The following is a 281,136-nucleotide window of genomic DNA, read 5'->3' as shown; positions in this document are numbered from 1 at the left end:
TCTTCCACTCTACCCATAGATGATTTGCCTTCCCACAGTTTGCTGTAACTAAAAGCTCAAAGTCCTTTTCCTTTATCTCGTCTCTTCTCTACAAATGTATTGTTCTTTGATAAGGATACAAGCCCACGTTTTCACCACCCCTTTGAATTACTCATCTCTGAGTGCTCTCGTGTGTGCACGGTGCAAGTGCTAATAAACTTGTTTGTTTTTCTCTTGTTAATCTGTCTTCTGTCAGTCCAATTTACAGGGCCTCCGCCAATGAACCCAGGATAAGTGGAGAGAAGAGAAAATTTTCCTCTCTTACATGGGCTAAACTCAGAATGCTGGGAAAAGAAGGAAAATACATTTCCTATAGCCCCTACCTAAAAGTCTAGCAAAAGTACATGAATTAAGATTTCCAGGGCCTGGGAGCTGGGTGTGGTAGTGAATGGGGTGTTAATGTTTGATGGGGACAGAGATTCCATTTTGCAAGATTGTAAGAGGTCTTGGAGCCAGGCACAGTGGTTCGTGCCTATAATTCCAGGAGTTCAAGACTAGCCTGGGCAACATGGTGAAACCCCATCTCTATAAAATACAAAAATCAGGTGGGGGTACGGTGTTTTGGGATGGATGGTGGTGATGGTAGCACAACCATATGTTTCTTTTTTCTTTTTGTTATTTTTTATTTTTAGAGACGAGGTCTTGTTCTGTCACCTAGGCTAGAGTGCAGTGGTGTAATCACAGCTCACTGTAACCTCGAACTCCTGGGCTCAAGAGATCCTCCTGCTTCAGCCTCTCCAAGCTGGGGACTACATGTGTGTGTCACCATGCCAGGCTAATTTTTTTTTTTTGTACTTTTTTGTAGAGACAGGGTCTTGCCATCTTGCCCAGGCTAGTCTCAAACTCCTGGGCTCAAATAATCCTCCCGTCTTGGCCTCCCAAAGTGCTCGGATTACAGGTGTGAGCCACTGTAATATGCACAACAATATGAATGTACTTAATGCCACTGAACTGTATGCTTGAAAATGGTTACGATGGTAAATCCATATAATATATAGTTTATCACAATTTAAGTTTAATTTTTTTTTTTTTTGAGACAGAGTGTTGCTCTGTCTCCCAGGCTGGAGTGCAGTGGCACGATCTTGGCTCACGGCAACCTCCGCCTCCCAGGTTCAAGTGATTCTCCTGCCTCAGCCTCCTGAGTAGCTGGGATTACAGGCGCCCACCACCATGCCTGGCTAATTTTTGTATTTTTAGTAGAGATGGGGTTTCACCACGTTGGCCAGGCTCATCTCCAACTTCTGACCTCAGGTGATCCACCTGCCTCTGCTTCCCAAAGTGCTGAGATTACAGGTGTGAGCTACCGCGCTCTACACAATTTAAGTTTTTAATTAAGAAATGAAATAGTACATGAATTAATAGCATGGCTGCAAATCCATTATGGCTATACTGTATCAATACTATTTGGAAGCCAAATCAAATAGCATCACTAAGTCTAGATTATGTCCACTCTGGTGAAGAAGTAGAAAATGGTCTCAGAAACTTTCTTTTAGTTAATCTCTCTCCGAGGACTACAGCATAGGGATGATAAGAAAATATTCCTATAAACATTCCTACTTGCTTCAGCAGTAAATGAGAGGATGGTTTGGATTTCTCAGTCATGAACAAGGGAAGAAGCTCATTCATGGATCTTAGCAAAGAAGAAGTCAGTGGAGACAGAAGATTCCAGGGAAACGATCCATGACATTGTTTTGTTCTGAGTCAAAGGCAACGTCGCTAGACTCAGATGAGTGAATGGGTATTGGCTGAGATGGCGGTGGTTAGGGTGAGAAGGCACTATGTCTCCTCCTCACAGGTGGCCATGTTTTCTACCTCAGATCTCATCTTTATTCCTCGGATATGAAGTGTCTCTGAGATGGCTCCAGATGGAACCTGAACCCCTGACCTCCCCACGTAAAGACATGCGTGACACCCATTACACCATCTGGGGCTCATAAAACCACATGCTGTGTCTTTTCCTGGCTCTCAAGCTGTTCAAAAGCTGAAGGGCAATATTTGGGACCGCTCTGGTTTATTCGTGGACTTTAATTCAAAACACATTTCCACAAAGAGAGGCAGAACAAAGCACAATAGCACTGAAGTTCAATTTACATTCTCAGTCAGTGAAACAAAATGGAAATAGAAAACAGTTGTGGGAGAGTCGTTTATAACCAAACTACGGCTCCAAAAGCGCCTTTCCTATAATGTCGTGGAGTAAAAGACATTTTAGAAACCGCCAGCAAACACTTAAGTGACCAAAAAAGGAGAGATGAAGGCTTTCTATTTAAAAAAAATTATTAAAGAGCTGATGATGTCGTCTGATCTCTCCCTCCTAATCTGGCAGATACAAGGTTATTTCCATATTTCCTGATTTAAAATACTTTCCTTCTCTTGACGGTTGTTTGGATCCTGCCAGTCACTGGGAAGCCAGTGCTGTCATGGAAATCCCTGCACACGACACACGGGTTTCCTTCGGTTTGGCGAGACATTCCCAGATGACCGCAGAGCTTGTCTGCCATCACATCTCCGTGATTTCCAGGTACAAATTTGCCGTAGTAAGTTATGTCTGGCTTGTTCTGCAAAAAAATACACCAAGTGCTAGCAGATGGATTCAGTTGCAGCCACTATGTCAGTGACATGGTTAAGAAACAGTGTGCAGAGCACGTGCCGTCCTTACGTGATTAGAAACGCTGCAGAGTCGCAATGATAAATAAAGAGGCTCCCTGACTTAAATTTCAAACTTGATCTCACAGAGTTAATTAGCAGCAGAACTAGAAGAAGATGTGTCATTCCAAGTCTTAGGCATTTTCTACAAGGCTGAAAAACGGAAATTCTTCTGGTAACAAGTACAAACCCCTCATCCCGGCGGCCACGGGAAACGCTGGCAGCTCTGCGGAAGAGGCGGGTGGGGGGCAGGCTGGCCTCATCCCCCGGTCTGTGCTTGCGCTGTTTTCTTCTCTTCCAACTTATGAAATCAGAGCTTCTCTAAAACAGCTCTGAGTTCCCAGGCCAGCTTCTCTTTGCCCATTTAGTCTTTCTTTCTTTCTTTCTTTCTTTCTTTCTTTCTTTCTTTCTTTCTTTCTTTATTTCTTTCTTTCTTTATTTCTTTCTTTCTCTTTCTTTCTTTCTTTCTTTCTTTCTCTTTCTTTCTTTCTTTCTTTCTCTTTCTTTCTTTTTCTTTCTTTTCTTTCTTTCTTTCTTCTTTTTCTTTTTTTATTTTTCTTTTTTTGCGGCGGAGTTTCGCTCTCGTTGCCCAGGCTGGAGTGCAATGGCAGATCTCGGCTCACTGCAGCCTCCGCCTCCTGGGTTCAAGTGATTCTCCTGCCTCAGCCTCCCGAGTAGCGGGATTACAGGCGTCCGCCACCATGCCCAGCTAGTTTTGGTATTTTTAATGCAGGCGGAGTTTCACCAGATTGGCCAGGCTGGTCTTGAACTCCTGACCTCAGGTGATCCACCCACCTTGGCCTCCCAAAGTGCTGGGATGACAGACGTAAGCCACCGCGCCTGGCCACTTAGCATTTCTTTTGCTGGCTCTTTCTCATAATATAACTACTTATCGGCAGGCATGCTTCTACTGCCCGTTTGTCAGCTTTCTAAGGCTGTGGGCTAGTCCTTATTCATCTTTGCCTCCTGGATTTTTGCTCAATGCTTGGTGTGTAGTCAGTGGCTTGTTAGATGTTTTTTGGAATGAACTGACGCTCTATCCATACTAAATTCAAATGACTTTTCAAATCAAAATTTTTTTCAACTTTTTATTTTACTTTAGTTTTTCCAGAGATAACTGCCAAGGAAGTCTACTTCGAATACATTTAGGTTTTCTAGGAAATGGTTGGAAGCAAAACTTGTTAGCTCCCCCAGAACCCAATTCATAACCCTCAAATCCCTTTCTTGCACTTAGAAGAGTTAGGATAGTGAAATCCTGGCTTCCCAGGCTCCTTTGCAGCTCAGTTTGCTATGTGATTCAGGCATGGCCAAAGATAAATCAGTGAGAGTCCCTTGGGAGGCTTCTTGATAAAGAAAGGGGCCTGTGGCCCTTCTCTTCCACTGAAGGTTGCTGCAGCCACCAGCAGCCACAAGGCAGCAAATATGAATCTGAAATCCATTCCCACCAAGGACAGAGGAGCAAGAAGATAGAAAGGATCAGGATTCCTGAAGGCATTATGGAGCAGCTGAACCTCTGGTAACAACTGCTGCCTCCAGACTTCTTGTTATTTAAGAAAAATATGCCCTTCATTATGTAAACCACTTTTAGGCAGGAGGAGGCCTAACATCTTTGAATCCTTCCAGTTCAAAAAAATTTTGGAGCAATTGCTCTGAGCAAGCACTGTGCTAGTTAGAAGGGAAATACACAGCTTGACTAAGACTAAGCAAGAATGAAGATGCCTTTTAGAATTTAGAGGAAAACCTGCTTGAGAGTATTATCACGTTCCCAAGTCTTATATATGTATATATATATATTTTTTCTGGTATGATCTCCCAACATAAAACTATATAAAGTGGACCCTTGAACAACATGGGTTTGAACTGCATGGGTTCACTTGTACAAGGATTTTCTTCCATCTCTGCCACCCCTGAGACAGCAAGACCAACCCTTCCTCTTCTTCCTCCTCCTCAGCCTATTCAGTGTGAAGACAATGAGGAGGAAGAACTTTACGATGGTCCACTTTCACTTGATGAGCAGTAAATATATTTTCTCTTCCTCATGATTTTCTTCATAACATTTCTTTTCTCTGGCTTACTCTATTATGAGAACACAGTGTATCATACATATAATATACAGAATAGGGGTTAATTGCTGCTTATGTTGTCAGTAAGCCTTCCAGTCAAAATGTCTGCTATTCATGGTTAAGTCTGGGGGAAGTCAAATGTTATTTTGAATTTTCGACTGTACAAAGGAGTGGGTGTCAGCACCCCTAACTCCCACATTGTTCAAGGGTCAACTGTATGTATTTTTCTGAACAATGATTTTTAAAAGATTACAGCTTTCATGACACTTTATCCCTGAGTACTTCCTCCTACACTTCCAAAAAATGAGGAACTTCTACAATCAATATCATACTTGACAAAGTTGATAATTCCCAAAGATCATCTAGTGCTCAATCCATATTCAAATTTTCCCAATAATCCAACTCCAAATTTCTATTTGCTTTTTCAAAAACCAGGATCCAATCACTGCATTATGCTTTAATCTACATTAGGCCCCCCACCCCCTTATTTCTTCATGATTTTGGCTTGTCAAAGAGACCAGGCTAGTTAGCATGAAAAGTGTGTGACTTTAAGGATTTTGTCAAATTGTTTCCTTCTTATGTCCTTTTACCTGTTCCTCTGTTTCTACATTGTCTGTCAACTGGAAGTTAGGTCTAAAGGTTTGGAGAGATTTAACTTAAAAATATTTTTGGTGACCAGGCGCGGTGACTCACACCTGTACTCCCAGCACTTTGGGAGGCCGAGGCGGGTGGATCACGAGGTCAAGAGATGGAGACCATCCTGGCCAACGTAATGAAACCCTGTCTCCACCAAAAAAATACAAAAAATAGCTGGGTCTCTTGGCGTGCACCTGTAATCCCGGCTACTCGGAGCTGAAGAATCTCTTGAACCCAGGAGGCGGAGGTTGCAGTGAGCAGAGATCGCGCCACTTCACTCCAGCCTGGCGACAGAGCGAGACTCCATCTAAAAAAAAAAAATTTGGCAAGAACGTGGTGGAGATCCATGTGTGTATTTCTTTCTTTCTTTCTTTCTTTTTTTTTTTTTTTGAGACGGAGTCTCGCTCTGTTGCCCGGGCTGGAGTGCAGTGGCGTGATCTCGGCTCACTGCAAGCTCCGCCTTCCAGGTTCACGCCATTCTCCTGCCTCAGCCTCCCAAGTAGCTGGGACTACAGTTGCCCGCCACCATGCCCAGCTAATTTTTTGTATTTTTTAGTAGAGATGGGTTTCACCATGTTAGCCAGGATGCTCTCCATCTCCTGACCTCGTGACCCACCCTCCTCGGCCTCCCAAAGTGTTGGGATTACAGGCATGAGCCACCGTGCCCGGCCCCATGTGTGTATTTCTTATGATGTCTGCTCATCACGTGGAGTTGTGTGGAGCTTCACACATATAAGCCGAGTTGAGCTTATTGGTCACTGATCTTGTGCCTCTGCTTTCTATCCACAAATGCTCATGACTCCCTAGCACACTGTCCCTGTGCCTGGTATGATATGACCAGTCATGGTCCCACGCCTCCATTTTTTGTGCTGTGCCCTGTACAGAAGTAATTTTCCTCCTGTAAGCGTGGTCTACAGTCATAGAAACAGTAGACAAGGGGTTGTGATAATAAAAGATAATAAAAAGAGATGCCCTAAGGGATCTACTGTATGCTGGACATTCACTTCCTTACCACCATTGTGGAATAGTTGTCCAATTTCCCCTTGGTAATGAAGATCAGTCACCCCAGCCAACACTAGCTCTTTTTGCAGCATATTGATTCAGAGGCATGAGGAACCCAAGGTGGCCAGGTTGCAGTCAACTTCCAGTTCAATTGAACCATTGTTTTTGTCCTCCCACTGAAACTAAGACTTCTAGGCCAGTGTAGCATAAAGTCACAGGACCAGGAAGCAAAACTTTTGCTAGTGGGTCACTAGGGGTGATGGTGAGTGGTGCCTCTCCCATTTCCACCCCTTTATGTCTGGACCTATGAATCCTGGCTATGGGAGAAACAGCACCATAGATTAGATGCTGATTTGGAGCGTATCCAACCTCCTGGGAAACCTTGCCCCAGCCCTGCAAGGTACTGCTACCTAACTGGCACTGTAACTGAGTCTTCAAAAGGCCATTTCACTCTCCTAGCAAAATTGCTGCTTTAGGATGATAGAGAATATGGTAAAACCAGTGAATTCTATGAGCACAGACCTATTGCCACACTTCTTTCACTGTAAAGTGAGTTTCTTGATCAGAAGCAAGGCAGTGCGGCTGATGGTGAATAAGGCATTCTGTGACTCCACAAATGGTAGTTTTGGCAGGAGCATTGTGAGCAGGACAGGCAAATTTGTATTCAGAGTAAGTGTCTATTCCAGTAAGGACAAAACTCTGTCCCTTCCATGATGGAAGTGGTCCAGTGTAATCAATCTGCCACCAGATAGCTTGCTGATCCCCCTGGGTGATCATACTGGGGGCTCAGTGTTGCTCTCTGCTCCTGGTAGATTGAGCAGTCAGTGGAGGCTGTACTCACGACTTCCACTATGTGCTGCTGAGCCTGTGCACAATCTCCATCCCTGCCACCATGGCCACTTTGTTCACAAGCCCACTGGGCCATGACAGAGTGGTTGGGGGAAGAGACTGACTGATATCCACAGAATGGATTGTCCTATTCACCCGATTATTAAAGTCCTTTTTGCTGAGGTCACCCTTGGATAAGCATTCACATGAAACACAATATCTTTGTGTTCTTTTCCCAGAGAGGTCTATGCACATAGAGCTTCCCCAAATTTTCATGTCATCAATTTTCCAATCATGTGCCTTCCAGGTATCTGATCATCCAGCCAAACCATTGGCTACAGCCCATGAATCAGTTTGTAATTGCATATCATGCCATTTCTTCTTCCAGGCAAAGTGGACAACCAGGTAAACTGCTCAAAGTTGGGCTCACTAGGAGGATTTCTCTTCACCACTGTCCTTCAGGGCTGTCCTGGAAAGGGGCTGCAGTGCTGCAGCTGTCCACTTCAGAGTGGGGGCTGCATATCCCGCAGAACCCTCTGTAGTCCAGGACTGGAGTGTTTTCTTCCTCTGACAATGATTGTCGGGAACTTACTTGTAAGACCATCAGTGCAGGCTAGGAGAGAGGAGGCAGTGTAGCAAGGCCACTTCACGTAATGTACTTGTGCCTTCAGGGCCTACTTGGGTCTGATCATGTATATACCACTTCCATCTGATGATGGAGTGCTGCTGTGCACACCCAACTTCATGGTTTGGTGGGTCAAATACCACCCAGTTTATGAAGGGCAGTGCAGGTGGCCTGGTAACTTGATGGCCCATGCTTGAGTGTTCAGCCTCTAAGACCCAGTAGCAGGCCAAGAGCTGTTTTTCAAAAGGAGAGTGGTTATCTGTTGAGGAGGCAGGGCTTTGCTCTAAAATGTAAAGGTCTGTACTGCCATTCACCCATACAGGCCTGCCGAGGGTTCCAACAGCATCCCTATCTGCCACTGGCATTTCAAACACCGTTAGATCTGCTGAGTCATATGCCAAGCAGCAAAGCAACTTGACCAGCAGCCTAGATCTGTTGCAGAGCCTTCTCCTGTTGTGGGCTTTAAGCAAAACTAGCAGCTTCTCTGGTCACTTGGGAAATGGACTGGAGTAACACACCCAAATGAGGAATATGTTGCCTCCAAAATTCAAAGAGGCCCATTAGGCACTGTGCCTCTTTCTTAGTTATAGGAGAGGCCAGATGCAATAGCTTACCTTTCATATGAACACCTTAATGTGCCTCCACATCACTAGATGCCCTAGAAATTTCACAGACATAGAAAGCCACTGAAATTTAAAAAAAAAATTATTTCCCGTACTCTGACATGCAAATGTCTTACCAATAAATCTAGCATATATACTACTTCTTGTTCTTAGGTCCTGTCAGCATAATGTCATCAATGTAACGGATGAATGTTTATGTCTTCTGGAAGGGGACGGCAATCAAAATCTCTGTGAACTGATTGTGACATAGAGCTGGAGAGCTGACACACTCCTATCAGTGTAGGTATATTGCTTGCCTTGCCAGCTAAAGTAAACTGCTTCTGGAAGTCTTCACTAACAGAGGTGGAGAAAAAAGCATTTGCTGGACCAATAGCTGCACACCATGTACCAGGGTTTGTGCTAATTTCCTCAAGCAATGAAACTACATCTGCTGCAATCGAAGTCAACACCTGATTAAGTTCACGATAATCCATCCACTGTCGTCCTCCAAAATCCGTCTGTCTTCTGCACAGTCCAAATAGGTGAGCTGAATAGGTTTATGGTGCATCCTTAAGTCCTTGATGGTGCCACTAATCTCTGCAACCTCTCCAGAAATGTGGTGCTGCTTTTGGTTTACTATTTTCCTAGTCAAAGTAGTTCTAGTGGCTTCCACTTGGTGGTGCTGCTTTTGGTTTACTATTTTCCTAGTCAAAGTAGTTCTAGTGGCTTCCACTTGGCCATTCCCATCATAATAGCCCATACTCCACTCCACTGGTCAGGGAACAAATGTGGGGATCCAACCAGCTGCTGAGTACATTCATTCCAATCATGTGTCCTCAAACTAGGAAATCACAAAGGGGTGAATTCAGGGACCGGCTGGGCATGGGGAGTGAATGATTATCGGGAGATTTTCTTTTAAGGGACACAAATTTTGTTTTTGTTTTAGTTTTATTGAGACAGGGTCTCATTCTGTTGCCCAGACTGGAGTGCAGTGGCATAATCTCGGCTCACTACAACCTCTTCCTCCCAGGTGCAAGCGATTCTCCTGCCTCAGCCGCTCTAATAGCTGGGATTACAGCTGTGCGACACCATGCCCGGCTAATTTTCGTATTTCTAGTAGAGACGGGGTTTCATCACATTGCCAGGCTGGTCTTGAACTCCTGACTTCAAATGATACACCCGCCTTGGCCTCCCAAAGTGCTGGGATTACAGGGGTGAGCCACTGCAACCAGCCACAAACGTTTTAAAATTAGATTGTGATGATGGTATATTCATAACCTGGTGAATATATTGAAAAACATTACATTGTATACTTTAAGTGAGTTTTGTATATGTTAATTATATCATCAAGCTGTTTTTTTTTAATTTCAGTGAGTTGTTTTCCTCCAATTAAAACTTAACTCCATATGTACTTTTCCCTTAGAGACCTCTGTTTTTTTTTCTCTGATTTTATTTTCCTTTTTACTCACCTAATCAAGAGGGGGCATTTAAAAGATCTGCAAAGTCATGGGCTAAAAAGAAAGAATTGTTAACTTTGCATAATGATGATGTTAAAGGTGATTTTTATTTGGGGGTTATACAAATTTTCTATAATTAGTTTTTTCTTTTTTACTATAAACATACTGATTTTTTTTTTTTTTTTTTGAGATGGAGTCTTGCTCTGTCACCCAGTCTGGAGTGCAGTGGTGCAATCTCGGCTCACTGCAACCTCTGCCTCCTGTGTTCAAGCAATTCTCCTGCCTCAGCCTCCCAAGTAGCTGAGATTACAGGTGTGCACCACCACGCCTGGCTAATTTTTTTTTCTTTCTTTTTTTTTTTTTTTTTTTGTATTTTTAGTAGAGACGGGGTTTCACCATGTTGGCTAGGCTGGTCTTAAACTCCTAACCTCAGGTGATCCACCCACCTCAGCCTCCCAAAGTGCTGGAATTATAGGCATGAGCCCCGTGCCTGCCCATACTGATTTTTTCTATTATAAAATAGCCTTCCAGCATCACTTTTACTTTTCAGCTTTCTTACTATTTCTGCTTTGCTTACCCATATAGGGGAGGAAACACTTATTTATACCCTCTCAGGTTTTGTGGCTGGCCCAAGAATTCAGCTGAGATAGATTAACAGGAGACAAGCATACACATTGGTTTAATATTTTAACATGTGCACAGGAGTCTTCAGAAGGAAAACAAAGACTTGAAGAAGGCATTAGGCTCAAAAGTATAGACACCATTTTACACACAGAATGGTAAATTATGGGCATGTGACAAGACAAAGGGCTTGGGTTAGGGACAGTAAATTGTGGGATGGTGACTGGGAAATATGTGGGGAAAACCAGTAGGGGATAAACATTATTTTTGTAGGGCTTGTTTGCGCAGGTCCATTCTGCATCAACTCCCAGTCTCTGGTGACATGAATGTTCTCTTCCTGGTACAGGGAGGGCACCTTTCTCATGGGGAATTTTATGACCTGGTTTTAGGTAGAGAAGGGACAGGGCAGAGAACCCTGTCTGCATCTGTTTCTGATGTGCTTTCAGTTCAACGAAATCAATATGCCAAAGACATATATATTGGGGTGGCCAGTTCTGCACCCCTTCACCCAGAATCCCCACATCCTCATCATGGCTGAGCTGTTCCTCATTGTGGACTTGGTGGCACTTACCTGTATGTAATTTTCTTGATTTTCTTTGTGACTGAGGCATGAGTTTTCTTTTCTGGAAATATCGGATAGATGATAACATATCCATTAGAATACTCTTGGCTCATCTAAGCGATGAAGGTAACTGTAAGTGGAAGGTGGGTTAGGTTCCAGGTGTGGTTGATGAGAGGCTCAGCTATGCCATCAGTGACTGGGGAGCTTTCTCTCCTTGTCCTCTGGCAGTTTGGGTGCTGGCTTTTCTCTGGCAAGCACAGTGGGGCAGCAGGGGAAGACCTCACATTCAGCCATGACAACATCTAGAAGGACATATTCCAGAATTCCTCACTTCCCAGCAGACTCTTCCTTCACCAGTTAAGGGAATGGAGTTCCACTGAGGGGCGGGGTGGGGGGAGCATGGAAATGGGGGTGGGTCAGTTCTTCCTGGCTTCAGTCTGTAGGAAAGAAGACCTGAAGAGCAAACACAGAAACAAACCAAGGTACTGGAAGGAAGACAGAAGGTCAGATGGATGCTGGGTGGACAACCAGCCCAGCAGAGTTGCCCTAGCATGGCTGCCAGGACTTGGGTCCAGCAGGCAGTGAGCTTTCCACCTTCTCTCTGCCTCCCGAGGCCCCCTCTTGTACACACACACATTCATGTAGTTCTGTATTCCAGGGGGCACTTGCTGGAGCTGATTGACTGATGTAACCCATCACATTTCTAAGCTTTCAAGATAAAAGAGACATTTGCGGCCGGGTGCAGTAGCTCACGCCTGTAATCCCAACACTTTGGGAGGCTGAGGCGGGTGGATCACCTGAGGCCAAGAGTTCAAGACCAGCCTGGCCAACATGGTGAAACCCTGTCTCTACTAAAAATACAAAATTAGTTGGGTGTGGTGGTGCACACCTGTAATCCCATGTACTTGGGAGGCTGAGGCAGGAGAATCACTTGAACCCAAGAAGCAGAGGCTGCAGTGAGCCAAGCTCACACCATTGCACTCCAACCTGGGCAACAAGAAGGAAACTCCATCTCAAACAAACAAACAAACAAAACAAAACAAAAAACAGAGACATTGCACTGTGGCTAGACACAGAGTAAGCCCAGGTGAGTGTGGGTCTTAAAGCAGTCTGTGATCTGTGACTATCAGGACAACTATCAGGCATGACATGATAGGTTGCATAGATCTTTTTTTTTTTAATTTTTAAATTGTGGTAAAATATACATAACATAAAACTTACCATCTTGGCTGGGCACAGTGGCTCACACCTGTAATCCCAGCACTTTGGGAGGCTCAGGTGGGTGGATCACTTGAGGTCAGGAGTTTCAGACTAGCTTGGCCAACATGGTGAAACCCCATCTCTACTAAAAATACAAAAATTAGCCTGGTGTGGTGGCACATGCCTGTAATCCCAGCTACTCGGAAGGCTGAGGCAGGAGAATTGCTTGAACCTGGGAGGATGAGGCTGCAGTGAGCTGAGATTGCACCACTGCACTCCAGTCTGGGGGACAGAGTGAGACCCTGTCTCAAAAAAAATAAAAATAAACAAACAATAAACAAACAAACAAAACCTTACCATCTTAACCATTTTTTTTCCACAGTTGCAAGATTTAATAGAGTGAAAACAGAGCTCCCATACAAAGGGAGGGGACCAAAAGAAGGTAGCCATTGCTGGCTAGAATGCCTGGGTTTATATCCCGATCATTGTCTCTCCTGCTGTGCTCTCAGGCGATAGATGATTGGCTATTTCTTTACCTCCTGTTTTTGCCTAATTAGCATTTTAGTGAGCTCTCTTTACTACCTGATTGGTCAGGTGTGGGCTAAGTTGCAAGCCCTGTGTTTAAAAGTGGATGTGGTCACCTTCCCAGCTAGGCTTAGAGATTCTTAGTTGGCCTAGGAAATCCAGGTAGTCGTGTCTCTCAGTACCCCTCTCAACAGGAAAACCCAAGTACTGTTGGGGAGGTTGGCCAACGACCATTCTAACTGCTTCCTGCTGAATTGGAGTGTAGTAGGGGTTGTGCAGTTGAGATTTCCTCGGGAGGGGTGGCTTCAATGTCATCAACATCGGAGCATGGGCTAGCAGCCTGGTCTAGGGGTCCATGGTAGATCTTAGTCATGGACCTCATCTGGGGCTCCATTTGAAGAACTATTTGTAGCTTTACAGCTTCGATTCTGGAAGAGACAAACTCAACAAGGAGGTTAAACATACAGAGTCCAAAGAGGAGTAACAATATTATAGCTTCTAGAGGTCCTAAGAAGGGGAGAATCCAGGGCATCCATTGGCTGAGGAGGCCGCAGGGTCCGGTGTTTTGAAGCTCCTCTGCTCTACGTTGTATTCAATCTCGAATTTCTTTAACTTTCTCAGTGATGATTCTGGATTGATTAACATAATAACAGCATTCTTCCCCTAAAAACAAATAGGATCCCCCTCTTTCAGCGGTTAGCAAGTCTAAAGCTCTTCGATTTTGAAGGTCTACTGCTGCTAGGGAGTTAAGATGATCTTGCAAGGTGACCAGGGATTCGGCAACCGGTTCCATGTCACCATTTAGTTCTTGAGATAGTTTGTAGTAGAACTGAGTAGAGGTTGTAATACTGCCAATGCCAGTACCTAGTCCATCTAGTACTCCTGCTCCGATAACAAAAGGAAGAATGGGTACTCTTTTGTTGTGGGGCTTAGGTATGACATACTTGTATAAATCTTGTTCAGTGTAGATGGTCATAGGGGGCACTAAGAATGAGAGGAAGCACATAGATTCCGAAGAGCCATTCAAACAATGATAGGCTGGATACGTTCCTCACTGAGGGCCCTGGTGCCTTTGGATAATTTTAGCCCTAAGTATTTAACCTGCTGTGAGCAGAGCTGAGCCTTCGGTTTGGAAATCTTGTAGCCACAGGCAGCAAGGAAATTTAAGAGCACTTGGGTGACTTGATGGTACAGGTTTCTGAACAGGCGGCTAAAAGTAAATCATCCACGTATCAAAGGACAAGAGTGTCCAGGTATGAGAACTGGCTCAAGTCTTGGGCTAATGCTTGGCCAAATAGATGGGGGCTATCCCTGAACCCCTGGGGTAAAACAGCCCAGGTGAGTTGAGACATTGGTTTAAAAGGATCTTCAAAACATCTTAACCATTTTTAAATGAACAGCTCAGTAGTATTAAGAATATTCACATTGTAGGCCAAGGCAGGCAGATCATGAGGTCAGGGGATCGAGTCCATCCTGGCTAACACAGTGAAACCCCATCTCTACCAAAAAAATAATGCAAAAAATTAGCCGGGTGTGGTGGCGGGCGCCTGTAGTCCCAGCTACTGGGGAGGCTGAGGCAGGAGAATGGCATGAACCCAGAAGGCAGAGCTTGCAGTGAGCCGAGATCATGCCACTGCACTCTAGCCTGGGTGACAGAGCGAGACTCTGCCCGCCCCCGCCCCCAAAAAAGAAGAATATTCACATTGTTGTGCAACCATCACCACCATTGATCTCCAGACTCTTTGTCTTGTAAAACGGAAACTCCATTCCCATTCATCACCAACTCCCAGTCCCATTCCTGCAGCCCCTGGAAACCATCAGTCTACTTTCTGTCTCTATGATTTTGTCTGAGTACCTCATATGAGTAAAATCATACAGTATTTGTCCTTTCATGACTGTCTTACTTCACTCAGCATGATGTCCTCAAGGTTCCTCCGTGTTGTAGCGTGTGTCAGAGTTCTCTTCTTTTAAGGCTGAACAATGTTCCAGTGCATGGATAGATCACATGTTGCTTATCCCTTCATGCACTGATAGACACTTGGGTTGCTTCCAGTGTGTGAGTCTTTAACCAGCCGATTGGCCCTGAGGATCCATGCTCCAAATTCTCTATAAAGACCGATGGTTAGCTGTGTTACTTTTTTTTTTTTTTTGAGATGAAGTCTTGCTCTTGTCCCCAGGCTGGAGTGCAATGGCGTAATCTCAGCTCACTGCAACCTCCGTCTCCTGGGTTGAAGCGATTCTCCTGCCTCAGCTGCCCGAGTAGCTGGGATTACAGGTACCCAACACCACAACTGGCTCATTTTTGTATTTTTAGTAGAGACAGAGTTTCACCATGTTGGCCAGGCTGGTCTCAAACTCCCGACCTCAGGTGATCTGCCTGCCTTGGCCTCCCAAAGTGCTGGGATTACAGGCATGAGCCACTGCGCCCAGACTGCTGTGTTACATTTAAAGACTACCAAAAAGGTAGGTCTCAGACTTTCCAATGGTAGCTTGTTTTGAATTTAACACAGTTTCCAAATAAATTACTTTAAAAAAAAAATTTGTTCCATTTTTTCCCCCTGGCTTGTCACTCTGGAAGTAAAGAAAAACATTTCTGCACACTTCCCACAACAAACCTTCATGCTCCAAGAATGAGTCATCACATTTCTGAATGGAGCAAAGACGCACAGGCAGTGAAAGCATGCATTTAGTCTTCCAGTGAGGGATCCTGACACTGTGACTCAGCAGCTACCTTCAAGTGAGCTTTGAGGGTCAGGACTCGGTCAAGGCAATAAAGTCTCATTTTTTGCTAGAGAGGATGGGATCTGCTCTTGGTATTTATGGAGACTGTCAGCCATGGTCCACGAGGAATCATATCTCCTTGAGTCTAGGCTCCTCTGACAAGTGGCAGTGGGCTCTCCCTTTTGAGATATGGAGTCTATTTCTCCATCCCATGAATTTGGGCTGGCCATGCAATTTGCTTTTGCCAACAGAAGGTGGCAGAAGGGACAGCGTGCTGGCTCCAGGGTTAAGAGGCTTTGCAGTTCTTGCTCTCTCCCTGGTGGAACCAAGAAACCACCATATCTAGCCTGTGTTGGATGGAGAAGGACTCAGATGTCCCACCCCAGAGCTAGAAGCTGAGAGTGAGGCTGTTGGGGACGTACTTGCCCAGCTGACCCTCTAGCTAAATGTGACCTTGTGGGTGAGCCAGGAGAAACCAGCAGAGGACCCACCCAGCCAACCCACAGAATCATGGAAAATAAATAATCATTGCTATTATAGGCCACTCCATTTTGGGATGCTTTGTTTAATAGAAATAGATAACTGATCCAGTATTTGAGAACATAAATGAGTTTCTGGCTCTGAGGGAGGATGCGGAGAACAGCAGTCCCAGCGCTGCCAGGCTTTGTGTCTGAGAGGTGGTGGACCTCCGATCCCAGCATGGGTACCAGTCCTGGGAGGTGCAAGATTGTGCATGGCAAGATGGCACTGCTGGCTGGCATCACACAAGGGTCTAAGACTAGGGGACCGGCAGGTGGGGTGGCTCATGCCTGTAATCCCAGCACTTTGGGAGGCTGAGGCGGGAGCATCACCTGAGATCAGGAGTTCGAGACGAGCCTGGCCAACATGGTGAAACCCTGTCCCTGCTGAAAAATACAAAAAAAATTAGCTGGGCCTGGTAGTGGGCACCTGTAGTCCCAGCTACTCGGGAGGCTGAGGGGGCGAATAGCTTGAACCCAGGAGGTGGAGGTTGCAGTGAACCGAGATCGCGCCACTGCACTCCAGCCTGGGCCATAAAGTGAGACTTTGTCTCAAAAACAAAACAGGCCAGGCACAGTGGCTCAAGCCTGTAACCCCAGCACTTTGGGAGGCTGAGGCAGGAGGATCACGAGGTCAGGAGATCAAGACCATCCTGGCTAACACGGTGAAACCCCATCTCTACTAAAAATACAAAAAAAATTAGCCGGGCATGGTGGCGGGCACCTGTAGTCCCAGCTATTCAGGAGGCTGAGGCAGGAGAATGGCATGAACCCAGGAGGCAGAGCTTTCAGTGAGCCAAGATTGTACCACTGCACTCCAGCCTGGGTGACAGAGCGAGACTCCGTCTCAAAAAAAAAAAAAGACTAGGGGACCATCCCAGCACTGCAGCCCCTACACAGCCCCCACCTACTCCTCCTTTGTTAATTGAACATGTTGGAATCAAGCAGTTGTACTATGGACATGCCACCTGGAACTTCCCATCAAGTCACTAAAATTTTAGCAAACCAGCAACATCCTTGGACATGGCAGGGAACAATGCTGGACTTGCCCTGGAGGGTCCTAGGACTTCTAATGGGTAGGGGCACTAATCTCGATATTGTGCAGTCACCAGACAGGAGCTGGGGAGCTCAAGGGCCACCTTTGCATGCATGGTCTGGAGCCCATTGGAGTCCTCAGGGTAGAGAACCAGTAGTGTAATTTATAAAGAACAGAAATTTATTTCTCACAATTCTGGAGCCTGGGAAGTCCAAGATCAAGGTGCCAGAAAGTTTGGTGTCTGTGAAGGCCAGGCCTCTCCTTTCCAGACGGCAGCTTAAACGCTGTGTCCCCAGAGGGGAGGAGCACTGTGTTCTCACTTAGTGGAAGGGACAGAAGGGCAAAAAGGGCCTATGTAGTTCCCTACAGCCTTTTGATAGGTGGCTAATCCCATTCATAAGAGCTCCACCCTCCTGACTTAATCAATTCCGTATGTATGTATGTATGTATGCATGTATTTATTTTTTGAGACAGAGTCTTGCTCTGTCGCCCAGGTTGGAGTGCGTTGGCGCGATCTCGGCTCACTGCAACCTCTGCCTCCTGGGTTGAAGTGATTCTCCTGCCTCAGCCTTCTGAATAGCTGGGACTACAGGCACGTGCCACCACACCAGGCTAATTCTTGTATTTTTAGTGGAGCTGGGGTTTCATCATGTTGGCCAAGCTGATCTATAACTCAAGTGATCCACCCACCTTGGCCTCCCAAAGTGCTGGGATTACAGGTGTGAGCCACCATGGCTAGCCATGACTTAATCACTTCCTAAAGACCCCACCTCTTAATACTTTCACACTGATGATTAATTTTCAACATACGAATTTGAAGGTGACACATTTAGACCATGGCAGGTAGTAAACACCCCTCTTAAAACCCAACTTCATTCTATTATAAATTGAACACACATTTACAGTTTCTCCACTGCCTACCTTATCTACACTATGACCTAGAGCTCAGTTTAACTGTCACTCCACCTACTTTATAGTAGTCCCCCGTTATCCAGTTTTGCATCCCACAGTTTCAGTTACTCCTGGTCAACCACCATCTGAAAATATTATTAAATAGAGAAGTCCAGGACTAAAAATTCATACTTTTAAGCTGCATGCCATTCTGAGTAGTGTGAAAGTTTATTACACGCTACTTTTTTTTTTCTTTTTTTCAGACAGAGTCTCACTCTGTTGCCCAGGCCAGAGTGCAATGGCATAATCTCAGCTCACCACAACCTCCACCTCCCAGGTTCAAGCAATTCTCCTGCCTCAGCCTCCCAAGTACTTGGGACTACAGCTGCACACCACCATGCCCTGCTAATTTTTGTATTTTTAGTAGAGATGAGGTTTCACTACGTTGGCCAGGCTGGTCTCCAACTCCTGACCTCGTGATCTGCCTGCCTCAGCCTCCCAAAGTGCTGGGATTACAGGTGTGAGCCACCACACCCGACTTTTTTTTTTTTGAGACGGAGTTTCGCATTTGTTGCCCAGGCTGGAGTGCAATGATGTGATCTCAGCTCACTGCAACCTCTGTCTGTCTCTTTGGTTCAAGTGATTCTCCTGCCTCAGCCTCCCAAGTATCTGGGATTACAGATGTGTGCCACCATGCCCAGCTAATTTTTGTATTTTTAGTAGAGATGGGGTTTCACCATGTTGGCCAGGGTGGGCTTGAACTCCTGACCTGAGATGATCCACCTGCCTCAGCCTCCCAAATACTGGGATTACAGGCATGAGCCACCGCGCCCGGCCACACTGTCCTTCTTTGTCCTACCTGGGATATGACTTATCTCTTTGTCCAGTATATCCATGTTGCAGATGCTACATGCCCAGTAGTCACTCGGTAGACATCTCCATTATCAGATCAAAAAAACAGTATATATAGGATTTGGTAGTATTTGCACTTTCTGGCAGCTGCTGGGGGTCTTGGAAATTATCCCCTGTCTTGGAAAGTATCCCCCCTTAGGGGATAAGGGAGGAACTATCATACTATGTGTATTATTTGGTAGGGCAGCTGCAGTGGTTAATTTTCTGTGTAGACTTGGCTAGGACATAGTACCAATTTTTTGTTAAACACCAGCCTAGGTGTTGCTATGAAGCTATTTTTTTAGATGTGATTAACATTTAAATCAGTAGACTTCAAGTAAAGCAGAATTTCCCTTTATCATAAAGCCCATTTCCCTTCATAATGGGGGTGGGCCTCATCTAATCAGTTGAAGGTCTTCTTTTGTTTTGTTTTGTTTTTTTTTTTTTTTGGTCTGAGAAGGAGTTTCGCTCTTGTTGCCCAGGCTGGAGTGCAATGACATGATCTTGGCTCACTGCAACCTCCACTTCCCAGGTTCAAGTGATTCTCCTGCCTCAGCCTCCCAAGTAGCTGGGATTACAGGTATGCACCACCACGCCTGGTTAATTTTGTATTTTTAGTAGAGACGGGGTTTCACCTTGTTGGTCAGCCTGGTCTTGAACTCCTGACCTCAGGTGATCTGCCCACCTTGGCCTCCTAAAGTGCTGGGATTACAGGCATGAGCCACCACGCCCGGCCGGGGACAATATTTTTGTTACTGTATTCTCAAGTATCTAGACGATAATAAAGAATTATTAAATAAATGAGTGCCTGTGTGGAAGGTCTTAAGAAAGACTGAAATACCGTGAGAAGAAAGGAGTTCTGCCTCCAGACTCCCTTTGGACTTGCTCTGCAACTCTGACTCTTCCTTGGGGCTCCTGCCTGCCAACCTGATCTACAGAATTTGAACCTACTAGTTCCCACAATCCTGTCCAATTTTTTCAAAAATGGATATTTATCTCTGTCTCTCTCTGTATACACACACACACAGACAGACAGACAGACAGACACACACACACACACACACACACACATCCTGTTGTGCTTCTCTGGAGAACCCTGACTGATACAGCTACTCTAACAGACTGCCACACACTGGGCGGTTTAAACAAGGTAAGTTATTGTCTTGCAGTTGTGGAGGCCAGAAGTCCAAGATAAAGGTGTTGGCAGGGTAGGTTCCTTCTGAGGGCTGTGAAAGAGAATCTGTTACAGGCTGCTCTCCCAGCTTCTAGTGGTTTGCTGGCAGTTTTATATCCTTGGCTTGTAAAAGAACCACCCGGATATCCATCTTCAACTTTATATGGTATTAGGAACTGAATGTTTTTGTCCCCCCAAAATTCATATGTTGAAGCCCTAACCCCCAATGTGATGGTATTTGGAGGTGGGGCCTCTGGGAGGTAATCAGATAGATGAGGTCATGGAGGGGGGGTGCCCCAGGATGGGATTCATGCCGTTTTTTCTTTTTTCCAACTTTTATTTCAAGTTCAGGGGTACATGTGCAGGATGTGCAGGTTTGTTACATAGGTAAACATGTGCCATGGTGGTTTCCTGCACAGATCATCCCATCACCTTGGTATTCAGCCCAGCTATTCTTCCTGATGCTGTCCCTCCTCCCTCCCCAGCTTCCAACAGGCCCCAGTGTGTGTTGTTCCCCTCCCTGCGTCCTTGTGTTCTCATCATTCAGCTCCCACTTATAAGTGAGAATATGAGGAGTTTTCTGTTCCTGTGTTAGTTTGCTGAGGATAATGGCTTCCAACCACACCCATGTCCCTGCAAGGGACATGATCTCATTCCTTTTTATGGCTGCATAGTATTCCATGATATATATATATATACCACATTTTCTGTATCCAGTCTATCACTGATGGGCATTTAGGTTGATTCCATGTCTTTGCTATTGTGAATAGTGCTGCAGTGAGCATACACGTGCATGTATCTTTATAATAGAATGATTTATAGTCCTTTGGGTATATACCCAGTAATGGGATTGCTGGGTCAAATGGTAGTTCTGTTTTTAGGTCTTTGAGGAATCACCACACTGTCTTCCACAGTGGTTGTACTAATTTACACTCCACCAACAGCGTGAAAGCATTCCGTATTCTCCACAACCTCACCAGCATCTGCTGTTTTTTTACTTTTTAATACTTGCCATTCTGACTGGCGTGAGATTGTATCTCATTGTGGTTTTGATTTGCATTTCTCTAATAATCAGTGATGTTGAGGTTTTTTACCTATGTTTGTTGGCCACATGTATGCCTTCTTTTGAGAAGTGTCTGTTCATATTCTTTGCCCACTTTTTAATGTGGTTAATTATTTTTTTCTTGTAAATTTGTTTAAGTCCTTGCAGTTTCTGGATATTAGACCTTTGTCAGATGGATACATTGCAAAATTTTTCTCCCATTCTGTAGGTTGTCTGTTGATTCTGATGATAGTTTCCTTTGCAGTGCAGAAACTCTTTAGTTTAATTAGATCCCATTTGTCAATTTTTGCTTTTGTTGCAATTGCTTTTGGTGTTTTCATCATGAAATCTTTGCCTGTGCCTGTGTCCTGAATGGTATTAACTAGATATTCTTCTAGGGTTGTTATACTTTGGGGTTTTACATTTAAGTCTTGAATCCATCTTGAGTTAATTTTTGTATATGCTGTAAGGAAGGGATCCAGTTTCAATTTTCTGTCTATGGCCAGCCAGTTCTCCCAGCACCATTTATTAAATAGGGAATCCTTTCCCCATTGCTTGTTTTTGTCAGGTTTGTTGAAGATCAGATGGTTGTAGGTGTGTGGTCTTATTTCTGAGTTATTTATTCTGTTGTATTCTTCAAAGCAGCCAGGCTGGTATGGCTGAGTCAACCAAATCACAGAGATGGCAGCCATCCCTCCCCCCAGGAGCTCTATCCCAGGGAGAGATCAGAGCTCTGCCGTAGGACCCAAGCTAGAGTTGCTAAAGCCCCCACAGGGAGGTCCTGCCCAGTGAGGAGGAATGAACGGGGGTCCCGCTTAAAGAAGCTGTCTGGCCACAATCTGGCAAGGCAGCTGTGCTGCATTGTTGGGGACCCTTCCTCATCTGGACCATTTGTACTCTCCAAAGCCGACAGGCTGGAATTGCTGAGTGTACCAAACCATGGAAATGGCAGCCACCCTTTCCTCTGGGAACTCACTCCTATCTCAGGCCGACTCCAGCCTGTTGCTGTTGGAAGTGGCTGGAATTCTAAGCCAGTGGATCTTAACTTGTAAGGTGCCGTGGAAGTGGGGCCTGCAGAATGACACTGCCTGGCTCCCTCCATTCAGCCCCCTTCCTAGGGATATGTACGGACAGATCTCCTGCCTTACTGGGGATCCTGGGGCTGGAGTATGTCAGACTCCTGGGACTCTGTGAGTGCCTGAGTTGCTGCTGCCAAGACTACACACAACTCTGTGTATTGGATCTAAGGCTCTGGTGGCATGGGCTCCCAAGGGGATCTTCTGATTCATGAGCTGCAAAGATCTGTGGGAGAGGTGGCGTTTTTCAGGCGGTGTCACACAATCACTCACTGCTTCCTCTGGCTGGGAGTGGGGGTTTCTTTGGCTCCGTGCCACTCCTGGGTGGCCTGTCACCCCACCCTGCTTTTCTTCATTCTCCAAGGGTTGAGTTGTTTGCCTAGTCAGTCCCAACACTAGAACCTGGATATTCCAGTTGAAGGTGCTGGATTCACTTGCTGCTTTCATTCCTTTCTGTGAGTGCCACAGACCGCAGCTGCTTCTAATCGACCATCTTGGACCCTCTCTCTTGTGGCCTTTTCTATGACACTGTCTCCACACACACAAACAGAGGAAAAGCCACATGAGTGAGAAGTCCATGGTCTCCAAGCCAAAAAACAGGCCGTGATGAGGAACCAATTCTGTCATCACCTTGATCTTGAACTTCTCAGTTTCCAGAACTTGAGAAATAATTGTCTGATGTTTAAGCCACCCAGTCTATAGTATTCTGTTATAGAAGCCCAAGCTAAGACACGTGGCATTCTCTTGTGTCTATGTCTGTCTGCAGATTTCACCTTTTCATAAACACACAACTGTAGTGAACTACGGCCCACTCTAATCACCTCATCTTAACTTGATTGCCTCTATGAAGATCTTGTCTCGAAACAAGGTCACATTCTGAGGCACTGGGAGTTAGGACTTCAATATACGAATTTTTTGAGGGGACACAATTCAACCTATAACAGTTGGCCATCATGTATGAATCATTTCAACTTTCCTCCCACAAATTTTAACTTTCTATAATTTTATTCATCCTTCCTACCTATAGTGGACATTTGGAATTTGTTTGCTCAATAAACTCTCCTCATCCCTAATGGTTGCTAGTATCCTTTTGGAGAATCACTTTCCTATTGTGTGCTGGCATAGGCTCATTCAAATACACCATCTGCCACTCTTAAGGTCATAGCAGATGATTCTCCCCATGGCCAGTATCAGCACAGCTGTGGGGAGAGAGACACCTGTGCACCAAGTTCATCCAAATGAGTGCTCTCTCCTGGAGCTTGAAACATGATGGCAGGAACATGGATTGGAGGTTATTCATTGTAGCAGGCTCGTACTCATCAGACTGACCCTATCTAGAACTCATGCAGTGATTCCTATTACAGGCCGTACTGAAGTCCACTGGTTTCCAGTGATTTCCAATTCCTGTCCATTCCTTGGTATTCCCCCATACAAATTCCTTTTTACTTAAGGAAACCTGAGTTTCTGTTCCTTCCAAAAAATAAGCCCTAAATAAAACATAAATTAGTGCCATTAGAAGGGTAAATGCATGTGGCAGGTTAAAGCTGGCCACAAATTTTTCATTGCTTCTCCCATGGATGAGGGGTCTCTTTCCTTCCCCTTAGACGTGGGACAGCCTGTAACTTCTTTGACCATTAGAATGTAACATATGTGAAGCTCTGTTAGTTTCAGGCTTAGCCTTTCATACCAATGGCTATTAGCTTGCTTTTGGAGCCCTGAGCAGCCATGTAATGAGATTGACCACCCCGAGGTGATCATGCTGTGATAAGCCCAAGCTATGTGGAAAACTCCCCGAAGAGAAAGACACTATGTGAAGAGAGAGAAAGGCCAATGAGCCCCAAGACATGTGAATAAAGAAGCCATCTGGAAAGGAAATGCACCAGCTCCAGCTATCCTTGTTGAACCTACGTGGCTCAGAGACAAACCACCCAGCTGAGCTCTTCCCAAATTCCTGACCTACAAACTCATAAGCAAAATCAAATGATTGTTTTAAATCCCCTGTTTTGAGGTAGGTAGTTACATAGCAATAGTTAACCAGAAGAAATAAACATATCCTTAGGAAATACAAGTATGGGATGATACAGAAAACCATGACACTCTCGGCCAGGCGCGGTGGCTCACACCTGTAATCCCAGTACTTTGGGAGGCCGAGGCAGGTGGATCACGAGGTCAGGAAATCAAGACCATCCTGGCCAACATGGTGAAACCCCGTGTCTACTAAAGTACAAAAAATTAGCCAGGCATGGTGGTGCACACCTGTGGTCCCAGCTACTCAGGAGGCTGAGGTGGGAGAATTGCTTGAACCCGGGAGGCAGAGTTGCAGTGAGCTAAGATCCTGCCATTGCACTCCAGCCTGGCGAGAGAGTGAGACTCCATCTAAAAAAAAAAAATGAAGACCATGACACTCTCACCCATACATGGGTGTGGGAACAAAATAGCTGATGTCATTCTGTGACAAAATCCGCATTCCTAGGATAAACCTCACTTGGTCATAGTGTATTATCCTTTTTATATTTGTAGGATTTATTCTGCTAAAATATTGCTTAGGGTATTTTGCATTTAGTTCATTGCGGATGTCGATCTACAGTTTTGTTTTGTTTTCTTTTTCTTTCTTTCTTTTCTTTTCTTTTTTTTTCTTTTCTTTTTTTTTTTTTGAGACAGAGTGTAGCTCTGTCATCCAGGCTGGAGTGCAATGGTGTGATCTCGGCTCACTGCGACCTCCGCCTCCCAGGTTCAAGTGATTCTCCTGCCTCAGCCTCCTGAGTAGCTGGGACTACAGGTGCACACCACCACGCCCAGCTAATTTTTGTATTTTTGGTAGAGACGGAGTTTCACCATGTTGGTCAGGATGGTCTCGACCTCCTGACCTCATGATCCACCCACCTTGGCTTCCCAAAGTGCTGGAATTACAGGCGTGAGCCACTGCGCTGGCCAGTTTTGTTTTCTTGTAATGTCTACCTTGTTTTGGTATCAGGGTAATCCTGGCCTCATAAATTGAGTTAAGAAATATTTCCTCTTTTTCAATTTTATGGAAGACTATGCATAGAATTGTTGTTATTTCTTCCTCAAACATTTTGTAGAATTCACCAAGGATGCCCTCTGGGTCTGCTATTGTCTTTGGGAGGAAATTTTTAACAACATTTGTAATTTCTTTAATTGTATTTAATAGATACAGAATTATTCAGGTTAGCTATTTCTTCCAGAATGAGCTTTAGTTTGTGTCTTCGAAGGAGTTGAGCAGATACATCTAAGTTGTTCAAATTATTAGAATAAAATAATTTAAAATATCCCCTTCTTACCCTTTTAATGTCATATGGTCTGTATGGACATCACTGATGTCATTCCTATAATGTGTCACTCTGGCTACAGATTCATCAGTTTTATTGATCTTCTGAAAGATTTGGTTGTGTTGATTTTCTGGTTTCTGTTTCATTGAATTCCCCTCTGATCTTTACTGTTTTCCCCCTGCTTTCCTTCCATTTAATTTGCTTTCTTATTTATAATTTCATAAGGTAGAAACAGAGGTCATTGATTTCTGTGCTATTAATTTTCCTTTAAATACTATTTCTGTAGCATCTCCATAAATTTTGTTATGTAGTGTTTTCCTTTGCATCCAATTCAAAATAGTTTGTAAGTTCTCTTTTTACTTCTTTTGTATTCCTTTGATCATTTAGCTGTGTGTTATTTAGCTTTCAAATATTTGGGGGATTTCCCAGAGATCTTACTGTTGTTGATTTGTAATTTAATTACATTATGGTCAGAGAATATACTTTTATGACTGAATCCTTTTAAATTCATTGAGACTTGTTTTATGGTACAGAATATATACTATCTTCCTAATTTTCTTATATCCTTAAAAGAGCATTGCATGGAGTGTTTTAAAAATATCAGTCAGATCAAGCTGAAGGATAGCATTTTTAGGTCTTCTACATCCGTACTGATTTTCCATTTTCTATAAATTATTGAATGAGGAGTGCTGAAATCTCTCACTATAATTATACAGTTGGTTTTTTTTATCTTTTCACTTTTGTATTATCTATTTCAGAGCTCCTTTATTAGATGCATAATTGTTTACAATTTGGAAATGTTAAAATTGTGTCCTCTTGATGAACTGATACCTTTGTTATTATGAAATGGTCTTCATCACTGATATCATTTTTAACTATAAAGTCTACTTTATCTGATATTAATATAACCATTATGCATTCTTTTGACTAGTGTTAGCATGGTATATCTTTCTTTATCTTTTTACTTTTTACCTATTTGCATCTTTTTATTCAAATTGCATTTATTGTAAGCAACATATACTTGGGTCTTGCTTCTGTATTTAATCTGATAATTTCTGACTTTTAATTATAGTGCTTTGCCAAATATACTAATGTGACTATTAATTCAAATACATTTAAGTCAATCATCTTGCTTTTTGTTTTCAGTTTGTCCCATCTGTTCTTTTTTCTCTTTTTCTGCTTTCCTTTAGATTAACTGTATGTTTTTTATGATTCTGTTTTATCAATTTCATTGGCTAATGAACTATAACTCTTTAGTGGTTGCTTTAGGATTTGTAGCTTATATCCTTAATTTTTTGCAATCTAGTTTCAAGGGATATTACACCATTTTAAGTACAGTGAAAACCTTATAAAACTATACTCTCATTTTTCCTTTCCTGGTCTTTCTGCTATAGTAGTTGTCATATATTTTAGTTTTACATATGTTAGAAACCCCACAAACTGTTTCAGGCCACATGGTCTCAGAGCCTGAATTGTCTGAGCCAAAATCCATCCTCTTAATATATGTGCTAAACTGCTTCAACAAAACAAACCAAGAAAACAAACAAAAACAAATGAATAAGCAAAAACCCTGCGCTCAAATTTGGGCTCTGATGAACCTCAGCTATGAAAGACATGCTGGCTAAACATAAGGCGGGATCCTGGCTAAAATGCAACACAATCAGGAAATTCAACATCACATCTGTATGGATTCTTGATGGTTATAAAATTCTTGATGTGTTATCAAATGCTACTAGGATGCAATTGATAGATTTCCAGAGTAATGTTACTCTAATCTATTTTTTCACATGGAAAGTATACATATTGTAATACACAATTTTGTGTTGCATAATTAGTATATTTAATTACACGTATGGTGCTTACAGTATGCCAGGTACCATTCTAAATGCTATATATATATTAATTTATTTACTATTACTTCATCGTAGTCTATTTACAACAAGCCAGTGAAAATTGCTATAGATGACAATTCAGAAAATGTTTAACTTGAGAGTATAATCAATTTTGAGGATGGTATGCATTCTGTTATATTATTTTTGCTACATTGGTTAGATCAGGAGTTACCAAGACTGATTTAGTTTCCATCCCATGTGAATACTAAATTTCCTTCTATCCTTAAGAAGAAAAATACTTTGTGTTTTATTATTTCAACAAGTTCTCAATCTTATTGTTTCAAATTGACCCAATAAATTTTAGTTGTTACTGTTCATATCATTTTTATGATATGGCATCAGTTTCTCAAATAAACCCTGACAGGAGCAGGGTTGGAACTCATGGCTTAATGTGTCATTCGTATAATCTACACCCCCTAAGAGATGCATAAATCATACATTCTTGTGTAGTAGGATAGAAGGAGTTCCCATGTGCTCCAGTGAAGGAACTCTGAGCACATCTGTGGAATGTCAGTGCCCTGGTTCAGGTGGAAAAGACCATGTGAGGTGGTGGTCCCTTGGCTGGCAGCACAGACTCCCCAGAAAAGGTAGTGGCACATCACTCCAAAAGGCCCGTTAGAACCAGTGAGGGAAGCAGTTCAGCCATCCTGCCAGTGAAGCTGATGGGCGTCTGTGTGGATCTGATGACTCCTCTCTCTCCTTGCTATTAAGATGAGTGAATCACATCAGTCTCCCAGACAATGTCTTAAAGAAGAGAAGCAGGAGGAAAGTGAAATCTAAAAAGAGGCCATTTGGACCAGCACATGTGGAGAGTTAAATATTGAATAAACCCTCAATAAAAATAAGTAAAGTTGTAGTTTTATAAATAGTGATATGTGCCAAGGAGAAAATACAGCAGCAAAGGGATATGGGAACAGTTAAGTTTGGGACTAGGGTGGTCAGAAAATGCTCCACTGAGAAGGTGACACTGCTGAAGGAGGTGGAGAAATCTTCCATGTAGGCTCTTAGGAAAGAGCATTCCAGGAAGCAGGGGAGCTGTACCCAACCTGTTGAGGGAGATTAAGCAAACCAGTGCAGCAGGAATGAGTGAGTGATAGACAGGGAAGGTCCTAGGAGCAGAGGGCACAGAGGAACAGATGGCCAGGTCACATGGAGTCTGCAGGTCACTGGAAGGATGTTTGCCTTTTCTTTTTTTCTTTGAGATGGAGTCTTGCCCTGTCACCCAGGTTGGAGTGCAATGGTGTGATCTCAGCTCACTGCAACCTCCGGCTCCCAGGTTCAAACCATTCTCCTCCCTCAGCCTCCCGAGTAGCTGGGATTACAGGCGCCCGCCACCACGCCCAGCTAATTTTCTTATTTTTAGTAGAGATGGGGGTTTCACCATGTTGGCCAGGCTGGTCTCGAACTGCTGACCTCGTGATCCACCCGCCTCAGCCTCCCAAAGTTCTGGGATTACAGGTGTGAGCCACTGCACCCGGCTGGGTGTTTGCCTTTTCTACAGATAGTGACAGTTGTGGAAAAAGTCAGTGGGAGAGAAGAAAACGGTGTGAGTTGGATTTTAAATGCAGCATCCCGGCTGCCATGTTGAGACCAGGCTTAGCATAGCAAGGATGGAAGCAGAAAGGGCAAGTTAGAGGCTGTTCCACTAATTCATCTAAGAGACAATGGAGGCCTGGACCATGGTGAAGCCCCTAAAAATTGGTCGTTATAGGAACATTTTCTGACGATAAAGCCAGCATGTTTGCTAATGGATTTGATTTGGCATGTAAGAGAAAGGGAAGAGTCAAGGGTGACTTCAAAGTCTCTGGCCTAAGTGATATTCACTGAGATGAGAAAGATTGCAGGAGGAGTATGCTATTTTTTGGACATTTCAAAATTTGATATGCCTTTGAAAACTCAAGTGGAAATGTTGAGTATGTCGTTGAACATCTGACCTTCAAGTTCAGGGATTCAGACTGGAGATGGTCATTTGGGAATATCAGCATCGAGTTGGCATTTAGACTGAGACTGGAAACCATCACTAAAGGAACAGGACATCCTAATATTTAGAAGTTAGATTGCTGAGAGGAAGCAGAAAAGGAGATTATAGAAAATGACCAGTATGGTCAGAAGGAAACCAGAGGAGTAAAATGTTTAGGAAGCCAAACAAAGGAAGTGTTTCAAGGTGAAGGGCAAATGCTACTAATAAGTCAAATAAGATGAGGACTCAAATTGATTCCTTAGATTTAGAAACATGAAAGTCACCAAAAACCTTGTCAGCCGGGCATGGTGTCTCACAACTGTAATCCCAGCACTTTGGGAGGCCGAGGCAGGCAGATCACCTGAGGTCAGGAGTTCAAGACCAGCCTGACTGACATAGTGAAGCCCCATCTCTACTAAAAATACAAAAATTAGCCGGGCATAGTGGCAGATGCCTGTAATCCCAGCTACTCAGGAGGCTGAGGCAGGAGAATTGCTTGAACCTGGGAGGCGGAGGTTGCAGTGAGCCGAGATAGCGCCATTGTACTCCAGCCTGGGCAATAGAGCGAGACTGTGTCTCAAAAACAAAACAAAACAAAACAAAAAACCCCACACCTTGTCAAGAGTAGCTTTGGTAAAGAGATAGAGGTAAAATCCTGGTAGAAGTGGGTTCAAGGTCAGTGGAAATGGTGAAGTAAGAACCTCTAAAAATTTTCTGCTCCACAAAAGCAAGGGGAAAACTGAGAGAACTGTCAGAATCAACTTTCTAAGAACTCTGGAAATTAACCTAAGGTTTGTAGCAATCCAGGGAGTATTTATGCAAAAAAAGAGGCCAAATCTCAGTAAAAACAGTAAAATTATGGTGCTTTAACTTGCCCTATTCCCAATTTCTTCTTCAGCTTCACAGAAGCCTTGATAACCAGCAGCCTGTTAGCCACCAGAAAAAGCAGAATGGAGGTGGAACTTCTTCAAAGCCTCCTTCCCAAAGAACTGTAATTCTTTGGTTTGTCTGGTGGTTCCCTGGAAGGTTCCACTTGAAAGGCTGTCTCTATTTGACCAGATTCAGAGCTTGCCTAGTGAGAAAAACCTTTTCCCAGAGATGTTTGTTGAAAATATTTACAGGCAACTGTTTAACCTGACTGCTACATAGTTGGGAAAAACAACAGGCTAACAAGGAAGCTTAAAAGGAAAAGCTGAAAAATGAGATGTCCATGGGGCTTTGAAATGCTCCAACACATTCCAGAGAATCTGGAAGGCTCTGCTCTGTGCAAACTCAGAAAAAACCTGAGAAGCCCCTAAGCTGCCACCTCTGATGGACCCTGAGTTTCTGTGTCAGCAGGAAGTGAAGGCGAAGGCACAGTTGTCAGCTGCCTGGCTGAATGTGGAAGGCATGTCCCAGCATGCACACACAGGCCCTTGGCAAGGATTGGGAGACTGACTGATTCCAGGTGTTTAAGGAAATCTGTTCAATCAATAGCAGGCCAATAAGCTAATCAAGCAGAGACTTCAGTGGCCACACATGACAAAGAGTACTGTCTCAGTCCACTTGGGCTGCTGTAACAGAATACTATATCCTGAGTGGCTTATAAACAACAGAAATTTATTGCATACAGTTCTGGAGACTGGGAAGTCCAAGATCAAGGCACTAGCAGATTCAGTATCTGGTGAGGGCCTCTTCCTGGTTCATAGTTGGCACCTTCTTGCTGTATCCTCACATGGTGGAGGGGGGCAAGGCAGCTCTCTGGGGCCTCTTTTTATAAGGGAACTAATCCCATTCAGGAGGGCTCCACCCTCATGGCCTAATCACCTTCCAAAGGCCCCACTTCCTAACACTATCACATTAGGTTTCAACCCATGAATTTTGGGAGGATATAAACATTCAGTCTAAAGCAATTATAGACAGAATTAATTCAGAAGAATTTTTAAACACACAAACAACAGCTAAAACAAGAAGCAACAAGGAGAAGTTCTGGAAAGGGGAGGAGATTCTGATTTCCAGAAATGTCACATTATGTTATTTAAATGTTCATGTTTTTTGTTTTCTTTTTTAAGATGAGGTCTCACTCTGTTGTCCAGGCTGGAGTGGAGTGGTATGATCATGGCTCACCGAAGCCTCAACCTCCTGGGCTCAGATGATCCTCCCACCTCAGCCTCCTGAGTAGCTGGGACTACAGGCATGTGTCACCACATCCAGATAATTTTTGTATTTTTTGCAGAAATGGAGTTTTGCCATGTTGTGCAGGCTGGTCTCAAACTTCTGGGCTTAAGCAATCTGCCCACCTTGGCCTCCCAAAATGCTAGGATTATAGGCATGAGCTACTGCACCCAGCCAAATGTATAATTTTTTTAACAAAAAATTATGGAACATGTAAAGAAACAAGAGTGTATGGCCTATACATGTAGAAAAAAAGCAGTCAGTAGAAAATGCCCCTGAGGAAGCCCAGACATTAGACCTACTAAACCAAAGACTTGCAACTGGCTGCCTTAGGTATGTCCAAAGAACTATAGGAAACCATGTCTAAAGAAATAGAGTATGGCCAGGTGCGGTGGCTCATGCCTGTAATCCCAGCACTTTAGGAGGCTGGGGTGGGTGATCACAAGGTCAAGAGTTCGAGACCAGCCTGGCTAACATGGTGAAACCCCCATCTCTACTAAAAATACAAGAATTAGGTGGGCGTGGTGGTGCGCACCTGTAGTCCCAGCTACTTGGGAGTCTGAGGCAGGAGAATTGCTTGAACCCGGGAAGTGGAGGTTGCAGTGAGCCGAGATCGTGCCACTGCACTCCAGCTTGGGTGACAGAGCAAGACTCCGTTTCAAAAAAAAAAAAAAGAAATAGAGTATGAGAACAATGTCTAACTAAATAGAGAATACCAATAAAGACGTACAAATTATAAAAAAGAAAATAGATTCAAAAGAGTACATCAAGAGATACATTGGAACAGACTCTTCAATGTATCTTTCAAGTTGTTTGCTCTAAAATGGAGCAGAAAAATGGGGCAGTAGCTGAAGTGGGATGTGGAATCAAAGGGGACTTTTTTCTTTAATAAGGAAGAAATAATAGCACATTTGATTTGATGATGAGATTAATCCAGTACAGCAGCAACAAGAAGCTGCAGGAGATGGCAGGGGAAGAACCCTGTCGATCTTGAGCAGATCACAACAGATAAGCTTCAGTGACTCCTGACTTGGTTAGGTGTGAAGGTTAGATAAGATGCCTCATCTTAACAGGAGGAAAGAGAGTGTTCACAAACAGCTGCACTGTATGTTTTTCTCAATGAAGTAAGAGGCAAGGTTGCAGCTAAGAATGAGGAGGCAGAATCCATGTTGTGGGTTTATGGAAAGAGAAAGGGTGGGAGAGCAAACCAACCAGGGAAACACTATGGGATTTCTGGCTAGGACTATGGGCCCAGTTGAGTAAGCCATTAGTTACTTAAAATGAGACTCATCAGCAAGGCTGGGTGATTCTCTGGTATGATGGTGCCTGCATGGAGAGCAGGCCAGCAGGTGGATTTAACCCTGGGCTGGGAGGTAGGTAGTCATCCTCCTTCACTTCCTTTTTTTTTTTTTTCTGAGACAGTCTTGCTCTGTCGCCAGGCTGGAGTGCAGTGGTGCGATCTCGGCTCACTGTAACTTCCGCCTCCCGGGTTCAAGTGATTCTCCTGCCTCAGCCTCCTGAGTAGCTGGGACTACAGGTGCCCGCCACCACGCCCAGCTAATTTTTGTATTTTTAGTAGAGACGGGGTTTCACCATGTTGGCCAGGATGGCCTCGATCTTCTGACCTCGTGATCCACCTGCCTTGGCCTCCCAAAGTGCTGGGATTGATTATAGGTGTGAGCCACCACACCCGGCCCCCCTCCTTCACTTTCATTGCTGCTTCCAGGTCATTCCTTGTCCAAAAACTCCAGCCCTGAATCTATCTGTGCCAGTATGTACAGATCTACCTCATCCTTTTATACTGCCATACAACTGTATATTACATAGTATATATGTGTGTGTATATAAGTGTGTGCATATATACACTCATACACACACACGGTTCATCTAGACATTCCCTACTGATAGATATTTAGGTGATTTCTAATTTTTTTTGGCTATGAAAAACAGTATTGTATGTAGTAGGTAGTCTTCAAAGGTGGCTTCCAATAAAATACACCTCCAAGCTTTCATGTCCTTCCCACACTGCATCTGGGCTGATGCTGCTGTGGCTCACTTTAACTAACCCAGTCAAAATGAATTGGTGCTATAACAGGTCCAGGCCTAAGCCTTAAAAAGGCCTTAAAAAATATTGGCAGCTTTCTGGTGGACGCGGTGGCTCACGCCTGTAATCCCAGCACTTTGGGAGGCCGAGGTGGGTGGATCATGAGGTCAGGAGTTAGAGATCAGCCTGGCGAACACAGTGAAACCCCTTCTCTACTAAAAATACAAAAAATTAGCCCAGCATGGTGGCACATGCCTGTAATCCCAGCTACTCGGGAGGGTGAGGCAGGAGAATCGCTTGAACCCGGGAGGCAGAGGTTGCAGTGGGCTGAGATCGTGCCACTGCACTCCAACCTGGGCAACAGAACAAGACTCAGTCTCAAAACAAAATGAAACAAAACAAAACTGGCAGCTTCCACTTTTGTGGTCTTGGGAGCTTGCACTATGTCAGAAGTCCAATACTCTTCTGAAGAAAGAGGCCACATGCAGAGGCCTTAGAAGAAGGAGATGTCCCATACTTCCTGTGGAAACACAGGTCCCATGGAAGAGCACCAAGGTGCCAGATATGTGACTGAAGAAGCCATCTTGGATGTTTTCATCCACTTGAGCCTCCAAAGTACCATAAGTTAGCAAAAGAACCACCCAGCTGAGCCCAGTCAACCCACAGAGTGTTGAGGCAATCATGAATTGTTTTAAGCTTTCAAGTGTTGAGATTTACTGCATGGCCATAGATAAGCGAAATACTGCGATAAACATCAACAGAACTTCCCTCCTTATCCTCTAAGTATACAGAGAACTAAATGACTAGGCCATTGGGCATGCAAATCAAGTCTTAATAAATTCTGTTGAGTTACACTCCAAAATGGCTGTATACCACTTTATATCCCCACCCACAATGATGAGGGGTACCAATTTCCCTTAAAATGTTTGCCAGTTAAAAAGTGGGATTTCAAGCTGGGCACAGTGGCCCAGGCCTGTCGTCCCAGCTATGCTGGAGGTTGAGGCCAGAAGATCATTCGAGCCCAGGAATTCAAAACCAGCCTGGGTGACATATTGAGAAAAAAAAAAAGACATTTCATTTCATTCTGCTTTTCTCTGATTACTAATCAAATTATTTGTTTTTCATATATTTACGAGATATTTGTGTTGACTTTTCTGTTAACTGCCTGTTGGAGAAGAGACAAATAGGATTGTCTTCTCCCTGCAGCTGACAACTGCAAGGTATTTATATACCTGTCCTGGCCAGGCCATGCCCATGTCCACAACAACCCTACTGTCATACACTTAGGTGGATGTCACCTATACCCTCCCAAAATCCTATTAAGAACAGAGAGAAGCAGGCTGGGCACGGTGGCCCACGCCTGTAATCCCAGCACTTTGGGAGGCCTACGCGGGTGGATCACCTGAGGTCAGGAGTTTGAGACCAGCCCGACCAACATGGAGAAACCCCATCTCTACTAAAAATACAAAATTAGCTGGGCGTGGTGGTGCATGCCTGTAATCCCAGCTACTTGGGAGGCTGAGGCAGGAGAATCACTTAAACCCGGGAGGTGGAGGTTGCAGTGAGCCAGGATCACACCATTGTGTTCCAGCCTGGGCAACAAGAGCAAAACTCCAACAACAACAACAACAACAAAAAAAACAAAAAACAAAGAGAAGCTGCATGCAGCCTGAGCACGCCTCTTCATGGGGTGATGAGAGCGGCAACATCATGTGATCATCCTGCTGAACTGTGATGGGAATTATAACCCGAAGTCTCTGTCTTGTCATAACTACCTGTCACCTTCCATTTGAGGACTGCCTAAGTCCCAGAGAGGACCACTACATCTTACTAACAACAGTGTAGTAGGATGGCCTCATTTGCATATCTGTAAGACCCAAGAAACCTTGGGGGCGGGGCGGGGGGGGGTCTCAGAGCCAGCACATGTGCTAATCACAGTTTCCATCAGCACATGAGGGTTTGCTGCTTGTGAAGACTTTAGGCTCCACTTACCTAAAGCTTGAAGATCCAGATTTTTCTGGATGCTCTGGATCTTCTTCTTCTTCTTCTTTTTTTTTTTATTACTTATTTATCTATTTTATTTATTTATTTATTTATTTATTTTGAGATGGAGTCTCACTCTGTCGCCCAGCCTGGGATGCAGTGGCGCAATCTCGACTCACTATAACCTCTGCCTCTTGAGTTCAAGCGATTCTCCTGCCTCAGCCTCCTGAGTAGCTGGGACTACAGGCCACCACACCTGGCTAAATTTTGCATGTTTTAGTAGAGATGGGATTTCGTCGTATTGGCCAGGTTGGTCCTGAACTCTTGACCTCAGGTGATCCACCTGACTTAGCGTCCCAAAGTGCTGGGATTACAGGCTAGATCTCCTTCTGACAGAACCCTCAGAGTGGATCCAGTTTAGGGATGGCCTAGGCCACTTCCCAGAGAGCAAGAGCATCCATGTATACAAGGCAGTCCATGGACATCACCTGTACCCTCCTGGAGGGGAAGGAACTGTGGCCTTCTTCCCTAACACAAGGTGTGTGAGTGTGTGTGTGTGTGTGTGTGTGTGTTTGGTCTAGCTGAGATAATTTTATGTTAGACAATTTTTTATGTTTAGTAATTTTATAATGAGTGGTAATTTGAAAGGGCTACTACCTCTGGTCTGTGGCCATATATTACTTTCTATGAGTTTTCTGGGGCGACCGTAACAAAAGACCACAAAACTAAGTGGTTTAAACAAAAGAAACCTATTGTCTTACAGTGCTGGAGGCCAGCAGTCTGAGATCCGAGTGTTGGCCAGGCCATGATCCCTCTGAAGGCTCTAGGGAGGGATGTGTTCCAGGCCTCTCTCCAGCTTTTGGACATTCCTTGGCTTATGGCAGCACAACTTTACTCTTCACGTGGCATTCTCCCTATCTGTGCGCTTCCTTTGTGTCTGTCTCTTGGCCCAAATTTCCCCATTTCCTAAAGAAACCCAATTGGATTAGGGCTCACCCTAGTGACCTCACCTTAACTTGATTACGTCTGCAAAGACTATTTGCAGATAACGTCACATTCATAGATACTGGGATTAGGACTTCAACAGCTTCCTGGGAAACACAATTCAACCCACAACATACATTAAAACCAGCAGGGTGGATGTAAGGCAGCTCACTGCAGGTTCCAGTAGCAGGTGGAGCCATCATTTTCTATATGTTTTAGAGATTGTGTTAATCAAGAGAGTAGCTGTATGTCTAAGCATTGTCCAACAAAACTGGTGATTGCCAATCCATAGGAAATAGAGATTGTAACTGTGCTTTTGAGACCAGAAACCAATTATTATTATTATTATTATTATTATTATATTTTTGAGACTGGGTCTCACTCTGTCACCCAGACTGGAGTGCAGTGGTGTGATCATGACTCATACAACCTCAAACTCTTGGACTCAAGCGATCCTCCTGCTTCAGCATCCCAAATAGCTGAGACCACAAGTGTGTGCTACCACACCTGGCTAATATTTTTTAATTTTTAGTAGAGACAGGGTTCTGCTATGCTGCCCAGGCTGGTCTCGAACTCTTGGGCTCAAATGATCCTCCTGCCTTGCTTCCCAAAGCACTGGGATTACAGGCGGTCACACCTGGCCTATGCATTATTATTATTATTATTATTATTATTATTATTATTATTATTATTTGAGACAGAGTCTTCTTTGTTGCCCAGGCTGGAGTGCAGTGGCACGATCTCAGCTCACTGCAACCTCCGCCTCCCAGGTTCAAGTGATCCTCCTGCCTTAGCCCCCCTAGTAGCTGGGATTATAGGCACACGCCACCATGTGCGGCTATATTTTTGTATTTTTAGTAGAGACGGGGTTTCGCCATGTTGGCCAGCCTGGTCTCAAACTCCTGACCCCAGGTGATCCATCTGCCTCGATCTCCCAAAGTGCTGGGATTACAGGTGTGAGCCACTGCGCCCAGCCTACACATTATTTTTAAAGGGGATTTTGGAAGATATTATTGGCACGAAATCTTGCTGAACAAAAATCTTAGCGGCATTAGCATTTTAATCTAACAATCCTATAGTAGTAACCATGATGATATAAATACATCTATTATTTTCAGCTGTTCCATCAGGAAAAACCTGACCACATATGTGGTATATGGGAAGTATATATTTAGTCTTGGTTCTCAGTTCATAGCACATAGCCCCAAAACTCTTGGAGTTTCCTGAATGATCGTGTCTTTTGTTGTTGATAAGAACTCATTTAGACCATACCTGGGTTTATCTTAATAAGATGGTTTTGGGCTCGGGGCCTTAAATAACTTTGGGTTAGGGGCTGGTCACCAGAAACAGCAAATCTTTATCAGAGGGTTGGAACTTTCAGCACACCTCCCCAACATCTGGGGAAGGGAAAGAAGCTGCAGACTGAGTCAAATCACCATGGCCAATGATATAATCAATCGTGCCTATGTAATGGAATCTTCATAAACACCCCTCACCTATGGGGCTGGGGGAGCTCTGGATTGGTGAGTGCACTGGGATACAGGGAGGGTGGTGTGCCTGGAGATGCACGGCAGCTCCATGCCTCCTAACACCAAACCTCAGCCTGTGCATCTCTTCCATATGGCTCTTCCTGACCGTGTCCCTATAATACATGGGCAATAGTAAGTAAGGTGTGCTCCTGAGTTCTGTGAGCTGTTCTAGCAAATTATCCCACTGAGGAGGAGGTTGTGGGAACCCACGAATTTGTAGCAAGTCAGACAGAGGTGTAGGTAACCTGGGAACTCAGTACTTGGGGTTGGCATCTGACGTGGGGGTCAGTCTTGTGGAACTGAGCCTTTAAACTTGTCGAGTCTGCTCCTAAATCTGGATAGCTAGTGTCATAATAAAATGAAACTGCTGGGCACCCAGCTGATTTTGGGTGAATCAGAGAATTGGTGTTGGCAAAGACACCACATACTTGATTTCAAGAGAATTCTCAACACAATTAAGGAGATTAAGTCAGCCGAGTGCGGTGGCTCATGCCTGTAATCCCAGCACTTTGGGAGGCCGAGACAGGTGGATCACCTGAGGTCAGGAGTTCGAGACCAGCCTGGCCAACATGGTGAAACCCCGTCTCTACTAAAAATATAGAAACTAGTCGGGTGTGGTGGCGGGCACCTGTAATCCCAGGTACTCAGGAGGCTGAGGCAGGAAAATTGCTTGAACCCGGGAGGCAGAGGTTGCAGTGAGCCAAGATGGTGCCACTGCACTCCAGCTTGGGCAACAAAGAGTGAATACTCCGTCTAAAAAAAAAAAAAAAGATTGGAAATTTAAGATAAAGTTTCTTTTTTTTTTTTCTTTTTTGAGACGGAGTCTTGCTCTGTCACCCAGGCTGGACTCCAGTGGCACGATCTCAGCTCACTGCAACCTCCGCCTCCTGGGTTCAAGCAATTCTCCTGCCTCAGCCTCCCAGTAGCTGGGTTCATAGGTGTGCACCAGCATGTCCAGCTAATTTTTGTATTTTTAGTACAGGCGGGGTTTTGCTATGTTGGGCAAGCTGGTTTTGAACTCCTGACCTTAGGTGATCTGCCCGCCTTGGCCTCCCAAAGTGCTGGGATCACAGGCATGAGCCACTGCGCCCGGCCAAAATTTCTTTATTATAATGACTACTGCACTCAAGTCTTGTGAACTTCTAAAGTTTGTAGCTATTGGTGAAAACAAGAATCCTTGTTTTATTATTCCTGAATCTGAATTTTTGGAAACAAGAAAGCCTGAATAGCTTAAACAGCTGTACACACAAATATATGGTTTGAGGTAAAATTTACTTTACAAAAGCCCCATGTTTCTGGATAATGAGTAATTCAGGATGAGTCTACACTTCAGTCATGTAAGTGGGAAATGGAGAGACCGCCAGCATCATTAAGAAAGACTGCTGTACATTACAGGGAAAGACAGCAGACTGGGAAATAAAAGAATTTATTCTATTTGCCCTAAATCAGAGCTCAACATGTCAGCATTTTTCTGCCTTCCTCTCTTCCTTTTATCCACAAATACACTGCTGGCACATTTCAGGCATTGCTGGGGACGTGCCAGTCTCTTCCTTGTGGAGTTTCAGGTCGGCAGGGAACACAGACTTCAGTTCAGTGAGCATGCAGGGCACAGTGGTCTGTGCTCAGGTGGGTTTCCGTGGAGCCCTGCCCCACTGTGGGGTGAGGACAACAGAGAAGGCATTTCCAAGGAAGCGGCATCCACAGGGATGAGACAAAGTCGTTTGAGTGAAGGGAGTGAGCGAGAGCATGCTGCAGGCAGAAAGAACTGCTTGCTAAAGGGCCCCCTGGTGAAAGGGAGTTCATGCTTTCTATGTTTTTCAGAAAATGAAAGATCAGAATAGCTGGAAAGTAAAGAGCAAGAACATAGCACAGAATGGGCCTGAACAGGTAAGGAGGTGTCAGATCCCCAGGGCTATGAAAGATTTCAGGCTTTCACTTAGGAACAGGAGCAAGGCATTTGGCAGAAGCATCGTTAGCTTTAGTTTGAAGAGATCTTCCCATATATGGGTGGAGAGGAGACTGGAGCGGGTGGAAGATAGAGATGGAAAGACTAGTTAGGAGGCTCTTCTCCAGGCAAACGAGACAAGCATCTCGGGCTAGGGTGATGGTGACCGAGAGAGAGGACGGGAGGCAGAGGGCATTGGGCGGAGACCAAAGGCCGTGATGCTAAGTGCACATAGGAGAGAGGGCAGGGAGGGGGTTGGGCTTCTGATCTTGTGGAACTACACGGATGATGGTGCCATCAAGTGCAGGAGGGAACGTGGGAAAAAGATGAGGTTTGGGGCAGGGTTTGGGGTAGGGTGATGTAGAGCTTGAGTCCATGATTTAAATAACTTGAGTTTGAGGTGCCATTGGGACAGTCATGTGGAAACGCCAGGGAGGCAGCTGCAAATGTAAGTTTGGAGGTCAGGGGAGCATGCCAGGCTGGAGTTACAGATTTAGGAGGTGCTGGGCACATAGGTGACATTGGAAGCCATGAGCTTGGAAGAGATTTCCCACCGGGAGAGTGTGGAGCAAGATGAGAGGATGGCAGAGGACCAAGACCAGCATAATCGCCAAGTGGAAGAGGTTAAGGTGCAAAGAACAAGGAGAAATGTCTAAAGAAGTAGAAGCAAAACCAGGAGCTCTTGATATCATACAAGCCGAGGGAAAACATGTTTTGAAGAGGGAATGGTCTAGGGTAAAATGCTGCAGAGAGACTGCATGAGAGAAGAACAAAAATGTATGTTGGTTCAGTACATGGATGACCACACCCAGCTGCTTGTGTGGATTCAGGGTGGCAGATTGGCAAGGAGTGTGGAGTGAGGAAATGAAGCCATTGTGTTTGACACATCTGGCGATTCATCTTGTTTGCAGTGGGATATTTGTAGAGCTCCCTGCTAGTGGAGCAGAAGGGTACAATTCAGCTGAGGATTTTCCTAACTGAAAAAGTAATGAGCAAGTGAAAAACTCTACCACACTGGTCTGCATGTATTCCTCACAAAAGCGTGGTGGGCCCAAGGCCTTGGACTGCAGTCACCTACTTTCCACGTCCACGCAGTGAAGTTTGGTATGCCCAGATACTCCATATCGGTTTTTTTTTTTTGTAGCGGGGGAGGGGTCTGATTTGGTATTTATTGAAACTCAAAAAGCACTACCTACAAATGAAAGAATGGATAAACTGGACTTCAGCAGAATGAAAAACTGCAACATATGAAAAGACATCATTAAAAAAATGAAAACTAGCCAGAAACTGGAAGAAAATATATCTGTCTCTTTGAGTTTTCACCCAGAACATACAAAAAAGAGCTCTAAAAACTTTTCTTTGTTTTGTTTTGGAGACAGGATCTCACTCTGCAGCCCAGGCTGGAGTGCAGTTGTGCAATCACAGCTCACTGCAGCCTCGTACTCCTTGGGCCCAGGTGATCCTCCCATCTCAGCCTCTCGAGTAGCTGGGACTACAGACACTCACCACCATTCCTGGCTAATTTTAAATTATTATTTGTAGAGACAAGATCTCACTATGTTGCCCAGGCTGGTCTCGAACCCTTAGGCTCAAGTGATTCTCCCACCTCGGCCTCCCAAAGTATAGGGATTAGAGGCAAAAGCCACCATGCCTGGGCAACACTTGAAAAGAAGAAGGCATCCAACCTTATGAAAAAATCAGAGAAGAAAAGAAATTCCATGATTTGAGGGAGACAAAGAATAAAAACAAAAATAAATCAGCAAAAATTTGACTAGACATCTGACAAAAGAAGGTAGGCTAATGGCCAATAAGCATAAGAAAAAATATAGAACATGACTCTTCATCAGGAAAATGTGAATTAAACCACATAATTTAACCACCCAGGTCTCAGATATCCCAGGATACCCCTGGCCTTGAAATCTTCACACTGGCTCTTCACTCCAGCTCGAATACTCTTCCCAGATACGTGCATGGCTCCTTTCTTAAGGCCTGCAAGGGCTTGTTCCTGCCGGTCTTGCTAGTATAGACCCTGCTCATTTTCTCTCCCTCTTGCTTGCTGTTCATCACAAGGATGAAAATGGCTGTCCCCATACAGCTGGTGTGGTGTCAGCCTCCAGTGATTCCTATCTCTTGGTATACATAAACCTGTTTAGTTTCCTTCTATGACAAAGGGCCCACCCATGGAGCCAATAGATACTGCAGAAATTATGGCATGTGACTTCCAAGGCTAGGCTATAAAAGACACTGTGGCTTCTATCTGGCTCTCTTTTGGATTGCTCACTTTGGGAGAAGCTAGAAGCCATCTTGTTAGGATGCCCAAGAAGCCCACGTGGCTAGAAACTGAGTCTTCCCATCCACACCTAGCACTAACTTGCTGAGCATGTGAGTAATCCACCTTGTGAAACTCCTCTAGCCCCAGCGAGCCTTCAGATAATGGCAGCACTGGCTGACATCTGACTGCAACCTCCTGAGAGACCCTGAGCCAGCACCATCTAGCTAAGTCTCTCCTGCCTTCTCGACCCAGAGAAATGGTGTGAAATAACGAATGTTTACTGTTTTTAGCTGTTAAATCGTGGGGCAATTTGTTATGTGGCAATTGATGACTAATACAGATGGAAAGGAATATGTTTCTCCAATTTGGCCTTGGACGTAAGCCATATTCTCTTAACCACTGAGAAAGCTTGTATTTTCATCCTTCCAACTTTGCTTTTTTTGTTTATCCTTCAGTTCAGAACCTACAGAAAGGGAAGGAGAGAGTGAGAGAGAAATGCCAAAAAAGAAAGCTTTAAAAAGCTTTTAAGAAATCATATGCAATATAACCCACATTTCTGACTCCACCCAAGAAACTGTCAGCAAAATATATGTTGCTGTTTAAACCTTTGAGTTGGGTTTGTGGGGCCTCAGTCATGTGAAAATAACACACAGATGGGGGCATGATGAGGTCATTTTCCTGAAGGTCACACAAAAATAAATGGCAGGGCTGCTGATGAAATGGTTCTGGAGCCACATGCTCACGCTGTGTGAAGTGGAAAGCAAAGGTGCTGGGACCACCTTCTCTGAGCTGCACAGCACCACGGAAAGGACACAGCATTGCTGAGGGAGGGGTTTTCCAGGGCAGGTTCAAGACCCTTCTCTGCAGCCCCTGTCGGGTTTTCCCTAGATCCAGAAGAGGGGTGTGGAACTAAGTGCTTCAGCACCTACTCTTAAAACATTACTCTAAAAGCATCCTTAAGGATTCTAAGGGAAGGTAAAAGGAGGAAAACCCCAAAGATAAACCCCTGGCAGTCCTCTAACCACTGGGGAGAGCAGCTCCCCCGTTCAGACCCGCACCAGCCTGGGCAGAGGAACAGCCGGAGCCCGTCTAAGAAGTTTGGTAATAATTTTGCCATCCAGCTGAGGAGGGGCTAGGATCTTCTCCCATTCTCCTGCTGGATTTACAGCAGCTCCTGGGAATGAGAACTGCGTGAGGTATTTCCCTACACAAATTGGGTAGAGATAGCCGGGCGCCTAAATACTTTTAACAGAGGTAACAAGCTAGAGCTGGCTTAGTCATTTTGTCCGCAGACCACAGCAAGAGTTTTTATTTCTGGCCATGTCTGAGGCCTCACGTCTGGCACCCAAGGCCAGGGCTCTCCCTAATGCCCTCCAATTAACAGAGCTTGGTACTCCAGCAAAAACAGCAAACAAACTGCTGGATAATCAGTTAAAAGATCAATCTCATGGAACAAGCAACTGAGATGCTGGAGAATCCAATTCCTTCCTCTAAGAGGAAAAACAAAGACATTTGCATGTGCTGAGCAAAACCAAGAATAAGCAAGAAAACATGCTATTTGAATTCCGTTCAAAATGTCTCTAATAAGTGAAGCAAATTACTTCTGCACATTCTGGGCCTCTGCAGAGAACAAATAGTGTTCTGCCTTTAATGGGTAAAATTATACAATTTGCTTTTAACAGTAAACCAAAAGCCGCGGTGGCTTCGGATAGCATCGCGCTCCCGAGGGCTCCCTCCACGCAGCTCCACCCCTGGCAGTTTTGAGCATTTCGGGGGACGCGCTTGTCCCCACCGACCTGGGAGGGCGCCGGTGCCAAGGCGGCCTGTTTGTTTTCCTGAACATTTCCTTTTGCAACTTTCGCTTCTCCTCTTCCTGCCTCACCGCTGGTGTCTGGGGCTGGGTGGCTCTCAGATTTGTCCCGGTGCGCAGTGCAGCCCGGAGTTACTGACTTGTGACCTAGATCCCCGGGTGTGTCGCCCCCGAAAGTCGGGGGCACCCGCTCTGGGCGCCTCTCCTGCGTGGGCAGACCCGCCGAACTCCGGCTGACGCCCCCAAGGCGCCACCTTTGTGTTCAAGCGTACTGAGGCGCAGGCCCGAGGGCGGGCGCAGGAGGCAGGTCCGGGGCCCCAGCTGCAGCCCCCGCTCCTTGGGTCCCGCCCGCCGCCCGCGCGTTCCCCCGGCAGGGGGCGCCGGCGCAAGCCTCGCTCTGCCCATCGGGGCGGGCGAGCGGGGACCCTGCCTCCTGCGCGCTCGCCCGCGGTCCGCCCCCCGCGCTCATCCTGGCGGCCGGCAGGACGCCCCAGCCCGCGCCAAGGAACCTCCCCAGCCAGCCCTTGCCGCGGCCGGAGCCGAGCGGCGCATCCGGGCCGGAGAAGAGGACGACGACGAGGTCCTCGAAGTGGACCCGTTTGCGAAGCGCCAGGGAGAAGGAGGAGCGGACGCATCGTAGAAAGGGGTGGTGGCGCCCGACCCCGCGCCCCGGCCCGAAGCTCTGAGGGCTGCCCGGCCCCCACTGCGTGCGGCATGGCCCGGGGCTCGGCGCTCCCGCGGCGGCCGCTGCTGTGCATCCCGGCCGTCTGGGCGGCCGCCGCGCTTCTGCTCTCGGTGTCCCGGACTTCAGGTAGGATCTGGCGCTCCCGCTTGTGCGCAGACGGTGGCTCACGGCTCGCTTGGCCAGCCCTTCCGCCGCCACTATGCTCCCGGCCGCCGCGCCGGCGCCCATGCTCCTGAACGAGGGGCGCCAGGCAGGGCCATTCGCACCGCGCCCGGCGCCGCTCCCGGCCCGCACCCCGGACCCCCTCGGGCTGGTTACAATAAGCCGCGCTCTGGGGACGCCTAAGTGTTTCCAGAGGCTGGGGGCGGGCGGCGGCGGCTGGGAGCCTCTCGGTGGCGCTTCCCGAAGGTCGCGAGTGGGAGTGCGAGTGTGAATGTGAGTACCCGCCCTGGGCCCGGGACCCGAGTCCGCAGATGTGTCCCGAGGATCCCAGGACCCGGTCTTCCTCCCCGAGGTCTTCCTCCTTCAAGGGCACACGGCCCCGAGTGTCCCCCGTCTGTCTCGGAGCGTCCCCCCACCCCCAGGGCGGCCTGATGCCTGGCGGAATCCTGGGTTGGACGTGGCCCCGGAGAAGCGGCTCTTGCGGCGGGGGTGGGGGCGCCGGCGGCTCCCGGGTCCTGACTTTTCCAGCCCGCGGGCCGCTTGATGGAAACGGGCTCTTTGGCATCCCTTTTGTTGGTCCCTGAAACCTCCTCTCCCCCACCGCTCTGGGGTGGCCGAAGTGGTGTGTGATCTGGATTGAAATGGTTTGTGACTGGGATCGCGGGTCCCTGAGCGGCGGGGGCGCGGCCGCCTTCTGGCCGCGCCGGGGGGACCCCCGGGACCTGTAGGAGGCTGGCGGCGGGAGGGGCGGGGCCCGGCTCCTAGGTGGGTTTCCTCCGGGGCCCCACTTCCCCCGAGTCCCTGCGCGGCTTCGGCTGCTTGGATCCGGGGCGCAGAGGAACGGCGGGGAGGTTCGGAAGTGCAGCTTGGGACCTGCCTAGGTTGCCTGGAGGAGGCGGCGTTGGCTCTGGCGGTGCAGACTCCGGGAGCACCTCCCGCCCGCGCGCCTCGGGCCGGATTCTCGGCACCCTGCGGGGGTGGAGGAGGGCGGGCGGGGCCTTCAGGCCCAGAAGCGCCAGAGACCTGTGGGGTTCGCTTGAAGCCCCCGGAATGTGTGAGACACTTCTTACTAGTAAATGGGCTTCAGTATCCCCCCTCCCTGCACTCCTGCAGGAAGGTGAGAATCGGGACAGTCGCAGGCTGGGAGACGCTCTGCTTTTCCTGCGTCCTGCTGGGAGCTGCGCGCTCCAGGTATCCTGACCTGCCGCCCTAGCCGGCCCAAGGTACGCGAGTCAGAAAGGCTGCACAGTCTTTCCTGGGGGGGTGTTTTAGTTTAAGCAGATGTTGATTACGTCAGACATTCCTAATTACTTGATTTGGGAAGGGAGCTTGCGTTTATCTCACTGTCCATTAAAGCATAAACCGCTCAGAGTGCACAATAAAATAAGTAGACCACATTCTAAGTTGGTATCCATCACTCAAGACCTCTGTCGATTTCTGCAACCCCTCCCCCAAGAATCTCCCAGGAGATCCCTTTGCTGGGGGAGAGGGGTGGCGGGGAGGCGGCTTAAACACGTTGCTGGACGTGCTGTTGGGCGGCTTTTGCTGTTCACCTTGCGGTTAATTGTCCTGCAAAAACTCTGCTTTGCAGACCGTGAGGGTTGAGCGCAGCCTTTGAGGGGCGGTGCTGTGGTGGGGGTTTTTAGATGGGTGTTGAGGAAAGCATGATGGGTCCATTGTTTAAGCCAAGGTGGTTGTAACAGGAAAGTTCCTTGAGTTTTGGGTGAAGGAATTTAAACACTCATAGTTTCCAGTGAATGTACAAATGTCTTATATGAACAAAGCAATTGGAGTCGTTTTCTTTAATTTTTGAACCCTGTTCTTTTTCTAGTGAAATACTCATAATCTTTATAGGAGAGGGCATAGGATATAATTCTCTTCGTTCTGTACGGCTAGGTTAACAAAATCCGAAGAGTATGATAATTTTTATTCAAAATAATAATAAAATTATATGATTACAGGAGATTTGAGTGTTTGGGATCTTTTCTGCTGTGAAAAGAGGAGTCCCTGTTATTTGAGTGTGTTTTATCCACGAAATAATTTATTATGTAAAACCATTTAGGGGTTTTTCTAAAAGGATTTGTAAGTTCTTATTCCACATTTTAATAGCAAGACTCTGTTTCTTCTGATGACAAATACTGATTTGGGACTATATACCAATCCTAGGTAGGGTAGGTGGGGGACGATGGAGCATTACGGTCCCCCCAGCCCCCATTTTTGGCAGTGTAGTGTTTACTTTTGGCCCAGATCCCTGGAGTGACGGTGGTAATAAATAATGATAGTGATCCGTCTAGAAGAAATCCATCTAGAAGAAAATAAATGGAAACATCTTGAATAAGAAGACTTTGTGGAAAAAGAAAAGTTTTTATGTATATAGTAAGGCAACATATTTTTCTTATTATGGCTGTGTACCAAGCACAGAGCTACACATTTGAAATTTTTCAGTATAATTGTGAGATCCTGCTTAACTCTCATGTCCACTTCATAAAGCATGTCACCCTGAAAATCTGATCACCGTGGACCCTATGTGACACTCAGTGTAACTGAGAGGGCTCTGGAAAGCCAGGCTGAACTTTTAATTAGTAAAGCAAATCATGGAAAACTGACAAGTCTGCTTTATATTTTATATGTAAAAAAGCAACATGGGTTTTTTAAAATGTGCGTTTTCCAGGGGTAGTTTTTGGTGACTGCTCTGCAGATTTTTAAGGCAATGTTAAACAACATTTTTATTTTTATTGTGAAACCTTTTTTTTATTGTTTATTCAAAGTGCTGCTGTAATTGGTGTTTGTATGTCTCTCTCTTAAGTGTGGTTTGCAGTGAATCACTTGTTGCCCCTTAAACAGTTAGCCTGGATTTAACCTCCAAGAGATTAAGTCTGGCAGAGTCTGAATTTTACACTGCTCTTTTCTTTGGAAGCTCTTCTGAAATCAGTGGAATAGAAATGCAGGGGTAGGAACAGCTCATTTGACAGGTAGGGAAGATTAATCCCCTTTAGAAAGGTTTCAGCTGGAGGACTGGCACTCCTTTAAAATGCATTCCTTGAGAGGCCAGGATGGGAAAAGTTATCATTAGTTAAATGGGAACTGGATGTGAAGGACTTGACAAGCTCCCTAATCTGCAGGACCTGGCTAGTCTGTTGTAGTGCTGGAAATTTGTGTACTCTTTGTAATCCTTTCCCTTGGAGAGTTCTAATTATATAATTCCACATTGTAGTCAGGGAAAAGAAAGTTAACGCTACAAAGTGTTACTCCTTCCCAGGGTTTATAACCATCTTCTAAAATGGTTCCTTGATGACAGGCCTTTCCTTTTGGTGTTTATCTGGTTCATTCCCTGGGAACCTGGAGGGGACACTGTGAAGGACTCCCTCCTCCTCCTCTTCCACCCCCCATCAGTGTCTTGTGGTTTCCACGTGGTGAAGGGCTGGGCAGCCCAATTTTGGGTTTACCTTGAGGTGCCTCCTTGGGGGCTCCTCGGGGAGGGCTCTTCCTTGCTCTTGCCCATTGGTTGTGACTCCATACATTGTCATTAGGATATTTCCTTTTTGGGAGCCCCGTGGTGACCACCACGTGGACCCGGTGAATACCAAGCATGTAAGGTTTCAAAGTAAAGAAACCAGGGGGCTTTGTTTTGCAGTGGAAGCATTGCTAGCTAGGTCTGGATTTTTATTGGTTGCACCCCAGCTGCATGGCCAATAGCAATTTCATGAAGGGACTGTTGGGCTGAAGGGACTGGCTTTGAAAACGTTACTTCTCAGTGACCCTTTGGGCTCTTAGGTTCTGCTTTGCCCCACAACACCACCATAACACTGTTGAGGCTTTCAGTGGGTAGTGTGGGCTTCTTGAGTTTTCAAAGTAAAAATCCAAGCAACAAGAGGCGCTCCAGCCCATTAATTGTAGCTGCAACTGGCCGGGGTTTTGTAGCAGTCGCCTTTTTCTAGCATGTATTTATTTGGTTTTGTTGAAGAGCTTTCCAAGTTGGAAACGAGGGCGGGACAGCTTTGCTTGCGTGTGCAGTTGTCATAAAATATGTCTGGGGTGTAATCTGTTTAAAATCATATTCGTAGAGTGGCCAAAGAATTGTTGAACAGTGTTGGGAATTTTCATAAAGCTTTTACAAAATAGGGAGTTTTATTGGTGTGGTTGGCACTGTTTTTGGGATTTCTGTGGGTGTTTTCTTTTTAAGTCCTATCTCTGAAAAAAGCAAAAAACTCAAAAGCTAAAGGGAAGGAAATAATTACAGAAAAATGTAGCTTAATTCGACTAAGTAGCTTGGTCCTCTAGAAATCCTTAAGTTCTAGTGGGAAGTGGTGTGTCTGTCTTTAATTGTCGCTGGAATGAGCTTCAGTAAGCACTCTGTCACTTTCTAGATGTTATCAGAGGAGAATGTGGCGGCTGCTTCAAGTCCTCCTGGAGTGGGGGAGGGTTCCCCTAAATCCCAAATGCTCCTTGCCTAATGGTTTCCACACCCTCCTGGAGGGATAGTTAACACAATGGGCAGTTAAAATAAGGAAATGTTTAGGCCTGAACTCCTCATTGTAGGCTTGTGCTGTGGAATATAGTAGCCACCAGGCACACACAGCTATATAAGTTAAAATTAATTAAAATTAAAAGAAATTAAAGATTCACTTCCTCCCCTTCACTGGCTTCATTTCAGGTGTCAGTAGCCACAAATTGCTATGCAAAAATGTCGTTGGGATTTTAGTAGAGGTTGCATTGAATTGGTAGATGGATCTGAGTAGTATTAACTTTTTTTTTTTTTTTTTTTGAGTTAAGGTCTTGCTCTGTCACCCAGGCTGGAGTGCAGTGGTGCAAACACGGCTCACTACCTCTGGCCTTAACCTCCTGGGCTCAGCCTCTACCTCCTGGGCTCAAGTTATCCTCCCATCTTAGCCTCTGAAGTAGCTGGAACCACAGGCACGCGCTACCGTGCCTGGCTAATTCTTTGATTGTTTTTCGTAGAGATGGAGGTCCAGTTGTGTTGCCCAGGCTGGTCTTGAACTCCTGGGCTGAAGGGATTCCCCACCCCCACCCCAGTCCTGGGATCGTAGGCATGAGCCACCTTGCTGGCCATCATCTTAACAGTATTGTCTTCCTGTCCATAAACACAGGATGTCTTAACATTTATTTAGACCTTTCATTTCTTTCAGCAATGTTTTTTAGTTTTCAGTGTATGAGTCTTTTGCCTCTTAAGTTAAATCTATTCCTGAGTATTTTATTCTTTTCGAGCTGTTGTAATTGGAATTGTGTTTTTTAAATTTCCTTTTCACATTGCCTACTGTTAGTGCACAGAAATGTAACATTTTTGTGTGTTGATTTTCTAACCTGCAAGCTTGTGGAATTTGCTTATTAGCTCAAATAGCATTTTTGTAGCTCTTATTCTGTATGTAAGGTCGTATCATCTACAAATAGGCATAATTTTACTTCTTCCTTTACAATTTGGATGCCTTTTATTATTTTTGGTCTTGCCTAATTGCTCAGCATGGAACTTCCAATACAGTCATGGGCCAAATAATGATGTTTTCAGACGATGGACCACCTATATGACAGTGGTCCCGTAAGATAACACTACTGTATATGACTGTGCCTTTTATATGGTTAGATACACAAATGTTTCCCATCCTGTTACAGTTGCCTACAGTATTCAGTACAGCCACATGCTGTATAGGTTTGTTGTAGCCTAGGAGAAGTAGGCTACACCACATAGCCTAGGTGTGCAGTTTGTGTGAGGGACACTCTATGATGTTCATATGATGATGAAATTGCCCAGGGACACATTTCCCAGAATGTATCGTCATCGTTGAGCAACGCATGACTGTACTGTGTTGAATAGAAGAGGTGAAAATGGGCATTCTTGTCTTGTTCCTGATCTTGGAGGAAAAGCTTTCAATCTTTTAACATTGGGTGTGATGTTTGCTGGGGGCTTGTCGTATATGGCTTTTACTATGTTGAGGTGGTTTCCTTTCTATTAGTTTATTCTCATTTTTGGTATATTTTTGACTTTTAGAACATGCTAACATTCTACAAGTTCAAAAAATAAATCACTAAGAATAGCAGGAAACTAGAATTGAATACAAAGAAGCACATAAATGCAAATGTGTTGCAAATGAGTAACATGACTACACAGATGGGGGAAAAGAAACCGTAATGTTGGACTCAGTGCTTTGACGGTGTATCCTCAGCCTACAGGAGAAACAACAACCTGAAAGCAAAACTGGCACCCTTCTTAGTAGGTTTGATTTTCATAGTGGTGTGGGTATATCCATTCTGAAATGACTTTGTGTGAATTGTGAGATTAGACAGATAAGAAGTGTGTTAATAGTGTTGTAGCCAGGGTGCTCACTAAGGAAGGAGGGAGATATAAGGATGGAATAGGGGAAGGCAAGGAAGAATCTGGAGGGGTTGAATTGGAATTGGAGGTATCAGTGTAACTCATGTTTTCATTTATATATATATTTGGTATATATTATGTTAAATTATGCACCGTAACTTGTAAAACATACTCTACACATAACAGTTATTTCTTAGCACCTCATTAGCAGTGAGCTTTCTTAGTGCCCAGATGTTGGTTTCTCAATACTGTTGCATCTTAAAGGAGCTAGAGAACCTTGGAGAAATGACTGATTATGGGACGGGGACAGGGAAAAATACACAATAAGCCTGAAACGTGTTCTTGTGTTAGAACGCAAGTGAGTGGTGAAAAGTGGTGGGGGCATGGCAGATGTACTCAGGGGCCAACTTGAAGGAGTTGCAGCCAAGTCTGGGACCATTTAGGCATCAGAATAAATAAAGACAAGCATGGATTATACAAGGAACAAAATAGGCATCCAGGACTCACCATTGATAATAAGTACATAACTATATGTATGAGTTTCCTAGGCCTGCTGTAACAAAATGCCATAAACGGGGTGACCTAAAAACCAGAAATGTATTCTCCCACAGTTCTAGAGGCTAGAAGTCCAAAATCAAGGTGGTGGCAGGGCCACGATCCCTCCCAGGGCTCTAGGGGAGAAAACTTTTTTGCCTCTTTTAGTTCCTGGTGGCTCATGGTGCCCTTGGTTTGGAGCTATATCACTTTGACTTCTATCGCCATTTTCACATGACCTTTTATTGTAAGGACACCAGTGACTGGATTTAGGGACCACTGTAAATACAGGATGATTTAATCTCATGTTCCTTATTACTACTGGAAAGACTATTTCGAAATAAGGTCACTTTCTGAGCTTCTGGGTGGATAGGGAAACACTAATTTACTACAAAACCTAAGTGGGAGGGGTGGGGAAGAGAGGGCACTTCCTAGAGCAAAGTGCCAACTGATAAATGGGAGGCGAGTTGGGAATAATCACATTTTACAGCAATAACTGTACGGATTGATTTGGGCAGGCGTCATGAATGAGTGCTAAACTCATTAAAGAAGACATGTTTGATGAGGAGCAGGAAATGTCTGTGGTCTCAAAGGATTTCCCCACAGATTCCTTGTTGGCAAGGGGACAGTTGCTAACTGTAGACTGGCGAGATTTGCATCCCAATACCTGGGTGGTCCAGGTTAACGCCACAGATTTGGGCAGATGGATGCCGTCCTTCCCAAGAGCATACATCATTTAGGTTGCTTTCTATCTGGGGAAGAGAGTCTGATTATGAGCAAAAATCAGCAAACCAAATGGAGGGACATTCTGTGAAACAATGGTCTGTAGCAAAAATTGTCGAGGACATGAGCGATGAAACAGGGCAGGCCAGGTCCAGCTTGAAGAAGACCACAGGGGCCTGGTGCGGTGGCTCACGCCTGTAATCCTAGCACTTTGGGAGGCTGAGGCCAGCGGATCACAAGGTCAGGAATTCAAGACCAGCCTGGCCAACATGGTGAAACCTCGTCCTCACTAAAAATACAAAAGTTAGCCGGGCGTGGTGACATGCGCCTGTAATTCCAGCTACTAGGGAGGCAGAGGCAGGAGAATCACTTGAACCCGGGAGGTGGAGGCTGCAGTGAGCCGAGATCGTGCCACTACACTCCAGTCTGGGCAACAGAGCAACACCCTGTCTCAAAAATGAAAGAGAAGAGAAGAGAAGAGAAAGGAGGGCAGGGCGGGGCTGGGAGACAGTACAATACAGTACACCACAGGGTAGGAAGAGAAGACGGTACAATACAATACACCACAGGGACAAGGTAGTCCAGTGCATGTGCTGGCCCTGACCCTGTGCTGGAGGGAAAAACATGCTGTCGTTGATACTAACGGAACCACTGAGGAAATTGGAAGGTGGGCGTAAGTTATTTAAACGTGTTGTCAGACTTGTCTTTCCTGAGTTTGTTAATTGTGCAGAGATGGTGTAAGAGGATGTCTGTACTCATAGGACATACACGCTGCCATGTTAAAGGATAAAGGGGCTTGAAGTCTCCAGCCTACTATTGTCATCTCAGACCATGATAAAGCCCATGGGGCAAGAGTGACACATTAGTGAACCTGGGCAAAGAGTAGAGGGAAGTTTCATGCACCATTCTTGTAACTTCTCTGTAAAGGCGAAATGGTTTCAAAGTAAAGAATTAAGGCCAGGCACGGTGGCTCATGCCTGTAATCCCAGCACTTCGGGAGGCTGAGGCGGGGGGATCACGAGGTCAGCAGATCGAGACCATCTTGGCTAACATGGTGAAACCCCGTCTCTACTAAAAATACAAAAAATTAGCTGGGCACGGTGGTGGGCGCCTGTAGTCCCAGCTACTTGGGAGGCTGAGGCAGGAGAATGGTGTGAACCCAGGAGGCGGAGCTTGCAGTGAGCCGAGATAGCGCCATGGCAGTCCGGCCTGGGTGAAAGAGCGAGACTCCATCTCAAAAAAAAAAAAAAAAGAATTAAAAATGTTAAATTCTAACAATGGATGGCTGAAGCCAGTGCAATGAACAATGGAGTTTAGCACATGCTGTTAAAAGAAAGACTCAAGGCCCGGCGAGGTGGTGGCCCACGCCTGTAATCCCAGCACTTTGGGAGGCTGAGGAAGGTGAATCACCTGAGGTCAGGGGTTCAAGACCAGCCTGTCCAACATGGTGAAACCCCATCTCTACTAAAAATACAAAAATTAGCCGGGCGTGGGGGCTGGGTGCCTGTAATCCCAACTACTTGGGAGGCTGAGACAGGAGGATCACTTGGACCCAGGAGGCAGAGGTCACAGTGAGCGGAGATCGAGCCACTGCACTCTAGCCTGGGTGACAGAGCAAGAGTCTGTCTCAAGAGAAAAAAAAAAAAAGAATTGCACAGTTATGATTTTATTGGAAATGGTGTCACAGGGACTGAGGATGGATGCGATCCAGGTGCTTTTGAGGCCAGACAGCATTTCATTGAAGGGACTGAAAATCTCTGTCCAGTTTCTGGATTGCCCCAAGTTTTCTGATTTTTCTTAAGATTTTTATTATAGAAATTCCAACATACATAAAATTAGACGACTGCAGTGAACCGCTGTATATTTTTCACTCAGCTTCAGCAGTTGCCGCGTTCATTTCGTTTCATTTCCCCCGGCCTACTTAACAGTCCCCAGACAGCCTTAATTGTTTACCTGAAAATACTTCAGCATAAATGGTAAGAACTGTTTTTTTCACACCATCTCAATACTGTTATCAACAAGGAGCCCTGGTGTTATCTGATACCCAGCCCTGCTGGAAATGGCCTTTCACACTTGATTTGCGCACAGCGGGGCTGAGTTGCCATGAATGCAGCTGTGCTCTGGGGTTCCCGTGGGCTTGGAAGCTCCGAATTCTGGAAGGTGTTGCTTCCCTGCATCACATAGGCTGTGGCCCTCTGGGTGCAGAGCCCAGGAACCTGGGCTTGGAGTGGCACTGAGTCTCTCTTGGACATCTTTGTGCAGGTGAGTGTGGGGTGGGGCCCGGAGATTCAGGCCACGAGGCATCTGCTGAGCCTTGTTTAATCCAGCTCTTCCCAGTCCCGTTTATTCTGGAGCCCTCTTTTGGTGGGTGCTCTTGTTACCACCTCCTTCAGCACAGCCTGTGGCATGGACCAGTCTCCACTGTACTCAGAACACTGGCTTTATGAAAACAAATGCAGTATTAATGCGTAGAAAGGAGGGAGGAGGCACTTTCACTTCCGTGTGTTTACTGCCCCTCTTCTTCTTTTTTCCAATAACAAACACAAAATACTCAATTTTCTCCTTTTTGGTGTGGAGGCTTTGACATCCCACTGTGGGATGGAGAGATGGCCTTTACCACAGAGAGAACAGATGAGGGATCAACATCCAGAGTATGTAAAAGAATTCACAAGATCAGTGAGAAAAAGATGAACGCCCCAGTTAAACAAGGGACAAAAGGTACAGTCAGGCAGTTTGCAGAAGAACAAATACAAAAGGCCACAAACTTGTGAAAAGTGTGGCCTTATTAGGATTCAAGAAAATGCAGATTATAAAACAGTTATCCCAAGCTCTTTGACTCATTGGATCACTGAAATCAGAAGTGGGTAATAAGGAGCACGAAAACCATGATGCGGGAGCATGGCATTAATGGTGCAGGACTGGCCACAGGTAGGGCCATTTGGCATTACTTGTTAACATTTAATTTAATTTAATTTTTTTTTTTTTTGAGATGGAGTCTCGCTTTGTCGCCAGGCTGGAGTGCAGTGGCGCAGTCTTGGCTCACTGCAACCTCTGCCTTCCGGGTTCAGGCAATTCTCCTGCCTCAGCCTCCTGAGTAGCTGGGACTACAGGCATGTGCCACCACCCCTGGCTAATTTTTTGTATTTTTAGTAGAGACAGGGTTTCACCATGTTGGCCAGGATGCTCCAGATCTCCTGATCTTGTGATCCACCCGCCTTGGCCTCCCACAGTGCTGGAATTACAGGCGTGAGCCACTGCGCCTGGCTACTTGTTAACATTTAAAATGCACATACTCCATGGCCCACTCTAAGGAAATACTCATGCTCTTCCTTGGCAGCACCATTTGCAGGAGTGAAACATGGAAACATCTATGTGTCTTTTAATGGGAGCCAAATAAATGGTGCTAATTCTCAACTGTGGGTTATTCTACAAATGCAAGTCAGTATGGGGATCTACTGATGCAAATAGAGGAAGATTTCAAAGAAGAGATTCTGAGTGGGGAGAATGATACAGAAGGAGAGATGTGTACTTACCTATTTAAAAACTCTCGCCTTCCTCCTCTCATTTCTGTGGAGATACCAATCTCTAGAATAAGATCCCCTTCTTCCTTTTTGAGATGAAGTCTTGCTCTGTTGCCCAGGCTGGAGTGCAGTGGCACAATCATAGCTCACTGTAGCCTCCACCTCCTGGGCTCAAGTGATCCTCCTGCCTCACCCTCCCACATAGCTAAGATTACAGGTGTGCACATCACATCTGGCTCACATTTATTTTCTTTTTGAGATGGAGTGTCACTCTGTCACCCAGGCTGGAGTGTGGTGGTGCACTCTCAGGGTTTACTGTAACCTCCACCTCCTAGGTTCAAGCTGATTCTTCTGCCTCCGCCTCCTGAGTAGCTGGGATTAGCTACCAACATCTGGCTAACTAAAAAAAATTTTTTTGTAAGAGAAAGAGTCTCACTATGTTGTTCAGACTGGTCTCCAACTCCCGGACTCAAGAGATCCCTCCACTTTGGCCTCCCAAAGTGTTGGGATTAGAGGTGTGCCACTGTGATTGGCCTGGAATAAGATCTTAAAATACCCAAATATTAGACTAACTCAGGGGTCAGCCTGGAGGAGATGAGGGGGTTGGTCAAAGGTGTTGTCTTATTTTAGCTGAAGTTGTTTATTTACTTATTTATTCTAACAAGGAAGCTGCTCTCAAGTGTCATTAATAGAATTCAGGCTGGGCACGATGGCCCTTGCCTGTAATCCCAGCACTTTGGGAGGCTGAGGTGGGAGGGTCACTTGCAGTCAGGAGTTGGAGACCAGCCTGGGCAACATAGCAAGACCCTGTTTCTACAAAAATAAAAATGAAAAATTAGCCGGGCGTGGTGGTGCATGCCTGTAGTCCCAACTACTCGGGAGGTTAAGACAGGAGGATCACTTGAGCCCAGGAGTTCAAGGCTGTAGTGAGCGCTATGATCACTGCACTCCAGCCTGGGTGACAGAGCAAAACTCAGTCTCAAAAGAAGATAAAAAGACTCAGGGTCTTTTTTGCCTGTCCCTCCTGTGCTGGTGATCACTTTATTGAATCCTTTCTTGAAGCTCCTGGGGAAGACATTTATCTCTACAAATTGGGACAAGTGAGTCGGGCTGCTGCAGTGAGGGCCTCTTTCCCTTCATCTCCCTCCTTGCTTTGTAAGAATCCTTTGTCTGGCTCTGACCAGAGGAGAAGGTGAGGAAGAAGGTGGGAAGTCAGCTTATTGAGTAGGCTGTGGCAGTTCATATGTGAGTTGGGGTGCATCTAGACCCCTGGGGTGTCTGGATCTCTGGATCTGGGGGGCGTCCTGTGAGCTGTTAGAGAAATGGGAGTTCGGAGTTGTCAGAAACTCGCCTCATCCTCTGGGGTTGCAGACTCCCCACGAGGGGAGTCTCTGCGCTTTACAAATATTTGATCCACATTCCATTTTGAGCATATTTGACATTTTTAAAATGATCATGAAAGCCTCCACTCAAGTTTGCTTCCTGCCAGACCAACAGTGCGTCCACAGGCGCCTCTGGGTCAGCTTGTTTTAGCACAGACTGAAGCAGCCGTCTCTGTTTAATTCTATAATCCCGAGTTTGCACTGTGAGCTCTTGAAAAAATACTTTAGCTTGTGTTACTGGCTGCAAAAAATCATAATTTTCTTGATATTCTGAAACTAAAGTAGAAGATGGGAAATCTAAAAGATTGTTGAGGTGGAAATAAGATTAGAGCTGCTTCCTAAACTTGGAGTTTCAAGTTTTTATGGCCATTATAATGGAGGCTCAGGGTTCCCACTTACTGACTTTTTAACAGAGAATATCACACTGTTATTGGTTGAATTGCTCAAAAGAAGATATGTTGAAGTCCTAACTCCCAGTACCTCAGAATGTAACCTTATTTGGCGAAAGAGTCTTTACAGAGGTGATAATTTAAAATGAGGTCTTTACGGTGGGCTATAATCCAATGTGACTGGTGTCCTTAAGGGTCAGTTTGGCCACAGGCCAGCTCACACAGGGGCAGATGACATGCAAGGTGGCTGAAGGTAAGAGACCACAGGCAGACGACACTCGGCTTATGGACAGCCGAGGACCCTCAGAAGGAGCCAACCCTGCCAACTCCTGGCCTCCAGAGCTGTGAGACAACAGATTCTTGTTGTTTAAGCTGCCCAGTTTGTGGTGCTTAGTTACGGCAGCCCTAGGAGGCTAACACACGCATCCACCCATAAGTGCCTGTGGATCAAGTGCAGCTCACTATTGATTTTACTTTTTGGGTTTCTGCCTAAGAATTAACTTAAAAAAAGGTTCTACTGCTAAACTATTGCTGAGCCTCGGGAAGTGGGGTAGTGGTGGTGAGCTGTCTGGCCCCGGCCCTCAGCGCTGGTCAGTGCTGCGGTCAGGAGTTGGGGGCACAGACTCATGAGGCCAGTCCTGGCTGGAGGCGGTGGGTGCTTTGTGGAGTAGCTGGGGCTGCGGTCTGTGTGTTCACCGCTTGTCATCCCTGCACTTGGCCAGCCCCTTGGGCATATGGGGCACCTCTGTGCATCCTGTCCTGTGTCCAAGGCCTTCTCTCTGGGGGTCATTGCTAGGCTGCCCATCTGTCTCCATCACCTCCCTCCAGCTATTGGCCTGGAGAAGAGTCCTGAGCCTTGTCACTTGTGGGCTGTGCTTGGGGTACATGATTTCTGCAGCGGGGCATCCCAGATGTCAGAGCAGATGAGGCAGCTCTCCGGGGGTGGGTGCTGGTAGAAAGACAGTCTGCCCCCAGGGCCAAGCCCCCTGATGCCAGGCGCCTAGTGCTGCCCGTCCTAGGGCCTTTGTTTCTCTTACAGGGACCTGGGCAAAAACAAAAAAGCCAACAAAAGCAAACATCCTCATGGCGGCTGGGATTGTGGGGCTGTCAGCAAGTGTGATTTATGCGGGACCTGGAAGCCCTTTGAAGTAGGAGGCAAAGTGGATGCCCCTGGTCTCCTGGGGAGACTGTGTTAGGACCAAATGGAGGAAGGAGCTGCCATCCCCGCCCTGGGAGGGTGTGTCAGGGAGCTCTCTCACTTTTGTCCCATCTGCAAAGCACAGGGGTAGGCCCTGAAGCAGTGGACAGAAAAAGAGGTGAGCTGCGTTTGCTCCTCCAGCTTTTATGGAGCCCGCAGGGCAGGGGCAGGGGTGCTTGGCCAGCCGGCTGCTCCTCTGAGGTTTCCTGGTGTGTGGCAGCCGAGTCATGTTGAGTGCCGGAGATGGGGTATCCATGGAGCGGTGCAAGGAGGAGATTTGCAATGAGCATATTTGGGGGTGTCAGTGTGGACCCAGGTGGCCGCCGGGGACTTGGGACTGGAAGGTGACTTTTCACAGATGGATCCTAGTGGATGCTTTAGATTGAAATGAGATGCAGAATTCTGTCTTCTGATTGTATTAACAGTGCTGTCAAGAACGTAATTATGTAAGATTCAACCAGCTTTCTTGACATGTCAGTTTTCCTTCACCATTTGCAAAATTTAGTGTGTCATCATTTTAGTTTGGAAATTTTATTTTGGAAATAAAATGTCATTATTATTTTCTTTTGAAAGAAGGAAACTCCATTGTTTTGCAAGGCAGAGCTCTGACACAATTACGTCTAATTAGTGAAGTGTTGTATATGTTTTCAGAGTTCAAGTAAGGTTCATGTACTCTCTTTTTGTTGTTGTTGCTGTTTTCTAAACTCTGAGCTCATTACTTTTCTTTCTTTTTAAGAAAATAATAATTTTAAAAGAACTAAGTCAAGTTTCTTATAGTTGACCAACCACACATTTCTATGGGGCCCTAAAAACTCAGCTGTTTAAAAATAAAGCAAAATGAAAAAGAAAGAACAACAGCCAAATGAGGGTATACATTGAACTACTCAGGATTAAGTTTAAACAAATGCTTTTCATAATTGCTGTCTTCCCCAGCCAGAAACTAAGGCCTGCTGTGTGCTTTGGGTGTGTGGGTGGGTGGGTTGCTGGGGGAAGGGTCCTTGTAATATTCGGGGAGTTTTGGCTGGGGCCAATTATTTGTTCATAATTCTAAGTATTTAAACAATGCTACGTATTTTCTGTCTTTTATGGAGGCAGATACCTCTAAGTGGCCCGTCCTGGTGCTGGGGTATGATCAAAAGGGACTTCTGTAAGTTTTCACTGGACTGCTTTAATCTTCTATCAGAACAGTGTATTTAGTACTTGATTAAGTAAAAAACAAGAAAAAACCAAAACCAAGAATCTAGTAACACATGTTGATGATTTGAAAAAGAAATCAAAACTGAGAAGGGTGTGATTGAAGAGCACCTCCCACTTCTCCCTTTTCACTCGCCCCCCCGCATCCATAAACACACTGAACAGACTTGGTGCTTCATTCCTGACGTTTTCTGCGCACACGTGCTTGTCTGTGCTTCTCCTTTATTTATTTTTAAAAATTCTGGTAAAATTCGCATAACATAAAATGAATCATGTTAAAGTGAACAATTCAATGTCTTTTAATCCACTTTTATTGTTATTTGACCATCACTACCATCCAGTTCATTTTCATCACCCCCAAAGGAAATCCTCTACCCATTAACCATCACTCCCCATTTCCCCGTCCCCGCCTTTTTCCTAGCCTCTGGCAACCGCTAATCTACTTTCTCTCCCTGTGGATTTGCCTATTCTGGAAATTTTATATAAAAAATGTCATGCAGTATGTGGCCTTTTGTGTCTGGCTTCTTTCACTTAGCATAATGTTTTCAAGGTTCATCCACATTGCTCCATTCTTTCTTTGTTTTTATACACAGTGAGATCATACCATACATACTGAGGTTTGCTGTTTTCACCTAACGATAGTTCTCGTAAGTCTTTCTGTATTGGTACATGCCAGGCTACCTCATTTTTAAAAACCATTGCTAATATCTGTCATTTATGTATACATTGCTAGTATCTGTCATTAAAACAATTTACTGATAGCTCTCATTTGGAATTTATTTCCCTGGTCTCCTGTGGATGTATACTTCTGATTTTTAGCTATTACTTGAAACAGGTCTGTAGTGAACATCTGTAAACAGATTTTTTTTTCACTCTGTGAGTATCTGTGGAGCCAATTTCCAGTCCAATACTTTGTGCAAAGTATTATATTTTTTGGGACAGTCTGGCTCTGTCGCCCAGGCTGGAGTGCAGTGGCACAATCTCAGCTCACTGCAACCTCCACCTCCTGGGTTCAAGCGATTCTTCTGCCTCAGCATCCCGAGTAGCTGGGACCACAGGCGCGTGCCACCATGCCTGGCTAATTTTTTTTGTATTTTTGTTAGAGACGGAGTTTGACCGTGTTAGTCAGGATAGTCTCGATGTTCTGACCGCATGATCCACCCGCCTCGGCCTTCCAAAATGCTGAGATTATAGGCGTTAGCCACTGTGCTTGGCCTGTGTTTAAACTTTTGATACTGTCTACAAAGTTGTTTTCCCAGAAGGTGGCAGCAATTTATTCTCCCAGTAATGATGCATGAACTTTTTGGGTTTTTCTAGGCCCAGCAACATTGGAAATCATCTGGCATTTTCATCTTAAGAAGTATGAAGAATAGAAATGGCATCTTAATTCTGTATGTTGACATTTTAACAATTGTCCACCAGGCCAACTGTCCTTATAAGTAATTTGTGTTTCTTTTTTCTGGCAAATAAGCGTTCACTTTCTCTACTAATTTTCTAGCAGTTGTTCTCAGTTGCCTCACTGGTTTCTACAACTATTTCTGTTTTCTTTTCTTTCTTTCTTTCTTTTTTTTTTTTTTTTTGAGACAGTCTCGCTCAGTTGCCCAGGCTGGAGTTGCAATGGCCCGATCTTGGCTCACTGCAACCTCCACCTCCCTGGTTCAAGTGATTCTCCTGCCTCAGCCTCCCAAGTAGCTGGGATTAGAGGCATGCGCCACCACACCCAGCTAATTTTTTTTTTTGTATTTTTAGTAGAGGTGGAGTTTTGCCATGTTGGCCAGCCTGGTCATGAATCTAAGACTATTTCTAAGAATATTTAGCCATGTACCAGATTCTATGAATGTGTTTTTTTCCTCACGTTCTCCTTTGACTTTTTTTATGATATTTGTTTTCATGCAGTAAGTCTTAAGTTTTATGGAGTCAAATTAAGCCAGCTTTTGTTTTATATATTTTGAGTTTTGAGACATATATTAGAATCCCTTTGCCATTCTAAGCTTGTTTTAAAAAAATTATGCTGTGTTGGGTAGGTTCTTAATGATCTTTTTTTGTGCGTGTATGGTTAAATCTTTGGTTCACATGCAACTTAGATCCAGTTTTATTTTCCTCAGAAAAATGAATTGTCCTGAAATTCTTCATTGTGTAATTAATTCCTTATCAAAGATTTGAAAAGCAGCTCCCTCTTTTTTTGGGTATTAAAATTACATGATAGATTGGTGTTATTTCTGGAAAATTCAGTTTTTATCTCACTTTTAATTACTGTAGCTTTCTAAATTTTGGTATTTGGTAGGACTAACTCTTTACTCATTGTTCCCAGAACTTTATTGGCTAGTCTCACTAATTTTTCTAGATAAACTTTAGAACAATTTTATTATAAGTAAGGCAAGTTCTTAAGGCTATAAATTGTCCCATGAGTGTAGCTTTAGCTACAGCTTTTATGTTGTGTTCATTTTGCATGATGTTTTTAGTATTGTTCTTTTCCAAATAGCCTGTCATCTCAATTTTATTTCTTCTGCAAGACAAGAAGAAACTTTAATACTTGTAGGGAGTTATTTTGTGGTTTTATTGCATTTTGTGTAGATAGTGTGATCTGCTATGTTCTGGTTTTAGGGAATTTGATTTTTTTTAAATGGCTTAAAATTTGGTTATTAAGTGGGAGCTTAGATATAATCTCAGTTAAGAGCAACTTCATTGGTTATATAGTTTAGTTTTTCTGTATCTTCACTTACACTTTTGTCTTCTTTATCTGCCCTAAGTAGAGAGAAAAGTTGAGGGTATCCTAAGCCATTATTTTGGTCTGTTTCTCTGATTTTGCTTCAGATTTTGTGTTGTGCTTTTGGACACTGGGATGTCTTTTACATATATTCATGACAGAGCCTTACTGAGAATTCTACTCTTAATCATTTTAAAGTGTCCCTTTTACTTCTAATTAAGGAGTGTATGACATTAATATTACGGTTCTTCCTTATTTGTGACTTGCCTGGTACATCGTTGCCATTTAAAAATTTTCTATCTTCTAGTTGTTTTGATTCAGACAGATTTTAAATATAACAAATAGTTTTATTTGGGTTTTAATCCTATTGTTTTTTCTTCTTGATATTTATTTTCCCTCAGTTACACTTACTGAAATAACATATTTGATCTCATTTTTGTCACATTTGGGGGAGCATAGTTTCTATTTTCAGTGCCTCCTTTTTTCTCCCTTTTGTTTGTTTTCTTTGACTTTTATGTAAGATATCTGTCCAAATCCAAGTGATTAGAAGGTAAAAAAGTGAAAAGAAAGGCAATGATGTACCAGACAAATACTATAAGTTTTTGAGATTCAGCAACTTCACCAGTTCATGCTCTGATAATGACCAGCCATATCCATTCTTCTTGGGGATTAGGTCTTCAGTCTGCAAATTAAGTCTTGCTTTATTTTGGCTTCATTTTCATCCATTAAACATTTGAATCCATGTGTTTCTGTTTGCTTTATTCTCTTTTTCAGGAATGCCGCTTATAGGTGTGTTGTATCTCAGCTGTCTGTAGCCAGCAGTTCTGTCCTTTCTCTTTGACTTCCCCTGACACAGTGATTTGTCAATCTTGCCCCCATGATGAACTCACTTTTGCAGCTTTGCATTCCTCTGGTGTGTGTTAGAAACAAGTGCCCAGTGCTGCAAAGAAAAACCAGCACTTATATAGGAAGTTTCTCAGCAAGGCACATTTACTTCTGCAGAAGAGTGCTGCTTGCGTTTGTCACGCTTGCAAGAGCACACCGAACAAAGGAGAGGAGGGGTTTTTATCCCTAATGCAGCTTCTGTTTCTGTTTCCTTCTCCTATTGGTTGCAGTTGGACCACACAGTCTAAGCTGATCCCGACTGGTTGAGACTTAAACTTTTCCAAACAGGGTAAATGCATGGAAAGAAGGGGGAAGTAGGAGTAGTTTACAATTTGTGACTAAAAAGTTGAGTCTTTGTTTCTAGCAGTTTGCACAGCAAAGGTGGGAAGCGTTATTAACAGAACAGGAAAGAGCAAGAAGGTTTGAAGAGGAACTGATTGTTTCCAGCACGAGGGACCTAGGTCTGTATAAAAGCTTCCAGGTGACTCTAATGTGTGGCTAGAGTTGAGAATCTCTGCTTTTCAGGGGAGCTTTAAAAAATATGGTGGCTGGGTTGGTTTCCTCCTGCTTATGATTTCAATTGTCTGGGGTGCAGCTTGGGTGCCCAGATTTTTTTTTTTAAAGCTTGCAGTTAAAACTAGTGTGCAGTAGGGGTTGAGCAGCCACTGCAGTAGGACACAGATCTGGGAATGAAGACAAAGGCAGCACATTTTCTTGGCCTTTCCTTCATCTTTGCTCTCTGTGTTCAATGATGTGGGAGTCAGGTCCCGGGGAAAACTCTGTGGTATTCAGGATCTTGCACGCCCCTGGTCTTAGCACCCAGGAAGCCACTTGAGGTAGTGGCCATCCTCTTCCTGGGGTTTATGGAGGTGTGTTTTGGCTTTTGGTGCCCACCCTTGATTTGTTTGACCTTTCTGGGTGGTTTAGAGTTGAGGCTCCTTTGGGTTTTCTTGGACTTGGAGCAGTGTGAAGTGACTTTGCTCTGTCCTCTGTCATTGGGAGCCACCTGCATGGGTGTTGGAATGTCTTTGGGTCATAAGTTGAATTGAAAAGAATGCCCGTGGGGACCAGAGGCAAATTCTGGTGCTGGTTCTTTTGTGTCTCTAAACATGACTTGTTCTGGAGGTGTTACCTCAGTCTCTTGATGGGATAGAACATTGGCTGTGTGGGATGGAACCCCCTCTCCACGGGTTACACCTTGATGCAATTGTCTTATCCTCTGAGAAGCTGCAAGGGCATCCGTCCGTGCTGACCACTGGCGTCATCTCGAAGATGCCATGCCTTTGCGGTGCTTTTAAATTTTCCTCTGTGGCTGCGGTAACGTTTTGCAAAGTGGATTTCACTGTGCCCCCTCCCTTGCGTTCCTTCACAGAATGAAAAAGCCTCCAGGGTGGGCACATTTGGAAACTGGTGCAGCCTGTTTTACAAAAACCTGCTTTGTATTTTCTAACATAATGTTTCCCAAACATATTTGATCATAGCGCTCTTTTATTTTGGGGACTGTGTTAGGGGAAATACGGGTGTGGAGGTTTACTGTTCCTGATTCTGTGGAACCACAAAAAGCCAAATCATGTTCCCTTGCAGGCACAAAGCCGCAGTGCCCATGCTTCCTTGCTCGACAGCATGAACCCAGCCTTCTGCAGAGAAAAGCAGTGATACTGTGCAGGCATGGCTGGTTTTCTTGCCAGTCTTTCTGTTCAACACCTGTAGCAAAATAAGCAGGATAATTGACATGACGGCTTTTCAACATTCAGTCCTGATATTTATTGAACTAGTGATATAGATGAGGAAAGTGCAGGGTGCACATTTTCTCCTGTGGAGCTTGCATGATTGACACCACTGAACGGAGGTCCTCCACTTACTATCATGGGGTTCTTCAGAAGCACTTCTCAGCATGTGATTCATGCCAGGATCTGCCCTGCTTTTTAGATGAATTCTGTCATTTAGTCTTTGAAACAGTCTGTGAGGGGAGGTGCTGTTTGTCCCTTTTACAGATGAGGAAACTGAGGTAGAGAGAGGCAGCATGCCTTGCCCAGCATTATGTCCCCAGAATGGTGAATCTGGATTCATCTGGGGCAGTTTGGCTTTCCAAGGCTGTGCTCTCCCATGAGAAGCCCACAGTCTGCCTCTTTCCTTGCCCAGGGTCAGCGGTGAGCCCACGTCAGAGTGGTGTACCTTCCTTTCTTTATGTGGCCACCAGGGCACAGTCCCACACCGTGGTGGGTGGCATCCCAGTGATGGTGCCAGAAGGATTTTACATGGAAAGATTTTGTTATTTACATTTCCCAAGAGAAGGGTACCTGCCACGCCATGCAGGGCCTCAAGGGCAGCAGCAGGTTGGGTTGGGAGGCAGAGGGGCAGTGAGGGGATTGGGAAATACAAGGCAGTGGGGGACGGTTCCAGATGGGCTGATGTGACTCTTGTTGGCAGGCTTTGGGGCCTGGGGGTGGGGGCTGTTCCTGGGTGTCTGGTGCCTGGTGCCTGCCCTGGGGTCACATAGGGCCAAGAAGTTGGCTTGGTGTGTGAATGTAATGCAGAAGGTGGTGGCAGGTGAGTGTGATGCAGGAGGTGGCGGGAAGTGGGGCTCTAGGGTGGTTGGTTTGCATAAGAAAGGTGAGCTCCCAGTGGGCCCTTTGCTGTCTCTACGATTTGCCAGGCCTGGGAAGGGCAGTCTCTAGCTAGTCGGGCCACAAATGCAGGAGCATCAAGGATACAGAAAATAAAATATAGTTGATACAATTGACCCTGTGATGAATGGATGCCAAGTAGACAGTTATAGAATCTAGAGGCTGGGCGCGGTGGCTCACGCCTGTAATCCTAGCACTTTGGGAGGCTGAGGAGGGTGGATTACCTGAGCTCAGGAGTTCAAGACCAGCCTGGGCAACATGGTGAAACCCCGTCTCTACTAAAATACAAAAAATTAGCCAAGTGTGGTGGCATGCACCTGTAATCCTAGCTACTTGGGAGGCTGAGGCAGGAGAATTGCTTGAACCTGGGAGGTGGAGGTTGCAGTGAGCTGACATCGCACCACTGCACTCCAACATGGGTGACAGAGAGACTCCGTCTCAAAAAAAAAAAAAAAAAAAAAAAAAAAAAAAAAAAAAAAGAATCTGGAAAACACAGAGCCAGCCACAGAGGGCACAGAGATAGGGTACGGAGGTAGCAAATGGAGGTGGGGCATGGAGGTGGCCCTTGGACTTTTTTCTCCCCTGGTCCCCCTTCAGGGTCCTCTGGCTTTGGAGTTTGTGTAGGGTGTTTAGTTCTTCCTGCAGTGAATGGGTCAGCAAGGACTTTTCTTGCAGGCAGGCTGTGAAGTTACACTTACCTGTGTAATGGTTTGGGGATTCGGATGAGCTTCCAAAAGCCGCTGAGGGCGGTGACCACCAAGTGACCTTAAGATCCTGGTTTTTGGGGGAGCTGTGGGTCTCTGGCCTGGAGAGTATGACCTCTAACCCAGCTGTGTCCAGGATGCAGTTTGGGTCTTGAAAGACTTACGATTTGAAAAAGATCACTTTGCTCTGGTGGGCTGAGTATGGCCCATGAAATGGGGCAAAATGAGCACCATTCTACCAAATTTAATGATACAACACTTCTTGTAAAAAAACGTGTTATTTTTTTCTTTTTAAAATTTTGGTATTAAAATACACAAAACATAAAATGTGCCATCTTAATTGGTTTTGAGCATACAGTTCAGTGGCGTCAAGAACATTCACGTTGCTGTGCAGCCATCACCACCTCACTACCATCCATCTCCAGAACTGTTTCCTCTTCCCAAACAGAAGCTCTCTCCCCATGAAACACTACCTCTTTATTCCCCGCTCCTGAGTTCCTGGCAACCCCAATTCTCCTTTCTGTCTCTATATATTTGACTACGCTGGGGACCTCGTGTGAGTGGACTCGTATAGTGTTTGTCCTTTGTGCCTGGCCTGTTTCACTGAGCGTGATTTCATCAGGGTTCACCCGGACGTAATACTCTTAATCTTTTAAAGAAGGTAGATGGATTTCTACATCTGGCTACAGTGATTGGAGTTTAAAAAAATGTATCCCATGTTTATATGTTTCAAATCCTGTTGCAAGGATAAATATAGGATGTCTTCTTTTTTTTTTGTTTGAGATGGAGTCATTCTGTCGCCCAGGCTGGAGTGCAGTGGTGTGATCTTGGCTCACTGCTACCTCCACCTCCCGGGTTCAAGCAATTCTCCAGCTTCAGCCTCCTGAGTAGCTGGCGTTACAGGCATGTGCCACCACGCCCAGCTAATTTTTTTTTTTTTTTTTTTTTTGAGACGGAGTCTTGCTCTGTCACCCAGGCTAGAGTGCAGTGGCGTGATCTCGGCTCACTGCAAGCTCTGCCTCCCGGGTTCACAGCATTCTCCTGCCTCAGCCTCCCAAGTAGCTGGGACTACAGGCGCCCGCCACATGCCCTGCTAATTTTTTTTTTTTTTTTTTTAAGTAGAGACAGGGTTTCACCATGTTAGCCAGGATGGTCTCGATCTCCTGACCTCATGGTCCTCCCGCCTCGGCCTCCCAAAGTGCTGGGATTACAGGCGTGAGCCACTGCGCCTGGCCTAATGTTTGTATTTTTTTAGTAGAGACGGGGTTTTGCCATGTTGGCCAGGCTGGTCTTGAACTCTTGACCTCAGGCGATCCGCTTGCCTCGGCCTCCCAGAGTGCTGGGATTACAGGCGTGAGCAACCGCGCCAGGCCTAGGATGTCTTATTAAGTGTGCACGCAAGTCATGCAGGAGAAATTAGGCAGAGTGCGTGGAAGCCAAGTGACTTGTTTCTCACCAGGAGGAAACCCCGTCTCTGAGGTCAGTTGGTGGCTTCTCTACCCAGGTGTCTGTTGAACCCAGAGTGGTGTCACACCTCAGGATCGGTCCCCCAAATTCTGTGCAATGAAAGGGTAGAATGAGTGAGTTTTCTTCTCTCTGGCTCTCTGGCAAGCACTCTTGACATAGGATTGCTGTTACTCTGTATTTGAGTTCCTATGGATTATCCATCTGTTGGTTTCCTGCCATCCAGGAAACTTAGGTGTGTGCATGTATTTGGGGTTGGAGAATAAGGATGGCGAGGGCATTGGGAATTGGGGCTTGTGTGGAGGTAAGTCATAAGTTTGAGAAGAAATGGGTGCATGTGCCAGGCACCAAAACAAGTGCATATGCATGCTGCACACACAGACACACACATACAGGCAGCTGACAGCATTGTCAGGGGTGTGTACCTGTGAGCTCACTTGTGCTGAGCAAGGACAGAGCTTGCTGGGCTGGGGGCTGGGTCTCGTGGGCTTGGGCTGAGCTGTTGGGATGGCTGAAGGCTGTATCTTGGGGGAAGTGCGTTCTTGAGAGCTGTGTAAGTTAATGTCTATGAGATGAGCAGATGGTTGGTGTCATGAGGGTGTCCTCTTCTAGAAGACTAGGGCCCTACAGCGATGGTTCTCTCAGTGGCGTCTCTGGACCACTGGCATCAGCATCACCTGGGAGCTTGTTAAAAATGCAAACATGGTCAGGTGCAGTGGTTCCTGTAATCTCAGCACTTTGGGGGAGGCCAAGATGGGAGGATTACTGAGCCCAAGAGTTTGAGACCAGCCTGGGCAACATAGTGGGATCCTATCTCTACAAATAATAATAATAATAAAAAATAGCCAGGTGTGGTGGCTCGTGCCTGTGATCCCGGCTACTTGGGAGGCTGAAGTGAGAGGATCGCTTGAGCCTGGGAGGTTGAGGCTGCAGTGAGGTATGATTGTGCCACTGCACTCCAGCGTGGATGACAGAGCTAGACCCTGTCTCAAACACACAAACAAAACAAAAAAAGCAAACTCTTGGGCCTGCCCCGCGTCTGTTGAATCAGAATGTTTTTTTTTTTTTTTTTTGAGATGGAGTCTCGCTCTGTCGCCCAGGCTGGCGTGACCTTGTCTCACTGCAAGCTCCGCCTCCCGGGTTCCCGCCATTCTCCTGCCTCAGCCTCCCGAGTAGCTGGGACTACAGGTGCCCGCTACCACGCCTGGCTAGTTTTTTGTATTTTTAGTAGAGACGGGGTTTCACTGTGTTAGCCAGGATGATCTTGATCTCCTGACCTCGTGATCTGCCCGCCTCTGCCTCCCAAAGTGCTGGAATTACAGGCGTGAGCCATCGTGCCCGGCCTGAATCAGAAATTTTGAGGTGAACTCAGCAATCTGTGCCTCTCTAATGCATGTAAAAGTTGAGATCCACTGGCTGTGATTCCCGTAGAGGGCCTGGGACAGGAGGACGCAGGCAGAAGCCACTGGCCTTGAAGCTGCCTGTCACTCCACCACAAGGGACTGAGACCCGATGGACACCTTCATCCAGTCCTCCCCTTGCCTCTCTCCACCGCAGGGACTAGGAGGGATGGCCGGGCAGTCCCCAGCGTGACCACAGGATGCCTGATGTTGGGAGTGGGGACAAAGGATAGGTAAAGGGCTGGGCAGCAGGAGGGATCACCTACCGTGGAGGACAAAGACCTCACCCTCAAGTGTCCCTCCCATTCACGGAGTACCAGCTCAGTTCTCCTCAGTGCAGACAGGCAGCAGAACAGCAGCTTGGGGAGAGCAGGAAAGAATCAGCTGCCAATGTTGTAGTGGAGACGGATTTCAGGGCCTGATGAACAGTCCAAGTATGGACTGCAATTGGGATGCATGAGAACATCCTCAAACCCTGGAATAGGAAGGCACCACGTGCCCTGATTTCTCCTCGGCTCTCATTCCAGGAGCCACACAGGACAGTTGACCCAACACTTCTGCCACCTGAAGAACAACACCTGCATTCCTCCATCTCTGGGACCACCAAGGAACTCAGGGAGCTCGGAATCTCTCAGATCAAAAAGATACTGACTCATCGGATAGCCATGCCATCCTGAAAACGGCCTTCCTTGTGTGTACATTATTTGCAACAAGCAACAAGTTTATAAGCACTTTGGTAAAATTGCATGTGAGGGTTAAAATATTAAAGTCAGTGTGTCAACTTGAAATAAATGATGAGTTATTGATTACTACTAAAGAAAAAATATAATATTTGTGGTCCTGTTATGGTTTAGATGTGAATTTTAAAAAGAAAACCTTTGTTCAGAGTTTTGCACATTTCCTCAACCCTTGGTCTACAGAGCTTTGTTTTGCTTGCCAAGTCTTAAATTAGCCACCTGCAAATTTCCTTACCTTGGGTATTTCTGGATATAGGAGGATGCCCAGGGTGTGCATTGTTCTGTAGCTGTACCGTCCAATCGATAGCCACTAATCACATGTGGCTATTTAATTGAAGTTAACTCAGACTGAATAAAATTACAAACAGACCCTTGGCTGCACTAGCCAAACTTAAGTGCTCAGTTGCCACATACCACATGTGGCTGGAGGCCACACTGGACAGTAGAGATAGAGATCCTCTCCCTCTTCACAGCAAGTTGGGCAGTGCTGCTTTATACTGCCTCATCCCCAGCATTTTGGCCAGTCATAAGTACTTTCTGAGCACCTGCTCTGTGCCTAGAGGCTGCTAACTTGTTAGCTTATTGAATAAAATACATTGGGCATCTTCTCTGTCCAGGTGATCACTGAATTCCTTGGCATAGCTACTTAGTAGAGTAACAGACATCTATTCTTTGGCATGAGGGAGAGGCTTTATGTATGTGAAGATGGAATGGAGCTGTATTGGGCAGTGGGGAGTGGGGAGGTCATGTCCAGCAGAAGTGAGGCAGGGTGAGTCTGTTGGAGGATGGTGCTTGGAGAGGCAGGCTGCCCCAGTGTGCACCCAGGAAGGAGGGCAAAAGGCTGAGCAGCTGGACTGGGGTTGGATGCAGCAGCTATGCAGCTGATTTGGAGAGCCTGACATGAGAGGACACTGAGGAGTCGACAGGTTTTGGAGAAGATTCCCATCTAATAGTTTTAAAAAATATTCTTGGTCGGGCGCGGTGGCTCATGCCTGTAATCCCAGCACTTCAAGAGGCCAAGGCAGGTGGATCACGAGGTCAGGAGATCGAGACCATCCTGACTAACACGGTGAAATCCTGTCTCTACTAAAAATACAAAAAATTAGCCGGGCATGGTGGTACGCGCCTGTAGTCCCAGCTACTTCGGAGGCTGAGGCCGAAGAATCGCTTGAACCTGGGTGGTGGAGGTTGCAGTGAGCTGAGATCATGCCACTGCACTCCAGCCTGGGCAACAGAGTGAGACTCCATCTCAAAAAAAAAAAAAATTAAAAAAATTATTTAAGTAGAACAACATTCAGTATGGACATCAAACTCTTGATATTTAACCTGTTTCTTATTTGATTGCAAGGAAGATGGGACTCAGAGAAGACGATGTTGATTTCCAAGTAACATTTCATTCACAAGTCTTCAATTTCTTTTGGGTACATACCTAGCAGTAGAATTTCGGATCACATGGTCATTCCATGTTTTTTTTTTGGGGGAACTGCCAGACTTTTCCACAGTGGCTGCACCATTTTGTATTCTCACCAGCAGTATTCCAGGGTTTTAATTTCTCTACATTCTCAACAGTACTTGTTTTCTGTTTTTGTTGTTGTTGTTGTTGCTGTTGTTTGGTTTTTTGGTAATAGTCGTCCTAATGGCTGTGGAGTGGTATCTCATTGTGATTTTGATTTGCATTTTCCCAGTGACTAATGATGACATCTTTTCATGGTCTTTTTGGCCAGTTGTGTATTTTTTTTTTGGAGAAATGTCTATTCAGATCCTTTGCCCAATCTCACCTTGGGTTGTCTTTTTATTATTGTTGTTAGAGTTTCATTTATTATTTTTTTTGAGACGGAGTCTCTGTTGCCCAGGCTGGAGTGCAGTGGCGCGATCTTGGCTCACTGCAACCTGTCTCCCGGGTTCAAGCGAATCTCCTGCCTCAGCCTCTTGAGTAGCTGGGACTACAGGCACGTGCCACCACGCCTGGCTACTTTTGTGTTTTTAGTAGAGACAGGCTTTCACCATGTTGGCCAGGCTGGTCTCCTACTTCTGACCTCAAGTGATCCACCCACCTGGGCCTCCCAAAGTGCTGGGATTACAGGCATGAGCTAGCACACCCGGCTTCATTTACTTTTAAAAGACTAAACATTACCATCCCCTCGAAGGTAGAAGGGAAGAACTTGGTGACACAAAGAGGCCTGCGGCTTGGTCTGCAATTAAGCACAGGCTCTTGAAAAGTGTCCTCTTTTGCCAGTGTGGTTTGGGATTTCCACAGCCTCTGCACTCTATTCCTGATTCTGCTTTACTTTTGCCATATATGTAAGTGTGTGTATGCGTGTATATATTTAAGAACAGAGGAAAAAATATAATTACTTTTAATTTGGAATTCTTGTTTTAACTTTCCCCTATATTAAAGAAGGACTGATTTTGCATGTACTTAGGTTGAAGTAGCCACTTCTTTGTTGATATGGGATTGAGGTCTTGATTCATTTTTTCCTGCAGGTCAGAGAGCACTAGGACATGCCCAGGGCCAGTTTGTGGGACCCTTTGTGGGGAAGGGACAGTGCTTCTCCTGTCCCCTACTTCTTGTGGCTGGCCACCTGCCATTTGGCACCTGGTTGAGGATGGGACATGAGTGTCCACTCCACAGTGCTGTGTTCACCCCCTCGGGTGGAGGTCCAGTTTGTTGGCAATGATACTGCACACAAGCTGTCTGAGGCTTGGCTATCCTAAACAGTCTCTGGCTGGTTTCAATATGAGTTATTTTCATATTTTAGTGTATAAAACCTCCAACTTACATTTTGATGCAGATCAATGAAGCACACCCTTGGTCCGTGCCTGAGTGTCTGGGGCCACATTAATTAAATTATGTTCACTTCAGATCTTTGTTTGTGCCCCATAGTGGGGTCTCCGCCTCTTCTGCCTGTAGCTCTGTCACCTCTGAACATATCGTCTGCTTGACCTATCTGTCATGTGTATTTGTTTTTATCTGCTTTACACCCCAGAGCAGACATCTTCATTTCCTTTGTCGATATGCTCCCAAGTGCCTGGAAGCACCTGAGACAGACCAGGTGTTTAGGAAGTACCTGCTGAAGGAGTGAAATGCTAGGCTTCCTCACCTGATCTCTTCCCTTGCCTCTTTCTGAATGTCTCCTGTGGGCAGGGTAAAGCATTGTGTACTTGTTCTTTTTCTTTTCCAGACAGGGTCTGATTCTGTTACCCAGGCTGGAGTGCAGGGGTGCAATCATAGCTCACTGCAGCCTCAAACTCTTGGGCACAAGTGATCTTCTCACCTCAGCCTCCCGAGTAGCTGAGACTACAGGCATGTGCCATCATGCCCAGCTAATTTTTAAATATTTTGTAGAGATAGTGTCTCACTATGTTGCCAGGGCTGATCATTAACTCCTGGGCTCTAGTGATCGCCCACTTCGACCTCTCAAAAGTGCTGGGATTACAGACATGAGCCACTACGCCTGGCCATCGTGTTTATTCTTAAGCACAAGTAAGGGCTTAAAGTTAAAGTAAAAATGCTTTTTAAATTTTTTCCTTTAATGAACATGGAATTCATTGAGGTTTTGATTCTTTTATAATTTTTTATGTTACTCAAAAGAGAAGGAATAATATCTCCTCAAACTTTGTTTCACAAATGGCCTGTTGATATTGGGAGTTGAGTGGGATTTATGTGCTGGCTTCTGAGGGGGTCAAGGGAGCCTGGTGGGGCAGGTGTGGGATGGCGGTGGGTGCTGCTCCAAATATTCTCTTCTAAACTGTTCAAAATGTTTCTGAAAGTTCAGGTTCAGTAAATGTTGGTACCGGTTGTTGGTTCTGCTCTCCTCCGAGTCCACCCCAGTGGTTGACACCTCCATGAAGGTGGGCTGGGAAACCTTCCCAGGAAGGGTACAGGAGGAAAAGTGTGAGATCGGCCAGGCTGGGTGAAACCCTCCCCACTCCGGCCCCCACCCTGCAGGATGAAGGAGCAGAGTGGGCTGGGGGAAGCAGCTGCCAGTAGACTTTATATCACCAACCGCCAGAAGGGCAGGTTTTCCAGGAGACTTAGAGCTGAATGGGTGTCATAGGAACCCTGGTACACATTTGGTAAGAAAGAAAAAAAAAAAACAAACCTAAATGAGGCTGAATGATCCTCTGAGAATTTTGAAGAATGTTAATACTGAAAGTGAGGTTGAGGTGTAGGATTCATGGTGGGCAGGTTGTAAACCTGGTGTTTCTGTTGGATTCAGATGGTCCAGTGCTCAGAGACAGCGAGGAATTTGTGGGTTCTCCTGAACCGTTGTTTTTACACGAGTTGGCCTTTGCTTTGATGTGAATTTATCCTGAATGAATTTTGTATTTAAAGAAAGAACAGTCAAGAAAGCAGAGTCTTGTACAGATCCAAGGCATACCATATTTTACGTTTGAGCTCAGGAATTCTGGTTGCCTGAGCATCAACTGTTTAAAAGCAAGGGGATCGTGCCTAAAAGCCCTAATTATTGTCAGTAGCAATTACGAATGTTTATTAAGTGCCCATTTAAAAGCCAATATTATTATTCTGGCAGTATGAAGAAGTAGTATATTTATCATGTAGTATTTGTCCTTAAAGATTTCTAATCTACCTGGGAAGCTGGACTATATGTATTAAAACATGATGCAAATAAAATCCTAGGCAGTCTGGCTGTGTTGAGTGGAGTGGTCTGGAAATGAGGTCACAGGGGTGCGGACTGCGGAGAGGGGCGGGGAAGACCTCAGAGAGGGACACTCAGTCTGTGGGCGTGACAAGGACAGGGGTTGGGGGGCTGTGTATGTGTGGGCTTATTGCTGAATTTTGCCTTATTTTGCTTTTTCAACTTCAGTCATCTGTAATGAAAGGAGATTTTGCTACATGTAAGCCAGCCTTTTAGAGTTGACCACCAGTTATGTGCACAGGACATTTGTAGGCTCTTCCTGTCCCTTTTATTTTAACAACAGAATTCTTAGAATTAAGAGATAGAATCCACAAGCCAATACAATTCAGCTTTTCGGAGCGTACAATTCACCAGTTTTTAGGATATTCACAGAATCGTATAACCATCACTACTATGGAATTGCAGAAAATTTTTATCACTTGCTTCTGTTTTGACAACATATTACATTGTGTCATAGGAGACTGCCTCTCTTTAAGCCCGTTTCAACCTACAAAAATGGCAGTTTCCTATGTTCAAACCTAATTTACCTACTGTCAAACACTTGTCTTAAAAGCCCTCCTCTGAAAGCTAGCATGAGATTTTTCCTCCACCTTCTTTTAAACTGTCGGAAAGTATTTAGGGTTAGGGAACCACATGTGCTGAGAACAGTTAAGGGACTTTATAGGGAGCCTAGGGTTGGGGTGGCTTCAGATCTTTGCAAGTCTGTTAAGTGGGAGAACTTGACCTCTGGCCCTGTGCCCTTCAACTTCTTCTTCTTTTTTTTTTTTTGAGACGAGTCTCGTTCTGTCGCCCAGGCTGGAGTGCGGTGGCGCAATCTCAGCTCACTGCAAGCTCCGCCTCCCGGATTCACACCATTCTCCTGCCTCAGCCTCCCAAGTAGCTGGGACTACAGGCGCCCGCCACCACGCACAGCTGATTTTTATATTTAGTAGAGACGGGGTTTCACCTTGTTAGCCAGGATGGTCTCTATCTCCTGACCTCGTGATCCGCCTGTCTCGGCCTCCCAAAGTGCTGGGATTACAGGTGTGAGCCACCACGCCTGGCCTGTGCCCTTCAGCTTCTAATGGGAACAGTTAGGATCACTGGGTGGAGGTTACTGGGACACCAATTTCAGTTTGATACAAGAATGAGCTTTCTACTTATAAAGCTGCCTCACTGTCCAGCTCTGTGCAGTGTCCAGGTGTCATTGGGTGAGCTTGGATGGAGGCAGAAGGATGCCCTGCACTGTGGCCTCCAGTAGGAGTGCCCTGCTGGCCTGTCTGGCTTTGCTCACTTGTCCAGATGCTCTCCTGAGCACCCCAACCCCAGTATGCACCCACGCATCTCACTCCCCTATGCAGCTCTACACCAGGTACGCTGGTTTTGCCCAATGTGGGGAGCACCGTTGCTGTGCTCAGCCTGCAGAAGTGGGATCTGTGCCCGCTGTGGGGAGGGTTGGCCAACGTTGGGTGCCCAGGTCTTCCTGGGCATGCTTTCCAGGGTTTCTAGCACATCTCCTTTTCAGCACAGATGATGCTCTTAAAGATTTGGGGTGTGGCCCAGGGGTGCCCTCTCAGTGAGGACACACGAGCTTCCCTGCCCTCTGCATAATGTGTCAGCGTCCACACCTCCAGTCTGGGTCCTTTTTTTTGACATGGATCGTACTTCCCCATGAACTCCAGTCTCTTTCTTGGCGTTGTTTCTCTGCACGTATCTTCTCGCACGTGTCTTGGTTTGAGATTATTTTTCCTATGTTGATTTTTAGATGGTATTGGCCAAAGTGTTTAGAACTAAGAAACCTACAGACCTAGCGTAAGGGGGTAAATGACAGCACAAAAAATAGAACAGAGAGTCTGTTTGAAGAGGGAATTTGAAATCCATGCCAGACCAAAAATGGTTGTGCTGAAGCATTGCTCTTAAATTGTTTAAGGGAGTGGGAAGAGTGCGGTGGGGTCAGGAGGAAATTAATGAACTTCAACAAAATGGTTGGTGATGGAAAACATATAAGCAACACGTGAATAAACACGGGGAATTAATTTTGGAGCTGCTGGGAAGGAGTAAAACTAAAGAATAAGCAAGGAAAAGCAGAGCGTCTGTGGGGGCAGGGAACATTTTCCACTCGAGCATGGGACAACCTCGACCATCTAGTGAAGCCTCTTCTTTGAAAGCTCTTGAGAGAATCTTTCTACCATGTTGGTGGCCGACTTCACCTTTCTTCCTCCTTTGCCAGTTTCTTGGGAGAAAATGGTAGTTAAGTATTTTTGTATGATAAGGCTTCAGATTCTAAGAGCGATTCCAAGATTTCTTTCTTAAATTACCAGGAAAAAGGTCCATATATGAAATCCCAGTGTCAGGACCTGGAAAAGGGTCCCAAACACATTGGCATCCACTTAGATGCTTTGCTAGCAGTCTGAATTACCGTAAGGAAAAAACCGTACATAATGGAACCAGATGGGAGTGGCTGGCTAATATTTCGAATTCTTTCCACTTAAGAGTTATCTTAATTTGAGGAGGATCTTTGAAGTCCAGGGGAAGTTGCCAGGTAGGGAAGAGGGAGTTCTGTGGGTAAAGGTGAGGGGCAGGGTGGGAGTCCAGGGTTTCCCTCAGGACTCCCTGAGGGAGTGCATCAGGGCTGGCCTGGCTGCGACAGGTGGGGCATTGCATAGGCAAAATGCTTGGCGAGATTAAAGAATTAACCAATATAAAAGTCAGGAGAGCGTCACCTGAACAAAATAAGCTAACAGGATTTGGAATCCACGTAAGATTATCCATGACTTAGAATTTCTAATTCCATTCCAGGGATTTTGGCTCCTAGCAAGAACACAAAAGGTGCCAAAAAGATTAGTTGCGGGGGAAACAAATTTCCGTGATTAGATCAAGACAACTTTGGCTGCTAGGAGCAGAATCACCCTTCCCTCCCTTCTTCCTTGTTGCTTTCCTGCGTGGAAGGAGTTACAGCCAAGATGTGACTTCACATACATCCCAGGGCCTCTGCTGACAGATGCTATAACACAATTAGGATGGAGGTGTTAGAATTGTGCAACACTCAATTCTAGATCCTGCCAGAGCCTAAGCCAGGAACTTGGTCTTTGCCTCGCCCGCCCCTCCTTTTCAGAGGTGAAGCCAGCTGGATTTCTGGGGGTGGTGAGGACTGGGAGAACTTTTTCGTTTTATAGGAGGATTGTAAAATGCACTAATCAGCATTCTGTATCTAGGATTGTAAAAAGCACCAATTAGCGCTCTGCATCTAGCTAGAGGTTTGTAAAATGTGCCAATCACTGCTCAGTAAAAACATACCAATCAGCACTCTGTGGTTAGCTAGAGGTTTGTAAAATGGACCAATCAGCACTCCGTAAAATGGACCAATCAGCACTCTGTAAAATGGACCAATCAGCAGGACGTGGGAGGGGACAAATAAGGGAATAAAAGCTGGCCACCTCCCCCCGCCCCCCACTTCCCCCAAGACAGCAGCAGCAACCTGCTCAGGTTCCCTTCCATGGCTGTGGAATCTTTGTTCTTTCACTCTTCACAATAAATCTTGCTGCTGCTCACTCTTTGGGTCCAGTGCCACCTTTGAAAGCTGTAACACTCACTGCGGAGGTCTGCGGCGTCATTCTTGAAGTCAGCAAGACCACAAACCCACCGGAAGAAAAACTCCAGACACACCACCTTTAAAAGCTGTTAACACTCACTGCGAAGGTCCGCAGCTTCATTCTTGAAGTCAGGGAGACTGCGAACCTACCGGGAGGAACAAAACTCCAGACACACTTTCCCCATTGGGAGATGGAAATGCACCAACCTCTTCCCCAGGGGTGCCAGAGAAGATGATTCCAGTTAAAAGGGGGCTGCTGTTGGTGTCTATGGGAGCCGCGTGTGGTAGTCACAGTCCTCAGTTCCCTTCACGGTCCTGTGCCAGGTGGAGGCCGCTGCACTTAAGAGTCCTCATGTGGGGGATGACAACTCCGACCAGCTGCTGAGTTTGGGTTGAGACTTCAGCAACCATAAACGCCAGGTAGCAGGGTGAGGTACGGAGCCGCCCCTGCTGTTCTCGGGATGATGATCCCTTTGTTCAAATGGTTAGTTCCTGATCCTAGAAGCAGTGATGATTCCAGATACTACATCAGAGGGATGGAAATATTCTGACAGGGGTGATGGACCCACCTACCCATATGAAAGATGACAAATGTGCTCTTCAATGGTGATGCTGAGTGGACTGGTGACGTTTAATCCAGAATCTAGGAAAGCAGCTGGAAGGCCAGGCCCTGTGTAAGTTTGCCCTGTGGACCTCCTTTGTGCTCCTGTTCAGGTGCTCAGGAGCAGGAAGGGGCCACGTGACCCCTAGTCATGACAGATTTACACCTGCCGTGGCAATCACGGTTGCCTTTGCCAGTGATTGGTTGTCAGTGACTGCAGGTCCTGGTTCTGACCGGGGCTTCCTTTCCAGGCAGAGGAGTTTTGGGGAGAAGCCTCTCCCCTGCCCCGCTGTGCTGTTTAGTCAGTAGCTGGTGTGATCCCTGGAGCGGCCACTGTGCCCACAAGGTGACCGGCAGGAGGGTGGAAAGCTCATTCACAACCCCAATGGGAGGGAAAGAGAACCTGGACCTCGGTGACGTCGTGAACCACCTCCCCGCAGCTCTCTTGTTAAGGGAAGATTCCTTTATGGTCAAGAGTTTTCTTTCATAATACAGCCCAAAATATCCTCACTGCTAGAGATGAAGGAAGTTGTATTACAGGGTATCTCTTGGGAATTTAGTTTCATTCTAGTGTTCGATTTGCTGAACTAAATTGAGGCCTCCTGGAGGTTTAAACTCTGCACATTTGAAATATGGCCACGTTATGCTTGGCTGGGAATAAGCTATCAACCAAGTGATAGGATGGCCCCGTGGCTCGAAGGGAGGCGCCTTTGTACTTGAGTTCTTAGCTTACACACAGTATAAGGTGGCCAGACAGTGGAGCGTGGCCCAGCAAGCACACGGGAGCATTGGCACTTGGCAGCGTGGTCAGACTTGGGGAATAACAGCATGAGAATTTTTTTTTGGTTGGCAAGAGTTTCTGGCTGGAAACTCCAGAGAGACTTTGCCATCTTATTTTGTAAAAGTTTTTTTTAACATTAAAAAAGTTAATATTCATGCAATTGACCAAGGGGCCATTTTTCAGTGTGTACACTGGGTGGCATTAAGTACAGTGTTGGACAGCCATCACAACCATCCATCTCCCGAACTTTTCATGTTGGGAAACTGAGACTCTGTCCCCATTAAACACAACTCCCCACTTTTCCCTTCCCCCAGGCCCTGGAAACCACCCCTCTACTTTCTGTATGCATTTGATTGCTGTAGATACCTTGTATGTGAAAGCTTTTTGAAAATCAGATTTTTTAAACTGTCAAGATTGGTGAAAGTACAGACTGGCCGGAACAGAGGAGGATTTGGGGAGTAGTTTAGAGAGTAAATCCATTAGAGGTTGAAGTAGTCCCTTCCCATGCCAACTGTGGGTACCTGGGTTTGTCCCAGTTGATGTCAAAGTTTTTATTAACGGTGGATCCAGGGGCAGCTGTTGGTAATTCTGTCTTCTACTTGGGCAGTTTTGGGTTTGAGTCTCCAGAAAAATTGGCAAGTTCTTATCTCAGCTGATACAACATAGAATTCTTTGTTGTTTTCATTTATTAGCAAAGCAAGAATCTTTTTGTCTCTTCTCTGGAACAAAGAGAGAAAAAAATCAAATTTTGGAAAGACTGAAAGTGTGATTCATTCCAAAGAATAAAAATCTGCTCGACCGGTATCTACTGTGAATCACTGTTAGTGGTGCATTTGAAGGCTTTGTATCAGATACTGCTGTCTGATCCGTTTTTGTAGTTATTTTCAATTTTAGTAACTATAGTCGATTTTTCTTTTAAAAATAGAGTACCATTGTATACTCTCTGCTGGCCTTTTTTTGTTTTGTTTTTGTTTGTTTGTTTTTTGTTTAGATGGAGTCTCTCACTCTGTTGCCCAGGCTAGAGTGCAGTGGCGTGATGTCGACTCACTACAACCTCTGCTTCCCGGGTTCAAGCGATTCTCCTGCCTCAGCCTCCCAAGTAGCTGGGATTACAGGTATGTGCCACCACGCCCAGCTAATTTTTGTATTTTTAGTAGAGACAGGGTTTCGCCATGTTGGGCAGGCTGGTCTTGAACTCCTGACCCCAGGTAATCCTCCCACCTCGGCCTCCCAAAGTGCTGGGATTACAGGCGTGAGCCAACACGCCCGGCCTGCTGGCCTATTTTGTAAGTATTCCTATCCATTTTTATGGTCTTAAGATTAGCTAAAAATGAAATTATTCTATTAACTTGAATACTTAAGGGAAACTATTAAAATATTACATTTAAAAATTACTTAAGGAATAGTTATAGCTGATAAATCAGAAATATTCCAGATTTTTCCTGTTACATGCTTGTTAATTTTTTTCCCAAAAAACTTAAGCTTCACATTCTTTTAAATATGGAGATTTTTTGCTTTGACTTTGGAAGAAAGCGCATCCTGGCAGAAGAATACACATAAGCATACTTTTTATTTTGAAATCATTTTATTTTTAATATATTTTTATTGATACATGGTAGTATATATTTTGGGAGCACATACGGTATTTTGATATCTGTATACACAATGTGTGATGATCAAGTCAAGGTAATTGCAATACCCATTACCTCAAACACTTCTTTTTGTGGGAAACATTACAATTCTAGCCATTTTGGAATTCATAATAAATTAACTGTAATTTTGCTACTGTACTATCAAACAGGAAATTTTAGGCGTACAGAAAGGTTGCAAAAACTGTTCCATATTCCCTTTAACTCGGCTTCCCTTAATGTTAATCTCAAGTCAAGTGATACATTTTATCAAAACTAGAAAGTTAATATTGGTATACTAGTGATACTATTAAGGAAGCCACAGACCTTGTTTGAATCTTAGCAGTTTTCTCACTAATGTCTGTTTTGTGTGATCCAGGATCCCACATTGCATTTAGTTCACCTGTTTTTCTAATTTGTTTCTAATTTGTGACAGTTCCTCAGTATTGCCTTGTTTTCCTGACTTTGACACTTTGGAGGAGTACCTCCGATAAATTTTGTTGAATGTCCTTTAATTTGGGTTTGTGGGTTTTTTTTTTTTTGCTTAGACTCAGGTAATGGACACTGGGCAGGAAGACAGCAGATACAATGTTGTGTTGTAGCAGGAAGCACATGAAGTTCTCTGTTCCTTTTCTGGGGATGTTTACTTTGATCACTGGGTTAAGGAGCTCATCTGCCAGATTTCTCCACCTTAAAGCTGCTGTTTTTCCTGTCTTAACTAGTATGTATCTTGCCAGAAGATACTTTGAGTGTGAGTATACTGTTTCTCATCATGTTCTCCTCCACTGCTTCTAGCCTCCATCTGTAGTTTTTGCTTGCAATAATAATGATTTCAGCTTTTGTCTAATGTGGCTTTGTATTTCACCATCTCTTCTGCATTTACTAATTGGAATTCTTTGGTCCCTACTTCCCTATCTATTTATTGAATTATTTATTGAAGCTTATTTTAAAAGTATGGTAATGCGCCACGTAATGATGTTTCGGTCAACAGCAGACCACATATACAATGGTGGTCTCATACGATTATATCATATTTTTACTGCACTTTTCTGTGTTAGATGTTTAGATACACAGATACACAGTGTTGCAGTGCCTACAGTATTCAGTACAGTCACATGCTGTACAGGGTTAGTGCAGGTGTGTAGTACGCTGTACCATGCAGGTCTGTGTGAGTATTGTATACTCTGACGCTCGCATAGCAACAGAATGGCCTGAAGACGCATTTCTCAGAATGTATCCCTGTCCTTAGGGGACACGACTATAGTTTGTTCTGGTGCATTGTTTTCAAAAAGAGCCTGTGTGTAGAACACTGCATTTTGTATATTTTCAAAGGAACAGGTGGTGGGGTAGTGTGCAGATGTGGAAATGGGCCTGGCAACGGCCAGATCCCTTCCTTTGTCCCAGGTATTTGTTTGGAAGCATCATTTGTAGTGAATGAATAATAGTGTTCTGAAGCGTTTTCTATTGTTCTAAGTTGTTTCCATCATTCTATATTATTAAAAGTATTACATAGTTGGCTGGGCGCGGTGGCTAACGCCTGTAATCCCAGCACTTTGGGAGGCTGAGGAGGGCAGATCATATGAGGTCAGGAGTTAGAGACCAGCTTGGCCAACAAGGTGAAACCCCGTCTCTACTAAAAATACAAAAATTAGCTGGGCATGGTGGTACACGCCTGTAGTCTCAGCTACTTAGGAGGCTGAAGCAGGAGAATCTCTTGAACCTGGAAGATGGAGGTTGCAGTGAGCTGAAATCAGGCCACTGTACTCTAGCCTGGGCAACAGAGTGAGACACTGTCTCAAAAAAAAAAAGTATTACATATTTTATGTATTTAATAAAAACCAATTTTCTTTGAATATGATGCTTCTCTTTATGTAGTTTGGATATTAACCCGTTATTAGATGTATGATTTGCAAATATTTTCTCTCATTGGCTTGGTTGTGTTTTCACTCTGTTGGTTGTTTCCTTTGATGGACAGATGTTTTTAAGTTTGATGTAGTCCAGTTTGTCTATTTTTGCTTCTGTTGCCTATGTTTTTGATGTCATACCTCAAAGTCATTACTTAAGCATAGATTCCCATATGTAAAATTAATAAGTCTCAAAGATATTTGGGGGTGGAGATACTAGTAATAGTAGTAATAAGCCCAGATATTTTGGAGTTGTTTGATAAGTCTGGCCAGATTGCCTTCAGCACACAGTCATCAATTCAATCTCCAGTCTGAAATGTCTGGAATTGCCTATTTCACATCACCAGTGCCGGCAGTGGGCACTGACATTTAAGTTTCTTTTCTGCTAAATTGACAGGTTAAAAGTAAAGATTGGCTGGGCATGGTTGCTCACGCCTGTAATCCCAGCACTTTGGGAGGCTGAGGTGGGAGGATCACAAGGTCAGGAGTTCGAGACCAGCCTGGCCAATATGGCAAAACCCCATCTCTACTAAAAATACAAAAATTAGCCCAGTGTGGTGGTGGGCGCCTGTAGTCCCAGCTACTTGGGAGGCTGAGGCAGGAGAATCACTTGAACCCGGGAGGCGGAGGTTATAGTGAGCTGAGATCGCGCCACTGCACTTCAGCCTGGGCCACAGAGCGAGACTCTGACTGAAAAAAACTAAAAAAAAAAAAAAAAGAATAAAGATTATCAGAATGCTTATAAAATAGCAAATGATTTGAAGAAAAAGCACAGTATGTCCAGTATGTCTTTACTTTAGAAAGACATAAAGCTTTCCAAGATATTAAAACCCATAGATGGAACAGGAGGAAAAACCAGATCCTTCATACAGTTAAACATAGGAGCCTGGGGCCGAGTGCGGTGGCTCATGCCTGTAATCCCAGCACTGTGGGAGGCTGAGGTGGGAGGATTACTTGAGGCCAGGAGTTTGAGAGCAGCCTGGGCAACATGGTGAGACCCCGTCTCTACCAAAAAAAAAAAAAAAAAATTAGTTGGATGTGGTGATGCATGCCTGTGGTGCCAGCTACTCGGGAGGCTGAGTCAGGAGGATTGCTTGAGCCCAGGAGGTTGAGGCTGTAGGCCACTACACTCCAGCCTTGGCAACACAGTGAGACCCTGACTCCAAAATCAAATGAAACCATGGGAGCCTGAGAGGAGAGGCAGGTTTGGTCTTCATTCCTGCTTTCCCAATCAGTGATGACAGATAAAAAAGCTCCTCTTTCCAATAAGAAGAGGATGCAGAGGGGGTGTGCATCATGCACCCCACTCCTGAGATGCACACATTTGACTCTTGTTACCCTGGGTGAGGAAATGCACCCATGCTATGAGATCCCAGACAGATCAATGGAAATGGAAAAGGAAAAGCAATTAGCAAGCAGTTTTAATTTTCTCATCAGAAAGAAATTATATAGGTTGTTTCTGGCAAAGCAGCATGTTGCGTTAGGCCCTGTGGACTCCGGTGCTTTGCAAATTAAAGAGGTTTGGGGTCATTGTGGTTTCTTCTTAAATTCCTCTGTTGGCTCGATGCTGACAACAGCTGGATCTTCCAGGACGTACTAATTTGGGGTGATGGAAGGGAAACTTTCCCTCATGGTCAGTGGAGTTTTTAACTGTTCAAGGTGTCAGTTTTATGGGTTTTCATAATGAAAATATAAGGTGTTTACATTTTAAGGAATTTGAGTCACTTTTCTTAATTGGCACCCTCCGCTTGAAATCTTAGTGCTGTTTCCTTTGGCTCTACTGAATGTTTAAAATCTCAGTGGAGCTCATTTTGGGTAATCTTTTAAATATGTTATTAATTTTATTTGTTATTAATACCAATTTTGAATTACCAGTAGAGGGATGCTGAATTTATTTTAAACGTATTTCTTTGAGACTGATATTGTTTATTTCCCACTGGTAATGGCGTATTCCTTGGTTTTATGTAAACATCCCCTCCCATAGTGTAAGTACCTGGTCCCTATCCACCTCCTGGGGTTGTTGTTTTGGGGATTAAATGAGTTAATGGTTATAAGGTCCTTAGAGCCAGCACTTGACTTGCAGAAAGTGCTAGATGGGTGTTTGTTAAGATAACTGATACTAAGCCTGCTTGTTAAAAAGTCATTAAAACGTTATGTTGTTACCATTACATTTTAAAAGGCCTTCTGAGTTGCATGGTCAGGAGATGTTCTGATTGATGTTTTCTGTCAGTTGCTACTAAAACATCTCAAGCTGGATGTGCTGCGGGTGCCCCAGGCACAGCTTTAAATACAAACTTGTCCCATTGTCTCCCTTGGAGCCCTTCCTGGCATAGATAGTGTCCCCACCACTCACCATGTGACCAAGATGGAAACCAGGGAGTTGCTTTCAACTCCTCCCTCCCCCCCGTTGATAATACAGCTGTGTCACCTGTGCCTCCAGACTCAGTTTGGATTCCACTCTCTATCTTATCCAACTTTTTGTCATAGGGTTTTGTGGCATTTGCAGTTCCCAAAGGAAGTTCTTTCCCACAACAATCAGTGTCATCACAAGTCCTGGATGTTTCCCTGAAGACCATATAGTCACCTTTCCCTTTATTCTGGCCCCTTGCCCTGTGCCCACCTGGAGGCAGTGCATGTAGGGTGGCCCTGGGTGTGGGGTGGCCAAGCTGACCTGGGGTGGGGCAGCATCCGATCCACGCTGCAGTTGGGTAACCTGAAGACCTTGTGAGGCAGGAAGCTCATGACTCAATTTACTGCATTCTTGGGTCCACTGGGAAGAGAAATGCTCCTGTTAAGTATGAGGTATCCTGATAATATGCCTTCTGTTTAAGGAATGGATTTTGGAGGATAGATCTCAGGAATTTGGGAAACCAGCCCCCTTTGTAGACATTGCAGTGAGTGGGAAGCGCCAGATTTCCCAGCAGAGGAGGCCCTTCCTGTAGCTGCTCAGGGTGTGGCTTTCTCAGAAAGATGACTTAATTGACTCAATTTTGATCCCCCCTTTAAAAATATCACCTTTTTTCACTGTGCAGAATCCCACTTCAGTGATAACGAAAGAAACTTAGGGGTTAACGTGCTGATATCCTAAAAAGAAATTGGGCAAGGCAGTCACCCAGATCCCCTTGCCCCAGGAACTCAGGAGAGGCAGTGCTTCATTTCCTTTTGCTGGTGGATTTTGGACACAGCCGTGTCCATTTGGTTTGGGAAGGACATTCCCGTGTGTGTTGCCTCCCAGGTCATCAGCACTGTCCTGCCTGTTAATGTGAGGAGGAGTCTGGGGGCTGCATGCCATTGTACAGGGGGAAAAATTATATGCAGAGCCACTGAGCATGTAAAGAAGGGGCTTTTTACCTGGAATAAATGGCTTCCTGTTTATCACTTAAGACAATTATGCACATTTCTTATTTTAATGGATTTCATACGCTGCTGTGAGACAGCCCCCTGCCAATTTGTCTCCCTCAATTAAAAAAAAAGATAGATGAAATCCAATGGGGAGTTAGTGCATAATGGGGACAGAGTTTCAATTTTGCAAGATGTAAAGTGTGCTGGGGGTGGAGGGTGGTGATCCTGCACAACACAGTGAATGTTCCCACCGCCACCAAACTGTCCACTTAAAAGTGGCGAAGATGGCAACTTTTATGGTATACTGTTTACCACAATTAGAAAAATATAAAAGCCTGAAAACCTGAATCCACTGAGTTCGAGGGGCTCTAAAGCTGGAGCCTGGACCTTGGTAGTCCTTGGTGCTTCTCAGACTGTCCGTGGTGCAGAACTATGTAGCAGGTTCTCCCTCCAGCTACTGCAAACCAAAACGTTTCTAAAATATAATGAAAAAGATTAATAGAAAATAAAGACCAAAAAGGATAGATGAAATCCCCTTAATAATGCAACGATCACTGACCATGACTTAAGAAAATAACAACAGCGAAAGAACAAAACCGAGGGGATTTTCTTGAATTCCATGAATGAAGGGGAAGTGAATGGTGGAGGCGGCTCTTGGAAGGTCAGAGAATTGAGGGGCATCCTCTGCTTGCAGAAGACCCTTGGCGGGAGCTAAGACTCTACCTGCAGTGGAGTTGTGGCAGCCTGTGACCATGTGCCACTAAGAAGGGTGCTGTGGGTTTCCTGGGAGCTGAGACGGCAGAGCCACCCTTTAAGGTTTCGTTTTCCTCAAATGCGCAGACTTTCCTCAGAGGCTGCCATGCGGAGATCTTGTTCTGTGGGTCAGGGTAGAATTTTCCTTATGAACGGGCAGTTTGTCATTCCAGGCGTCCTACTGGGCACAGAATTGTCCAGTCCTGCTCTGTCGTGCAGCCCCTCTGGGTGACCTGCATGGCTGCTGCGAGTGCACGCTGCTCTCCCCCCTCAGCCCTGCCACCTCCTCCTGCAGACGGAGTTGTGGTCACAGCCTGGGCCACAGGAGCTTCAGGGACGCTGACGCCTCTCAGGGTTTTGGTGTGGTTTAAAAACCCTCTGAGTTTAACTTTATTATGCCTGCTCAGCAATTATTACTCTGTGTGTGTGTGTGTGTTTTTTTTTTCAAAGAATTCTCTTTAAGGGGTGTTTTTGCTTCTTCATTAATAATAGTTTCTTAAAACCACCAATTCAGGGTTGCACATAAATGTAGTCTGTAATTTTCTGCATTTTCTTTAATACGTAATCTTCCACTGGGATCAAGAATTCCCCAGGAGAGGCTCTGCTCTTAGCTCTTAAAAAAAAAAAGTTGATTGGCTCCCTCTCTTAGTTCTTGGGCTTTCAAATTTACTTTAATTTCTATTTTCTCTCCCTAAAGAGTGTGATGGCCCCTCCCCCTGCCCCCATTTATCTACCATGTAGTGGGGTTTGTGGTCTTCTAAAAAGAAAAACAGATTTTGGAGTGTATGTGTGGTGTACGTGTGTGTTATGTGTGTTTATGTGTGTTGGGGGCATCTGTATATGTGTTGTGTGTGGCATGTGTGATGTTTGTGTATGTGTTGTGTGTTTGTGTATGTGTTGTATTATGTCTGTGTATGTTGGGTTGTGTGTAATGTGTGATGTCTGTGTATGTCGTGTATGTGGTATGTGTTGTGTCTTTGTTGTGTGTGGTATGTGTTGTGTGTTGGGTTGTGTTGTCATCTTTGTGTGATGTGACATTTGTATAGTTTTTGTCTCTGTGTGGTATGTGTTGTGTGTCTTGTGTGTATGGTGTGTGATGGTTGTGTATGTGTTGTGTGGTGTGATTGTATATGTGTTGTGTGTGTTGTGTGTGTTGTGTGTCTGGTGTGTGGTATTTATTGTGTGTGCTGAATTTGTGTGGTGTGTGGTGTTTGTGTTGAGTGGTGTTTGGTGTATATGTGGTGTTTGTGTATGTGTTGTGTATGGTATGTGTTGTGTGTGGTGTGTCTTGCATGTGTGATATTTGTGTGGGGTGTGTGTGTGTGATATGTAGTTTGTGTGATGTATGAGATTTGTGTATGTGCTGTGTGTGGTATATGTTGTATGTCTGTGTGTGGTGTGATGTTTGCGTATGTTACGTTTTTGTGTGTGTATGTGTTGTGTGTATTGTATGTCGTGTGGCATGTGACATTTGTGTACGTCTTGTGTGTGGTGTATGTGCTGTGTGTGTGGTGTGTGTGCGCACACGTGTGTTCTGCAGCTGTGCACCTTGGAGCCATCCCAGGTAGTAAGCCAGAATGGAGGCAATAATGAGTGATGAGCAGTTTGTTTTTTCCCTTTTTGGAGGCTTTGCCTCATTAACTTGGAACCAGAGGTTCCTGAGGCCACGGGTGGCAGAGTCGAGGAGGCCTCCAAAGCCAGCAGTGGACCGTAGGAGCCAGGGCGCTGGGGTGGAGATGGGATCTTTACAGCCTGGAAGGGACATCCTGTGCGTCTTGCTGCCTGCCACTGGGTGCCCTCCTATAGTGTTGGTGGCTGCTTCAAGCGCCAAGGCACCCCCACCATGGGCCTGAAGCCTGATTCCACTTCCTTGCTCCACAAGGCTGGGCCACCCTCTGCCTGGTCTCTCCAGGCTGTGACTGGATGGCTTTTCTCCAGGGCGATGGCCTGTTGGTCGTGGCGCAGGTCCTACCGCTCGCTACCCCAGCCCTTGGGCCTTCCAGCCCTTTATGGACTGAGCCCGCCTGACCGGAACATTCTTGGGCTCTTGGTGCTAGGGAGGGCAGTGGACTCCACCCGCTAGACTTGTGGCATCCTCAGGTCAGGTGAACAAGGCACAATGGAGGCAGGGAGCTCTGAGTTTCTGATCTGAGGAGGCTGAGGCAGGAGAATTGCCTGAACCCGGGAGGTGGAGGTTGCAGTGAGCCGAGATCCCACCACTGTACTCCAGCCTATGTGGCAGAGCGAGACTCTGTCCCCCGCAAAAAAAAACAAAAACAAAAACAAAAAATAAAAAAAAAAAGGATGACCTGTCAGGGCAGTGATTCCTACCTTGTGGGATGGTTTACATGTTTCTTTGAATATCTAAAACCACTCTCCTTTAAAAATATTTCAGCTGTTCACTGACTGTATTTTTGGAAATTAAATGGATTTTGTTTTGAGAATGCAGCAATATCCCTTTAAATACGTAAAATAAGTATGGGCATTTTATTGCCGTGGACTCTCTCCACGACCCCAGTCTGAGGTATTTTTATGAGCTCCTAGTAAACCCCGTCTCAAGCCAATTGCGTTTGTTTTTGTTCCTCTTTGTCTACAGAGTTGTCGAATGCTCACTGGGAAGGGGTGGGCAGTTGTCCCTTTGGGGATGTTGAGAATGTGGGGAAACCACTTCCCATTTGCTGACTTAGGGGCTGGTTTAGGAGAAAATCTTTGTTCTTCCCTTTACAGAAAATATTTAGGTTGGGGTTGTTTGTTCCAGAAGTGTCTGCCTTGAAAATACTCCATGGAAGAATTTGGAGATGTAGGAATGGCTTAAGTTTTGACTTGAGGAGAAAAAAAAAAGACACAACGAATCGACTTCTTGGGGCCACAGACCACTCCAGCAGCCTCATTTCCATTTATTTTGGGGGCTTGTGTTGTAGAAGTGAGTTGATGCCCGATGGGAAGAACTGGAGCAGATCACCCTTCCCAGACTTTCTTGGGCAGGGGAAGCCAGCGGGTTGGGGTGTGGGCATCTGAGACCCCTGCATGCAGCATCTGTCTGGGTTCCTCCTGGGCCGACTGCAGTCAGGGGCACAGAAAAAAATCCTATTTCTCTCTGGATGTGGCAGTTTTAATTTTCCATGCACTCATACTTTAGGGGAGAACATGTATTTTTTTATTTGCTTTTGGTTAAGTATATGTATTTTTTTCTTTTTTTATCATAGTAAAATATGCATATCATGGAATTTACCATCATAAGTATTGTTTGGTGGCATTAAACGCATTCGTATTGTTTTGCAACCATCACCGCCATCCACAGAACTCATTTCATCATCCCCGACAGAAACTCTGCACCCATTAAATAATGCCTCCCCCATATCCTCCCCCAGACCCTGGCAGCCACCGATTCTACGTTCTGTTTCTATGCATTTGACCACCCTAGGACCTTGTAGAAGTGGAACATGCAGTCTATGTCCTTCTGTGACTGGCCCGGTTCCCTTAGCATGCCTTCGAGGCTTATCCATGTTGCAGCATGTGTCAGATTTCCATTCCTGAGGATATGGTTTTTAAATGGTCATTTGTTTTGCCAGTGCAGATAAAATGTTTACATATTAACTCCATGCTGATGAAGTGGTTTCCTCTTACAGTGAGCTTAACAGTGTCCCTTTCTTGTTGCTTCAGTTGAGACTGAGCTCTCCAACTGATGCTGGATGTCTCAGGGAGGGCCCCATGGGGTCTGTTGGGGGTGGGGGCAGGGTCGCCCAAGGAGGGCCCTTGGTGTTACGGAGATCCTTGGCAGTTCAGGAGGTCTCAGGCGGCTCACAGCCACGACCACCCAGCTCCCCTTTTGAGGAACTGCTTTTGAGATCTGTTTTCAGTAGGGGCCTGAGGCGTGGGAATGCCCTGGCTGTGAGAGGTACAAGCAGGGTGGGCTTGGTGGAGAGGTGATGGAGGGCCTGGGATTTGTTTCCTGGAGGGAAAGAAGGGAAAAGACCCTGACAGCGAAGGGGAAGTTTACTTCATTTTGTGATACCTGAGGATAGAAATTGAGCTTTGGTTTAGAAATGAGATATTTCTACTATGAAGAAAATTAAAGAAAAATTGAGAAAACCTTGAAAAATAATTGTTTCTCCTTCCTCTTCTTTGTTGTGAGAGTATGCATCTCTTACTTGTTGACTACTTAGATGAGTCAGGCCATCATCTGTGGTGGGGAGCCCTTGTGAGTTACTAAATATTTCATCTCCATGAGCCCCAGTTTCTGCATCTGAAAAATAGGAATGTTAACCGTTGTGTGGATTAAATGTTGGGACTGGTTGAATGAATTGAGGGAGGTATTCTGTGCGAATGGCCTCTTTTCAAGTGCCTCTGGCTCTGTTGGCCTGCTGCTCCAGAATTGAGGGTAGGCCCCCCCACCTACACCTGGCAAAGGTACAACTGACTTTTCCTCACACAGTAGCTATGGAAAAATAAACAAAGCTCCTTTTTATTTTTTGCTTTTTTTTTTTTCAGAGCACTTTTTTTTTTTGAGATGGAGTCTTGCCCTGTCGCCCAGGCTGGAGTGCCATTCGTGAGATCATGGCTCACTGCAACCTCCACCTCCTGGGTTCAAGCAGTTCTCCTGCCTCAGCTTCCTGAGTAGCTGGGATTACAAGCGCATGCCACCATGCCTGGCTAATTTTTGTATTTTTAGTAGAGATGGGGTTTCATCATGTTCGTCAGGCTGGTCTCAAACTCCTCACCTCAGATGATCCGCCCGCCTTAGCCTCCCGAAGTGCTGGGATTACAGGTATGAGCCACCACACCTATCCCAGAGCACTTTTATTTTTAACCCCCTGTAGAAGGGGGTTAATGTACTCAGATAATGTACTGAGCCCACATTTGAAATGACGTGAGCCTTTTCTCCTGTTGGAAAACAAAGATCTTAGTTCTAAGTGGGTGGGAAGATAAGCCAGTGAGGACACTGTTGGTTTGGTTATACTTGAGGCGACTAGTAAACTATCACTACCTCCTAGTTATTGGTGTTTCATGATATCCCACAGGTATCAGAAACATTCACAAACTACTGACATGCAGATTTGCATTTCCCAGGGGTACAGTTGGAGATAGTCTAACTTATACTAAATATGCTGTATAATTTATGTGTTATACATACCATGTAACATAGTATACCTATTTATAGTATAGTTTGCATTTCAGAAGAATATAGTTGGGCTGTCAAGTAACACAGTTTTACAAGACAGTTCTTTTCTCTAGTTGAAGGATGGTGGAGTGGAGGGGGGTTCTGCCTGACCTTCCTGGCTCTGGATTCAGTCTGGCTGAGCTGAGGGGCCCCTTGTGCAGCTTCCTCATTGTACACATTAAAAACCCTTCAGCTTAAAAAACAATCTGCCCAGAAAAGGGATTTATAGTCCAGTATCTGATTAAACGATGTGTGTTTCAGTTCCCAGAACTTTGCTTCCTAGTTGCTCTTTTTAATTAATAATGGATTTCCTTCTTAAAAACAGATGTGCATTCTTGGCTTATTATTTTTTTCCCTTCAAGCTGGAACATATGCCTCTGTTTGCACAGAATTGAGGTGCGAAGTGGGTCTAATGGTCCTGACAATTTGAAGGACTTTTAAGACTGTGGTTTTGTGACAAGTGCTGACTCTGGGTGGGAGTGGCCTTGGCGGCCCAGCTGTCCCCAGTCCACGGAACCCACGTGCCCCGCGAGGAGTCTTCTCCTGGGGCCTGTCCTGGTTCACTGTCAGCACTCTCTTCCAGAAGCTTGTCGTTTTCCCGCCTCCTTGGCTGCTTTTGAATGTTCTGGATGCCACGCGGTGCCTTCCTCATTTCTTGTTTCCTGCGGGTCCCACGTGCAGGCCCGGCGCCCTCGCGTCCCTGCCAGCCTTTCCTGCTCCAGGCAGCCGGAGGATCGCCCCGCGCTGCCACCGTCCCCTGCGTGGGGGGGCCTGCACCAGGGTCGGCTGCCTGCTGTGCCTCTCAGCCGCTGCCATTGACCATCTTGTGCGGGAGGCAGCTGGAGGACTCACGTCTGCCGTCTGCCCTTCCTGCAGCCCCTTGCGGGGTCCAGTTTGCTTCTGCTTCTGGGCTTGGGCCTCTGGATGTGAGGCTGCTGGGGCCCTGCCCCCCACCCCCTGGCAGCCCTGGGGGACCCGCCGCATCCTGAGCTTATCTGGGGGCCTGCCCAGCACTGGAGGGAGGCTTATCTGGAGCCCTGCTGACTTGCTGTCTGTCAGTTTGCAGGCTTTAAAACTTATCTTACTGGTGAGTGCATCTAGTGGGTTCCAGGCTGGCATTCTTTTGGTCTCTAGGTACTTATCGATTAATGTTTTACTAAATTATCAAGCCTGCATTCACAGGTCAAATGTAGATTTTATACTTTAATAAACTTGGGTCTCACATTCCTAGTTTCCTGGTGGATGTATGTGTTCGAGTGTGCAGATGTGTTGCGTGTGTAATGTGTATGTGTGTGTATACACAGTGCACCTGTGTGTGTGTTTGCGACCAGTTTCCTGGTGTATGTGTACGTGTGCGTATGTGTGAGTGCATGTGGGGATTGTGGCGCATGTATTGTGTGCACACGTTTGTGTGTGAGTGTATGTGTGTGTGCTTGTGTGTAGATTCCTGGTGTGTGTGTCTAAGGGTTGAGGTGTCAGGCAGAGCGTGGGGAACTCTGAGGAACTTGGTCCCAGCTGCCCCCTCCTCCCCATCTTTCTCCTTGGGGACGGAGGAGGCTCTGTTCCCTCCTGCCCACCTGCTCAGTGCCAGTTCTCGGCTCTCCTGCTGCTCAGCTCTTAAGCAGACCTTTTTCCCCAGGTGTATCTGCTGTACCTCTTTACCCCATGTGTGCACCTGAAGGCACCGGGACTGGTAGGGTGGTGTTCGCATGCAGCGCACAGGAGGGACACAGGGTTCCATAGTCTCCTTTGACAGAAGAGGAAAGAGGTCAAGCAGGGGACATTGACCTGGGGCCCCACACATGATAAGTGCTGGGTCCTGCTCTGTCTGCTGCTCCCCAAATATTTGCACAACTGCCCAGCCTCAGCTGTGGCCTGGTGTCTGCAGTCGCCCTTTGCAGAGGCTCCCAGCAGATAATGCCACCTATTTGCCTCATTAGTTCCTGTGCATTTTCTCCAAGATACACTCCTGCTCTGCCATCCCCCGCACCCCCTGGGGGCCCTTTCCGGTCCATGTGTTTCTGGAGGACAGAGGTCAGGCCGGAGTCAGCGGAACAGGAAGAGGCCACCTGGTGGGCTCAGGCAGCTCTTGGCGGCTGTTTGTCCTGACACACGTGCTGAAGCGGGCTGCCATTTCCGCTGGCCTCTCTGTTTGGAAAGCAGCCTCTGCTGTTGCTTCATCAGAACAGTAACAGAGTGAAGACCAAGAAGATGCTCAGGCCACGTGGCATCGGGTGTCTGAGGCTTCTCCCAGTTTCCTGGAGTGACTGTGGCCTTGCTCAGCTGTGTGCCAAGCGTGGAAAGCACCTGGTCATGCCCGTTCTGGAGGCAGCCGGGCCTGCCTGCCATCATGTGTCGCTCTGTGCTGCGTCTCCTTCTGCACTGGGGCTGGAGTCAGCCTTGTGACTGATAGTCAGGAGAAGGGTAATCTAAATTCAGCTTTGCAAACAAGATTGTCCTTTTAAAGTCCTGTGAGAGTTGGTGATTTACGGGCATCTCTGGGCAGATGCCCTCCTTGCTAGCATTTCCTCATTGTCCTTATTCCCTGGGGAAGTGGGGCTCTGTGTTGTGCTGGCCACCTGGCTGTACGTTTGTCTTGCCCTTGAAATGGGAACACATTGTCATGTATAAATCACACCTCCATAAAGTTGTCATGAATAAAGGGGTGGGGTTCTGTAGGACCTCTTGGGGTTGTAATCCTGGCTCTCCAGTGTGTTTTTTGGGCAGATCATTTAGTATCTTGGGTCTCAAATGTCCATCTCTGAAACGGGGACACCACTTCTCTCCCCACAGGGTTTTGTGAGGTTTGGGGCATGGGATATGCACCCAGCACTGAGCACAGTGCCAGCCACCTGGTGTTATCCAGATGACAGCTGTCGTCACTCTGGGCTCTTAGTTGGCCACAGGTCACCTTTCCTCCGAGGGAAGTTTGGGACGGAAGTGGTTAGAAAGGCTCTGGACACAAGACTCATTTGCAGAGAAGGAACCAGATAACGGATGCTTCACTAAATTGGCAAAGCCACTTGAGACTTTCTTTCCAGAACCGGTGACCATGAGGGGATCAGTGATTGTGGACAGGCTTGTGGGAGTCAGAGAGGCCCAGGGGTGTGGCCCGAGGGGTTCTCGGGGTGTGTGGACCCCGCCGTGGCAAGGTCAGGATGGAGCCTGTGGGTGGCCCGTCTGGTGCTCCTTCTCCCTTCCTCTTCAGTCTCACCCTCTGTGGCTCCAGGCAGGGGGACTGCACCCTCTGTCCACATGTCCACCTTCCTCACCACACATCCTCAGATGGATGCAATGATACACACAGGGACTCCCTCAGAAGCATACCCGTCCTCAGGGAGGGAAGTCTTGGTGACTGGGCCCGGGCTGCCTTTGGAACTTTGGTGTGGACATCCCACTTATTTCTCTTGAGTGTTTTTATTTAGAAAGAAGGGTGAGGCTTGGAGTGAGGCAGCCTCCCCAGGCCCCTTTGTGAGATGCCCCTGGGCCTGGAAGCCTGTCCTCAGCCCACCTGTCTTCTGCTCCACAAGCTCACCCCACATCTTAGGCTCGCCTTCACACCTTTGGCCAGGGGTTCCCCCCACCTGGAATACCCCCCGACCCACTTCCAAATCCTGTTCTTTGGTCAGAGCATCACCCAGTATCACTTTGTTCTTATGACAAAATTTTCCTAAAGCCATGGAAGGTTGTACTAACTATTAACATTATCACCAACCCCATGAGACTATTATTATAACATTTATTAACCACATAACTTTCGGCAATGCCTTAGAGGAGAACATGCCAGAAGACCTGGATCACCTTCTTTCCTCTGTACAAGTGGGATAGGCATGTCTGCCCTGCTTCCCCTGTGGGATTATTTTGGCCTAAAACAAGAGACCATGTTTGATTTCATTTTGAAAATTAAATTCTATAAGTTTAATTGCTAATTTTAATAAGTAGCTTGACTATCAAGTTTAATGGGACTCGAAAACTCCCAGCCTTTCCCTTAATTTGGGAGCAGTTATTCTGATCACAGTGCTGTGTGGGGAAGGGTGGGGCTCCACAACCCACCCATGCCTCCTATGCACTTACGGCATCTACGTGTGCATCCAGCTGCCAGTGCTGCATTGCACCGAACACGGAATAGGAGCTTTCACGAGGAGCATGGGCCTTCCCCTTCCTCCCCTTTGCTCCCACTCGCTCTTTAAATGAGCTGTGTTACCGGGCAGAGAGGACTCAGGGAGAGCAGCCGAGGGCGGTGGAGCCCAGCGGTGTTTGCTGGGGCCTGGCCAAGCAGAAAGCAGAGGCCTGTCAGGAATGATTAAAGAGCCCAGTGTTGGAAAAGAACAGGCCTTTATGTTGGTGGTAAAATGATTAGAAAAGTAATAAGAAAAATGCAGGTTTGGACAGAACATTGTTTTGTTTAATCAGTTCTAAGCCCAAATGAAAAAAAAAAGTGCCCTTAGAAGTAAGTTTAAAAGGGATTACAACATACATGTGAACATTTCTCCCATCTAGTTTATGAGTTTAAACTTTAAGGGGAAGGGGGCAGATAAGTCTCTATTTCTTGGTGTCCAGTGAGGCAATTTCTCTAATGGGAACCAGAAGCAGAGAGAGTAAGAAACATGCTGATGTGAGCAGGCACTTTTGAGATACAAGAAACTGTCAAGTGATTATTCACACTTCTGTTGGCTGCGCAAAATCCGGATATGGTGAGATCTTTCCAGAAGCCGAAGGAAAAACCTGGAATCTGATCACCTTGCGAGGAGAAACAGGGATCTGAGGAGAATTAATTCTGTTGTTTTTAAAGTGGTGTTTCTGAAGATAAACTGGATGGGGACAGCATTGTGGGGAAGTGGGGGAACCAAGGTTGCATCTTTGATGTTCAGCCAAGACAGAGTCAGGGCTACAAATATACCCAGTGGAGCGGCACTGGCAAGGAAGGACACGCAGTCTAAGGAGAGATGGTCTAGGGGGATGCTGCTTTTTCATCTTCACAATATTGTAGGCACTGCGTGAATTGCTCTTCTAGAGGAAGGAAGACAGATTTTGGAAAACTTTTCCAGTAGTGTGTTCTATGGATTTTGTCCTTTTTTGCAACATTAACCTTGGGCATTTGTCAAAGATGGAGGCTGTTTGAATATTTTTGAAAGATTGTGACATGGGCTCAAGTTTTCTTGATACACAAGCAGTCTCAGCTGCCACAGGTGGGAGGTACTGGCATGCGGGTGACATGGAGGGACGTTGGCTTCCCTGTATCACCAAATGCCTGAATTACCAAATAAGAGTAGAGTCATTTTTTTAAATAGATTTATGTATTTCTTTTTTCTTTTTTGAGACAGAGTCTCGCTCAGCCGCCCAGGCTGGAGTGCAGTGGCACGATCTCGGCTCACTGCAACCGCCGTCTTTCATGTTCAAGCGAATTCTCCCGTGTCAGCCTCCCGAGTAGCTGGGATTACAGGCATCTGCCATCATGCCCGCCTAAATTTTGTATTTTAGTAGAGATGGGGTTTCACCATGTTGGCCAGGCTGGTCTTGAACTCCTGACCTCAAGTGATCCGCCCGCCTCAGCCTCCCAAAGTACTAGGATTACAGGCGTGAGCCACCGTGCCTGGCCTAAATAGATTTATTTTTTAGAGCATTTTAGGTTCACAACAAAATAGAGATGAAGGAACAGAGAATTCCCATATTCCCTGTAACCTGCCCAACATCCCCTACCAGAGTGGTGTGTTTTCTACAATTGATGAACCTGTATTGATATATCATTATCACCCAGAGTTCATAGTTTACCTTAGGGTTCACTTTTGATGCTGTATGTTCTGTGGGTTTGAACAAATGTAAAATGATATGTGTCTACCATGATAGTATCATACAGAAATTTTTCAATGCCGTAAAAATTTTCTGTACTCCACTTATTCATCCCTCCCTCCCCAATCCCTGGCAATCACATGTCTCCATAGTTTTACCTTTTCTAGATGTCTTACAGTTGGAATCGTATAGTATGTAGTTCTTTCAGATTGGATTCTTTCATTTAGCAATAGGCATTTAAGTTTCCTCTATCTCTTTTCATGGTTTGATAGCTCATTTCTTTTTAGTGCTGAATATTTCATCCACTAGATGTACCACAATTTGTGTACTCTCTTACCTGCTGAAGGACATCTGCTTCCAAGTTTTGGCAATTATGAATAAAGCTGCTGTAAATATCCTTGTGCAGGTTTTTGTGTGCACATAAGTTTTCATCTCCTTATACCAAGGAGTGTGATTGCTAGAACATAGGGTAAGAGTGTGTTTAGCTTTGTAAGAAACCATCAAACTGTCTTCCTCAGTGGCTGTACCATTTTGCATTCTCATGAGCAGTGAATGAGAGCTCCTGTTGCTCCACATCCTCCCAGCATTTGGAGTCATCAGTGTTTTGGATAGGAGGAACTTTCAGGGGAGAAATAATTAAGCATACTGAAGGAACTGGAAAGGACAGAATTCCCCTCCACTCTCAAGAATAACAATGGAAATGCCCAGGGCATCCGATGTTTAAAACTGTAGTTCTGGGCATATTTTGGGCACTCACAAGTTCTCTGTGAGAATGTTCAGTTTAAACTCATTGTGTTTTTGCACAGCCAACAGAAGTGAATAATCACTTGACAGTTTCTTATACCTCGAATGTGCCTGCTCACATCAGCATGTTTCTTACTCTCTCTGCTTCTGGTTCCCATTAGAGAAATTGCCTCACTGGACACCAAGAAATAGGAATTAATATGCTCCCTTCCCCTTAAAGTTTAAAGTCATTATGTTTTTCTCCTCAATGGTAATCTAAAATCCATGTTAATCAGTTAGCAGACACACATGTTATGATGCCAGGGGAGATCAGATGAGGCTGAGGCCCCTTGTGCAAACGAAGGTGGGGAACAAGGGACCCAAGCATTGGCATGTCTGAGAGAAGAGACTTCTTGGTAGAGGGAGTGGCCAGTGCAAAGGCCCAGTGGCTGGAGCAAGCTTGGTGTGTTCAAGGAAGAGCAGGGGCCAGTGAACCTAGAGGTGGGTGCTGGGAGAGTGACGGGGCTGGAGTTGGGGAGCAGGGACCAGTCACAAGGGCTGTGCAGGCCACAGTGAGAACTTGGATTTCATCCTGTGTGCATTGGGAAGCTTTTGGAAGGCTTTCAGCAGGGGAATGTTGTGACTTAGTTTTAGGCTAAAAAAAACACCCTCTGATGGGTACAGAGTTTCAGTTGTGCAAAGTGAAAAGAATTCTGGAGATAGATGGTGATGGTGGTTGCCAACAGTGTGAATGTACTTAAAGCCCCAGAACTGTCCATTTAGAGATGGTTAAGATGGTAAATTTTATGCTATTTTGGGTAAAAAAGGCTCTCCGAAATGGCAGGAGAGTGTGGCAGGGGAGAGGATGTGGTGGCTTGGATTGGATGGGTGGTATGGAGTATTGATCAGTGGCGGGATACAGTTTGAAGGTAGAGGGAGAGGCACTGGCCGTTGAAGGAGTCTTGGATGTGAATATCTTCTGTTACATATGTGGTGTATTAGTCTGGGCCCTCTGAGATGCAAACTCCCAAAGAGGATTAGAGGTGCAAAACATTTATTAGGGAAATGATTAAAATGAGTAAAATGGGAAGAATAGGCAGGGGTTGTTGGGAGAGTCACCAGCCTGCCGTGAGGCGTGTCCCCCAGTGGAGGGGTGTGGGGAAGAAGGGTTGGTGCAAGGACCTCAGCCTGCAAATTTTTTTTTTTTTTTTTTTTTTTTTAAGACAGAGTCACACTTACTCTGTCACCCAGGCTGGAGTGCAGTGGCATGATCTTGGCTCACTGCAACCGCCGCCTTCCTGGTTCAATCAATTCTCCTGCCTCGGCCCCCTGAGTAGCTGGGACTACAGGCGTGTACCACCACACCCAGCTAATTTTTGTATTTTTAGATTCTCCCGTCTTGGCCTCCCAAAGTGCTAGGATTACAGACATGAGCCACCATGCCCAGCTTCAGCCTGGGGTTCTGTCTGGCCAAGTCGGCAGGGGTGTCTCCTAGCCAAAGCTAGCCATCAGAGGTGTCCTGTATCTTCCAGTGCCAGGCATGCTGGAATGTCCTTGTCTGTGGGAAGAGTGGCCTTGGGGTCCTGACTCAGTGTCCCCTTGCAGTGAGAGGTCTGAGAAGCTTGTTCCCATGGTTACCACAGGTGGACTTTTCACTTCACCCTTGGTTTCTTTTGTTGAGCAGAAGTTTAAAAATGATTGTAAATTCATCAATGTACTTTATAGTATAGACACCAGGCCCTCACAAGGATAGTACAAAAGAAAAAGTATCTGTGGCCGGGCACGGTGGCTCACGCCTGTAATCCCAGCACTTTGGGAGGCTGAGGCGGGTGGATCACGAGGTCAAGAGATTGAGACCATCCTGGCCAACACGGTGAAACCCCGTCTCTACTAAAAAAATACAAAAATCAGCCGAGTGTGGTGGCGGGCACCTGTAGTCCCAGCTACTCAGGGGGCTGAAGCAGGAGAATTGCTTGAACCTGGGAGGTGGAGGTTGCAGTGAGCTGAGATCACGCCACTGCACTCCAGCCTGGCAACAGAGCAAGACTCCATCTGGAAAAAAAAAAAAAAAAAAGAAAAGAAAAAGAAAAAGAATCTGCCATTCTGAGGTAAAATAAAAAAAAATCCAACACTTAGGTCAGGTGCTGGTGTAAGCTCTTTATATAGTTTAATCTGTTTCATCCCCTCAAGAACCCATCGAGGTAGGTATAGAGTTACCCCACTTAACAAATGAGAAAACTGAGGCATGGGCGGGGTAAGGGACTTTCCCAAGGTGGGAGCCAGGGTGCCAGGAACTGGGGTTCTGTCCCAGGCTGCTCTGCCCTTCTGCAGATGATGGCAGAATTTGAAGATGCCCCAAGTTTCCCACCCGCCGGTGCACTTACCTAGGGCCCTACCCAAGGATATGATGATGGCGGGTTTCCCTTTCATCACTAGGTTGTGTTGTGTGGCATGGTGAGTTTAGAAAGGGAGATTATCTGGCCAGTTTGGCTTCATCACAGGAGCCCTTAAAATCTGGGCCTAGATGTTGGGACAGGAAGTCAAAGATTGAAACTGTGAGAAGGATTTGATGTGCCTGTGCTGGCTTTTTTTTTTTTTTTTTTTTCTTTTTAGACAGATTCTTGTTCTGTTGCCCAGCCTGGAGTGCAGTGGCGCAATCTCGGTTCACTGCAACCTCTGCCTCCTGGGTTCAAGCAGTTCTTCTGCCTCATTCTCCTAAGTAGCTGGGACTACAGGTGCCCACCACCACGCCTGGCTAATTTTTGTATTTTTAGTAGAGATAGGTTTTCACCATATTGGCCAGGCTGGTCTTGAACTCCTGACCTCAAGTGATTCTCCCGTCTTGGCCTCCTAAAGTGCTGGGATTACAGGTGTGAGCCACCATGCCCAGCCCCTGTGCTGGCTTTAAAGGTGAGGGGCCCAGGGCCGGGAATGTGGGCAGCCTCCAGGAGCCGAGAGGGGCTGCAGCCCACACCCAGCAAGGAAACAGGGATGCAGTCCTGCAACCAAAAGGAACGGAATATGGACAACCTGAATGAATCTGCAAAAGATTCTTTCCCTGGGCCTCTAGAAAGGAACACAGCTAGGGCCGGGTGCGGTAGCTCACGCCTATAATCCCCGCACTTTGGGAGGCCAAGGCAGGTGGATCACCAGAGGTCAGGAGTTTGAGACCATCCTGGCCAACATGGTGGAACCCTGTCTCTACTAAAAATACAAAAATTAGCCGGGAGTGGTGTTGGATGCTTGTAATCCCAGCTACTCAGGAGGCTGAGGCAGCAGAATTGCTTGAACCTGGGAGGCGGAGGTTGCAGGAGCAGAGGTTGCAGTGAGATCGTGCCACTGCACTCCAGCCTGGGTGACAAGTGAGGCTCCATCTCAAAAGAAGAAAAAAAAAAAAAAAAAAAGAGAGGAACACAGCCCTGCTGACACCTTGATTTTTAGCTGTGTAAGAGGTGGGAACCCAGCCATGCTCTTCTTAGACTTCTGATGTACAGAACCGTAACTTAATACATAGTTGGTGTTTAGAAAAGCTGCTAAGTTTGAGGCAATTTGTTATGTAACAGTAGAAAACTAAAATATCAAACTACAGATGCCCTCTGAACACTTGAAAATAGAGATGGAAAAGTCCTGCATAGAATTTAGCAAATAAGCCCTGGTACTATGTTAAAAGAACAACAGCAATTCTGGGATGGTTCAGCATTAAAAAAATCCACATGAGGGCATTTTAATTTTAGAGGGAAAAATCATCTCAGTGGATGCTATAAATGCTTGTGCTAAATGTCAGCATTCTTTGCTGACATTAGCAAAATAGGCCTAGTTAACTCCATAAAAGGATTCTTTCAAAGACCTTCAGTGAATATTCCATTTCAAGGTAAAACACAGGAGAAGATACAGATTTCTGTTGTCACCGTTACTGTCCAGTGCTACTCTGGTCGTCCCAGCCAATACGATAATTAGAAAAGATAAGAGCAAGGTGTCACTATTTGTAGGTAATAAACTGGAAAATTCAAGGGAATCAACTGTCAACTATTGAAACTTAAGGAGAGCAAGGTGGCCACATGTTAATTAACATAGGAAACCCATTAGCTTCCGGATGCATTGCTAGGGGCCTCTTTGAACCAAAAACTATAAAACACTTAGGAATAAGTTTAATAAGGAGTACAGCATCTATAAGTTTAATAAGGAGTGCAGCGTCTATGAGAAGAAAACCATAACACTTACTTATGTTTGTTGTTAATCAAAATCCCAAAAGGTATGAGAAGTCTTCTTAGTGAATATCAAAGAAAAAGAAATGAAGAAAAAGCTTTACAGGAGAAGATTCCTGCCTCCTTATGTGGAACTCGTTCATTCCACAGTTAGCGTTTCCCTGCTTGAGGCCGACAGTGGCTCCCTGGCCCCTGTGCCTGGGTCCGTACCCAAGGTGGGTCCTTGCTGGTCCTGCTGGTGTCTCCATCGGTGGCCCTTTGGGCTGCTCTCTGGTTCTGGATTTTCTCTTCCAACTTCCTTCCAGAAAGAGGGAAAGAAGTTGCCATTTTCTAAGAAAAGAGCAATCCATCCTAAGAACACCTCTGACCCTCACTGGGCTCTTACTACTCACTTGGCTGAAGCCACTAACTCCCCTGCCCTGGGGTCCAGTCAGTGTGGGAGAAAAAGCCCTGGAGACTTTTTGCCTGTTCTGGTTGGCTCAGCCAGGAGCTTTGGCTACAGGAATGGTAACCCCCTCCCCGCTAATATTATACCCACTGTTCTTATGGGCCGAAGCCAGGATTATTCTGGAGGTTTTTGCTGTGCAGAGTGTGTCTCCTGTGTGGGTCAGCCATAAAACAATATCATTTCTCCCTCTGAAGTCTCCTCAAGGAGGCGGGGTGCACAAATGTAGATTATAAAGCTTAGCGCTAAGTTTTTGGACTTCAAGAAATTCCTGAGTCAGCCTTTCCAAAGCCAGGTCCTTGGCCCAGTTTTAGGGAGTTAGTGTGTTGTGTGCAGAGTTTTGGCGTCTGATGTTGGCTTCGGCATTTGTCATGAGCCCACTGACTGCTTCAGATGGAAGGGACCGTAGTGGTCTTCCGGCCCGCCCTGTAGGTGTGGGCAGCTATGCAGCCTGTACAGAGTGAGGGGGTCTGTCCGGGTTCACACAGAGAGGGTCAGCAGCTCTAGGTCTGGAGTCGCCTGGCAACAGAAACAGAGACGCCAAGGCACCCCCCAACCACGTCTAGCATGCAGTATGTCTAGTGTGCGTGGACATACCTTCTCTGTCCTATTGGGGCGCCTTCATGGTATAGATTTGAGACAGGCACCTTCACAGTGTGTCCACCTGAGGGTGTGATCTGTCCAGTAGCCCAGTGTTGTGTGCCTGGGGCCCTGGGACTCCTGGCTCCTCTGTCCTTGTCCCTGTCCTCACTCAGGGCTTGGGAGTGGGTCCCACACTCGACAGCTTCAGCTTTGCAGGCAGTGGTTGCTCCTTCCTTGGTACCAGGTGTTCCCACTCTCAGGAAGTGTCCCAGGACTGTGGAATCCTCTTACCGGTCTCACTGGAAAGTAAGATTTAGTATTTTATTGGCTAGGCATGGGGGAATGAAGCTCCAGCTCTCTATTTTATTACACGGTCTCTCTTCCAAATGAGGTTATTCTGTGATCATTTGTTTTTCCAAGAAGTTGTTCAGAGTCAGTTAGAAAGCAAAGAAAAAATGGGAGAGCCATAAACATGAAAAAAATGGAAGAGCCATAAACATGAAAAAAAATGGAAGAAGAACCTCACCAACCTGCTTCGTGGACAGCCTGTCACACCAGAGTGGGCTTTGGCAGCAGAGAGGAGTGAGTAAAGAAAGGACATTGCTTCCCGTGTGGGACACAGCCAGCCAGAGGTCTCTGAGCATCGCCAGCCCCTTTCCAGTCTTGCCAGTGATTTCTTCCTGCTCGTTTTGTCCAGTTGCCCCTTGTTTCTTATTAATGCACATGGACACATGTTTTATTCTGCCATTTCTGAGCAAGTGGTGTGGCCTCGATCACCCTCTGAGAGCAGAGTGGAAGAGGACGCATGGGCAGGGAGGCAGAAGCGTTGATTACAGCTTCAGTCGCATCCCAGCCTGGCTTCATTTGTTCCTGGGTAGGACAGAGACATTGAGCCAGGAAGGAGTTTTAGGAGTGTCTTGCAGTAGTGGCTAGAGATCTAGGATGAAATGGTGAAATGGTGTCTTCATTGAGTCTTGCAGGAGGGTATCAGCGTCCAGTGGAAGAGGAGGTTGTGATTCTTACCCAGGTGTGTTCCTGCATCTGCGTCCTCTAATCTGGCACTATTTGCTTCCCATTGAACAGTGGTGTTTGTAGTTCATTGTTTGTACCTTTGTCTTTAAACCCATGTTCAGCTATGCTCTAAATAAATGGATCTCAAAAATATAAACAGGCAGTTCACTAGGAGGAGACCTTCCAAACACTCATGAACCTGGGAAACACAGTTAAAATCACAAGGAAGTAACATCAAATTCACAAAAGTCTAGAAAAAGCATTGATGCCATCAAATTTACAAAAATATAGAAGTCTGACAATACGAAGTGTTGGCAAAAATGTGTTATGGAGGCTGGGCATGGTGGCTCACGCTTGTAATCCCAGCACTTTGGGAGGCCGAGGTGGGCAGATCATGAGGTCAGGAGTTTGAGACCAGCCTGACCAACATGGCAAAACCCCGTCTCTACTAAAAATACAAAAATTAGCTGGGAGTGGTGGCTTGTGCCTGTAATCCCAGCTACGCAGGAGGCTGAGGCAGGAGAATTGCTTCAACCCGGGAGGCAGAGGTTGCAGTGAGCTGTGATGGCACCACTGCACTCCAGCCTGGGCGACAGAGTGAGACTCCATCTCAAAAAAAAAAAAAAAAAGAAAAAAAGAAAAAAAGAAAAAAAGTGTTATGGAGAGAAGAAACTGCTGGAGGGCGTTGAATTTGTACGCCCCGTTATACCTACATTATTGGGCAATTTAGCAATTACTGGAAAAGCTGAATCATGCTTCTCCTACTCAGTGCAATTGCATTCCCAGGCATAGGTCAGAGAACCCCTCAGATAAGGGCGCAAGGAAACCATAAGGGGAATGTTCATAACAGCTTTGGAATTTGCAAAAACTGCAAGTAACCCAAATGTTCACCCACAGAACAGTGGGAAAAAACTTGTGATATATTTATTGACTGGAGCCACATGTTCAAACATAGATCTCACAGCTTAGCATTGAGCAGGAAATACAAGTTGTAGGAGGCTTGATATTTATGTAAAGGTTAAACCTATGCAAGGAAATCTTGCGTACTGCTCTGGGATACATACTGTAGGGAAGTACTATATTAATATAAACTCAGGATTGTGGGTGCCATTGGAGGGGGGCTTGAGAAAAGAATAAGCCTTTCATTTGGCCTGGTGTGTTCATTCACTTTTTTGGAATGCATCTGAAATATTACATACCAAATTAAAATACTGTATTTCCAAACCTATAAAACCGATGGCAACTTTCAAATAATTGGATGTTAGAAATGGAACTCTCAAAAGATTTCCTCCTCCCCACGAATGTACCCTTTGCCTAGGATGGGAGGCTGTCACCTGGAGTAGCAACCCAAGGCCCTCGACCGCAGGGGTCCTAGCAAGCCTTGCCTTTGTGCATCTGCTCTGGGAGCCAGAGAAGTTGAAAGCGGCCTCCCTCGGGATTTTTGAAGAGGTTGAATTTCCCGACAGTCCTGGATAAAAGACACGGCAGGCAGTCTGACTGTCAGGGGAGTCCCTTCTGGGTCTGTATTTATATATCCCTAGGAATCCTCTCCTGCGGGCTCTTAAATGGTAAGTAGTGGGTTCGTGACCTGTGGTGAGAAGAAAGATGCCCCAGCAGGTAACGTTATCTTTTCCTTTCATCTGTGAATCTCCCTGCTGCAGGCAAAGCACCCCTGAGTCCTGCAATTACAGCCTTCCCACCCCCAAGCTGAAAAACCTGATTTTCTTCAGGAGAAGAGAAACCTCATCCCGGGAGCGGAATTTGGTTTGTATTTGCCGAGTAGAGGCGGTGTGGGCAGGGATCGCTTAACCCTCCGGAGCAGCCCGGGCCGGGGATTGCCGGGAAGGGCGGGGCGGGGGGGGTGGTGGTCCCGGGTCCCGGGTCCCGTCGTGAGGGCAGGAAGAGGCTGTGACTCGGGCGGAGGGGCTGCCGCGGCGTGCGTGGGTGCACAGTCGGTGGTGTAAGCAGAGACCCTGGTGTAGACAGATCGCGGTGTGGGGAGGAAGCAAGTGGGTGTGTAGAGGCCGTGGTGTAGACAGACGCCGACGTCTACCGGCCCACGCTGTCGGTCCAGTTCTGTCTAGCTCTGCACCCTGGAAATGGCGAGGGGAGGGGGAGAATGATGGCCCTGGTGGGTCCCCGCTGGCTCCAACAATCTGGGCTGTTCACATGGCCTCCTCTCCTGCTCCTCTAAATGTGAAGCCCCTTTAAGATGGCATCTTTATGTCTCCAGAAGATAAATGCGCCTTTTAAAAAACCATGGCCGGGGGCGGTAGCTCATGCCTGTAATCCCAGCACTTTGGGGAGGCTGAGGCGGGTGGATCAGTTGAGGTCAGGAGTTCGAGACGAGCCTGAGCAACATGGTGAAATCCCGTCTCTACTAAAAATACAAAATTAGCCGGACGTAGTGGTGCACGCCTGTAATCCCAGCTACTCGGGAGAGGCTGAGGCAGGAAAATCGCTTGAACCCCGGAAGCGGAGGTTGCAGTGAGCTGAGATCGCGACATTGTACTCCAGCCTGGGCAAGAAGAGTGAAATTCTGTCTCAAAAAAAAAAAAAAAAAAAAAAGAAACCATACTGCTACTTAAAAAGGCACTTCCTAATATAAAATATTCACAGTTCACATTTTCCTGTTTATTTCATGAGTTTTGTTTTATTTTGTGTGTTATTCAACAGGATTTAGATAAGACCTAGGTATTTTGATTCGTTGATTTGATTTAAATGCATCACAGTGGTCATGTGGGAGAAAAATCAGAACCTTGGGGCAGGGCTTTTGTAGATCACTTTTAGGGTTCCCTGTTGTTTCTATTTGGAATTACATTTTGGCGGGGACCAGCATCTTTCCAGATCTCGGTCTCACCCAGGCATTTGGCCTCTCCTTCCCTTAGTTCCCATGTCGTAGCCACCCTGGTGCAGGCCCAGGCGGGAGCCACACGCTGCTAAGTCCTGGGGAATCCCAAGCCCCTCCACTCTGTGCAAGGAATGGAGATAATGGGCTGAGAATTAGGTTTTATTAAAAGCAAAGCCCTTGAAGGATGGTTATTCCTTCCTGGAGATCCCACAGTAGGGCCTTTGGAGTGATAGACACCCCCATCTCCCTCCACACCCTGCCCTACCCCCACCCCACCCCCACCCCCACCCCCACCCCCAAAGCTTCAACAAAGGCTCTTTTTTAAAGTTTTCCGGTGCCCTTTGCTCTTTGTTTGCCTTCCCGCTTTGTTCTCTGGCCAGCTGCAGGCCACACTGCCATTTGGAAAGGAGTTTCCTTGGGTTTGATTGACAAATGGGAGAGAATTGGGATGCAGAGGCTCATGCCTTCCAGAGAATATTTTGGAGAAAGGTGGGAACTAGAGAGAGCTGCTGGCTTTGGAATGTTGGGTTCTGAGAACTACCACGGGTGGGGTTCGTGAGCACACACAAGCTTGTTAGCTCTTTAAGTTCGCGAGGCTTTAAGTTCTTAAGGCTTTGTAAGCTTGCACTGATAACACAGAAAATACCAAGTTAAGGCAATAAAATGGTCTCCCCAACCAACTGATCACTTCCCAGCACAGGAAGTTGATGACTTAATTTAGAAAATATGATTTTAAAAATTGGCCTCAAAGCGTTTTTGGACTCAGTTCTGTGCTTGTTAATATGTATCCAGATTATATCCTGACATTCATTTAGAAAAAAAAAAAGACTAAAAAATTTTGCCAAACTGGAAATGGAGACGTGTTATGGTCTGTGGATGGGAAGAGTCTTGAATGTGTATGACAGCCCGCAGGATGTGTTAGCTCCGGTTCCAGCCAAAAATCCAAGAGAGTAATGAGTTTGTCAGATATCGTCAGATCAGGGAGAAGATTTAGATAAAACCCTTCAGCATTAACATTCTGGCAATATTAAAAACTATCTTAGAAAACCAGGCCTGGGGATTGGGGAATGGAGAATACAGAATTTCTGTACCTAGAAGGCCCCCCGCAAGCCTTTTTTTTTTTTTTAAAGGTAATCAAAGGTAAGTGGAGAGTAAGTAATCCTTTTTGTAGGCCAATTAGACAAGTCATGCCTGAAGCCTCCCCCCACCCCCCATGACTCCTGGAGGAGACTGAGACTCCCTGTCACAGGGGTACCCACCAACACACATCCCTGCTGGTTGAGATCTGAAATGCTTATCTGAACAGCCTTGGCTGGTCTGTTGCTGCCTGTGTTTATTTGGATGTATTTCAGCAGAAGCCATCACACAGACAGGAGAGGCGGGTTTTATGAGATGGTGTTGAATGAGGGACAGGTCAAACTGAAACCTAATTGACAGATGATCAGATTGGTGAAACCAGAGAGAAAAGAAAGGGATTAGTACTCAAGTACCTTGACTTCAGAAGTACAGAGCTTCCCTTTGGTGACTCCTTCAGCTCCATCTTTGTTGAGTGAGCTTTGGTTCTAGCTCTGTGGTAGGATGGTGAGTGTGCTTTCTCTCTGGGTTTCTTTTGTGTACTTGTCTCAATGGCCATAACGTGGCACTGCATTGGTGTGAAATCCCCTGAGATTTTACCTCCAGATGCAACTCATGCTAGATAGGGGCCCTGGGTAGGGGGCTGAGAAGGGGCTTCCGAGGCCACCAGGACCTTGGAAGGGGAAGGGATTTTGGTGGTGATTTAAGCGCTAGCAAGGGCTCTGTTGGAAATGATTCACTAACTTCCTGCAAGGACACTTCAGAGGTGTGATGGGCAGTAGTACAGTGGGTGGGGTGTGTTTCTTGTTTGGAGTGAGAGAGGGTTCTGGTGCGTAGGTGTCTCATTCCAAGGCCTCTTGTTCATCAATTCTGTTGGGCAGCACTGTCCAATAGAATTTTCTACAATGATAGAAATGTTCTATATTTGTCATGTCCAAATCAGTAGCCTGCAGCCACATGTCCCTATTGAGCACTGGAAATGTGATTAGTGTGAATGAAGAACTGCGTTTCTGATCTTACTACTTGATTTTAATTAATTTAAATGTAAAGAGCCCCATGTGGCTAGTGGCTACTATATTGGAGAGTGCTGTTACAGAGCTCCAGCTATCACCTTAATAATTTTATATCATCCGTACAAAACAGTGAAGAAAATGTGAGTGGGAAACATGAAGAGTGATGAAATGAACAAGTTGAGTGACTCCCACCCTGTTGAAGAGATTGAACTTCATCCCCAGTTCCTGTGAAGCTTTCTGGATCTCGTCTTCCAAGGTAGTGATGGTCCTCTGTTTTGTGTTAATAATTCCTATACTTTGTAGTTTTGCCATATAAGACAGGCCAACTATCCTTTAGTCTGAAATGCTTGAAACAGAAGTGTTTCAGATTTGGGTTTTGTACCATACCTACAGGTTATGCATCTCTAATCCAAAAATCCGAAATCTGAAGTACTCCAGTGAGCATTTCCTTGGAGCATCATGTTGGCACTCAAAGTGTTTCAGACTTTGGAACATTCAGAGTTCTTGTTTTCAGATTAGAAATATTCAACCTGTAGTATATATCTCTATTAGTTTTCTGGGACTGCCATAACGAAGTCCCACAGGCTGGGCTGCTGAAACAACAGGCATTTACTTTCTCCCAGTTCTGAAGGCTGGAAGTCCCAGATCAGGTGTCAGCAGGGGTGACTTCTCCTGCCTTTCTCCTTGGCTGGCAGATGGCGCCTTTCTCCCTCTCTTTTCACATGGGCACCTCTCTGTGTCTGAGTCCTCATCTGCTCTTCTTATGACACCTGTCTTCGTGGATTAGGGTCCACCCTAATGACTTCATTTTAACTGAATTACTCTTTTAAAAACCTTATCCCCAAACACAGTCATATTTTGAGGTCCTGGGGTTAGGATTTTAAGGTACAATTTTGGAGAGACACAATTCGGTTCATAACAATCCATAAACAGCAGATTGCTTAGTTTTGCCTGTTTTTGACCTTTTGATAAGTGGAGGCATGTTGTATATATTTTTTTGTTCAGCATTTTCACTGCCTCTTCATGGTCAATTGGAGACCACCTTCCAGCTCTCATGGGGAGTGGATTGTCTTGGTCATGGGCTAGTTTTTTTTTTTTTTTTTTTTTTTTTTTTGAGACAGAGTCTCACATTGTCGCCTGGGCTGGAGTGCAATGGCATGATCTAGGTTCACTGCAACCTCCGCCTCCCGGGTTCAAGTGATTCTCCTGCCTCAGCCTCCCTAGTAGCTGGGATTACAGGCACCTGCCACCATGCCTGGGTAATTTTTTGTATTTTTAGTAGAGACAGGGTTTCACTATGTTGGCCAGGCTTGTCTCAAACTCCTGACCTCATGATCCACCCGCCTCAGCCTCCCAAAGTGTTAGAATTACAGGCATGATCCACCGTGCCCGGCTGGTCATAGGCTAGTTCTATAGACTGAGCTATGAGGTCTGGGTTCTCATTCAAGGTCGAAAGGACAGGAACCAAACTGTCCTAATTGTAGGCTCCTCAGGCTTCTCCCTGTACATGACAAGGAGAGGTGGCTCCTGTGTGGAACCCTATACTCCATTTGCCCAGCTAGATAGATGCCCGACACATACTGCTGCCCAGCCTGAGGGCCTCGCCTGCCCTCCTACTCCTTCAGTAGAACTTTCTTTCAAGCCCTCAAAATTCAGATGCCTCACTGCTTTTCCTCGAATTTCTCCCCTCATCCTTCTTCATCTCAGGAGGTTCTTTGCCTCTGTCGGGCTTTTCTCTACAAACCCTCTCTCCGTGTGATAATTCCCCTGGTCTTGTTTTGTCTTTGCTAATCACCTTCGCTAATGAGGCCTGATAGCTCAGGAGTGCTCGTCCTCCCTAATTTTTTCACCTCATGATAAAATTAATACATGTATGTCAGTATTTAGAAGAAAAATAGTATAAATAAGAAAACAAAAATTATTTGTAACTATGCTGCTGGAGATAACTCACCATCAAAAAAGGAGTACTAACAGTAAGTCTTCACTTAACAGCATTGATAGGCTCTTGGAAACTGTGACTTCGAGTGAAATGACATACTGTATAACAAAACTGATTTTACCATACACTAACAGATATAAACAAGAGTTAAGTTCTTGCAGCATACAGTATGTCATTTCATTTAAAGTTGGAGTTTCTAAGAACCTTATCAATGATATCAAGTGAGGACATAGGACTCATTGTACTAGCATTTTAACACATTTGTGATCATACTGACATGGTTTTATTTCATAAACATGTTTTTCTTGTTACCTACTTGGTCTTTTTATAATAATCAATTTTAATGGTTGCATATTATCTAGTCAAGTGCCATTTCCTGTAACAGATCAAACACTCCACTCGTTTTCAATATATAGGATTTTTTCAGTTTTTCCAAGTTATATTTGTGAAGTTCAGAACTTACTGGAAAGTTGCAAGTAGAGTATATGGAAGTTCTTTGTCCCTCCTCTAGCCATCTGAAAGTAAGCGGCTGGCAAGATGTCCCATTACCCCCAAAATGCTTTAGTATGTATTTTCTACAAACAAGAACATTCTTGTACATAATCCTAACACAACCATCATGAAAATCACAAAATTAGAACAGATGCATGACCACCATCAGACCCCAATCTGGACAGTTGCAACAGCAGTCCCAGTAATGTCCCTTTGAGCAGCAGGATTCACTGCAGGGTCATTTGGCTCTGTGCTTCTGGAGTCTCCTCCAGTCTGGAACATTCCCCAGCCTGCCCTTGACCTTCATGACCTTGACATTTCTGAAGAGTGCAGGCAGGTTATTTTGTAGGAAATCCCACAACTTCTGTTTATCAGGCTTTGTATATGGGCAGGCTCACTGCAGAAACAATGTTGTATAAATCGTTTTCATTGCTGTTTTTGAATGGTGCACAGGGTCACTTTGTCCCTTAACTGATGAGATTGACTGGCTGAGGTGGCATCTGTTAGGCCTTCCCTTTCAAATGAACCAGCATTTGGTATTTGGTGGGGAGGTTCTTGGAAACCATCAACCTCATCAGGCTCTCACTGTATTCATGGATTTACTTGTATTAGTATGCTCACAGCACTCCTGTTTTATCCAGTGGGTTATAATCCTGCTTTGGAATATCTATAGCTGATGCACCTACAAATGCTTTAAATATATTTTATTACGGCATTAGTTTGCTAGGACTGCTGTAACAATGCACCACAGACTTAAGGGCTTATACAATGGAAATTTATTTCATCCTAGTTCTGGAGGCCAGAAGTCTGAGGCCCAGGTTTCAGCAGGGCTGGTTTCTCCTGTGGCCTCTCTCCTTGGCTTGCAGATGGTGTCTTCACCCTGTGTCTTCACATGGTCATCCTACTGTGTGCGCGTCCTTTTTTTTTCTTCTTATAAGGACACAAGTCATACTGCATTGGGGCCCACCCTGATGACTTTATTTTAGCCTAATTACTTCTTCAAAGGTTCTGTCTCCAAATGCAGTCACATTCTGAGCTATGGGAGGTTACGGCTTCAACATACGAATTTTGGAGGTCACAGTTCAGCCGATAATAATTAGGAACTATGCTTTGTATTGTATTAACATCTGTTGACTTCTACTGTGATGAAAAACTTAGTATTGACCTCCTTAACATTTCTGAGAATCTTCTCAGAAAAAGTGAGTGCAAGCAGAGGCAAAAAGCTCTGATTTTAAGCAAAGATGGGCACATGGAAGGAGTTGGAACTAGACTTTCTGCAGTTCTTGTCTAAGTTAATAGGACTGTCTAGATACATGATGAGGTGTTCACTTAGTCTGCTGCACCCAGACTTTGGTTAGACCCTGGGCTTTTCCTGGGATTTGTTTCTTGGTGGGCATACCTTGATGTTGCATTACTTAAGATATAGAAGGAAGAGAGTGGGCTCTTCCAAGGCCCAGCTGACCTCCTGCTCAGGTACCTGCATAAGTGCGTGAGTGTATATCAAAAGTGTTGAAGGGTTTATGAATTATTTAAAGAAAGCTGAAGTTACTGCCTCTGCAGTGGGGGACATGGGTGGCTGGGGAAAAAGAGTAGAAGAAAGTCTTTTCACTCTTGTGACTTTTGAATTTTGTTTCATGTGTCCACACACACACACACACACACACACACACCCACACCCACTCCCACTCAGAAAATAAATAAAAGATAACTTTGGAAAAAGGAAGTAGAGAAGAAAAAGGGATCAGCATTCTCTCTTACTGCTTGTCCTCTGTCTTCAACATTATAAGGACATCATCACTTTCCCTGAACCTCCAAGGCCTTACCAAGGTGGAGGTTTTCCTGGGCCAGGCCCTTGGTGTGGTGCAGTGGCCCAGTCTGTTGCGATTACTCATCTCCCTTCCTGGAAATGGAGCCCTAGGTCCGTTTGGTGATGCACCCATTAAGAGATCCTTTTCCCGTGTTTGACCAATTTCTGTGGCTTTTGGGAACAATGTTTTTTGGATTTGTCTTTGTTTTTTTTTATTGTTTGTTTTGTTTTGTTTTGTTTTTTCTTTTTTTGAGATGGAGTCTTGCTCTGTCGCCCAGGCTGGAGTGCAGTGGCGCGATCTCGGCTCACTGCAAGCTCCGCCTCCCGGGTTCACGCCATTCTCCTGCCTCAGCCTCCTGAGTAGCCGGGACTACAGGCGCCCGCCACCACGCCCGGGTAATTTTTTGTATTTTTAGTAGAGACAGGGTTTCACCGTGTTAGCCAGGATGGTCTCAATCTCCTGACCTCGTGATCTGCCCGTCTCGGCCTCCCAAAGTGCTGGGATTACAGGCGTGAGCCACTGCGCCCGGCCCCCTTCTTTGTTTCTTAAAGTGCAGCTTTTCTGTAATGAGTTTCTTGTTGGGGGATTCTGGAAGTGTAGTTGGGTTTTAATTTTGGTCTGTAAGGAGTAAGGGCTCTTTCCGCTGAGTGTGCTTCTCAGAGAATGATGGGCTATGGTTTGGCTTCAGCCTCCAAGTGGCTTTCCAAAGAGGTGAACTGGACCAATTTGAGCCCAGCCAGGCGCTGGATGTGCAAGAGGGGAGCTTCTGGGATTACTGACAATGAATAAACCCAGACTCTGTCCTTAGGAAACTACATTTTATAATAAGAGTCCAAGAAATGAATAACTTGGGAGATGCTCTCAGGTGGGTTTGCATGAAACACCATGAGGACCTAGAGAAAAAACCTACTTCTGCCAGGCAAGGCTGGGAAGGCTTTGCAGAAGAAGAGTCTGGCCTCAGGAGCTGACCATGAGGGGTGAATCATCTTCACCAGGTGGAGAAGAAGGGCCATGGAGGTGCGAAGGAGCCCAGGACCCTGAAGCCCAGGAAAGGGAGGGCGCAATTTTGATCTGTTGAGGCAAAATTCTTTCATTCTTACCTGCTTCCTGCCATTTCCCTTGCCCCACATCAGTGTGCAGATTAAATGAATTTAATGAATGTATCCCATCTAAGGGCTACTCTAGGGTGTTTTTTTTCCTAGCAATGAAAGGATTTCTCAGCTACTATAAATATTCCATTTGCTGGAGGAAGCCAGAGCCAGTACTGGGTCCCTGTGAAGTTCTGAACACTCTGGAAATCTTGTTAAAGCTGGGGCTTACATAAATTATGGGGTCCTCATCCTTAAACCCTTTCTTTGTTAGCCTCCTTTTGATGAGAAAATAATTGATTATCTTTGGGGAAAAGAATACCTTGAGTTATTTATAACCCTTCTCCCTGGGGAGCTCTGGAACTGTTTGCAAATGTAATCTAATTATAAGCCTGACACTCTCCTACCCAGGTTGGGGCAGGTATTATTACACCGTGGTACTTCCTTCTCCTGTTTTAGCATAAATCTAAACCTGGGAGATGAAGTGGCTTGCATAAGTGTAATTTAGTCTGTCAATAGGCATAGCAGGAATAGCTGCTATATGATGAACTCCAGTTATAAAATGGTTTGACAATGTCATTGGTGATGGTTCTTCATTAGAGGCTGAGTGAGAATTGACTCTTAGGAGTGATTGTAATTGTTGTCTGGCAACACCTAATATGTCTCCTAAATATTCAGTATTTTGGGTACGTTTAGATCACTAATTTCCCCTGTATAGGCATCTATCTTCTTTTCCTGAACACTATAGTAGTTATCTGATCTTCTTCATCCTCTTCTGGTCGCAAGACCCCTTACTGGGGAGGTCATCCTGTGTCTTTCTGCCCCGTCCACTTAGATTGGGCACATGACTTATGGATAGCCATGTACCCCCTGACAGGCTGATCTGAAGCATTCCTGGAACTTCTTGATCACCTTCTTTCAGGAAGTATGGATGAAACCTTGCGTGTATGGTGGTGAGTGAGGTTGGAAAGAGAACAGAGAGGGATGGGAAGAGGAGACACAAATGTAGGAAGCTGCATTTAAAGGGTAAGTTTTCTGAGTCCTTGTAATTTCCACCTGCACATGCTTGATAGTTTGGGTATCATTCTCAGTTGCACGTCATGTTCTTTGGAATGTCACCCCACAGTCTTCCCAGCACCCCGTGCTGCCTTCTGAGCGGTTCACTGCCACTTGAAGCCTCATTCCTTTTCTGGTGACTTGTTTTTGCTTGGAGAGGTTTTGGGATCTTCTGCGTACCCTGGAGTTCATTATGATGTGTTAAATGTGCATGTCTTTTGTTCATTCTCAGTTGTGGCTTGGCCCTTTTCATATGGACATTTGAGTCATTCAGCTTGGTGATGCTCTTCGTGTCCTTTTAGAAAATATTCCTCTCTCCCACTTTTTTTCTGTTCTGTCTTTCTGAAGCTCCTCTTTACTTCTTTCTTCTCGCTGTGGAATTTCAGCTTTATCTTTCAATCCTACAGTTGAATTTTCCTTTTAACGTTGGAATCCTATTTTGATTTCAATACCTTCTTTTCTATTTTTTATTGCATTCTGATGATATTTTAAGAAGGCAATACCTTCTCTAATGTCTCTGGAACTTCATTTTCTTTCTTTTGGCCCTTGAATCATCTTTGTTTCCTCTGGAGTGATTTGTTTTCTTATCTTGGCACCTCTGTTTCATATTGGGAGCGTTCTGCAGATGTCTGGTTATTCTTGGTTAATTCTTGGTTCAAGCAATAGCTCACAATTGGAGAGTTTGCATGCGTGGATGGTGAACTTCACTTCACATTTGGTGTCGGGGACTGGCTATTTTACCAGGGACCCTGGGTACCAAGATATACAAGTCCCTTCCTGAGGCCTTCACTTTCATTTCACTTTTTTTTTTTTGGAGACAGTGTCTGGCTCTGCCGCCCATGCTGGAGTGCAGTGGTGCTATCTTGGCTCGCTGCAACCTCCGCCTGCTAGGTTCAAGTGATTCTCCTGCCTCAGTCTCTCGAGTAGCTGGGATTACAGGCGCCTGCACACCCGGCTAATTTTTGCATTTTTAGTAGAGATGGGGTTTCACCATGTTGGCGAAGCTGGCCTCGAATTCCTGAACTCAAGTGATCTACCTGCCTTGGCCTCCCAAAGTGCTGGGATTCCAGGTGGGAGCCACTGCACCTGGCCTTATTTTAATTTTAATGACAAACACACTTTTTTTTTTTTTTGCCCCCTGCAGGGATTAGGAGAAAGGTAGAAATGCCTGAGTGCCAGGTCTGCTCCGAGCTCAGTTGAGATAGCAGTTGTCCATTTGGGTTTCCATGTGTCCATCTATACATTCACACTCAATCTCATTGTTTGTTACCCCACCTTGCTTTCTGATGAACCTGGTGTTTCCAGGTTCTGAGTCTTCCTGTGGCTGAGGGAGCCACTTGGACCCCCCTTATAAAGCTGCTTTATCTTTGAGTGGCACTCCCCATGCAAAGATCGTCCGTGTGCTAGCTTCCCTGGCTTGCTGTGCTATGTGTCTGTTGACTTGCTTTCTTCTGTACATTTCTGGAGCTCTCTCACCTCCAGAGAATGTCTCTGAAAACTTCATTTTCTTTCTTTTGGCTCTTGAATCATCTTTGTTTCCCCTGGAGTGATTTGTTTTCTTATCTTGGCACGTCTTGTGACCTTTCTCATGTTCTCTGTATGGCTGTGGGTTTCTTACTTTGTTTCATTCTTATCATTTTGTAGGACTTTTAGGAAGGAAAATAAAGAAAGCATGGTCAATCCAGCATTGTTCACTGGTGGGTATCATAATTTGAGAAGTACTGCAATAGACCTTTTGCTATTTTCTGCTGGCTCTTAAAATGAGAAAATTAAACAATTAGTTCCTTTAGGGCACTGGGACATTCTTTTCAAAGCATCTACATTTCCACAACTTTGTTGAGTGGAATCAGAGAAATACTGGCATTTCTACAATACTCCCTATTACCAGATGTTTGTTACTTTTGATTTAGTCAAATTCTTGTTCATTTAAACAATTGTTCTTCACAAAAATGTGAAAGCACTTGCAGGATATCTCTAGGCATTTCATTTACGGAATTACATGTTGAAGTTAGAGTAGAAGTCTGCTCAGTCTCTGATCCTGGGACCGTTAATTGGTTGGCATAACTCAAAATGTCTTCTAAAGTTGGAGAAAATGTAATAAAATGATCCACCCATATGTTAAACATTCTGTTCCATTTAGATCATGTAAGTGTCCGTTAATTTACCAATTTTTTGAGGTAGGCCAAGGCTTTTTGGTGAGAATCAGGTGATAGAGGAGTTCTCAGTTGTCTTTCCTTTTTTTTTTGAGACGGAGTTTCGCTCTTGTTGCCCAGGCTGGAGTGCATTGGCGATCTCAGCTCACTGCAGCCTCCACCTCTGGGGTTCAAGTGATTCTCCTGCCTCAGCCTCCTGAGTAGCTGGGATTACAGGCATTCGCCACCATGCCCGGCTAATTTTGTATTTTTAGTGGAGACAGGGTTTGTCCATGTTGGTCAGGCTCGTCTCAAACTCGGGACCTCAGGTGATCCACCCACCTTGGCCTTTCTGTGCTGGGATTGCAGGCGTGAGCCACCACGCCCGGCCCAGTTGTCTTTCTTGCTTATAGTACGGAGTTTTCAGTTTTGGTTTCTTTAGAAGTCGTATGACAACGGGAAGAAATCTGTAAAACAGGCTGAGGTCAGATGTTTACAGTATTTTCCTAGTCATTTTCTGTTTTATCGCCTAGCCTTCTTTCGAACACGGATTTTTTTTCATTGTATGGAGGCTTTTCAAAGCCAACTTAGTTTTTCTAGATAAAACTTTTAATGTTTATAGTTCCTCATCAGTTAAATACTTAATTACATAATTTAATGACTAGAATAAGTGCAGCTGGCCTAAGCAGTTTTGTGAGCAGCTGTGGTTGAGTCCTGGGACACGTGTGCCACTTTCACGAGGCAGAAATGAGGAGCGAGTGTGCAGAGCCTCCTGAACCGGTGCAGGTGGCCAAGTGGCCGCCACAGAGCACCTTTTGCTGGGGTAATCCTGCTCTGAAGCAGATTGGGTTTCATGTCAGTGGAGTGAAAATGAAGGGTCTTTTCTCTTCCCCTAAGTGGGGTGATTCCTTGAGGCCCTGTCTGGGAGGGAGGCTTCGTCAGCCCCCTTCCAGGTGGATGCGATCACTTTCCCATGCCCTGACTTGATTTTCTATGGGCAGAGACCAAATTACAGGCTGTAAGTGTTCATCAGAGCAAAAGAAGCCCAACTCCCCCAACCAATTCAATAGGACCCCATACAGAAAGCCTTTAATCTGCTCTCTTAGTGCCCTCCTTTTAAAATTTATCTCTGAGGAGAAGCGAAAGTTAATTTGTCAAAGGTAATTTACAGCCTGAATATTCAGGGGAGGAAAAGGTTCCCCTGAAGGCATCTCTTGATGGAAGAATCTGGATGTAGAACACGGCTTCGGACTCTGGGATTCAGCTGCTCGGCGCTGGATAAATTACAGTGCTGTCAACACAGCTATATATATTGCTGGGCTGGGTACAATGTGTTCCTGTGGAGGTGGTGTGTACATCTGCCGTGGCTCAAATGCACTTCAGATGTCTGTGGGATTGCAACAAAGAAGGCCCTGTGACACTTTTTGTTCCCATTGGTGGCTTTTTCTTTTCTTTCTTTTTTGAGATGGATTCTTGCTCCGTCACCTTGGCTGGAGTGCAGTGGCACGATCTTGGCTCACTGCAACCTCTGCCTCCCGGGTTCAAGCAATTCTCCTGTCTCAGCCTAACGAGTAGCTGGGAATGTAGGTGCCCACCACATGCCTGGCTAATTTTTCTATTTTTAGTACAGTTGGGGTTTTACCGTGTTGGCCAGGCTGATGTCGAACTCCTGACCTCAGGTGATCCACCCGCCTCAGCCTCCCAAAGTGCTGGTGCTGGGATTATAGGCGTGAGCCACCATGCCCAGCCCCACTGGTGGCTTTTTAATGCTCTTGCTAGAGAGAGCTTCCAGTAGTAGTCTAGTGGGACATGGGCCCGACGCACACAGGCAGTGGTAGATGAGTCGATGTACAGTTTTATGTAAGTGCAAGAATGACAGGAGAGGGTGAAAACCAATGTTGACACTGTGTATCCGGAAAAGCAAGCCGGACCCACAGGGCCAGAGACTGTTGATGGAGCAAGCCTTAGCCAATATCTGTTGGAATCGAAAGTATGATGATGACGAAAATGATGACATAAAATAGTCATGTCTCCAAGAAGTTTAAGGATTTCAGAGAAACTGTACTTAGGTTCTTTTACAGAGTTAAAAATGTGAGTCATGCCATGGTCGAGGGGACACTTGGCCTGTGGACCTGCATGGGCCTGGTTCCTGGTTCCATAGATTTATGCAAAACACACCAGGGTGCCTTTACTTTTCCCCAGTGTGTAAGGGACCACAGCATCCAGGTCCCTCTCCATCCCCCAGAGGATGTTGGTACTTTGGCCATGAGCCATGCCTTCCTCATTTCTACTGAAGAGCTGCTAAGGGAGTTCTTACTCTGCATATTTCTGTATTTCCAGCCCAGCCTCTGTAATATAATAAAACGCACACCCTGTGTTTCAGCAGTCGACAGTGCTGCTTCATAAGCAATGTGTAGTATAAGGAACACTTAATAAAATGGCCTATAAACACACCAGCCCCAAGGTAGGACTTGGGAAATACTAGGGTGAAAGAAGAGGTAACTTACTAGTAGCCTCATAAAAATCTGTACAGGAAAAAAATAGAACAAATTCTGGCTGTGTGGTGTAAACACTGCCTGATTCCTCGTCAAGGTTTGGCAGTAAAGTGAGGAATAGTCATTGGATGTATTGGAAATCTTGGGGTTCATGGACATTTGTCAGGCTTCCCTTGGGTGGTGGTGCATCATTCACAGTTAGAACGACGAGATGCACCCCAGGACGAACGGTGCCAGCCTGAGAGTGTAACTCCGAGTGTGTTTACATGAGTGGCCACAATCTGAAAACTTTCCTTTCGACATAAACTCAGGTTATATCATACCAAGAGTGAGGAATCTCTTTTATGCTGTTTTCCAGGAAAAGGGAGAAAAAACAAATGAGGGTGAATAAGTAATGTAAATTTTTTTATTATAATTATTTGTGGAGAAAATGAAATTCCTCCACAGATCTGTTTTTGTTATCTGTTGCTGTGTAGCAAAACACTACTGCACAATTTAGAGGCTTAAATGGATAATGTGTTGTTACAGCACACAGTTCTGTGGGTTGACAGGGTCTTTCCTGGGGTCTCTTGTGTGGCTGTCGTCAGATGCTGGCTGCGATAAGATGCTGGTGGGGGCTGCAGTCATCTGAAGGCTCAACTGGGCCAGACGTTAAGATGGCGCACTGACATGGCTGGTTGGTGGTGCTGTTGGGTGTTGGGGGGGGTCTCTCGACCCAAGAACCCATACGTGGCCTCTCCAGGTGGCTTGGCCTTCTCACAGCGTGGTGGCTGGGTTCCAAAAAGGACTCTCTCAAGAGGGAGTGTGTTAAGGGCAGAAAGTGGAATTTGGCCACTTACAGGCTTCATTCAGAACCAGCACTCAAGGCCACTTTCTTTGCATTCTGGGGGTCAAAGCAATCACAGGGCCCACTCTGATTCAGGAGAGTGGGGAAACAGACTCCAGTTCTTGTTGGGGGAGTGTCGGGGACACCATATGGAAGAGCATGTGAGATGGAAGATATTGTTGTAGCCTTCTTTGGAAAATACAACCTGTCGCAAGATTTTAAAATGGAAATTGAATATACCATCCCTTTGTCACAGGCATATGTATGTTTGTATTATTATAGGACATGAACACATTCTTCCACTTTAGGGTGATTAATTAATTAATTCAGCCAACTTTTATCTAGCACATGCTGTGTGATATGCCAATCCATGGCAAGATGAGGGAGAATGATAGAATGAGATAGTAAGAAACACAGATAGTGGTTTAGATAGAGGAAGACAAACACACACAGTGATATATATGGCAGACAGCTGCTCTTACACATGGAAGGAGACCAACATGTAAACAGAGAAAGTGAGAATCTTCAGAGGAGAGACAGCAGAGGAAGCTGCATGTTAGAGTTTTGAGGAACAGGATGGGACAGAACATCCCAAGCTGTCCTCAGCTCTAGAGAAGACCATGTTAAAATAACCAAGGGTTTCTTTGGTCAGGAGAGTCCCTAAACCTGGACATTTCTGCCTCTTCCTGGAAGGCATTGCTTTAAAGAGTAATTTGATCTGTAGAACAATACTATTTTTAATGCTGGTATTAGCAGTTCTTTGCGTTTATGTTTTTACTTAATGTGAATTCTGTTGATAGCATTCCAGAAACTAAAGGAAGATCATGTGTTGAGTTTTCTTGACTCTGTGAGTGTCACTAGAAAAGACTTATTCTAAAGTATTTTCGCCAGGTGTATAAAAATATTCTACACACTAGCTCAAGCTGTCCTGCAAAAATCAGTGCCATAGCTGCGGCTTGAGGCCATTTGCAGGCTATGTGAAATAATGCAGTCCAGATTTGTTGAAATATGAGGTTTTTTCTTTTTGACACCTGCACTTTCAACATTTAGTACTTTATTTGATGTTAAAAATCTCCTTTTGATCTTGAGTTGCTTTCGACATCCTAGAAATGTTTCCTTCTTTTGTAAAAGTTATATGGGACACGTGCTAGGGAATTAAAAGGATAACAGTGTTTGTAAATAGATAGAGCCCTGAAAATAAGTGAATGGTGAATTAGACATTCATTTTTCTTCGTTAAGTGATAGATGTTGGGAGCCCTGGCTTTTTGGGCAGTTGCAGGGGAAGTTGCCATCAAGACCTGGTCTGGCTATCCTTGCCCAGCCAACTGGTTCCCTGATCCTGGTGTGTACCCTGCTGTTGCTCCGTATGAAGGAGTTTCCTTGGTTCTAAAATACAGTCTGTAGGCACATGATGGTGTTCTAGTCTTTGGACAGTTGGGATCAGTCAAGAAAAACACAACATTTCATATTTCATGACTAAATGATCGAGGTATTGACTTAGATTGGGGGTCAGCAAACCTTTTACAAAAAATAATCAGATAGTAAATATTTTAGGCTTTTTGGGTCTTCAGCTCTGCCCCTGTGTCAAAGCAGGCAGAGATCATATGTAAACAATATGTCTTATTAAAACTGTTGTGGACATATAATTTTATGCATGCCTCAAAATCTTCTTCATTTGATGTTGTTTTCAACAATTTTAAAGTGTAAAAACTATTCTTGGCTCTCGGAACAGATGGTGGGCTGCCTTTGGCCCATGGATTGTAGGTTGCTGACTACTTCCCAATATCTTGCAGGAATAGACACACATTTTAACAGGATACTTGACTTAGATAACTTTTATGAATGCTTGTTTTTTTTTCTTCTTAAAAAAGTTCCTGAGGAAGATTTTTTAAAATTTTAGTTGTTAAGTTAGTACACCGAAATAGATTTTTGTGATATGTAGTTCTATGAATTTTAACACAAGTATGGGTAGTTTGTATAGCCACTGCTAAAATCGGGATATGGAGCAATTGCAGCTTCCTTGTGGTACCTCTTTAGAGTTGCCTTTACCTCCACCCACGAGCCTTGGCAACCACTGATCTTTTTTTCTGTCCCTATAGTAGCTTTGTCTTTTTAAGAATGTCAATAGTGGAATCGTACATTATTTAACTTTCTGAGCTAGACTTGTTTATTCACTCAGCATAATACCTTTGCCATTCACCCAAGTTGTTGCAGTTACCCATAGTTCATTCCTTTCTATTGCCGAGCAGTACTTCATTGTATAGGTGTTCACAGTTCGCTTATCCATTCACCTGTTCAAGGGCATTTGGGTTATTTCTAGTTTTTGCCAGTTATAAATAGAGGTGCTTTAATATGCCTGTACACAACTAGCCGTGGTGGCTCATGCCTGTAATCCTGGTGACTTGAGAGGCTGAGGTGGGAGGATTGCTTGAGGCCGAGAGTTGAGACCAGCCTGGAATTTATTGAGACTCTGTTTCCAGAACAATGTATAATAAATTCACTGGGTGTGGTGGCACGTGCCTGCAGTCCCAGCTGCTCAGGAGTTTGAGGCCAAAGGATCACTTGAGCTCAGTAGTTCCAGGCTGCAGTGAGCTATGGTTGTGTCACTGCACTCCAGCCTGGGTGATAGGGCGAGACTCTGTCTCTAAAAAGGAAAAAAATATATATATTCACGTGTAGGTTTTTGTGAGAGCATATGTTTTCCTCTCTCTATGGTGAATACCTAGGAGTGGGATTACTGGTGACATAAGTGTATGATTAACTTTATAAGAAACAGCCAAACTGTTTTCCAGACTGCATTCCCAACATTGATTTGTGAGACTGCCACTTCATCATTTTTGTTCTTCTTTCATTCCTGGTGGTCCAAGTTCTCTTTCTGGTATTAATTCCCTTCTGCATGAAGCACTTCCTTCAGCGCTTACTCCACTGCAAGTCTGCTGACAGTGAGTTCTATTAGCTTTCCTTCATTTGAGAATGTCACCTTCATCCCTTAGTGATGTTTTCACTGGGTATAGAATTCTGGGTTGATTGTCTGTGTCTTTGAGCACTTTAAATAGTCTGTGCCACATCCTTCTGGCCTTCATTGTTTTTAACGAGAAATCTGCAGACTTTAAAATAGTTTTACCTCTATAAATAACGTGTTTTTCTCTGATTGCTTTTAAGATTTTTTCCGTTTGTCTTTAATTTTCATCAGTTTGATTATTCTGTGTTTGGATGTAGATTTGTTTGGGCTTATCTTTTTGGGATTCACCAAATTTATTTTGTGGGTTTACATTTTTTTGCCACATTTATAAAGTTCTTAGTCACTTCGTCACTCTTTTTTTCTTCTTCTTCTGGGAATCTGGGGATATAAATGTTGGACCATTTCATTTTGTCCCACAGAAGTGATGTGTTTATTTCTTTTCAATTTTTTTCTCTTTTGTTCACCTTCTATAATTTTTATTGACACTTCTCTGTCCTTATTCCCATTGATCCCTTTCATTGAGGTTTTTCTTCTAGTTATTATATGTTTTCCTTCTAAAATTTTCAGTTTTCTCTTTTTTATATTTTCTGGGGGTTTTTTGTTGAGACATTTTATCTTTCTGTTTCCAAAGTGCTTTACTTGTTGGGAATTTTTATAATAGTTGTATTGAAGTCTTTGTCAGGTAATTCCAACATCTGTGACATCTTATTGCTAATGTCCATTGATTGAGATTTTCCTGGTTCTTTGTATGTTGAGTAATGTTGGATTGCATCATGGAGATTTTGAATATTAGATTTTGGTGGTGAGACTCTGGGTGTTGTTCAGCCGTTGTGGGGAATGTTGATACTGTTTTACGGGCAGTCAGTCTGTTTGGGTTCAGGCTGCAAGTTCCGAACAGCCTTCCGTGTTTGCAGTCCCAATGCTGGTTCTACTTTCAAAGCCTCTACAGTGCTCTTGGATCTGTCCCACATGTGTGCCACACTGTGGCCAGACTGGGACGGGGGTGGTGTTCTGCTGTGCAGTTCTGTTCTCAACATCTGCTTAGGGTCAGATACACACACACACACAGCTCATGGGTGGTCTCAGGAACTTGTAAACAACTTTAAAGGGTCACTTTTCTGAGTTTTCCCTTCTCCATCATCTCCCTGGTATTTTCAAGTTCCTTAAAACACCCATTTCAGTCCTCTAGCCCAACATCTTGGGTTTTAGTTCCCTTGTTTGGCTGCATACTCACCTTGACTATGTCCACGTCTCAGAAAAACAGTTGAGGACACAGAGAGAAAAAACAGCAATGGAGTTTGACCACCGCTTGAGACCCCAGCTCCTCCAATTGCAGGATTAAGTTATCTCTCAGGGTTTTAAGCTACTGCAGTTGCTTGTTGCCACCTCCACCATCACTGGATGGGGACTGGAGTGCAAGAGAATGAAGAAAAGAAAGAAAATGAAAAAAGAACCATGCTTTCTGTGCTCTTTTAGTGGGGAAAGATATACTTATCTTCACCCTGCTCCAGCAGAGCTGGAAGCCTCCTCTGGAAGCTCTCTTCTGTACTGATGCCCTTGTATGAGTTTGGGACTGTGTTAAGTTCAAACCTGGAGATGCTAAGGAGTCCCTAAAGAAGTGCTCCCCTATTCATTTGAGGTTTTATAGCTCCATTCATGGGAGATGTGGGCAGAATATGCCGACTGTATGTATCTTGTCCAGAACCAGAACCCTCAAGATATTTTGATCAGAGTAATTTACAAATTTTATTTTCTATTTTGTTTTCAAGCAAAATAGCACCAACCCTATTTTGAGGAGGATGTGCAGATTTCAGATGGTTTCAAAATCCTTTCGATTTTCTCCCCAAAATTGGGTTATTAAATTACTAGATTCCGTTGTCAGTTCTGCCCCATAGAACTTTTGGGGAAAATGGAAATATTCTATATCTGCGTATGGTAGCTGTTAGCCCTATGTGGCAATATTAAGCTCTTGAAATGTGGGATGGGCTAATGGAATTCTAAATCTTCTTTAATTTTAATTAATTTAAATTTTAAAATTTAAATTTTAGTAGCCCCATATGTCTGGTGGCTCCCTTACTGTTCAGTGCAGCAAGTTTATTCTGCTGTGGAAAGCACGCTTTAAAACATGCAGCTGGTACAAAAATTAGCTAAGCGTGGTGGCGCACCTATAATCCCAGCTACACAGGAGGCTGAGGCAGGAGAATCACTCAAACCTGGGAGGTGGAGGTTGCAGTGAGCCAAGATCATGCCACTGCACTCCAGCCCGGGCGATAGAGACTCAGTCTCAAAAAAAAAAAAAAAAAAAAAGACTGGGCGTGGTGGCTTATGCCTGTAATCCTAGCCCTTTGGGAGGCCAAGGCGGGCAGATAATGAGATCAGAAGTTTGACACCAGCCTAACCAACATGGTGAAACCTTGTCTCTACTAAAAATATAAAAATTAGCCGGGTGTGGTGGTGCACGCCTGTAATCCCAGCTACTCAGGAGGCTGAGGCAGGAGAATCACTTGAACCCAGGAGGCAAAGGTTGAAGTGAGCTGAGATTGCGCCACTGCACTCCAGCCTGGGTGACAGAGCGAGACTCCATCTTAAAAAACAAACAAAAAAACAAAACCCAAAAAACATGCAGCTGGCAGGCTTGGATTTGGGCAGAGGGAAGAATATCACTATTTCTTCTTTGGTTGTTTCACTGCAAATCATTTTCACTGTGATGCCAATATTGTACCACGCACCTGGCTGGAGTAATTTGATTTAGGTAATTCAGAAAGTGTCATTTATTCAATATGTGTAGCTAAATTTGGATAACATCCCATGTTAGAGTCATATATCCTCTGGAGCAGTTTAAAGAAAATACCTTTTGTATTCTATTTTTTGGAGGTGGGGCACTGTTGAACATCACTGGCAATGCTGACTGAGCTCTTCCCTTCTTTCAGAAGTCACCTTAGGCAGGTTGATGTGGCCCCCAAATAAGCCACCTTGTTTTCACTTCACTTCCCCACCCCCATGCCTCCAACCAAAAATTAAAGTAGGACTTAATCCATAGTTTTGTAGTATTTCATTTAAAATAAATGGCCTTGGGCCCATATTTTGAAAATGAAATATTGTCATGGCCCTTTTTAAAGGAATGACAAAGGACTGATCTGCAAAATGGTATCTCTTCCTTGCTTAGAATAAGGTATTTACCTAACTGCTTTTGATTACTTGGTGTGCTTTTAAAAATGAAATGACTTGTCTTCCTTCCCTTTGTTGACTCCTACAAAGCCAGTGTTTTGGTATTCTAATTTCTGTAGAGAAGGAAAACTAATGATACTACAGTCATGTTATTTTTCAGATACATTAAAGAAAACCAAAACGTGGTTTCACAGTTGGGTCATTTGATTCCTTGAGTGTCTCTAATCTGGAGACTGTTTTCTTAAGCAGAGTCTCAGAGTAGGAGAGGCGTCACTGTAACCGAGTGAAGAGCGCTGGTTGGAAGTGTGTAACCTGCCAGCTGATGGGCTTAAGAGCAGCAAGTGCCTTCATGTGGTTTCTTTCTTTGTTGTCCTGTGAAAGAACTCGTGGAGATCTCTTAAGCTCTTTATTGCTGTGTAGAATTACTGTATTTGAAAAGTATACTGGAAAAAAAAAAACTTTTAGCCTTAGCTTTCACATTGAGGATTTTGTAGATTACAGAGAACTCTATTGAAGACTTTGCTGTTGAGGTAAGCATTTTGCAAAGTATAAAACTTCCTGGCTAAGGGGAGTACTGTGTCCATTTAAACTTGCCACTTGAAGAAGCCCGTCTGCTAAAGTGATGTGACAGCACTTTATCTTCTGATCACCCCCCTTTCCCTTCAGAGAGAAGGAAGATGTAAAGGGGAGTGCAACATCTGCTTAAATAAAACATATGCTACAGTTGGACCGACCAAGATGTAATTTATCTTGTTACTTTTTTTCTGTGCTCAGTTATGGTGAAAGTTACCTATCTTTTAATAAGTTATTGTCCAAAATGAGCACATCCTGAAAATATCCTGGCCCCCTGGTCCCTTCTGACATGCCAGCATGGACGTGGGAAGCAGTCGATTCTTGAGACTCACATATGGAAGGAGAGAGTGGGTGCGAGTGATCGCTCTGGCAGGGTTGCTGATTGTCTTGATTTGTGTTGCAGTCCTGGCCAGAAGCCTTCCACATGCTTTGATCTATGGCAGCGTCTCTGCAAATTTTGGCAAGAAAATCCTAATGTGTTTAAGTCATAATTAAGATTGTGTAGCAGGGCTGGATTGTTCATTCCTTCTCCATGTGTGTTGACAGTGCTCCTTATCCCCTCCCCTGTCTCTGTCCATGGCTCGTGTTCCCGGCCTCCTGAGGGACAGGTGGACTTGGGGCCCAGAGTGGGCTTGTGGACTTGTGGCGGGACTTAGGATTCTCTTCATTGCAAGAACCAAGCCTTGTTCTGGCCAGAATCACTGATAGGTGGATGGAAACAGGCGGATCTCTTTCCCTGGGTGCAGTGTCCAGTAATTCACATAATCTAACAGGAATCCTGGGGCCTTTCCTGTCGAATTTGAATTCAGGGAACACAGAGGTGTGCAGTGGAAAAGGAAATTAGTCTGCACATGAGGTTAAGGATGGGACCCTTGCATATTTAAGGGGGTCCAGGAGTTTATCTCCCAAACTAAGCCTGCCTGCATCTTTTCCTGAACCCACCTTATTTTCCACTTTGTTTCTGCTTCTGCTTCCTTGTGTGTCTTTCTAGTTTTTATGTTGCCGGAACCTGTTCCCCTTCCCTTCCCATTTTCAGCATCTCCAAATTAGTCATTTCTATATTTAAACTTCGAGATACAACTCATGTATCATGCAGTTCACCATTTAAAGTCTATAACCCAGTGGTTTTTAGTATATTCACAGAGTTTTGCAACCATTACCACAATCAATTTTAGCACATTATAATCACCTGAAAACCATGCCCATCAGTCATAGCCCCCTTTCTCCCATCTCCCCCCAGGCCCAGCCATCTGCCAATCTCCTTTCCATCTCTATGGATTTGCCTATTCGGGACATTTCATATAAACGGAGTCGTGCAATATGTGGTCTGTTGTCTCTAGCTTCTTTCACTGAGCGTAAGGTTCCCAAGCTTCATCCATGTTGTAGCCTGTTTTAATGGCTAAATCATCTTTCACTGTACAGATACACCACGTTTCTTTTGTTTTTGTTTTTTTTTGTTTTTGTTTTCTTTTACTTGAAGTTCTGGGATATATTACCACATTTCTTTATCCTTTTTTAATGGCTAAATCATATTCCACTGTATGGATACACCACACTGTCTGTCTGTCTATCTATCTATCTATCTATCTATCTATCTATCTATAGACAGTTGGGATGTTTTTACTTTTTGGCTATTATGAATAATGCTCCTGTGAATGTTCCTATCTACATTTTTATGTTTTCATTTCTCTTGGTTGTATACCTATGAGTGGAATAGGCAGGGTCCTCTGGTAACTCCGTACTTAACCTTCGTGCCTGCAATCGTAGCACTTCGGGGGACCAAGGCGGGAGGATCACTTGAGGCCAGGAGTTCAGAACCAGCCTTGTCAACATACTGAGACCCTGTCTCCACAGAAGAAAAATGTAAAAATTAGCTGGGCTTGTTGGCCCAAAGAACTGCCAGATTGTTTGCCCCAGTGCTGTACCATTTTACATTCCCACCAGCAGCATATAAGCTTGCACTTTCTGCACATCCTTACTAACACTTGTTATTGTGTGTCTTTTTTATTATAAGCGAACTAGTAGGTGTGAAGTATGGTATCTCATTGTGGTTTTGATTGGCATTTCACAGATGGCTAATGATGTTGAACATTTCTTCATGTGCTTATTTGCCATTTATGTGTTTTCTTTGGAGAAATGACTATTCAGGTCCATATTTTGACTGAGTTGCCTTTTTTACTATTTAGTTGTGTTTGGATTAGTCAGCTTGGGCTGCCATAACAAAATACCATAGACTGGGTGGCTTAAACAACAGAAATATATTTCTCACAGTTCTGGATGCTGGGAATCCAAGATCAAGGTGCTGGAAGATTTCAGGGCTGCCTTCTTGCTGTGTCCTCACATGGTGGAGGGTGAGCAAGCTCTGGTTTCTCTTTCTCTTCTTTTTTTTTGTTTTTTTGAGACAGGGACTCACTCTGTTGCCCAGGCTGCAGTGCGGTGGTGTGTTCATGGCTCACTGCATCCTTGAACTCCTGGGCTCAAGCGATTCTCCTGCCTCAGCCTCCTGAGTAGCTGGGACTACTGGCATGTGCCACCATGCCAAGCTAATTTTTACATGTGTCTTCTGTAGAAACGGGGCCTCAGTGTGTTGACAAGGCTGTTTCTGAACTCTTGGCCTCAACTGATCCTCCTGCCTTGGTCCCTCAAAGTGCTAGGATTGCAGGCATGAGCCACCACTCCTGGCTGCTGCTCCTGCTGCTCCTGCTCCTCCTGCTCCTCCTGCTCTTCCTCTTCCTCCTCCTCCTCCTCCTTTTTTTTTTTTTTTTTTTTTTTTTTTGGTGATGGAGTCTCGCTCTGTCACCCAGGCTGGAGTGCAGTGGCGTGATGTCAGCTCACTGCAAGCTCCGCTTCCTGGGTTCACACCATTCTCCTGCCTCAGCCTCCTGAGTGGCTGGGACTACAGGCGCCCACCACCACGCCCGGCTAATTTTTTTTTTTCTTTGTATTTTTAGTAGAGATGGGGTTTCACAATGTTAGCCAGGATGGTCTTGATCTCCTGACCTCGTGATCTGCCCTCCTCAGCCTCCCAAAGTGCTGGGATTACAGGCATGAGCCACCATGCCCGGCCTTCTTCTTCTTATAAGGGCACCAATCTCATCATGGGGGCCCCACCCTTAGGGCCTCATCTAAAACCTAACGACTTCCACAAAGCCCCATCTCCAAATGCCATCGCATTGGGCATTAGGGATAAGAATTTGGGGTGGGGGGGGATACATTCAGTCCATAACAGTGTTCTTTATATAGTCTAAATACAAATCCCTTAACAAATATATACTTTGAAAGTACTTTCTCCCATTTTGTGTCTTTTTACATTTTTAAGGTTATCTGTTGAAGCACACAAGTTTTTAATATTGATGAAACCTAATTTATGTATTTTGTTGTTGCTTTGTTTTTTGGTATTATTTCTTAGAAACTGTTTAATTCAAGGTTATGAAAAGGTACACTGTATTCTTTTAACAGTTTTATAGTTTTAGCGCTTACGTGGCCTGTGATGCATTTTGAGTAAATTTTTGTGTACTTAGTGAGGAAGGGCTCTAACTTCATTCCTTTGTGTGCAGATGTTCATTTATTCCAATACCAATTGTTGAAGAGACTATTCTTTCTCTTGCATTGTTTTGGCAACTTTGTCAAAAATCAGCTGGCCATAAATGTGAGGGTTTATTTCTGGACCTCCATTCCACTCATCTGTAGATCTGTATGTTAATTTTATACTAGTACCATACTACTTCAGTTACTGAGAAGTCTATGAGTCCTCCAACTTAGTTCCTTTTATTTTTTTCAACATTGTTTTGGCTATTCTGTGTTCCTTACGTTTCCATATGAATTAGAAGCAGCAGGTCAATCTCTGCAAAACAAAACAAAACCTCAAAAAATAGGTGAGGATTTTGGTTGGGGTTGTGTTCAATCTGTAGAAAAATTTGAGGAGTATTTCCATCTTTAACAGTATTAAGTATTCTGATCCATAAACACAGGATATTTTTCCATTTATTTAGATCTTTAAAAAATTTCTTTGAACAAAGTTTGTAGTTTTCAGAGTGTAAGCCTTGTACTTTTTTGGGAGGATTAAATTTCTTCCTAAGTAATATATTATTTTTTAATGCTATTGTAAATGGAGTTAACTTGGTTTCATTTTCACATCGTTTATTGCTAGCATATAGAAATACAAATGATTTTTGTATATTCGTTTTGTATATACAAGTGATGGTTAATTTTAGGTGTCCGCTAGACTAAGGAGTACCTAGAGAATGGTAGAGCATTACCTTTGGGTGTGTCCATGAGGGTGTTTCCAGAGGAGACTGGCGTGGGAGTTGGCGGACTGAGTAGGGAAGATCTGCCCTCAATGTGAGTGGCACCATCCGATGGGCCTGGATAGAACAAAAAAGGTGTCTCTCTCCTGGAGCTGAGACACCCTCCTCTTGCCTTCACACGTTAGTACTCCAGGCCTTCCAGCCTTTGGACTCTAGGACTCACACATGGCTCCCTGGGTCCTTAGGCCTTTGGCCTTGAATTGAGCCGTGCCCCGGCATCCCAGGGTCTCCAGCTTGCAGACTGCCGACTGCGTATTGTGGGTCTTTCAGCCTCCATGATCGCTGTGAGCCAGTTCCCCAAATGAATCCCCTCTCATGCATTTCCATATGTACATCCTATTGGCTCTGTCTCTCTGGCCACCTCTGACTAATACATTTTGTCTGTTGGCATGTGCTTGCTCAAAGATGGACTATCTTCCCCCTCAAGCCACCATTTCTCATGGGAAACTCCCGTTTCTCATGAGATCCCCCATTCATCCAGGGAGCCTTGGGGTGCTTCAGTTTCTTTCATAATCAGGGAGTCACCAAGCGCTGCCGAGGGCTCCTCTGCTAAGGATGCCCGTTGTCTCCCGGCCTGCTCTCAAGGGAACCACACAGCTTCTCTCTCACCCTTCCCTCTCCCAGATGGCGAAGGTCTAACCTGGTCATTGCCTGATGGGAAGGGCCTGGAACCGAGCCTTTCCTGAGAGGGCTCCTGTTTCTCCCTGTGCCTTCCTGAGACCATGCCAACTGGAGTCTCCACTCGCCTCCCCGAGAGAGGCCCCTGCCTGTGCTTGTTTTCAGGACGAGCCCCCTTACTCATCCGGAGCAGCGTCCAGGCCTGCAGGACTGAGCACACCCTCGCATCTCCAGTGTGGGCTCAACGGGGCTGGGTCTTCTAGGTGTGCTTTTCTTTGTGATGGTCCCGCCAGGTGGAGCTGCATGTACTTATTGTGGCTGAAACACATGGTTTTTGTTTGTTTGTTTGTTTGTTTGTTTGTTTTTTTGAGATGGAGCCTCACTCTGTTGCCCTGGCTGAAGTACAGTGGCAAGATCTCAGCTCACTGCAAGCTCTGCCTCCCAGGTTCAAGCAATTCTCCTGCCTCAGCCTCCCAAGTAGCTGGGATTACAGGTGTGCACCATCACGACCGGCTAATTTTTTCATATTTTCAGTAGAGATGGGATTTCGCCATGTTGTCCAGGCTGGTCTTGAACTCCTGACTTCTGGTGATCCGCCTGCCTCTGCCTCCCAAAGTGCTGGGATTACAGGCGTGAGCCACCCTGCCTGGCCTGAAACATGTTTTTTTCCAAAAGAGACTGTTGTTATTGTTCCCAGGACCACAGTCTGGAACACTCCAAAAAATACCCTTGCCGCCTTCAGATCTTTCTCAGGCTACAAGAGAAATACTTTCGAGACCATCCTGGCCAACATGGTGAAACACCATCTCTACTAAAAATACAAAATTAGCAAAGCATGGTGGCGTGCCTGAAGTCCCAGCTACCCAGGAGGCTGAGGCAGGAGAATTGCTTGAACCCGGGAGGCTGTGGTTGCAGTGAGCCAAGATGGCACCACTGCACTCCAGCCTGGGCAACAGAGTGAGACTCTGTCTCAAAAAAAAAAAAAAAAAAAAAAGGAATACTTTCAGATGGTCCTTCTTGGCAGGAATGAGTTCCATCCTGGCCTAGGGTCTTTACCTTGCCCTGAATCTCTTTGTGGGTCACCAAACTTATGGACTGACCAGGCTGGGCCTTGTACTTGGCTGGACCCATGCTGCCTGGCTCCCGAGCCGTTTGCATTGGGCCTTCCCAGCATTTGTTCTTCATCCCTCCTTGGTGGCAACCCTGTTCGCCTGGTGTCCCGGGTGACACCTGGCACTGTGTGTGTTCAGGAGGTGGGCAATAGAGCCTGATGCCTGGCTCTGATTCCTCTTCTGTCCCCCATAGCTGCATGATCTTGGGCGAGCTGCTTAACCTTTCTGTAAACCTCATCAGTAAGCTGGAGTTGCTGGCACTGGCCTCATGGGTCCTTGTGGAGATTACATGACTTGGTTCTTGTCAGGACTTAGAACTCCCTGTGGCATGCAGAGGCCCCGAGGGATGGCTAAGTGCTATTGTTATTATTACTGCCTGTGAGCTGTAGTGCACACACAAAATATGTCCTTAAGCGAAGTGACAATATTGTGATCTTGTTTTTCAACTCATTACTTTGCCTCCACGTTAATGAGCCGCCCTAGCAGTTCTCAAATTGTAGCCCAAAAGGCTTGTTAGGTCCACATTGCCTGGCCCCACCCACAGATCTGGGTGAGTCTGAGATTCTGCCTTTCTAAGGACTTCCTTGGGGCTGCAGCCGCTGCTCCTCATTGGGCACTTTGAGAACCACTGCTCTGTGGGGTGTGTGCCCTGTGCGCGCCTGTGTGCCTGTGTGAATGTATGCCTGTGTGAATGTGTGTGTGTGCGTTCGTGTGTGTGCCTGTGTGCACGCAGGTGCCTGCATGTGTGCGCCTGTGCTTAGATGTGCATGCCCGTGTGGATGCATGCGTGTGTGCATGTGTGCCTGTGCCTTCTCATGGCCCAGGTGAGCTGCCAGCAGTTACCCGCACCCCCACCTCAGTTAGCCCTCGGTGTGGGGCACAGGAGCCCAGGTTGGAGGCTGTAGGAACTCGGGGTCCTGTCTTTGGGCACAGCCTGGTGAACCATGGTCTTTGTTCCCCAGGTGCTTCAGTGGAGCAGGCCATGGCCAACCTTTGTTTCTTCTTCCAGCGGGAGGATTAGGACCGGATTCTGGGTGGGAAGCAGCCTTGGTTTTTATTTGCTGGGCTTGGCGGCCTAAATCCGGAGGACCTGTGGTCGTCGTTTCCACCCTCTCCCCCTCCTTCTCCAAGTTAACCCCTTTATTTTCTCCTGTTCATTTCAACAGGATTTATGCTTGATTAAGTTACTCTCTTTTATCATAATTAAAGAAAAATGTGGTGGGAGAGCGCTAAATACTCCGTTCAATGAAAACCAGATTGTTGAACCTGCAGGGAAACAAGGGCTGCCCTGTGGCTCCAGGCCCCTCCCAGGGAGATTGATCGCTGGGAGCTGCGGGGAGGGGGCGGAGGGGAGGGGATTTAAGCTCCTCAGGGAGGAAGTTGCCTGCCCCTGCCGGCCCAGAAGACAGGGGCCTGCCGCCGGGCTTGCCACCCCCTCGTCCTGGGTCCTGCCTAGCAGCCTGTGTGTAACATCTCACTCCTGATGCAGTCAGGCACTGCTCTGCACACAGGCCCTGGATTTATAAAGGCCTTTTTCTCATGGTGCCTGCGAGTCTCCTGCTGTAGAACACGACCTACTGGAATGTTTTTAAAAAGTGTGTTTTTAGTTGACTCAGTTCCTCATGCTGGTCGCAGTTGCTCATAAAGGCAAGGGTGTGTAAAAATCCTGCCGAAGCCCTGGCAGTCACAAAGCCCTTGCTCCAAGCTGGGACCTGGAGTGGCGGGGCGGCGAGGCCCCACCGCCTGCCCAGTGAGGTCAAGCCTGGCTGCGGGTGGTTCCTGTGCAAAAGGGAAGGCTGCCTTCATGTTGCTTAGGAAATTGTTTCTGTAATACGTGTAGGATTCTAAAAATGGTTAGACCTGTGTAGTTGGATGGGAGGGGAGGAGGCAATGACTGCAGGCTGGGTGGCCTCCCCGATGGTCACTCGTGAAACAAGATGACAGGTTCAGGAGCCATGGTCTAGTCTCCTCTCTGCCACACTGCACATAAGTGTGCATGGGCACCTGGTGAAGGGGTTGTTTTAGGGGATGGGAGTGAACACAGGTTCTGGGAGTGAACACAGAATCTGGAGACTCAAGGCAGGGGCCCTGCCACTTACCAGTAGGGTGACCTCAAGTGAGTACCTTAGTAGAGAATGGTGGAATTTGTTCCTCGTCCATTGTGGATGGTTAAAATAATACCCCTGGCATGGGACTGTTGTGGGGACTCTATGAGCTTGAGCAGTGAAGCAGCCAGCACAGCAAGCATCCAGTGCATGCTGGGAATTGCCATTGTTATGGGCCATCTAATTTAGGAGGTAGAGCCTCAGACAAGGACATCGTATTTGTCAGCTCAGTTTGCCGTAGGTACCCCAGACTGGTCAGCTTAAACAACGTTCATTCTCTCACAGCCCTGGAGGTGGAAGTGTGAGATCAAGGTGTCAGCAGGGTTGGTTTCTCCTGAGGCCTTGCTCCTTGGCTTGCAGTTGGCTGTCCTCTCCCTGACTCGTCACGTGGTCGTCCCTCTGTGTGTGTCTGTGTCATCTCTTCTCCTTATAGGACACCAGTCAGGTTGGGGTAGGGCCCACTCATATGACCTTGTTTTTACCTTAATCTCCTCTTTAAAAGTCTGTCTCCAAATGCATTCTAAGGTACTAGGAGTTAGGGCTTCAGCCTGTGAATTTTAGAGGAACACAATTTAGCCCAGACATGGAATTTAACTTACAGCATTTTGAGCATATTAAGGTCTCGTTTTGTTGCCCAGGCTAGAGTGCAGTGGTGCAACCACAGCTCACTGCAGCCTCCACCTGCTGGGCTAGGTGATCCTCCTGCCTCAGCCGCACAAGTAGCTGGGACTACAGGTACACACCACCATGCCTGGCTAATTTTACTTTGTTCGTGGAGACAGGGTCTTGCCATGTTGCCCAGGCTGGTCTCAAACTCCTGGCCTCAAGCCCACCTCAGCCTCCTGAGTTGCTGGGATTACAGGCTTGAGCCACTGCACCCAGCTTATTTATGGGTTACAAGGACAATTCGTTTTTCTTTTAAATTTACTTTTTGTTGGGCAGTCCCAACAAATGCTAGGAAGACCTAGCATTCCAAGATTTTATGGGTAACCTCTGGAACCTGTTTATTTCTGCCTCTCTGGCTCACTGGGGGCTCCTGGAACCCAGAGCCCCAGGATCATTCTGGTGGTGTGGCCCCGGTGCCTCACCCGGCCGGCAGGTGTATGAGACTTCTATGCACCAGTGTCTCTTGGGGGTGCTGACCCCAAGGCCGCCCTGGTCCCTCCTTCCTGAGGTAGCATTCCAGAGTTGTGTAGTTACGCTGGTCCTCTGCTTCCAGATGCTTCTCCCCCATACCACCCCCATTCCTCTCATCCATGCCACCATGTCATGATGTCCGTAAACCAGCAGCCAGAGGAGGAAGCCTGTTCACACTGCTGCCCTGCTGGGGAGAAGCATTCCTCCAGCAAAGGCAGGCTGATTGCCCCTGGGTGTCCCTTCCTTCTCTAAGATGCTTACCCTGCCACCGGGGGCAGGAAACTGGGGGTGGAGGTCACTGTTCCATGGAAAGGGCTGTTCCAGTGCTGTGGGAGATGAACCTTCATCCCTCCCTTCTCGGCCTGGGATCAGGACTTTTCAGCCTGCATGACCTCCTGACCTTGCCTAGGGCCAGGCTGCCATGGTGGGAGGGCCGAATGCTGTGCCCTGATCTCTCTGGGCTGAGTCCTGTCTCAGGAGCACTTGTCATGCACGCTCAGACACTCCTGTGGGAGGAAAGTTGCAGGGCCTGGGCTTTCTGGGCACGTGCTGCTGCTCTCTTGCTAGGAGTGAGGATGGATGGACTCTAGGAGCAACTATTAGCAATCCAGCAGGAGCTTCCTCCAGCCTGCGAGCGTTGAGTCTAAAGTGAACGTGGGTCCTGCGGGATAAGGGGAGGCACTTGTTGGATGGGGTGTGGGGTGATAATTTGACTTAAAGTTAAGATATTTTTAAGAATAATTAAGTTAAATTTTATGTTCATGAGGCCTACAGAACAGTTCCATTCTCCTGAAAATGCTGTTTGAAGCATTTTAATATCAGTTGTAATATAAGCTATTGATGTGTCTTTTCATTTGCCTTTACTAAAATATTGGAGGCATATCTTCTAGTTACAAATTATTCTAATTGATGGATTAAAGTAGTTTTTAAAATAAAAGGCTTTGCTAATTCCCTGCTGGCTCATCCAAGCCAAATGGCCGGTGGCAATGCTACTTAAACAGCACTCTACCATTCAAACCTTACCTCTAACGAGAGGCAAAGCAGTGAGGTCTTATTCTAAAAGTGCATGTGTAAGTGGTTTTGCTTGATCCAGCGTTTAGGTCTGAGACCTCCAGCTTACCAAATGCCTTCCACTTTGCAGCCCTCTCAGAGGCAGCGGAGACTCCAGGGCCCTGAGATTCTGATCCTGCACTCCTCCTATCATGTGACCTCGGCTCCTTAAAAGAGGACACTTGCTCTTAATTTTCTTGTCTACAAAACTGGGGCAGCAATAGGAAGGCCAGTCTCCTTCACTGAGGGATTCCGGGTAAAATGAAATGACTGCCTCATTACCTTGCAGTGACAGCTCTGCAAATGGAGTACTGTCTTTGAACAGAAGGTCAGCAGCAGCAGAGTGTGTCTGTGACAAGAAAAGACCATGCCAGTCAAGCCTTGGTCGTTATGTAGTGGAGAGTGTTGCCATTGGCCCCTATCCTATGCCTCACCACCTCCTGCAGGCTGCTGACTCCACGCCCTTGTGACTTGGTCCCAGGACTTTCCTGGCCAGGGTACTTGGTCTACAGGCAAGGTACAGTCGGGTGCTGGGAGCCAGTGCATCCCCCTGCTATCAGCAGTCCTCCAACAATAAGCCCTCATTGGGTAGTGAATGCTCCAGCTGCCTTGCCTATGGGGTGGGCAGCTCTGAGATGTAGGGTCTGTGTGGCCTCCCACAAGGGCCCAGTGTCTTGCGTGGTGTTGCCCATAGCAGGAACCTACTCATGCACTACCTCTGGGCCTCTTCCCCTTGTTCTCTCCTTCCTACTCCACTTCCAGGGCCGCCTGGCTTCATCTCCCAAATGCACTCTGGATTGACTTCTTGGGGAGTCCAATCTATGATGGAAATATTACAGATATTGGCCAAGGAACACTTTGTTCCTCAGCGTCTCATGCACCCTCACTCTGCTCACAGCTTGCTGCCTCCTCTTAGATTTCATGTCTCTCTGCCATTTCCCACAGTCCTTGCTGCCCACAGCCCCATCAGGCCGAGTTGAATATTCATGCATGAAAATTTGACCAACTCGGCTCTTCATGTGCTACTGTCACGGCATCAGCTTGGGCACTGTAGATTCTCAGAGCGGGATGTCGAGTGGGACGTGTCCTGTCGTCTTGAATTAGCAGCCAGTACCCATTGCTGAGGACCAAGGGGGTGAGGTAGCCCTTGGTCTCAGGAGTGCTGCCTGTCATTATAGGGGTGGATACTACTCCTCGGGGCTTCAGAGCGGGTCCTGCACCCACCTGAGTCTCTTGTGTTGATCAGGGTGTAGTGGAGGGCTGGAGGCTGGACAGCACCTGCCCTCCCAACCTGACTTGTTGCAGTACTGTGTCCGCAAAGGCCATCTATGTGGAGCCACACCTCCTGGGACCTTCTGCTTCACTCTGCCCCGGTGCCACCTTTTTGACCCCAGGCTGTGTCCTCTGGTGCCACCTCCCCTTCTTCCACCTCACCTGTTGGGGCCACCTTACCTATTCACAGCACGGTCGCCTTTCCCAGTAACTCTGGTTGGGTCTTTAAACTCGCCCGCCCTCTGGCCGTTGAGTCCTGGTGCCCTCTGATCAGGCCCATCCCGGAGGAGCCCTGCTGCTTTGGTCTCTGGACTCAGGCCTGGCAATCCCAGGGGCAAAGGCCCAACCCCAGGCATAGATCAGACCCCTCATGCCTCAGCCCCAGTCCCCAGCCAGTGTCTCACAGCCTGGCTGCCTCATCGCCTTGCTCTGGGGCTGGTCCTCCCCACTCCATGGTGGTTATTTTTACCCTCACCCCCGCCCACAACCTCCCCGCTCCGCCAGCCTTTCTGGAGTGTGCTCACAGAGCATGCGCTGAAGAGGGAGCAAGAAAGGTGGTGAACGCAGGAGGGGCAGCCGTGTCCAGTGCTGCACTGTGTCTGGTGGCAGAGGCCTGTGCCAGTGGGAAGGTCAGAAATCTCCCTTCTCTTCACTCTCTTCAGAGGAGAAAGAAGTCTTCAGGAGGGGAATCCCCCAAGTTCTTGGTCCATTTTCCTATAGGCATCCTTGTCCTCTTCTTTCCTATTAGGATAGGAATGATTTCTTTAACTTTTTGAAGACAGTGCCTTGGCCTGTTACATGGACCCTATTTTTTACTGACTTCTTATGGACTTACATTGTGTGTGTGTGTGTGTGTGTGTGTGTGTGTGTGTGTGTGTGTGTGTTTTCCATTTATTTGTAACTCTGCCCTTTCAACTGAATCCAGATGGGCTCAAGTTCCCTGGTGTGAAGAAAAGATAAAATGCTGCCCTCTGCACCTCTTTCAGGAAATCGTCCTGTATTATAGTTTGAATGCAGCTCCCTCCACCATCTGGGATGGAGTCATTGCTTTACAGCAGTCATAGCCGCTGTCATGAAAGATGAAGCTGGTCACAAGGACACTAGGAGGTTGCAAAGAGCCACATGAGTTTATTGGATATGACAGAATTTCTCCAAGTGGGGAAGCTAAATTAAGCAAACGATAAGTATACATTTTGTAAAATGATAAAACTCATTCGTTGTGGTTGGTTCAGTTGTCTATTTAGAAAATGCAAGGGACTCAACTGAAAATGTTAGCACCAATACAGAGATGTAGTATGTTGGCTAGAGGATTCAGGACCAACTTAGAAACATCAGTGGCATTTTTATATACCTGTAACCATAAAAATAAGTAATAGAAAAAAATCCAGTAGCAGCAAAGCCATTCAGATACCCAGGAATAACCTTAGTGAGAAAGGCACAACACTCCTGAGACTTCACTGAAAAATTTGAAAGAAGATTAGACTAACTGGAGAAGAAAACCCTATTGTCTTTTTTTTTTTTTTTTTTAACAGAGTCTTGCACCATCACCCAGGCTGGCGTGCAATGGTGCCATCTTGGCTCACTGCAACTTCCGTCTCCCAGGTTCACGTGATTCTCCTCTCTCAGCCTCCCGAGTAGCTGTGATTACAGGCGCACACTACCACACCTGGCTAATTCTTTGTACTTTTAGTAGAGACAGGGTTTCGCTATGTTGGCCACACTGGTCTGGAACTACTAACCTCATGATCTGCCCGCTTTGGCCTCCCAAAGTGCTGGGATTACAGGCATGAACCACCATGCCCGGCCAGAAAACCCTATTGTTAACAGGAAAGTAATATTGTAACGATATCTGTTCTCCCAAAATTAAAATACAAATTTAATACAGTTCCAACTAGCACCCCAGTAAGTTATTTTATAGAATTTGGCTTGCTGTTTCTGAAGTCCACGTAGAACTGAAAATGAGCAAGAAGAACCAAGACAGAAAAAGTGAAATTATCGTGAGAACCTTGCTCTACCCAGTGTCAAAATGTATTGTCATAATTAAATAGACAAATAGATCAAAAGAAGAGAATAGATAATCCACACACAGACCTATGGAATATATGGAATTCTTTTTCTTTTTTTTCTTTTTTTTTTTTTTTTGAGATGGAGTCTTGCTCTGTCGCCCAGGCTGGAGTGTGCAGTGGCGTGATTGCGGCTCACTGCTAGCTCCGCCTCCCGGGTTCAAGCGATTCTCCTGCCTCAGCCTCCTGAGTAGCTGGGACTACAGGCATGTGCTACCATACCTGGCTAATTTTTTGTATTTTTAGTAGAGATGGGGTTTCACCGTGTTAGCCTGGATGGTCTCGATCTCCTGACCTCTTTCTTGATCTATCTGCCTCGGCCTCCCAAAGTGCTGGGATTACAGGCATGAGCCACCGCGCCCGGCCGGAATCTATGGAATTTATTAAGTGATAAATTCACTCACTTTTCCAATGAGTGGGGAAATAGTGAAGTTTTAAATAAATGATGTTAGAACAATTGAGTGTGCCTTTGGGAGAAGATCATATTAGACATCTGTTTTAATACCAGTCACCCCCCCCCCCCCAAAATAGATGAGAATTTGTTTATGACATTGAGGTAGGAAAATCGTTCTTAGTAAGTCAACAAGAACTGTAATAGAAATAATTGATAAATCTTAATAGAAGCCCTATTGAAGGGGCAAAGGACAATTTTTAAAGGGATTCTCAAAAAAGAATATACAAATAGTAAAATTAGAGAAGAGACTCATCTTTGCGAGTTACGTTAATTTCCTCTGGCTGCTGTGACAAATACACACTTAGTTGCTTAAAACAAGACAAATTTATCCCCTTACAGTTCTGCAGGCCAGAAGTCTAGCCTGGGTGGGTGTGGCCTCACAGCCTCACAGCCTCTTCCCATTTCCTGGCCTTCTCTGGCTTCCAGACCCACCTGGGTTCATGGCCCCTTGTCCATCTTCAGAGCCAGCAGCATGGTTTCCCTGTCTCCTTCCCTTTGCTTCAGCGTCACAGTCTTTTCTTGTGGTCCTGAAGGACCTTTGTGAGTACATTGGGCCCACCTGATTGTCCAGGGTCGTCTCTTCATCTCAGGATTCTTAATTTAATCACACCCACAAAGTCCCCTTAGCCATGTAAGGCCACATGGTCACAGGTTCTGGGGATTACAATGTGGCCATCTTGGGCGGATCCTTACTCTGTCTTCCACACTATATTAGGAAACATAAAATAACATAAGTTATGATTTCTAACTATATTAGCAGGGTTTTAGGTGAGGGTATGGGGAAATGGGCATTTTAATAAACTGTGGAGTATAGATTACCACATCCACTTTGGAGGACAGTCAGCTGTCCTTAAAATCAATAACAGGTACACCCACGAACCCAGTAATTCTTTGTCTTGGGATTTGCCTTCCAGACATGCTGAGCTCAGGGCACAGAGAAGTCGATATGAGGATATTCATAGCAATGCTGTTTGTGGGAGAAAAAAAAATAACTAAGTGTTTATTGCTTTGGAAATGACCAGAAAACCAACTCATAAATATGGAATATTAGTGCTAGGGAATATTACACAGCAATGAAGAAAACGAGGTGACTAAAACCTCAAAGATCTCCAAGTAGCAGGCAGATAGTGATGCTATTTAGGCCAAACAACATGTTCAAAACACGATATTCCTACAGGCAGAGGAAGATTTGAAAGTGTAAATGACACAGTACTAACTGGTTATATCTGGGGAGGTTGAAGTCATGTCCAAGAGACTTCAGCTTTATCTACAAGTGTGACTCAAAGAGAGGAGTGTATTCACATAATACTTGCATAGTATAAAAGAAAGTTTCAAATGTAAGGGTATAATGAAACACAATAAAGGGCATAATGAAACAAAAGGTCAGATATTCTGTAGTAATCTCCAGAAGTCCACATTCTTTAGGAAATCAAATTTGATTCTAGGGCTGTGGATTACATATGAACATGGCCATGTGCCCTAGGGTGGGAATCAGGGTCAGAGCCCAGGGTTCTTTCTAGCCGGCTTCCTTGGAAGTGTTAGTTTTAACAGGAAAGTTGAAGAGGAGGGAGCTTGGAAGCACATCTTTGAAAGTGAAGAGATTGCGTTTTCGCCAGTCAAGATATTTTCCATGTGGCAGTTTATTTCTACCTACAGGGCCCCTTTATTTGATCTCTTGTTCTCTTTCCTCACCCCTGGATTGATTCTCCGTGTTGAAATCAAGAAAAGCCTGGGAATCTCATCTGACCGTAGTTGGGAGGTAAAGAAGAGCTTGTGGGAACATTTCCTGTGATTCTCTTGAAGTTACAAAACCACACAAGAAAGGGTTGGGTCCCATGGTAAGGTTGGCCAAGGTGATCTCAAGCAAGCCCTAGAGTCACTTCCGAAGTGTGGGCACCTGCTAGACATGCCTGCTAGATATCTGTTCGGATGGGCTGATGGAGGGTGGTCGCTGTGCAACTGCACTTAGGGCTGGGGAATGTTTCCCTGTAGACTCACTGCAGTCCATTGTTAAGAGTCCTGATGTTCCTAGACAATAATACTTTTTAAGGAATTGTAATTGCTTTAAAAATCTCCAAACACTAGAATGTGTATCTCCCCTTTGTATGCTACCTGGATGATAGTATAAACATGTTCCCAACTCTCAGCCAGCATGAGTCTAGTACAGTATTTCAACTACAGCCTTAGGTCCAACTGTTTTTTTTTTTTTTTTTCCCCCCCTGAGATGGAGTTTCACTCTGTCACCCAGGCTGGAGTGCAATGGAGCGATCTCAGCTCACTGCAACCTCTGCCTCCCAGGTTCAAGCGATTCTCCCTGCCTCAGTCTCCCGAGTATCTGGGATTACGGGCGTGCACCACCACGCCTGGCTAATTTTGTATTTTTAGTAGTGTTTCACCATGTTGGCCAGGCTGGTCTTGAACTTCCGACCTCAGGTGATCCACCCAACTCGGCCTCCTAAAGTTCTGGGATTACAGGCATGAGCCACCTTGCCTGGCCCCAAATGTTATTTTTAAAAAATTAAGCATTAGCATTAGCCAGATTGATTAAAACACAGATGGCACTGAGCAGAGCCCCCATATATCTATGTCCATCATCTGATGCCCTGCCTCCAGATGGGTGGACAGACAGAGGTCCACTCCTTTTCTGAAAAACCAGCAGAGTTTACATACAGCTCCGCTCCCCTGGTTTAATTTAATTTCCATGCTTCACTGTTAATACTGACCTTCAAGGTAGGGGATTCGCAGGAAAAGAGTTCTTTGTCAGCTTATTGAATGGCATTCTGTCTTGATTAGGACTGGCATGCATATGTTATCAGAAGTAGAAATCAAGAAATAGCATCAAACCAACATATTTCCTTGTTATGTTTTGGTAAAATCACATCCATTTCCATGGTGAGAGAAGACTCGAGTATCCTTGGTTTTGTGCCCCAGGTGATAAGGCTCTTCAAGTTTCTGCTTGCTCTGAAAGATTCCACAATATAAATAACTTTCTTCAAAAGGCTCATCTGTTTTACATTTTGAGACAGTTTCTGTACTGCCAGGCAGAGCTGCTAGTCAGGAGTTCTGCTGAGGCTGGCTCCTGCATCCTTCCCGTCCTGGAGAGTGAGTCTGCGTGGGTGTTTCCTGCAAGATCAAAGCCTGACTTGAGCTTGGTCGAGCGGAACTTGAGTTCTGGGGAGTGTGATTCTTGGTGGCAGCGAAGACGTGAAGGATGTCTTCCTGTGACCAGCATCTCCTGGCCGGCAAGGGCAGGATCCATCATGTGCTGGGGGTGGGGTTCATTCTCAGGCCTGCTCTCGACCCTCAGCCCTGGCAGGCTGCACACGGAAATGAGAAAAGCAGCTCTGGAGGAGAGCTGGGGTGCAGTTGGGTCCCGCCTGCCTGGGCTTACTTTGAAAGACTGGAACTGTTGCTGTATGAGCTGGCTCCTGCAGGGCCTCCTCTGGCGCCCTCAAGTCTCTTTATGTGGGAAGTGGGGGGACTGCATTAGGGAGCCCTTTCTGGGGGAGTATATGTGTGGTATGCAAATGAAGCCTTCTTCCCATGTTTTGGTGCCTTGTACAGAGGAGCAAAGGGGGCGTCGAGGGACCTGGCAGTAGATCTTGTCTGCAAAGGACTACCTCTGGAATTTGGGGAGATGGTAGCGAGGCCTAATGAGGGGTCCAGGAGGGAGGGAAAGTGGCCTCCCAGAGGGGTCAGGCTTTCTGTCCAGTGGGACAGGCACTTCTCCCGTCTTTCTGGTTCTAAGTCTGTCTGTGCTGTCTGCAGACCTGCACATACTGATGCCTTAAAGCTCTCATTTCATTTCTCTGTTGAATCTTGCTTTAAGAAGGATGGGGCCACACCTACCTTGAGCCCACATTCCCTCCTTGTAGTCATCCTCCACCTTCCCCATTTCCCCCCTGCCCAATCCATGCCACTTGTGTCTCTGAGCCTTTGCATGTGCTGTTCCCTCAGCTTGTGATGTCTGCAGCTCTGCCCCATGGTGAATCCATGCAGTACCCTGTGGTTATCTGGGTACCAGAAGGGCACTTCTTCTTAAACATGTCTATAGCCGCTTTGACAGATAATTTCTGGAGGCACAGTTCTGTTCCTGAAGTCATTGATATTTGAGCCCCATCTGCCCTAGAAGGCAACGGAGTGGTACCTGAAAAGACAAGACTCCAGCCCAGTGGCTTTCCAAGGGTCTTCTCCAGAGCTCTGGAGTTCAAACAAGGTTAAGGGACCACCGCAAATGAGATTCAGGGACCACCGCAGAGGGTGCTTATCAGGGGGCTGAGGGGACAGGCAAGACTCGAAACTTGAAATCCAAAACTTCTGGCCTGCTTGAATGGAGCAGCTCCATTGCATTGTGGTTACTGAGGTTTCTCCTGAGATTTCCTTGAGAACCTTCAATTCTCTGCAGAAAGTCTGCTCGGTAGGCTCCAGATGCCCTGACAAAGCACCGAGACTGGGCGGCTTAAACAGCAGACATTGATTTCCTACAGTTTGGAGGCTGGACGTCCATAGTGAAGGTGTTAGCAGATTTGGTTTCTGGTGAGGGCTCTCTTCTTGGCTTGTAGATGGCCGCCTTCTCACTGCATCCTCATGGGGTGGAAAGAGTGAGTGCCAGTTTCTCTTCCCCTTCTTGTAGGATGCCAATATATTGAATTGGAAGCGCCCTTTTGTCCCTTTTAACCTTGACTGCCTCCCTACAGGCCCGACTCTAAACATCGTCATACTGAGGTTCAGGCTTTGACATATTTTGTGGGGACATGCCTCAGTCCATGGCAAAGCCTGTAATCCACTCTACAGTATTCCAAGCTTTAAGATGAAGAGACAGGCTTAACTTCTCAAGGTCGTCCAGAGAGAGAACAGCAGGCGTTGCCTGGGCCCCATTGTTATAGAAGCCCAGCCGGGAGGCATCCTGGTGTTGGTATCACCCAGTGGCTCCCTGTGTGAATGTTAGTCACCTCTGGCTGCAACCACCATGGGATTGCTTCTTCTGCCAGCTGCTTCTCAGTGGGGACTGTGGTGGTGGTTGCATCCGTGTAGACATTTGTCAGAGCTCTTTATAAGGTACACCTATTTTTTTTTTTTTTTTGAGATGGATTCTTGCTCTGTTGCCCAGGCTGGAGTGCAGTGGCATGATCTCAGCTCACTGCAACCTCCACCTCCCGGGTTCAAGCGATTCTCCTGTGTCAGCTGAGTAGCTGGGATGACAGACACCTGCCACCATGCCCGGCTAATTTTTGTATTTTTAGTAGAGATGGGGTTTCGCCATGTTGGCCAGGCTCTTCTCGAACTCCTGACCTCAGGTGATCCGCCCGCCTCAGCCTCCCACAGTGCTGGGATTACAGATGCGAGCAACCGCGCCCAGCCTGGGTGTGTGTTATTATATGTAGATTATACCCCAGCAAAGCTGATTAAAACCATGCTTTGGTGTGAGCATGCTTTGGGTGTGCATGAGGGTGGGGGTTGGCTTCTGAAAGGTGCTGACTGGGAACTCCCCTAGTGCATATGCTTGTCCTGTGGTGAGTTTTGGGTAAGAATTAGATGGGATGGTGCGCTGGTATGGATGTCTCTCTGAACATCCTCTTGCCTGGGATCCACACAGTGAGATCACCTGAAAGACTTGGATTTGGGGGCAGGCATGGCCTTGTGGCTCTGGCTGGTTGCAGCATCCCTAGAAGAGACTCACCAGGTGGTCAGGGCCTGGCTTCCCCAGGACAGGCTCTCACCCTGGGCAGCCCAGGCCCTACACTGGGAGTGAGGGTGCTGGGTGGTGGGGAGGGGTGCGTGCAGAGGCTTTCACTGTGCTCTTGAGTCGCTGGACAGAGGGCCCTTTTCTGAGAAAGTTTCCTCATTCCACCTTGGGCGTAGGGGGTGGGGAGGGCAGAAAATACAAAACTGCCCCTCCCCTTGCAGGCCACCATAACTTTCTCTGCTGGATTGGATTCATAATTTTGAACTGTGTCATGAATGCATTTTGCTTTGTCTGGCAATCTTTTGCAAACCATGAAATGGTTGCTTTACATTAGGATGCGTGTGTAGAAAATGCAGGAATGACATCTCCCCTTCCCGCACCCCCTTCCCCCCGTCCCGCCTTCCCTGTCCCATGGGAGCATGCAAGGATCTGGGGCAAGGCTTGCTCTTCTGTATACCGTGGGGGAGTATAGAAAATCATTACTAAACACAGCCTTTTTGCCCCGTGAACTTATTCAGCTTCTGGTTTTCTTTTCAACCTTCCTAACAGTGTAGGTTCTGGTAGCCACGAACCTATTACACCTATTAAGACAACATCCCGCCAGTATGGGCGCTGGACATGGGGCCCATCCGGGGCTGCAGTTCTTTAGGACAACTTTGAGCAAGTTCAGCCCCAGCCGCTGCCTCCTAAAACTAAGAATATGGTACAGTGGATTTCAGATTCGCTGTGGACTGAATTGCGTCCTTCCCAAAATTCATATGTTCTCTTCAGACACAGAGAGAGCCTGATATTTGGAGGACGGCAGGAGGAAGTAAAACCACAGCCTGCGTGACAGCAAGTGGCACGGAGGAGGCGGTGTCTTTGGGGCTGGCAGCTCCCTGGGCGAGGAACAAGCGCTGGTCTGTGGAAGGTGCAGGAGCGTGGAGGCCGAGAGCCCATCTTGTGTGCCGGCCCAGAGGAGGCCCCCAGGAACCTGCAAACAGTGTTTCTTTGTGCTCTCGGCTCCCAGGACAGACGACCTGAAACTGGTAGCTAGAAGTCTAGCCACCAGGCAGCAGTTTAAATCAAAATAATCACTTTAAGAAACGGTAGGGAACTTTGCTGGAGAACCATTTCCTCCACCCTGAAATAGGAAAACACATTCTGATTTATGCTGCTGGCTCAGGGCAGCTTGCTGAAACGTGTGCAGCTCCGCGTTTGATGGCCCCCTCCCTTCATCCGCCCCGCTGCAGGGATGAAAAAGCATTTAGAAGGAGAGTGTGGGGACGGCCGTTAGTGCCAGAGTGGCTGTTGAAAGGCCCCGCTCTGCAGGAAAGTGGCCTTCAGAGGCCAGAGGTGCAGACAGCGGGGCCGGCAGCCCAGGGTTGGGAGCAGCTGGAACCAATGTGGGAGTTGGTTGTGTTTTGAATTGAGATTTTTAGAAAAACTCTGCCAAGCCCTTCTAACTAAACGAGGTCACTCATTCCTCAATGAGAAGCAGACATAGTCCAGCCAGGCGGGGCGTGTGCAGACTCTGGAGCCGGGGGTGGTGCCACGGGGCTTGTCTCTACTGTGGCTCCTCCTGCTGCGCCTGTGTTCCCTGTGATTTATCACCTGCAGACATTGACATGCATGCGGAGGAACTATAGTTGTGTGGAGTCTCTAGACATACAGTAATTTCTAAGTGCGAGCAAGCTAGTGGGATTGGGGGTCACAGCCCTTTAGGAGAAGTCCATTTTCTCCTTACAAAGCAGAGAATTGAAGTCAGCAGCCCCTACTCCCCACCTGCGCCTCTCATCTAGATCAGCATTTCTTAAAGGCACTGAGGGCTGTCAGGAAGGACGTATTATGTCAGAAATAAGAACATTTCTGGAAAAATAAGTCTAGGATACAACAGACTGTCTTGATGGGGCCATCTGAGTCTTTAACCTGGTCATGCACCTGACCTGCCCCACGGGGGAGCGTGGAGGGCCCCCTGGCTCAGACCCCACTGACTTTAGGGCTCCTGGACAGCACCTGCTTGTGTTCTGAGGCCCTCATTCCAGGGGAGCCATGAGAGGTTGAGGACATTCTCTAGTTCCTGTACGTGTCTTCAGGGTCTTTGCAGCGGCCAGCCCAGCCCTTTGCAGGGCCGCAGGCCACTGTGTTGTTTTCTGTATTCCCTGGATAACTGTGGCTGCTCCCTCCAGCTCCAACATGCTCTTTCCCTCCTGCACATGTAAACACATTCTCTATGGGTTTTCTTTTCTCTCATTTTTGCTTCTAGTTGTTCTCTTTTAAATTCATATCCTTTTAGCAAATAGTTTGTAAGTGTAAAGAGGAAAAGAAACCCCAGAGTGCCCCATCCAAGGGGCTCACGTGCAAGGGTGTTTAGGCAGCTCTCAATTGGGAGCATCTGTGTTTTCACCTCTGCTCGAGAGAGGGGGAAGACACCTCTTGAGGGGATGCCCCCCTCACCACTGCTGCAGGAGAGCAAAGAGCTGCAGAGAATTAGGTGGCACCTGTGTGCCAGCTGGATGCAGAGCAGCACATCAGTGACAGGTGGCTGGAGGTGGCCTCTGGGCTCTCGGGGCAGGAGGAGGGGGGTGGCAGGAGCCCTGGCACCTCCTGCCCGCTGCCCTCTAATTCCAGAGGTGGAATGAAGATACTGGAATATTCAAAGTGCCTGTCTGGGCAAACCCAGCCCATTTCTCCTCATTGCCTCAGAGGCAGAGAAGCTGTGGACAGTTGGAAGTGGACTGGCTGTGCTGTTCTTTAGGTCACAGTTGGTGGAGAATGCCCATGCCTGTGGCGTCCGATTGGCCTCTGGCATGAGACACTAACGCACAGGGTGAGGACATGGCCCCCAAGGGCCAGCATTTGGTTTCTTGTGCCTGTGCTATTGGCTTGCATTCTTGGTGCCTCAGTTTCCTCAGCTGATAATCGGGATAATGATGGGGTCATTGTGAGGATTAAAGGAGATAACACACACATGGCACCTGGCATACATGTGTTGGCTGTTCCTAATCTCGACAGCAGTAATAGTAATCAGGACAGTAGATGTTTGTGACACTTGGGGATCAGGAGTATGCTCGAGTAATTAGGGGATGAGGAAAATAACTTCTTCCTTCACCTGCTGTCCATTTCTTGAGAATACTTGCTTTTGACCATCTCTCCTCTTTATGCTTTTTCTCTCCTTTCTTTCCTTACTTCTCTTTCTCTCTCTTCTTTATTCTGCACTTGCTTTGCAGGCATGGGTCTGCACAGGGGCAGTATGGCTCCAAGTCCTGTTATTAGAAGCCTGGCCTGGTGAGGCTGGTGGGTGGGGCTGGCAGGGTGAGTCCATCAGAGGTCCACATCCTTCCCCGCCCTGACTTCATTGCTTGGCCTTGGGTAAGGCATTCTGTCTTTTCTTTGGAAAATGCAGACAGAGATGACTCTCATGGTGGCTGCCAGGGCCATGCACAGAATGCGGAGGAAATGCATAGGCTGCTGGCAGTTGAGGTGCCATTAATATAAGAAACAGTCCAAGAAGAGGAAACCCAGTGGGGATGGCAGGGAGGGCTGGTGCAAACCCCACCAGGCTGGCATCCGAGGGCACTGAAGACTGAAGGAGTCCCCTGCCAAAGCTTGCTCCCAGGAGAGGTCATGCAGACATGTGGAGGGCAGAGGGACGAGGGAGGCTGCTCAGGAGCCCACCGGGCTGTACTGCTGAGCACCAGCTTTTGCATGGAAATACACATTTACAGACTTTTTCACAGACCTCACCCATTTGCAAACCACCTGATGGTTAGATTTAAAATATTATCACCTTAAACCAATAAAAATAATCTTTTAAAATTAATACTTTGAAGAGCTTCCGGCCTTTGCCAGTCTGTGTCAGGGACTGCAGCTTTGGCTGTGACTTTAGGGGCAGTCACATGGGCATTCAGGCAGAAGCCACACTCCGAGACCTAAGAGAATTTATGAATTGGTAGAAGAGCATTTAAAGTGTTGGTGTGGCAGCTTAGAAGAGGGACTGCTGTGAGTTTTAAAAAGCTCCTGGTCAAACTCTAGAAAATGTTGAGTTTTCCGTGAACTCATGTATTTATTAATGTGTTAATCACTTCCCTCATTCTGGGAGTGAACACCCACAAAGTTCCAGGTCATCCGTGCAGATCCCTCTGTATTCTGTGCTTTGTTTTGCTTTGTAAAATGAGGATGAAAGGAGCATACGTGAGCTCAAGGGCTGTCAACTGATGGGCCAATGGCTGGGGAATGGGTGAGACTGGACCCACGTGATGCCTGTTTCAGTCTATGATTTGGCTGTGGGTCCACAAGCTCTGCTGTATTACATATAAGGAGCTGTTTCAGCTTGTCTTTGGTAGTTGGACACAGTCTTGCAAATCATGCCATTAATGCATACAGCCCATGGCCACACATCTATAATGGTCTCACATGTATAGGATACAACAAATGCATGCAATGAAATGGCTAGAGAATGAAACAGAGCTGGAGCATGGGGTGTGGATCTCAGGTCGTTGCGTAGGAACGAGGGGCTGCCGCTATCTCATTTGGACACGCAGAGGGGATTTGGATGCTCCAGGCCTGCCTGGGAGACAGTTGAGAGTCACCCAGGCTGGCATTTGGTTCTGGCCATCACCGCCTCACCTGTCTTGGTTGTTGGTGTGTTTGTCTGTCTCTCCTCATTCCCTGTGCGCTGGGCAGATACTGACTGAGAGAGTATGGGCGGTGCTGTTGTAGGGCCAGGGAGCATGGCCAGCTCAGGAGGAAGGCCCCCAGCTGGGGATCCAGCCTCGCTGCATGTGGCCCCAGGCCTGAAAGAGGGGAGCTGGCATCAAAACTGGAAAGAAAACGTCAGACATCTCTCCTGTCTCAGTGATGAGGGCTTATTTTAATGAACAGAGGCCTCCTTGAAGCAATTGGGTATGGTGGGCCCGTCTGGAGGGTGCCTTGGGAAGTGTTTGTTCTTGTCTGGGGTCTGGCACTGGAAGGCTCTGGGTTGTCAGTGCGCTGCAGAACTACAGGTTTCCTCATTCATAAGAAGAGAAGGTTAGAAAGAGAAAGAGAAACGGGTAACGTTATCCCGGGCCGTTGTGGCATTTTAATGTCACACGTGTGTTCCTGTGCAGCTGCTGGTCCTTGCTCTCCCGGGTCCCTCCGCTCTGATTCCTCTATTACCCACTCCCAATGTGCCTCCCAGGACAGCGGGGCCTCGGGAGTGCCCCTTAAGCAGCCAGGTACTCTCTGCTCTGCCAGATGAAGTGGGCATTTCCCGGGCAGGGCGAGGCTCTCCCTGAGAAATGCTGGGCAGTCCAGGGAACGGGGGCCAGTACAGTGTGGGGTGATACAGTGCTGTGGGCAACGCAGGTGGGGATGTTTCATCACCAGAGCCTTTTTGTGAGTGATGGAAAGAAACACATTTATGAAAAGAAAGGGGTGCACTTTTGGTGGGGCGTCCCCAAGTAAAAGGTGGTTGAGAAGGGGAATTGTATTAAACAGATCACCCTCAGGAGTGTCGGTGGAGAAAACCGACTTCTGGCTCCCGAGGCTCCCCCGGGACACATCACCCAGTAGAGAGGCAGACACACATGTATGCACGCCACACTCACATACCACACACACACCACATACAACACACACACACACACTACACATACCCACACCATATGCACAAACATGTATCCCCACACATATACCTCTCACACCACACACACAATATACACCACATACTTCCATAGACACACTCAAAGAAACACACAAACACACTCCCTCACATTCATATACCAGACACACCACACTCGTATACCTCCCCACAATATACACACACCACACATACCCACAGCATGTGCACACATATCCTCACACGTATACACCACACATATACACACACACATAGACACCCCACACCACACATACACACACACCCCACAGACCCACACTCACAACACACACCACATACATACACACATACACCATATACACACAGACACACCCCTCCCACATTCATACACCACACATATACACACAGGCACACATGCCTGTACTTACACACACACACACACACACACACACACACACACACCCCGATCTGACAGCACCAGGAATCAGGCCAGGATATCGGAGGAGGTGTTTTGGTAAACCCGAAATACACCCAGCCCCCTGCTGCCCCCCGGAACCCCTTCATCTTGTTAATTGGTGAATTCATTCCTAAGCTGCTGTCATCCCACGCTTGTGTTGCTATGTGCCTGTGCGTAGCCAGTGCGGAGGGCCTTGCATGTTGTGTAGTGTGTGCTTTTTGTGTCTTTATTTTAATGTCGTTTTTGACTCGTTGCCCGGGGTTCCGTTATTAGATTTCCCTCTCTCCCAAACTGAAATTTATCTAATTTTCTCTTAGAGTCCACCGGGAACTTCTCTCTAGTTTCTGCTGAAGCAGACTTCTACTGTGTGCCGAAAGACGATTTTCTTGTTCTTTGTGCCCGTTTATTTAAAACTCCAGAATGGAGCACTGCTTTTATGAATGCTGGGTTTCACGATAACTCATAACATCTGTCATGGTTAATGCTTGGACACACAATGCCTTTACTCTTTTAAAAAGGGTCTAACGGGAGAGATCCTATTTTCCGACTGCAGCGGGGTCTTCTGCGCCGGCCGTGGTGCTCGGGGTCTCTATTCCCAAGGGGCTGAGACAGCCATGCTGGGGTGGCCGCCTGCGAGCCTGGTGAGGGACCCATTCCCCAGTGGTAACATCAGAAGCAGAGGGTTCTGAAGATGAGATCTTAACTCGGAATGAAACCCCACGGTCCAATCTCAGGGTGTTTTCGTGTCTTGTCTATACAAAAGATAGCTTATGCCAAGGAGAGAAAAGATAGCGGCTGTGACCAGGTGTGGCATGACTGGTGAGTCAGGAATGTTTCAGGTGCCAGGAGGGGAGGGGCTGCAGGAGATCCAGAAGGGCGTCCCAGCCCTTCAGTCAACACTGTGCGCGCACTTGGCCCTGGTCCCAGCTCTCGGGGCCTTCAGGTTAATCCATAGTCTGAGTGGCTCACTTGGTTCAGAAATGGCCTGGTAGTGCCTGGTTTAATTTGCCTTTATAAGCTAATAGGCTAAGTTGAGCATTTCAAAGGGGCGATTTTTCCTTCTTAAAGTTGCAGTGAACACATCTTTCAGGATCCAGAGGGAGAATTACACACATAAGGTATGCCCAGGTTAAGGAACACGGTAAAGATTTTAACTGCCTAATAAACTATAAATCCCTAAATAAACTCCCAGACGAGGCAGTAAAAGCTAGACGTCAACATGCAAAAATGAAACTAGTTTTGTGAGGGTAGGGGGAGTATGGGTAATTTCTGTTTTTCCTAAAATACATATTTAAAGTGGCAGTTCGACAATGAAAAGAAAAGTATGGTTCGGTGATTTTTTTTCTTTTATATGTTCCACTTAGAATGTGTGAACACGTGGCGCTGTAGCCTACATTCCTTATTCTTTTACTTCTACCTTGTAGCTTAAAATTAAGAAACCTACAACAGTGATTAAAACTATGTATTTTTTTCTACTTGCCAAATGTGTGTAGATCAATCTAAGAACACTGGACGTTAAGAAATTTTCTTATGCACAAGTGGAATTTGTCTTCTCCTTTTAAAACACGTTAAACATCTTGAAAATGAGACAACTGGGACATGAAAAATTTATGAGATGGCTTTGAGAATAACTGCTGATCCTTTAATTGATTGGCCTTCTTCCCCAAGCCCCTTAAGATCGCTTACCTTTGGGTAGTGTTCATAAAGTGCAAAGAGCAGGGGGATTGTTTTAATATGGCAAGGCTTCTCCCCGCCTCCCTTCTTAAACAGCTAAGTTTCAGCCAGTCATATTTGGTGATTTTTTTATTGTTACAAGTTTTGGTTTTTTATAGTGGATGTGATGTGATCTCATGACATGGCTGTTTTAAGACCAGTAAGCAGGCTGGGCACAGTCGCTCACGCCTGTAATCCCAGCACTTTGGGAGGCTGAGGCAGGCGGATCATGAGGTCAGGAGATCAAGACCATCCTGGCTAACATGGTGAAACCCCGTCTGTACTAAAAATACAAAAAACTAGCTGGGCGTTGTGGCTGAGATCGCGCCACTGCACTCGCTTGGGCGACAGAGTGAGACTCCATCTCAAAACAACAACAACAACAACAAAAAAAACAGTAAGCAATGCAGAACAGAAATTCCTAAGGAACCATTTATTACCATGTACACATCTCGAGTGAACTTTTAAAGTTGTTTTCCTTGAATACAGTTTTTTTGAAGAAAAATTATTTTATTTTCTTGTGATGATTTTCCAATCTAATAATCTTAAATTACTATAATTTCTTTCCTCTAGAAAAACATAGTATATACCATTGACCAAAGCTGCAAACAAAAATCTGCAGCTAGTAAGTGGAATATAGCAGACAGACTGAATGGGCAGGGCTTGTGTGATTTGAGGGGTTCCTGCCTGGCACCTGGCTGAGGCCACTGCCCAGGCGGCAGAGGTGGAGGAGCGAGCTGCCATTCATAACTGGGCAGCCTGGAAAAACCAAGGCTTCAAGAAGTTCCAGAACTCGCCCCAATGCAGGATCCTGTGAGCAGCAGCTCCTCCTGCCACCCTCAGAGCTGACATCAGCTGGCACAGCCCCCAGACCAGGGGTGGGGCAGGGGCAGGCAGTTAGCTGCGTTGTCCCACCAGAGGACAGAGGAGACCTGGGCTTTCTTAGCATTGCTGCTCCTGAACATCCATCAGCTGCAGACTTTTTTTTTTTTTTTTTTTTTTTTGAGATGGAATCTCACTCTGTCTTCCAGGCTGGAGTGCAGTGGTGCGATCTTGGCTTACTGCAGTCTCTGCCTCCTGGGTTCAAGCGATTCTCCTGCCTCAGCCTCCCAAGTAGCTGGGACTACAGGCACGCACCACTACGACTGGCTAATTTTTGTATTTTTAGTAGAAAGGGGGTTTCACCATGTTGGCCAGGCTGGCTTCGAACTCCTGACCTCAAGTGATCTGCCCGCCTCAGCCTCCCAAAGTGCTGGGATTACAGGCGTGAACCATGGTGCCTGGTCCAGACTGGATTAATAATTGGTACCTCTTCACAGGACAAAGTGCCATACGACAATAAAAACAAATGAACTTCACCCACAAGCTACACTGTGGGTGAATCCCACCACCAGATGACAAAGAAAAGAAGGAGGCCACAGAGAAGCATGGTGGGATTCCATGTGCAAAGTTTTGTGTGTTTTTAAAATAGGTGAAACCAAACTCTGTTGTTTAGCGGGGGAATACAGGAAGTAAAACCTCATTGCTTGCATGTGCCTTGGATTTTACCAAACACTGGGCTGGGGAAAGCTGTTTTCAAGCTATACAGAAAGGTGGGGAAGTGACGATCACAAAAGCGTTGTCCTAGCGCCCAGAAATTAAGCAATTACTATAGAAGTGAAAGGCAGACATGTGGAGGAGACACCTCGTGAGAGTGTTTTTGTGGTGTCTTCTTGAGAAAGGTTTTGTGGGAGACCTTCCCAGGCTGGCAGGTGGCTTGGCCTCCACCAGTCAGCCCCTGAGCTCCACAGGTGCGCCCTTCCGCCTCCTGCAGCTGCAAGTAGATACCACCTGTAGCTTTTCCCTCCTGCCCCTGCTGGTCTTCCTGGAGAGATTTAGTTCATTTTAATGATTTTACAGGTCTTATGGAAAGATGCTCACCGCTGTTGCTGCAGGCTCCTGAGTTCACTGCGATGAGTCGGTAGCCTTACTGGGAACATTTTCACTCATAGGAGACGGGGATCAGGGATGGGGCAGCAGGGCCGTGGAGAGAGTTCCAATCTACATTTAACTCTGAGCATGTCAGGGCAGCCCCCAGTGGCTCTGACAGGCTGTTTTTGCTCCTTCTGCTTTTCCAATATATGGAATGAGGGCTGGGGGCAGTGTGTGTGCAGAGAAGAGAGCAATGGAGCCCATAAATCAGTGCAACCGTCACGGTGAAATTGTACATGTCTCCTTAAAGAAGCCACGGAAATGGAAGTGTTTTAAGACAGAGGAGCCAAGGCTATTTTGGGGTGGCCTAGCATGTTTGTTTCATGAGGCACATCTTTGCTTCCATTAGCAAATGGCACTGCTGTGAACTGGCTGGATTGGTGCAGGACCCTTGGAGGTGAGGGGGCAGCAGGTTGTGGAGAGAGGCTTCCAACAAGGGGGCAGCACATGAAGACTGCAGGGGCTGTGTCTGCAGGGGCTGTGTCTGCAGGGGTCTCTTTAGGCATCTTCAGCTCCATCACCATGTGTTGTAAGACATGCCTGGCCTCAGGCTCCTCATCCCTGGCCCACCCACCCACAGTGACGTTTGTGCCCAGAGACATAAGGCAGGGTGCATTCCTGTGGTGGACTGGAAAAGCAATCATTTCCTGGCAGAGTGCTTGGTCAAGTTGTAAAGTGGTCTCACTTGAACAGAGCCCATGCTATCGAGTTTTATTGGAGCTGTGTTTATCTTGAGCTCTGCAGGAGTCAAAAGCTCACTGGAACTTTTAGGTAAAACCTGTGTGTGCAGATGGGCCACACCTTCCTTGGTTTCAGGACAACAGTTTTGCTCGGCTTTAAAATCGCAAGAGCTCTCATTTGGGATCCATACCTTTGGAGAAAGTCCTGACAAATTGACTCCACTTAGGTTTTTCATGTTGGAATCTTAAGTGTTTTGATGGATGGGTCCCTTTCTCAGTGCTGTGTGTCTGCATGAATCTCGCTGACCTTTGCTTCTCATGGCTGTCACAGAGCAGCCCTGCTGACGACGGGACTGGTGGGGTATTTTGTCCCAGCTATTCCATGCATAAGGTGTAGAGAGTATGTCTTCTGCCATGGCTAGAGTTAAATAAAGGAAAATTCATGCCAGGCTAAGTTCAGGATTGATGTTTGCTCTGTGTCTGCATTAAAAAATAAACCACAAACGTGGTTGTCCTCCAGCAGGGCTGGTGTTGAGTTAGCAGCTGCCAAATGACTTGTGGATGGTGGGTTTGCACGCGGGGACGTGGTCCTGGGCATCTGTGGCACAGGGAAGGGAGGAGATGAAACACAGCTGGGGCTCTGGGCAAGTCCACCCAGCGATGCTCAGGAAAGCCAGGACCTGAGTGGGCTCCCGTAGCCCACAGTTTCTGGTCTTGTTTCCTGAGCCAGGTTGTGCCTTTTTCTCTGGGTAACAAGATAGATTTACTGACCTTTGCCATGGAGATCATGTACTTTGGAACCCGAGACCCGTTTTTACTTTCCACTTGTCAGCTGGAACAAAAGCCGGAATGAGCTTTACAGCCTGCAGGCCCAGGGGAACGGCCTACCCACTCTCCACGCAGTGTCCTCCCTGGAACCATCCCTGACCTCAGCCCGTGGGTGCTTGAGGCTGGGGGAGAGAACACAGAGAGAAATCCCATGGCTCGCATATGCCTCAGATTTCCCTGAACACTGGGCTGGGGAAAGCTGTTTTCAGACACAGTGAGGGGACGTCCCTCCCTCCATATCCCTTCAAGCTGAGTCTTGCAGCAGGACTCGGGTCTGCTCTTGGCTGCGTGGGGCAGAGGGGATGCTCCAGCAGATGTCCAGGACAGCTCCTCCTGCGTGTTGAAGCCCCAGGGAGCTCTCAGGGGCTGAGCAGAGCTGATCAGTTGGAAGCTGGCAGGAGTGCAGGCGGCTCGAGGCGGGCATGCAGGTCTGCAGGGTGCGCTGGCCATGGGCTGCTTCTCTTCGATAGGGGGTCATTGAGGGATGTGCATGGAAAGGAGTGCTCAGCTACTCCGGGGGCCTGGGGGGCACGGCTCTGGCGTGTGGCGGTGCTGGTGGTGGGACTGGGAGTTGTCTTTGTCTTGGAATCAGTTGAGGGTGACCTCAAGAGATTTGACTTGAGTGCCTGAAAGGACATGGCTGCCATTTGCTGGGAAAGGGACAGTAGCGGTTGGGGCAAAGCTGGGAGTCACGATACAGGCACAGTGCACTCGGCATGCCATTTGGACACCCAGCTGGGGGTGGCAGGATGAGGACCTGTTGCAGAAGTGCAGACCAGGACGCTGGAGCCCAGCGTGGATGCGTTGGGAGCATCCGGCAGGCTGGATGGACAAGCAGCTGAGCAGCCTTGGGGGTCCTTCCTCCCTCCCAAGCATTTATGTCTGTGGGTTGGTGTCGTGGTGACCCATCTGCAGCCACCCTGATGCCATGCCTCTTGCCCACTCGGCAGAGAGCACCTGGGTGTTTTATCTCTCAGCCCACCTTCCCTGTCCCTCTTTGGGGGTGTTGCCGGGCTTAGGGGAGCCCACTCTGAGCCCCTCACCTGCTTTTGTGTACCACATCCTGACTTGCTGGTGGGCTCCTACCCAGGAGGGCTGTGCTGACCTGGGCAGGGCTCAGGTCTGGCACTGCGGCGTCTTCTCCTAGCATCTCCCTTCCTCCTTTCCCCTCCACTGAGGTTTGGGGCCATAGGAGGCCCCGATTTCTGCCAAGATGGACGTTGCATTTCTAGTTGCTGTTTCTCTCCATTGTTTTGGGGTGATTTGAGGAGTGTACCTGTCAGGGTCCAACTAGAGAAACAAAACTCGTAGGAGATATATATGAAAAGATTTGTCACAGGGAATCGACTTACTTGGTTGTTGGGTCTGACCAGGCGCATTTGAAATCCATGGGGCCGACCACAGGAAAGGGTGGCTGGAACTGTGGGCACCGCTGAGGCTACTGTCCCTGGTGGGAGTTTCCTCTTTCTCAGAAAAGCCGCTGCTTTGCTTTTGAGGCCTTCTACTCACTGAGCCAGGCCCACCTGGGTCATCAAAGATTATCTCCCTTACTTAAAGTCAGTCACATGACAGCCGACCTCAGTCATGTGACAGCATACCTGGAGAGCAGCACCTAGAGTTGCGTTTGACTGATGGCTGGACCGTGGACCCTGGCCGTCATGGGTAGGGGACACAGCCTTTTTTTTTTTTTTTTTTTTTTGCCATTGTGACCCCAGAAGTTGACAAAGACTCTTCCAAACTTCTCATTTAACATCTCATGGATGTTTGAAAACATAACATAATCTGTGATATTTCTTCTGTCGCTAGTCACTGTGTTTAAATTTTAAAGTAGTGAATTGTACCAATGTTAATCCAAAGAAGAATTAGGAATTATTTTTCCCTCACACCTGGAATGGCAGTGAACATGGCTGGAGTTGATTGGCTGTGAGTGCCTTGGGCTCTGTGAGAGATTCATTAGGGGATCTCCATTCCTCATCCTGCTCTACAGGGTCAACCTTGTGGTGACTTTATGGTCAAGCCCACCGGTGGTCAGCTTGCAAGTCCAAACAGGACAGAATATGTGTGGCCCAGCCTGAAGGAGGCACCCGTTGGTCTGGGGCTCTCTGACTTGGACTTCTTTCTTAGGTCAGGGACATGATTGGCTTGCATTTGACCGCACACACAGCATTGTTTTTACAGGGAAGGGAGATGGCACCATCTCCTCTGGCAGGGCAAGCTGAAGTCTGCAGTCCTTCACTTGCTTTTTTATTTTTTTGAGACAGTTTTGCTCTTGTTGCCCAGGCTGGAGTGCAATGGTGTGATCTCAGCTCACTGCAAGTTCCGCCTCCTGGGTTCAAGCGATTCTCCTGCCTCAGCCTCCCAAGTAGCTGAGATTATAGGATTCTCCTGCCTCAGCCTCCCAAGTAGCTGAGATTACAGGCATGCGCCACCATGCCAGGCTAATTTTGTATTTTTAGTAGAGATAGAGTTTCACCATGTTGGTGAGATTGGTCTCAAACTCCTGACCTTATGTGTTCCACCCACCTCGGCCTCCCAAAATGCTGGGATTACAGTTGAGAGCCACCACACCCGGCCTGTTCACTTGCTTTTTTGCAGGGGAATGGATGTTGTCCCCCCAGGTGCCTCTAAGGAAAAGCAGCACAGAATCCTCACCTCATTTCCACCAAACGCTGCTGGTCTCTTCCAAGAAGATATTTGATTCCTCTCAGCCCAAAACATGACTTCATGCTTGTGTTCTTTTTCTTAAAAATAATAACAAACTTACATTACAAAAGTATTAATACAATTTTTTTTTTTGTTTTTTTGAGATGGAGTTTCGCTCTTGTTGCCTAGGCTGGAGTGCAGTGGTGCAATCTCGGCTCACCACAGCCTCCGCCTCCCTGGTTCAAGCAATTCGCCTGCCTCAGCCTCCCGAGTAGCTGGGATTACAGGCATGCACCACCACACCAGGCTAATTTTGTATTTTTAGTAGAGATGGGGTTTCTCCATGTTGGTCAGGCTGGTCTTGAACTCCTGACCTCAGGTGATCCGCCTGTCTCAGCCTCCCAAAGTGCTGGGGTTACAGGCGTGAGCCACCATGCCCAGCCACAAATTTTTTAAGAAATTGAAATCATAGAAAGTGTGTACTGTTAATCCCTTCTCAGGTCTCAAAGGCCAAATGTAGCTCCTGGTAACAGTTTGATGTCTACCTTTTCAAACTTGAGTTTCTACACACACACACACACACACACACACACACACACACACACACACACACACACACTTAGTTTTGGTAAAAGGTATTCATACTAACTTTTTTTTCAAAATTTGTTCCCTCAATATAATAACATAAACTTCCATCAATGAGTGGATGCATAATTCTTTCTTACTCTTTTTAATGGCTGCAAAATAAACTCGAAGCTCCATTTCCTCTGCAAATAAACAAGACCATTGCCCACTATACCCAGTTTGGGGAGGCTGGTGGGCTCCAGTCTACTTTCCTGCTTCTGCAGTTGGGTTTTGTGTTGTTAGTGCTGTGTGCTCTCAAACCTGCTTATGGGAGTTGTGTTTGTTATTGTACAGACATAGCTTTCTTTTCTTTTCTTGTTTTAGAGACAGAGTCTCACTCTGTTGCCCAGACTGGAGTGCAGTGGTGTGGCCATACCTCACTGCAGCATTGAACTCCTGGACTCAGGTGATCCTCCCACTTCAGCCTCTAGGGTAGCTTGGACTAACAGGTTCATACCACCATATCTGGCTAATTTTTAAATTTTTATCGTTTGTAGAGACAGGGTGTCACTGTGTTGCCCAGGCTGGTCTCGAACTCCTGGGCTCAAGCGATCCACCTGCCTTGGACAGCCAAATTGCTGGAATTACAGGCAAGAGCCACCACACCCAATCAGAAATAGTATAAATGACATAATCTATAAATTTCAATGGGTGTAAAGAAAGGAAAAACTCAAGTTGACTGATCTGAAAATACAGGATGAGGAAAACTTTTAAAGATAATTTTTGTTGAATTAGATATGAGTCATAATGAAAATTGATTAGGGTTTTGTATTCAGATGCATAGGTGCATTTAGACACTTTAAGAAAACCAAACCAGGAAACAGATGAAATATGTGATTTGTGAAGAAATTAATGTGAACAGCAATGAGTAGATTTTTTACTCAAAGAAAGGGCTGGGCTGCACATCTGTTGATTAATGATGGTTCATTTATGTGTATTACGTTAAAAATATTTATTGTGGGTGTGGATCATTATTTATAGTGCCTAACTGTATCATTTTTAATGTTTCCATTAATGAACATTCATATGAATGAAGATTCGTATGGATCTTGGTTATATCCGTAGGAAGGCGTCAGCTGGTCCAGTTCCAGAATATGACTGTGCCTTCATTTCATTGCTCCCTGCTCTAGTTATTTACAACTTTCTTTCCCTTGGTTTCAGGTAACCTGGAAATATTCACAGATTACACCTGAGCTCACGGCCTTCTTTGAGATGTGTGCTTTTTTTTTTTTTTTTGAGACGGAGTCTCACTGTGTCACCCAGGCTGGAGTGCAATGGCGTGATTTTGGCTCACTGCAACCTCCGCCTTCTGGGTTCAAGTGATTCTCCTGCTTCAGCCTCCCGAGCAGCTGGGATTACAGTTGCATGCCACCATGCCCAGCTAATTTTTGTGTGTGTGTGTTTTAGTAGAGACGGGGTTTCACCGTGTTGCCCAGGCTGGTCTCGAACTCCTGAGCTCAGGTAATTCACCCGCCTCAGTCTCCCAAAGTGCAAGGATTATAGGCGTGAGCCACCGTGCCCAGCCGACATGTCTGCATTTTATTACAAATGTGCCCATACACTTCTGAGAAGGGTAGAGCATGTTAATCTGTATGTCTCACTCTGGCTGCACTCCGTGGAAGCGACTGCCTGTGAAGTTTAATTGGCTTGGAGGTGGGACAGTGCCATGATGTCTAGTTAACATATATTTAAGTTATACCTTGAGGTCATTTGAAAATGGAATTCTCCCTAGTGCCCAGCTAGTGTTTATCCTCTGATGTTTCTAATCATGTAGCCATTTAAAATAGGGAGATGATGAGACACTTGGAAGGCTTTTAAGAAATTAATCTCCCACTTAGCTTTTTATAATGTTAATTAATGTCTATACCAAACTCAAAGCAAACATTAATGATGTAATAATCTAAGTAGTCTCTTTAATATCAAGGCTAATTCAAAAAGCCTTGTATGAGGTTGCTCAGCAAGTCTTGTCAGTGTATTAAGACAGGAAACAGAAACAAGGGGCAAGCTAATGGATTGTAGAAGATGCAATTACTATTTTTAAGAGAATATGTGCTTTATTTATTTATTTATTTGAGACAGGGTCTTGCTCTGTCATCCAGGCTGGAGTGCAGTGGTACAATCTTGGCTCAGGGCAGCCTCTTCCTCCCGGATTCAAGTGATTCTCCCTCCTCAGCCTCCCGAGTACCTGGGATTACAGGCGTGCACTACCACGCCCAGCTAATTTTTGTATTTTTAGTAGAGATGGGGTTTTGCCATGTTGGCCAGGCTGGTCTCGAACTCTTGAACTCGAGTAATCCACCCACTTCGGCATCACAAAGTGCTGGGATTACAGGTGTGAGCCTCCGCACCCTGCCGAGAATATGTACCTTAAAGCCCAAGTAAATAGACTAAAAACTTTTAGAATTAATTTGTGAACTTACTAATGAATTTACATACAATATATTGGAAAAGATTTCCTATGTATCATCAAGAATCAGAAGATGTACAGGGGAAACATTCCATTGCAAAAGCAAAATAGATAAGCCACACCACACCACTGTACCATCAAAAATATGCAGGTGCTGTTGAAGTTACCTAAAAACTTCATCAAACAATAGGAAAGTATATAAGAATAATGAAATTTTCAAAAGTACAATAATTTATTTATGCTCTGGAAGACTGAATGTTTTAAAGATGTCAGTTCTTCTGAAGGTAGCAAACATTTAAAATAACCCCAAAGCCACATCCCAGTGGGACTTTTCAGGGATGCTGGACAAAAGGATCCTATGACTCATTTGGAGGAATAAAGAAATGGCAAATGCCAAAGAAAATTTTGAGTCTGATAAATGGTGAAAGGAGATCTTTACTGTGTTTTCAAATACATAAAAAAGCTGCAAAAACTACAACATGGCACTGCCCAAAATGATAGATACTGATAGGAGAACAGGCAAAGGAGACAAATACATTTCTTCAGAAGAAAACTGCTGTGGTTGTTTTAACAATTTTAAAAGTCCTGAGAATCATTGATTCCAGAACTAGAAATTAAGCCTACCAATGGAACACGTTTTGGTTATCAAATTGAACAAAATTATATTCTTAGACACTGCTGATCGATCTGTACATTGGACCGATCTGTACATTGGACTGATCTGTACATTGGACCAGTCTCTTGAGATAACGTTTTGGGCCATGCATCCTGAACCCACCCCCTGCTCCTTGGACCCAGTACTTTCACTTCGAGGAATCCGTCCTGAGTAGATGGGAAGAGAAATAAAGATTTACAGATGGAAGTGTATCATAGCTTTATTTGGTGCAGTTGACAATTAGAAATGAACCTAGTGTTCAGAAGCAGGAAAATACTTAAGTACATTTCATAAGCTACATAGAGAAATGTTTATTTATATATTTATGAGATGGGGTTTTACTCTTGTTGCCCAGGCTGGAGTGCAACGGTGCGATCTCTGCTCACTGCAACCTCCGCCTTTTAAAAGTCACATTAAAAAAAAATGATATAGCAAAACCTTCAAAATGTAATATTCATCTATAATGATATGGGAAAATTTTTATAATATGTTGATTTAGTCAACTAAGCTAAGCTCACAGGAGATACTTGACTACATAGAAGAATTGGGTTCCTTATGGAGCATATAGTTAGGGGGCAATATAACAAAATATTATTAATATTATATTAAAAGTTAATGTAGCAGGAAGTTCAATTTATGAAATGAGTCTAATCTTGTAACAAAAAGTGAACTATAGAGTGTGTATATAGTTAGGGAAGTCAGAAGGCCATGCATCAATGCTTTAATAGTGGTCTTGTCTGGTAAACATATGGCAGATGATTTTTATTCCTTCATTATTCTTTCTAGCACTTTCCCAATTTTCTGTAAAAGCTGACTTGCATTTTAATAATCAGAGCAAAGTTATAAAAGAACCTTCAGAGTCTCCCCTTCTCAAAATGTTACTGGACACAGTACATACACATTTACAAAAGATCACATTTTTTTTCTTTTTCTTTTTTTTTTTTTTTTGAGACGGAGTCTCTCTCTGTTGCCCAGGCTGGAGTGCAGTGGCGCGATCTCAGCTCACTGCAAGCTCTGCCTCCCGGGTTCACGCCATTCTTGTGCCTCAGCCTCCCGAGTAGCTGGGACTACAGGCTCTCACCACCACGCCCGGCTAATTTCTTTTTGTATTTTTAGTAGAGACAGGGTTTCACCGTGTTAGCCAGGATGGTCTCGGTCTCCTGACCTTGTGATCCGCCCGCCTCAGCCTCCCAAAGTGGTGGGATTACGGGTGTGAGCCACCACGCCCAGCCACATTTATTTAACCCAGTAACTAACCACTGATTTCTGCATAGTTATGCTGGTACAATGGCAGGATCATGTAATTAACCAGTGTATTTCTTTTTGTTGTTGTCGTTTTTTAAGGAACACAAATAAAAATGTAAGGTTTACGTCAAGGTTAAAAATACGATGAAATAAGAAAGGGGGTCTGGAGTATGCGTGGAAACATACCTGGGTATAACAATGAAATGGCGTGATTGCTGGTAGAATGTTCACTATGCTGCACCATGTTCTATGCTCCATACATTCAGTCCTATGAATGGGAAGGGCTCATTTCCCCCATTCTGTAGATGAGAAAACTGAAGCCTGGCAGTCACGCTTCTTGGGAGTATCCTGAGTAGCCCTGGCCAAGGTGGGCTTTGAACCCAGGGAGCCTGGGCTGTTAACTACAAAACCACAGGATACGTACAACAGAAGACATCGACATTCCCTGTCCAAATCGCCAGCAGGCAGCGGGGAGAAGCCACCCAGTGAGAGTTCCTAAGAGCCAGAAAGGAGGAGACCCACACTCCTGCTGGATCAAAGCTGATGTAAGTCAGCAGTAAAGCTTTTCATTGGTTTATTCGCCGATGGAAGGACCTTCTCTTTCTTTTTCTTGCTTCAGAATCAGTGTTTGCCCAAAACAGCAATTTGTGGAAATGGAGAAAATCTGAGAATTCTTCTGTGGCTTTGCTAAATTGAGGCTTGTCCTCCACAGTCCATCCTACCCTCCCCCACTTTTTTTCCAGCAAAATAAGTGATAGTTCACTCACCTTCTAGGCATAAGAGTCATCCTTTCTCTGTGGTCAAACCAGTTCAGAGCTGACTCAAAAGTCCTGTGACTTGTTGAAATACAACATTGGATGTGTGCCCCCTGTTCTCTCCCGGCATCCCGAATACTGGCGTTGGGATGTTTCCTGACACCCACCTTCTCCCCCTGCCTGGGTCTCAGGCAGATGTTCCTGTCCAAGTCTTTGTGCGTCGTCTGGGCAATGGCAGCTGTCCAGGTCTTCCAAGTGCAAGATCTCAGGATGGTTTCACAAGTACATTGCACTCTGTTTTATGTTCTCACCACAGGGGAATTAGAGGTGAATTACAGGTGAGTGGAGCCCACCGGGTGCCCCACCAGTTTGACACCTTCGCCCCAGGTGTCCAGGTGGGTGAATAGCCCATCACATGCCCCGCACTTCCAGGGAGAGTCTCTCCTAGCACCTGGGAGCATCTGCTCTCAAGTGGGGTGTGGCTCGAGCAAGCTTTAACTTTATTGCGTGTCCTCAGCCTTCCCTGATTACCGAAGGCTTTCTTACGCATCCTGGGAGGGGCGCCTTGCTTTAAGGGCTTCTGTGTGTTACAGACATGCTGCCAGCAGTGGAAACAGATGTGTGTGTTTTTCTTGTTGGCCCCCATGTCTGAAAGACACATGTTATTTGTCATTGGCTTACTTAAGGCCACAAAGAAACATTGACAGCCCAGCCCTGTGGCCTGTCTGACTTGGGAACAGGACCCAAGCCCAGAGCGCCCCCCTTCCTTTTCATTTCCTTGGGGCCAGCGGGCCGGGGGTGCCCTGTGGGCAGCGCTGTTCACTAGGTTAAGGGGGCCCTGTTTTGTCAGAGAAGAAAATACAGCTGGCAAGAGGCCTTGCCCGGCACCCCCTCCTGCCAGGGCAGGCTGTTTCCTAATTGCAAACACATGGGCTGGTTCCAGAGTGTGGGGACGAATTCCATGTCCCGCCTGGGAGAGCCGTGTGTGTCCCACCCCTGATGCCCTGTTTCTCATCAAGGAAATGGGGGTGTTGCATACCAGGGCCAGAGGACAGCTGCCTCGGGTGGGGGAGTTCCCGGGCACTCCCAGATGTGCCTGCTGGGAACATTTTTGGTGTGCGTTGAAACATTGGGATTTGATTGCATTTCATCGTCCTCTGTTTCCTACTACATTTTTGGTGAGTGCTTTTGAAAGTTTTCTCCCTTTCGCTTTTCTTCCTGTGTTTGCGACTATGAAGTAGACCTGTTGAATGCACTGTGTCCTGCAGAGGGGATGCCCTGCCCCCGGCGTGTGCACATTCCTACCTGTTAGTGAGGTTTAGTGCCCACTTCACTGGGAACGTGAAGTGCCAGGGGATACTGATGCTGCAGTCCCAAAAGGCCACACCCTGAGTGGAGAGGCCCCTCTAGCAGGAAGCACAGTGAGTTTGGCTGGGGGAACCCCACAGGCATGTAATCCAAGGGACTTGGATGTAATGCCCAGCTTCATCATTTCCTTGTGGCTCTGAGCATTTGTTTACCTGCCTGAGGCCCATCCTTTATCTGTAAGATGCCGGTAATGGTGTCTCTCTGGGAAGGTGGCCTGGTCATGATGATTACCTGGGAACTGTGAAGTAGAGAAAGTCTGGCAGATTCTATCGTCGGCACATGAAATTCTTATTTTCTCTGCCCATCGACTTAGACGCACTGCTGTGAAGCACCAGCTCATTGTGAAAAGCCTGTTTTCTCTGAGCTCTGCTAGTGGAGGTAGAAGCAGGCTGACCCTGAGTACAGGCATGGAAGAACAGCAACAAACTGCAAGGATCTTAGAGGAACCGCCGGTGAATCCGGCAGAGATTGTGTATTTCAGAGAAATTTAGGAGATTGAGACGCCTCGGGCATTTGGAGCTCTGGGGGCACCTTCCCTGACGCCCCAGCCTAACTAAATATAATCCTGTTTATTCATTGTCACCTTGGGAACGTGGGCCTCCTTATTCCTTCCCGTCTTTTCATTATGAGAGTTTTCAAATATGCACAAAAGTTGAAAGATAATACTGCAAACACACACATAAACTCTCCACCCAGATTCAGCGGTTGTTGATGGTATGCTGTTTCTTGCCCCCACTTCCTCTGTGCCCCTTAAATCCATATTTTATAAAAATTTGTTGCTGAGGCCGGGCACGGTGGCTCATGCCTGTAATCCCAGCACTTGGGGAGGCTGAGGCGGGTGGATCACAAGGTCAGGAGTTTGAAAAAAAAAATTAGCTGGCGTGGTGGCATGCGCCGGCAATCCCAGCTACTTGGGAGGCTGAGGCAGGAGAATTGCTTGAACCTAGGAGGTGGAGGTTGCAGTGGGCCGAGATCACGTCACTCCAGCCTGGGCGAGAGAGCAAGATTCCGTCTTGAAAAAAAAAAAGTGTTGCTGAACAGTTTGAAAATAAGTTGTTGACATCATGACATGCCCCTGCCCCAAATATGTGAGCATCCATCTCCTCTAAGAAAAACTGTCATTCTCCATAATGGCAGCACCATTCTTACATGGAACAAAATTAACAGCAGTCCCATGATATCGTCTAATGGTTACTTGATATTCACCTTTCTCCAGTTCTCTTCAGAATGTGTTTAATAGCTTCTCTCTCTGCAAACCTGGATCTGCTTGGTATAACTGCTTAGACTCTTTAATCTAAAATAGCCCTTCCTTTTTGTTCTTACCTTTGTGACGTTAACTGTCAGAAGAGGAAAAGCTAGTTATCTTCCAGAATGTCGCACCTTTGAATTAGTGTGACTGTTCTCTCCGGTGATGTTTCTTACTGTCTCCCTTACTGTCTTTCTCTGCCCTTCTGTTTGCTGTCAGACTGGATGTCTCCACGTCTGTGGCCAGAAGACTTATTGGAGAAGCTGTGCACGTCTGGCTGCATCACACCTAGGGGTCAGTGGTCCCACTATGTCAGAGATGCTAAATCCGACCACCTGGTGAAAGTGGTGGCTGCCCCCTTCTCCCACTCCTCTGAAAAGCCATGTTGTATTTCTGCCTGTCCTGAGTACGAAATCTGTAGGACGATACTTGGACATTCTGTATCTATCTTGTTCTCCAAACCGCCTTCTGCTCAGTGGTTTTCGCATCCAGTGAGTCTTGCCTGAATCAGGAATTTTATGGCAGGTTGCAAAATGACAATTTTCTAATTTTGCCATTTCTACCGAAAAGAAAAGCCTCCTCTGCTTTTGAGAATCATTGATGGCTGATGATATTTTTAAAAACTCAGTGTATTACAGAATCATTTTTGTTCTTCCTGATGCTCAAATTCAGTCTATGGGAGCCCTGGAAGCAGGTGCCTTTGTTCTTTTAGTTTTTGAGTCTTTCTTCCAATCTGGCACAGTGAGGTACCCCAGCTCACCTTGTGTTATACATCCACATCGTCCAGAGTGAAGATGAACTGTTTTTCCAAGGAACTCTGATCCTTGGTGGTGGTGTGTAAACACCAATGCATGGATGCTGGTGTGCTCAGGGACCCTGAGTGGCCACTGCCTCCAGGCCCTTCAGTAACCAGCTCCAGGAGAAAACATGTTTTAAAAATCCTGACTTTGTATAGCTGGTTCCAGTTCAAATTTCATATTCAAATGTTGGCCTCTTTACATTTCCATCACTTCATGGATTTCTCTCATCCCGATTTGGGTCAACTGCCCTGTTTACAATTTGTTTTGAAGCGCCTTTTTTTCTAGCCTTTTCTTGGTTTTTGTTTAACTGTGAGGCTTTTTTGTATATATATATTTTAGCTGTCTTCCTTCCATCTTTCCTTTGCTTGTGTCCACCTTTCACTAAACATACATTCAGCATCAGTTTTATCCAAGAAATAGGAAGCCTTGAAAGACAAGGACCCTCAGTCCCAGTGCCTGGGAACTGCTGAGTAGATGCCTGGGACCTGCTGAGTAGATAGTATAGTGGGCATGATGAGTGGTGTGTAATGACGCTGGGGCTGGAGTCCTTGTCTAAGGCAGAGATGTGAGGATCTTTGCCAGGGCAGTAATATTTGTGTCCTGGGGTGAATGTCTGAGCCAAGATGATGTTTGAGGATAGCAGAAAGACTAAGGGTTGGCACTGACAATGGTTGACTCACATTTGGAAGGGCTGGAGAACGAGGACAGGGGGAGTAAGTGACTCACAGGTGAGCATGTGGGCCTTTCAGGGGTGCATGGCTGTGGAGGGGAGCTGTGGGGCAGGGGGTACTACTGTATGGGGCAGTCTGATCTGCAGGTATTGCTGAGGGAGCAGGCTGCTGGGAAGACCAGGCAGCCAATGTGGAAAGGAGACCACCAGGAAGGGTACAGACAGCAGAATGGTGGCTCCGTGGTGGAGGGGAGGTGCTTTTTAACTAAAGGAGTTGGGAAATAATAACGAAGCAATGCATGCCTGTCACATACTGTATTTATTTGCACAGGCTGCTGTAATAAAATGCCACAGACTGGGTGGCTTAAACAACCGAAATTTGCTTTCTCCTAATTCTGGGGGCCAGAAGTCCAAGATCAAGGTGTGGGCAGGGTTGGTTCTCCTGAGCCTCTCCATGGATTGCAGATGCTGTCTTCTCCCTGTGTCCTCACATGGCTGTCCCTTTGTGCGTGTCTGTGTCCTCACTTCCCCTTCTTTTTTTTTTTTTTTTGAGACGAAGTCTCATTCTGTTGCCCAGGCGGGAGTGCAGTGGCATGATCTCAGCTCACTGCAACCTCTGCCTCCTGGGTTCAAGCAATTCTCCTGCCTCAGCTTCCTGAGTAGCTGGGACTGCAGGCATGTGCCACCATGCCTGGCTACTCTTTTATTTTTAGTAGAGACAGGGTTTCACCATGTTGTCCAGGCTGGTCTTGAACTCCTGACCTCAGGTGATCCACCCACCTTGGCCTCCCAAAGCGCTGGGATTACAGGAGTGAGCCACCGCACCTGGCCTGACCTCCCCTTCTTATAAAGCCATGGGTCATAGTGGATTAGGGCCCATGTATAGAACTTCAGTTTAACTTTGCAAAGACCCTAAAGAATAAGGTCACATTCAGAGGGACTGGAGGTTTTAACTCCAATATATGATTTTGGGGGACACAAGTCAACCCATAACACACCCATCGATAGGAAGCACTTGGCTATGTAATAACCCACTGACTATGAAACAGCATTGCGCACATGGGTGTGGAGGGGAGGGGAGGGAGGGAGCCAGCGTAGTGGTGGACTCTCCTGGTAGATTGCCTGCCGTGGCTCCTGACTGTAGATCTGGGGACCACACCGAAGCCACTGTGCATTTTCTCTGCTCAGGGCTGGGGAGGTGACTGCCTGGCTCTTTGTGAGTTCCCCAGGACACTCCAGATGAATGTGTTCAGGGCATTGAATTCTGCTTCCATTGGTCTCTGCTGGGGCCCTGGTGTCCATCTTGCTCAGATTCCCGGCTGACTTGTAGAGGGCATCCTGCCGTGGGAGCGTGGCTTTGCTCGGGTCTTGAGGATGAGACTTGGAGCCTCAGGAGAAACACGTCCATCTTCTCAGACATTGTTTTGTTTATTAAATTAAAATTTGAGGTGGGGGCAGTGCATTTTAAAAACCAAAACAAACATGGATATGTAATAAAGAATGCAAAATGTACGTTAATTTTTAAGTAGAAAGGAAAAAGATTACAAAGATAGCTGTAGTGTTGAAGGCAGCATTGTGAGAGACTCATAACCATCCCGACCTTCTTACTGCCCCTTCTTCATATGACAGGTGTGCACACACAGACACACACGGGTACAGACACACACACAGGTACAGACACTGTCAAAGACAGACACATACACACTCAGGCACACACACAGACACGTACTGAAAGACAGACACACATACAGAACACTAAACAGACACACACACAAATACAGACACACAGAGAACACACTTAGAGACAATGACAGACATTCAAAGACAGACAAACACAGGCACACACAGAACAAAGACACAGACATACACACAGAACACTGAGACACACACACAGAATATTGAATGACACACACAGATACATACTCAAAAGACACACACAGAATACACTCAAAAACACACAAAGACAGATACACAGACACTGAAAGACACACTCTGAAAGACACAGACACAGAAACACACCAACACACACTCACTCAAAGACAGACAAACACAGACACACAGAACACTCAAAGAGACACACAGAATACTCAGACACACACAAAGATAACACACTCAAAGACAGACACACACAAAGACAGATACAGGACACACACAAAGACATACAGAACACACACCAAGACACACAGAGACACAAAGATACACAAAGAGACACACACACAGACACACATAGAACACACACAGAGACTAACAGACACACTAAAAGACACGCACATAGACACGTGCATCGTCACAGACATAGACACACATACAGATGAACAGCCTTGCCTGTAGCCCCGAAGGTTGGCATCTGGGAAGCAGGACCCTCTCTGTGCAGCGACAGCTCTGCCAGGAGCCTGGGGGTGGGGGTCAGCAGCTCAGTGACAAGGTTGGTGCTTCTGTGGTGTTCCCATGCTGTGTCAGTCCTGGCCTTGGGCTGACACCTCATTGCCCACCAGCTCCCTGTGGCTGCGGGGGCTGCAGAGATCGTTCACCAGGGCTCATCTTTGGGCCGAGTCCATTCATGCCACTGTGGCCATTTCCCTCCCCTAGACCCACCAGGCTTCTGGCTGGGAAGAGAGGAAGAGGTGGAACACCTCTTTGGGACTGACTGGACAGAGCTGTGGGGACTGTGGGTTCTTCTTCGGATGGAAGAAGGGGTCATCCTTCAAGAACAGAGACAGAATAGCATGACCTGCAGAGGAGGGAGGGAGCAGGACTCTGCAGGCTGGGGAGGCCCTGGTCCCCCAAGCTGCTCACGGGTAGGGCTCAGGGTGGGAGGGAGTTGAGTTGGTGGCTTCCTGTGCAACTAAGAGAGGCCAGAGGTGAGGCTGCCCAAGGCTCTATGTGGGCTGTTCTCCACGCCATTGGTATTTCCATCTCCAGGACTGCTGGGGCAGTTGCTAAGACCCCCTGAGCCCACTCTGTTCTTTCTGTTTTCTCATGGATACAGTGTTAGGCTTACTATGCCAGCGTGGGCCATGGTCTCTTTTCTTCTAGAGAGTCCCAGGGGCTTCCTTTGTGGCATATGCTTCCTCTTGGCCACCTCAGAAGGCTCTGTTAGGAATGGTTCAGTCATTGCAGACATTGCCATGTCACCTGAGGGGTCTCCAGCTCCCCTGGGGTCCAGGTGGCATGAGGGGCCCTTTTGGAGAGGGCTGGCTACCGGTGGGGTGGGGGGGCGTGGTGGGCGGGAGTTGGTGGTTGTGGTGGAGTACAGGGAGACAGCCTGTGGGGGGAGTGGCATTTTGTTCCAGTTAAAGATATTGCAAAAGATACGTGGTTGTGCTGTTGCAAAAAAAGTTTAGTATTTCTGTCCTCCCTGAATGAAAGACATTTAGCCTTGCATATCAAAGAATAGGAATCTGTCATCTTAGAAGTTACTAATTTGCAGTTCTGTGACACAGATTTGCGTAATTAGAGGATTTGATCGCCAGGCATGTGAAACCTATACAAATGTTGGTCCATGTTCTTGGAAAGAAGTCAAACTTTGAGGCTGTTTGAGCGAGTCATGATTCTTTAAAGTTGCCACAAGCTGAATTGATTTAGTTTGGCAGAAACTACAAAAACAAACACGGAGTTTAGAACAGCAAAGGCTCATGTGATCACCGCTCTGGCCCCAGAGAAAAGGAAATGCTTCGTAAATTGCATTGTGGACCAGAGCGTGTTGAGGCTCCCTTTCCCCCACCTGATAATTTTCAGATCGTCTGGAACTGCTATAAACAAAAGCTGGAGACGCTAAAACAGCCCATAGCCCCTTCCCCTCCCTCTCCTCCCTCTCTCCCCTCCTCCCCCCTCCCCTTAACAACTAGCTTGGCCTTTGTTTTCTTTTTGCTTTTACTCCCTAAGTAAATCTTAATCACGGTCGTTAAACCCAGCCTTGACTTTCTTTCCGTCCCCATGGATACCAGATGGGGCCTCATATTGACGAGGTGGCCATAGGACTGCAGGACCCAGGAGGCCCCGACGGGTGCCTGGCAGGCGGAGGGGGTGCTGCTCCTGGCGCTGGTGGCCGGGCAGGATGGTCCTGAGCATCAGTGCCTGGCCCAGTACAGCTCGAGAGACCCCCTTCCCTCCCCGGAGGAGACGTGCACAGGTGGCCAAGCTGGAGGAGCCTGCAAGTTGCAGGGGTCAGATGTAGCAGGTGGCAGCCATCAGGATCTGTCCAAGCCGAACCCCTTCCCTGGTGCCTTGAGGTAGAAACCATCTCTGTCTTGCAGGTCACGGTCTCTATCTTACACGGCCACCTGCAGTGGTCCCATAGCTGCATTGGTCTGGGATTTACCAGGAGCCCTGGACCCCACGGAAGGTCTCCTGCCTTCCTTGGTGGAGGCACGCCAGGGTCCTGGCATGAACTCAGGGTGGGGACAGTCCAGTTCTGCCCCTCCCTGCTGGGTCCCGGCCTTCCTTCTCGACTCTATTTCAGTAAAGTCAGGTTGGCTGAGAGAAATGCCAAGCCAACCGCCTCACCAGCACTGAGCCTCTGGGGTTGTGTTTGAAACGGCAGGTGTCAGCTCTGCCCTCTGCCTGCTCAGAGGCCCCGAGTGAAGCTTCTGGAAGGCAGGCAGAGCCACAGCCCATGGGTCTCCCCACAGGCTGTCTATATCTCTCCTTCTGAGATGTTCAAAGTGATTTAAAAGTATAGATGGTCAGTTAAAGACACCTCTTCAAATGCTTTGTCACATTTTTAGGAGATTTAAGATCATGTCAACTTAAGGTAGTGCAGCTTTGCTGTGGGATGGTTATCTTTCTCTCCAAGTGTCTTGTCTCTGTGAAGTGGGGCTGAAAACCAATGGTGAGTGGTAAATGCTGGTCTCTTCCCCCTTCTCCCATACCCTCACTCCTTTATCTCATGTTTAAATCCTCCATGGACTGACATGTCATATCTCTGGAAATATGCAGAACCAGGCAATTCTAGTGTGTGTGTGTGGGGGGGTGGGTGGGTGGTAAACAAGGACCCACTGAAGGAGGGGATCGCGGATGCCAGGGAGGGCCCTGCATACCACAGCGGGGAGCTGTGGGGTGGTGTGGGAGCCTTGGCAGGTGGGCAGGGAAGCCTGGCGGGGGGAGGTGGCTTCTGCAAGGAGATCAGGTCCAGGCTGGGGGACAGAGCTGGCATTCGGGGCAAGGCCGAGGAAGCACAAGTGTCCACGTCTCAAGACAAGAAAGAGCGTGGGTGATCTGAGACCAGCCAGAGGGGAAAGGGGGCTACTCTTGTGGGAGGTGAGGCTGCCCAGAGAGCCTGGGCAGGTCCTTGGCTGGGGTTGGTGAAGATTTGGAGCTTAGTTGAGGTAGGTGGAAACGCCTTGGAGGGTTTCAGCAAGGAGGAGATGTGATCTGATTGATCTCTTGAAGGGTCTCCTGTGGCTGTGAACATTTGGGTAATGTGGTAGAGCATGGAGGTGGGGCCAGGCCACAGCGGTGAGCCCAGGCCACAGCAGTGAGCCCGAGCAAGGTTGCTGGTGGCTACCGTGAGGGCAGGCCCAGGGAGAAAGACGGGACACTGGCTCCGAGACCTGTATTGGGATAGAACTGATGACCGATGGACCGGCTTGAGGAATCCAGGGAAGAGGGAGCCAGATGGCATCGGGTGTTTGCCTTGAGCCACTGGGTAGAAGGTGAGGCTGCTTACTGTTTATGGAGAAGGGTTTTCTGAGAGAGGAGATGCACAGTCTTTGGGGGTGACCGTGAGCAGGTAGAGAGTGGCCTGTAGGGTCCCATGGGGCAGGCCGAGTTTGTGCCCTGAGAGCCAGTCTCAGGGCAACCCCTTCCACGGGTGCTGATGGTTTTGTGTTGCTGTTGGGTTTTTGAGACATGCCTATCTCCATACATCTGTGTTGCCTAGGGATGTGATGATATCCCTCCGATCAACTGAGAAGGGCCTTGGGACCGTACCCTGCATTGCGGGGTGGTTTGGCATCCTGTGAAACGGTTTTCCTTTGCAGGGAATTTATCCAAAGACCATGGGTTTCAGAGGCTGACGGTCACAGTGCCATCACACTGTTCGTCAAGAATACCTTTCGATAGCCAGCAGGTAATTTCTGAGTTAAGAACAGTATTTACACTGTTTATTTGAGGATTAGTGAAAATCCTGTAACTCACTATATGCCTGTCAAAGGCAAGAGGAGCTTGATTGAATGCCTCAGTCTGGTTGTATTCATTTTACCTGTGAATATTTAATGTTCTCTTTTAAGCACCTTTTTTTTGACCCATGTATTGTAATTGCCTTTAAAGTTTATTTTTCAAACCATGTGACAACTTTTATTATGAATGAAAATGCCTGTGGTTTCTTTGCTCCTGAGAGGAAGCTATACTGCTCTGTAATAACTGATCATAAGAGAAAAATCATTTTATACACACCATGAATCTGTAACATGGCATGTTGGAAGCCATAGATCATTTTAAAATGTAATGCATATCATTTGTTATGGAAAAAGGTATTTTTTAATGTTACTGGATTTCCTTCTTGAAACATAATCTATATAACCATGAGCTTTTTCTTAAACCCATTCAGTAAGCAGGCCTCCTCGATTCCCTACAAGAATTAAATTACTTGTATTACCTGGTTCTGCCTTACAGCTGTTACTATTTTTCTGTGTCCTGTTTTCTGAACAGGCAGTGAGAGGGCACACCTCTGAGTCATTGCTGGGGACAATCACTTGCAGGTGCTTCGAGGCATTGTCACTGACTGTGTCAGCCCTTGCGGGGTGAGGAGGGGGCCCAGAGTGCTTCTCTAAGCCCGTGGAAACCAGCCGGGCCTGGGTTTCAGCTGGGTTGTCTTTGTTTTGTGTTTTATGTTCCACGGCCCATGGGCCCATCGTCCAGCCATGCCGGAGGTGTGTGTTACTTCATGGCCACACTGGCTCCCTTCCTGGGAGTTTTCCTTCTTCACAGCATCACCCAGATCCTTGAAAGGCAGAACCCTGTCATTTTTATCTTACAGAGAAGAAATTAGGAGCACATGGTGGTAATGCCCTACCATTTGACTTAATGAGGGAGCCTGTAAACGTGGGGGATCTCAGGTTAACTTTTTGTCTTTAATTTGTGGATTTCTTCCAAAGAGTGGTACATAACAGCTGGTCTGCTTTAGTGGTATCGCTTATGGTGATGTTATTTTTGGGTTCAGAAGTCATGGCTTGTCAGCGGCTGGCAGTCGTGGAGGGGACCAGATTCTAGGATGATGCTGTCATGCCAGGGCCCTCCGGAGCCTGTCTCACCTGCATGATGGATGGCCACTCTTCTCCCTGGAGTGTGCGTGGGGTAAGGGGAGGCTAGAGTGCGTGGCCTCTGACGAACGGACAGGAGTGGTTTCTGTTCTCTGGGGAAGTGACAGAGCCAGGCTGTTGCCTTCTAGAGGCAGAGGACGCCTTCCACGATCAAAAATAGATCAAGGTTTCTTTCACTTTGATTTTTTTCCCTCAGACATTCTCCTTTCTTCTTCCTTCTTTTATTCTTATGTTCAGAGGCAGGGTGTCCCTCTGTTACCCAGGCTGGAGTGCAGAGGTATGATCTCTGCTCACTGCAACCTCGACCTCCCAGCCTCAAGCGATCCTCTTGCCTTAGCCTCCTAAGTAACTGGGACTACAGGTGCGTGCCACCATACCCGGCTGGAACATTTTTCTTCTTGACAGAGCATCTTATTTTGCAATATCTTCTCCTTTAGGAGGGAAAATGCAGTACAGCTCAGGATTATACTTCAGTGCCACCATGTCCCATAGGCCCTCAGCTCTCATTCTTGCTGCCCCCTTTAAGTTTTCTGAGTGAGTTTTGCTCATTTCCAGTGTCCAGGGGCCTTCTGAACTCTGGCATGGGGAAGCCTCATTTTTCCCAGGCGGTAAACACGCTCTCTGAGGACTTCGAGTTTAGGATGGAGTGTTTTGGTGAAGGGAGTCAGAAAGGGCTCTCAGAGAGGTTTCTAGAGGGGGCCCTGAATTCATATGGAGTGGCAAAGCGCAGGTGAGGAAATGGGACACGCTGGAATCTTCCGGAGGCTGCTCTGGGTTCAAGGCGGGGCCCATTGGGTTTCTGGGGTTGGGTGTTTTCTGACATTGCGTTGCAGTTTGGTTCCTCAAGGATCCACAGTGTAGGCCTAGTTTCAGTTTTCACAAAGCCCCTTTCTTGACTCCCACTTCGCCCTCGCCAGTTTCTGTGGCTCCTTCCACCCAGTGGGCCCTGAGTGCTTTTCCACAGACGGCAAACCCATCCTGACCCAGACGCGCCAGCCCCAAACAATCTGGTTACTGTTTAAACAACCAGTGTAAATAATGAGCCCTCCATTACCAAGAGTATAAATACATTTAGACAAGTCAGAGTTCTGTAGAGTGAAAGTTTAGGTTATGGGAAAACATCAACAGCTGTAATTTGTAGGCCTTTGTAGAGCGAGGGGTGTGAGTGATGTCAACTGTAGAAGGTCGACATTTCGTTTATGTGTTTTTTTGTCATTGTGCCAGGAGGAGAACTTTGTTATATTTCCTTTGCTGAGAATTAATCTGGAGGGGGCAGCACCTGCCAGAATTTTTATTTTTTTTTCTAAAAGTAAATGTCACCTAGGTGGCCAGTGTTGATGGGCACCCTGGCAGGGCTGTTGTGGGCAATGATGATGAACTTTGTATGGAAGATTGCATTTGGTTAGCCACTCCTCTCCTAGTATTGAAAAAATAATTAAGGGCAAACCACAGAGACATATGATTAAGGTGAATTCTGCAGTAAGGAGACAGATGTACATGTGAAAAAGAACCACAAACATTGGCTCCAGGTATAGAGCCTAATGCTGTGGCTTTCAGAGCATAGTAAATTGAGCTCTGTAAGTCAACACAGTCTTTGGCTGGGTCTCTCTTTGGTGAAGGGGTAGAATGAAGCCTCCCTCTTTTTATTTTTTTGGCCAAAGTGGGAATTATCTGAAGACCTGTAAAATTAACTATTTTTCTTTACAAGGAGAAAGGGGCAAGGCAGAAAGTCCCACGGGTGTGAGGGATTACTGGGTTTCTCTCCACCAATAGCACAGTTCACACACACCCAGCTCCAATCCAAGGCCTATTTCAGTGGGCCCCAGTGTGTGCGACAGGCCACACACACGTGTGTGGGGGGGGGTGGGGAGGACAGGCCACACACACGTGTGTGCCTGACCCTCAGAGGTGCTGATCCCGCCTTATGTTGGAAATAACATTCAGTGTTGGTTTTCACAGTCACCGTCAATCCGTGGATTAGCTTCTGAGGCCTCCCCTGACATCCCCCCTCCCCACATGCCCGGCCCCCGCGCAGGAGCCTGAGGATGTATTTGTTTTAAGATTACCTACTTGGGAAAAATAGAAGGATCGGGTAATCTCAACGACCTGTTTGCTAAATCCGCCCGTTTTCTTCTGCATCTCTACTTCCAAGAGATGTGATGTAGGGATTTCACACAAACACACACAAGGAGCCGAAGGGATTGTATAGATTTCAGCAGAGACGAGGAGCCAAGTGAATGGAACACTGAGACCAAGCTTGTCCAGCCTGTGGGCCACTCGCGGCCAAGGATGGCTTTGAATGTGGCCCAACACAAATTCTTACACTTTCTTAAAACATTATAAGATTTTTTTTTTTTTTTGCATTTTTTAAAGCTCATCAGCTGTCATTAGTGTTAGTGTATTTTATGTGTGGCCCAAGACAATTCTTCTTCCAGTGTGGCCCAGGGAAGCCAAAAGATTGGATATCCCTGACTAAGACCAAACCAGAGTAAAAAGGAGGCAGGCACTTGGAGTGTGTGGGGAGCCCCCCTGGGAGCAAGGCCCCATTTTAAAGTGTGCCGGGACCTGTTTTAACCAGGAATAGAAAGACACACAGATACGGAAATGGCTTGTGTCACAAACCCTAGAAGAGGAGGCTTGCTGTGAGGGACCACTCTGAGGTCAGCAGGAGGCTGAGGGAGTGCAGGGAAACAGGGCAGGCATGTCAGCGTGTTCCAGGTGTGGGGCTGCCCCTGGCTGTCGGATCCCCGGCCCTGGGTGTCTGTGGCCAGGAAATGGTGGCCCAGGGTGAGAGCTGCATGAGGAGGTAGTTGGGTGGCTTCCGTGTGGTTGGTTTGCATATGAAGGCCCACTAGCAGGTGATGAGTGCTTCCCTCTAGGAATTGGCCAGCCCTTCTAGCAGTTGAGAGGGGCCATATCTCTAGGATCAGCAAGGCCCCAGATGTCAAAACATCCAGAAATACAGCAAATCTAAAGGCATGATTAACACAGCCCCTTCCTCAGAGAGACCCTCCTGCTCACTGGAGAAGCGCTGGGGTGGACCTGGGGCAGTGGCCAGCTTTCCACACGGGCCGAATGAGCACCCCCGGCCACACAAAAGGATGTCCCCATGTGGGCCCTGCGCTCCCCCGTGGTCCCCGTGCAGTCTGGGCCCGGGTTCCCCTGGAGGGACAGCTTTTCCCACCTTTGCCTGTCACTACTACACGGAGGGCTGGCAGAGGCCCTGACAGCTTGTCCCCCACCAGCGCCGCTGTCCCGGCCTAGGGGAGGTGTGGGAAGGAAAGATTCGTGTGGGCATTTGCTTCCTGTCCCCCAGCTGCCAGAGCCAGTGTCCCTTTTCCTCCTAGCCAGCCTCCTCAGGCCGAAGAGAGGGGAAATTCCCGTGAGTTTGCCACTTGCTCTGTTGATGAGAAACTGCATCTTATAGTTTCTGCTGAGAAAAAGAACCATGTGATGTGTGACACCAGGATCGATACCACTTGTCCTTGTACCTTCCTGTGCCAGGTGGGGCTTAGGTCCTAGCCTCTGTGCAGCATGAGAGTGCCGATGTCTCCCCTCTGGGTCTGTCTTCCTCACAGCGAAGTGGGGTCCTAATTAGGGCCGCATTCCCTGTGTGTGACCCGCAAACATGGACTCCACTGGGGAGCAGAGGCCAGCGTCATCCCTCCTGTTCAGGCCACACCTGGTGACACAGACCGCAGGGCTCCCAGTGCTGCCTGCGGTTGTCCTTGTGGCAGCCTTTATTGCTGAGCATGCAGCCTCTGCCGGGAGTGACCGGACAGGCGTCCTGTGTGAATGCCCTGTCTGAGGTGGAATTTACTGAGGTGTTGGTGCCGCTAACAGTAAGGAACACAAGGGCCTGGGCCGGGCCCTGCTTGCAGCTGAAGTGCAGAGCAGAGGGTCCCAGCTGGGTTGGCATGTTTAGGCACTGTCTGCGGAAGTAGATGATCGTGTCTTACAAGGAGGTAAAGCCTGGGAGAACATCTGTTCAAGCAGAAGGCAAAACCGCACCTGTCAATCCCGCAGGTGCTTCAGGCTTGAAACTCGCCTCTAGGAAGGCATTTGCTGATGGCTTCTCATGTTTGCCACGTGAACTCTCTCACCTGAGTGCTTGAGAACATGTCTGGCTTGCTCCATACACTAGATAGTGTAGCTGTTCAAACTCTTCCCAAAGACGCCAGCCCAGTACCGATGCCAAGCCCTGGTGAACTTCAGGAAACCATAGACCCCATTCTGATTCTGTCGCAACCGTAGCCTCGGGCATGGTGGGAAATGTCTCAGCCCAGGGTTGCTGGTGCTGGCTCCGCCGACATGGGGGCTGGAGGCCCTGTGCCTGCTGTCTTGCCCTGGGGCATCTGAAGGGTGGGACTGTGGGTCATGTGTGGCATGGCCGATTTAGTCGCTGAGCAGCCTGTGTGGGGTCTCACTTGCTCCTCGGTGCATTGCAAGATCAGCTTTACCAAGTTGCCACAAATGACATGTGAGAGAGGCACTCGTTTCAATTCCAGCTGCCCTTGGACACTGGACACTGTTGCTGAGTCAAGATGTGCAGAGGGCAGTTTGTGGTGATGCCCTTCCCATTCCCAGCAAGGTTAGCAGTGACCCTTGAAGGTGGCAGTGGAGCCGGGAGCCCCACCGGCCTGGTCTGTGGGCATGTGGGCTCTGAACATGCAGTGGTGAGGACGCCCACGGCCCCTGCCCACTCTTGCTGCCGGCTGTACCCCAGACGCCTCAAGCCAAGATGTTGCTGCATGTCTGTGAATTGCTAAAAATGAGTCACACTGGTGAGTGCCGCTGGCCACTGAGCAGGATTTGGCTTTGGCCCTGGACCTGCCCTGTTGGTGCTAACTGCGTGGGCTGCACTGCTGCACCCCCAGCTCTCTGTGGGGCTGAGGGGTCAGTGGCTTATTAAGAGCTGTGCGGAGAACTGTGAAGCAGAATTGTTGCTTTTGCCCTAACAGTGACTGCGAAAATGAATGTGGCCATTTGCAAAGAAGCTGAAATAACAGAAGGCAGAGAAAAGCTGTGTGCCCGGTGCCCACTGTTCCTGGTGGGTTCACAATGGCAGAGGGTTGGGGTCAGCTGAAAAGGAGTCTCAACTGTGTACTGCCTCAGGAGCAAAATGATAGACTTCACACTGACACTCCCATTGAGCAAATTATCTGCATGTATCCTTTTGGTTTTTCCAGGGAATATTGGCATAAAAGAACACCTGGTGGGGAGAGATGGAAGGGAGGAGTGACATTGTAGACAATTTGGGGACCCCTGAAGGAAGTCAGCTACAGGGATGTGCAACATGGAGGCAAGAGGATTTGATTTAATATTCTTAGGGGAGAGGAAACCTTTCATCCCCCAGGGCATGTCCATTTCCAAATGACAGCCCAAAACAGTTTAATACTTCACACTTTTTTTTTTTGAGATGGAGTCTCACTCTGTTGCCCAGGCTGGAGTGCAGTGGCGCGATCTCAGCTCACTGCAAGCTCCGCCTCCCGGGTTCATGCCATTCTCCTGCCTCAGCCTCCTGAGTAGCTGGGACTACAGGCACGTGCCACCACACCCGGCTAATTTTTTGTATTTTTAGTAGAGACAGGGTTTCACCGTGTTAGCCAGGATGGTCTCGATCTCCTGACCTCGTGATCCGCCCTCCTCGGCCTCCCAAAGTGCTGGGATTACAGACGTGAGCCACCGTGCCCAGCCTACTTCACACATTTTACCTTATTTACAATGCATGATAATTTATGATTTTTTTTTTGAGGTGGAGTCTTGCTCTGTCACCAGGCTGGAGTGCAGTGGCACGATCTCAGCTCACTGCAAGCTCCACCTTCTGGGTTCAAGTGATTCTCCTGCCTCAGCCTCCCCAGTAGCTGGGTGGCATGTGCCACCACACCCAGCTAATTTTGTATTTTTAGTACAGACGGGCTTTCACCATGTTGGCCAGGATGGTCTTGATCTCCTGATCTCTTCTGCCCGCCTTGGCCTCCCAAAATGCTAGGATTGCAGGTGTCAGCCACCTCGCCTGGCCAGTTTATGAAGATTTTAATTGAGGAGAGGCTTACTGATTGGAATGCCACCTCATGTTTCTCACATCAACCACATTCAAAGTGCATATTTAGTGATTCTCAGGTTTCAGTTCCTTTAAAATGGGCAAAAACTCTTAAGACACTTGGAAAATGCAGGATCCTAATAGATTTTCACCCCCTCACTTCAGTGTTTTACTGTCATCATATGCACAAGTAGCTGTTTTAAGCAACCCACTTTTTTTTTTCCTAAAGCATTCCGCTTAGTGTTTATAGAAATAACTTTCTTCTTGTTAGCTGTCAGGTGACGTCACATTTTGCAATAGGTACCTAAACAACAAAATTATAGTAACAAATACAACTGGTATAGACAGGCTTGCGACCAAGCTAGCCCTGGGTGAGCACAAGTCTTAGCTGGTGCAAGAGGCATTCATCCATCAGCACCTTTCACAGAAGAAATGGACAGTGTCATCTGTCAGATCAGCTTGGAGAGGGTCGCCGTGTCATAGTGTATAGCGATCTCACTGACTTCCCCAACAGGCCTGTTCTGGAAAAACTCTCAAGTATTTTTCCTCTGCTCTCACACCACAGCAACAATCACCAACATAGACGAAGACTTCTGTGACCAAATGTGGAGATTTTTCTGCACATACAAGCAGTGGACGCCAGCTGGGTGTCCTCCAGTCCACTTTAGACACTGTCTACCTGGAGGTAGCATCTGATCCCCCCTCATTGAGGACTCAGTTCTACAAGACTGCCTCTCCTTCCCACCAGTTGCAAGTCTAGGTCTCCAGAACTTCCGACTGACCTACTGGCTTCAGGTTGGGGTTTTCACAACTCCCTCTTTGAGTTTGTTTAATTTGCTGGAGTGTCTCACAGAACTCGGGGAAAATACACTTACTGGTTTATTGGAAGGGTATTACAAAGGATCCAGATGAACAGCCAGATGAAGGGATACACAGGGCAAGGTCTGGAAGGGTCCCCAGTGTAGGAGCTTCTGTTCCTGTGGAGTTGGGGTGCCCCACCCTCCCAGCACGTGGATGAGTTCTTCACCTTCCTGTTGGCCTCCACGTGTTCATCTCTCAGGAAGCTCTCCAAACCCTGTCCTTTGGGCCTTTCATGGAGGCTTCATTGGTTGTCCAGGCTGCAGCGTGGACAACCATGTCAAAATGTGATTGGATAAAAAGGATATGATCTAACTCCAACAAGGACCGTCTGTTCAAATTCTTCCTGGCCTCTCTATGTAGCCTTCCTTCTCTACATAGCCTTCCAGGGTAGGGGGCAGGACCCCTTCTGGAATGAAAGTTTTATGACCCTAAGTCTGATTAAGTCCTGCTTTGGGCAGGTGAAAGGAGGGCAGGAGAAGGTCAGAGATTCTGTTTCCCAAGCCTGCTTCTGAAGCCTAAAGCACCCCAACATTATAACAAAAAATTATGAGCAAGGAACTGTGGACAAAACTCAATATGATCGGCCAGGCGCGATTGCTTATGCCTGTAATCCCAGCACTTTGGGTGGCCGAGGCGGGCGGATCACAAGGTCAGGAGATAGAGACCATCCTGGCTAACACGGTGAAACCCCGTCTCTACTAAAAATACAAAAAATTAGCCGGGTGTGGTGGTGGGTGCCTGTAGTCCCAGCTACTTGGGAGGCTGAGGCAGGAGAATGGCGTGAACCCAGGAGGCAGAGCTTGTAGTAAGCTGAGATCGTGCCACTGCACTCCAGCCTGGGCGACAGAGCGAGACTCTGTCACAAACAAACAAACAAACAAACAAAACTAATATGATCGTAATATCACAAGGTCCAAAATAGAACTTGCAGTTTTCCTCTCTCCAAACCACAGTTGCCCCCTACCGTGGTCTGAATGTTTGTGTCTCCCTAAAATGCCTATATTGAAATCCTCACCCCCAAGGTGATGGTATTAGGAGGTGTAGGGACCTTGGGAGATGATGAGATCAGGAGGGTGGAACCCTCATACGTGAGATTAGCACCCTTAACAAAGTGGCCTCAGAGAGACCCCTTGCTCCTTCTGCCATGTGAGGACACAGCCAGGAGGTACTGTCTATGAACCAAGAAGTGGACCCTCATCAGACATGAATTCACCAGTGCCTTGATGTTGGGCTTTCCAGCCTCCAGCACTGAAAATGGATCTCTGTTGCCTATAAGCTGCCTGGTCTATGGTATGCTGTTAGAGTGGCCCAGGTGCACTGAGAGAACCCCCTTTCCCTATTTCTGCTAATAAGCCATGCTGGGTCCTTTCTTCAGCCCTCCACACCCGAACAGTCACACAAAGCAGCCGGTTCTACCTTGAAAAGGCACATTGTATGCAGTTGTACTTTTTCATCATCAAATTAAAATCAGGCTTGTTGAATTGCACTGAATCCTCAAGTGCCCCTCAACTGCCCGAATATACTTACTGAGGCTTTGGACTTCTCTGGAGTGGTGATAGTTTGTGCGATTCCATCAGTTTTGTCCCTGTGAGGATGTCATCTGGGCATAGTCTGTACCTGCACCGTCACGGGGAGGGCAGTGTTGGTGAAGGAATGCAATCTCGATATGTGTGTGTGGGTGTGTGTATGTATGTTTATACTTGTGTGTGAGCATGTGCATGGGTGTGTACATGTACTTCTGCTGCCATCCTATGAAGACATGCCCAGGCCACGCTGGCATTTCTTCCTCTGCCACTCCTTAGGTTGGTGAGTGTGATTTAGATTTCCAGCTTTCATGCAGAGAGTGTGTGCCTCTCTGGCTAGGGGGAGCAGCCTGTTTAGGCTTCCTGCTCTAGCTGAGAAGTAGAGACTCATTCAGGAATGGGAGAAGAGAAGGAGGGAAGCTGAAACTAATGGAAGGAGAGGGGCTGATAGGAGAACTTGGAATCCCAGGAGCAGCCACTGACTGCCATGAGGCTGTGTCTTGGGGTCCTCACCTGTGTACCTGGGCCCCAGGCTGGGAGAAGGAATGCTGGATGATGGTCTCTCAAATCTGTTCTCCCCTGCCCCTAACTCCGTGTCTTGGAGTGGATGGATAGAACTGCATGGCCATGTGACTGTCCCAGGCTGAGCAAGGGTGTCCAGAGGCCTGCAGGTGGTGCTGGCACCAGAGGCTCCTGCATGACCTTATGTGCAGTGGTCATTGAGGCAGACAGGGCTTCTGAGGGGCCTCACCCTCAGGGAACTCGAGGATAGTCATGTGGCTTTGGAAGGCGAGAAGCCATTTAATTGGGTGTCATCATTAAATACTACTTTCGTCCTACCATGTGAAGTACTTTGAATAAATGCTTTTTTCTGTGAGAAAGGAGGGCTAAGGGCACATACCTTATTCCTATGAAGCATTTTGGTTTTAGCTTTTAAATCACAAAGGAAAGAAAAAGGAATTTCCTAGAGGGTGGGTGTGCAGTCATAGAGAGGGCTGGATAGTAGAATGAAGCGTTTGAATGATCCAGCTAACTTAGGTAAAAATAACTCAGTCAACTGACAGAGGAGCCTGACAGCCCGTTCTCATTCATGCTTCTCATCTCAGAGTGCAGTTCTGTGACCACCCCACCACTCTGAATCTATTGCTGTAGTTTCATCTCTAAAGATTGGCCCTAGTTGGTGAATTGGGAATTTAGGAATTAGCCCTGGGCGGGAGCCGGCAGGAGCCCAAGGCAGCTGCACAGTGAACGCATGCCCAGAACTGAAGTACAGGCCGCATTACACTCTGCCACCCTGGCTAAAGCCTAGCCCACGTGAGCTGCCTTTCTCTCTCCTCAGGAGATGAGTATGCAGTCTCCAAGGACGGCCGCAGGGGTGCTAAGCCCTTGGCACTTGGAGCCTCCCTGGCCTGGCAGTTCCATGAGGCTGGAGTTTAATAAGAGGCTGTCGAGCAAAGGCCCCCCAAGGGTGGCTTTGTGGCCTTGGCAGCCGTGGGGCCGGCACACGCACGGCTACAATAGCTTCTGGGAATTAGGGCTGTGTTAATTGCCTCAACGTTTCAAATCAGAGGGTTGCTGGAACACAGGAGAGAGAGAGGCAAAGGTGGTGTTAAACTCTTCCCCTCCTGCCAGTTCCTGAGCCTGCCATTCCTGCTGCTAGCCTTGATAGTGGCAATGCTTGCAATGGGACCCTGACGGAGCCGTGTGGCAGGCCTGGCTCTGTGCTGAGCAGCTTCGAAGGGTGGATGATACCATGATGGTTCCTATTTTCAGATGAGTAGACTGAGCCACAAGCCACTCTCCTAATGTCAAAAGGTCAGAAATGAGTGTGTTTCTGGTGATTTTAGGGTCATAGCAAATTAATAACGAAATCTCAAATCTTTTCATCCAGAGAAGAGATCATCCCAGAAAATATGTGATGTGTCCTCAAAGTCAACTCCCTAATAAGGTGTTTTATGCCGTGGAGTTGCACATTCAGCAGAGATTGTAAGCTGTACCATGAAACAGAACTTGCACAGTCAAAGCAATTCTTGAAAATGACTGAAGCTCCCTGGAAAGTATAAGCTGTCGGTTTTATGCACAAGGCCACATGCTGTCATGAGGGAGGCACATCTGTGTGTATGCCCACGTAGGGCTGTGGGCCCCCCAAGGACCCATATGCAAGGCTACATGCAGTCATGAAGGGAAACACATCTGCGTATGTCCATGCCTGGCTGTGGTTCCACCCAGGGCATGCTTCTCTGCTTGGAATGTTCTATGTGGGTTTCTTTGTTGTTGTCTCCTTCTGTGAAATTCTCATAGTTTGCATGGTTTTTAAAAAATTGTGTTAAAAAATACATAACAGAAAATTTAGCATCTTAACCATTTCTGAGTGTACAGTTCTGATACATTCACGTTGTTGTGTGACCAGTCTCCAAAACTGTTTTCATCCTGCATAGCAGAAACATGAAACAACTCCCTGTCCCCTCCTCCAGCCTCTGGCAGCCTCCATTCTGTTTTCTGTTTCTGTGGATTTGATTGCTCTGGATATTTCACAGAAGTGATTCACATAGCCTTTGTCATTTTGTGGCTGGCATATTTAGCATAATGTCCTCAAGGTTCATCCCTGATGTAGCAAATGACAGAATTTTCTTTCTTTTCAAGGCTGAATCATATTCTGTTGTGGAATATACCACATTTGTTTATCTCTTCATCCAACCTGAGGGCACTTGGGTTGCCTCCCCATCTTTGTAATTTTTTTCTGTACCATTTTCTACAGAGGCTGCACCATTTTGCACCCCCACCAGCAGTGCACAGGGTTCCAGTTTCTCCACCTCCTCACCAAAACTTGTTATTTTCTGTTTTTACGGCTCCCTTAGTGGGTGTGAGCTTATAACCTGTTGTCGTGGTTGTGATTTGCGTTTCCTTAACGGCTAACGATGTTGAGCATCTTTCGGTGTGCTCGGTGGCCATATATATATGTCTTCTTTGGAGAAATGTCTGCTGAAGTTTGTTGCCCATTTTGTGGTTGGTTTGTTCTCGTGTGGCCCCTGAATGCCTTTCGCCTTCCTGTTGGAGTCATAGTGTGGTGGTTCCTCCACTTCCACAGTGATTGGGAGACCAGGAAAACCTCTCACGTTCTTTCCACCTTGGCTTTCTGCGCACCTGGTGCCACTGCAGGCTGGATTCAGTCCATTTCCCTTGGGCAGAAGGGGGGGCATTGCTGGTGCTGTTGAAACTGGAGTTTTGTAAGCCTTGCCCTCTCTCTCCCCAGCTCTCTCCATTTCCTTCTCTTTGCCGAGCCCTGTGGTTGAAGTTGCCTGTGTTTAAATGGCGTTTACAGAAACTGCTGCCCAGAGACAATGCTGCCCTTATGTCTTTTGGGTGTAAGCAGTGATGCCTCTGGAAGTCGCTCCTTTTCCCTGCAGTTGAGACTGGGCAGGGGTCTCAAACCCAAATGCCTCCAGGTTCTGCTGGGTGATACAAAAGGACAGGTTGGGCCAAGTGAGCCAAATTGGCCAGGCGCGGTGGCTCACGCCTGTAACCTGAGCACTTTGAGAGGCCGAGGCAGGCGGATCATGAGGTCAGCAGATCGAGACCATCCTGGCTAACACAGTGAAACCCCATCTCTACTAAAAATACAAAAAAAAAGTTAGCCGGGCATGGTGGCGGGCGCCTGTAGTCCCAGCTACCTGGAAGACTGAGGCAGGAGAATGGCGTGAACCTGGGAGGCAGAGCTTGCGGTAAGTGGAGATCATGCCACTGCACTCCAGCCTGGGCAACAGAGCGAGACTCCATCTCCAAAAAAAAAAAAACAACAACACCTTCCAAATTAAGAAAAGGTTTGTTTATGATGGGCTTTGTCAAGCAAATGGCTTGGGCTCGGCTGTCAGTCCTAAGCCCAGTCACGCAAACCTGCGGGGATGCACTGGGGCATGGCCCCATCTGCCCAGACGCTGAGACCCTGCTGTGTGCGATGGTCCCCAAACATTTCAGTCCAGGTCCTTTACCCTGCCTTGCCAAGCTCATGCTTTGGCATGATCCCGCCCGTTCATGTTCAGCATATCCAGTCAAGGAACCCTTTTCAGAGGTCAAAGCTGCTGGAAAATCCTTTGACTCCTTAGCATCCTCCTGTGGGGTCTGTCTGTGTTGAGTGAACTTGTGGAATATAGCAGTTTCTAGTGTAGGGAGGTAGAATTCCTCCTCTCCCCTCCTGGGGATTCCGGCATGAGATAGATGGACAAGGAGAAAAGCATGTAGGCCAGGAGCTGTGGCTCACACCGGTAATCCCAGCACTTTGGGAGGCCAAGGGGGGTGATCACGAGGTCAAGAGATCAAGACCATCGTGGCCAACATGGTGAAATCCCGTCTCTACAAAAAATACAAAAATTAGCTGGGTGTGGTGGCGGGCGCCTGTAGTCCCAGCTGCTTGGTAGGCTGAGGCAGGAGAATTGCTTGAACCTGTGAGGTGGAGGTGGCAGTGAGCTGAGATTGCGCCACTGCACTCCAGCCTGGTGACAGAGTGAGACTCCATCTCAAAAATAAAATAAAATAAAAAAGCCTGCAAATTTTATTTAGTAAGCTTTTCATGGACATGAGAGCCTTCACATGAAGAATGAAGACTCAAAGCAACATTTGGAGCTGAACGCTTCTATCCCAGATTGAACAAAGAGCAGTAAACTATGGAAACATGACAAGACAGAGGGGTTTGGGCTAGGGTGGTTAATTATGGAGAAGTGTCCAATTAAACTCCTCCATGCTTTGAATTCTTTACATATGAAAATGATGGTGGGAGCAAAAATGTAAGTGGGGGTGGGAGGGGGTGAGATTCTGTTCCCCCTGTAGGTTTCATGCGTGCCCATAGGTAGCAGAGTTCCTGGGGGCCCTTCCTGGCTGCATTGGTCTCATATCCTCATTTCTGCAAAACTTTCCCCTCCAAGAGGAGAGTGTTCCAGGCCTTTTCTCCTCATCCACTTTTTACATGGTGTCAGACTTGGCATCTGTTTTGGTAAATATTTTAAATAGGGCCGAAGCCCATGAAGAGCTCCTTGCTGTCTGCGAGCCAGTGTGTGTTTGCACAAATAACGAGTCTCTTTGGAAGTGTGGCTGTGAACTTGACTGTGGCCTCGTAACTACACGTGAAGCCCGCTGGGAATGGCTCGGGAGGACAACAGCAGTGCATGGACGTGATGCCCACGTGCTGTGCCCTGGTCCCTTGCCCCTTCCTGTTTTCCATCTTGATCAGGAAGCTGATCTGCCTCGATGGCCTCGGTTTTGTGTTAACATTTTTAATACAGTAAGCTCAGTAACTCAAATTAGAGACCACAGAGAAGGGGGGGCCACAAAGAAATTGCTCCTTTCCTTGAGGCCACGTGTGTCCTCGAGGAGTTGACGTTTCTGGACATCTCAAGTCTCTCTCCAGTCAGCAACTGTCGTGTTCCCATCGTTGGCTAAGAGAGGTGCTGGCCAACAGTGCTTTGCAGTACACCACAGTGACAGAAATATCTGCACTGGTATTATTCTCTCTCTCTCTCTTTTTTTTTTGAGATGGAGTCTTGCTCTTGTCATCCAGGCTAGAGGGCAGTGGCGCGATCTCGGCTCATTGCAACCTCCGCCTCCCGGGTTCAAGTGATTCTCCTGCCTCAGTCTCCTGAGTAGCTGGGATTATAGGCGTGTGCCACCGCCCCTGGCTAATTTTTGTACTTTTAGTAGAGACAGGGTTTCACCATGTTGGCCAGGCTGGTCTCGAACTCCTGACCTCAGGTGATCCACCCACTTCAGCCTCCCAAAGTGCTGGGATTACAGGCATGAGCGACTGCACCGGGCCAGTGATGTTATTCTCTAAGAGGCTGATGAGTTATGAATGAACAAATGTCCAAAAGTCACAAAAAAGGAAAGTAAGGCCTGAACGGCTTGTGCTGCCCCATGTGTCTCCCTTCACTCCTCAGCTGTGGCCTTGCTGTTTGGTGGACCCCGGCCACGCACACCTGGGGCTAGAGCTGGGTGCCACTGTGTGGGGGTTCCTTGAGAAGGGAGCCATGGCCCCTGCTGAGGGGTACAGTGGGCCAGGAGCATTGCTGGCATCAGGGATTTTTCCCAAGTGAGTGGTCAGAGGTGGAAAAATTAGAAAAAGGGGGAGAGATGGAGAAAAACAACTGGCATTTATGGACTTGTGTGTCAGGAATGTGAGACACAGTTCAGTAAGCTGGAGAGAGCTTTCCTTGTCCCTACTTGGTATTTAAGGAGATGGAGGCAGAGAAGCTGTGTTTCCTGCCTTGGCTCAGGGCTGGTAGGTGGCAGAGGCAGGCTCTGCATGGCCCCCATCTGGCCAGAACCTCCTAAGGGCTCCGTTTCTGAGTGCACATGGGGAGAGGGTGCAGCACAGAGTTGATGGCTGGACTCTGTTATAGCTGCATTTTATTTCAACTCTAAGGCTGGCCGCCTCCGTGCTGAGAGCCCGCAGGGAGAATGTAAGGTGGGCTGGAGGGGAATGCGGGCCCCCTGTCTCGGCACTGTCCACACTTGGGACGGTCATACTCCGTGCTGGGCTGTCCTGTGTGTTGGGGGGAGTGAGCAGCGTCCCTGGATTCCACTCATGAGAGGCCAAGGGGCACCTCCCAAGTCTGATCATCAAAAATGTCTTTGGCTTTGGCAGTGTCCCCTGGGGCAGTGTCATTGAAAACCACTGGAGTAGAGGAAAGATACCTTCCAGAGGGCGGGGAGAGAACTGCAACAGAAAAGGAAACCACTCCATCACAACTTGGCTCCACCACACACAGGTGGATTCAGAACAAGAAAAGGAACAATGCCAAATCAGAGTGACAGGGCGCGAGGGGCATGTGTGAGACAGAGTGGGTGGGGAATGGATCTCTCTTCAGCTTGGTGTTTCTGTTTGGAAATTCTTAATCACAAGTCTCCAAGAGGTTGCTCTTTCTCTGTGAAGGCACTTGCAGGTGCACAGGGTCAGAGCGTCTCTGCTGGGTGGTGTATCTCTCCCGCCTGCTTCTCGCATCGCAAGGGTCACCCACCTCACAGATACAGAACTGAGTCACAATAGAAAGAACAGGATTTCCTCCACACTGTGTTCTGGCAAAACGAAAGTAGATGAAAGTAGAGCACAGAGCTGGAGGATGAGAGGGGGCATCTCACACTGGAAAATTCATGGACAAGATAGCAGGGCCCAGGGTGTCAGCCCCACCCACAGAGCCCAGGGTGTCAGCCCCGCCCACAGAGCCCAGGGTGTCAGCCCTGCCCACTAGCCCAGAGTGTCAGCCCCGCCCACTAGCCCAGGGTGTCAGCTCGCCCACAGAGCACAGGGTGTCATTCCCCACCCACAGAGCCCAGGGTGTCAGCTCCACTCACTAGCCCAGGGCGTCAGCCGCACCCACAGATCCCAGGGTGTCATTCCCCACCCACAGAGCCCAGGGTGTCAGCCCCGCCCACAGAATGCAGGGTGTCAGCCCCACCCACAGAGCCCAGGGTGTCATTCCCCACTAACAGACCCCATGGTGTCAACTCCACCCACTAGCCCAGGGTGTCAGCCTCGCCCACAGAGCCCAGTGTGTCATTCCCCACCCACAGAGCCCAGGGTGTCAGCCCCACCCACAGATCCCAGGGTGTCATTCCCCACCCACAGAGCCCAGGGTGTCAGCCCCGCCCACAGAATGCAGGGTGTCAGCCCCACCCACAGAGCCCAGGGTGTCAGCCCCTCCCACAGAATGCAGGGTGTCAGCCCCACCCACAGAGCCCAGGGTGTCAGCCCTATCCACAGATCCCAGGGTGTCAGCCCCGCCTACAGAGCCCAGGGTGTCAGCCCCACCTACTAGTCCCAGTGTATCAGCCCCATCTACTAGCCCAGACTGTCAGGCCCACCTACTGAATCCAGGATGTCAACCCCACCCACTGAGCCCAGGGCATCAGCGTCCCACCCAGGTACCCAGCCATAGCTTAGTCACACTGGAACCTCAAATAGACATTATCACAACTACTCCAGAAGATAGATCTGGGAAGACACAAAAATTGTAGAGTGAAGATGTGCCATGAGAATTTGGAAAGAAAAGGTAAAACGTGAAAGTGTTGTTTTTTTTTTTTCTCCTTGAGACAAGGTCTCACTCTGTTGCCCAGGCTGCAGTGCAGTATTGCTATCTCGGCTCACTACAGCCTTGACCTCCCAGACTCAAGCAGTCCTCCCACTTCAGCCTCCAGAGTAGCTGAGATTACTGGCGTGTGTCACCATGCCCAGCTAATTTTTGTAGAGATGAGGTTTTGCCATGTTGCCCAAGCTGGTCTCAAACTCCTGGGCTCAAGCATTCCACCTGCCTCAGCCTCTCAAAGTGCTGGGATTACAGGCATGATTCACTGTGCCTGGCCAAAAGTGTTCTTTAGAAGCATGCAGATCTTCCCTGGGGAACGTGTTCAGTCTCAAGTGAGCCCTGCACCGATGCCCAGGTCCTCTGACCCTTGAGGTTTTGCTCTGGTTTTCTTCAGGCGCCAACTCCTCCAGCCTGGGGATCTTTGCCTGGGAGTGCCACCAGCACTTGTTCTTTTCATGAGGTCTCATCTTCTTCCAAGTCACTTAACACTGTGAGGATGGCATCACCAGGAGCCTCTGAGTCAGGGGTCATGGGTGTGAGTGTGCACGTGTTTCCTAGGCTGTCCCACCTGTATGTACATTCATGCATATTTTTGCCATAACAGAGGTTCCTGTGTGCTATTTGGTTGTTCAGACAAAAGTGCTTTAAAATACCAAGCTGAGAGTCTCCCTTTAGCCTGGAGAAACAGGAGGCACATCACCCAGTGGTAATTACCCATGACATGATGCCATGATTGATTAGTTTAGGGCTTCTGGCTGTGAAAATAAAAAGGCCTCAAGGAAAAGCTCGGAAACAACCATGATTTATGAGTTTATGAGTCTCAATTAGGGAAAACAATGTATTGAAAAATGTTCTTTTTTATAGGGGCGTGGGAAGTAAGCAGTGTCTGGTGATATGATTGCTAACTTAATTCATTCAATAAATTCTTTTAAAAGGAGAAAGCTTAGAAGTGACTAATCCATTAGTTTAAAGAAAAAATTCGTAGTTGGCAATTACATGTATTTTTATGATAATCACAAACAGTAGTTTAAATTGCTTAAGTATATTCAACATCAGTGCCACAATACAGTCACCATAAAATACACATTTATGTCCTCATTCCAAAATTCTCGTTCTTCTTATTGTAGAAATCAGACATCAGCTAATGGCACCGAATATGTAAAGACGGTGGATGGAAGATATTCAGAAAACAGAATGTAAAGACTCTGTCTCATATTAGAAATTCATGGGGCGATTAGAGGCAGATAAATCTAAATGCAGCTACATATAGTTTCATGCAGTTGATATTCTGTTATATAACGCATTACTTTTTTTTTTTTCTATTGAGATGGAGTCTTGCTATGTTGCCCAGGCTGGAGTGCAGTGGCACAATCTTGGCTCACTGCAACCTCCACCTCCTGAGTTTAAGCAAGCCTCCTGCCTCAACCTCTGGAGTAGCTGGGATTACAGGCGCCTGCCACCACACCCAGCTAATCTTTGTATTTTTAGTAGAGACTGGGTTTCACTATGTTGCCCAGGCTGGTCTCGAAGTCTTAACCTCAAGTCATCTGCCTGCCTTGGCCTCCGAAAGTGCTGGGATTACAGGTACGAGCCACCGCGCCTGGCCTATAATACATTAATATTTTAAAATTTTTAGAGAACTAGAGAATCTCATTAAAATCAGAATTTCCAAGGTAAATTATTTATTTTACTTTTTTATTAGAAAAATTAAACTAGTTTTTTTTTTTTTTTAATTGAAAAATGCCTAAGGAGAATCGCTTGAACCTGGGAGGCAGAGGTTGCTGTGAGCCAAGATCACGCCACTGCACTCCAGCCTGGGCCTGGGTGACAGAGACGCTGCCTCAAGAAAAAAGAAAAAGACAAAAAGAAATGCCTAAATGTGCTAAAATACTTAAGACAGCAGCTTACTGGGTTTCCCTCCCTAAAGCCTCTATGTGGATTTGTTTCTTCTGGGATTTCTGGCGAGTGTAACAGGTCAAGCTGTGTGTGTCCAGGAATGGCAGGAAAGGGACACACTGTGGTTCTCACCTTGCTTTACTTAACTGGTGAGTCTGCTGACTTTCTGCATCTCATGCACAGATTTACTTCAAGCTGCAAGCCCAGTGAAGTGTGACAATTAATTCAGTGGTGATGGGGTGACAATAGAAACTTAGTGTTGTTTTGAGAGTTAAACAAAATAACTAAGGAGAAGTGGTTTAGCCAGTGCCCAGCACTCAAAACTTGTGAATATTGCTGTCCTTATTGTATTTTTATTATATCCACTGTTATCTATTTCATTTAACAATTGTGTGTCTGTACTGTAATTTGTTAATGAATTTGGGCTTGATTGGTATTTGGATAGTCTCCCATCTTTTGCTGTGACAACCAGAGCTGGAACAAGCATCCTTATAGTTGCACCTCCAGATAGCCTGGAAGATAAATTCCTGGCTGTGGAACTGTGCATAGGCACACGGCTGGTTTTGGTAGAAGTCCTTATGGTGCAGCAGAGATTTTGAGGCATCGTTCACACCATGGGCTAGGCTATAGGTATCCGACTCCCAGCCCTTCCATTGTCACGCATGAACTCTCTTTCCTATCCCAGTTTACCTCTGTTTAATTAGCACTGTAGTTTTGAATCTTTTCATATTTATTAGCTATTGCAATTTATTTTTATGTAAACTCTTTGTGTCTTTTTTTTTTTTTTTTTTTGAAACGGAGTCTCACACTGTCGCCCGGGCTGGAGTGCAATGGCATGATCATGGCTTACCGCAACCTCCCCCTCCCAGGTTCAGGCGATTCTCCTGCCTCAGCCTCCTGAGTAGCTGGGATTACAGGCACCTGCCACCATGCCCGGCTAATTTTTTGTATTTTTAGTAGAGACAGGGTTTCACTATGTTGGCCAGGCTGGCCTCGAACTCCTGACCTTGTGATCCGCCCGCCTTGGCCTCCCAAAGTGCTGGGATTACAGGCACCTGCCACCATGCCCGGCTAATTTTTTGTATTTTTAGTAGAGACAGAGTTTCACTATGCTGGCCAGGCTGGCCTCGGACTCCTGACCTCATGATCCACCCGCACTAGCCTCCCAAAGTGCTTTTGGTTTTCTATAGTCTTTTTTCTCATTAATGAACAGAGCTGTTCACTCATGGTTTTGTATTATATGCTTAAGTCTGTGATCATTTGGAATTTACTTTTTATGAAGAAGGAGATAGGACTTCAGCTTTATTTTTTTCTCAAATAACTGTCCTGTTCCACTGATCTTCCCGTTTAGTTGAAAAATTGCCTTATTAATAATCTTTGTTTTCATACATATTTGGATCATTTCTCTATTCTCAAATTCCATCCTATTGATCTGTCAATCCATGTGTTAGACTTCATGGAGTAATAGACATTACTCCAAGGAAGACGTGCTTGTCTGTTTGCATTTTCTTGGACTTTCGTGTCTATATTCATTAGAGATACTGATGTATAGTTTTGTTTCCTTCGATGTTTTTGTCTGGTTTGGTATTAGGGTAATACTGACCTCATAGAATAAGTTGGAAAGTATCCCCTCTTCTTCTAGGAAGAGACTATGAAGGATTGACCTTAACTCTTCTCTAAACATTTGATAGAATTCACCAGGGAAGCCTTTTAGTCCTTTGTGTTCCTTTCTGGGAAGGGTTTTTTGGTTTTGTTTCATTTTGTTTTGTTTTTGTTTTTAATAAATTCAACCTCTTGACTTAATACAGATCTATTTAGATTTTCTGTGTCTTCATGAGTCAGTTTAGTGGTTTTCATTTCTGTAGGAATTTGTTCATTTCCTCTAGGTTATCTAATTTGTTGGGACACAATTGTTCGTAATATTCCTTTGTAGTCCTTTTTATTTCTGAAGGTCAACGTAATCCCTGCCTTTCATTTTTAATGTTCTTAATATTAATAATTTGAGTCTTTTCTTGGTCAGTCTAGCTAAAGTTTGCCAGTATCTTTTCAAAGAACCAGGCCTTGGCTGGGCGCATGGCTCATGCCTGTAATCCCAGCACTTTGGGAGGCCAAGGTGGGCGGATCACAAGGTCAGGAGATCGAGACCATCTTGGCTAACACGGTGAAACCCAGTGTCTACTAAAAGTACAAAAAATTAGCTGGGTGTGGTGGCGGGCGCCTGTAGTCCCAGCTACTCAGGAGGCTGAGGCAGGAGAATGGTGTGAACCCGGGAGGCGGAGCTTGCAGTGAGCTGAGATTGCACTACTGCACTCCAACCTGGGCGACAGAGCGAGACTCCGTCTCAAAAAAAAAAAAAAAAAATAGAACCAACTTTTGGTCTCATTGATTTTTCTCTGTTGTTTTGCTGATTTCTATTTTATTTATCTCCCTTCAAATCTTTGTTATTTCCTTCCTTCTGCTAGCGTTAGGTTTAGTTTGTTCTTCCCTCTCTAATTCCTTAAGGTGTAAAGTTAGGCTGTTGATTTAAAATCTTCTAAAAAGTAGACTGAAAATTTAGAGCTGTAAATTTTTCTCTGCTTTAGCTGTGGCCCTTAAATTTTATGTTGTGTTTCATTTCTGTTCATCCCAAAGTATTTTCTAATTTTTGTGTGTGATTTCTTCTGTGCCTTGTTGGTTATTTAAGAATGTTTTGTTTAGTTTTCATATATTTGTGAATTTCCTAAATTTTCTTCTGCTGATTTCTAATTTCATTCCATTGTGGTTAAACATACTTTTTGATTTTTAATCTTTTTAAATGTATTAAAGGTTATGTATTAAATGTATTAAAGGTTATGTATTAAATGTATTAAAGGCCTAGTATCTTGGAGAATGTTTTATGTGCACTTGGGAAGAACATACATTCTGCACTTGGGGTCGAGTGTTCTGTTCGTGTTATATCTAGTTGGTTTATAATGTTGTTCAAGTCTTCTATTTTCTTACTGATGTATTGTCTAGTTCTTCTGTTATCGAAAGTGGAGTGTTGACATCTCCAGTTATTGTTGAATTATCTATGTCTCCTTTTATTTCTGTAAGTTTCTGCTTCACATATTGTGGGTCTCTGTTGTTAAGTTCATATACATTTATAATAGATTGATGGGTTGACCCTCTTAGCAGTATAAAATGTCCTTCTTTGTTTCTAGTAATGATTTTTGCCTTATACGATCATGCATCTCTTAGTGGTAGGAAACATTCTGAAAAAATATGTCACCAGGCTATTTTGTCATTGTGTGAGCATCATAGAGTGTATTTACACAAACCTAGAAGGTTTAGCCTACTATACCCCTAAGCTATATGGTAGAGCTTATTGCTTCAAGGCTATTAACCTGTACAGCATGTTACTTGACTGAATATTATAGGCAATTATAACACAGTGGTATTCGTGTATCTTGTGTATCTAAACATAGAAAAAGTACAGTAAAAATATAGTATAAAAGATTTCAATGCACCATCTGCATAGGGCACTTACCACAAATGGAGCTTGCAGGACTGGAAGTTGCTCTGGGTGAATCAGTGAGTGAGTTGTGAGTGAATGTGAAGGCTTAGGGCATTACTGTACACTGCTGTCGATTTTATAAACACTGGACACTTAGGCTAGACTGTTTATAAAAATATTTATTTCTTCAATAATAAATTAACCTTAGCTTAAGGTAACCTTTTTACTATATAAATTTTTTAAACTTTCTGTTGTAAAAACACTTAAAGCACTAACACATGCACAGCTGTATAAAGATATTTCTTCTTTATGTTTTTATTCTAGAAGCTTTCTTATTTTCAGTTTTTTAAAACTAAAAACGAAGGCACAAACACACACATTAGCCTAGGCCAACACAAGGTCCATACCATCCATATCACTGTCGTCCACCTCCACATCTTGTCCCACTGCAGGGTCTCAAGGACAGTAGCACACATGGAGCTGTCAACTCCTGTGATAACAATGCCTTCTCCTGGATACCTCCTGAGGGACCTGCCTGGGGCTGTTTAACAGTTAAAAGTAGGAGTACACTGTAAAATGATGATAGAAAGTATAGTATAGTAAGTACATAAACCAACAACATAGTCCTTTATTGTCATTATCAAGTATTATGTACTGGACATAATTTTATGTGCTGTACTTTTTTTTTTTTTTAATTGAGACGGAGTCTCGCTCTGTCACCAGGCTGGAGTGCAGTGGCGTGATCTTGGCTCACTGCAGTCTCCTTCTCCCAGGTTCAAGCGATTATTCTGCCTTGGCCTCCCGAGTAGCTGGGATTACAGGCTTTTGCCACCACACCCAGCTATATTTTTGTATTTTTTTTTTTTTTTTTTGGAGAGACAGGGGTTTCATCATGTTGGCCAGGATGGTCTTGATCTCCTGACCTTGTGATCTGCCCTCCTCGGCCTCCCAAAGTGCTGGGATTACAGACATGAGCCACTGTGCCCGGCCTGTGCTGTACTTTTATATGACTGGTAGAGCAGTGGGTTTGCTTAGACAGCATCACTATAAGCCTGTGAGTAATGCATCACACTACAATGTAACTAGGCGATAAGAATTTTCCAGCTCCATCGTAATCTTATGGGACCACTGTTTTATATGTGGTTCTTAGTTATGGAGCACATGACTGTAGTTTATTTTGTCTGATACTAGTGTAGCCACTCCAGATTTCTCATGGTGGTTGTTTTATGATACATCTTTTAAACCTATTTGTGTTTTTGAATTCGAAGTGTGTTGCTTGTAGGCAGCCTATGTTTGGGTAGTGTTTTTTTTAAATCCATTCTGCCAGTCTTGGTGTTTTGATTTGCCTTTTTTACCCACTTACATTTAACTTACTTACCAATATGGTACGCTTTACTTCTACCATTTTGCTACTTGTTTTCTGCATGTCATAATTGTGTCTTTTGTATTTCTCTATTTCTGCCCTTGTTTGCATTAGATAGTTCTTAATATACTTTTAAAATTCCCTTAGTATTTGTTTATATATATTTGATTGGGTTATTTTCTTAGTGGCTTCATCTTAAATTTTTTAAAATCTAGTTTGGATTAGTACTAACTTAATTTTGGTAGCATACAAAAATTTTCCTGCAAAATATCTTGCTTCCCTTCCCTCTCTTTTGAACTATTAGTGTCATAGACTTTATATCTGATGTGCTATTAGTCCATCAACACGGTCTTACAATTGGGGCTTAATGCAGTAGTCTTTTAAAACAAGTAAATGAATAAAAGAATTACAAAAAAACATGTTTATACTGTCTTTCATAGTACCTAGTTACCTTTACTAGTACTCTTTTATTTATCTCTTCATGTGAATAAAATTCCTATCCAGTGTTCTTTTATTTCATCTTGAAGGACTCTTGACTATTTCTTATAGGGTAGTCTGCTAATGATAGATTTTCTCATTTTTTAAATTTAATTTTTATGTAAAATTGATGCAATAATTCTGTATTTTTATGAGGCACAGTCTGATATTTCAGTGCATGTATGCATTGTATAATAATCAAATTGGGGTAAGTACCATGTCCATCACTTTAAACATTTATTATTTCATTGTGGTGACAACATTAAAAAACTTCTCTTCTAGCTATTGTGAAATATACATTACATTGTTACTCACCAGAACTCACTCTTTGTAACTGTAACTTTGAACCCATTGACCGACCTCCCCCAATCCTTTCTTCTCCTTCCTCTACCCACCCTTTAGTGGCCACTATTCTACTCTCTACTTCTATGATCAACCTTTTTAAATTGTCCTTCATTTCTGAAGAAGAGTTTGGCTGGATATTGATTTTTTTTTTTTTTGAGATGGAGTCTCGCTCTGTCACCCAGGCTGGAGTGCGGCACCATCTCAGCTCACTGCAACCTCTGCCTCCCAGGTTCAAGTGATTCTCCACCTCAGCCTCCTGAGTAGCTGTGATTACAGGTGCCCACCACCACGCCTGGCTAATTTTTGTATTTTTAGTAGAGATGGTGTTTCACCATGTTGGCCAGGCTGGTCTTGAACTCCTGATCTCAGGTGATCTGCCCACCTCGGCCTCCCGAAGTGCTGGGATTACAGGAGTGAGCCACCGTGCCCGGCCTGCATATTGAATTCTTGATTGAAAAATCTTTTTTTTTTTTTCCCCCAACACTATGATTGTGTTGTCCCCCTGGGTTCTGATGAGAAGCCAGCTTTTAACATTATTGAAGATCCCTTTTACGAGATAAACCGCTTCTCCTGCTGCTTTCAAGATTCTGTCTTTCAACAGTCTATGATGTGCCCGGTCGTGGATATCTTAGAGTTTATCCAACTTGGAGTTCTTTGAGTTTCTCAAATGTGTAAATTAATACTTTTATCAAACTTGGTGAGTTTTCAGTTATGTTTTCTTCAAGTATTTTTTCCTCCTCCTTTCTCTTCTCCTACTGGACTCCTATTATGTGTGTGTTGGTATTCTTGATAGTGCCCCACGGGTCTCTTAGGCTCTGTTCATTTTTAGCCTTCATTCTGTTTTCTTTGCAGACTAGATAATCTCTATTGACCTGCCTTCCAGTTCACAGTTCACTGATTCTTTCTTCTGCCTGCTCAAATCTGTTGTTGAGTCTGTCTAGTGAATTTCACTTATGGCACTTTCAACTCCAGAATTTCTGTTTGATGCTTTTAATCACCTTATTACTATTCTCTATTCAGGAAGATAAAGTTATTGTAATTTAAAATTCTTCACATATCCTTTTCTTTATTTTTTTTGAACATATTTATAACATCTTATTTAAAGTCTTTGTTGTATGGCTGGTTAGCTCAGTTGGTTAGCATGTGGTGCTGATAAAGTGTTTGTCTGTTAAGTCCCAAATCTTGACCTCTTAGGGACATTTTCTGTTGGCCACTTTTCCCCCCCATTCTGTGCATGTGACATACTTTCTTGTTTCCTGGCATGTCTTGTGATTCTCTGTTAAAAATTGGACAATTCAGGTAGCAAATCACCATACCCTTCAAAGTTTGTTGTTGATGCTGTGTTTTTTCTTTTTGTTTTTTATTTGATGGTTGATGGTGTTTGCCTCGTTACTGTTAGTTTAGCAGCTTTCCTTGACTAGTTCTCTGGTTTATGTATTTCCTGTAATGTGTGACCACTGAGTTATCTGCTAATTTTTAAATAAATAAATAAAAAGAAAGATTTTATTTATTTATTTATTTTGAGACAGAGTCTTGTTCTGTCTCCCAGGCTGAAGTGCAGTGGCCTGATCTCTGCTCACTGCAGCCTCCTGGGTTCAAGTGATTCTCCTGCCTCAGCCTCCTGAGTAGCTGGGATTACAGGCACCCACCACCACTCAGGGCTAATTTTTGTATTTTTGGTGGAGATGGGGTTTCAGCATATTATGCAGGCTGGTCTTGAACTCCTGACTTCAAGTGATCCACCCACCTCAGCCTCCCAAAGTGCTGGGATTACAGGCGTGAGCCACCACACCCAGCCTCTTTTTATTTTTAAACCCTGGATTCTGTGGGGTCACATCCGAGCCAGTAAAATTGTATATAATTAGCCAGTCACTGTTCAGATTTCCTTTCCATACATGCCTTGCCTGTGTTTCTGACACCTTTCATCAAGGATCTGTATGAGACGGAGACGACATGCTGTCCAGCTTCAGGGAGTTTGTAAAGACGGCTTCAGCTTTCATTTCCGGATTGCACAGGGTCTCATTGTCACCCAGAGAGGAGTGACTGTGGTGTCCTCTCCTGTCCCAGGTCTTTTCTGGGCATGCATACAACCTCTTCCCTTCCCCGGGAATGTGTCAGAGCTTTTGAAGTTCCGTAGGTCCTCTAATTCTTTAGGATTTCCTTTTAAATTCAGGGTCGGACTCATGTTAACTGCAGTTATGGTCAGCTCTAGGCAGCTGAGGTTGCCAGCAGTTTGCTGTTGTTTTCATAATGCCACAGGGGTATCTGCCATCTGCCACCTTCCCTACCCCTCCGCCCCCAGCTGAGTTCTGAGGCGAATCTAGAGATTTCCCAGAGTGCTGCAAGTCCAGACAAAACGTTGACTCTGTTATGGGGCCAGTACTTTTCACAGAGCTCCAAGAGTGGAGTCTCTCACTGTCTGCGAGGTTGGTGGCCTTGGCTACTTCACCATTGAGCTGGGGAGGGAGGGGCAGTGGGAGTAGCCCAGGTTAACTGGTCACAGACCCACCTTCTTATCAAGGTTCAGCAGGTTCCCTTGAATAGACAGTTTTCACTTCATATTTTTGTTGGTGTCAGCAGAGAGCAAGTTCATCCTAGATATCACTCTGCCACTCTGGAAGTGGATTCTCTAGTATATTGCCCATTTATTTATTTATTTATTTATTTATTTATTTATTTATTTAGAGACAGAGTCTTGCTCTATTGCCCAGACTGGAGTGCAGTGGCATGATCATGGCTCACTGCTGCCTCAACCTCCCAGGCTCAAGAGATCTTCTCACCTCAGTCTGTGGAGTGTCAGGGATCACAAATGCACACCACCATACCTGGCTTTTTTTTTTGTTTGTTTGTTTGTTAGAAACAGGGTTTCCGTATGTTACCCAGGCTAGTCTTGAACTCCTAGGCTCAAGTGATCCTCCCTAAGTGCTGGGGTTATAGGCATGAGCCACTGGTGCAAGCTATATTGCCTTTTGAGTCTGGCTTCTTTCACTTAGTGAAATGTATTGGAGACGCTTCTGTCGTGTGTATGTTGTATCAGTTGGCTCTTTCTATGGTTGAGTAGTGTATGGTAGAGTTTTAAAGTTATGGGAGTTTCTTTGGAGTTGTAAAGATATATATGCACATGTAAAAGGGGATGTTGTCAGAGAGATTGTGGAACCTTGGGCCTGCCATAGTTCCTGGAGAATTTCGGGGCATTTCAGGTTCAAAGCCAGTGGAGCAGGTCAGTGCTCTCCAGTGTTGTGGAGGAACAGGAGCCCATGCCCTGCAGCAGATCTCAAGGGCCACAGAGCCGTGTCGCAGGGGCTCTGAACTGTGACACTGTCATTGGCCTCTGGTGTAGCAGGCACCACCCCACATCTGGAGCAGATATGAGTCCTGGCCCCAGCCTTCAGACAGTGAGCCAAAACTCAGAGACTCCTTGTGCAAAATGAACATGATGGTGGTCACCAAAGTATTTGTTTACTCATCAGATATTTTTCGAGTGCCTAGTGCATCTTGGGCTCTATTCCAGGGGTGGGACAGATGACCATCACCTAGACTCTGGAGTTTCATTCTGATGCAACATTCTGATGCAAAGACAGATGGTGAACCAGATGCATGTGTGCACACACAGTGCTCTGGAGAGAAATACAGCAAGGAAGACAGCAGTCTGAGAGTAGGGCTAAGTAGGCTTCAGGTTGTCCAGGGGAGGCCTTGTGTAGGAACTCACACTGAAACAGGGGCCTGAAACAACGTGAGGGGTGAACCATATGCACAGGGACCCTGAAACAAGTGAGGCGTCGAACCACATGCACATATGGGGAAGCATTTTCCAGGCAGAGGAAAGAATAAATGCAAACTGCAGGGGAGCGGCTGGAATTGGAGCTGAGGGAGGGAGAGATGAGGATTAGAGGCCACCCCAGGAGCAAACTCTGTGTGTGTGTGTGTGTATATGTGTGTGTACCCATGTCCATGTGTGTAGGGCTAGTGAAGGGAGCTAGCTTTTCCTCTGAGCAAGTGGGAAGATGCTGGAAAGTACTGAGTACAGGAGCATTCATTCATTCATTCATTCATCCACCTAATGAGCAACTTGCATGCTGCTCTTCAGGTGCTGGGGGTGGCAGTGAGCACACAGAATCTCCTGGCCCCATGAAGGCGAGACAGAAAAATAAACAGCCAGTCGCCTCATGGAAGGCATTAAGGGAAAAGTTAAACAGAAAAGCAAGTAGGGAGTGGTTAGGTTAGGACTGTGTGTGTACATGTGGAGGGAAGTATTTGACATTTTGAGTAGGGCCAGGGAGGGCCTTGCTCAAGGATGTAGTGTTGTATGAGAAAGATTTTTTAAAAATTCGGTAAACTTTGTAAATGTAATTTACGTCTACAAAAGTACATAAATTGCCAGTGTATAGTTTGATGAATGTTAACGTGGTATATACACCCACCTAACAGCAGCCACACCAGCAACTCCCAGCAACCTGCTCCCACCCAGGCATTGAAGCCAACTGTGTTCTGACTGCCATCACCACGGATGACGTCTGCCTACCTTTGAACTTAGTGTGGGTGGAACTGCACAGCACGCATCTTTGTATCTGGCTTCCTGCACCCCACCTGATGCGTCTGAACTTCACCCATGTTTTGTAGGTGACAGGATTTGAAGCCCCTTTGAGAGGCTTCCTGTGGCTGCTGCATGGAGAGCAGGTGGGGGCCGGGGGGTGCTGCAGTCGCCCACAGCATGTTAGCAGGGCAGGTCCTGATACATTCTACAGATAGAGCAAACAGCATTTCGTGATGGATTGGGTGTGGGATTTGAGAGGAAAGGAGTCAAGGCGAACTCCAGCCTTGTGGCCTTAGCTGGGAGCAGGGTGGAGTCAGCACTGTTGCAGCTGGGCAGCCCCACAGGGCACAGGTGTGTGGAGGCCGGGCTGTGGTGTGGACAGGTCAAGCATGGTGTCTCCTGGACATGCAAGTGGAGGTGTGAGCAGGGGGTGGGATTTCTGAGTTGGCTTTCGGGGGAGCGGTCTGGCCTGGACAGGTGGTTTGGGAGTTGTGGGTGTTCTGGTGTTATTTAAAGCAAGCCCTCAAGGAGTCAGGATGCAAAGAGAGGGAAAGCTTTTCCATTCAGAGGACTGGGGAGGAGGACAGACTTGGAAGCGGGTGGAGGCAGGAAAAGATCCAGACGTGGGCAGTGGAGTGGGGAGGTTGTGAGCACGATGTGCGTGGAATGGGGGCTGTGTGAATGCTGAACAGGGTCGTTACCCACAGCAGTCAGGCTGCAGAAGGCCAGCGCCACCTCCATCCCTGGTGTGCCCTCCAGGCTCACCGAGCCGTGGAGTGGCATTGGTGTAAATATTATGAGAAAAAGAAATGTCAGCCAAGGAGGTAAGAGCTGAAAAGCTCATTTGGGCACAAGACTAGGCCTAGGGCGGGGCTGCAGCTGCAGCTGAAACCCTGGAGGGGTGAAGTGGGAGGACCGCTGGTCTCAGCAGATGGCTGTGAGGGTTGGAGGTGGCTTCCATATAAGTGAGAGTTGGCCTCAGAAGGGAGGGGTTTGGGGTGCTAGAGTCACTAACAAGTTGGCAGTTCCTGGGCATGCGAGCAGTCCCAGCACACCTGTACTTAGCCCAGAGAGCTTATCCATCCCTTCTCAGCGAGGCACTTACTGTGAGGCTGAGCCTTGCCGTTGCGTGTATCATTCTCAAGTCAGCACTAAGTTTTGAAGACAAATAATGCTTTCCCTTATGGGTTGAATTGTGTCCCCGAAAATAGAAACACAGGAGTCCTAGTCCTCTGTGTCTCAGAATGTGCCCTTATTTGGAGATTGGGTTTTTACACAGGTAACTAAGGTAAAAGGAGGTCATCAGGGCTCTCATCCTATGGGACTGGTGACCTGTAAGAAGAGAGATTTGGATGGAAAGACAGTGTGCATGGAGGGACAATGAGGAGATGGAAGGAGAAGCCACGGTCTGCCAGCAAGGAGTGACCTAAAGCAGATCCTCTCTCCCGGCCGCAGAAGGAACCTGCCCTACTGACACCTTGATCCTGGCCTTCCAGCCTCCTGAACTGAGACAAGGCGTTTCCATTGTTTAGGCTGCCCCATCTGTGCGGCTTTGTTGTGGCTGCCTTAGGAAACCAACACAGAAGCTGCCTTAAAAAGAATCACTGCTACTTCCTGTGATCATAGCAGACATTTACCCCTGTTTGATTCCAAGACTCTGAAGCAAATTCTGGCTGCCAGAGAATCTTCTGCTTTTGAACCCCCTCTGGGTTAGCCTCTGGCTACATGGCCTGGGACCTGGATTCCTGGTTGATGGAGGTGGAGCCTGCTCCAGACCTGGCCTTAACTTAAAGCAAGCTTGTCTAACCCGCGGCACATGCAGCCCAGGATGGCTTTGAATGCAGCCCAACACAACTTCGTACACTTTCTTAAAACATTATGAGGGGTTTTTTTGTTTTTGTTTTTGTTTTTTTTTTGTTTTTGCTATCAGCTATCATTAGTGTTAGTATATTTTATGTGTGGCCCAAGACAATTATTCTTCTTCCAGTGTGGCCCAGGGAAGCCAAAAGATTGGACACCCCTGAAAAGCCTTAAGCAAATGGAAGACATCTGCTTTCGCTGCCAAAGGATAATGCAGTTTCTTTTCTAATCAGGGTGTTTTTTTTTTTCTTTTTTACATCCCTCCCTTTAATTAAAAACTTTCCAGAGATTCAAGGTGACAGAGTAACCTTTTGTATGCATGGGAGTAACTAATATTCAAGAGCTACTTCCTTGAAACTAGATGAAAAGATACAAGAAACCTGGAGCCTTTACTTAGCATTTCTGTTTGCTCCTTTTCTGCTGGTTTTGGTGCAGAAACAAGCAGCCACTTAAGAGAAAGCAAGCCTCAGCTCCCTGTCACAGGGAGGGGACCTCACCTTCTCACTGTATCTGGTGGGGGTGGAGGTGCGGCATTTGGCCTCCCAGCCCGGCCGGGCTCACCGCTGCCAGGGCTGTGGATGCTGGGAAGAGAGAAGGTCTGTGAAAGGCCTCAATTCAGCCGCCTGAGCGGCCTCTCTCCCCCTTCAGCTAAATATTCCTTTGGCCCCTGATAGTGGGCTTTTGTTGGGGGCTCTGGGGGCTGTCAGAGACAGAAAGTAGAAAGAGCTTTATGAAGGCAAGGTTGAAGGGAGTTGGGCTGGTACATTGACTCACTTGGAGGTTTAATATGTTTGCTGTAGAAGTGGAATCGAAGCAAAGTTCAAATTGGTGAAACGGTTACTCCGTTTTCAAGTTGATGAGTTTTAACTCCCTATTTCCAAAGTAGAGTTAAGCCAGCCGTTGAAGGAATATAAGACCAGAGGCTAGTATTTACTCAACTCAGTTAGAAATAATGAAAATAAAAAATTACAGACTGTTAAGACCACTACCAATTAGGTACTGGCAGCCCACCTGGAATGCTGTTTGGTTTTCTAGCTGCAATTAAAACACAGGGTGCAGTGTCTTAGTGAGAGCATTCCCCGAAACAGTCTCAAGGCTCTTTGCTATTGACATACCTCTCCTGACCCAGGTCCCAGACTAATAATAGCCTTACCCTTTCGGGACTTTATACGCTGCTCCTTCCCAATTTTTAACTTTTCTTCCTTAACTGTTGCCTTTCTAGCATCATGGGTGTTTTTGATCTGACGTGTTGCCGAGCTGAGTAGTTGTTGTGGAACACATGAGTGACATTTGCACGTGCAAGTGGGACAGTGGGTGCACAGAGCTTGCTCGCTGCGTAGCTCATTGTGAAATCTGTCCTTGCCATTCATTCAGGGGGTGTCTGGTTTGCAGCACCGTCACCTTCTCAGGCTGTGCTTTTTCCCTGCCGTGACTTCTGTTCTTTCACACATCCTGCAAATTATACCTTCACATGAGGACAACCAAATCCAAGAATGCCAAGCTCTGGTGAATAAAATACCCTTACTAATTAAAAAGAGGCTGCTTTGAAGTTGTCTGAACATTCTGAAGACTGCATCTAATTGCATCACAGTAAGCATACCGATTCAGATCAACAGGTGAAGAGATGAATGGATGAACAGTCTGAATAACAAAGCATGTTTAAAAGAAACGCAAATCAAAACCAGAATAGCACCATGGACTCAAATCCAAGGGCGTAGGTGAGACTTCATTAATAAATGCTTGCTAAATGGTGTGACTGCTGTTAATGAGAGAATGATTGTGATACTAGAGGTAGAGCCTGGGAATCAGAACAGACGTGCTTGCTACTTTGCAGGTATAAATTTATCTTCTTTTTGAGATGGAGTCTTGCTCTGTCACCCAGGCTGGAGTGCAATGGCGCCATCTTGTCTCACTGCAACCTCCACCTCCCAGATTCAAGCGATTCTCCTGCCTCAGCCTCCCAAGCAGCTGGGATTACAGGCACCTGCCACCATGCCTGGCTAATTTTTGTATTTTTAGTAGAGATGGGGTTTCACCACGTTGGCCAGGCTGGTCTCAAACTCCTGACCTCAGGTGATCCACCCGGGGCCTCGACCTCCCAAAGTGCTGGGATTACAGGCATGAGCCACTGCGCCAGCCCAATTTATCTTATCTTATTGATGCCATAAATCAAGATGTCACATCAGAGGTCCGTGTTGAAAGAAGGTTTTCAGAAGAGTTTTGTTTGATGGTTATATAATTTATTTATTTATTTATTTATTTATTTATTTATTTATTTATTTATTTTAAGACGGAGTCTTGCTCTGTCGCCTAGGCTGGAGTAGTGTGGCGTGATCTCGGCTCACTGCAAGCTCCGCCTCCCAGCTTCACGCCGTTCTCCTGCCTCAGCCTCCCGAGTAGCTGGGATTACAGGCGCCCGCCACCATGCCCGGCTAATTTTTTGTATTTTTAGTAGAGACGGGGTTTCACTGTGTTAGCCAGGATGGTCTCGTGATCCACCCGCCTTGGCCTCCCAAAGTGATGGGATTACAGGCGTGAGCCACTGTGCCTGGCCTGGTTATATAATTTCTAATTCTTCAGAATCTGCACCTCCAGCTATTGCAGGCCTGATGTGACTCTCTTAACAGCAACCAGGCATCATCCCTATCAACAGTGAACCCTTTCACTTTGGCCATTCTGTAGACACCAATTGGTTCAGCCTGGAATATACAAGACATTCATAAAGTGCTTCCAAGAATATGCTACAAATTCCTGCTTAAGAGCTGATGTCTCCATGCCAATGACAATTCCTGTAGGACTCAGCTGAAAAATCCAACATTTTCCAAAATGTTTTAATTTCTAAATATTTGCCAGCATGCTGTATAAATCATTGAATAACATATTAAATCCAGTGAATCTGTGTCAGATTCTCTTCATAGGGTTAGGGTGCATACTTGGCTTTGAGGCCATTTACCAGGGATTGCGTCATTAAGAATGTAAAGTATTGGCCAGGCACGGTGGCACGGTGGCTCATGCCTGTAATCCTAGCACTTTGGGAGGCTGAAGTGGGTGGATCATTTGAGGTCAGGAGTTTGAGACCAGCTTGGCCAACATGGTGAAACACCGCCTCTACTAAAAATACGAAAATTAGCCGGGCATGGTGGTGGGCACCTGCAGTCCCAGCTACTTGGGAGACGGAGGCAGGAGAATCGCTTGGACCAGGGAGGCAGAGGTTGCAGCGAGCTGAGATCCCACCACTGCACTCCAGCCTGGGCAACAAGAGCGAAACTCTGTCTTGAAAAAAAGAAAAATGTATAAGTGTTTGGAGGTAGAATGTTTTGTGCAGTTCTACTTGTGAGCCTTGGTTTTAAGGGATTGAACAAGGTGATGGAAATGTGTAATTGTTCTTCAGTAAACTTTTTACTTTAGTTTTAGATTTATAGAAAAGTTGTGATGACAGTACATAGAGCCCCCACACACCCCACACCCAGTTTCCCCTATTGTTAACACCTTACCTTGGCATGGTACATTTGCCCAATAATACGGGTGCATTATTCTTGACTAATGTTCACACTATTCATTTTCCCTTAGTTTTTACCTAATATCCCTTTTCTGTCCCAGGGTCCTGACCAGGATACCACGTTATATTTAGTCTTTGCTTCTAGAGTGTCGTGTGTGTTTTTGACATGGATAAAACTAGATATTGAATGTGTCATTTCATTATACCAGCCACACTTAAATTTTTGTTTCATATTAAATGTTTTCCTCTCTTTAAAAAGTATCAAAAAACTAAAAGAAGCTTATAAATCACTACTCCCCTACTCATCTACCCAAGGGTTGAGTTTCCTTCTGGCTTCACCTCGCCACTCTGTGATGTTTTTACAGTGAAAATGACCCAGGTCCAGCGGAGAAAAGTCAGGGCACTGTGCCTGTCATACGGATGACATTCTTGATGGTCATGTAGGGCACACTTAAGAGCATTTTACCCAAACAAAGGACGTGTGGGTTTGGCTAGAGTAGTGTCCTCATATTCAGGAGAAAAATATATTGAAGCCCTGAAGAGTCAGGACAGATGAATCTCCTCTCAGAATCTCTTTTCTGATGGTCCAGAAGGCCACGTGGCCTCTCTCTTGCTCCTCCAGCTAAATTCAGGCAACTAACGAGGATAGGGACCTTGCCTGGTGAGCTCATCATCTAGCTGGGGTGCAAGGGTGCCTGCACCAGGTGAAAACCGAAAAGGCCTTTATGTAAAGAACGACTCAGGACAGGCACCGAGGAGATGTTGCAGGGCGCACGACCGTGATCAGTCACCAGCCATATCGGGTTGGCAGTCACCACCAAGGCAGGTTGTGGTGTTGTGAGGTTGTCACAAAGGCATTCGGTCAGGAACGATGATAGCCCATTAGGTGCAGAAGCACGTGCTCAATATGTGTACCCATTGCAACATCCGTTGTGGTGGCCCCTAAACTGGCCAAGTTGAAAGCGTTCCCTGATCCTCCGAGTCACCAGCCATTCCTCCCTGCTTGTGTGCAGCAGGAGTGAGGGCATGTGCAGGTCTCCCCACCAGGCCAGCCTGGCTGCTCCTAAATTGCTCCACCTTGGGAGCAGCAATCCTAGTAGCTCTGGCATTTTGGGGTAGTTCCTCCCTTTCATACTTCAGTCATCTCTGCGGCCTCATGTATGTTTTCCACATCCCCTTCTCCTTGTGGAGTCAGACCCCCCGAGTCTGGGAAGTGGTCTGAGTGAGCCAAATTAATGGCCTTGTTTATTAATCCCGTGGTACACAGCATGCTTTCTTTTTTTTTTCTTTTTGCTACTACAGGGCATGCATTTTGAAAAGTATAATTATAAAATTGATGCTTGTTTAGAATACTGCATATTATATGATTTCATTTATAGAAAATGTCCAGAATAGGTAAATCCATAGAGACAGCAGATTCGTGGTTACCAGGGGCTGAAGCAGACAGGATAGAGTTGGTGGGGGGATGACTGCTAATGGGAATGAGGTTTTTTGGGGAGATGATGAAATGTTCTGGAATTTCATAGTGGTGATCATTGCACAACCTTGAGAATGTACTGAAAACCACTCAATTGCACACTTTAAAATGGTGAATTTTATAGTGTGTGAATTATGTCACACACCATTAAAAAATTGATACTTGTTCACAGTAGAACCATTTAAATTGAAATAAAAGAAATTTAAATTACCTATAATTCCAGATAACTAATAATAACATTTTGATGATGATGATGATGATGGGGTGTGTGTGTGTGTGTGTGTGGCAGTTTTGTTGTTATTATTTCCATGTTTTGTTTATTTTGGAGGAAAGGTGGTATTCTTAGCTCTTTTTATGGGTTAGGAGAAACCCTATTGGGTTCTGCTGAAAACACTGAGCCCTGTTTTCACTTGTACCCATCCTACAAGTTCACATACTTCCTGTCACATTTTGCTTATCGACTTTAGAAGGCTGCAGTGTCTGGAGTGAGCCCAAACTATGTAGTATAGGAAGATAACACTTTAAAATTTCAAAATGTAAGTGGTGTCTTAGTTTCTCAGATTAGCAATAACAACCTAGTTTTGTTGAAACTTAAAGTGTCAGTTCTAAAGATCTCGTGATTGGACATGCTGAGTTTATTAACCACATTTGACTGGCAGAGGAAGTGAAATTTCCACGTGTGAAAATGCCTCCATTTCTGAATTAGAAGCTGACTTGGGAAGAGCTAGGACTCTTTTCCACAGGGAAATTGGGCTAGTGAAGCTTATTTTTCTTTGGGGTATGTATTTATTTGAGTGTTTCACACCATTTGTCAATTTCTAAGCAGTTAATAATTTTTATGTCTCTTTTCGATGTGTGTATATAGTGCAAGTATGTTTGATTTCATGTGGTCTCTCTACATTTAAACAGTGCTGAGTGATGGTGTGTGTAATGTGCTGATTTAAAATTTCAAATCCAAACTGAAGTCTTTAATACTTCAGCAGAAGTCCATGGACTGCCTTGCATAGCTGATGCCAGCCTCTGTTCTGTAGCCGGAGGTGCTTCTGTCTAGGTTTCCATGATGGGACCACTCGTCCTCCCCCAGGGGTGCAGCACCAGCTGTCCCCATGTGGTTTACCTATTGTTGAGGAAGAGTAAAATACATGCAACTGTTAACCCGAGGAAGAATGGTAGGATTGCCCCGGGAGAGGTGTATGGTTTGCAGGGAGACTTAGAGAATAGAAACTTTTCTTCTAAATGGCTGGTCATGGACATTTTATGAAAGATGGCTCAGGGCTTGGCTTTTGGGGACGGGTAAATTTGGACTAGAAATGATAGGAAGGATGGAAGTGAAAAGCCACAGCGCCCATCTATGTCCTTTACATTGTGGGGTGGGTACTTGGCTGCTGCCAGTGGGTCTGGGGATGGGGAGGGGAATGAGTTGCTTAGGAAATTCTCCAACTCTGAATTTATTACCCAATTACCAGGACCTCCATCTGGAGGGCAGTCTGCGGCATCTGGCTACAGAAGTGTTTGATTTTGCAGCCAGTGCTTTGGTTTCTTTCTCTCCCTCTCCTTCCCGCTCTCTGTCCCTCTCTGAATGAAGCCCAGGCTCCACTGACTTATTTCCATACCTGTGTTGCAAAGCTCCTGCATTTGCTATTCTTGTGATAAGCTTCAAAATCACTTTTACTGTTACATCATATCTTTATATCACTATAAAATCCCTCTAGAGGTTACCATAATGTCTTATCCCTCTGTTTCTACAAATACTGGGTAGTTTTGCTAGAATGCCGTTGTCTTTGCATAAGAAGCAAATTAAAGGCTCCTGAAAGGAAAACTTGTTTAATACCTATCCTGGTTTCTTTTTCCCAGGTGAAGTGGAGGTTCTGGATCCGAACGACCCTTTAGGACCCCTTGATGGGCAGGACGGCCCGATTCCAACTCTGAAAGGTGAGCTGGGACATGCAGGTGCTCTCCATGTTCTCCGAATGCCCTGTGCTGAGGCTCATCTTGCACTGTCATTGCCTGAAGGAAGGCGCTGGGGGTCCTCTGGCCCCTTGGTGCCCCCTGGTGGTGGGTATGGTGGAATGCCACCTTGATTCCTGTGTTTCTTGACTTGGAGGGCATTGAGGGCCTGTTGGGGCCACAGGTGGGAGGTGACACGCAGGGAGGCGTGGGTGGACAGATGGCGGCCTGGCAGATGGGGAAAGGGCCTGAGCGGAGCCTTAGGAGCTGGATTACTGTTGCATGTGACTCCAGAGGTGTGTGTACGTCTCAGTGGGCAGATGGATGGCCCTCCTCCTCCCAGCCACCTGGAATTCTGTCTTGTGGCTTCAGTTCTTCCCCTGGGCCTGTGGTCAGAGCCATGCTCACTTGGCACACCTCGCTGGAATGCACCATAGATTTGTAGGGTCAATAGAACAAGTTTCCCCCGGATGCAGACCTGTGGCTTGAGGAACTGACGTGTTTGCTAATGCATATAGTGTCACCCCATAGCCACAGATAGCCTGTCTCAGTCAGCTCAGGCTGCCTTAGCAAGCACCACAGACCAGGCAGCTGAAACAACACACACACTTCCTAGTTTTGGAGGCTGGAGGTCCAAGATCAAGGTGCCAGCACAGTTGGGTTCTGGAGAGGACCCTCCTCCTGGCTTGCAGGCAGCTGCCGCCTTGCTGTGTCCTCATACGGTTGAGAGACAGAGGTATGTTTGATTCTCTTCTCATAAGGACACTATTCCCGTCATGGAGGCCCCGCTGAAACCTACCCAATAGTCCTATAGGCCGTTCTTTGGGATAAACAGAGAAATTGACCCTTCTGATCTTAAAGTTTGAAACTTACATTTGTTTTATCTTGACTTCCTTCTTCAGGAAAAGGATGCCTAGACCCCTCAAAAAAGTATCGAATCATGCTTCTCCAGGCCCTCCTTCATCATGTCTGCTTCCTTACCCCTCCCTAGTTCCTGTTTTCTCACACATAGTTACATTCCTTCTCTGATGTATAAACCCCAAATTTTAGTCCATTGGGGAGATGGATTTGAGACTGAGTTCTCATCTCCTTGGCTGCAGCACCTGATTAAAGCCGATTAAAATCCTTTTCCTTGGCACTGCTTGTTGTTTCAGTGATTGGCTTTCTGTTTGGGGAGCAGGAGGACGTAGACCAAATCCCGGTGTTTTCATAACACCCCCATCATGACCTCATCTAACCCTAATTACCTTCCAAAGGCCTCACCTGCGAATATCATCACATTGAGGGATAGAGCTTCAACTTATGGGTTTGGGGGGCACCACCACTCAGTCCATAACAATCAACTGCCAGAACAGCCACTTTATTTCTGTCCAATCTACGGAGTGGCTCTGCACAGCTTCCTCATGGAGGTCAGTTGTTTAAAACCAAGAGCAGGTGGAGCTCTGCCCAGCATGCAGGGTGGCAGTGAGGCTGGTGCCTGGTGCTTGGAGGCTTAAGAGGATTCCATCCTCTGTAGGATGTTAAATGTAGTAAACGCATGCTCTGAAAGCTTGTTTAGTAGACTGGCCTTGGGGACCACATTTCCTTAGGAAGAAAAATAGTTTTTGTTGGTTAGATTCTCAACTTCTTTCTCAAAAGCCTGACTTAACCCACAGTGCAGACAGACCACAGATACTTACTGATTGCCCCCATAGCTGGCTCTGCGCGAGATCCTAGGATGTGTTGGCTGAACTGTGCTCTCTGCTGTGTGGATTTTACAGGTCTGGGGAAAGGCAAGCTGTCAGGTCATGATAAAATTCTGAGTTGTGGCAAGTGGGCTAAAGGAAGAGATCAGGTTTTGGGAGGGTAGAAGAGGAACAGATCTCTTAATCTGGGCATAGATGGTTGTGCTGAGATCTGAAGAGTGGACACTGGCCAAGTGAAAACGAGAGGGAAGTGTGTGCGAAGCCCAGCGGGGGCCCTGGGTCAAGCGGGACTTGGTGTCGTGGTGGTACCGCAGGGGAGATGCCTGGCTTATGGGCTGGGGCAAGGTGGAGGTCAGAGTCAGCCAGGGTTGAACCCATGAATCTCAATAGGGCAGCTGGAAGGCTCTTGAAATTCAAGTCATTTAGAATAAATAAAATTACGATTTCAGTTCCTTGGTTGTACTAGCTACATTTCAATTTGGCAAGAGGCTCCCACAATGGGTAGCACAAATCTAAAACGTTCCAGTATCACGGAAAGTTCATGGGGCAGCCCTGGGCTACGCCCTGCACAGCACTTTAGGTCCTGGAATTTGTGTTTGATTGTCGGTTGTTGAGGGCGTCTGGTGTGGGGGGTGGTGCAGTCTGATTTACTCTGTGAAAAAATCACACGGCAGCTGTGAAGCACGGTTCGAAGAGAAGCAGAGGATGCAGTTGAGGGGGAGGGGGCAAGTGATGAGAAGCAGACAGGCCATATTAATGGCCGAGAATCCAACTTGAGTCATTCCATAGACTCTGATATTTCCTTGGGAAAATGTATTGCAGTCCTTTGTTTCAGATGCGCTGCAAACCTCTCACCCGGGAGCTTCCTTGTGGGCCTGGGGCGGGGCTGTGCCAAGGCTCCTGGAGCAGGGGGCTGCAGGGGCCCTGGGACTGCATGTGGGATGGGAGCTGTTCTTTAAGTGGAGTGATCACAAATAACCCTGCGAGGCAGAAACAGCTGCATATTCATGATGCACTTAGGAAGATGCATTTGCTTATCAAGGTGAAAAAAATGACCATCAGATGAAATTTGACAGAAAATTTTATTCCCTGGATGCTGCAAGCTCCCGGCATTTATAAGTCAAATTCAGTGCTCTAAGGTGGGATTCTCTCAGTTCCATTTCTGGAAGTGGAGCAACTTCTCAAGCATAGAATAGAATGCTTTCTACTGTGCTTTTTGTTTGTTGGGATTTGATAACCTCTTGACTTTTTTGTTGTTGTTGTTAACCCACAAGTGATTGGTTTAAAAACCATGTGTGTTCAGTGCGTTCCCATGAGCGAAAGGAGTTGATTGATTACAGAGTTTGGAAGTTTGCCTCGGACCTGTCCAGAGCACAGAAACACTGACGCTAAAGGTGGCCCGTCAAGTGGGCACATCTGTACATACATGCATGTTTATGAAAGGGTAGTACGAAAAGAAAGCAAAGAACCACAGAAGGCCGGGCTGTGTTTCTTTGCAGTAGCAGGATAGTGTAGTATAGTATCACAGTTCTGAGCCTGGGTTTGCAAGAGGATGGGCCTGGATAAATGGTGGCTTCACCCTTCCCCCAGGGGTCAGAGCCTTGGGCATGGCACTGCTCTCAGCACAGTTTCAAGATGGGAGCACCCCCAGCGTAGGCGGGATGAAAGGGCTTGCTCAGTTCACTGCAAGCACCTAGAAACAGTAGCTGATGCTGGCGCCATTTGTTAGCATCACAATCGCGATGATTGGTGGATCCATCAGCACTCTTAGCGGGACAGGATCTGTAGTGAACTGTCCCCCAAAAGTCTCAGGGTAGGGGCCCCAATCTTTCCCTTGCTCATGAATTATCTGGTCCTATAGTGTGATTTTACTTCCTTTTGAGTTCCTGCTCCTGCACAAATGGAGAATCACTCCACCCGTCCTTCTACTCCTGGCCCCTTCCTTATATGATTAGTAATAGAAGGAGTCGGCCTGGCAAAGCCAGACTCATTCTTCCTGCACGTTTTTGCTCATAGAGCTTCTGGGAATGTCACGCTTGGCCACATTTTGCCTAATCACATGTATAATCATAGCTGAATGTACTATATTAGCTATTTATTTAACCCAATCATCAGTCATGATGTATAAACATCTGCAAAATCACTGGCAGGTGACATTGGCCTGTGGACCAGTTCATCAGTGATATGACAGCTTTACCTTTGGCCAAGCAAAAGCGAATCTAAGAATTAGCTGGAAAAAGTGTTTTTGTTCAGATGTCCTGGGTCAGTATTTGGCATGAAGCTTATATTTGGTAGATGGTATCGAGAGAGAGAGAGAGAGATTCTCAGAGCAAAAAGCCTATATAGAGAAAATGGGCACTAAGGATGTTGTGATTTACAGATGAAAAGTTTGCCCTCAGTTTTCATATGCCAAAGTACTGTCATTGTTTAAGACTGCAGGTGACTGTAGGACTTGGTTATAACTGGGTTAACATGTGAGTGAATAATTTAACAGACCTTTGTCTTCGTTGTTACATTAGATGTCCAGGAGACATACATACGTACATGCTTTAGAATTATCATTCTGTTACTTACAGAGGCTTATATCTGACCTAGAAACCACATGCTCTTTCGTTCCAAGGCTGTGTTTTAAATGCACATGGAATACAGCTTGTGTTTTGTAAGATCAGTACTTTGGAATGCTTGTGGGAAGTGGATAATTTCTGAAGGCTGGGGCGGGGTGGTGTGGGCTTGCCCGTCTGCTGGCCTCCTGTTCTGGCTCAGCCAAAATAGACCCGGCGAGCTGTGTGTCTCGACTTTGGAGAAGAGCTGCTCCTCGTCCACACTGCAGCCAGCAGGGGAATTCCTGACTTTGCCCATATGAGGATGTGTTGCAATTATAGGTGATCTCAAGTGGATTCTAAATAACAGGGTAGTGAAACCAGTGCCTTGGTTACTAGGCTGTTCCCTGCTATTTGTGCCATGTCAGGCTGTGGTGCCGAACTAAAATTTCCTTGGAAAGAGAAAACAAAGCAGTCAGCAGAGCTCCCTGAGCTGACACGGAGACCGTGCCTATTGGTCTCTGTTTACCAAGCATCAGTTTCCCAGTTCATGTAGGTCATATCGGCTGAATTATTGTGTGTGCTTCTGGTTTATTCTGGAACTCCTGGCGTGCGTGCCTGTGTGTATGTATGATAGTTTGTTAGGTTTAAAATAGAGCGAGGGTCTCCAAGGCTAAAAGGGTACAGAATGAAAATGGGATCATCCCTGCAAACATAGTCAGCATAAAGTCTGTCAGGCTTGTTATTCACAACTTGGGCTCAGCATCAGGATGTGCCATGCAACTCTGCTAGCTGCGTCTCCTCTGGCCAGGGACCCCACAGAAAGTTACTTTTCAGGCTCCAGTTTCTGAATCTACAGACTGGGCATGATGAATGTTAGTTGTTCTGAGCGTGCACAGAGATGGCAGTTGTGCGTCAGCTGCTGGGTGCACGCCTGGTTCCAGGAGGCAATAACGTTGTTGTGCCTGGGTTTGTTGTTTCCTTAGAATACGGATGACACTCCCTGGAGTGGGTGTGCTCCAGGTGCCCAGACCAGAATGTGAGAGGCACCCTGCCCCCCCCATACCGAGTGAGGCTGGGGTGGGCCCCCGTGCTGACCGCCAGCAGGCGAGCCAGGGTAAAGATTATGAGGAATGTCCTCCTGCCAGGTGACTGTAGCCTGTCCTCAGAATTCTTTTCATCTTGAGAACATAAAGATTGAACACAGAGGTGACGCTGAGGTTTACCAGATACCCACAAGGGGCACTCAGGCACAAATAAGGATGCACAGGGGAGCGTGGTGCAGTCCCCAGGGCCACCACGAGGGCATCCCCCTGCAGCAGACTGCTCTGTTATTCCTTAATAATTTCCCTGCAAAGAGAGAAAGGACAGGGTCTAGACACATAGAACAATAAAGAGAAAATAATGTGAAGAGTATGGTGCAGCAGAAATGCACATGGAACTGCTGGTGGTCTGGACGTCCAAGGCGGTACTCGGATGGGCACGGGGGGTTTCTGGGAGGATGTGGCCCCTGAAGTGAGGCTTCTTGCATTCAGCAAGTATTTACCGAAGCCCACAGCATGCTGGGCGCTCAAGAGTCTCTGAAAACGTCTCAGTATGAGGCGGCGTGGTCTCTGCCCCTCCGGGCTCTCTGAGTGTCTTTCTAAATGGGAGAGGCAAGCGTGGGAACCACAGGAGGACCTCAGATCATGAAGGTACTGGAGGGAGGCGGGGCCGGGACGGGAGTGAGCGGTGCTGGCTGTCATAGTTGGGGTGGTCGAGAGGCTGAGCCCCACTGAGAGAGGACATGGGGCAATGGCTGGCAAAGGCCCCACAGCTCAGGATGCTCCAGGCAGGAGGCGCACGTGGGAGAGGAAGGGAACGTAGAGTCCCGCTCAGAGCAGCAAGGCTATGACACCCAGTCTCACGGTGGGCATCCAGGGTCAGACTCGGGTTTCATTCTGGCCACTTCAGCTGTTATGTTGCTAAGGGCAGGAGTGGGGGGTGGTGTCCCACATGCCCTGCGTGCTCAGGGAACCCCCAGGACAGCTCTGAAGGTGCTGATATGCTCAAGGGGCACAGGTAGGGAGAGGACCAGGCTGCCACCAAGGAGGCCCGGGTGGGCTCCATGCTTATTGTGGGGCATCTCAGCCCTGCGGGTGTCAGCTGGAGCTAGAAACTCATTTTACGAGGACACGGGAGGCTTGCACTGAGCCCAGTGTCCAGTGTCCACATCCACGTCCACCCTGGGCTGGGGATTGCTAGGGGTACATTTTGTGGGCACAAAGAGAAGCTCCAGGGTGACATGGGGAGGGAGCAGCTGTCGAGCACTAGGACTTGGTGGAGGGAAGCTTCCAGGCAGGTCATTCTTAGGTTCCAGGTCAGCAGCCAGTTCAGCCCCTGCCAGTCTTGTCTGCCTCCGCCCGGCCCACAGCCACACAATCCCAAGCAAACCTTTCCCTAAGACGTTTTCTAACATCCATTGGACAAAACAAACATGAGATGTCCAGGTTCTGAGCGTTGCACCACTCTGGAGGCTGAAGGCCATGTTCGAGGCACCTTTGATCCAAGTAGGGGACCCTTTATCCTCCTATTGGCTGTGAGTCTGCAATGCCTGTTGGGTTGTCTGGATCTGGAGCCACTGAATGGTCTTGGAAGAAAACTCTAACCCACAAATAGGAGGTTTCAAAGTGTGCACCATTGGTTATTCGGGGCAGAGTTTGGGCCGGGCATCTGAGACTGTCTGGACTGTCTGGAGACCCACAGCGGCTTCCTGCCATCGATGAGGCTGATTTCTGCCTCCGAACCTTCCCTGCAGTCCTCGATCAGCCCCTGTCTTTCTCCCAGGGGTAGCGTTCTGACAACCTGTGCCCAGCGGGGTGGCGTCCCTATGGTGGGCGGCCGTTTCTCTCATCTGACTGGTATTGTCAGTGGCTATTGTTCTTCCTCCTGCGGGTGACACACACGGACAGCAGTGATTCTTCCTGAGCTTGCTGGATTTGAGACCATACTGCAAAGGGCTGTGCCACCACCTGTCTGTCTCTGTCTGTCCCCGGGGTGTGCACACACCCATGTCTCTGTCTCTTTGGGTGGGTGTGGATGTCACCTGTGTGTAGGTCTTAGCTTTAGTTTCTTGGGCTGTCTCCTTCCTTCTACAGCCGTTCTTCTTTCTTCTTCAATTCCTCTACCCTAGCAAAGGATGAGGACCTTTGTCATAGCAAAGGACTTCAAGACGAGGTGCCTTAAGACATCAGAATGTTTTCTCTCAGCTCTGGAGGCCGAAAGTCTGAAATCAAGGTTTGTTGGCAGAGTCAGTTCCTTCTGAAGGCTCTGGGGACAGTCTGTGCATGCTTCGGTCTGAGCTCCAGGCATTGCTGGCAACCCTTGGTGCCCATGGTGCTCTGTGGCTGTGGCGGCGTCACTCCATCTCTGCTCTTTCTTCTCTCTAGGTCCGTGTCTGAAATTCCCTCTTCCTATAAGGACAGTGTTGTTGGATTAGGGCCCTCTCTAATCAAGTAGGACTCCTCTTAACTTCGTTACATCTGCAGTGACCCTGTTTCCAAATAAAGTTACACTCACGGGTTGCGGGGATGAGGACTTCAGCATGAGTGGCTGGGGGACATGGGTCACCCCACCATACTCTCAGTTTCTTCAAAGGTACAAACACTCTTAGGTGGTTTTCTTCATCTCGCAAGTCCCCATGCTTCTAGTTTTCCCTGTTTTATCTGACTCCCATCCTTCCTGACACTGCCCCTGGTTTTCTGCAGCTGGCTGCATGCACCACTCAACAGCTCAGTGGGAAAGCCTGAGTGGAGTGGCCACTGTTCCACACCCGCAACGGATTTACTAACCTGAAAGTATCTTCCCTTGGGAGGAGCAGCTTTATGTCCTTCCTGCAGCTCTCAGGATTTCCATTCCACGTGCCCTTCCAGGAAATTTGTTTTATTTCCCGCTAATCAAAGCGCCATGACCTCATGATCTCTAATATGTAAAGTTTTCTTGATCTTCCTGGACTGATCAGTGTGACTTGGTAAAAGCAGATCCTCAATGCCTAAGTAATTTGACCAAGTTGGTGAATACTTGGATGATTGGCTGGATTTAAAAATCGTAAGTCGGCTGGACATGGTGGCTCACACCTGTAATCCCAGCACTTTGGGAGGCTGAGGCGGGTGGATCACGAGGTCAGGAGATCAAGACCATCATGGCCAACATAGTGAAACCCCGTCTCTATTAAAAACACAAAAATTAGCTGGGCGTGGTGGTGCATGCCTATAATCCCAGCTACTCGGGAGGCTGAGGCAGGAGAATCGTTTGAACCAGGGAGTTGAAGGTTGTGGTGAGCCGAGATCATGCCGCTGCACTCCAGTCTGGCGACAGAGCGAGACTCCGCCTCAAAAAAAAAAAAAAAAAAAATGTAAGTCATTGATCTGACTCTGACTGTGAGACAGAGCAGTGATGGGATTCCTCTGTTACTTTGCCTTTGGGTTGTTTTGATGCTTGGACTCAGCTCCCTGTCCAGAGATTTGCAGTGCACAGAGAGCTGACGTGGGCACTGGGGAGATGAGCCTGTACCATCAGTTGCTAAAGTTGTGCCACTGTTAAGTTAGAAAGGGGAAGTTTTTTGGATCAATTAAAAGGGAAGACTTCTGTTCTGTTTAACGCTATGGAGTGTGAGTGCTGCCCAAATCCAAGCGAGCCGAAACCTCAGTCAGCCATGCCTGGCTCCTTTTGGCCTGGCAAATTGTTTCTGGAGAGGTTTAGGGCAGCTACAAAGGAATGTTTTTGTGAGTTGGAGGAGAGCTTAGAAAATGGTTAATACAAACCCTGTATTTTGCACATAAAGGAAATGAAGCCAAGAGAGGCTAAATGACTGGCTATAAATTAAACACCAAGGGAGAAAGGAATATTGTGCTTAATCTCTAGAGAGCTTTCTTTCCCGCTTTCGTGTTTGGCCCCTAGAGAATCGATGACGTTGAAAATGGTGGACCAGACTCATTTGGCAGCCCTCCCACGTAAATTACATATGAGTGCTCAATAAAATACTAGTAAAAGATGCAAATGCTTATATGAACATGCAAGGGAGATGGAGAAATGCCCAGGAGCCAGGAATGGAAAGGAAGCAGAATTATAAGTGACAGCCCTGGGCTGCCGCAGCAGAAGCCACTTGAGGTAGCCCACTACGTTTGCAGGTTTGGAGAACAGCCCGATTTTCCTAGGTCCTCAAAAAGAGTTTATCTGAGACCAAGGGCCGAATTCTGAAGGCGTCATGGAGTTGTGACATGAGCTCACCAACAGTGAAAAGTGATGTCACCACATGGCCGTGGCACACATGTGGACATGTCTGTGGGCCACAGAGCAGAGAGGGCACCAAGACGTGGACACAGCAAATCCTCCAGGGCTTTAATGTCAGAATAGGCTCGGGAACATAAATGCTACACTTGAGAATATGCAGGGATAGGGAAATCCTGATGGAGAGTAAATGAAATAAGAAACCTAAAGCTACTGATTTCACTTGGAATTGGATGTACTAAGTTTCTTCTAATCAGGAGAAATGAGGGACTAGGAGAAAAATCTAGCTTGGTTTTAGGAAAATAAAGGAATGTGCATTTTTTGCACCCTGATATAAAGCCTATGAACTATCATCTCTAATATAGAAATGATTCTGCTAGGTTCAGTTTCATCAAGAGCCTTGGGTTTCCACACCAAGCCAGGAGGGAACCCATGGGCTCTACAGAACCGAAGCTTTGTTGACAAGCTTACCTGTGAAGCTAGGAGACCTGCGAGCTGCAGTCCTGGAGAAGAGGGATGAGCACATTGCCACGGGGTCAGCCCCTGGAGGTCAGATGAGAGATTTCCTCCACCCTGGCTCCAGATGGGAAACACAGAAGGCTCTCCCATGAGAAATCAGTTGGAACTGGCACCTCTGGAAGCCAGATTTACATTACCAGAATGCTATAGGAAATTCCAAGCCAAAAAGTTAAGATAAAACTTGGCACTGCCTGTCAAGGGAACCCAGTCCTCAAGGGATTCCCTCAGAAAAACCAGCCTAACAATAAAAAAATTACACAGCACACTTGTCGAGGCCCAGGATGAGTGGCAAGCTAGCAAACAATGAAGCCAGAAGGATTCAAGATGAAAGGAGGAAACAGAAACCACATAGAAGAAAAAGCAGTGGTGGATTTGAAAAGGAACCAAACAGACCTTCTAGAAAAGAAAAATATAGTCCATGAAATGAGAAACTTGATGGGTATGTTACAGGGTAGATGCACATAGCTAAAGACATAAAAGGGTAAGGAGTATTAAAAATAGGGAGAGAGCACAGTGGAATTATCATATGAGGAAAACCAGCATATACCTAGAAGGATATTTAATATTTTATTAAATACTGATAGAGGTTTTATAGAATTGACAGAAAGCACAAATCTTCAGATTTGAGGAAGAGCACTGAGACCTGAGGAGGCTAAAATAAAAATAAATTTACTATTAATGATAGACAATTTGGAATGGCAAAGACGAAGGAAAAATATTGAAAATAGCCTAAGAAGGGGAAAGTTCAGAATACTTGCAAAGGAACAAGAACTGCAGGACTTCCAACAGTCACCATAAAAGCCAGAGGACAGTATTGCCTCAAATTCTATACCCAACTAAACTATCATTCAAGTGTGAAAGTCATGGATGTTTTTAGACCAAGACTAGGAGTGTTTGCAGCCTTAGTCCTTTACCCAAAGAATGAATGTTATTCAGGATGAGCTCAACTGAACCTAAGAGGAAGGAGTGAGATGCAAGAAGTGTTGGTGAGGAAAGAAGTTGGTAGATCTCAAAATACTCTGACAGTAAAAATAACAATAATTGGAGGCTTAAAATCAGAGTGTATCTAAGCAGTAGGAAGCAGTTCAATGTGTGTGTGTGGTGTGTGTGTGTGTGTGTGTGTGTGTAAGTGATGATAGCTCATAGCATTTAAAGTCTTTTGTAATTGGGGGACTTTGCTAAATTAGGTAAGCCTATAAAAAGTAGTTAAGCTAGCCACTTATGTATAACTTTCAAATAAGCAGAGGGGAAAAATGGAGCATTTAAAAATCCAATAGAAGATAGGAAAGAAAAAATAAAAGGCAATGGAAACATTAAAAATAAAACTCATCAGTTAAAAATGTAGACTCAAAATGTAAAATTATATGCCACTTATAAGAGGTATATCTAATACAGAATCATAAAAACGATAAATATATTAAAAAGATAAAAGTAGGGCTATGTTAACCAAAGGTTCCCTGAGGATGGCTATAATAATATCAGATAAAATGATCTTCTAGGCAGAATTGTTGCTTAGTGATGTATGGACCAAATGATGTAATAAAACTGAAGTTGGGAATGCATCCAGCCCCATCATTTCCCATATATCGACTCAACTTGACAGAATTACTAAAAGCTATTTGACAAATGCAAAGTCTTTGAATCTAGTAGATAAACATATTAAAAATATGAAAAACAAAATCAACAAGCTTGATCAAATGGGCACTTAAAACTCTGCCATGAATGTAGAATAAGCACATTCTTACTACGCATATGTGGACCATCTTCAGGAAGCTGACTCTGTGGAGCATATCTCAGTGGCTTCAAAGAATTGTGATCACACAGACCATGTTCTGTGACAACAGTGCAATTAAAGCACACTTTAAATAACTCATAGCTAAAAGAAAAATGTCATAAGATATATTACACAATATTTGGGTCTGACTAATGATGTGAAGATTAATTAATTGGATGGCTAAAGAAGAGTGGAAGGAAAATTTTACACTTAATGCATACATAGAAAAGGAAAAAGATATAAAATGAATTAACTACAGAAGTTGGAAAAAGCATCAGAATAGAGAGATGAACAGACAGTTACACAAGGGGAGCCCCAATGACGAGAAATATTCCAAAGGATGTGGAAGCTCACGAGGAATTCATAAGATGCGAACTAAAACTGTAGCGCAGAACCTATCAGATAGGCAAATATTTTAAAGCACCCAAACACCAAATTCTGGCACAGCTGTAGGGAAGCACTTTAACTCAGATATTGTTAGTGAAGTACAAATTGTTTCAAGCACTTTTGAGACTCAGATCAATGAAAGATTTCAAGACTCTATGACACCACATCCAAGTGGATACTTTTTTCCCCTTCCAACTTTTATTTTAGGTTCAGGGGTACATGTACAGGTTTGTGACGTGGGTAAATTGTGTGTCGTGGGGGTTTGGTGTACAGATTACTTTGTCACCCAGGTAATGAGCATAGTACCCAATAGGTAATTTTTTAATCCCCACCCTCCTCCTACCTTCAGTCCTCCAGTAGGCCCTGGTGTCTGTTGTTCCCTTCTTTATGTCCATGTGTACTCAGTGTTTTATTCCCACTTATAAGTGAGAACATGAGGTATTTGGGGTTTTGTTCCTGTGTTAATTTGCTTAGGGTAATGGCCTCCAGCTGCATCCATGTTGCTGCAAAAGATATGATTTTTTTCTATGGCTGCATTGTATTCCATGGTGTATAAGTACCACATTTTCTTTATCCAGTCATGTATGTACTTTTGAGAGACTCTTGTATATGCACAGGACAAGACATCTATATAGGTGGTCATTAAATATTACAATAGCAATAATGTGGAAACAGCTTACAGTCCTTCAGCTGGGAAATGGATAAGGAAATTGTGGCTTGTTTGTATAATGGGCTATTCTATTACACAGTAATTAAAATAAATGGAGCACATCAACCAACATAGATGGATGAAATCAACTAGCAAATATGACCTTTCAGGGAAAATTTCTAAAAACATAAAATAATATAAATATGCATTGGAATGATGCATACAAGTTCTCTGGAGAAAAATAAGCAAGAGTAGGTTTTGGTTGCATTCTAGAATTTTTTTTAAGTGTTCAAAGTGAAATATGGGAAAATTAATGTCAAATCTTTATACGTTTTGTTCATGGTTATTGTTTGATAGCTGTGTTTTTCTGTATGTTTGCAGCATTTTAGCATTTAACATTTTTAAATCAAAAAGAATGTTGAAAAAACAATTAGGCAAAAAGATATGGGAGATATGAATTTTGAAAGCAAAAAGGTTATGTTATTGTTATTTGAAGAAGATGGTATCTATGTGGAAAATCCAAGGCAATCAACTCAGAAACCGTTATAACTAAGATAGCTGAGTAAAGTGGCAAGATCTTTAAAAACTTGCAAATGGGATTAAGTTAATTATTTTGAGAAGAGAGGATCATTCTGGCTTAACCGGGTAGGCCCAGTATAACCACAGAGGTCCTTAGGAAACCGGGGCTGGAAGACTGGATTCAGCAGTAGATGGGACAATGGAAGCAGAGGTTGGAGTGATGCAATGAGGAACCACTGGCCAAGGAAAGAGGGGGTCCCTAATGTTACTGAAACACCGGGGTTTGGTCTAGGTCCTGCTGCTCACCACACGGAAAGCCAATCACTGAGACAACAATTATTGCCAAGAAAGAAGGCTTTAATCCGGTGATGCAGCTGAGGAGATGGGAGCTTAGCTTCAAATCCATCTCCCTGTCTGATTAAAATGAGGGCTTTATATAGCAGGGAAGAAAGGTAGCTATGTGTGGGAAAACAGGAACATGGAAGGGGTAAAGAAGCCATCCTGATGATGGAGGGGCCTAGTGTCTTATTGTCTGGATGTGATGTGATGATCTGGTGAGTTTCAATTCTTTGATACTTTTTTGAGAGGTCCTTTCCTGAGGAAGGGTCAATTTCTATGTTTATCCAAAAGAACTGTCTATGACAGTGGTCTTCAACCTCCCAGCCATGGACTGGTACTGGTGCATGGCCTGGTACTGGTGCATGGCCTGGTACTGGTGCATGGCCTGTTAGGAACTGGGCTACACAGCAGGAGGTGAGCAGCAGGTGAGAAAGTGAAGCTTCATCTGTATTTACAGCCACTCCCTATCAATTACATTACCACCTGAGTGCCACCTCCTGTCAGATCAGCAGTGGCATTAGCTTCTCATAGGAGCTCAAACGCTATTGTGAACTGTGCATCTGAGGGATCTAGGGTGTGCGCTTATGAGAGTCTAATGCCTGATTATCTGTCACTGTCTCCTGTCACTCCCAGACGGGACCGCTAGTTGCAGAAAAACAAGCTCAGGGCTCCCACTGATTCTACACATTATGGTGAGTTGTACAAATAAATAGAAATAAAGTGCACAATAAATGTAATGCTCTTGAATTATCCCCAAACCAAGGCCCCTACTTCAGGCCATGGAAAGATTATCTTCCATGAGACTGGTCCCTGGTGCTAAAAAGACTGGGGACCATTGGTCTATGGGACTGTTGGGTTGGTTTCACTGGAAACCTGGCAAGGTTTGAGGAAAGCAGTTCTCACACAGAGCCTCTGGAAGGAAGGCAGTCCGTGTCACATGGATATGAGGACTTTGACCCCCATAACTGTAAGATGAAAGATGTGTGTTGCTTTACACCCCTGTTTGTGGTAACTTGTCACAGCAGCCACAGGAAATTAGTACACTATGTAGATGATTGCTATCTAATAGTTTCCCTATAAACCTAAAGTCATTTAGACAGAAATAATAGAAAAAGTATTTACAATAGTAAGAAAAATTAGAGAGCAGCTAGAAATCTACCTAAAAATATATGTGAAGATCTATATTAAGAAAATTACAAAGCTTTTCTGAGTACTTCAGAAGGTCTGAAATAGATACATAGACCATGCTTTCTCAATATCATGAAGTGGGTAGTTTTATGCAAATTATCCATTAAAGTCCTACTTTTAAAATGGAACTTGCTGGGATGATTTTAAAATTTAGAAGAGAAAAGTAGCAATGAAATTGAGAATATTGCCCCCAAAAAGTAACAGTTGTTTTTCTTTTCTTTTCTTTTTTTTTTTTTTTTTTGTTGAGACAGAGTCTCGCTCTGTCACCCAGGCTGGAGTGCAGTGGCGGGATCTCGGCTCACTGCAAGCTCCGCCTCCCGGGTTCACGCCATTCTCCTGCCTCAGCCTCCTGAGTAGCAAGGAGTACAGGTGCCCACCACCTCGCCTGGCTAATTTTTTTGTATTTTTAGTAGAGACGGGGTTTCACTGTATTAGCCAGGATTGTCTCCATCTCCTGACCTCGTGATCCACTCACTTTGGCCTCCCAAAGTGCTGGGATTACAGGCGTGAGCCACCGCACCTGGCCCACAGTTGTTTTTCTTAATGTCCAAACGTACTTCAGTCATCATAATTTAACAAATGTGATGTTGCCATAGCAACAAGCCAAGTGATTTAGTGGGGAGGGGGAAGGCAAGGTTAGAAGTGAATAGAGCTTGTTTTAGATGGGCAGCCAGAGAACACCTTCCATGAAGGTGACATTTCAGCAGGTGTGATACATGAGAGACAGCAAAGAACACTGAGGAGTGGCCTTGGCCAGCTGAACAACAAGGAACCAGCTTGCTGTGCTTTGGAGAGAGCAAGGGACTCCCTGTCCAGTGGGGAAGAAGTGTGGGGAGGTTAGAGAAAATTTGGGAGCGTTGATACTGTGGATATAATCTAGTTATTCTCCATTATCTGTCTTTCTGATTTCTTTCTGAAGGCTCAATTTTACTCACCTACTTGGGGAGGCAGCTGTAAATTATCAGGTTACCTAATGATGGCCCCATCTGAGTACTGGTCCCACTGAGCTTCCAATATAATGTGAAGGTGGCTGCCTCGAGGCCTGGCTGGAACGTGGTGCTGTCCGTGAGACTCTACCCTGGTCCCTTCCCACCTGGGCAGGCCTTTATATGCCACTGCCTCAGCACCTTCCCGGGTATAGCTGCTGGCCATTTAGCAATATTCTTTTCAATGCTAGTCTGGCCAGAACACAGTGAAATGATATGCTGGGATGGGCAGCCCAGATTATATCAAAACCACCACTTCACATCGTCACAGCAGATTAGATACTGCATTCAACAAAGAAACAAAGACATGGGATCAAGTAGACGGGAGCATGGGGAATGCAGATTGCCCATGCTGTGCCTGTATGGTTGAGTTAATGAAGATCATACATACAGAACTTTACCCTGCCTGATTCAGCCTATCTTTTTAAGGAATTGTCATCAGCATTTTAGTGACCTTCCAGCTTTATGTTGTCAATAAGAATTACCTTCTATAACTTAAATCAGTGCATGGAAAAGGGTTGGCTAGGAGAGTATCCAGGTAGAACCTAATGATGTTAATAATAATTATAAGTAGTGGTCTCTGCTCATTAATGACTACTGTGCAGACAGGTGCGTTTCCACTGTCCCCGTGAATGAAGACCGTCTCCTCATCTTAAATCCACCGCCTGGCTTCCCCCACCTCTCCATCACCTCCACCTCCACAGATGCTGGAGGATCCTACAACACTTCTTACCCTTAGGGTTCACTAGAAATACTATAATTTTCCGATTAAATCTGTAACAACAGATGCCTGCCATCTTTCAACTTCACTTGAAAAGAAAGGATCAAGGCCAACCAGAAATGAGCCAAAAGATTCAGAACATGGATGTATCTGTTTTGAAGTCATTTTCAGATTGCTGTGTTGTTTTAGCTTTGTCTGATGTAAGTTCATGTTGATGATTAACTTTCTTGTCCAACATTAGTTTTCCCTACATGTTACATTAACAGAATTGTAGTTTGCATGTTCCTCTTAAGAGACGGAGTAGTTCTCCAGCCTCTTAACCACACCACACACCTGTGTATGCAGGCACACACATACATGTGCACCACACAAACACCGCACATGCATACTCACACACATCCCTCCTCCTTTGTCCCTTTCACTTCCCCTTGTTCCCTGTAGCCTTGCGTTGCCCCTTAGAGCTCCTGCCTGTGGCTGTACTGGGCTCCCCACTTATCAGGGCAGTGTTTCCAGCTCCTATTTTAGGAGCAGCCCACTCACTCCCCATTCTGGGTGCTTTAAGACCCTGTGTGCCCCCTAGTGTGTGTGCACGGGACTGCTTCTGTCTGCTCTGGACCTGGGTGCAGCAGGACAAAGCCTTCAGCTCCCCTCATCAGCATTGTAACTTCTGTTCTATTTACAGGACTGTGATTAGCTTGGTTTGGGGATGTCCATGTTTTGTCACACATCTTTTTTTAATATTTTACTTCTGTGGCTTTGTGCTTAATGATGTGGTAGGCAGGGAGGAGGGACTTTCTGAGCATGAATTTACATCATTTTGACCAGCCTGGGTTAGATGTAGTGTTTGGAAAGAGAAGCACAGTTGATCCTCATCATTTGCAGATTCCGTATTTGTGAGTTCACCTAATACCTGAAGTCTATTTGTAACCTCCAAATCAATACTCATGGTGCTTTTGTGGCCTTTCACAGACACACGCCCACGGCAGTGAAAAATTTGTGTCCCAGCTGGGGCTAAACAAGGCGATGGTCTGCTCCCTGGTTTCTGCCCTCATATTGTGAACATGTGGCCTTTTCTTGGTCTATTTAGTGCCAAGTTTCTTGCATATTTGGGCTTTTTGTTGGTGATTTTATTGTTTATGATGGCCCCCAGGCACAGCACTGAAGTGGTCTGGTGTTCCTAAGTGCAAGAAAGCTGCGACATGCCTTATGGAGAAAAAAATGTGTGTGAGAGAAGCTTCATTCAGGCATGAGTTATGAGGCTGTTGGCCATGGGTTCAATGTGAGGGAATCAACAGTACACATTGAATATGGTGTCTTTAAACAGAAACACACATAAACCAAGGTTATGTATTGGTCGGTTGATGAAAATATTATGACGAGAGGCTCACAGGAATTTGACTCTGTATTTCCCGTAGGAGCAGTGGTTCAGTATTCACTAATTCAGCGTTCCCTGTAGCTTTCTAGAAGATAATTACCGCAGATAACAAGAACCTATTTTAGCAGGTGACAAAAATCGAAACCTTCCCTTGGAAGAGTTCATAACAGAGCCCCCAGGTAGCCCTTCCTTCCAGCCCTCACTGACACTTGCTCTTTTGTGACCGCTCTCCTTGGCAGGTTACTTTCTGAATTTTCTGGAGCCAGTAAACAATATCACCATTGTCCAAGGCCAGACGGCAATTCTGCACTGCAAGGTGGCAGGAAACCCACCCCCTAACGTGCGGTGGCTAAAGAATGATGCCCCGGTGGTGCAGGAGCCGCGGCGGATCATCATCCGGAAGACAGAATATGGTTCACGACTGCGAATCCAGGACCTGGACACGACAGACACTGGCTACTACCAGTGCGTGGCCACCAATGGGATGAAGACCATTACTGCCACTGGCGTCCTGTTTGTGCGGCTGGGTGAGTTGGACAGTGAAATTGTGTGGGTTAGCAGATATGAAGGTTCCCAGCCACCGAGCAAGAGGTCCAGTTGCTATTTGAAACGGAACACACACCAGTCAGCACGAGGGGAGAGCAATGAAACCGTTCCCTAGGGCCTTCCCCATGTGCCCCAGGGCCCAGCTTGACCTGTTACCCATTTACTAGTAATAAAAGAAAATAAGGCCAGGCGCAGTGGCTCACGCCTGTAATCCCAGCACTTTGGGAGGCCGAGGTGGGCGGATCACCTGAGGTCAGGAGTTTGAGATCAGCCTAGCCAACATGGTAGTAGTTGGCCAGTTTAGTAGAAACTCCATCTCTACTAAAAATACAAAATTAGCCTGGCATGGTGGCGGGCGCCTGTAATCCCAGCTACTCAGGAGGCTGAGGCAGGAGAATCGCTTGAACCTGGGAGGTGGAGGTTGCAGTGAGCCGAGATCACGCCATTGCATTCCAGCATGGGTGACAAGAGTGAAACTGTCTCAAAAAAAAAAAAAAAAAAAAAAGAGAACAAAAAGAAAATGGGTGCAGATGGAGAGGTTTATGGACCTGGAGCCCAGAAGACAATCCCAGGCACACATGGGGAGCTGAGGTGTTTAGCAGGAAGGCCGTGTGTTAGGAGGTCAGGTGTCAGTGGGAGAGTGGCCACACTGCAGGACGGCTAGGTAGGGCCCGAGGCTGACCTGGCTGGGGTGGGGAGAGAGCTGAGTGCGACGACCAGAGATTCTGAGTCTCTGTGCTCGTCACACCTGGTGAAGGAATTAAGTGGCAGGAAGGACTGTGTCCCCTTCATCCCACCTGTGAAAAACTTCGAGGCAGCAAACGCCCCGGCCCTGCCACCGAAGCCCACGCCATCCAATCACAAGTAGTAAAACAGATTTTGTGTGTAAAGACTAGATAAGAAGAGAGAGAGTAAGGACAGCAAAAACTCCCAAAGCAAAGATACCCTCAGTGACAAAGCACCCCTTCCCTTGTGTGTGGTTTCCAGCCTTGCTGACGTAATCACGAGCGGAGCCTGAGGCCCGAGAACAGCTGCCCACCAGTGAGCCCGCTGGCTTCAGCCTGTTTGCCACTGGCCTGATTTGAAGAAGGTTGTATTCCAAATCATGGAGTATTAATAACTTGTCTTTTTGTTTCCTCTTTTTAGGTCCAACGCACAGCCCAAATCATAACTTTCAGTAAGTATCTGTTTTCCCCAAACCATGTTCTGCTGCTCTGAGGGTTTTTGTTATGTAAGAATCCGGGTTTTAAATCCTGCCAGCTCATGTCTTTGCCGAATTTGCTAGAAGTTGGCTGGGCTTCACACAGGGATGGCCACATGCTTGCTTAGGGTTGGGAAACATTTACATTTTTCGTGTTTCTTGTACAGAAAAAACAAAAATGGTTAATTTCTTTCTGTGATCATGACCTTACACAGGGCTACTGAGAGGAGTATAAATATACAGTCCAGGTTGCCTGGGCACCAGGAAGGATACCGGCTCATTAGGACATTTGGAAACAGGGACGTAGTTCACTCTGAAATCCCAGCACCACCAGCTGCAGTTAATAAATGTGTGCCCCTGAGCCTTGGGCCACCCCGTGGCAGTGGGTGGGAGTCTCACCCCACCTTGCAGATTAGGAGACTGAGGCTCACAGCCAGGCTCACACTCCTTCACGAGCTGCTGACAGCAGTGGCTTTGAACTCAGGCCTCTGGTTTCCCAGTACGAGGTTGTTCCACTGTGGCCAGGCTGTCTTGGGAGAGTCTCCTCTGAACTGCGCACACTCTCCCATCGTGTACACAGAGGAGTGCTCATTCCATTGCCTATGTTTGAGATGAGCAGTGACTGTCCAGGTTTCCTGCATTTCCTCCTCAGACATATTGGAGAGCAGTGCTTCACTTTGAGATGTTCTGAACAATAGCATGAACACTATATGGTTGGTAAAGTGTGCAGTGTTGGCTGATTTCTGTTTCCCTGGGCCTTGTACCCATTACCCACCCATGATGTGCTGCAACACCACGTTGGGAGGCTGGGCAGGGCAGCGACCTGTCTCAGCAGACATCAGCAGCTTGCTTGCAGAGGGCAGATTTTTTTTTCCCCCCAAATAGACAGGCCTGGCTCTTTCACCCAGACTGGAGTGCAGTGGCACGATCACAGCTTACTGCAGTCTTGTACTCCTGGGCTCAAGCCATCCTCCCCCTTCAGCTTCCCAAGTAGCTGGGACTGCAGGTGCGTGCCACCACACACCCGGATAATTTTTTCTTATTTTTTGTAGAGATGGGGTCTCACTATGCTGTCCAGACTGGTCACAAACTCTTGCCTCGAGCAATCCTCCTGTCTCGCCCTCCCAAATCACTGGGATTGTAGGTGTGTGCCACCACACCTGACCTAGAGGGAAGATATTTGGGAAGATTCTGTGCTAAGCAATAGTGATGGAGCATTTTTCCTTAATAATCCTTCAGACACAGAGTAAGGAAAGAAGAAATTGCATCATGAGCACAATTATGGGGCTTTGGAAAAAAGCATATAAGTCATTTCAAAAGTTGAACTATTGTTCTCTCTTATTTTATATTTATGTCTTTTATTTTAGTTATTTTATTTTTTGAGACAGAGTCTCGCCCTGTCACCCAGGCTGGAGTGCAGTGGTGCAGTCTCCGCTCACTGCAACCTCTGCCTGCCGAGTTCAGGCAATTCTCCTGTCTGAGCCTCCCAAGTAGCTGAAATTACAGATGCACACCACCATGCCCGGCTAATGTTTGTATTTTTAGCAGAGACGGGGTTTCACCATGTTGGCCAGACTGGTCTCGAACTCCTGACCTCAAGTGATCCGTCCACCTTGGCCTCCCAAAGTGCTGAGATTACAGGCATGAGCCACTGCACCCAGCCTATATTTATGTATTTTATAAATAAAACTTTTATAGTTCATTTATATATAGTTACATAAATATATTATGTAACTGTATAATATATTGTAAATACATAACATAATTACAGAGCTATAATTATAAAAATATTAAACATTCATATATTTATATACAAATTGTAAATATATATATATTTATATAAATTATTTCACAATATTTTTACATTGACTTTCTTCTCACTTTAAGTTATGGATTTAATCCACACATTGATGTAAATGACTGGGGCAGTTTCGGAAAGTCCCGTCTGACCTCCCATCCTTCCAGGCCTCCTGCCTCCCTTGTCATAAAGGTAAATCATCCAGGGAGTTTCTAGGCACTCAGTACATACATACATCTACCTAAGGAAATACAAAACAATCAACTTGAAAAAAGGTCTAAAAGCACATAAATTACTCAGTATTATTGAGGCAATGAAGAAATATGCTTACCTATACACTATTGATGAGAAATTTCTGGAGTGCTATTTGACAATAAACATAAAAATATTTTTAAAAAGAAATACCTCTTATCAGTTTTATGTACTTTTTTACATAAATGATGCTATACTTGACATGTTTAGTAAACAGTATTCACAGAAATCTTTCCATCTCAGTGTATTTGAAGTTTCCAGTGTATTTGAAGTTTCCAGATGCTCTCTTTCCCTGTTTCTGGACTCATGTGCAGAGCATGTGACTGTTCCATCGTGACAGGCATTCCCATCAGGGAAGCCTCATCCCAGCCACTCGTGCCACCGCGTCTCCTTTCCCTGGCCCTGAGACCTGTGGCTGGGTTTCTCTAGGAGAGATTCTGAAGAGGAAAAACTAAAGGGGCACAGGCATCCCCCTTTTAAAACTGATACTGCCAAATGGTCGTTCGTAGGTTACTTTCCCAACAACGTCAAAGGACCCATTTCTCCTTATCTTCCATAAGATGACTTCCAAACTTGTTAACTTCTGCCACTCTGAAGGATGAAAAATGAATAAATGACCTGCTTTGTTCTCTATTTCCCTGGTTACTAGTGAGGCTAAACATGTGGACACACATTGCTTGGCACTCATGTCTCCTCTTTGTCAATTGCCACTTCATATTCTTTGCTCATTTTTCCTTTACATTGTTTCTTAATGAATTTTGATAATTCTTTATGTCTTATTTCTTGATCATATAGAAATTAAAACTTTTACAAATGAACAATTTGTTTTTCATGTTATGTCTTGTTAAAGAATGTCATGATTTCCTTGAAAAATTCTGATGGTAGTTTGACTGGAATTACAATGAATTTTTAGGTCAGTTTGGTGAGAATTAATATCTAAATTGAATTTTCTTATCAAGGACTACTTTCCTTTGTGTTTTGAGGTGTTTTCTTTTTCTTAACATTTTATAATGAAAAATTTCAAACATACGGTTGAAAGAATTTTATAGTGGGCTCCTGTATACTCAGCTTAGATGCTAGCATTTACATTTTACTGTGCTAACTTTATCACTTATCGTTCCATCCAGCCTCCATCTGTCCATCAATCCATCTAATTTTTCATTCATTTCACTGAGTTGCAGATACTTGTACATTTACCCTGAAATACTTCAGCATATATATCATTAATGAGAGTTCAGTATCTGTTTATGATTCTTGCTCCTTCTTCTTCAGTTAAAATTTGCATACCAGTGAAATGCACACATCTTAAGTATAGCACTATAAGGTCTGACAAATGCATAAATCTCTGCAATCGAAACACCCTATCCAGGTACAGAATCTCTGTCACGCTTGCAGGCTCTGTCGTGCAACTTCCTAGTCAACTCCCTTCTACCCCAGGCACCCACTATTCTGATTTTTTAAGTAATGGACTAGTTTTTCCTGTTATTAAACATCACAGAAATGAAATCCTTCAGGATGTAGCTAGCCACTTAAGCCTGGCGTCCTTTTAGCATAGTGCTTTTGAGATTCATCTGTGTTGTACACATATCAGTAGGTTACAGCTGTTTATTGCTGAATAGCATTTTACTGTATGAACATACTCGTTGATTTATCCATTCTCCTGTTGAAGGACACCTAAGCAGATTCCAGGCTTGACTACTATGAATAAAGTTCCTTGTTTAGGAATACTCTATACTTTTTGTGGACATGTATTTTCATTTCTGTTAGTGTTAACTAGGCGTAGAATTGCTGCATTATATAGGGCATGTGTGTGCTTAATTTTATAAGACATTCCTGGGCCTTCTCCTAAACTCTTTTTACCTCCACCCACAGTGTGGGAGACTTGTGATCACTCCACATATTTCCCAACATTGGTGTGGTCAGCCTTTTTAAGTGTAGCTTTTCCGGTGTATGCAGTGATTCAAGTGATCTTTTATATCATTCCAGCCTCTTGAAAAAGTAATTTTTACTAGTCCTTTTTAAATTTTCAAATAAATGTATTTAAAGCTGTAAAGTTTCCTCTGAATACCATCTCCCTGCTTCCAGCACGCATTTAGGCTTCTGTTGTTTGATACTGTTTTCTGATTTTTGTTGCATTGTTATTAGTGAATATGGGCTGTTTATGTTTTACTCTTGATAATTTATTGAGATTTTTCTTTGTAACCAGTTAGATACGGTCCATTTTTGTGAATCTTGCCTGTTGTTTCAAAAATAAGTGTGCTTTGATGTGGCTGCACATTTCTTGACTCATCTGTGAGATTGAGTATTAAGTATGTTATTAAAAATATCTATATATTTTCTATCCACATGAGTACCAGATACCTGAAGATTTGTGAAAGTCACCCACACTCAATCTGGATTTGCTAGTTTCTATTAGTTCTCTATTTTTAATATTTTGTGTGTATTTTAAGGTTATATAGGTTTTTGTGGGATTTTTTGGTTTCTTTTTACAGTCCCTTTTAGTGCTTTTTGCCTTGAATTCAGTTTTGCCTAACAATAATAGAGTTCCACATGCTTTTTAAATTTGCATTTGCCAGGAACCGTTTTTATGATTCCTGTCCCACTCTTTAGTCTTTCACCTTTTTGTGTTCTGTTTTATGTAGGTCTCTTGTAAATGATGCATAACTAGACTTTTTTTGGGAGGTTGATGTGGAGACCTTTCCAGTCTGAAAGTCCATGTTAATACATAGTTAAATTCATTTTAACTAATATACAGTATTCCATTCTGTGAGTCAGTTTCCACTTGAATCATGCATTGACTGCCGAGTGAAGGTTAGTTCTTTTCACTGATAGGGACCCTCTTATAGTGACTGTGCATCCCACGTCTCTTTGTCCCTATGGGTGAAAGTCCTCCAGGGACAGAGATCAGGAAGCAGGATTACGGGTGTGCATCTCCCACCTCTCCCAGGAATGGCCAGATTGCCCTCTATGATGGCCAAGTCATTCATAGCCTCACCTGCAACACGAGTTATTATTTCCTCATGTTTTCTAGCACATGGTATTATCAGAACTTAAAATGTTGCCAGCATCTTAGGTGTCAGATAGTAATTTTACATTACATTTCACCAGTAAATAGTGAGGTTGAACATCATTTTGTCGTTTTAAAAGCCATTGCATTGCCTGTGTGTATCCAGCCTATCCTCATTATTTTCAGATTCCATATTTGCAAATTTGCTTATTCACTAAACTTCGTGTCCCCCAAATCAACACTCGTGGTGTTTTCATGGTCATTCTTGGACATGCACAGAGTGGAGAAAAACCTGAGCTCCCTGACACATGTTTCCAGCTGAGACTGAACCAAACTACACTGCCTTCTTGTTCTAGTCCTCATACTGTAAGCACATATCCTTTCTGTCTACTTAGTGTCACGTTTTTCCTATTTGTGTGCTTTCTGTTGGTGATTCTGCTGTTGTAAATGGCTCCCAGGCGTGGCGCTGAAGTGCCATCTGGTGTCCCAAGTGCAGGGAGCTGTGATGTGCCTTACGGAGAAGATGTGTTGTTAGAGGCTGTGCGTTTTCCACGAATCAATAATATACATCAAATAAGATGTCTTTAACCAAAAATGTACATAAAACAAGATGTGTATTGCCTGGTTGAAGCAAATGTTGTAACCAGAGGCTCTCAGAAAACTAACTGTATTTTCCCTGGGAAAATATTTTTACATTGACTTTCTTCTCACTTTAAGTTATGGCTCAATATTCACTAATTCAGTGTTTGTCGTGACATTATAGAAAATAACTATGGTAGATAACTAAAATAGACTGCACTTTGTCCATGTTTCTGTTAGGATATGTGTTTTTCGGCCGGGCGCCAGCGGCTCATGCCTGTAATACCAACACTTTGGGAGGCCAAGGCGGGTGGATCACTTTGAGGTCACGAGTTCAAGACCAGCCTGGCCAACATCGTGAAACCCCGTCTCTACTAAAAATATAAAAATTAGCTGGGCATGGTGGCACATGCCTGTAATTCCAGCTACTTGGGAGGCGGAGACAGGAGAATTGCTTGAACCTGGGAGGCGGAGGTTGCAGTGAGCCAAGATCACGCCACTTCACTCCAGCCTGGGCAACAGAACAATACTTAGTCTCAAAAAAAAAGAAAGAATATGTGTTTTTCTTGCTTTATAAGAGTTTCAAAATAATTTCTAGGTATATGCCTTTACATAGTTATTACTCCATCTAGAATTTATTTTTATGCTGGTATAAGCTAGTATTATCCTATAACGTTTTTCTCTACAGATGGCCTGGAGTCTTGGCATCATCTAATGAATTACCTAATCTGTAATCATTAAATTTAATATCACCCCTGTCCTGTGTGAAATTTCTGTAGATGGTGGTCTGCTTATAGGCTGTTTTGTCCCTATAGCTTCTGTTCCTGGACTAATTCCACAGTATTCTAACAGTACAGCTTTGTAATATATCTTGCCATATATAGGGAAACATGCCCTCCTCTACTGCTATGGACTGAAATGTGTTTCCCACCAAATTCATGTGGTGACAGAGCCTGTACTGGAGACAGGACCTTTAAAAAGGTGATTAAGGTTAAATAAGGTCATAAGGGTGGAGCCCTGATCCAAGAGTACTGGTGTCTTTATACAAGAGGAAGAGATACAGAGATCTCAGGTGCCATCTGGAAGGCAGGAGGAGAACCCCCACCAGGAGCCAAAGTGGCTGGCACCTTGATGTTGGACTTCCAGCCTCCAGAGTGTGAGAAAATACATTCTGTTGCTTAAGCCACCGCCTATGATATTAGTTATGGCAGCCTAAACTGATGATTGATCCACCTTATTACCATATCATTTTTCTAAATTATCTTTCCTGTTATTTGCCTTGTTCTTTTCCTTGTGAATTTTATATCTTTGTATTAGAATTGAATAAAGTTTGATTGATTAGGGGAGAACTAATGCTGCTGTTTCTAGTTTGTAGTTTGATATTTCTTTAAGTTGTCTGTGTGCTTTTCTTTTTTTTCTTTCCTTTCTTTGGAGACGGAGTTTCGCTCTTGTTGCCCCGGCTGCAGTGCAGTGGCATGATATCGGCTCACTGCAGCCTCTGCCTCCCAGGTTCAAGTGATTCTCTGCCTCAGCCTCCTGAGTAGCTGGGATTACAGGCGCCTGCCACCACGCCCAGCTAATTTTTGTATTTTTAGTAGAGACAGGGTTCCACCGTGTTGGTCAGGCTGGTCTCCTGACCTCAGGTGATCCACACGCCTCAGCCTCCTAAAGTGCTGGGATTGCAGGCGTGAGCCACCAGGCCCGGCCTCTGTGCCCTTTGCAGTATAGTTTTATAATTTTCTCCATGACGACCCGGCACACCTTTCTTAAGTATGTTTCCAGGTGGTTCATTGATTCTGCTAATGATACTGATATCTTTCTCTCCCAAATTTTATTTTTAAATTGTGTGCTAGTGGTGGTTGAGAAAGGCATTAAATTTTAAATACAAGTCTTACACCCACAACTTTGTTGAACTTTTCCATTATTTTTTCCTGAAGTATCTTTTGGATTTTTTTCTATGGGGGAATTAAAGTTTTCTACAAATACTTTTTTCTATTCCCACCTTTATGTATTCAATAAAAATTATCTATATTCCAGTGTACAACACGATGTTTTGATATATGTATACATTGTGAAATGGCTAAATCAAGGTAATGGACATATGTCTCACTTGACATACTCATCATTTTCTTGTAGTGAAAACACTTAAAGTCTATTCTCTTTAGCATTTTTTTTTTTTTGAGACAGCGTCTCGCTTTTTCGCCCAGGCTGGAGTGCAGCAGTGCACAGTCTTGGCTCACTGAAACCTCTGCCTCCCAGGTTCAAGCAATTCTTCTGCCTCAGTCTCCCGAGGAGCTGGGATTACAGGCGTGCACCACCATGCCTGGCTAATTTTTTTGTTTGTTGGTTGGTTTTTTGGTAGAGACAGGGTTTCATCATATTGGCCAGGCTGGTCTCGAACTCCTGACCCCGGGTGATCTGCCAATACATCGTTATTCACTATAGTCATGTTGTAAAACCGATCTCTTGACCTTAGTCCTCTTTCTAACTGAAATTTTGTGTCCTTTGACCAACATCTCCCCAGTTCCACAGTCCCAGCCTCTGGTAACCACCACTGTGCTTTCTGGCAGAGGGCTTTTCCACACGAGGACATTCTTTGACTTTGTAGTGCGTAGTAGCAGCCCACTGGCTGCCATCTTTCTGCAGCCATGAGTTTCTTTTCCCCAGTGACCCTGACTCTGTTTCAGTAGACTGACTCTTCCCCCGCCCCACCGTGATGATGTGCTTACGATATCTCTGGACCTTAACCAAACGAAGATAGGAGAGAATCAGTGAGCTTAAAACAATAATCCACAGGTTCTCTGATTCTTTTACTCGACCAGTTAATCAGTGACACCTCTTTTGGGCCACTTCTATAGAAAATGCACAACACTTCGCATTCTTTCATTGTTGGTCAAGAGGTGTGTCCTGTCTGTATAAATGGAGAGTTGAACAGTGAATAGTCTTGGCTTAGCCTTGTGTGCAGCGTGACAGCAAGACATGGCACCATGGATTCTTAGCCATGAACTCTGATGGTTGCTAACTCAGGCCTTCCACTCATGGCTCTTCCTTGGGTGCTGCCCTGGCCCGTCCACACGCGTGAGCGCTGTGGTGTGTGGGACTAAAGCTTGTGCATGTTGAGGGAGGTGGATATCCTTGAAGGTTAAAGGATTTACCACCATAAGACATTGCTTTCCCTTCTATCCCTGTTTAACTGGGGACGAGGAGGGTGTGTATATGGAGAACAAAGCTTGAAGAAAAGGCGGTGCCTCCACATATGGAGCTTCCGAGGCCCGGGTTATCCAAGCTGACTCAGCGGCAGTGTTAGTCATGCTTGGAGATTAATGCTAGGCTGCCTGTCTCATATTTCATATGTGGGTTTTGTTTTTCCTGCTCTGCTGAAAAGTGGCACATTTAGATGAGTATAGGCCCATACACAGGTCCTGCTTCTAGGGGGAGGGAAGTGGTGGGGTGGGGTGTGCTGCCTTCCCGAAGCCACAGCACCAGAGCCCTTGGCTGGCGTGTGTTGTTGTCCTGGACCCACCCTATGGCCCACAGGTGTGTGCATGCATATTGTGCTACACACACACACACACACACACACACACACCTGCTCAAGGAAAGTGTGTTATTCTTTTGAATAATGAAAAGTTATGTTAATTATTGGCCTCTGGGAAATCACCTTCCTGGGGCCATGGCCCTGTTATTTTCTTATGGGAACAAGAATCAGTTAATTCCAAGACTTCAGCCGTTCTCCATCCAGATGCTTGTGACCCGGGACTCCTTGTTTCCAAGTCTGACTTATCTCCCCAGCTCCAGCCCCATATGTTTCACCCACATAATGAGCCTCTCCAGGTGGATGATTCGAAGGCACCTCTTGCCAAGTGTGTCTACACAGAATTCGGCCAGCTGCCAGCCGAAACTCCTTCCATTGCTATTTTCGGGGAGTTTTCATAAGTCTAGTTCAGAGTTTATCCTAATTACAGGAAAACAGCACTATAAAATTGAAAGTGCCAAGTAAGAAGCCGGTAATTAGAAATGACGTGAGCAGAAACCAAGCCAGGCCAGGCATGGTGGCTCAGGCCTGTAATCCCAGCACTTTGGGAGGCCAAGGCAGGCTGATCACTTGAAGTCAGGAGATGGAAACCAGCCCGGCCAACTTGGTGAAACCCTCTTTCTACTAAAAATACAAACATTAGCCAGGCGTGGTGGTGCGTGCCTGTAATCCCAGGTACTAGGGAGGCTGATGCCTGAGAATTGCTTGAACCTGGGAGGTGGAGGTTGCAGTGAGCCGAGATCACACCACTGCACTCCAGCCTGGCCAACAGAGCGAGACTCCATGTTTTAAAAAATAAATAAATAAACAAACAAACCAAGCCACCTTATTGCTGACAAACTCAGGCAAAAGGCTGACATTTGGCATTTGATATTAAAGCCCTCAGACCACCAACCTAATCAAGTTCAACTTAATTCAGACAGAACTTGAAGGAGGGAAGCCAGTCTAATTTTTTTCTCAGTGACATCTTTTTATGGTAAGTTCTATTTTCTAGAAAATACAACTTTCCTTAAATCCCATAGTACAGAACCGGAATAAAAGCTAGAAACTGAATTTAAGGTTATGTGATCCAAGCAGTAGGTGACTAAATAGACAATCATCAGTAAGATAATTCGAGAATAGATACACACATCTAAATGCAGACTATAGGCTGGGCGCGGTGGCTCAACGCCTGTAATCCCAACACTTTGGGAGGCCGAGGTGGGCGGATCACCTGAGGTCAGGAGTTCAATACCAGTCTGGCCAACATGGTGAAACCCCATCTCTACTAAAAATACAAAAATGAGCCGGGTGTGGTGGCACACACCTGTAATCCCAGCTGCTTGGGAGTCTGAGGCAGAACTGCCTGAACCGGGGAGGTGGAGGTTGCAGTGAGCCGAGAGCGCACCATTGCACTTCAGCCTAGGCAACAAGAGCAAAACTCCATCTCAAAAAAAAAAAAAAAAAAAAAAAATAGGCTGGGCATGGTGGCTCATGCCTGTAATCCTAGAACTTTGGGAAGTCAAGGTGGGTGGATCATCTGAGGTCGAGAGTTTGAGACCAGCCTGACCAACATGGAGAAACCCCGTCTCTACTAAAAATACAAAATTAGTCCGGTATGGTGGCAGATGCCTGTGATCCCAGCTACTCGGGAGACTGAGGCAGGAGAATTGCTTGAACCCAGGAGGTGGAGGTTGCAGTGAGCTGAGATCGCGCCACTGCATTCTAGCCTGGGCAAAAAGAGCGAGACTTTGTCTTAAAAATATGTATATATAATATAATTAATAAATAATGAGACCATATGGTGACACAGGATATTTGCATTTCAGCAATAATGAAAATGTGCACACTTGATGTGCACTCACACATGGAATGCCGCTTTAGGTTGTTTTGTTTCCACCCGAGCCCGTGGATTCCAGGGGCTAGCTCTTATGCCATATTATGCACAGTGAGAGCCTTTTACCAACTGCCTTCAGGGTTTTTCAAGGATATAGCAACCTTCCAAGGGGGAAAGTGTTTGGCTTACCTGGGAGGGACTAGCCACCTGAACAGCGTAGGGGAAAATAAAATTTACTTCCCAGGGAACTGGCACCCTCAGAGCCATTGTCTTCTCTGCCTCTGGCCACCTTATGTGATCCTGGCCTTAGAGGTGGCCATTGTAAAGGCCAATATTTCCAAGGTTCTGCTGACTTGGATTTTTATGATATCAAACATTGGTGTTGGGCATGTTCAGTTGGATCAAGTGGATGTTTTTGCCACATCTAATATGTTATCAGTACAGTCAGATATTCAGAGTATTTCATTTTGGAAGCAGAGAGTAATAAATATACAGCGTCTTAATTCTCAAGGAAATCATTCATTTAGTTAACAAATTTTAGCTTCAGCCGGGCGTGGTGGCTCACGCCTGTAATCCCAGCACTTTGGGAGGCTGAGGTGGGCTTATCACCTGAGGTCTGGAGTTTGAGACCAGCCTGGCCAACATATGATGAAACTCCATCTCTACTAAAAAATACAAAAATTAGCTGGGTGTGGTGGTGAATGCCTGTAGTCCCAGCTACTTGGGAAGCTGGGCAGGAGAATCAACCTCCAGGAGGTGGAGGTGGCAGTGAGCCAAGATCGTGATACTGCACTCCAGCCTGGGCGAGCGACAGAGCAATACTCTGTCTCTCAAAAAAAAAAAAAGTTAACAAATTTCTATGGAGGGTCAACTATGTGCCAGGTCCCATTCAAGACATTGAGGATACAACAATGAATGCAACAGATAAAAACTAAAAATTCCTGCCTTGTGCTGTTGACATTTTGTTTGGAGACTCTTATGTCTGGCCTCTTTCATTAAATGTAATGTCTGAAAGATTTATTCTGGTTACATATACAGCACTTCATTCCTGTTTATTGAGAAGTATTCTGTTGTATGAATGTACTACAATATGTTTATTCACCTATTGATGAGCATTTGGGGGCAATTATAAATAAAGCCATGAACATTTGTTTTCACATATTTTTGTGAACATGTTTTCATTTCAACATTGTGATTTTTGAAGTTTCAAGTGTGGAGGCCTTGGACATCTTTTGTTAGGTTTATTCCCAGGTATTTTAACCATTTTCAAATATAGAGTGCAGTGGCGTTAAATTAACCCCGGTTGGGGGAGGAGAGCCAAGATGGCCGAATAGGAACAGCTCCGGTCTACAGCTCCCAGCGTGAGCGACGCAGAAGACGGGTGATTTCTGCATTTCCATCTGAGGTACTGGGTTCATCTCACTAGGGAGTGCCAGACAGTGGGCGCAGCCCAGTGGGTGCGCGCACCGTGCGCGAGCCGAAGCAGGGCGAGGCATTGCCTCACCTGGGAAGCGCAAGGGGTCAGGGAGTTCCCTTTCTGAGTCAAAGAAAGGGGTGACGGACGCAACCGGAAAATCGGGTCACTCCCACCCGAATATTGCGCTTTTCAGACCGGCTTAAAAAACGGCGCACCACGAGACTATATCCCACACCTGACTCGGAGGGTCCTACGCCCACGGAATCTCGCTGATTGCTAGCACAGCAGTCTGAGATCAAACTGCAAGGCGGCAGCGAGGCTGGGGGAGGGGCGCCCGCCATTGCCCAGGCTTGATTAGGTAAACAAAGCAGCCGGGAAGCTCGAACTGGGTGGAGCCCACCACAGCTCAAGGAGGCTTGCCTGCCTCTGTAGGCTCCACCTCTGGGGGCAGGGCACAGACAAACAAAAAGACAGCAGTAACCTCTGCAGACTTAAATGTCCCTGTCTGACAGCTTTGAAGAGAGCAGTGGTTCTCCCAGCACGCAGCTGGAGATCTGAGAACGGGCAGACTGCCTCCTCAAGTGGGTCCCTGACCCCTGACCCCCGAGCAGCCTAACTGGGAGGCACCCCCCAGCAGGGGCACACTGACACCTCACACGGCAGGGTATTCCAACAGACCTGCAGCTGAGGGTCCTGTCTGTTAGAAGGAAAACTAACAAACAGAAAGGACATCCACACTGAAAACCCATCTGTACATCACCATCATCAAAGACCAAAAGTAGATAAAACCACAAAGATGGGGAAAAAACAGAACAGAAAAACTGGAAACTCTAAAACGCAGAGCACCTCTCCTCCTCCAAAGGAACGCAGTCCCTCACCAGCAACGGAACAAAGCTGGATGGAGAATGAGTTTGACGAGCTGAGAGAAGAAGGCTTCAGACGATCAAATTACTCTGAGCTACGGGAGGACATTCAAACCAAAGGCAAAGAAGTTGAAAACTTTGAAAAAAATTTAGAAGAATGTATAACTAGAATAACCAATACAGAGAAGTGCTTAAAGGAGCTGATGGAGCTGAAAACCAAGGCTCGAGAACTACGTGAAGAATGCAGAAGCCTCAGGAGCCGATGCGATCAACTGGAAGAAAGGGTATCAGCAATGGAAGATGAAATGAATGAAATGAAGCGAGAAGGGAAGTCTAGAGAAAAAAGAATAAAAAGAAATGAGCAAAGCCTCCAAGAAATATGGGACTATGTGAAAAGACCAAATCTACGTCTGATTGGTGTACCTGAAAGTGATGCGGAGAATGGAACCAAGTTGGAAAACACTCTGCAGGATATTATGCAGGAGAACTTCCCCAATCTAGCAAGGCAGGCCAACATTCAGATTCAGGAAATACAGAGAACGCCACAAAGATACTCCTCGAGAAGAGCAACTCCAAGACACATAATTGTCAGATTCACCAAAGTTGAAATGAAGGAAAAAATGTTAAGGGCAGCCAGAGAGAAAAGTCGGGTTACCCTCAAAGGGAAGCCCATCAGACTAACAGCGGATTTCTCGGCAGAAACCCTACAAGCCAGAAGAGAGTGGGGGCCAATATTCAACATTCTTAAAGAAAAGAATTTTCAACCCAGAATTTCATATCCAGCCAAACTAAGCTTCATAAGTGAAGGAGGAATAAAATACTTTACAGACAAGCAAATGCTGAGAGATTTTGTCACCACCAGGCCTGCCCTAAAAGAGCTCCTGAAGGAAGCGCTAAACATGGAAAGGAACAACCGGTACCAGCCGCTGCAAAATCATGCCAAAATGTAAAGACCATTGAGACTAGGAAGAAACTGCATCAACTAATGAGCAAAATCACCAGCTAACATCATAATGACAGGATCAAATTCACACATAACGATATTAACTTTAAATGTAAATGGACTAAATTCTCCAATTAAAAGACACAGACTGGCAAGCTGGATAAAGAGTCAAGACCCATCAGTATGCTGTATTCAGGAAACCCATCTCACGTGCAGAGACACACATAGGCTCAAAATAAAAGGATGGAGGAAGATCTACCAAGCAAATGGAAAACAAAAAAAGGCAGGGGTTGCAATCCTAGTCTCTGACAAAACAGACTTTAAACCAACAAAGATCAAAAGAGACAAAGAAGGCCATTACATAATGGTAAAGGGATCAATTAAACAAGAGGAGCTAACTATCCTAAATATATATGCACCCAATACAGGAGCACCCAGATTCATAAAGCAAGTCCTGAGTGACCTACAAAGAGACTTAGACTCCCACACATTAATAATGGGAGACTTTAACACCCCACTGTCAACATTAGACAGATCAACGAGACAGAAAGTCAACAAGGATACCCAGGAATTGAACTCAGCTCTGCACCAAGTGGACCTAATAGACATCTACAGAACTCTCCACCCCAAATCAACAGAATATACATTTTTTTCAGCACCACACCACACCTATTCCAAAATTGACCACATAGTTGGAAGTAAAGCTCTCCTCAGCAAATGTAAAAGAACAGAAATTATAACAAACTATCTCTCAGACCACAGTGCAATCAAACTAGAACTCAGGATTAAAAATCTCACTCAAAGCCGCTCAACTACATGGAAACTGAACAACCTGCTCCTGAATGACTACTGGGTACATAACGAAATGAAGGCAGAAATAAAGATGTTCTTTGAAACCAACGAGAACAAAGACACAACATACCAGAATCTCTGGGATGCATTCAAAGCAGTGTGTAGAGGGAAATTTATAGCACTAAATGCCCACAAGAGAAAGCAGGAAAGATCCAAAATTGACACCCTAACATCACAATTAAAAGAACTAGAAAAGCAAGAGCAAACACATTCAAAAGCTAGCAGAAGGCAAGAAATAACTAAAATCAGAGCAGAACTGAAGGAAATAGAGACACAAAAAACCCTTCAAAAAATTAATGAATCCAGGAGCTGGTTTTTTGAAAGGATCAACAAAATTGATAGACCGCTAGCAAGACTAATAAAGAAAAAAAGAGAGAAGAATCAAATAGACACAATAAAAAATGATAATGGGGATATCACCACCGATCCCACAGAAATACAAACTACCATCAGAGAATACTACAAACACCTCTACGCAAATAAACTAGAAAATCTAGAAGAAATGGATACATTCCTTGACACATACACTCTCCCAAGACTAAACCAGGAAGAAGTTGAATCTCTGAATAGACCAATAACAGGAGCTGAAATTGTGGCAATAATCAATAGTTTACCAACCAAAAAGAGTCCAGGACCAGATGGATTCACAGCCGAATTCTACCAGAGGTACAAGGAGGAACTGGTACCATTCCTTCTGAAACTATTCCAATCAATAGAAAAAGAGGGAATCCTCCCTAACTCATTTTATGAGGCCAGCATCATTCTGATACCAAAGCCGGGCAGAGACACAACCAAAAAAGAGAATTTTAGACCAATATCCTTGATGAACATTGATGCAAAAATCCTCAATAAAATACTGGCAAACCGAATCCAGCAGCACATCAAAAAGCTTATCCACCATGATCAAGTGGGCTTCATCCCTGGGATGCAAGGCTGGTTCAATATACGCAAATCAATAAATGTAATCCAGCATATAAACAGAGCCAAAGACAAAAACCACATGATTATCTCAATAGATGCAGAAAAAGCCTTTGACAAAATTCAACAACCCTTCATGCTAAAAACTCTCAATAAATTAGGTATTGATGGGACGTATTTCAAAATAATAAGAGCTATCTATGACAAACCCACAGCCAATATCATACTGAATGGGCAAAAACTGGAAGCATTCCCTTTGAAAACTGGCACAAGACAGGGATGCCCTCTCTCACCGCTCCTATTCAACATAGTGTTGGAAGTTCTGGCCAGGGCAATCAGGCAGGAGAAGGAAATAAAGGGTATTCAATTAGGAAAAGAGGAAGTCAAATTGTCCCTGTTTGCAGACGACATGATTGTTTATCTAGAAAACCCCATTGTCTCAGCCCAAAATCTCCTTAAGCTGATAAGCAACTTCAGCAAAGTCTCAGGATACAAAATCAATGTACAAAAATCACAAGCATTCTTATACACCAACAACAGACAAACAGAGAGCCAAATCATGAGTGAACTCCCATTCACAATTGCTTCAAAGAGAATAAAATACCTAGGAATCCAACTTACAAGGGATGTGAAGGACCTCTTCAAGGAGAACTACAAACCACTGCTCAAGGAAATAAAAGAGGATACAAACAAATGGAAGAACATTCCATGCTCATGGGTAGGAAGAATCAATATCGTGAAAATGGCCATACTGCCCAAGGTAATTCACAGATTCAATGCCATCCCCATCAAGCTACCAATGACTTTCTTCACAGAATTGGAAAAAACTACTTTAAAGTTCATATGGAACCAAAAAAGAGCCCGCATTGCCAAGTCAATCCTAAGCCAAAAGAACAAAGCTGGAGGCATCACACTACCTGACTTCAAACTATACTACAAGGCTACAGTAACAAAAACAGCATGGTACTGGTACCAAAACAGAGATATAGATCAATGGAACAGAACAGAGCCCTCAGAAATAACGCTGCATACCTACAACTATCTGATCTTTGACAAACCTGAGAAAAACAAGCAATGGGGAAAGGATTCCCTATTTAATAAATGGTGCTGGGAAAACTGGCTAGCCATATGTAGAAAGCTGAAACTGGATCCCTTCCTTACACCTTATACAAAAATCAATTCAAGATGGATTAAAGATTTAAACCTCAGACCTAAAACCATAAAAACCCTAGAAGAAAACCTAGGCATTACCATTCAGGACATAGGCGTGGGCAGGGACTTCATGTCCAAAACACCAAAAGCAATGGCAACAAAAGACAAAATTGACAAATGGGATCTAATTAAACTAAAGAGCTTCTGCACAGCAAAAGAAACTACCATCAGAGTGAACAGGCAACCTACAACATGGGAGAAAATTTTCGCAACCTACTCATCTGACAAAGGGCTAATATCCAGAATCTACAATGAACTCAAACAAATTTACAAGAAAAAAACAAACAACCCCATCAAAAAGTGGGCGAAGGACATGAACAGACACTTCTCAAAAGAAGACATTTATGCAGCCAAAAAACACATGAAAAAATGCTCATCATCACTGGCCATCAGAGAAATGCAAATCAAAACCACTATGAGATATCATCTCACACCAGTTAGAATGGCAATCATTAAAAAGTCAGGAAACAACAGGTGCTGGAGAGGATGTGGAGAAATAGGAACACTTTTACACTGTTGGTGGGACTGTAAACTAGTTCAACCATTGTGGAAGTCAGTGTGGCGATTCCTCAGGGATCTAGAACTAGAAATACCATTTGACCCAGCCATCCCATTACTGGGTATATACCCAAAGGACTATAAATCATGCTGCTATAAAGACACATGCACACGTATGTTTATTGTGGCATTATTCACAATAGCAAAGACTTGGAACCAACCCAAATGTCCAACAATGATAGACTGGATTAAGAAAATGTGGCACATATACACCATGGAATACTATGCAGCCATAAAAAATGATGAGTTCATGTCCTTTGTAGGGACATGGATGAAATTGGAAACCATCATTCTCAGTAAACTATCGCAAGAACAAAAAACCAAACACCGCATATTCTCACTCATAGGTGGGAATTGAACAATGAGATCACATGGACACAGGAAGGGGAATATCACACTCTGGGGACTGTTGTGGGGTGGGGGGAGGGGGGAGGGATAGCACTGGGAGATATACCACCAGCATGGCACATGTATACATATGTAACTAACCTGCACAATGTGCACATGTACCCTAAAACTTAAAGTATAATAAAAAAAAAATAAATAAAATGAGAATACCACTAAAACTGTTAAAAAAAAAATAAATATATAGCTAGTTGGTAACAGAAAAAAAAAATAATAAAATAAATAAATAAATAAATAAATAAATTAACCCCGGTTGGTCCATGGGCCTCTTTAGTATTGTCTGTGTTTATTTTGCTGGATTCAGTTTTGCTAATGTTTTGAGGAGGATGTTGCCCCTTTTGATGGTAGACATTTTGGTCTGTAACGCTCTTGTGGTGTCCTTGTTAGATACTCTTGTGATGTCCTTATCGTATTTTTCTTTTCTTTTCTTTTCTCTTTTTTTTTTTTTGAGATGGAGTCCTACCCTGTCGCCCAGGCTGTAGTGCAATGGCATGATCTTGGCTCATGGCAACTTCCACCTTCCAGGTTCAAGCGATTGTCCTGCCTCAGCCTTCTGAGTAACTGGGATTACAGGCACGCATCACCACGCCCGGCTAATTTTGTATTTTTAGTAGAGATGGCATTTCACAATGTTGGCCAGGCTGGTCTTGAACTCCTGACCTCAAGTGATTCACCTGCCTCGGCCTCCCAAAATGCTGGGATTATAGATGTGAGCCACTGCACCCGGCCCTTATCATATTTTTCTGATGTCCTTGTTAGATATTTGTATCAGAGTTGTCAGTCTTTTTGTCTCTTTGCTTCAGTTTGGAAATCTTCTGTTGATCTGTCTTCAAGTTCATAGATTTTTTTCTTCTGCTGTATCCACTCTGTTATACAGTCATGGATCATGTAACAGTGGAGATAATGTTGTGAGAAATGCATTAGTGATTTTCTCCTTGTAGGGACATCATAGAGTGTACTCACACAAACCTAGATGATTTCCCCTACTGCACACCTAGGCTATATGGTACAGCCTGTTGCTCCTAGGCTACAGACTTGTACAGCATATGACTATACTGAATACTGTAGGCAACAGTAACATAATGGTATTTGTATATCTAAACACAGCAAAGGTACAGTAAAAATATGGTATAAAAATTAAGAAATGGTACACTTACATAGGGCACTTACCATGAATGGAGCTTGCAGGACTGGAAGCTGTTACTGGTGAGTCAGTGAGTAAGTGGTGAGTGAATGTGAAGGCCCAGGACATTACACATTACTGTACACTACTGTAGACTGTGTAAACGCTATACATTTAGGCTACATTGAGTTTATTAAAAATTGAGTAATTGCACTACAGTGTTATGACAGCTCCGATGTCACTAGGCGATGAGGATTTTTCAGCTCCATTGTAATCTTAGGGGGCCACCATTGTGTATGTGGTCTGCTGTTAACCAAAAACATCGTTATGTGGTGCATGGCTGCACCATCCAATGAATCTTTTATTGTAGACTCTTATGTTTCAGTTCTAGGCTTCCTGTTTAGTTCTTCTTTTATAGTTTCCATTCCTCCTGAAATACCCCACATCTTCACTACACCTTCTTCTGTGTTTTCCACATCTATTACTTTAAAGCCCTGTGATACGGTTTGGCTGTGTCCCCACCCAAATCTCAACTTGAATTGTATCTCCCAGAATTCCCACATGTTGCGGGAGGGATCCAGGGGGAGGTAACTGAATCACCCACATGTTGCGGGAGGGACCCAGGGGGAGGTAATTGAATCATGGGGGTCGGTCTTTCCTGTGCTGTTCTCGTCACAGTAAGTCTCACGAGGTCTGATGGGTTTATCAGGGGTTTCCACTTTTGCTTCTTCCTCATTTTTCTCTTGCCGCTGCCAATGTAAGAAGTGCCTTTTGCCTCCCACCATGATTCTGAGGCCTCCACAGCCATGTGGAACTGTAAGTCCAATTAAACTCCTTTTTGCTTACAGTCTCAGGTATGTCTTTTATCAGTGGTGTGAAAATGGCCTAATCCAACCTGCTCTGCTGATTCTTACATCTAGGTTATCTTTGTGTTTGTTTCTCTTGACCACAGGTTATATTTTCCTGTTTCTTTGCATGTCTGGTAATTTTATTGTATAGTGGACATCATGGTTTGTATGCTAGGTTTTGCATTCAAAGTAAAGAGTATTGAGTTTTGATACAGCTGCATATTAGATTACTGTCAGAGCACCTAACGCTTAGGGAGTTTTTGCTTTGTGAATGTGGCTGATCTGCTCTGTCTCCTGGTGAGTCACAGATTGAGCTTCCTCTGCTTCACCTAGGCAGGCAGCCCATTTAGACAGTCAGCCTCTCTCATAATAAGATAAACAATTATGAGAATGGGTTACTACTTTGTAACAAAACAATTAGGGGAAAATGTTAACTTCCTATGCAACATGTAGGTACCTTTGAATTTTTACACGGATTCCTTTTCAACCTTAAAAAAGTCTTAGTTTCTTTTAAACCTCATTCATTATTAATACTCATGAATTTTTATTCTCAGCATGTGTCATCTAGGGGAAGGCTGTGGATCCCCACCATCTTGCCAGTCTTGGTGGAGGAGCACCTGCCATCACAGTCTGCTGGCCCCTGCCTCTGTTTCTCCCTGATCTCCTACCCCTCTCCTGTTGCTTTTCTTACCCAGGGTTGTCATTATTTTATTATTATTATTATTATTATTATTATTTGAGACAGAGTCTTGCTCAGTCACCAGGCTGGAGTGCAGTGGCACAATCTCTGCTCACTGCAACCTCTGCCTCCCGGGTTCAAGCAATTCCCCTGCCTCAGCCTCCCGAGTAGCTGGGACTACAGGCGTGCACCACCACACCCGGCTAATTGTTTGTATTTCAGTAGAGACGGAGTTTCATCATGTTGGTCAGGATGGTCTCGATCGCCTGACCTCATGATCCACCCACCTTGGCCTCCCAAAGTTCTGGGATTACAGGCGTGAGCCACTGCGCCCGGCCGAGTTGTCTTTATTTAGCACCCTCTCTCCTCCCTGACAATCACTTCTTGGTGTAGAAGTGTCTTCTTCATCCATGTCCCATCAGGCCTTGGATCAGTGCCTGGCAGCATGAGGGGCAGGGGATTTCCACACTTCATTTCTGAAACGTGGATGCTCCACCAGCTGGTGAGCATGTCTACTGCACTTACGTTGCTGAAGGAATTTTATAGCTGCCAAATTCCGTTTCAGTCCTTTCCTTGCTTTCCCAGGGATCCACTTAACAGACTCTCTCCAGCTCTGTTCCTCTTCCAAGGCCTCAAATGTGCCAGATAAAGATAAAATATAATTGTTGGAAAATAGAAAGCAACTCCCACTAGTTTTCTCAGACAATTCAAAAGCAAAGATGCCATTTTCCAAGCACTTCTATCTGGCTTTTTGGGGATATATATATGTGTATATATATATATATTCCCCGCCCCCCACCGAAACAGAGTCTTGCTTTGTCGCCCAGGCTGGAGTGCAGTGGCGTATTCTCGGCTCACTGCAAGCTCCGCCTCCTGGGTTCACGCCATTCTCCTGCCCCAGCCTACCGAGTAGCTGGGACTACAGGTGCCCACCACTACGCCTGGCTAATTTTGTTTTTGTATTTTTAGTAGAGATGGGGTTTCACCGTGTTAGCCAGGATGGTCTCAATCTTCTGACCTTGTGATCCTCCCACCTTGGCCTCCCAAAGTGCTGGGATTACAGATTTGAGCCACCGCGCCCAGCCTGGATATTGTCTATTCAGACTGAAAGCCCGCTTCGGTGAGGGAAATGTGAGCGGGGTGTGATGGCAGGAGCACCGTCCACCCCAGCACCCCCTTGTCATCTTCCTTACAACCCTTGCTCTCTCTGTCCTGTGGGCACCTGACCAGCGGCCAGGGAGAAGCCTGCAACAGGGGGAACAACCTTCTCTTCCTTGACTCTTGCAAGGTAGAAAAGAAATTGCTCACACTTGTGGGGGCATCCCAAGGGACTGATCTGAATCTCATAGCTTAGGCATAGCTGACATTAATCTGATCAGGCATGTCTTAATGATTTTTCTAGCAGAGTGGACAAAGCACCCTGAGCCCGCCTCCAGACAGGGACATGTCCAGCACATACCCAGGCAGAGATGACTTCCATTTATGTTGGTAGTGTGGCCAGTGTCTAATCAGCAGTTAACTCCAGTGCAAAAAGAGTGAAAGCTAGGCAGGCAGGCTCGCATTGTTAACACATGTGCTGCCTATTTAAACTACCTTTAAGGAACCCTTAACCCAAGGAAACAATGGCTGGTGAGCTGGAGTTAACACCAAAATCTCTTTCTTGAAGTATTTATAGCTCCAGGTTCTGTTCTTTGAGAAAAGGGTTTTCTGCAGAAGCTTGAGAAGGTCTTCACTATTGCAAGCGTTCAGGCTCTGCCTTAGCAAGAGAGTTCAGATAGGGATTTTAAATCCATGAACACATTCTTTTTTTTTTTTTTTTTTTTTTTTTTAAATTTAAAGACAGGGTCTTGCTCTTGTCACCCAGGCTGGAGCCCAGTAGTTTGATCTCGGCTCACTGCAGCCTCTGTCTCCCAGTTCAAGTGATCCTCCCACTTCAGCCTCCTGAGTAGCTGAGACTACAGGCACACGCCACCACGCCCAGCTAGTTTTTGTATTTTTTGTAGAGATGGGGTTTCACCATGTTGCCCAGACTGGTCTTGATCTCCTGGGCTCAAGTGATTCACCAGCCTTGGCCTCCCAAAGTGCTGGGATTACAGGCACGAGCCACTGTGCCTGGCCTTAAATTGAACAGAATTCAGATTTCATTTGGGGATGGTCTACTCTAAATGGATGTAGAATGGAAAGCCGAGTGCTCTCAGGCTTATGGGGTAGGTTCCAGATTTTCTGGAAAACAAGCTACAGGCTTGAGGTGCTCATGCAAGGCTTGTCCGAGCATCTTCAGTCCCCTCTTCTGCCAGCAGTGGCAGGCCCCGATGTGTCTGCTGTGGCTCATTGGCGTCGATGGACCTTTGGAGGGTCCTGAGCACCACTTTAAAATCCTCCAGGATACTTATCATGATGGCTTTCATTGGCTGAAGCCAGACCAACAGTTTCTGCAGAAAATAATTCAGCACAAACTCCAACCTGGGGACCTGGGAAAGGATTACACCATCTTCCCATCCATGCAGGCTGTCCCTGTGGGGACCGGGAGGAGCAGGAGGGAGAACAGCCTGCCCTTGTCTCTCCCTCTTCTGACTTCCTATGCCTGTGACATGCAGTCTGTGCTGTCCATGCAGCAGTGGCCAGGTCGCACTTCTGCGTAGAGTAGGCATGCATGTATGCCATTCTGTGAGTTCTTTGAGGCTTGGACTTCTTGGAGTCCCTACCATCACCTTTGAACATAGTAGAGAATACATTTGTGTATTGCTTTTATCCTTTTCAAATATTTCAGCTGCTTACCTTCTGGATTGTCATCGTTATCATAAAAGCCTTGTTTGCAAACAAGGGAAGTTTGCAGGGGCATTGCCATAATGTCCCTGATGTATTAAATAGTTCAAGGGTAAGGTGACACACATGCCTGATGTTCTGGGTGTGTGCATGTATACACAAACACATACCCATCCCCGTGTACCCTTCACCTCAAGAATCATCCTCACCCTTAACCAGTCCTCCCATTCTTGTTCCATACTCCCTTAAAGATGTGGAATTTTTTGAAATTAATAGGCATTTTTTAGAACAGTTGTAGGTTTACAGAAAAATTGAACAGAAAATCCAGAGTCTTCCCCACCTCCTTCTCATAGTTTCCCTTATTTTAATGTCTTGCATTCATGTGAGACATTTATTGCTGCTGAGCCAATATTGATAACATTATTATTAACTAAAATCAGTAGTTTACATTAGGGCTTATTCTTTATGTTTTACCTTCTATGGGTTTTGCCCAATGTATAGTGACGTGTGCTCACCATTACAGTATCATACAGAATATTTCACTGCCCTAAAACCCCAGTGTGTCTCTTGGAATCCCTCCCTCCCTCCCTCATAACCCCTGGCATCCACTGACATTTCTCCATAACCAGTCTCTATAGTTTTGCTGTCCATGGTTTTGCACTTTCTAGAATGTCATATGATTGGAATCATACAGTATGTATGTAGCCTTCAGATTGGCTCATTTCATCTAGTAATATGCATGTAAGTTTCCTCTCTTTTTGTGGCTTGATAGCTCATTTTTTTTTTAGCACTAAACAATACCAGTGTCTGGATGTACCACAGTTTGTTTATCCATTCACCTACAGAAAGACATCGTATTGCTTCCAAGTTTTGACAATTATGAATAAAGCTGCCATAAACATTTACGTACAGGTTTTTGTGTGACTTATGTGTTTCACTTATTTAAATTTACTTATATAGATACCAAGTAACAAAATTGCTGGATCGCAAGACGCTGGATCATAAAACAAGTCATTGGCGGGATCTGGCACCTCCCAGAGCTCTAACAGACTTTGTGTGTTTCTTACCAGGGATGATTACCACGAGGATGGGTTCTGCCAGCCTTACCGGGGAATTGCCTGTGCACGTTTCATTGGCAACCGGACCATTTATGTGGACTCGCTTCAGATGCAGGGGGAGATTGAAAACCGAATCACAGGTAGGAGCTGCAGACCTTTCTCACAGGATGATAAGCATGCACACAGCCACCTGTCGCACAGATGGTGGCCACTGTGTTTCATCAGTTAATGGCATGGTCAGTGGGTGCCTCTTCCATCTCATTTGTGGTAGAAACCAGAGATCTTTTTTAGAAGTAGTGGCAATTGCTAACGTGATTTGCCCTAAAAATGTTCCTGGCCTGTATGTTTAAATTAGCAAGTGTGGGTTGCTTGGAATATACTTCCGCACTTTTAACTCAGCCAAACTGTGTGGGTCCAAAGCACTGTCCTCACTGCATCATCGCCAGGGCCTCCTGCCCCGGGCCTGCCACACTGGCGCAGATAGCCTCAGCGCCCCCACACTCACTCTGCTTGACTTCTCGTTCTGTACTTCCTGACTCTTCTATCCTCTCTGAGCCACGTTTGGTCCAAAGGCACCCAGGCCTGATTGCAGCTGTTTGGGGGAAAGAGTCGTGGGTCATCAGTGGTAGGGATGCTGCAGTGAACACACACTTTGTCAGTCCTGGGTTTCCAGAGAACAAAGCCGCGTCTTTGGGTACCTGGTTCAGGGTCTGAGAAAGTGGCAGGTCAATTAGGAACTGCAGCTGCTCATCCTTGTTCTCATTAGGACTTAACTTCTCTGATTGGCTGTCCCAGTTCTCAGCATACAACTCGAACACATTGATGGGGTCCGGGGTCCTTCTTAGGGGAAACGCCTTGGAAAGCAAGAAAATTAATTAGACAATAGTTGTACAGAGCCAGAGCCCTCCTCCTGCTGTCTCTACTCTCTCCACAAACACATACACATTTTCTCTCCAGATCCCATAAGGAGCAAGACACATCCTGTGCAGATGGCCAGTGCCCCAGCACCTCAGTTTAGTTGGATCATCTCCATGGGAGCGGGAGGCTCTGCTGCAGATTAGAATCAGTGGGTGATCTCTGATGCCTGCGCTCCTGGGAGAGTGTGGTGGGGCAAAGGGGATACAGGGCACTGACCTGTTAAGGGGTGACAATGAGGATCCAAGGCAGAAAGTCACCTCATGTCACTAACAAGCCCTTCTAAGTTGAGGTCACCCTCAGACTAGAGAGTCGAACATCACATTCACGGTCACAGAAGAGACTGCCTGGCCCATGTGCTGGTGCAGAGTCCTCTGAGGACAGGGCCAGGAGGTCCTGTGCAAAGTGAAAGAGCCATCATGAGACAGAGAGGAACCTGGAGATGCCATCCTGTTCCAGCGGGAGATGGTTTTGAAAATACGGCTACCTCTCACTGCAAAAGCTTTCTTTTCCATTAAAGTAGGACTTCTCAAAGGTTTTTACCGAAACACACAGTGGGAAATAGAGAATATACTTTACGCCATGACTTAGTATACACATACATGTATTTCACACAACTGACATAGGTTATAGGGAATAACTTTCACCCTTCGTAAAAGCGGTGCACTTGGATTTTTCTCTTCGGTTTTATTTCATTAAAGAAAAAAGTGGCCGGGCACGGTGGCTCACGCCTGTAATCCTAGCACTTTCGGAGGCTGAGGCGGGCAAATCACGAGGTCAGGAGTTGAAGACCAGCCTGACCAACATGGTGAAACCCCATCTCTACTAAAAACACAAAAAATTAGCTGGGTGTGGTGGCGGGTGCCTGTAATCCCAGCTACTTGGGAGGCTGAGGCAGAAGAATCACTTAAACCCAAGAGGTGGAAGTTGCAGGTCGCGCCACTGCACTCCAGCCCCAGAGACAGAGCAAGACTCTGTCTCAAAAAAAAAAAAAAAAGTTAGAGCCCTTAGTAGGAACTGTGCATTCTGACATCCTCTAGTCTCTTCTTATCATCTTTTAAAATGCTAGCTGCAGACTCTCAGAATTAATTAGACACCCTACTAATTGGCAAGCACTGATCCAGGGCACAAGATTGTCCCTCAGTTATCTCTTCAGGAGTTGTTTAAGGAATCAGCTTGCATCCAAGCAGCCTGGTTTTATAGCAGCTTTTAGAGAAGAGTTTAGAAGGAAGATTTTCTAGGTGGGTGGCTTTTTGAAAACAGTAAATTTGAAGTTGCTCTCAACAGACTTGTGGTTTTGAAATAAGCATAGTAATGACTGCGTTGTGTGCAGTGTTGTGTTGGGAAGTGTTGTGTGACATTCAGGGTGTGGACAGATAACAGGATGTGAGTTGTTGGATCTCTTTGTGCCTAGAATTGCACTTTCAGAAATAAGCAGTACATTCTCAGGGTGAGGAGAAGGAAAAAGAGAAATCCTATAAAGATCAGCAGAGACATCGTATCAGTGGATTAGCCCAAGAGAAGTTACAGCTTTGGCATTCTTAGACAATCTTTCCCTGCCTGGAGGTCAAGGCCTACCTACATTTTTGACAGCCGTCCATATAATCCCAAATCTGTAATGATGGGATTGAACAGGGTTGAAGCCTCAGTTCTTCCTCCAAATCCAAGACATCCTGTACTGTAACTGCTTGCCCTCTCTGTTCCTCCATTTAAATATCGGCCACAGGAACCCAGAGGAGGGGAGGTGATGTGATGAGCACAGTAGTGCCTGCACACAATCAGGACAGTGTGGCTGCTCCCGCCCACTGACGCCGCCTTTTACCAGACCCCTGGGCCCATTCACGCTGAGGGCCACTTTATAGGCTCTGTGTGCACTCTCATTCCCCAGTGTGGGGTCTCAAATCACTCTTCAGGTACAGAAACAGGCCCGGGAAGGCGTGAGTGATACCACAAAGTGATCACGCACAAGGCTATGCCCACACAGCTACCCATCCCATTCCTGGGTGGGTTCCCAGGGAATGACTGACTGCGGCACTGCCACCTGCTGGCCAAACCTGGCACAGCACTTACACGCTTTCCTTGCCTGGAGGTCAAGGCCAGCATTCTTGACAGCCCTCTGTATAATCACCAAATAATCGCCAAATCTGTAATGATGGGATTGAACTGCATTCGTGGGTGGAGCTAGGGCTCCTCAGGGACTAAATGCCAGCTTCTGGGTTTTCTGCCACGCTGGAGGACACAGCCTCTGCTGGGTGTGCAGGCAAAGGGGCCTGTCTGCCTCCACTGTCCCCAAGCTCAATTGTTGTAAGCCAGCCTTTCACAGGTGAAAATGGGGTAGTGAGCCCAGGGCAGGCTGATGCATTCCTTAGAGCCCTGCCTTGGCCAGCTTCTTTGCCCTTACCAGTGTCCAGCCATGCACCCCAGGTGCAGCAGATGTCTCCCCAACACCCCCACTTTGTTCCCGAACTCACCCCATCTTCTCACCACCAAACTGCATCCTCTGACATCTTGCCCTTAAAAAACAAACCGCCCTACCAAAGGGGGCTCTGGATCTTCGGGTTTTTCTGCTCCCCCTTATCACAGAACCTTCCAGAGTTGTAACGCGGCTCTCCTCCCACTTTGCTGCTCCCACCTTCTTGGCTTTCCGCATTTTACCAACTGCCTCCTCCAGCTGCAGTTCACAGAGCTGAGCTGACTCCCTCTTCTGGGACAGCCTTCTCCCCAGACAGATCTGGGACATTGGGAAGCCTGGGGCTCGGTACTGCACTTCTTGGCCTGCGCTCTCCACACATAGCGGGTCCTTAGGATCTGCTTTTGCATCTGAAGTCTGAACCCTCTTGTCCTGGAAGAAGCACCTAGCGAAGTGAGCTACGGGGCCGTTTTCCTTCTTTCTTGTTCTGCTTCTGATGTTTCTAAGTGAGGCCTTGGGACCAGGGACTTTTCTGTGACTGCTGCAAATCAGAGCAGGTGATGGGCAGGCTGGCCTGCTGGTGGGGAGCCTCTCCAGGGTGGTGTGTGGGGCTCGGGGTTGGGGAGTCTGGGGCGGGGCGGGGCATCAGGGGGCTGAGTGGGCAATCTGGGATGCCAGGCTGGGGGTGGGGACTGGATGAATGTCAGGGGCGCGAGGTGGGTCCACTGCTAACGCGAGTCTCGCGGGCTCTGCAGCGGCCTTCACCATGATCGGCACGTCTACGCACCTGTCGGACCAGTGCTCACAGTTCGCCATCCCATCCTTCTGCCACTTCGTGTTTCCTCTGTGCGACGCGCGCTCCCGGGCACCCAAGCCGCGTGAGCTGTGCCGCGACGAGTGCGAGGTGCTGGAGAGCGACCTGTGCCGCCAGGAGTACACCATCGCCCGCTCCAACCCGCTCATCCTCATGCGGCTTCAGCTGCCCAAGTGTGAGGCGCTGCCCATGCCCGAGAGCCCCGACGCTGCCAACTGCATGCGCATTGGCATCCCAGCCGAGAGGCTGGGCCGCTGTGAGTGCCCGAGGGCCCGGGGCGGGACCGGCGGGCACAGGGAGTGTAGGGCCCTTGAAATGTGTATGGGGGTGTCGGTGAAGCCCAGGGATCCCCATCTGTCCGGGCCCCACAGAACCCCCTTAGCAGCCGAGGGCCCCACAGCCTAGGCCTCCATTCCAGCAGGGCAGCAGGCGGGGCCTCAGATCAGGGGCTTTGGAGCCATTCAGCCCCAGGCTCGCATGTGGGCTTGGACTGTGTCCAGCTGTGGGACTCAGGTGAAATCCCTCCACCTGCTTGAGCCTGGGATTTCCCTTCTCTGAAATGGGAGTGATCTCACTTCCTGTGGAAATGGCTGTTGCGGGCATGAGAAGAGACAGGGCCAGCTTCCTAACTTGCCCTACGGTCAGCATGCACTCGGGCGCCAGGGGAAAATGCAGACTCTCACCTCCTGCCCCAACCTCCTGAAACCTGGAGGATCAGTGGAGGATCAGTCCCCAGAAACCTGTAGGATCCTTAGCCTTGGACGAATGTGAGGCCCACAGAGATGCTGCAGGACTGGCCTGGGAGGGCACCTGAGAAGAACCTGTAATGATCAGGCATCACTAGGGAAGGAAATACAGGGAAGCACCGTGCACCTTTCTACAGGTCCCTGAATCGTGGGGCCTAAGGGAGGAGCGTGGGGGAGGGGGACAGTTCTGAGCCCGGGGCCTGGGTGTGGCCTGTTTGGGGTCTGCACAGGACGAAGAGCATGCTCCCCACTGCCCCTCTTGCTGGCAGCAGCTCCTGCCCTCTGGAGGCTTAGTAAACCCCAAGTTGTGAGCCCCAGCAGGGTGGCCATGGCCAGTCAGGATGGCAGACACAGGACAGGGAGCGCTGCTTATGTCTCCGAGGAAAACCATTGGCTGACATCACTGCATCCATACGGGTTGTTGCCTCCCTGAGGAGTGAGACCCAGGGAACGGGCCACCTCCGCCACAGCTCCGGGGCTGTATTTAGCATCGTTGGCTAATCTGGGGGTCCAGGAATGGCCAGGACTCCTTACCAGGACCAGCCAGGGCCTGGTCCTTGGGCCCATTGCCTGCATTCAGACCCTCATTGTGACCCTGGACAAGTTGCTAAGCTCTCATATCCTTATATTCTGTGGGGATGACACCAGTACTAACCCGTGGGGCTGAAATGAAGGTCAAATGAGGCAATATTTAGGAAGGTGGTTTTTTTGTTTGTTTTGTTTTTTTGAGACAGAGTCTCACTCTGTCACCGAGGCTGGAGTGCAGTGGCATAATCTCGGCTCACTGCAACCTCCACCTCTCAGGTTCAAGTGATTCCCCTGCCTCAGCCTCGTGAGTAGCTGGGACTACAGGCGTGCGTTACCACATCTGGCTAATTTTTGTATTTTTAGCAGGGACGGAGTTTCACCGTGTTGGCCAGGCTGGTCTTGAACTCCTGACCTCAAGTGATCCACCTGCCTTGTTAGCCACGGTGCCCCAGCCAGGAGGGTTTAGAGCAGCGCCCCACACATGGTAAACACTACAGAAATGTTCACCAAATGCACACCCCAACCCCAGGGTTCCTCCATGGAGGTGGCGTGGCCTGCACTGTTCTCACCCATGGCTGAGCAGGGTGTCCTGAGATGGAGGGGCCAGGCCCTTCTTGCTTGCACAGTTGGCTTTCTTCCTAGAGCAAGTTAATCCTGAGGCTGGGGAGACATCCCCATTCTGGTGGGGTGGTGGTGTGCAGGTGCTTCGTGGGTCCCAAGAGATGGTTCTGGGGCTGTGGAATAACTTCAGACAAGTTTCCTTCCCCATGTCTATCCCTGATGTGCCCTGCATTTAATTTTTGGGCTTGGGACTTCATTAAGCCATTACTTTTAATGCCTCTTTTCTGGTAAGTTATGTAAAATCCTTGGATCTTTTGGAAATTCTAGTTTGGGCATGTGTAGGCAGAATGGTTTTGTTGTACCCTGGAGGTTTTCCTAACGTGTTTTCCTTGTTCAGACCATCAGTGCTATAACGGCTCAGGCATGGATTACAGAGGAACGGCAAGCACTACCAAGTCAGGCCACCAGTGCCAGCCGTGGGCCCTGCAGCACCCCCACAGCCACCACCTGTCCAGCACAGACTTCCCTGAGCTTGCAGGGGGGCACGCCTACTGCCGGAACCCCGGAGGCCAGATGGAGGGCCCCTGGTGCTTTACGCAGAATAAAAACGTACGCATGGAACTGTGTGACGTACCCTCGTGTAGTATGTATTCTCTCTCTCTTTTTTTAATGTGTTGATTGTTGAGTGAACCTTGTGATGAGGGCGTTCTGTCCTGACCTGGGTTGGGGTGTGCCTCTGTACAGTGGCGACCAGAGACCCCTGATCTTACCACAGTGACCATTTTAAAGAAAGCTGTTGGGCTAAGCACAGTGGCTGATGCCTATAATCCCAGCACTTTGGGAGGCCGAGGTGGGCAGATCACTTGAGGTCAGGAGTTCAAGACCAGCCTGGTCAACATGGTGAAACCCCATAAAAATATAAAAATTAGCCAGGTGTGGTGGCACATGCCTGTAATCCCAGCTACTCAAGAGACTGAGGCAGGAGAATCACTTGAGCCTGGGAAGCGGAGGTTGCAGTGAGCCAAGATTGTGACACTGCACTCCAGCATGGGCGGCAGAGTGAGACCCTGTCTCAAAAATAAATAAATAAATAAATAACGCAAGTTATTGGTTGTTATGAAAGTAACATCTGACCATTACAAGACATTTTAAAATATAGAAAAATCTGAAGAGTAATGTGCAGATCACCCCTAATGTTACCACCCAGTAGTGACTTGTTTGCATTTTGGCCCACCCCCTTCCATCAGCCCTTTTCCCATGTATGGATGGTCCTGGGATATTCACTTTGACATTCTGTTTCTCCATTAACATTATCTCCCAGTGCGGTGGCTCACAACCTGTAATCCCAGTACTTTGGGAGGCCAAGACGGGTAGATCTCTTGAACCCAGGAGCTTGAAACCAGTCTGAGCAACATGGCAAAAACCCGTCTCTACAAAAAATACAAAAATTGTCTAGGCGTGGTGGCACACCTACTTGGGTGGTGGAGGTGGGAGGATTGCTTGAGCCCAGTAGTTCAAGGCTGCAGTGAGCCATGATGGTGCCACTACGCTCCAGTCTGGGCAACAAAACAAGACCTTTTCTCAACAACAAAAAACAAACAAACAAAAAACACCATTATTGCTCAGTATTTCCTAATATTCGTAAAAATATTTCCCTTCCACCCACCAGCTTTTGAGCTTTTCACTGCTTCTCAGATTTTACACTTAGGTTTGGTGGAGTGAGGCGAAAATAGAATTCATTGCTTGTCCTCATTCCTTGCAAGTGTGTCTGTAATGTCATGAATATGGAAGCGCACGTAGTTGATGGTTGACAGCTTCGACAGTTCTCACCTCTGTCTTAGTCATGCCCGGTTCACCAGTTCCAGGCAGCAGGGTAACCAAGGCTGGGCTGGGAGCTGGAAGCAGCAATTGGTGAACGAGTGGGCATCCGCGGATAAAGAGAGAGCAGCCGGTGAAGCGAGGCTGGGCTCACCATGCACCTGGAGATCTCCTCCTGGGGCGCAGGCCCGCGTGTCTCTACCCCGAAGTGCAGGAAGTAAACACTGGCACTAATGACCTTCCTGATGTGTGATTCAGCAGCTTCAGATTTGGCATTGCCTCTGGCTCAGCAGATCAGACACAAATCTTCAAGAATGTGTTCATTATGGGAGAACAAATTTTAAGAATGAAATTATCAGTCATTCAAATTGCGGTCTAGGCACTCTGGAGCACTCCAGACCTTAAAGGTGTCCTGCAACGAAGGATGGCCCTGTGCCCTGTAAAGAACAAAAGCAGGTTGTAGGACAGAGCTGTGTTAGAGATGCTTTTTTGCTCATTGTTTTGTTTCTGGCAAAAGGAAAATGAGTGGGAGTTTGTGTGTGAGCACACACAGGCTCCTGACTTTTACGAGGTTTTGGAAAGATGGATATCAAACTTTTAGCAGTGATTTCCCCAGACCTACAAAAGTGTTCAAATATAAGACTTTTTTTTTTTTTTACAGTGAGTAGGAATTACTTTTGTAATTAAAAATAAATCAAAACATGAAAAAAATGTATGATTTTGGACCAGTCAATTCTTAGAATCTTGTATCGCATGGTTTGTACTTACAGGGCATAAATGGAAGGATATTTATTGCAGAATCACTTGTGAGAACTAAACAGAAAACAGACTGTTTATCAGTAGGGCTGGATGGGGCAGTTGGAGACGCCTGTGCTGTGGAGTGGCATGCAGCTGTGGGAGAACACACATATCTATCTGCTCCAACATAAGCTGCTGTCCAAGAGATTTTATTCTGCCAAAAAAACAGGAGCAGGAAAATATGGATGACACGATTCTATTTAAAATCAAGTTCATTTAGGCCGGGTGTGGTGGCTCACGCCTGTAATCCCAGCACTTTGGGAGGCCAAGGCAGGCGGATCACCTGAGGTCAGGAGTTCAAGACCAGGCTGGCCAACAGTGCAAAACCCTGTCTCTACTAAACATACAAAAAATAGCCAGGCATGGTGGCGGGTGCCTGTAATCCCAGCTAGTCGGGAGGCTAAGGCAGGAGAATCACTTGAACCCAGGGGGCAGAGGTTGCAGTGAACTGAGATCCCACCACTGCCCTCCAGCCTAGGAGATAGAGCGAGACTCCATCTCAAAAATAAATAAATAAACAAATACTCTGTCTCAAAAATAAATAAAGTTCATTCAACATTCGAATTAAGAAAACCATATAAAACTACTGTGTCTATATGTCAGAATAGTTGAATATCGGTTGTTCCATGTGGTTCAACCTAAAATATACATAAAGTTAGGAGAACACGAAACTTGACCATTTATAGCCTTTGGGAAAGAGGACTGTTAGAAATACTATCTTTTGAAAGGCCACATTTCTGTAATACTACAGTTTTTCCCAGTAAGCATGAGTCATGTTGGTAATGTTAAGTAGATAATAAAAGCAGGCGATGGTGTCAGTGTGAGCTCACACCTCTGGTCTTGGCGTGAGAGTGGCCTGGACTCTCCTGCTAACCTTAATAATGAAAAATGAACCAAACCCTAGTAAAAAAGAATGAATCGGCATCCCCAGTGCCCCGAAGATTTGTGGAACACCTGCCTCGGAACCCTTTCAGAGGGGAAGCTGCTAGGTGGGGCCAGAAGAAAGTTTTGTTTGTGGTTTTACTTGACTTCTTATTTGAGGGAGCAGGGGTGGGGCAAGGCTGGGTTTGGGACAAGGTGCTTTTTTCCTAAGGTGGCAATAGCATGTTCACTTTTAGAACCGAGTTAGCTCTTTTAGGCCTCACACTGACCAGAAATCACTTGTTTGCTTCCAGATGAGAAGCGCTTTGCCCCCTGGCCATGGGGCCCTCTAAGTCTGATATAGTTATTTGCCAGGTTAAGGAGAAAACAGAACACCTTGGTTTTCTGGGGATGTGGGAAAGTGGCTCTCTAGAGAACTCACCTTCCACCAGGCTTAGGGTCAGCGTCCTGAAACGGCACCACTTTGTCTTATATTCAATTGCTTTGACGTGTGGGGTGCTTGGGGGCCACGCAGCCTGGGAGGAGCCAGCCCTGCCGGGAGTCCTGCTCAGAGTCTGAGGTCACCTCAGCCTGCCTGGTGTGCCCCCTGTACCTTTCTGTAAATCCTGTAGAGGGAGACAAAGAGTTACTTTTCCCTGTGATTTAAAAAAAAAAAAATGCAGGGAAGGTAGCTGGTGGCCTTGACTCTTGGTACCCCATGCTTTCCAAGAATTCTTGTGCCCCTGTTGCATATTGTATTGGGTCAAGAGCGTGGACTACTGGTGCTCTTTTAAATCTAGCGCATGTTTAATTATTACCCTAAAAGAATCTGTCATCATTAGATAAAAATGTGAAGAAAACATTAAAATGTTGAATGAGGAAAAGGATCGTGTCTAATCCCAGTACCAAGTTTCACTCACCTTGGACAAGGGTCTCCAGTGAATTTCATGAACTTGTCAGTAGCTGGGGAGACCTTGATAAAAGTGAAATTGGGCAGAGCACCTATCTCCGATGGTATTCAAACATCAGGAACAGAAAGCGGATGTGGTCGTTATTAATATTAAGATCATTATAATTCATTTACTTTTTATGCTGCATATTCCCGCTTGTTTCCAGGTTGGGCAGTTTTGGGTTTTGTTTCCCCAGGATGCAGCTGGGTGTGCATTTTTTGGTGCATCACATTTTTTAAGGTGTGGTGTGCCCTTTTACCCCATTGTGTAACTTAGGTGATGACACGTGCACGTGAAGATTTTGGCTGGAGGTGGAGAGTGGGTTGGTAGAGAACTTAGAGTTGAAAAGGGATGTTTTCTGAAAAATCACGAAAGCCTTATTGTTCACAGGTCCCCGAGACAGCAGCAAGATGGGGATTCTGTACATCTTGGTCCCCAGCATTGCAATTCCACTGGTCATCGCCTGCCTTTTCTTCTTGGTTTGCATGTGCCGGAATAAGCAGAAGGCATCTGCGTCCACACCGCAACGGCGACAGCTGATGGCCTCGCCCAGCCAAGACATGGAAATGCCCCTCATTAACCAGCACAAACAGGTCTCCGTGCCTTACATTTTCTACCCGGGTGGCTCTTCCACGTTTAATCCTCAGGGGTTGTTTCCCCCAACATTAAATGTCTTAATTTACTTGATACATAGCACATAATTATTTTAAACTCTGCTTCATTTTGCCATTTTTTTTTTCTGTAAACTAGATCAGGACATGTGTGCTTTAGAAAATAAATGGCAGGCGTGTTGGGAATTCACTGCCCCAGAGTCCATGGGCCTCCCTCTGCCTGGACCATGCTGCCCCTGTGGGCCCCAACGAGTGTCCTCACTGTCCAGGTGCCTCAGCTCTGCCCAGAAGACACACAAGAACAACAGGGCTCCAATGCCCCCCATAATTTTTCTTGACACTTTTGGGTTGGGTTGGTTTTGCTTTGTTTTGTTTACAGGGAAGGATAGAAGAATAGCTCTTAAATGGGAGTAGGTGGACAGGCTACCACTAAAAGGCCACCCCTCATCCCAGAGCAGCCTTAGATGGGGGTGGGACACTGAAATACAACAGATGAGAACATGTGCTGCAGCCTCTCCAGGTTGTGTTGTAAAAGGGCATTTACACTCATTGCAAGCCGTAGGTAACATCATTCTCAGCCAGCTTTGCAGGGGCTCTTCAAGGTGGCCAGGAGGGAGCTGATGCACTTGGCTTTTCAGCCCCAGAGTCGGTGAGAGTTTGCTATGGGCAGGGGCTGGCCAGCGAGGAGGGCACAGAGCCCCGGGGCTTGCACGGAGGCCCAGGAACCTCTGGGGAGGATGAGGGCTGGCCACACGGGAGGAGCTGGTGTCATAGAGGCCGAGAGAGATGCAAGGTTCTCAGGGCTCCTATCACTTGTGGGGTACTCTTTCCAGGAACATGTTTAACGGAGACCCTAGTCAAGAGGCCCATGGACAGGCCCATTGAGGGAACCTCTGTAGAACAACTGGCTTGGACTCTTATAAGTGACAAAATTGCCAAGACAAAAATGTCGTGGGAAAGCCTCTGTGGGGTCCATGAGAAAAAGACATCGCATCTCACATGATGTGTCGGCACACATGGGAGTTGGAGGGAACCTGGCGGGGTATGTCCGGGGCAGCCCCGGGGCAGCTGGTGCCTGGGCCTGGCTGTAGGGTGTGTGTGTGTCCACACATGCACAAGTGGGAAGGAAGTCAGTGTGTCCCAGCTGGATTTTGGAGGGACCTTATTTGTAGCCTGGTTGGGATCTGTGGAAGATTGCAGATGGGAAGCAACCTTGGCATCAGAGCCGTATTTAAGGTTAACTAGAGAGCTGTGGGTGGGCAGGCCAAGGCTGGGTGGGCAAAACCAGCGGGTCTTCTGCAAGGTACCCCCTAGTCGTGGCCGCACAGGGACTCCACTCCTCCCGGCTGCTCTGCACCTTCCTCCAGGGCTGCGGTGACAGTGATGTTTCACGTGGGGCTTTTCTTCTTGACAGGCCAAACTCAAAGAGATCAGCCTGTCTGCGGTGAGGTTCATGGAGGAGCTGGGAGAGGACCGGTTTGGGAAAGTCTACAAAGGCCACCTGTTCGGCCCTGCCCCGGGGGAGCAGACCCAGGCTGTGGCCATCAAAACGCTGAAGGACAAAGCGGAGGGGCCCCTGCGGGAGGAGTTCCGGCACGAGGCTATGCTGCGAGCACGGCTGCAACACCCCAACATCGTCTGCCTGCTGGGCGTGGTGACCAAGGACCAGCCCCTGAGCATGATCTTCAGCTACTGTTCGCACGGCGACCTCCACGAATTCCTGGTCATGCGCTCGCCGCACTCGGACGTGGGCAGCACCGACGATGACCGCACGGTGAAGTCTGCCCTGGAGCCCCCCGACTTCGTGCACCTCGTGGCACAGATCGCGTCGGGGATGGAGTACCTATCCAGCCACCACGTGGTTCACAAGGACCTGGCCACCCGCAACGTGCTAGTGTACGACAAGCTGAACGTGAAGATCTCAGACTTGGGCCTCTTCCGAGAGGTGTATGCCGCCGATTACTACAAGCTGCTGGGGAACTCGCTGCTGCCTATCCGCTGGATGGCCCCAGAGGCCATCATGTACGGCAAGTTCTCCATCGACTCAGACATCTGGTCCTACGGTGTGGTCCTGTGGGAGGTCTTCAGCTACGGCCTGCAGCCCTACTGCGGGTACTCCAACCAGGATGTGGTGGAGATGATCCGGAACCGGCAGGTGCTGCCTTGCCCCGATGACTGTCCCGCCTGGGTGTATGCCCTCATGATCGAGTGCTGGAACGAGTTCCCCAGCCGGCGGCCCCGCTTCAAGGACATCCACAGCCGGCTCCGAGCCTGGGGCAACCTTTCCAACTACAACAGCTCGGCGCAGACCTCGGGGGCCAGCAACACCACGCAGACCAGCTCCCTGAGCACCAGCCCAGTGAGCAATGTGAGCAACGCCCGCTACGTGGGGCCCAAGCAGAAGGCCCCGCCCTTCCCACAGCCCCAGTTCATCCCCATGAAGGGCCAGATCAGACCCATGGTGCCCCCGCCGCAGCTCTACATCCCCGTCAACGGCTACCAGCCGGTGCCGGCCTATGGGGCCTACCTGCCCAACTTCTACCCGGTGCAGATCCCAATGCAGATGGCCCCGCAGCAGGTGCCTCCTCAGATGGTCCCCAAGCCCAGCTCACACCACAGTGGCAGTGGCTCCACCAGCACAGGCTACGTCACCACGGCCCCCTCCAACACGTCCGTGGCAGACAGGGCAGCCCTGCTCTCAGAGGGCGCCGATGACACACAGAACGCCCCAGAAGACGGGGCCCAGAGCCCCGTGCAGGAAGCAGAGGAGGAGGAGGAAGGCTCTGTCCCAGAGACTGAGCTGCTGGGGGACTGTGACACTCTGCAGGTGGACGAGGCCCAAGTCCAGCTGGAAGCTTGAGTGGCACCAGGGCCCAGGGTTCGGGGATAGAAGCCCCGCCGAGACCCCACAGGGACCTCAGTCGCCTTTGAGAAGACACCATACTCAGCAATCACAAGAGCCCGCCGGCCAGTGGGCTTGTTTGCAGACTGGGTGAGGTGGAGCCCTGCTCGTCTCTGTCCTCTGACACAGAGAGCTGCCCTGCCTAGGAGCACCCAAGCCAGGCAGGGGGTCTGGCAGCACGGCATCCTGGGGAGCAGGACACATGGTCTTCCCCAGGGCTGTATACATTGATTCTGGTGGTAGACTGGTAGTGAGCAGCAAATGCCTTTCAAGAAAATAGGTGGCAGCTTCACTCCATGTCATATATGGAGTGAATATTTCAAAACGTTGGGAATAAGGGCCTGCAAAAGGCAGCGAGGAGGCACCTCGGGTCTTGAGGTTCCTGACAACCGATCTGGTCTGTTGGTTTGAGGATGAAGGGGCTCCATTTCTGCTGCCTCCCTGCTGAGAATATTCTCCCTTTAGCAGCCAAAGATTCGCTGGAACGGAGGCTGCCCTCTGCTGCCTGTTGGGGTCGGAAGACAAGGGGCTTCTGAAATGGGAGTTCCTGAGATACAACAAAATGTGTGCCTTCAAAGAAACTGACAGCTTTGTATTTGGTGAAATGGTTTTAATTATACTGCATGTGTATTTTGCCCACTCTTTTGGGGAATTCAAGGGAAAGTGTTTCTTGGGTTTGGAATGTTCAGAGGAAGCAGTATTGTACAGAACACGGTATTGTTATTTTTGTTAAGAATCATGTACAGAGCTTAAATGTAATTTATATGTTTTTAATATGCCATTTTCATTGAAGTATTTTGCTCTTAAGATAATGACTTTAGTAATTTAACTGTTTATGTTACCCACGTTGGGATCCAGTTGGTCTTGGTTTGCTTCTCTCTGTACCACGTGCACATGAGGTCCATTCATTTTACAGGCCCTGTTACACACAGATCCACAGGCAGCCGTCTGTGCCCCACACACATTGTTGGTCCTATTTGTAAATCCCACACCCGGTGTATCCAATAAAGTGAAACAAAGCATGTGATTGGCTCTCTTGCAGGTTGTAAGGATGCGAGGCAGCGGGAGGCCAGTGCTGGATGACGGAGACGCCAAACGGTGATGATTTGAGCTGAGCCCTTTCTGTGGGTTTGGGAGGTTTGCCCTGAGCTAGGAGCCCCATGCTAATGGGGATATCCCTTGGCAGATAAATGATGGAACTAGCTCCGTGGCTTCTCTCTGTTAAGGTCTCCAATGCAGGTTAGTTAATTGCAGATGGTGTGAAGATGGTCTTTGGTTTTAATCTCGTCCCCTCCTGAGGTCCCAGAGCCCCTGACATTTTTAAACCTGGAGCTTGGCACTTCTGGGGGCCCTGGAGCAGCAGGGCTGAGTTCAAGGGAGAGGGTGAAAGAGAATGGGCCTCCTTCATGGGCTGCCTGCATCCCCTGCTCTATCTGTGGTGCAGTTGGCTAGTCCAAGGTACACCTGGGTCTGAGCACAGCTGTTATAGGGTGACCTGGGGAGCAGTGGCTTCAGAGCTTCCAGTATTAACTGGTGTGGGGAGAGAGTATGCAGAGACTCAGGTGTAGCAAGTCCCCTCACTTGGAGTAGATCATCAAACTGACCATGTCGACCTGAACCTTACCTTGTCATAGGGGAGAAATCTTTTTCTTTTCTTTTTCCTTTTTTTTTTTAAAGACAGAGTCTTGCTCTGTTGCCAGGCTGGAATGCAGTGGCATGATCTTAGCTCACTGCAACCTCCACCTCCCGGGTTGAAGTGATTCTCCTGCCTCAGCCTCCCCAGTAGCTGGGACTACTTGCACGTGCCACCACGCCCAGCTAATTTTTGTATTTTTAGTAGAGACGGGGTTTCACCATGTTAGCCAGGATGGTCTCGATCTCCTGACCTCGTGATCCACCTGCCTCGGCCTCCCAAAGTGCTGGGATTACAGGCGTGAGCCACCGTGGTAACATCTTTTTCTAACCCACTGCAAGGCTCATGGCTGAGGCCCCTATAACAAAAGACAGCTTAACGAGAAAAGCCTCAAGCAACCCAAAGAAGCAGGGAAGCCTGTGTATTTCCATACTAAGTTTGGTGGAGTGGACAGGCAGGCAGAAGTGTGATTGGACAAAAGGATGTGACCAATGGCAATAGACCGGGGTGGGGCCGGGTGGGGACTTGTTTGCAGGCTTGTTTGTTCAGATTCTTTTCTTTGTCCCTGTATCTTCAGAGATAAGGAGCTTCCCTTCCTCTGGGTAGAGGGAGGGCACCTCTGGAATGAGGGTTTTATGGCCTGTCTGGGAGGAGAAGGGCGGGAGAAGGTCAGAGAGACCTTCCTGATTCTGTGGCTTCCTCAAATGCCAGGTGCCACGTTTTGGGGGATCATGTTCTGACCCCATCACTGTCCTCCCCTGGTTTGCGCATAGCGCTGCTCACAGAAGATTCACCCACACACAAATAAACACAGAGTTCTAATGTGCATCCTAAAAAGTCAGGATGGACCCTCCCTTCTCAGCAGAAGGAAGAAATGTGATTCGACTAAGGATTCAGAGCACCTCTCCCGGCCAGTGCGGTCTGGATTGAATAGTAAAGAAGCTCGCGGTGAAATGGAGTTACTTCTCATTTCCACTGAGCTGAAAGAGGAACTTACTTTTATCTCGAATTTGGTACACCTAATGGCTTAACTGTTCTATTGAGACCTGAGAGTGAAAAATGGGAAATAGCCCCCCTGTGGCTGCTTTCTCCACAAGCAGTTGACCATCACCCTGCCCTGCCAGAATTAACCCCCAGGCAACTGACAGTGCCGCAGAACTACAGCTGCAGAGATTCTGCTGAAAAACGTTGGGAGGTTTATTTTTACAGAGTGGGGGAGATTTCGGTTTGGGGGATTTTGAACATCTCTGTGTGTTACCATCATTTTAATTGTAAAATCTTGATGCATCATAAGATTACTGAGTGTTTAAAGTTCCTGCAGTTGAATAATAGCGACTTGGTTGGGATGTTCCAGAACAATTGATTCTAGAGCTGAGATGCATGATTCAGATACTAGTAACGTGCCTGTCCTTGTTCATACCCACACAACAGGGACGTTTTCACAGCTATTAAGTCACTTAAACATGATTTTTAATCCAGCCATATGAACTCACAAATGCCTTTGCACTCCTTATATTTTTTGATCATCATTGTTGCAACAGTCTGTCAGAGCACTGGATACATTTTTCTCTACTGATTTAGGGTGCGTGACTACTCCAGTATATAAGAGCTTCCAACTGACTCAGGAAAATCCCTTGGTTCTCCCAACATGGAAACACTGTTTAAAAACTCAATTCAGGTTTAGTTTGACCTCACAATTCCACACTGATCGCTATTTTTGGACAGTTTGTGATCTGATGTTTGAAACAAATCTTGCACAGGCATTGGTTTTATGTGTTTCCTACGGGAACATCTAAAATCCTTTTTGAGATGAACTTTGAAAAGGGGGTTGTGTCAAAGTCAGTGTGCTTCAAAGTGAGATCTCTGACCCTCTCCTCGCCACAGCCAGTCCACACGAACTTCCTAAAATCAATTCTCCTCCCACCCCACACGCTTTCCCCCCTCATCATTCCCCAAAGTAGTAGAGATTGCAAGTATTTCTTGGCCTGGCTCTTAGTGGGTGCCCAATAATTGGCTCTTGAAATAAAAGAGTAATGCTCTATTTAGGGAGAGAAGGCCTGGGTGTAGGTTTACCTGATACCAGCTGCAAAGAAGGACATAGCCTCGTTGTCTTTACAGTGTCGTGTTCCTTTTTCATTTAACTTATTAATTATTGAGTAGCTGATGTCCCATAGTTTAAAGATACCAAGGGAAGTTCCATCCCTCATTTGCCCAGATTTCCCTCCACCCTCCCCCTACAAGTAACTGCTGTTAACTGTTTCTGAGGGATCTTCCGAGAGTTCCTTTATACATACGTAAGTCAATATACACGTATGTTCTTCTAGTTCTTCCTTTGACTTTTTTACACAAGTGGTAACCTTCTCTACAACTTGTTTTCTGCCTTGCTTTTTTCACTGGACAGTGTGTTTTGGTGACCTCAGCTTGTTAGTGGTAGGGAGCTCTGGTTCATTAGTATTCTGTGGTAGGGGTGGAGGGAACTTGGTTGAACCCATTGCTCACTGCCGCTGTGGAGTCTGCAAGTGTGTCTGCTGGAGACATCCCCAGAGTGGCTTTGCTGGGGAATGAGCTGCCAGTCATCAGTGCCACGGTGCCCTCCGTGGGGCTCGGCCAGTGCACCCAGCCACCAAGACACCTCAGAGTGCTGGCTCCCCCAGCCCTGGAATGCTGTTCACATCTCTGCCCAGGGCAGCTGCCCACGAAGGGCCTGGGGACACATAGCTCAACTCTCATGCAGGCTTTTAGAAAGACAGGGCAAGTTGGCATCTTAAGCTCATTGTTTTTTACACTAATTTGTCCTGTTCATGCTCCTTCTCAGTCAGCTTTTCAGTGAAAATGTTGCCCAGAGGCAGAGAGGTGTATCAGACCATCCAACTGGGCATTGGAAGGCCCTTGGGCATCTGCAAGTACCCAGGGGAGGCACCAGAAGAAAGTGACTATATCTCTGGAACTTCAGAAGCCAACTGTCACACCCCTCTAGGATGGCAGCTACAAGCCCCGCCCCACACCCAGGATGGCAGCTACAGCCCCCCACAGGATGGCAACTTTAACCCCTCCCAGGCAGCTACAACCCCCCCCCCGCCAGAATGGCAGCTACAACCTCCCCAAGATGGCAGTTACAACCTCCCCAGGATGGCAGCTATAACCTCTTCCAGGATGGCAGCTACAACTTCTCCCAGGATGGCAGCTACAACCCTCCCAGGATGGCAGCTATAAACCACCCCCAGGATGGCAGCTACCACCGCCCCCAAGATGGCAGCAACAATCCCCCCAAAATGGCAGCTACAACCTCCTCGCCCAGGGTGGCAGCTACAACCACCTCGAGGATGGCAGCTACAAGTCCCCTGGAAGGGCAGCTACAACTCCCACAGGACAGCAGCTACAACCCCTGCCCCCCGCCCCAGGATGGCAGCTACAACTCCCCCAGGATGGCAGCTATAACCCCCCAGGATGGTAGCTACAACCCCCACCAGGATGGCAACTACAACTTTCCCCCCAGGGTGGCAGCTATAACTCCCCCAGGATGGCAGCTACATCCCCTCCCAGGATGGCAGCTACAACCCCCGCAGGACGGCAGCAACAACCTCCGCCCACAGGGCAACTATCACTCCCCTCAAGATGTCCCAGCCCTGCCCTTTCATTGCTGCAGTCCACCAGGGGCTAACTCCAGATGGACTGGGGTGCCTACGTGAACGATACTTGATGAGTCAAAGTGGAGGCAGTGTCTGGGAAGGGAGAGGGGTCCAGACAGGTGGAGGGAATCCAGGAGGCAGGGAGGCAGTGGCTTCTCCAGCTCCTCCTGCCCATTGGTGCCAGCTCTGTGTTCTCTCCATGGCACTGCCTGCTCCTGTACGGTATCTGACAAGGCCGCCTTTCCATCCTTATTGCCTTATCCGCACAA

The 281,136-nt window shown here is 46.3% G+C and overlaps 1 protein-coding gene across 14 annotated transcripts; it reads left to right on the top strand.

Moving 5' to 3' along the window:
* The first annotated feature begins 44,363 nt into the window (after positions 1–44,363).
* On the top strand, positions 44,364–276,627 carry ROR2 (receptor tyrosine kinase like orphan receptor 2). Of its 14 annotated transcripts, XM_055349869.2 has the most exons (11): positions 103,026–107,378; positions 107,472–107,574; positions 110,879–111,004; positions 217,273–217,350; positions 235,555–235,842; positions 237,008–237,038; positions 261,704–261,831; positions 265,772–266,086; positions 268,063–268,308; positions 272,483–272,685; positions 274,118–276,627. In XM_055349869.2, exons 5-11 carry the CDS (start codon positions 235,800–235,802, stop codon positions 275,561–275,563), a joined length of 2,412 nt encoding a protein of 803 aa, XP_055205844.2. In that variant the 5' UTR covers positions 103,026–107,378; positions 107,472–107,574; positions 110,879–111,004; positions 217,273–217,350; positions 235,555–235,799; the 3' UTR covers positions 275,564–276,627. The 14 variants fall into 14 exon arrangements, 13 of the variants coding, with proteins under 13 accessions (XP_055205843.2, XP_055205846.2, XP_063552622.1 ...); XM_055349871.2 differs by lacking the exons at positions 103,026–107,378; positions 107,472–107,574 and adding an exon at positions 44,730–44,823; XM_063696550.1 differs by lacking the exons at positions 103,026–107,378; positions 107,472–107,574; positions 110,879–111,004 and adding exons at positions 45,565–46,082; positions 81,258–81,381.
* The last annotated feature ends 4,509 nt before the right edge of the window (positions 276,628–281,136 follow it).

This window comes from Gorilla gorilla, chromosome 13, assembly GCF_029281585.2.
Source record: "Gorilla gorilla gorilla isolate KB3781 chromosome 13, NHGRI_mGorGor1-v2.1_pri, whole genome shotgun sequence".
NCBI classification, from domain to species: Eukaryota; Metazoa; Chordata; class Mammalia; order Primates; family Hominidae; genus Gorilla; species Gorilla gorilla.
Note: the sequence above shows the minus strand (reverse complement) of the source record. Positions and strands in the feature narration are given on the sequence as shown.

Excerpts from the sequence above, each read along its gene's own strand:
- ROR2 (XM_055349867.2), top strand. The coding sequence starts at position 79,476 with ATGTGCTCTTCAATGGTGATGCTGAGTGGACTGGTGACGTTTAATCCA. Across the intron at positions 217,351-235,554 it reads CCCGATTCCAACTCTGAAAG|GTTACTTTCTGAATTTTCTG; the intron begins GTGAGCTGGGAC and ends TCTCCTTGGCAG. Across the intron at positions 272,686-274,117 it reads TCATTAACCAGCACAAACAG|GCCAAACTCAAAGAGATCAG; the intron begins GTCTCCGTGCCT and ends TCTTCTTGACAG.